Genomic DNA, 243,266 nt, shown 5'->3' with positions numbered 1-243,266 from the left:
AGACAATGGCAGAGATAACCCTGAGATAACAGGCTGCTAATGACACTTAGCAAATGGGGGAAGTGCCCACACGAGGGGGCTTGGTTGCCTATAGCAACCGGAGTGTCGTTTCGAAAGTGAAAGCTGAGCTCTGGTTGCTATGGCAGCGTGGCCCCTCTGAAATAGGAGGAGACCTCTGGCGGTGGTTGCTATGGCAGCGTGGCCCCTAGTGATTAGGAGGAGACCTTTGGCGCCATGTCTGTGGTTGCTATGGGCAGCGTGGCCCCTAGTGATTAGGAGGAGACCTCTGGCGCCATGTCTGTGGTTGCTATGGGCAGCGTGGCCCCTAGTGATTAGGAGGAGACCTCTGGCGCCATGTCTGTGGTTGCTATGGGCAGCGTGGCCCCTAGTGATTAGGAGGAGACCTCTGGCGCCATGTCTGTGGTTACTATAGGCAGCATGGCCCCTAGTGATTAGGAGGAGACCTCTGGCACCATGTCTGTGGTTGCTATGGGCATTGTGGCCCCTCTGAAATACCAGGAGACCTCTGGCGCCATGTCTGTGGTTGCTATGGGCAGCGTGGCCCCTAGTGATTAGGAGACCTCTGGCGTCATGTCTGTGGTTGCTATGGGCAGCGTGGCCCCTAGTGCTTAGGAGAAGACCTCTGGAGCCATGACTGGTTGCTATGGGCATCGTGGCCCCTCTGAAATACCAGGAGACCTCTGGCGCCATGTCTGTGGTTGCTATGGGCAGAGTGGCCCCTAGTGATTAGGAGGAGACCTCTGGCGCCATGTCTGTGGTTGCTATGGGCAGCGTGGCCCCTAGTGATTAGGAGGAGACCTCTGGCGCCATGTCTGTGGTTATATGGGCAGTGTGGCCCCTAGTGATTAGGAGGAGACCTCTGGCGCCATGTCTGTGGTTGCTATGGGCAGCGTGGCCCCTAGTGATTAGGAGGAGACCTCTGGTGCCATGTCTGTGGTTGCTATGGGCAGCGTGGCCCCTAGTGATTAGGAGGAGACCTCTGGCGCCATGTCTGTGGTTACTATGGGCAGCATGGCCCCTAGTGATTAGGAGGAGACCTCTGGCGCCATGTCTGTGGTTGCTATGGGCAGCGTGGCCCCTAGTGATTAGGAGGAGACCTCTGGCGCCATGTCTGTGGTTGCTATGGGCAGCGTGGCCCCTAGTGATTAGGAGGAGACCTCTGGCGCCATGTCTGTGGTTACTATAGGCAGCATGGCCCCTAGTGATTAGGAGGAGACCTCTGGCACCATGTCTGTGGTTGCTATGGGCATTGTGGCCCCTCTGAAATACCAGGAGACCTCTGGCGCCATGTCTGTGGTTGCTATGGGCAGCGTGGCCCCTAGTGATTAGGAGACCTCTGGCGTCATGTCTGTGGTTGCTATGGGCAGCGTGGCCCCTAGTGCTTAGGAGAAGACCTCTGGAGCCATGACTGGTTGCTATGGGCATCGTGGCCCCTCTGAAATACCAGGAGACCTCTGGCGCCATGTCTGTGGTTGCTATGGGCAGAGTGGCCCCTAGTGATTAGGAGGAGACCTCTGGCGCCATGTCTGTGGTTGCTATGGGCAGCGTGGCCCCTAGTGATTAGGAGGAGACCTCTGGCGCCATGTCTGTGGTTATATGGGCAGCGTGGCCCCTAGTGATTAGGAGGAGACCTCTGGCGCCATGTCTGTGGTTGCTATGGGCAGCGTGGCCGCTAGTGATTAGGAGGAGACCTCTGGTGCCATGTCTGTGGTTGCTATGGGCAGCGTGGCCCCTAGTGATTAGGAGGAGACCTCTGGCGCCATGTCTGTGGTTACTATGGGCAGCATGGCCCCTAGTGATTAGGAGGAGACCTCTGGCGCCATGTCTGTGGTTGCTATGGGCATTGTGGCCCCTCTGAAATACCAGGAGACCTCTGGCGCCATGTCTGTGGTTGCTATGGGCAGCGTGGCCCCTAGTGATTAGGAGACCTCTGGCGCCATGTCTGTGGTTGCTATGGGCAGCGTGGCCCCTAGTGATTAGGAGAAGACCTCTGGAGCCATGTCCGTGGTTGCTATGGGAAGTGTGGCCCCTAGTGATTAGGAGGAGACCTCTGGCGCCATGTCTGTGGTTGCTATGGGCAGCGTGGCCCCTAGTGATTAGTAGGAGACCTCTGGAGCCATGACTGTGGTTGCTATGGGCAGCGTGGCCCCTAGTGATTAGGAGGAGACCTCTGGAGCCATGTCCGTGGTTGCTATGGGAAGCGTGGCCCCTAGGGATTAGGAGGAGACCTCTAGCGCCATGTCCGTGGTTGCTATAGGCAGCGTGGCCCCTAGTGATTAGGAGGAGACCTCTGGCGCCATGGCCGTGGTTGCTATGGGCAGCGTGGCCCCTAGTGATTAGGAGGAGACCTCTGGCGCCATGGCCGTGGTTGCTATGGGCAGCGTGGCCCCTAGTGATTAGGAGGAGACCTCTGGCGCCATGTCTGTGGTTGCTATGGGCAGCGTGGCCCCTAGTGATTAGGAGGAGACCTCTGGCGCCATGTCTGTGGTTGCTATGGGCAGCGTGGCCCCTAGTGATTAAGAGGAGACCTCTGATGCCATGTCTGTGGTTTGTATGGGCAGCGTGGCCCCTAGTGATTAGGAGGAGACCTCTGGCGCCATGTCTGTGGTTGCTATGGGCAGCGTGGCCCCTAGTGATTAGGAGACCTCTGGCGCCATGTCTGTGGTTGCTATGGGCAGCGTGGCCCCTAGTGATTAGGAGAAGACCTCTGGAGCCATGTCCGTGGTTGCTATGGGAAGTGTGGCCCCTAGTGATTAGGAGGAGACCTCTGGCGCCATGTCTGTGGTTGCTATGGGCAGCGTGGCCCCTAGTGATTAGTAGGAGACCTCTGGAGCCATGACTGTGGTTGCTATGGGCAGCGTGGCCCCTAGTGATTAGGAGGAGACCTCTGGAGCCATGTCCGTGGTTGCTATGGGAAGCGTGGCCCCTAGGGATTAGGAGGAGACCTCTAGCGCCATGTCCGTGGTTGCTATAGGCAGCGTGGCCCCTAGTGATTAGGAGGAGACCTCTGGCGCCATGGCCGTGGTTGCTATGGGCAGCGTGGCCCCTAGTGATTAGGAGGAGACCTCTGGCGCCATGGCCGTGGTTGCTATGGGCAGCGTGGCCCCTAGTGATTAGGAGGAGACCTCTGGCGCCATGTCTGTGGTTGCTATGGGCAGCGTGGCCCCTAGTGATTAGGAGGAGACCTCTGGCGCCATGTCTGTGGTTGCTATGGGCAGCGTGGCCCCTAGTGATTAAGAGGAGACCTCTGATGCCATGTCTGTGGTTTGTATGGGCAGCGTGGCCCCTAGTGATTAGGAGGAGACCTCTGGCGCCATGTCTGTGGTTGCTATGGGCAGCGTGGCCCCTAGTGATTAGGAGGAGACCTCTGGCGCCATGTCCGTGGTTGCTATGGGCAGCGTGGCCCCTAGTGATTAGGAGGAGACCTCTGGTGCCATGTCTGTGGTTGCTATGGGCAGCGTGGCCCCTAGTGATTAGGAGGAGACCTCTGGCGCCATGTCCGTGGTTGCTATGGGCAGCGTGGCCCCTAGTGATTAGGAGGAGACCTCTGGTGCCATGTCTGTGGTTGCTATGGGCAGCGTGGCCCCTAGTGATTAGGAGGAGACCTCTGGTGCCATGTCTGTGGTTGCTATGGGCAGCGTGGCCCCTAGTGATTAGGAGGAGACCTCTGGTGCCATGTCTGTGGTTGCTATGGGCAGCGTGGCCCCTAGTGATTAGGAGGAGACCTCTGGTGCCATGTCTGTGGTTGCTATGGGCAGCGTGGCCCCTAGTGATTAAGAGGAGACCTCTGATGCCATGTCTGTGGTTTGTATGGGCAGCGTGGCCCCTAGTGATTAGGAGGAGACCTCTGGCGCCATGTCTGTGGTTGCTATGGGCAGCGTGGCCCCTAGTGATTAGGAGGAGACCTCTGGCGCCATGTCCGTGGTTGCTATGGGCAGCGTGGCCCCTAGTGATTAGGAGGAGACCTCTGGTGCCATGTCTGTGGTTGCTATGGGCAGCGTGGCCCCTAGTGATTAGGAGGAGACCTCTGGCGCCATGTCCGTGGTTGCTATGGGCAGCGTGGCCCCTAGTGATTAGGAGGAGACCTCTGGTGCCATGTCTGTGGTTGCTATGGGCAGCGTGGCCCCTAGTGATTAGGAGGAGACCTCTGGTGCCATGTCTGTGGTTGCTATGGGCAGCGTGGCCCCTAGTGATTAGGAGGAGACCTCTGGTGCCATGTCTGTGGTTGCTATGGGCTGCGTGGCCCCTAGTGATTAGGAGGAGACCTCTGGTGCCATGTCTGTGGTTGCTATGGGCAGCGTGGCCCCTAGTGATTAAGAGGAGACCTCTGATGCCATGTCTGTGGTTTGTATGGGCAGCGTGGCCCCTAGTGATTAGGAGGAGACCTCTGGCGCCATGTCTGTGGTTGCTATGGGCAGCGTGGCCCCTAGTGATTAGGAGGAGACCTCTGGCGCCATGTCCGTGGTTGCTATGGGCAGCGTGGCCCCTAGTGATTAGGAGGAGACCTCTGGTGCCATGTCTGTGGTTGCTATGGGCAGCGTGGCCCCTAGTGATTAGGAGGAGACCTCTGGCGCCATGTCCGTGGTTGCTATGGGCAGCGTGGCCCCTAGTGATTAGGAGGAGACCTCTGGTGCCATGTCTGTGGTTGCTATGGGCAGCGTGGCCCCTAGTGATTAGGAGACCTCTGGTGCCATGTCTGTGGTTGCTATGGGCAGCGTGGCCCCTAGTGATTAGGAGGAGACCTCTGGTGCCATGTCTGTGGTTGCTATGGGCAGCGTGGCCCCTAGTGATTAGGAGGAGACCTCTGGTGCCATGTCCGTGGTTGCTATGGGCAGCGTGGTTGGGCAATTCTGGAGCATCTAGTCTTTATGACTCCTTTATTATTCCTACTAGAAGTTATAAAATACTATCAGTCTGCAATAAAGGTCCCGGGTGTTACCAGTTGGGGGGTTGTCCCTGCACAGTCTGACACAAGCAGCACTGATTGGATAGTGTCAGACTGTGCAGGGACACACACCCCCTAACTGGTAACACCCAGCTGGATCTTTAGACTGCTGGCAATTCATTCCTAACTTCTAGTAGGAATATCAGAGGAATGGCACAACATAGAGTGATAAGACCAGATGCTGAAGAAGTGTAATTACATGGGGGGTGTAAGTCGTTACTGAAACAGACACAGCAGGAGAGGCGACGGGTCCTCTTTAAGGCTGCATTCACGTGATCCGCAAAATACAGATGTGGTCCATGTGCATCCCGCACTTTTCGAGGGGCCCCATTGTAAAATTGGCTGTGGACAAGACTAGGACATGCTCTATAACTTGGACGGATGCGGACATTACACGGAGGATGCGGCGTGCTGTCCATACTTTTTGCAGTCCCATAGAAATGAATCGGTCAGCGTGCGATCCGCAAAAAAGGCAGATTGAAAATACGGTTATGTGAAACAATTTTTCCATTCACCGTTACCCCCCCCTGGGAGGAACTTAAAAGGCTTTTCCCGAACCAGCATATTGATGACTTTATCTGTAGGATAGATCAAGATCCTCATTATCAGATCAGTCAAGGCTCAGCAACCCCATCGATCAGTGTAGTGGCCGTTCTTGGTACTGCAGTCGATCCTGCTATTCAAATGAATGGACTGAACTGTAATCCCACCGCTCTGCCAATGGATGAGAATGGCACAAGTTTCTGCTAAATTCAGTGAGTAGTGCAAGCCACAAAGCATCTGGACCCAGACACCATATGGCAGCACATTTCTTATTGTGTACCTGCCCTAACCAGGATAGGATACACAGTCCGTCTTATCTTCTTATATAAAAAGCTCTCACTAAAATATTCTACTTGTCGTGAACCAAGAACAGCTTCTGCTCGGAGAAAATGTCCCGGTCACGCCATCTGCTCCTTTCACCAACAGAGAACTGGATCGCCTCCAGATAAAACACATTGAGGTCTGTGTGTTGCACGGATGACACAAACCGGACCCAGACTGTCTGCTAACAAAAAGAGCGCAAAAAATGCCAGTGCCGGGTGGGCGAAATCAGCTGCTCTGCGAAGACGATGGGTTCTAAACGCGAGTAGAACCCTTACACTGCAAATACTGGTTCTGCTGGACCCATTGGGTTGCCATTACACATGGTTCAGGGTTAGATAGTTAGACTTATAGGTCATCAATATGTGATGGGTGGGGGTCCGACTCTTTGCGTTCCGCCGATATGCTGTTTTATGAGACCACGCCGCAGCTTCTTCATAGTATACCAAGCACAGCGCCATAGATTATATAGTGGCTGTGTTTGGTATTGCAGCTCAGGGCCATTCACTTGAATGGGACTGAGCTACAGAAAGGCTACGTGACATCACAAGCCGAGGAAGAGGCAGAAACGCTTGCCAGAAGTTGGACCCCAACCTTTCAGATATTAATGAGCCTTGTGATGGCTAACCTCCGGCACGCCAGCTGTGGTAAAACTACGACTCCTAAGATGTACGCTTGCTTGGCTGTTCTCAGAACTCCATAGCATGCTGGGAGTCGTAGTTTCACCACAGCTGGAGTGCCGGAGGTTAGCCATCACGGACCTAGCCTGAGGATAGGTCATCAAGATTTAAAGGGGTTGACTCCAGAATATGACTATTAATGGCCACAGGATAGGACATCAATATCTGATCAGTGGGAGAGTCTGACAACCTGCATTCAGGGTAGTCCAGCTGGGTGTTACCAAGTAGGGGGCGTCCCTGCACAGTCTAGCACTGATTGGATAATGTCAGACTGGTAACACCCATCTGGACCTTCATTGCAAACTGCTATGAGTTTATAACTTGTAGCAGGAATAATAAAGGAATGGCAGAGCATTGAGCCATAAGAATAGATGCTCCGGAATTGTTATTACATGCGGGATGTAAGTAGTTACTAAACAGAGCTGTCAGGAGAGGGGAGAGGTCCTTTCTTTAAAGTACTGTCCTCTGTGAGGACTTTATTGGAGGGAGTTAGCAGGACACGCTGCCAGACACACAGCACTGAACCTTCAAGAAGATATACAAGTAGGCTAAGCAGAAGATCTTGGTAGGAGATAGGTAGCGGTGGATCTAAGGCAAGGATTTTACAGGTCGGGGCAGGCAGAGGAAACAGGCTGGGTTGGTAACAAGCAAGGAATAAAGTAAAGTAGTTCAGGAATAACACCGGAGGGTGATAAAACCTATTGTTCAGGCAACAGATTTGCTCAGGGAATTTATAGGGAAAGGCAATGTGAACTGTTGATAAGTGCATCTAAATAGTCACCAGGACAGTCTGTAGACTTCAGTATCAGATTAGAGGGGTCGGACAGCGTGCACCCCCACCCATCAGCTCTATCAGGCCCTGCTGTGTAATTTCTGGTGCACCGTCCTGCAGCTCACGTCCCATTCCTGTGAATAGGAGCTGACCTGCAGTATCCCGGCACTGCCTCTACACAGTGAATGGAACCTTGTGCTTCTGGCTCCGTCCACTGTGTAGGATCCCCACTGGTCTGATATCGATAACCTATCCTGAGGATAGGCCATCAATATCTAAGTACCAGAAAACTCCTTTAACCCTTTCAGCCCTGGAGGTGTTTTTTTTTTTTTGTTTGTTTTTGCGTTTTCATTTTTAAACTCCGGCACCATAACTTTTTAATTTTTTCCGTTCACGTAGCCATATGAGGGATTGTTTTTTGCAGGGCAAGTTACAGTTTCTAATTTCACCATTTAATATTGCATTGCGTTCCCTATATGGTAAAACTGACCTGTTGCTTTCATTCTCCAGGTCAGTATGATTACGGTGACACCACACATGTATAGTTTTTCTTGTGATTTAATAGTGAAAAAATAATAACTTTGCAAAAAGTTTTTTTTCTTTTTGTCTCTATAATCTGAACCCTATAACTTTTTTGTAGTTATATTTACGGAGCTGTGTGAGGGCTCGCTTTTTGCGGGGTGATCTGTACTTTTCATGGATGTGTATGACTCTTTTTATAAAAAAAAAATTGTGGGACGTGAAGTGACTACAAAGCAGCGAACCGGCCATTTTGACATTTTTTTTCCCGTTTCGCCATATAGGATAAATATTTTTGTATTTTAATAGTACGGTTTCGCACATGGCAATGCCCATTATGTGTATTTTTTTTAAAATTGTTTATGTATATTTATTTTCATTTTGCGGAAGGGGGGGGTGATATTTTTCTAAATATTTATTTTATTTCTTTTTTACAATTTTTTTTTTATAGTCCCCATAAGAAACTATAACAAGCAATCATCAGATTACTTCTCTCATAAACTCCAATGCATTGGAGTGTATGATAAATGCACTGTATTCCTATAGAGCCCTGCCACAGCCAGGGCCTCCATAGGAACTAATGTGCGACAGCCTCTTGTCACTCAGGAGGACAGAGGCTGCCGCACACTGCATCCAGCTTCCCTGATCCTCGTCGGGTGGAGCTGGAGAACACCCAGAAGCACGCACTTCCAGGTTTTTGCTATTCCAAATGCTGTGGTCACTTTTGACCACAGCATCTGATGGGTTAAAAGTCCGTGATCGGCATTACCGCTGATCATAGACATTCGGCCTGGATGTCTGCTGAGTAAAGTGCAAGCGGGCGTCCCATCAGTCCTATAGTACTGCTTACCATTCTCTGGGCATGCCAAGTACAGCCTTTGGCTATCTCCATCAGTCCTATAGACAGGAGTCCAGCATGTGCACCACCGCTCCATTCATTCTATGGGTATGCTAAGTACAGCCTTTGGCTATCTCCATCAGTCCTATAGACAGGAGTCCAGCATGTGCACCACCACTCCATTCATTCTATGGGTATGCCGAGTATAGCCTTTGGCTATCTCCATCAGTCCTATAGACAGGAGTCCAGCATCTGCACCACCGCTCCATTCATTCTATGGGTATGCTAAGTACAGCCTTTGGCGATCTCCATCAGTCCTATAGACAGGAGTGCAGCATGTGCACCACCGCTCCATTCATTCTATGGGTATGCTAAGTACAGCCTTTGGCTATCTCCATCAGTCCTATAGACAGGAGTGCAGCATGTGCACCACCGCTCCATTCATTCTATGGGTATGCAGTGTATAGCCTTTGGCTACCTCCATCAGTCTTATAGACAGGAGTGCAGCATGTGCACCACCGCTCCATTCATTCTATGGGTATGCAGTGTATAGCCTTTGGCTACCTCCATCAGTCTTATAGACAGGAGTGCAGCATGTGCACCACCGCTCCATTCATTCTATGGGTATGCAGCGTATAGCCTTTGGCTATCTCCATCAGTCCTATAGACAGGAGTCCAGCATGTGCACCACCGCTCCATTCATTCTATGGGTATGCTAAGTACAGCCTTTGGCTATCTCCATCAGTCCTATAGACAGGAGTGCAGCATGTGCACCACCGCTCCATTCATTCTATGGGTATGCTAAGTACAGCCTTTGGCTATCTCCATCAGTCCTATAGACAGGAGTGCAGCATGTGCACCACCGCTCCATTCATTCTATGGGTATGCTAAGTACAGCCTTTGGCTATCTCCATCAGTCCTATAGACAGGAGTGCAGCATGTGCACCACCGCTCCATTCATTCTATGGGTATGCAGTGTATAGCCTTTGGCTACCTCCATCAGTCTTATAGACAGGAGTGCAGCATGTGCACCACCGCTCCATTCATTCTATGGGTATGCAGTGTATAGCCTTTGGCTATCTCCATCAGTCCTATAGACAGGAGTGCAGCATCTGCACCACCGCTCCATTCATTCTATGGGTATGCAGCGTATAGCCTTTAGCTATCTCCATCAGTCCTATAGACAGGAGTCCAGCATGTGCACCACCGCTCCATTCATTCTATGGGTATGCAGCGTATAGCCTTTAGCTATCTCCATCAGTCCTATAGACAGTCCAGCATGTGCACCACCCTTTCATTCACACAGGGTACTTTGGGACCCCCGTTCTTTTGATCAGTGGTGTTCATACATTTATACATAGCTGATAAATGAAACTTGTCAGGGAAAGAAGGGTCAGGCATGTTGGATTTCAACATGCCCAGTCCTTTCCTTTTCAAACGAGACATGCATGGGTCATGGGTGTCTTGCAGCATCTTATTCCCCTACATGCATGCTTGACCGAGCCAATAGTAGTAGCTGTAGGCCACCTCAAGCGTCATTGATACGGACCAACTATAGAGAAGGTTTTCAAGAATGAAGGTCCTACATTCTAGCCAAGAAAAACCTAAACAACCCCTTTAAGGACGAGCTAACATAGTGAAATGTGTTATCACATGTCCTCTACGTACAACTAGATTGCAAATTAGAACATTTCTGGTCCACAAATCATTTGTTGCAGTCGTTTTATGGAAGCGGCCAGGAAAACATTGCAAAGCTTTGCAGCAAAGGCAGAGAATGATTTTTCTTAGAAGCAATTATACTAAATAAGGGAAACTGCCAGCGGCTCCGACTCCATCAGAATAAGAACAATTTATTTTTAGTTTACTCCTCAACCACGTCGTTTCTGGTGACAGTAGGATGACAACATCCAAGCCTGCAGAGAAATACTGCGCGATCTACTCTACTACTATAACTTCACTCATGGAGAAGGAACTGAGGAATAATGAAGAGGAGCGGGGAGCCCCCTTTGGTTCACCCAGTACACCCTTCCGTCTCTGTCTGGTTTGCAGGTAGAAGAGTGGGGTTAATTGGATTCCACTTCCAGAGGGGACCTCATGGTGGACGCATCACTTTTTCCTAAAATAAGACTTGTACAGGGCGTTCCCTGTTGGAGTTTTCAGATCGATTACATGCTTGGCTGATACGTGAATGCAAGTTGACGGGATGATGGTGGGAAGAGATTTTTTTTTTGGCCAAATGATCATTTCGTCAACAGCTACTTCATTCGTATGGTATTAAAAAATGTACAGTGGTCCCTCAAGTTACAATATTAATTGGTTCCAGGATGACCATTGTATGTTGAAACCACTAAGTAATCGGTTCCAAAGCCCTAAAATGTCATCCAAGATAAGAGAGAAAATGAAGATTTATGAAAAATAAGCAGATAACTAAGGCTACTTTCAGCCTGGAGACGTGACCCCCATCCCCCTAGGTGGAACATTCAACAGGTACGTAAGTGGATCTAACCTCACTGAACAGCCCAGAACATCCCGTACTACAGAAGCCACCAAACCCCAAAAGGGCACCACTAGGGGACACATCCAGAATATATGATAGATTGACGCACCGCCAGCAAACATTGGGGATATTCCCATTTAACCACTTCCCGCAACTGTAACGCCGAAAGGCGTCATTGCGGCGGCTCCCCCAGGCTACGCTAACGCCAATAGGCGTCATCTCGCGTGAGCCGAGATTTCCTGTGAACGCGCGCACACAGGCGCGCGCGCTCACAGGAACGGAAGGTAAGAGAGTTGATCTCCAGCCTGCCAGCGGCGATCGTTCGCTGGCAGGCTGGAGATGTGTTTTTTTTAACCCCTAACAGGTATATTAGACGCTGTTTTGATAACAGCGTCTAATATACCTGCTACCTGCTCCTCTGGTGGTCCCCTTTGTTTGGATCGACCACCAGAGGACACAGGTAGCTCAGTAAAGTAGCACCAAGCACCACTACACTACACTACATCCCCCCCCCGTCACTTATTAACCCCTTATTAGCCCCTGATCACCCCATATAGACTCCATGATCACCCCCCTGTCATTGATCACCCCCCTGTCATTGATCACCCCCCTGTAAAGCTCCATTCAGACGTCCGCATGATTTTTACGGATCCACTGATAGATGGATCGGATCCGCAAAACGCATCCGGACGTCTGAATGAAGCCTTACAGGGGCATGATCAATGACTGTGGTGATCACCCCATATAGACTCCCTGATCACCCCCCTGTCATTGATTACACCCCTGTCATTGATCACCCCCCTGTAAAGCTCCATTCAGATGTCCGCATGATTTTTACGGATGCACTGATAGATGGATCGGATCCGCAAAACGCATCCGGACGTCTGAATGAAGCCTTACAGGGGCGTGATCAATGACTGTGGTTATCACCCCATATAGACTCCCTGATCACCCCCCTGTCATTGATTACACCCCTGTCATTGATTACCCCCCTGTAAAGCTCCATTCAGACGTCCGCATGATTTTTACGGATCCACTGATAGATGGATCGGATCCGCAAAACGCATCCGGACGTCTGAATGAAGCCTTACAGGGGCATGATCAATGACTGTGGTGATCACCCCATATAGACTCCCTGATCACCCCCCTGTCATTGATTACCCCAATGTAAAGCTCCATTCAGATGTCCGCATGATTTTTACGGATGCACTGATAGATGGATCGGATCCGCAAAACGCATACGGACGTCTGAATGAAGCCTTACACGGGCGTGATCAATGACTGTGGTTATCACCCCATATAGACTCCCTGATCACCCCCCTGTCATTGATCACCCCCCCCTGTCATTGATCACCCCTCTGTAAGGCTCCAGACATTTTTTTGGCCCAAGTTAGCGGAATTATTATTATTTTTTTCTTACAAAGTCTCATATTCCACTAACTTGTGTCAAAAAATAAAATCTCACATGAACTCACCATACCCCTCACGGAAACCAAATGCGTAAAATTTTTTAGACATTTATATTCCAGACTTCTTCTCACGCTTTAGGGCCCCTAGAATGCCAGGGCAGTATAAATACCCCACATGTGACCCCATTTCGGAAAGAAGACACCCCAAGGTATTCCGTGAGGGGCATATTGAGTCCATGAAAGATTGAAATTTTTGTCCCAAGTTAGCGGAACGGGAGACTTTGTGAGAAAAAAAAATTAAAAATATCAATTTCCGCTAACTTGTGCCAAAAAAAAAAAATTTCTATGAACTCGCCATGCCCCTCATTGAATACCTTGGGGTGTCTTCTTTCCAAAATGGGGTCACATGTGGGGTATTTATACTGCCCTGGCATTCTAGGGGCCCCAAAGCGTGAGAAGAAGTCTGGTATCCAAATGTCTAAAAATGCCCTCCTAAAAGGAATTTGGGCACCTTTGCGCATCTAGGCTGCAATAAAGTGTCACACATCTGGTATCGCCGTACTCAGGAGAAGTTGGGGAATGTGTTTTGGGGTGTCATTTTACATATACCCATGCTGGGTGAGAGAAATATCTTGGTCAAATGCCAACTTTGTATAAAAAAATGGTAAAAGTTGTCTTTTGCCAAGATATTTCTCTCACCCAGCAAGGGTATATGTAAAATGACACCCCAAAACACATTCCCCAACTTCTCCTGAATACGGCGATACCACATGTGTGACACTTTTTTGCAGCCTAGGTGGGCAAAGGGGCCCATATTCCAAAGAGCACCTTTAGGATTTCACAGGTCATTTACCTACTTACCACACATTAGGGCCCCTGGAAAATGCCAGGGCAGTATAACTACCCCACAAGTGACCCCATTTTGGAAAGAAGACACCCCAAGGTATTCCGTGAGGGGCATGGCAAGTTCCTAGAATTTTTTATTTTTTGTCACAAGTTAGTGGAAAATGCTGATTTTTTTTTTTTTTTTTTTTTTCATACAAAGTCTCATTTTCCACTAACTTGTGACAAAAAATAAAAAATTCTAGGAACTTGCCATGCCCCTCACGGAATACCTTGGGGTCTCTTCTTTCCAAAATGGGGTCACTTGTGGGGTAGTTATACTGCCCTGGCATTCTAGGGGCCCGAATGTGTGGTAAGGAGTTTGAAATCAAATTCTGTAAAAAATGACCTGTGAAATCCGAAAGGTGCTCTTTGGAATATGGGCCCCTTTGCCCACCTAGGCTGCAAAAAAGTGTCACACATCTGGTATTGCCGTACTCAGGAGAAGGTGGGGAATGTGTTTTGGGGTGTCATTTTACATATACCCATGCTGGGTGAGAGAAATATCTTGGCAAAAGACAACTTTTCCCATTTTTTTATACAAAGTTGGCATTTGACCAAGATATTTATCTCACCCAGCATGGGTATATGTAAAATGACACCCCAAAACACATTCCTCAACTTCTCCTGAGTACGTAGATACCAGATGTGTGACACTTTTTTGCAGCCTAGGTGGGCAAAGGGGCCCACATTCCAAAAGCACCTTTCGGATTTCACTGGTCATTTTTTACAGAATTTGATTTCAAACTCCTTACCACACATTTGGGCCCCTAGAATGCCAGGGCAGTATAACTACCCCACAAGTGACCCCATTTTGGAAAGAAGAGACCCCAAGGTATTTCGTGATGGGCATAGTGAGTTCATAGAAGTTTTTATTTTTTGTCACAAGTTAGTGGAATATGAGACTTTGTAGGAAAAAAAATAAAATAAAAAAAAATCATCATTTTCCGCTAACTTGTGACAAAAAATAAAAAGTTCTATGAACTCACTATGCCCATCAGCGAATACCTTAGGGTGTGTACTTTCCGAAATGGGGTCATTTGTGGGGTGTTTGTACTGTCTGGGCATTGTAGAACCTCAGGAAACATGACAGGTGCTCAGAAAGTCAGAGCTGCTTCAAAAAGCGGAAATTCACATTTTTGTACCATAGTTTGTAAACGCTATAACTTTTACCCAAACCATTTTTTTTTTACCCAAACATTTTTTTTTTATCAAAGACATGTAGAACTATAAATTTAGAGCAAAATTTCTATATGGATCTCGTTTTTTTTGCAAAATTTTACAACTGAAAGTGAAAAATGTCATTTTTTTGCAAAAAAATCGTTAAATTTCGATTAATAACAAAAAAAGTAAAAATGTCAGCAGCAATGAAATACCACCAAATGAAAGCTCTATTAGTGAGAAGAAAAGGAGGTAAAATTCATTTGGGTGGTAAGTTGCATGACCGAGCAATAAACGGTGAAAGTAGTGTAGTGCCGATTTGTAAAAAAGGGCCTGGTCTTTAGGGGGGTATAAACCTGTGGTCCTTAAGTGGTTAAAGCATGTAGTACTTCTGGGGTATGGTACCAGTTCATCAACAATTTTAGTTGAGTTTCTTTATAACTTATGCAGGATGAACTAGTGAAAGACCTTGACCATACTACATTCCAAAGATCTAGCGGGATTTCTCTACCTAACCACTTCTCCCATTTCGTCATGTATAGATGCTCTCCTCTTATTAGATAAGTCTGAGAGGTAAGCAAGTCGTATATATCGGAAATGAGACCTCTAAAACGACGGACCCCGGATACAAATTCTCTCAAATGGGGTGAGGGTGGGGTATTGATCCAGAGATGGTGGACGAGCAGCAATATTGGGCTATTTGTTGGTAGTGATATGTAGAGGAAGAGGGTAAATCATATTTACTTTGCAATCCTGTAAAGGACAAGAGACGGACTGTTAGAGGGTTGCGTAGGTCATGGACCCGAAAAAGTCCTCTCTTAATCCAGGGGCCAGCCATGTTTGATTCACTACTATTTCCTAAATGTGGAGTAAATAAAAACGGTGTAAGAGAGGAATGCAAGGTGGAGAGGCCAAATTTCATCTTGCAAGTTAGCCATAGGCTTCTAGTGAATGTCATAGGGCCTAGTAGGTTTTGAGGTGCGATGTCGGCTGGGCGACCCCAAATCATAGCACCCATATGAAATGAGGCTAACCAGAGCCTCTCTATCTCTGTCCATTTATTAGAGGAGTGTAATGTGGTCCAAGAAGCTAAGTGTCTAAGATGCGTGGCATAATAATAAAGGGCTATGTCCGGCAGCGAAAGGCCTCCTTGAGTTTTCTTAGAGGTCAGAACCGACTTAGCGATACAGTGTCGTTTATTGTTCCATACAAACGTAAGAAAGGCAGATTGAATTTGGCGCAAAGTCCCCGCCGGCACTCTGACTGGGAGCGTCTCAAATAAGTATAGCAGTTTAGGCAAGACCGACATCTTGACCGCTGCTATACGACCCAGTAAGGATATACGTAGGGGGTCTCCACTAATTGATAAGTGTAATATTAGCTAAGGCTACTTTCACACTAGCGTTCGGAGCGGATCCGTCTGATGTTTCATCAGATGGATCCGCTCCGATAATGCAGACGTTTGCATCCGTTCAGAACGGATCCGTCTGCATTATAACTTAGAAAATTTTCTAAGTCAGAAAGTAGCCTGAGCGGATCCGTTCAGACTTTACATTGAAAGTCAATGGGGAACGGATCCGCTTGAAGATTGAGCCATATAGTGTCATCTTCAAGCGGATCCGTCCCCATTGACTTCCATTATAAGTCTGGACGGATCCGCACGGCCAGGCGGACACCCGAACGCTGCAAGCAGCGTTCAGGTGTCCGCTCACTGAGCGGAGCGGAGGCTGAGCGCTGGCAGGCGGATGCATTCTCAATGGATCCGCCTCCACTGAGAATGCATTAGGGCCGGACGGCTGCGTTCGGGGCCGCTCGTGAGCCCCTTCAAACGGAGCTCACGAGCGGACACCCGAACGCTCGTGTGAAAGTAGCCTAATACCGTGAGGAAATTTGCATCCGTATAAAGCAGGATAGGTAGGGGTGATATGAACCCCTAAGTATTTTATAGAGCGGTTCTGCCAGGAGTAGTTAAAATAGTGTTGTAGGGCCTTAAGTGTTTGCGGGGGAATATTTAAAGGTAATGCTTCAGTTTTTGTGTTGTTTATTTAATAACCCGAAAGCCTACTGTAGTCAGACTCAGCAATAGTGGCGTGTACATTAGGGAGCGAGACGATTGGATTCATTTACGCAAATAGAGATATGGTAAAGGATCAGTCCTTTATTTGAATGCTTTTGATGTCTGGGCTTGTCCGGATCTGAGAGGCCGAGGGTTTAATACTCAGTACATATAGAAGAGGGGATAGGGGACAGCCCTGTCGGGTGCCATTTTTAATAGGGAATACAGAGGAGCATGCTTGGGGGAAATTTATACGTGCTGTAGGAGTCGAATAAAGACCTCTAAGTGCCTGTAGGAATGGGCCCGCAAACCCAAATCTATGCAGAGCATGAAACATAAAAGGCCAGCTAAGACGGTCGAAGGCTTTTTCTGCGTCTAGGCCGAGAAGTAAAGCTTCAGTCGACTCCTTATTGACTGCATCAACCAGGTCCACCACTCTTCTTGTGTTATCCCCCGCCTGACGGAACCGGACAAACCCCACCTGGTCCTTATGGATCAACTGGGAAAGCAAGCAGCTAAATCAATTCGCCAGCAGTTTAGTAAAGATCTTAACTAATCGGACGATAACTAGCACATTCTGAAGGATCCTTTCCTGGTTTAGGTATAACTGTTATAGAAGATTGAAGCATGGGCTGCGGTATTGGTTCTCCTGCCAGGAAGGAGTTAAATAGAAGGGCCATATGCGGAAGCAATATCTCGGCATATGTTTTATAGTAGTGATATGTGAGACCATCAGGTCCCGGCGTTTTATTTCCTGGCAAATCTTGCACTACCTCCCCTAGTTCCTCCAGTGTAATCTGCTGATTTAGGTGTGTTAAAGCCTCTTGAGAAAGAGTGGGCAGGATACAATCAGACAAGTATTTGTCTAATACCTGGGATCTGGTCTAAGGATTTGTAGGAAGCCCTGAAGCGAGGGAGTACAGGGAAGTATAATATGATTGGAAAATGTCAGCAATCTTCTCTGGGTCAAAATATTGAGTGCCCGACGAATCTTTTATAACCTGGGGAGTTGTTGTAGCTTTGCGGTCCCGCAACTGTTTTGCCAATAGTGTATGGGGTTTATTACCAAATTCGCAAAAACGCTGCCTAGAGTATCTCAGGAGCTTCTTTGTTTTGAGTGTGATGTTTGTTAGATGGTTTCTAAGGTCTAGTATCCTCCTTAGTAGGTGCTTTGATGGTCTGGTGGCCAGGTCTTGTTCTGCCTGGTGTAACTCTGCCAGGCATTTTCTGTAGTGGCTATCCCTGTCTTTTTAAAGGGAACCTGTCACCGGGATTTTGTGTATAGTGCTGAGGACATGGGTTGCTAGATGGCCGCTAGCACATCTGCAATACCCAGTCCCCATAGCTCTGTGTGCTTTTATTGTGTAAAAAAAAACTATTTGATACATATGCAAATTAACCTGAGATGAGTCCTGTCCCTGACTCATCTCACATACAGGACTCATCTCACGTACAGGACACATCTCAGGTTAATTTGCATATGTATCAAATTGGGGTTTTTACACAATAAAAGAACACAGAGCTATGGGGACTGGATATTGCGGATGTGCTAGCGGCCATCTAACAACCCATGCCCTCAGCTCTATACCCAAAATCCCGGTGACAGGTTCCCTTTAAATCTTAGAAGCTGTTGAGATGCAACATCCCCGAAAGACTGCCTTATGGGCCTCCCATAATGTCCCAAGTGAGGATACCGATGATTCATTAGTCTGGAAGTAATTGATTAAGTGAGTTCTCAGTTCCTCCCTTGAAGCTACATTGGACAAAAGGGTTTCATTTAAACACCAGTGGGTGCATTTCGGGGGTGAAGCCTCACAATTCAGATCTACAGTTAGAGGGACGTGATCTGACCAAGTGATAGGGCCTAGTGTCGCTGAAGATAGCGCTCGAAGAACAGTATATTGGGCGATCAAGAGTAGTGTTAAAAGGTTGGTGTAGTATTGCATCAACATCTTCACTTTCTTGGGATTCAGGGACCCCTCTCACTCTTATATTATGGCGTCTGCCTCTGTTGTTCAAGTCCTCGACATGTCTTTGTAGATCACGTAAAAGAAGGGACTGCGTGGTAGTGCGTTCTTGGATATAGCGCACCACTGATCTAGCTGCATTGTGGTCTTCTTCCAGCTGGTTGAGGTGAGAGCCTATATTCTGGACGTCTTTTCGGATAATCGCTACCTCGGCTTTAAGTGTTTCTTTAACTTCTGATAGTAGGGCTTAAAGTCCTGTTTCATTGGAAGCTGTTGTATGTGGGACCACCAATTAGGTGGGGGCGACCCAGGGGGGGTCTGGGACTGCAGAACTTGAGGATGAGGACGACCGGTGTCTTGAAGGAGACTGAGACCGCAGGATCAGCGCAACATCTGGACAATCTGCTGGTTGGAGCATGGACATCTCCTCAGGTGCATGTTCTGTGGTTCTCTTAGGCTTGAAGGCTCTCTGTGGTAGTGGAGCCGGGGCCTGTCGGGATATCTCGGAGTCATAAATGATATGGGGGGAGGGGGGGGCTGACACAGGTGACACCGTCTGAAAGGGCATGGGAACATGTTCATTATTAGTGCTTTGTGGTGTGTCTGGCGCAGGAGGTGTTAATGAAACCACCAGTGGCAGTGGTTATGCAGCTTCTGGCTGGGTGAGCACATGGGGGTTTAGGAGCTGGCTTTGGAGAGTTCTCCCAGCGGGGGGTGAAGGAGACTAAGACGCTGCTTTGCGGGGCCTATGCTCATCTCCTACCATCTTGTTGCCTCACCTCCATGCTTGGTAAGATGACTTCCTCCATAGAAGGGGACCCAAGCTGGCGTAGAATGCACGCTCCGCTAAGTGCGGGGAGCGACATGGGTAAAGGGAGGGACATCGGCTGGGAGGCGAATGTTGTCCCGCTCCTGAGCTGTGTGGTGTGGTAGGAGGGCGCCATCTTGGGATCCAGTTCGTCCCTTTCCCTGCGCAAGAACGCATCCATACTAAGAGACACTGGGGATTCCAGGGGGTCCATGCTGTTCTTGGACGGCTTCCCTATCTTCTTCTTCCCCATGCTTGTGAGGGGGATGCTGATTTGGAGCTTGTCGGCCACGGAGCTCAGTATTCAGGCGTCCTTTCCCATTGGCTTCCGGCCACGCCCTCCCTTAACATATCTTTAACATTGCCAAGACGGATCAGTCATTAACTCCATTGAAAGCCAATGGGGGATGGATCCGTTTTCTATTGTGGCAGAGAAAACTGATCCGTCCCCAGTGACTTGCATTGAGGGTCATGCCGGATCCGTCTTCCTCCGCATCCCATGACGGAAATCACGACCACCACTGATGGATTGCAGGGTGGTAATAACCATGGAAACGAACAGTGTATAATGTAATGGAAAAATGAATCCAACCAGCAAAGGAAGCAATATGGATAATAACAATACATTAGTAAGTGCCTTGTATTAACTTCTTCTACATAATAAACACCACTTGCTGAAGTGAGACGACCCCTGTACGCATCAACTGCCCCCTTAGTCAGCCACCAGCTGAAGATGGAAAAGATCACCAGAAGATTAAAAGGGTAGGCAGGCGCGATGCAGTGATTATGTCTGCTGCGCTTAGGCTACTTTCACACTTGCGTTTTTGCTGGATCCGGCAGGGTTCATCAAAAACGCTTCCATTACTGATAATACAACCATCTGCATCCGTGCATCTGGATCTGAACCGATCCAGTTGTATTATCTTTAACATGGCCAAGACGGATCCGTCATGAACTACATTGAAAGTCAATGGGGGACGGATCCGTTTTCTATTGTGTCAGACAGTGTCTAAGTTAAACAGATCTCTCCCTGTTGACTTGCATTGTGGGTCATGACTGATCCGTCTTGCTCCGCATCCCATGACAGAAAGAAAAACACAGCATGCTGCGGTTTGCTCTCCGGTATGGGAACGCAACCAAACGGAATGCATTTTGGAGCGTTCTGTTCAGTTACGTTTTGTCCCCATTGACAATGAAAGGGGGCAAAACTGAAGCGTTTTTTTTTACGGTATTGAGACCCTATGACCGATCTCAATACCGGAAAATAGAAACTCTAACGTGTGAAAGTAGCCTTAGCCACAGACGACCCATTCATCATGGAAAAATGGGGTAGGTGAGTATTCAATTTGGAGGCATCACTCTGTGAGGCATCACTATGTGTGTGTGGGGTGACATCATTCTGTGAGGGTGGGCACTTACAGGGGCGTCACACTGTGTGCAGGCCACTTGACGGGACATCACATCTTGGTAGGGGTACTAAAGGGGCATCATACTGTGTCAGGGGCACTAAAGGGGTATCATTAATCTGGCTGGTACACTGGTACCATTAGACTGTCTCAGACTGCGATACTGTATTGATGTCCTGGGTTTAGAAGATACGCCACCTCCTTTGTCCAGCTCCATCAGTCTAAACATGACCATGGCGTTTGCAGATTGAATACCGTCATGATGATATTTGACGATTAGATTTATTTGCAGTCAGTTCTTCAAGACTCCAGTCTCCATGTATAAAAATTTGATTTTGGAGTCATATTTTGTGTTAAAAAGGCTGTTTGCCAAGCTCCATGACTTGTTTCTTTTTTTTCTTGCCTTGATAATTCTTTCTTGTTGAGAGTTATTTTCAAAGATCATATTTTTCAGCTAAGATTTCTTAATGCTGCTATTATATTAGTCCTCATGACACAGTATGCAGCTGTTCTGCTGGTCTACAAGAAGTGTTCTGTGCCCATTGTACGCAAATTAGCTCCCTTTCCAAAAAAAGAAAAGAAAGCTGTGCCTCCGGTGCCACCAGTTGGAAGGCAGTTATCCTATAAATCAATGTTCAACCTTTTAAGAAGGCCTCGAGACATAACTTACTGATATTGCTTCTGCTTGTGGAGAGTACCTTGTAGGCATAAGGCGTCTTGTAGGCCATACAGTGCTTCTTTGGCAAACCACTCATACACATTAGAGTGTCAACCGAACCCGCCGCTCTCGGTGGGTTTGGCCAACAGAACAAATTTGTATGGGGACCTTTAGTTATGTCTCTAGGTCTGTTTCCAAGATCAAACTTTGATACCATAGCTCATTTCTAACTGATGGCCCTAAATGCAAAAGGTTTGTTTTCTTTTTTTGGAAAGTGAGCTAATTAGCATGCCTTTTTTCCCAGAGGATCATTCTATGGCTTATATGCAGAACCCCAGACCTGGGGGTATCTGCAATGATTTATATGTATTGTATTATGCATTGTTATGTTATGTATTTTATGTTTTAGCAGTAAGTAGCAGCCAGGAGAGGTATGGATGGCATTGGTTGGCGGGAACAGAGCTAACCACCCTGTTACTTGCCTCTTGGAAGGAGTGGGCTGGTCCTGCTTCCTGCCAAGAGGGGGAGTTGCTGTGTAGATACTGTCAGGAGAGGAAGCACACTCCAGAGCTCCTGCTCCTGGGAACAATATTTGATTCTCCAGAGAGACCAACACCTTTAGCTTTAAGAAAACACTTGAGAGACAAGACAGCAGAGTGATGAGCAAAACTTTATGTTACAGACACTACTGTAAGGTGAGGGACTACAGCTCAGACACCCATCTCCCAAACCACCACTAGGCCAGATAAAGTTCGAGCCTGAACCTTACAGTGGACATATATTCCCACAAGTTCCCATCTGCAGTCATCCAACCTTCCTCTATACCTTCTCAACTGCTCCCAGAAACGGCACTTTGACTTTTCTGCTACGGGATCTACCACCAGTTATTTTTTTGTATTAAGTAAAAAGAGACAGTTATACATTTACTCCGGGCCTCATTCTTCAAACTACATCTCCACTACACCGATCTCCAGGAAGCAACGGCCTTAGGAAGACACATCTCATCAGGGTCATGACCACTCCCATCATCTGCACCAGCTTCTCAGGGGTCCGCTGCAGCTACAGGGTCAGACTGGCCACCAAAATACCAGAGTAACCTCCGGCGGGCCCAGGCTCTGATACCATGAAGAGCCCTAAAAATCCAGCTACCTTTGGAGCCAATTATTTGCTACTAGGGTCTATTTCTTTAATTCAAAATCTATTAAACTTTATTAATGTTATAGGGGCTCAGACTTGAGAATAAATTCATCTGCTGGGCCCCAGGAACCCCAGTACAATACTGGGCCTATAACACTCATTATGCCTACTAGCATTCGCCACAAAGGCAAATAGTACTTCCAGATCCCCATTGTACTGTAGACTTATCTTATGTATAACCCTCAATAAGCACATTATATGTCTGCCCAATGCTACCGACCCCCCCATCCTCCATACACATGAATACTCCATTTGGACCTTCCATTTGAAGTCTTGGTAGATTTAATGGAAAGAAAAGTGCCCTATTCTTCCTGGCAGATTGACAACCACAATAAAATATCCATCGGCCACCAATGGTATCTGTCATAATACTGATAGGGAAGAGCGTTGTAGCTTCTTGCCATTGTGAACATAGCCTTAAAATGAGCAAAGACCAAGAAGGAGATGCCTATTTCCACCAAGGAACCCTGCAAGGAAGAATGGGCTTGGTTGCATCTTGTAGGCCACAGCTATTAAAACCATGGGGCAGAAGCTGGAACAGGGCTGAAAACATTAATATGGTTGTTATGGGTGGTAGTGGTAAGTAGTAACACCAAACCCTTAACCACAAGGAATGTCAGAAACAAGTCCAAGAGCATGGGAGGTCGACGAGGTGAAAAGAAGCCAAGTCAGAGAACATGATGACAACCCAACAAGACTTGTTCATGGTGAGTCCCTTGTGCCACCAGTGGATTGGTTCAGGCTAGACTATGATGTGAGGTCTAAGGAAGCTCTGAGTTTGACTCCTACTTCAGAAATGCCAGAGGACTAACTAGAGACGCAAGTCAATGGAGATAGCCATGACTGGAGCTAGAGGGCGAATGGATCAAAGCATCAAGGAAGAGGACGAGCTGAATGGAGATTAGGAATAGAAAGGAGCAGACAGGATACACCAGTAAGGCTAAACATGTGCTAAACATCCTGCTTTCAGGAAATCCTGAGGCAAGTGACACTGGCACCATGAAATGGCTAATGCTCACTGTAGGCAGAAGAGCTGACACTCTGATTTACACCCATTAACTGGAGCATGTGAACTGTGACAGATCTCCCCTCCTTTTGATACTGTAATCTAAATAAAATTGAGTATATTAAAATATATTGCTTTAGTTACCTCGTACTGATCCCAAATCACATCCTAACAGCTTACAAGTTAAAGGGGTTCTCCGAGCCGTCTTGAAAAGTTTTCTGGATGCTGACCTATTGAGAGAAGATAGTCTGCTCTGTACATACCCTATGTTGTGCTGTTGATGCCTCTGTCTCCGCTCAGATTGGCTGCGGGCTCTTCCACTCAGATCCCAACTGGATGTCTTTTCCGAGTCTTCCTGTTCTGCCGCCTATACTGTATATGTAGCTGAACAGAAAGACTTAGGATCACATCCGGACCTGAGTGGAAGAGCATGCAGCCAACAGTAGTGCAACAGAGAGGTAAGTACTGAGCAGAATATCTTCCCTCCACAGGTCAGCACCCAGCACGATTTTCAAAATAGCATGGAGAACCCCTTTAAATGGGTTGTTTACCATTGGGACCTTATTTGCAGACCCCGCAGCATGGCCGGACACGTGGTGGGAATCATATGTACCTGCGTCTCCCCACGTTAAAATCTGGATTGACGCACATGGCCGATGCAACGAACGACTGGTGCAGCGGTGACGTGTCACGTGACCCAGGGACCGTCACCTGACACATGCAGCCAGTGACCCACGTCAAACCGGATGTTGTTACAGGGAAACCCAGGAGCTGCAATGGATTCGGGGGAGTGAAGGAACCCACCATCAGGGATCAGCTGAGTATGATTCCTACCGTGAGTCCGGCCACGCTGGGAAAGCTACAGAAAAGGTCCCCGGGGGTGAACAACCCCTTTAAGGCCCTTTTACATGAGCTATAGATTAGGGCAATTATAGGTAAAGAGTGTTTGTAGGAATCACTGCGATCACAATAATTGCCTGGGGTAAAAGTGTCACTGATCATCTGACAAACAGGAAAACACTTTACATAAAATCATCATTTGTCGGCAGCAGATCGTGCTGTGTACACAGGGATGTGCTGCTGGCAAACTGTGAATCTGTATGGGGACAAACAATCGCAGTAGAGATCATTCATCCCCATACAGAGGGGATCATTGCTGCATGTAAATCATGCCATTAAAGGCCATTATCAGAAACATTCGGTTCACTCATGATAATTGTCCTTGCATCAGCCTGAGTCAAATGGCTTTTACCGTCAGATGACAGTCCCAAAATGCCAGTCACCGGAGATAAGAGATTTACAGGCATTGAGTCAGCAAGGAATGCCTGGAGATTTCAGCTCTGAAGCATTGTTGACATTGCTAGGAGCAGTGATGGCTAACCTCCGGCACGCCAGCTGTGGTGACACTACGACTCCCAGCATGCTCCATTCATTTCTATGGAGTTCTGAGAACAGCCAAGCAAGTGTACATCTTGCGAGTTGTAGTTTTGTCACAGCTGGAGTGCCGGAGGTTAGCCATCACAGGGCTAGAGTCATCAGATCAGTGTATAGCAAGTAAAGCAGGGGTTGCTGTTTGGGGAGTACCAGGGCCTGTTCCCTGGGTGCCAGGGCAGTAAACTGAACTTTTGCCCCAGGTGAAGGAAAAAGGGCTACAGTACTGGCTATGTATTTAGGTTAGGGCTCTTTCACACTTGCGTTCTTGTCTTCCGGCATAGAGTTCCGTCGTCGGGGCTCTATGCCGGAAGAATCCTGATCAGTTTTATCCTAATGCATTCTGAATGGAGAGAAATCCGTTCAGGATGCATCAGGATGTCTTTAGTTCCGGAACGGAACGTTTTTTGGCCGGAGAAAATACTGCAGCATGCTGCGCTTTTTGCTCCGGTCAAAAATCCTGAACACTTGCCGCAAGGCCGGATCCGGAATTAATGCCCATTGAAAGGCATTGATCCAGATCCGGCCTTAAGCTAAACGTCGTTTCGGCGCATTGCCGGATCCGACGTTTAGCTTTTTCAGAGTGGTTGCCATGGCTGCCGGGACGCTAAAGACCTGGGAGCCATGTTAAAGTGTAGTGGGGAGCAGTATACTTACCGTCCGTGCGGCTCCCCGGGCGCTCCAGAGTGACGTCAGGGCGCCCCACGCGCATGGATGACGTGTCGCATGGATCACGTCATCCATGCGCATGGGGCGCTCTGACGTCATTCTGGAGCGCCCCGGGAGCCGCACGGACTGTAAGTATACCGCTCCCCACTACTACTATGGCAGCCAGGACTTTAATAGCGTCCTGGCTGCCATAGTAACACTGAACGCATTTTGAAGACGGATCCGTCTTCAAATGCTTTCAGTTCACTTGCGTTTTTCCGGATCCGGCGTGTAATTCCGGCAAATGGAGTACACGCCGGATCCGGACAACGCAAGTGTGAAAGAGGCCTTAGTCACTGGTATATGGGGAGCTCCTGACTGTCCTCAACAGGTGATGTCATTGTCACGGACGTTCCCACCACAGGTGGCAGGAGATCTGTGAGACTGGCAACACGTGCTTTGATCTGACATCTTTTCCGTTTGGATCAAATGACGTCTGTGTTGTTTCTGGTGCTTGCCGCACCTTCTTTCCCCAGGTGTGGCTATTAGGGTCATTTAACCTTCTCTATTTATAGTTGCTTCTCCCACAATGCTGTGCGGTTTATAGCTTCTGTTTGGACCTTTGGATAGACTGTGGTTGGATTGCTCCTTTGAAGTTAAGTCTTTCCTTTCCTTTTTGTGTTTTGTTTGGGTTCTGTGTGTTGCATTTCCCTATTGTTTGTATTAGGCCTGAAGGAGACTCCTGTTCGTCCTTCCTTTTGGAGGAACGGGTAGTCTCGTCCCTGCCATTAGTACCAGGGTCCTATAGGGCTTGATAGGACTCTAGGTTTTCCTGCGTATGATCTCACCTACCTTTGGCGTTTGTTCATACTGGTAGTCAGTCAGGATCTTGGTTAGGGTTTTACTAGGAGGTGTCCGTTTTCCTTCCCTAGTTCCCAGGCCTGATTCCCTGTTTCCCCTTCCCTTCTATGCTCAGTGTGGTGTTTCCCTCCCACACCGAAGCGTGAAGGATCGGGCGCTTTAAATTCCAATGCTTGATCCTTTTGCTTTCCAGGTAGATAAGCGGCCGCCCAAAATAGCTGATTGGTGGGGGCACCAGGCGTCGCCTTCCCCCACCGATCTGATATTGATGACCTATTCTGAGGATAGGTCATCAATATCAAGAGACTGGAAAATCCCTTTAAGTCATCCATATACTGTATATGAGATAACCATTGGCCAAACACTCACTTGGTTGTCAGTTATCATTTCGATCCACCATATACATACGTGCTCGGCTTGGCGAGTTAGGAGTTGGAGAGGGGAGAAAGCTGCTGCCAGACACCTTTGGCAGGTAACTTATCTCCTGCAAACAAAAGGATCAGGCATGTTGAAATCCAGCGTTCCTTTCTCTCCTCCAATATATCTGCCCTTGGAGGAAACCCCTATACACATTAGATGGTCGTCTGATATATGTGCACTGTGGCCAGCTGACACTTGTCAAATGCCCTTATGGTGAAAGAAGTCTATGAAAACCAGCCACAGCACTGAAGGTGAGATCTTAAAGACCATGCAGGTGACCCCATAGACCAGGGATCGTCAATCTCCGCCACTCCAGTTGTTCTGAAATTACAACTCCCAGAATCCTCCTTTCACTTCTAGGGGAGTTACAAGACCATCCAAGTATGTGTCCATGCTGTGAGTTGTAGTTTCACAGCAGCTGGAGTGCCAAAGGTTGCTGATCTCTTCTATAGACTGCTGTGGGTCCATAAAACTCTTCTGCTCATGGAATCTTCTCATGCTTGCAGAGAAACGCGGGGCCTCATGAAAGCACCATATGGCGGCCCGTGCAGAGCCTATGGGTCCATATGCTGCTATGCAGGGTCTGTATAGCAGCATATACAGGCAGGGGTGCACCACCAATGAGATTGCCTCAGGCAGCACCAGGTAGGGGCAAGAGGGGGGCAGCGGAAGGGCCATGGGCAATGAGTGCTTTCATTGTGGCAAAGGGGTTAGGTTAGGAAATTGGCAATGGGGGGGGGGCTCCATTTCAGTTTTCACCTCAGGCAGCAGAAAGGCTAGGTGCACCCCTGTATACAGGGTCTGTGCACACAACTTTCCTGTGTGCACGAGGCCTTACAATGCAAGCAGCCCACATCAAGATCTCATTCCCACGCTGTGAAGGTCCCTAGTCCTCTCTCTGCCTGCACCCTGACATGATTTATGAAACTAAAGGCAAGTGGAGCGGTTCCAGCTATGTAAGACTGCGATCTTTATCAGCACCCTCCAATTTTCCTCCGTAGGGAGGGCAGCAGTCATGTCACTTCTGTTTCAACATGTTGGTTGGGCAGATTATACAAAACATGATCTCATGTAATAAAAAGTTATGACTTCTCACTTGCATGTGGACGGGGCTTGTTGCACTCTCAATGCTTTTCCCTTATAGACCTTGCACACACATCCACATGTTGATGAATTGTGACATTTTATCATTGCCTTAAAGGGGTCATACGAGTTTAACGTAAGACTGAGCTGTCCTACCAGATGTTTTAATATCCAGTTTTGGTTTTAAAGGGGTGGTTTGAGATTTTAATACTTAGAACCTATCCTCAAGACCGGTCATCAGTATCTGATCGGCGAGGGTCTGACTCCTTGCACCGGGAGCGGATTGGCCATAGACCCTACAGGGAAGTTTCTGGCTGGGCCGATGCCCAGGGGCCCGCTCCAGCCCTCTTGATGGACGCAGGCCATGTACATAATGATCTGATGCTCAACAGCCACAGGCACCCTCCTGAACTCAACTGTATTACCATCTTCATGACGGTGATACAGTTGAATAATGTGGTTGGGGCTATTCTATGCTGCACTACAGTATTGCAGGACCACCTACTTCTGTTGTCCCTGCCTACTTGTTTTGTCCCGTCTTTTGTCAATTTGGACCCACCTACAAAATGGGGCTACTTTTAGTTTTTTTTCCAGGGCCACTTTAAGTTCCCAATCTGCCCCTGCCTTGCACCCTTGCAAATCAGCAGTGACAGTGACGTCACATACAGGGACGCATCTCTAATTAGGCAAAGTGAGGCGGTGGCCTCAGACAGTGCTTTGCTAGGACAGCATGGGGGCGGCAATTTAGCCTCCAGCCCTGCAGACATCTGTGTCTTTGGGGATTATTGTACATCTCGGTTTTACTGCAGTATTTGCTGCAATTTGCACCAAAACCTGCAATGTACAATGACCCCTAGGCATGGGTGTACATACCAGAGTATGAAGGACCTTTGAAATATAGTAATGGTAGGCTGAAGGACCTTTGATGATGCCATATGATCGCAAGTCCTTTAGCATCCTTTTCTGCTCTGTTTACCTGCTTGCCGCAAGAACTGCGGACCCCCAGCCGATCTGAGGATAGGTCATCAATAGTAATAAGCGGACAACCCCTTTAAAGGCATTGTGCAGACCATACATATGGATGAACTTTTCTCAGGATAGGTCATCAATATCTGTTTGGCTGTTTGATAAGGAGGCAGCGCTCCATCTTCACTACATCACCCATCGTCTATTTGCAGTGGCAGCACAGTGTGATTACAAGTACTTGCTGCATTCAAGTGACCAGCAGTATAATGAACAGGAAGCAGCACTCACATGGAGCGCCGCCTGCTCATCAAACAGCTGATTGGTGGGTTTTCTGGGTGCTGGGTGGGGTCCTGCCAGGGATGTACCTAGCCTTTCTGCTGCCTGAGGCGAAAACTGAAAAGGCGCCCTCCCCCCAATGCCAATTTCTTAACCTAACCCTTTTGCCACAATAAAAGCGCTCATTGCCCATGGCCCTTCCGCTGCCCTCCTCTTGCCCCTACCTGGTGCTGCCTCACCTGGCCTGATTGGTGGTGCACCCCAGGGTCCTTCACACATTTTCAATATTGTAACGGCAGAGATTAAAAAAAGGCGATAGATTAAAACACAAATTATATCAGAAAGCTGGCAGAGTTTCCATTATGCAATGATACGGTAAGCGGGTAATAAGGTTTCAGGTATGTGCTGCTCCTGCAGAGGATTACAGGAATACCTGGCCGGCATGTCTGTCACCAGCGCGGCACTGATACCGGGAAGGGAGGAAGACCATTCTGTATTACAAACAGTATGAATCAGCCTTCCACCACAGTCCTCCCATGTAGATGAACCAGCCACATGGATATTAGCGGGACTGACTACATAACATGTAATATATGTGTATATATAGAGAGGTTCCTGTTATGTAGGGTGCAAAATAAAGGGCCTGTAATGTAATGAGTCATGCTGGATGAATGCAGGGTATTTCCATCTGTCATAAGGTAATTGACTTGTCAGGTGAAAAAGTAGATAGATAGATAGATAGATAGATAGGTGATCGATATGAGATAGGAGATAGATAGATAGATAGATATGAGATAGATAGATAGATAGATAGATAGATAGATAGATAGATAGATAGATAGGAGATAGATAGATAGATAGTAGGTAGATAGATAGATAAATAGATAGATAGATAATAGATAGATAGATAGATAGATAGTAGGTAGATGGATAGATATGAGATGATAGATAGATAGATAGATATGAGATGATAGATAGATAGGTGATCGATATGAGATAGGTGATTGATTGATTGATAGATATGAGATAGATAATGAGATAGATAGATAGATGGATGGATAGATAATAGATAGATATGAGATAGGTGATTGATTGATTGATTGATAGATATGAGATAGATAGATAGATAGATAGATAGATAATAGATAGATAATGAGATAGATAGATAGATGGATAGATAATAGATAGATAGATAGATAGATATGAGATAGATAGATAGATAATAGATAGATAATGAGATAGATAGATAGATAGATGGATAGATAATAGATAGATCGATATGAGATAGGTGATACATAGATAGATACGGAGTACTGCACTCCGCTATCAGTTTCAGTTTGTAAACATCACAATAAATTTGAAGCAACTGGAACATTGGGGTCATTTATCAAACTGGTGTAAAGTAGAACTGGCTTAGTTCCCCATAGCAACCAATCACATTCTACCTTTAATTTTCCAAAGGAGCACTGAAAAATGAAAGGTGGAATCTGATTGGTTGCTATGGGCAACTAAGCCAGTTCTACTTTACACCAGTTTGATAAATCTCCCCCAATGTTCCCTGCAGGACATTGCAGACATATTTTATGGGTTGCTGTGTTTTCTCCTTTAATAGCACAGGCAGGACACATTTCTATGAGTTGGAATTGATTGCATACATGTAATGGTAACCCATCATCCTCCATATCATTAACAGTTATGTTGTGTGTTTTATGTAGGCACAGCGGCCTCCTTTGAGTCCTATGTTTTGTAAACCTGTAGTCTCAGACCCCCCACCCCCGAGTATGAGTCCCAAGTGCCATATTTGCATGCTATCTAAGAGGCTGCCTAGGAAATACTCAGAGGGAGTATTAATGCAGATTCCTCAGAGACTCATGACAAACAGAAATTCTGCTTAACTCTTCAGCGAATGCGGCTATCCTGCTTGGTTTGCTGAGAAAAATCTTCCAGTAAAACACAAAGTATTTACATGGATTTTGGTGCTTTTGTCACATTGGTTCATCTAGAGCAGGCATCCTCAACCTGCGGCCCTCCAGCTGTTGTAAAACTACAACTCCCACAATGCCCTGCTGTAGGCTGATAGCTGTAGGCTGTTCGGGTATGCTGGGAGTTGTAGTTTTGCAACAGCTGGAGGGCCGCAGTTTGAGGATGCCTGATCTAGAGCCTTAAAGGGGGTTTGCCAGTTTGCATCAACATCCTTTAAAGTAATCATATACGAAGGTCGCTGTAATTTTTTCATGTATTTTTTTTCCCTTTATTGCTCCTGTCTTCTGTTCTGGCCCGTGGTCACATGACCATGTCCATGCAGCTCTATCTTATTTCCTGTGATGTCATATCCATGGGCAGGGGGAGTGTCTATGTAACTGGGTGGGAGGAGCTATAAACTAGCTGTACGTTTGTTAGGGATAGCGCTGAAGCTGTGGTAGAGGAAGAAGTGCATTATGTGTTTGGTTGGATAATTTATAATAGGGGTGTTTTGGGCGGCTGCCCGGAGCTGCTTCACTATCCATGGGCAAATATCTGGGAAGGTAGGGTATGAGAGCCCATGGCTTCCATCCCCATCGTTCAATCTCATAGGCCACAGACCCCTAGGCCTGTAGAGCAGCGCAGACCGTCACGATGTGATGTCATCTCACCCTCCTGCGCCGGGTCTTGGGCAACGTGATGATGTGATCACGACCACTCGCGCCGGGATCAGGCCAAAAAAGGCTTGTTGGCTGCATCACAGACACCGAAAGAGAGGTATTTTTATTTTTTTTAAATGTTGTCACTAGTACTGCGGGAACAAGAATGTGCATACTGGGGCAATAAGACTTATTAGGGGCCCCACCAGGGCAATAAGAATTTTTAGGGGCACTACTGGGACAATAAGAGTTACTACTAGGGGCACTACCGGGGCAATAAGAATTACTAGGGGCACTTCCGGGGCAATAAGAATTACTAGGGGCATTACAGGGGGAATAAGAATTACTGAGGGCACTACTTGGGCAATAAAACACTAGGTGCATACTGGGGCAATAAGGATTACTGGGTGCACTATGCAGACATTAATACTACTGGGTGTACTCTGGGAGAGAATTATTACTATTGGGGGTACTCACCATTACTATGGGGGGGGACTATCTTTACGGCAGTATAATTTCTGTAGTATAGTATTTAAAGAGGACCTTTCACTTGTAAAAACAATGTGAACTAAGTATACAGACATGTAGAGCGGCGCCCGGGGATCTCACTGCACTTACTATTACCCCTGGGCGCCGCTCCGTTCTCCCGTTATGCCCTCCGGTACCTTTGCTCTGTAAGTTATAGTAGGCGGTGTCTGCCCTTGTCCTGTGGGCGTCTCCTACTCCTAGGCTGTAGCGCTGGCCAATCGCAGTGCAGAGCTCACAGCCTGGGAGAAAAAAACCTCCCAGGCTGTGAGCTGTGCGCTGCGATTGGCCAGCGCTGCAGCCTAGGAGAAGGAGACGCCCACAGGACAAGGGCAGACACCGCCTACTATAACTTATGGAGCAAAGGTACCGGAGCCTATAACGGGAGAACGGAGCGGCGCCCGGGGATAATAGTAAGTGCAGTGAGATCCCCGGGCGCCGCTCTACATGGCAGCATACTTAGTTCACATAGTTTTTACAAGTGAAAGGTCCTCTTTAAGGGGATTGGGAAGTGCAGCAGGATAACAATTTTGGGGTACCAGAAGGGGAAGGATGATAGAAAAGTTAGGAACCAAAGATGTCTGTGTGTTAAACTCTGCAGAGAGGAGATAAGGCTGAAAGAAGTGATCATGGCGGTCTGGTCCGAATGAAAAACATGAGGAAAGTGAACATCTACATCAGAGGAGGCGTCACTGGATGTAAGAGGTATGTAGTGCTGTATTTTCCTGAATGTATGATAGCGCTGTATGTCATGTCCATGCAAATATGCCTTTAGCACTGGGGCTTAGGAGGAGGGGTATATTGTGCATTATACATTTTTTTTACTGGTGAGGCCCAAGCTTGAGAAACAGCCCAGGACCTTTGGGCCGCTTAATCCACCCCTGGATGCAGCAACAGGAAGTGCTACATAAAGGATGGAAACCACACTACATTAACATATATGTTAAAAACCATAGTAATCCCAAAACACCCCTTTAATGGGTCTTTTGCACTCGCAGCTTTTAGGTTATGTCAATCAGGTTGGGGTTTAAGAACATCTATATGAACTACTTGGATCATCCTCCAGATTCCTGCTTGTCCACTATGTTGCTTGCCACATATCAGTGAGGCGAAAGTGTACATGTGGATGGTACTTACCACACAGATAATTGTCGCATATTGCAGGGTTGGAATGTGTTCATTTGTTAGATCTGCCCTTAACGGAAACCTGTCAGAACATTTATGATGCCCTCTCCAAAAGGCAGCATGCACTAGTGCTCTTTGCAGTGGCCCCCCCCCCCCCTTCCCTGTCTAATCGCCACTAATTGACCGCTTTCTCCCTATGGAGAGTAATAGGGAGAAAGATGTCAATTGGTGACGGGATGGCAGGGGAAATATGCTGGACCCTAGTTTTACATAAATTTAGTTTTGCTGAGAATGGAGACCCAGGCGTCCCTTATTCTCATTATTTGTGAGAATAGCTCTGTTCCGTCACCGATGGAAAAAACCTGAGTGCTGCTGGGACAAGGTGTTGGAAATTTAAAGTGTAATGGTCATGTTTTCATAAAAAAATCAGTTTCAGTATATGTTACTGCTGCTGCAGCATTATGCATAGAACAATCTTTCGTTTCGTCACATAACACTGTTTTCCTTGAGCCTTTCTCTTAGCTATGGCTGTTTCAACCTCTACAATATGAGGACCTTCTCAAGATGGCTCCTCTGCCAGTTCTCTGAGGCCAAAACTGCCTTCCCTCACTTCACAGACACACTTGAAGTAGCCAGCAGCTCCCTGCCAGCCAATCAGATCGGATTATTGAGAGACACGCCTCCTCACTCTGAAGCCTAATGCAGCAATACCCCTCTGTCTTCTGTTTATACTAAAGGGAAGACAGACAAGCCATAGCAACGGTCTTTTAAGGGACTTGTGGAAAGGGACAGTGGACATTAATGAAAGCTGTTGTTATAAGGTAATTACATAAATTTTAACAATCAGTGACAGACTAACTCAGATTAGCAATCTTTGGGGGTAAAAATTTCACCCAGTTAAAAAAAAAATTTTTTGGGTGGCACATAGGGAAAAGCAGAATGGTATATGGCACATTTAGAGTCTGGGATTTGTGGTACTTGTTTTCTAGGTATTCGGAAGACCGCACACTAGTAGGGTTACACCCAGACCAACACTTCCATGAAGCAATGTAGCAACAGCAAGCACATAGTAAGACGCCTTTCTGTAGCACGCTGGCATTGCTCTGTGCATGTTCCTCCCCATGCTGGAAAAGCTACCAGGATGCCCTATATAGGGTAGGTTTGCCATGTGCCAAATGATTGACACAACACTCCTGATTGGCGTTCCAAACTTTTTTTTTTTACAATTTTGGACCTTTTAAAACATTGATTTGTACAGAATAGGGAACAATAGCTGAACAGTGAATAATGACTTCCTGACAAGTAGTGAAACTGTCAATGTTCCTATAATTAGTAGTTTTTTACTTAGTATAGTAGTGACATCATTCACAGCCTCACACACAAGACTGTTTCCTGCCTTCTACAAAGTCCTCATGTTGGACGAAACAATGTACAAGGCTACTGCCTTGGAAGACAGCCGTACCCATACACATTAGATGAACATCTGCCAAACTCGTCAATATTGGTGTAACCCACCAAATAACTACAACTATAGTGCCCACATAAATATAGTGCCCAAATAACTACAACTATAGTGCCCACATAAATATAGTGCCCAAATAACTACAACTATAGTGCCCGCATAATTATAGTGCCCAAATAACGATTGTGCCCAAATAAATATAACTATAGTGCCCCCATAACTATAGTGCCCAAATAGCAGACATATTTTATATGTATTTTTTATGCAGTAGCTTCCATTATGGCGCTATCCATTAAATGGTGCAGTTCACATTTGGTCAGTGTGGTGAAACTAGCAGAATTCTTGCCCATTTTGGCATCCGAGACTTACTCATTCCAATGAATGGGTCTGGGAAAAATGAATGCACCTAGAAATTCGGATACGCCCATATCTTGTGAACAGAAATTGGAATGGCCGTCTAAATCTGGCTCAATACTGTCTACCTGTCAGTGCTGAACATTGCCGAACACTCAGGTCCCAGTTTTCCATCCAGGCATCCAAACTGAAATTCCTCTTAGTGCATGGCATGGTTGGTCTTGGGTAGATCGATCAATATCCCAGATTTTCACACCAGAACTTAGTAAAATCTTCAGCACTATGACTACATCATGCTATGCCTTAAGAAAAAGTGCCAGCTTTCAGATGTTACTGGATTGTAGATAGTGCAGTCAGGTCTCGATTCTATAGGGTTAAAAGTGAAAAAAAAAAATACAATAAATTCTGCTCTGATTGCCGCCACCACTAACATCCTGCATGTGCTGCTACCGACCGCAGCACTGTGAGCTACAGGATAGCCATGAAAGGAAGAGCCTGTCTAGTTATTGTGGTTTCCACTTTACACCATTACTATCGTAATAAATCTATAAAATAAGCAAAACAGGAGACCATTTGCTGCCATCACAATGTAAAAAAAAAAAACTTCAGACCTAAAATGCCCAAAATAAAGAAGAAAAATGGCAAAAAAATACAAATGAAAACATGTATCAGGATGTGTCACTGAGGTTTCCCAATTGCATGAGTCACAGATGCTTTCTTCATATTTACACCGTTGCTATGAGGAACTATACATCATTTTGTGGCATGCGTACATGCATCCTATTATTTTGCAATGCTTTTCATTTTATATGGATGATTAATGTTTCTTAGAATACTTTTAGGGAACCCAATTTCATAGCATTATGATCCATGTGGCATTGTTTTGTGCTTCCATGTATCCCCATATTATGTAGGTACTCTCCCCTAGAAGCAATGCACCTGATGGAATGGCATGTGTTAGATTACAGAGGGTGCAGTATAGTGCAGGGATGGCCAACCTGAGGCCCTCCAGCTGTTGTAAAACTACAATTCCCACCATGCCCTGCTGTAGGCTAATAGCTGTAGGTAGCCTGGGCATGCTGGGAGTTGTAGTTTTGCAACAGCTGGAGAGCCTCAGGTTGGCCATCCCTGGTATAGTGGGTGATGTAATATGCCCATGTGCAATGAAAACCAAGGCATTTGTACAAGTACTGAGCAACTTTTCTTCAATTGGATCAAAAAGTTGCATGTCCTTAATCACGATGCATTATATGATTCAAGGCAAGCAAGCAACCTGCACATGGAATCGGATAGCCAAACAGATACAAAGTATAATGTATTCTGACACTCCACTGCCTGTCCCAACCTGGGCCAATTTGCTGTCCTGACCTTGACCTTGGACCTGTTTCTCGGCTTTGCACATGCTCTGTCTTCCCTGACCTCGGCCTGTTACTGACTATGAGAAGCCAAAAACACGGGGACTAGTCCAAGAGGTAGCGACCTGGTTCGTTCTCTGCAGTAAAGACCAGATCCCTGTATAGGAGTTAAAGGTGAAAACCCAGGGAGCGGCCATGATAACACCCATAGGTTTAACCCAAAGTCAAATCCGTTGCTTGGGGAAGTTGTTGCACAACCACTATCCATAACAAAGCCATAGCACCTCATACAGAGATAGACACTGAGATCCCAAACAACATGCCATTCACATGCACCATAAACAGCCCAGCCATATGTCCCCAACATTCAATAAGCCAGCAGCTTACAAGGCACCTGAATGCAGACATTGGGACATGCAGCAAACTTAGCAGGACAGTGACTGTAATCTGAGACTGTTGGGAGGTCTGGTTATGGAATATATATACATATATATATACATATATACATATATATATATACATATACATATACTGATGTTAGTGAATGAGAAGTTAATTGGAAACACATTCAATCTCACACAGACTACTTTCTGCTCAGTTATTTCCAGTCAACCCTACTGTATTGCAGCAGATATTCCTACAATAGGTGAAGCAGACAGACCAACACACCACTGATAAGAAAATGTCTGACAACTTCAAGGGTGTAACCGTGGAGCAGTCCCAAAGTCGACAACTATGAGATAATCATGTAATTTTTTGTACAGGGGTGGGGGTGCGGGGTATGGCAGGGCATGTGCAAAGAGTCCTGTTTGCCAGATGTGGTGCCAACCAGCTACTTTTCTATGGCCAGGGTCTTTAGATACACGACAAAGGAAGAGAAATCAATATTTGCCCTGGGTGAAGGATAGCCTAGCTATGACTCTACTACAAGCTGTATATTAACTAGATCCTTGATATACTTTTAACCAGGGGTGTACATAGAAAAGAGCTTGTTTAAAAAAAAGGCACAGTAAACAAGGCTGGCAGGATCAGAAGAATCCAGGAATATACGGACTGACAAACAGATATAGCACACCTTAGCAGGAACTAGCAAACTGGTGAACCTATTGCTCAGGCAGAGAATGAAACAAATAGCACTGCACTGCATATATATACACCAGAAGCTGATTAGCACATTAAAAGAAGCTGCACACAGAACCAAAGAAGGGGTTAACCTTTTCAATACTGTACAGGCAGGGAGTTCTATAAAATATCAAAAGGAGCTTTACCTATGTGATCCCCTGCCGTTCGAGTGACACTGCTCTTGTCTCCCCCCCCCCCCACCCCCTACAGTGCTTCATGTATGACATCACCGACTACCCCACATGATTACTGTAGCCAATCACTGGCCTCAGAAGGGTAGCTGGGTACAATATTTAATACTGATGACCTATCCTCAGGATAGGTCATCAGTATCTGATCTGTAGGGGTCCGAGACCCGGCACCCTGCCGATTAGCTGTTTGAAGTGGCCATGGCACTCACCTCCTCCTAGGCCAGTGACATCATGCTCATTGGTCACGTAGCCTAGGCTCGGCTCAGTCCCATTCAAGTAAATACCAAGCACAGCCACTGTACAATGGACAACTGCGAGGAGGCTGCAGCACTTACTAGAGCCCAGCAGCCTTTTTAAACAGCTGATTGGTGGGGGTGCCAGGTGTCGGACTCCCAACGATTACATACTGATGACATCCTGAGGATAGGTCATCAGTATTAAACACTTGGAAATTATTTATGATGGGAATGGATACAGAGGACTGGATGTATTTATATATATATATATATATATATAGATATATAGATATACAGTGCTGCCCATAATTATTCATACCCCTGGGAAATTTTGACTTAAAGTTACTTTTATTCAACCAGCAAGTAATTTTTTGACGGGAAATGACATAGGTGTCTCCCAAAAGATAATAAGAGGCATTATTGTGGGGGAAAAAAACATTTCTCAGCTTTTATTTACATTTGAGCAAAAAGTGTCCAGTCCAAAATTATTCATACCCTTCTTAATAATCAATAGAAAAGCCTTTATTGGCTATTACAGCGATTAAACGCTTCTTATAATTGCAGACCAGCTCCTTGCAGGTCTCCACAGGTATTTTTGCCCATTCATCTTTAGCAATGAGCTCCAAATCTTTCAGGTTGGAGGGTCTTCTTGCCATCACCCTGATCTTTAGCTCCCTCCACAGATTCTCAATTGGATTCAAGTCTGGACTCTGGCTGGGCCACTCCAAAACGTTAATGTTGTTGTCCGCTAACCATTTCTTCACCACTTTTGCTGTGTGTTTTGGGTCATTGTCATGCTGAAATGTCCACTGGTGCCCAAGGCCAAGTTTCTCTGCAGACTGCCTGATGTTGTCGTTGAGAATCTTCATGTATTGCTCTTTTTTTTCATGGTGCCGTTTACTGTGATTAGGTTCCCCGGTCCATTGGCTGAAAAACACCCCCAAAGCATTAGGTTCCCATCACCATGTTTGACAGTGGGGATGGTGTTCTTTGGGTTGAAGGCTTCTCCTTTTTTACGCCAAATGTGAAACATCATTGTGACCAAACAATTAAAAAAAAAATTCATCTGACCATAACACAGAAGACCAGAAGTCTTCTTCTTTGTCCAGAGGAGCTTTTGCAAAGGCCAAGCGAGCTTTTGTGTGCCTTATCTGGAGAAGTGGAACCCAGCAGTGTGCAGTGCGCAGTGTCCGTTGGATTGTCTGCCTTGAGACATTGCCACCAGCAGAGCCCAGATTCACCAGGATGGCCTTGGTGGTGATCCTTGGATTCTTTTTCACCTCTCTAACTATCCTCCTGGCCAGCACAGGTGTCACTTTTGGCTTCCGACCACGTCCTCTGAGATTTTCCACAGTGCGGAACATCTTGTATTTTTTGCTCAAATGTAAATAAAAGCTGAGAAATGTTTTTTTTCCCCACAATAATGCCTCTTGTACATCGTCTTATTATCTTTTGGGAGACACCTATGTCATTTCCCGTCAAAAAATTACTTGCTGGTTGAATAAAAGTAACTTAAAGTCAAAATTTGCCAGGGGTATGAATAATTATGGGCAGCACTGTATATAATCGCAGTGCTCAGCTCATAGCCTGAGAGGTTTTTTTTCTCTCAGGCTATGAGCTGAGCGCTGCGATTGGCCAGCACTCCAGCCTGGGAGAAGGAGATGCCGGCAGGCTCCTCCCAGTTGATACAAAAATCAGAAAAAACCGGAGCCTATACCGGGAGAACGGAGCGGCGCCCAGGGATAATAGTAAGTGCAGGGAGATCCCTGGGCGCCGCTCTACATGTCTGTATGCTTAGTTTAGATTTTTTATTGTAATGAAAGGTCCTCTTTAAGTTCTCCTGCAAAATGTCTTGATAAACTTGGGAATTCATTTTTCCTTCGATGATAGCAATCCGTCCAGGCCTGACTCGGCAAAGCAGCCCCAAACCATGATGCCCCCACCACCATACTTCACAGTTGGGATGAGGTTTTGATGTTGGTGTGCTGTGCCTCTTTTTCTCCACACATAGTGTTGTGTGTTTCTTCCAAACAACTCAACTTACCTGTCCACAGAATATTTTGCCAGTACTGCTGTGGAACATCCAGGTGCTCTTGTGCAAACTGTAAACGTGCAGCAATGTTTTTTTTTGGTCAGCAGTGGCTTCCTCTGTGGTATCCTCCCATGAAATCCATTCTTGTTTAGTATTTTACGTATCGTAGATTCGCTAACAGGGATGTTAGCATATGCCCGAGACTTTTGTAAGTCTTTAGCTGACACTCTAGGATTCTTCTTCACCTCATTGAGCAGTCTGCGCTGTGCTCTTGCAGTCATCTTTACAGGACGGACACTCCTAGGGAGAGTAGCAGTAGTGCTGAACTTTCTCCATTTATAGACACTTTGTCTTACCGTGGACTGATGAACAGCAAGGGTTTTGGAGATACTTTTATAACCCTTTCCAGCTTTATGCAAGTCAACAATTCTTAATCGTAGGTCTTCTGAGAGCTCTTTCGTGCGAGGCATCATTCACATCAGGCAATGCTTCTTGTGAAAAGCAAACCCAGAACTGGTGTGTGTTTTTTATAAGGCAGGGCAGCTGTAACCAACACTTCCAATCTCATCTCATTGATTGGACTCCAGTTGGCTGACACCTCACTCCAATTAGCTCTTGGCGATGTCATTAGTCTAGGGGTTCACATACTTTTTCCACCTGCACTGTGAATGTTTACATGGTGTGTTCAATAAAAACATGGTAACATTTAATTCTTTGTGTGTTATTAGTTTAAGCAGACTGTGATTGTCTATTGTTGTGACTTAGATGAAGATCAGATCACATTTTATGTGTAAATTACCACAAATGATGTAATCCAGGAGTATCAGAGTTGTGTGTCCAGCCCAGTACTACTCTTCCCACTGTCCTCTCTATGACCCATCAGGGTTGTTTCAACCTTACACTCCTGTTCCTCTCTGCATATTTATACCTGTAGGATCCTGCCAAGCCCTAAATTATTCTAATTGTCAGGATTCTGACATTGATCGAAAGCAACGCCCATACTGAGTCTTGTCTTTTAATCCGGATCTGACCCTTTGATGAAAGGTCGTATAGATTTTCATGCCAGTGTGGGTCACGGAGTGTGAATACATTGTCCTGCTGCTTCCTTCTAGAATGTTTCATGATATTACAGCTATTTACAATGTAACCAGTCAATTTTATTTGTATCTACTGTTAAATAAGAAAAAGAACATTTCCTAACACTTGCTTGGTGGTTCTCAGAACTTAGAAATGAATGGAGCATGCTGGGAGTTGTAGTTTTACCACATCTGGAGTGCCAGAGGTTAGCCATCACTGCAAAATATAGCCTTATGAAGAACCTTAAGGAAACCTGTCTCGTTTAACATGGTGTCTAGTCTACAGCCAGTGTAACGCCAGTGGTCTGTGTCCACCAACGTCTCTTTTTGTGGCAGTAGAGTGCTCACCTTTACTGCTGTATTGCAGTCTGTATCCTTCTAGGCTGCCCCTGCCTCCTTTCACCTGCCTATAGGATGCCGCTGCCGACATACCCTTTAAAGGGCCAGTACGTCAATGGGCTACTCCGTACTCAGTCTATAACTATAAGTGTGTCCTATGGGAAGGTCCGTGAGAAATAAGGTTCCTAGCTGTCTAGTTCCTTGCGAGGAGATTCCACTACTGTGTGTTCTCACGTCACATGCCCTTACCTCTGCCTGTTTACTTTATAGATCCTGTGTCACCTGTCCTGACCTCTGCCTGTTTACCGTATAGATTCTGTGCTGCCTGTCCTGACCTCTACCTATGTACCATATAGATCCTGTACCACGTGTTCTGACCTCTGCCTGTACACTGTATAGATACTGTGCCACCTGCCCTGACCTCTGCCTGTATACTGTATACATCCTGTGCCACCTGCCCTGACCTCTGCCTGTATACTGTATACATCCTGTGCCACCTGCCCTGACCTCTTCCTGTATACTGTATACATCCTGTGCCACCTGTCCTGACCTCTGCCTGTATAGGGTATAGATCCTGTGCCACCTGTCATGATCTTTGCCTGTGCACCATGTAGATCCTGTGTTGCCTGTCCTGACCTCTGCCTGTGCACCATGTAGATCCTGTGTTGCCTGTCCTGACCTCTGCCTGTGCACCATGTAGATCCTGTGTTGCCTGTCCTGACCTCTGCCTGTGCACCATATAGATCCTGTGTTGCTTGTCCTGATCTCTGCCTGTGTACCATATACATCCAGTGCCACCTGCCCTGACCTCTGCCTGTATCAGTGGCGTATCCAAGCTATGGCAGCCATGGCTAGTGCCATAGGCGCCAAGCGGGGGGGGGGCGACCAGGGCCGATCCTACACGGGGTGCAGTGGGTGCCCGGGCCCCGCACCCCAGCGCTGCGGCCCTGGTGACAAGTGGGGGCGGCCGCGGCCGGCGGCAGGGCAGAGCAGGAGATGAGCGCCTCCATTGCGGAAGCGCTCATCTCCATAGTCATCTGTATTGCCGTCCTCAGGACGGCAATACAGATGCCTGTCTGTGCTGCGGCAGAGGAGGGAGAGGTGTGTCCCCTCCTGTTCCTCTGATAGGCTGCCGGCTTAGTGCTGGCAGCCTATCAGAGGCCGGTGATGGCGCGATGACGTCATCGCGTCGTCGCCTGAGCCGTATAGCGAGGGACACACAGACGGAAGAGGTGGCCTGCATCGCATCGCATTGCTGGAGGTAAGTATAAGTGTATTATTTTTTTTTATTTTTTTATATAGGTACAATACTGGGCTGGCACATGATAAGGGGGGCTACTGGGCTGGCACATAAGGGGGGCTACTGGGCTGGCACATAAGGGGGGACTACTGGGCTGGGCTGGCACATGATAAGGGGGGCTACTGGGCTGGCACATGATAAGGGGGGACTACTGGGCTGGCACATGATAAGGGGGGCTACTGGGCTGGCACATGATAAGGGGGGACTACTGGGCTGGCACATGATAAGGGGGGACTACTGGGCTGGCACATGATAAGGGGGGCTACTGGCACATGATATGGGGGGCTACTGGCACATGATATGGGGGGCTACTGGCACATGATATGGGGGGCTACTGGCACATGATAAGGGGGCTACTGGCACATGATAAGGGGGGCTACTGGGCTGGCACATGATAAGGGGGGACTACTGGGCTGGCACATGATAAGGGGGGACTACTGGGCTGGCACATGATAAGGGGGGCTACTGGCACATGATATGGGGGGCTACTGGCACATGATATGGGGGGCTACTGGCACATGATAAGGGGGGCTACTGGGCTGGCACATGATAAGGGGGGACTACTGGGCTGGCACATGATAAGGGGGGACTACTGGGCTGGCACATGATAAGGGGGGCTACTGGCACATGATATGGGGGGCTACTGGCACATGATATGGGGGGCTACTGGCACATGATAAGGGGGCTACTGGCACATGATAAGGGGGGCTACTGGGCTGGCACATAAGGGGGGACTACTGGGCTGGCACATGATAAGGGGGGACTACTGGGCTGGCACATGATAAGGGGGGCTACTGGCACATGATATGGGGGGCTACTGGCACATGATATGGGGGGCTACTGGCACATGATAAGGGGGGCTACTGGGCTGGCACATGATAAGGGGGGACTACTGGGCTGGCACATGATAAGGGGGGACTACTGGGCTGGCACATGATAAGGGGGGCTACTGGCACATGATATGGGGGGCTACTGGCACATGATATGGGGGGCTACTGGCACATGATAAGGGGGCTACTGGCACATGATAAGGGGGGCTACTGGGCTGGCACATGATAAGGGGGGACTACTGGGCTGGCACATGATAAGGGGGGACTACTGGGCTGGCACATGATAAGGGGGGCTACTGGCACATGATATGGGGGGCTACTGGCACATGATATGGGGGGCTACTGGCACATGATAAGGGGGGCTACTGGGCTGGCACATGATAAGGGGGGACTACTGGGCTGGCACATGATAAGGGGGGACTACTGGGCTGGCACATGATAAGGGGGGCTACTGGCACATGATATGGGGGGGCTCTGGCTACTGACATGATATGGGGGGGCTCTGGCTACTGGCACATGATGGTGGGGGGGCTCTTATTACTGGCACATGATTGGGGGCATCTATGGGGGCACATCTTACTGCAGATTATTGGGGGGCACTATAGGGGCATCTACTGAGGCTAAAAAAGAAGATATTTTATATGGGGGCTCTGTATAGGGGCATTTTATACTGGGACACATTATGGTGGGTACTATGGGGAAGGGGGGGGCACTATGGGGGTCATCTACGGGGGCACTGAGAAGGGGTATTTTATATTGGCACATTATGGGAACATTAGCTCAACTGGGGGCATTACAAATGTTTTGCATATTATAAGGAGAATTATTACTACTGGGGGGGCATTATGGTGGGCTTTATTACTCCCCCATGGTATGACCCCCTAGTAGCAGCACCACCCTCTCCCTGCTCTGCTATCCCTCTGCCCTTTCTCCAAATCCTTATTATGAAATCTTTCTCATTAGGTTAAAACACAACATCAGCTCCACCGAGCCCCCGGCCATAGTGTTGAAGTGGCGTCCGAGATCCCCAAGGGCCAAGTCAAGTAACTGTAAGTTTTTATGGGGGTTCTACAAAAGAGCTATCGTGTTTTTTTTTTTGTTAAGGTTATCTGAAAGATGGATTTAAAATATTTTGACAGGGGCGCAGTTTCAGTGCTTGCCATAGGCGCCATTTTCACTAGATACGCCTCTGGCCTGTATACTGTATACATCCTGTGCCACCTGTCCTGACCTCTGCCTGTATAGGGTATAGATCCTGTGCCACCTGTCATGATCTTTGCCTGTGCACCATGTAGATCCTGTGTTGCCTGTCCTGACCTCTGCCTGTGCACCATATAGATCCTGTGTTGCCTGTCCTGACCTCTGCCTGTGCACCATATAGATCCAGTGCCACCTGTTCTGACCTCTGCCTGTGTACCATATAGATTCTGTGCCACCTGTCCTGACCTATTGCCTGTTTTACCATATTGCATGAACTCTGCGCATCCTGAGTTTGACTTGCCCTCTGACCACCTCACAGCCTGTCCCCCTGGTGCCACACACGGGCCTCTGTTTGACCCGTGGGTTGGCAGTCACTGAACGGAGACAACTCCTAAAGATAGCAGATAGAACATGCCTCTCCGAAATCTCTTTTGGGCCCCCCAAGTGCAGTGAGGGGGGACATCTGCCCAGGATTTGTAGGTGCGGCAGGCTCTGCTTATCAGTAAAACAACTAAAAATGTCCAGCACTGACATTTTTCATTGTTTTCCTGGAATATACTACGGACTGGACCGGGTCCTTGCACGAGAGGTAATATGGGGAGTGCTGGCTTACCTTTTTGACCTTCACGGTCTGCTTATCAGTGTATGAAGGGAGGATTGGTCAGCTAAAAATCCTTATCCCAGCCACTCACTCATTGCTTGCTGATAGTACGGATGCCAGATAACAAGAGCCTTGACCCAAAAGTGGACAAAGCCTTACATCGTATGTTATCATACCAGTGAGGACAGACTAAATGTGTCCATAGTAGACTGGACTGATATCTCTAAGGGCAGCCGTACACATTCAATAGCTGCAAGCCGAATGATCGTTTAGCCGACAGCTATCTCTTCCCGCTTCCCTCTGGCTCCCCCATATTCTTACATGTTCGGCTCGGCCGATCATTGATGTGTATTCTCTGGTGGCGGCTTACCTCCCGGGAGAACCAAAGGATTAGGTGAAAATATTCATATTGCCCGATTCTTCTCTTCCCCAACATCTGTCATGGGAGAGTGGGGAGCTCCCCATTAGACTGTTGTCCGAACCAGCCATTTTTGGCAGGTTCGGCTGACCATACACTAATGTGTATGGGGGCCTTAAGGTAGAAGTAGTGACTCTTGGTATTGAAGCACACGCTACATGCTTTTAGTAAAAGACAGGAAAGCACTTAGATAGCAGGCCCTAAATCTTCACAATTTGGCTTTGTAAGGGATCTCCTTCTTTCAGGGGGTCACAATCACATATATCTTCACGGACACCAGGATTAAAGTCCAAATGATGGTTTATTTTCACCAGCCCAAACAAACAATGCAAAATAAACACCTGCCTCTAGGCACTTGCTAATACAAACATCATATCCCTGACTCACCTGAAGAACACAGTTTAGGGTCAGGGTCTCAGGCTCCAAGCCATTAGTTAGTTCGCTCATCAACCAACAGTCCACACCGGGAAGAGATCAGGCTTCACATAGACTCGTGGCCCCTCAGTCCTCCTGGCTGAGTCCACTCGGATCCTCTGCAGGTCTCTGTTCCAAATCACTCTCTCCCCCAGACTGACATACGGAGAGGTGCTGTATGCCAGCCTGATTACAGCAGGCCTTACCTGCGATCACCTCAGGTAGAAGGGAATATCCATCCTGGAAGGGTGTGGATTGGCAGATCCCACTTCCAGTCCTATCTGCCAATCCAACTAAAATCTCCAGCCCAGAATTAATAAACAAAACTGTCTCAGCAAACTATGCTTTGCTGAGACGACTGCCGTTCTCTGGATTTTAGCTGTCTCACCCAGCTAAGGTACCTGAGTGGGACAAATATGCCTTCCAGCACTGTTCCCATTACCACAGCTTTCACAATTTTCCTGACCTTGCAAAGCTCATCTGATTATGTTGGAATCCTTGAGATACTCCTGGTGGTAGCTCTCACCAGAACTGACATCTGAGGAGCGCTTTTAGGTTCCCATCCATTGGAAATACATACACTGTGATCTCTCTCCATGAAAACCAGCACTAGAACAGTGCTAAACCCCATCATTGTTAGCAGATGTTTACATGCGACTAAAATGTCGGACCCTCACCAATCTGATTTGATGACCTATTCTGAGGATAGGTCACCAATACTGAACTCCCAGAAAACCCCTTTAAAAATGTCCCAAAGCTGGACAACCACAATATCAGTAAAAAAATGACAAGGGTCCAAGATGGCAACAAGATCCTCTGGCATTCTAGTAATCTGACTGTGCAGTAACTGGGGGATTCAGGGATTCTCCAGGGGTTCCCTCAGAATAGGTAATCAGTAAGACTGGCAGGGGTCCAACTCCCGGAACCCCTCCAATCAGCTGTATGATGAGGCCACAGTGCTCTGTGAGTGCATAGACCTCGTCCTAGGCCATGTCACGTCACGTTCATCGATCACATGGCCTAGGCCTGTGATGGCTAACCTCCTGCACTCCAGCTGTGGTAAAACTAAAACTCCCAAAATGCACACTTGCTTGGCTGTTCTCAGAAGGCCACAGAATCGAGTGGAGCATGTTGGGAGTTGTAGTTTCACCACAGCTGGAGTGCTGGAGGTTAGCCATCACTGGCCTAGGCGCAGTTCAGCCCTATTCAAGTTAATGGGGCTGAGCCGCGATACCAAGCACAGCCGATATACATTGTATGGCGCTGTGTGTTTAGAAAGTTGTGAGGAGGCCATGTTGCTCACAAGAGCACTGTGGCCTCTTCAAACAGCTTATCGGTGGGAAGCCGGGAGTCGGACCCCTGAGGATAGGTAATCAATATGTAAATCTCAGAGAACCCCTTTAAGGAATTAAATTGTACTGTATGCAATGCTTGTATTCTAAAGGCTGAATACGGGGATTTGAGGGTTAAGGCCCTGGCCTCTTAGAGATAGTTGTTGGGTGTGGGCTGGCCCCACCGTTGGGGGGCTAGGAGTTGTAGCTAATGTGAAGTGTGCAGTCACTATACAATGTTTCAGCAGCTAAAGTAACAAGCTGGTGCCTGTGAGAAGCTGCCAAAAGGAACACACCGATTCTGTAAGCTACACCAGACACATAGAAGCCGAAATCCAGTGCCATTTTCTGAGAGAAGGAAGCAGTGGACCTTACAGAAGGTTGAGGGCCATTACAAACGGACAGTGCATAGACAGAACATCAGTGCAAGGTAATGCATGTATTGAGGCTGTGGAGAAGCTTCAGGCACCCTACTTTATTTCTGAAACAGACTAGCCATCTGTTAAAGCCTACACCCCACAGGGGGTCATTGTAGTGCCATACTGGAAGTAATAATTTATTGGGAGAGAGACTTTGCATCCTTGTTTAGACGATTTGGGAAGTTTGGATTAATTGGAACAAGACTCAGAGAGGCATTTACAGTACGGCCTAGACCCCCCACCCCCTTCCCTTACACAGCCTTTGGAAAACGGTGCATGTAATCTGGAGAGACTGAACTTACTCTGCAAGTGCCTGTATCTATCATCTGCCGAAATTGCTTTAGTAAAGCAGAGAGGACTTGTTACCCCCAAATTTGGCCTCATCATTGCCTTGCATTTCCACTCTGCACTGTCGCACAAACACTCCTCCCCAGTACTCCCAGTCCCTTCCCTGCCTTGTGCACCAAAACCCAACACCAAGACCACCCCACTTTCCTCCAGGTAGGTGACTCCAATCCTGGGTGTGCCCTGAGGTGAAAAAAGGGTACGCCCGTCCCATCTCTCCATGGCTCAGGGAGCACCAGAGTGAGGACTGCTACCAAGACTACTCCTACTCCTACTCTCGCTTCCACCACCATTCCTGTCCTCTCCCTCCACCTGCCACTGTATGCTTGATATGAAGGTGGGCACCCTGGGGAGCCACATAGGTTCACTTCAGCACAAGACGGTTTTCTATTCTGCAGAAAATGAGCTGAAATGTGGTATTTCTCTGCCCATCGCTGTGTTTTCTTTCTGATTTTCAGGGCACGTGGGCTAAGCTCAGGAAGCACTTGTCTTAGACATAGATCTGATTATTTTTTTTTCTTGCAAAGCAGCTTAATGGACTAAATATAGTGCAGCCTGGCAACCATGGCGTCAGGCCAAGTACTTGGGCGTGTGAGTGACTTACGCGAACAAAAGATGATTCCTGCTGCCCTCTGGTGTCAAAAAGTAGTACTGCATGACTACCATTTAGTACAAGGTGCTCTTACATCTTAGACCAGCTATTGCCAAACTTACTATTGGCAGGGGAACGCCTGACAAAATATTTTTACTGCTAGGAACCCCTAATTCCATTCCCGCCTCAATGAAGCTCGGTGTAGGGATGGATAAAGCTTTCTATGAGTCATGTATAGAGCTAGAATTTGGCTCAGGTATGTTTACTGCTCTACAAAGTTCCTTGAGAAACTGAAATCAGTTTGCCTTCCCCATTGTAAAAGTGACAGGTCTTGCCTGTTCAGAGTGCAAGGATCCCTAGCAGGGGCGTACACGTCCCTCAAAGGTCCCTATAGTATAGTATGGGCCCTCCTGTCCCATCCAGCTTCCTATACGCATGCGACAATTACTCCCAGGCAATGCAAAGTGCAATTCCCCTGATTTCTGAAGAATTTACTTATTTTACTACAAGGAACAAATTTGAATTAAAAATAAATAAATAAAAATTGTGATAAAAAAGTCTCTCTCCACCTGAACCACTTTATCTGACGTCTATTTCACAAAAAGTGGAACACGTGCTTCATAAATATGGCGCTCGTTTTGACCACAATATTTCTAACCAGACAATAGGCATAATACTTTGATAAATCTCCTGCTTCCCTTCTATTACAAAGCTGTCTGCCTGCTGCCACCACTAGGGGGAGCTCAGTGCATAGGAATTTATATAGTTACTATGCATTGGAAACTGAAATAATCTCTTTGCACTGAGCTCCCCCTAGTGGTGGCTGCTTGAAAATGCAGTGCTTTTACATTGATAAATCTGCTTCTGTTCTATTTCAAAGCTATTTACCTGCTCCGACCACTAGGGGGAGCTCAGTGCATAGGAATTTATATAGTTACTATTCACTGGAAACTGAAATAATCTCTTTGCACTGAGCTCCCCCTAGTGGTGGCTGCTTGAAAATGCAGTGCTTTTACATTGATAAATCTGCTTCTCTTCTAGTTCAAAGCTATTTGCCTGCTGCCACCACTAGGGGGAGCTCAGTGCATAGGAATTTATATAGTTACTATTCACTGGAAACTGAAATAATCTCTTTGCCCCTAGTGGCAGCCGCATGAAATGCAGTGCTTTTACAATGTGAAGTTAAAGAAGGAGTTCAGCGCAGGCCTTTCTCCCCTGCGCCCCATTGCAGTTGCGTGGTCTGCCTCTATTAGAGATACGCCACTGATCCCTAGGGTTCCTGGGAATCTCTGGTTGAGAAGCATTGCCTTTGATAGCTGTCGGCCAAAACCTATTTCTCTTGACCCCCAAGCAAGAGCGAGTGTTCATGTGTTCTCAGTGAGGAGAGTGAAATGAGCCCCATGAGAACACAGGATCAGGCATGTTGAAGTCTGTTACTCCCAATCCGTCTTTATTTAAATACCGTATGTCCTTCAGAGAAGAGACAGGGCACATTACATGGTCAGCGTGTCCTGCAGAAATCGTCAGGTTTCCCTCATGTTCTTCTCATCTGTACAGCCTAATAATAATGTGGAGATCTGGTGTAACTCACAAAAGGTGATGACTATTATGAGTTTTGGGGACATAACATTTTGTAGTAAGAGTTGTGTATGGCCTAAAAGGGTTGTCCGAGATCTGAATAAAGTTAGGCATGGCATGAAGTAAGAATATAAGAAAAAAACACCTGCTCAGTTTTTTAGAAAAGAAAGCACAAGGACGCCATTTGCCAGGAGACGGACCCTGAGACAGCACCGCCCCCACTCCCACCTCTGACGCATCGACTTCAACAATAAAAGGCTGGGAGACATCAGGTTGGATTAGTACAGGTGCCGAGGTAAACCTCTCTTTTAGAGAGGAAAAAGCAACTTTAGCGGCGTCAGACCATTTAGAAAAATCAGTCCCCTTCCTAGTCATGTCAGTAAGGGGTTTTACAATAAGTGAATAATTTTTAATGAATTTCCTATAGAAATTTGCGAAGCCCAAGAACCGTTGTAGTGCTTTGAGGTTCTCAGGAAGATCCCAATCTAAAATTGCCTGGACCTTCCTAGGATCCATACGGAAACCTGAAGTAGATAAAAAATAACCTAGGAATTGTATCTCCTGAACGGCGAAGACACATTTTTCAATTTTAGCATATAATTCATTCGTCCGTAGGACCTGCAGTACTTGTCTGACATGCACCTCATGTGTTCTCAGATCAGACGAATAAATTAAGATATCATCTAGGTATATTACCACAAACCTGCCGATTAGATGACTAAAAATGTCATTAACAAAATGTTGAAAGACGGCAGGCGCATTGGTCAGACCGAAAGGCATAACTAGATTTTCATAATGCCCCTCAGGGGTGTTAAAAGCTGTCTTCCACTCACCCCCCTCCTTAATACGAATCAGATTGTAGGCCCCCCTAAGATCAAGTTTGGAGAACCACCTAGCACCCGCAATCTGATTAAACAGGTCAGAAATGAGAGGAAGAGGGTATGGGTCTCGGATGGTTATCCGATTTAATTCGCGAAAATCTAAGCAAGGACGCAGGCCCCCATCTTTCTTTTTAACGAAGAAAAACCCTGCAGCCACGGGTGAAGAAGAGGGTCTGATGTGTCCCTTAGCCAAGCTCTCGGAGATATAATCTTTCATGGCTTGTCTCTCTGGACCCGAAAGATTATATAACCTGCTCTTGGGTAATTTTGCACCGGGAATCAGGTTAACCGGGCAATCATAAGGACGATGAGGTGGTAATTTCTGACAACCCTTTTCAGAAAAAACGTCCTCAGTCCGAAACAAATGTGGGTAGGGTAGTTATGGAGGCGACTAAGCAATTGCTATTTAAGCAATTTTCTCTGCACTGCTCACTCCACTCCAATATCTCCCTGGCCTGCCAATCCACCACTGGATTGTGCGCTACCAACCAGGGAAGACCCAGCACTACCGGAGTGGGAAGCCCCTCCAGAACATAACCTGAAAGCATCTCGTTATGGTGGTCCCCTATCCGAAGGTGTAAATTAGGAACAATGTGGGTGAGGTTTCTCTGAGACAGAGGAGCAGAATCAATAGCGAATATGGGAATAGGTCTCTGTAGCGTACAGAGAGACAAACCCATAGTGCGGGCAAAATGGGCATCAATCAAATTTACCCCTGCTCCACTGTCTAGAAAGAAAGAAATAGTCTCCGTCTTAACACCAAAAACAATAACCGCTGGCAACACAAATTGCGATGTACGTATGGAGGAAACGTATACCCCCCGGCTGACATCCTCCGCACAGCCTGGGGTTAGTAGTTTTCCGACGGTCTTTTGTTTCTGAGGAAAGAAGGACAGACATTAATGAAATGACCCCTCTCCCCACAAAAAAAACAAACCCCACGCCTACGGCGAGCCTCAGGAGGACGGACCTGACGAGTAGTTCCTCCTAGCTGCATAGGCTCGTCTAAGTCCGTACAGACTAACTGCTGCTTGGGAGGGGTTACCAATGGCTCCGGTTTTTTTCAACCTGTCCCTAAGGCGTCTCACTATACGGATAGAAAGGGACATAACCGCATCAAGGGAAAAGGGGGTCTCATATAATGCAAGCGCATCCTTAACCCTTTCGGATAACCCAGAGCAGAACTGACTCCTGAGAGCCGGGTCGTTCCATTGGGTATTCGTAGCCCTCCTACGGAATTCAGAGCAATACTCCTCTACCGGCCGCTCTCCTTGTAAGAGTCTCCGTAATCTTGATTCAGCCAGTGCGACTCGGTCAGGCTCGTCATATATGAGACCCAAGGCCCCGAAAAACTCATCCACTGACCGAAGAGCCTGGGAATCAGTAGGTAAAGAGAACGCCCAGGACTGCGGGTCCCCCTGCAGCAGGGAAATAACAACCCCCACCCGCTGATCTTCATTACCAGAGGAGTAAGGGCGCAGTTTAAAATATAACTTACAGGCCTCACGGAATGTCAAAAACTTGTCCCTTCCCCCAGAAAATCTGTCAGGGAGAGGGACCTTGGGTTCCGCAACAACCTGGTTACCAGTAGCAACCGCTGGGCTTGCAGTCTGTTGCAATCGCTGCTGTTGCTGGAGGACCGACGCCTTCAATCCTGCCACCTCCAAAGACAGGCCATGAAACTGTTTGGTCAGAGCAGCAATTTGATCCATACTGGATTCTAAGTAGGTAAAAAATATATATTATTTTTTTACCTACACAAAATATGGGCCAGAGATAATGTAATGACCGACGTCACGCACAGGGAGGAAAACAGGGAAAGCCCTGCCCAAGGGAGAGGGTAAGGTGGTGACCCCTAACTCACCTTGCAGCTGGCACCTGACTGCCCTGACGTCCCTTGACGGGTTCCTCACCCGTGCGGCGATCACGTGCCTAAACCTTGGCTTTCCCTAATATGAGCCCTAGATAGTGAACAGGCCGGTGGGATCGCTAGTCCGCACCACTGTCACTAAGAGGGAAACACCAGGGAGAGGACAGACAATACAGACAAACACATACACCCAGGTGGGCGACCACAATAGACCACAAAGGTCCAACAGGGATCCGGAGGGTAGCGTTCTGGACCAACTACCAGAGAACGCAGCAACACAGCTCCAGAGGGTCAGAATAGATGTCCAGGCAGGAAGCTCTATATCTGGCAACCAGAGAAGTGTGAGAGAGGAATATAAGGAGGTTTGGGAGTGCTGGACAAGGAACAGCTGAGGAGAAGGAGCTACGGATCCCTGAGTGAGCCAAAAGGGTTTGCAAAGCAAAACCAGAAAGCTACCATAAGGAAACAGCCCTATCTTAAATAGAGCGCGCAGCCAACCGCTGCGACTTCCTGACCCCGGGTATAACGGAGTCAGGCGTGGTTCTCGATACCCTCGTGACAGTATTCTGACAGATGGCCTTTCTGTCCTTAATTACGGCGAGCAGCCCGTAGCTTCGAAACTTTCTACCTAATGCAAAGGTGACTAAAACCTGATAAACGGCAGTTATCTTCCTTTGCCAATAGTCTATAGTTCAGTAAACCAGCAATCCAGTAATTCCTATTCAGAATGGCCCCAGGTTAATTTATTTATTAATGATATTGAGGACAGGATTAATAGCACCATATCTATTTTTGCAGATAACACTGAGCTGTGTAGTACTGTACAGTCTATGGAAGATGTCCATATACTACAAGCTGACTTGGACACTGAGTGATTGGGCATCAACTTGGCAAAAGAGGTTCAATGTGGACAAATGTAAAGTTCTGCATCTTGGTAGTAATAATCTCCGTGCTTCGTATGTCGTAGGGGATGTAGCACTGGGAGAGTCACTTATACAGAAGGATCTGGGTGTCCTTGTAGATGGTAGATTACAGCATACAATGTCCATCAGCTGCTTCTAAGGCCACCAGGATATTGTCCTGCATTAAACGAGGCATGGACTCGCGGGGCAGGGATGTACTATTACCACTTTACAAAGCGTTGGTGCGGCCTCATCTGGAATACGCAGTTCAGTTCTGGGCACCAGTCCATAGAAAGGACGCTCTGCAGCTGGAAAAAGTACAGAGGAGAGCGACTAAACTGATAAGGGGCATGGAGGGTCTTAGTTATGAAGAAAGATTGAAAGATTGAATATATTTAGTCTTGAGAAGAGACGTCTAAGGGGGGGATATGATTAACCTGTACAAATATATTAATGGGCCATACAAAAAATACGGTGAAAAACTGTTCCATGTAAAATGTCCTCAAAATGCAAGAGGGCACTGCCTCCGATTGGAGAGGAAAAAGTTCAGTCTCCAGAAGCGTCAAAGCTTCTTTACTGTAAGAACTGTGAAGCTGTGGAATAGACTTCCTCAGGACGTGGTCACCGCAGGAACAGTGGACAGTTTCAAAAAGGGTTTAGACGAATTCTTAAAAGTAAAAAAAATTAATGCTTATGAAAACGTGTAGAAATCTGAGTCTCTCTTCCTTCTGGGATTCACATCCCCACCTATCGCTTGGTTGAACTTGATGGACGTATGTCTTTTTTCAACCATATTAACTATGTAACTATGTAACCCAAGGGCGATCTCCCTCACGGAAGGCAAACTCTCTGCTTTATTATTTTAAAAGGTTGCGGTCCTCAAAGTAATAATCCACTTTATACCCCGGAAGGGTAATCTACAGTGTAGGATCAGATAGTCCTAATCTTGGAATCAAAGGTTGAGGTAAATTGGTTCTCCAGGCTCGGCCCGGGATAACAGAGACAAGCCTGTCTTCCTCTCCTTCCTCCTAAGGCTCCATTCACACGTCCGCCATTGTGGTCTGCATCCGTTTCGCAATTGTGCGGACCTATTCATTGTATATGGGGACGGAATGGATGCGGACAGCATACAGTGTGCTGTCTGCATTCGCATTTCCGGAGTGCACCGCCGATCTGCGGCTCCGAAAAAAATAGAACTTGTCCGCAATTGCGGATAAGAATAGGCTTTTCTATGGGGGTGCCGGCCGGGTGTATTGCGGATACGCAATGCACTACGGGCGTGTGAATTGACCCTAACTCCCAACTCCTAATCTCCCTCTTACGTCCTGTGGCTGCACTATATAAATGGTGGAAATATGTAATGCATGTTACCAGCCTGTATTATGGATTCAGCAGCATAGACAAAGGAATAGTGCAAAATTACATCATACTATACATAACAATTTGGAGTGGACCATACACACATATGTGGGACACTACACTAAGGTGGCATAACTACTGTGTGGAGGCACTAAGAGCATACCTACTGTGTGGGGGCACTAAGCGGAACAACTACTGGGTGGGGGCATTAAGGGGGATTCACTACTGTGCGGGGGCATTAGGTAGATCTAGAGCTGTGGCTTGGTGGAATAAAAAATGTACTGTGGCACATACGCTGCTGCTGTTGTCCCTCCTTGGGCTTTTCAGAAGTCAGCAGGTACGGCCTCAGCAGTGACAGGCAACCAGTTGAGTATTTTCTTTTTTTCTCACACCATGCCCGGAGATCCCCTCTTTTTTTTTTTTTTTTTCCAAGTCTTGGGCAACCCCTTTACCTATAAACACTTCTGCATTTCTGTTCACTTGTCACTGGAGGAAGTGAAATACAGAACCAAGTGTATCTGGTTCCCAAAGGGACCGGGTGAAAGGCTAAAGAAAAAGAAACTGTTTTGGATAAAAACTTAAAAATTCTAATTTTTCCCAAGGCCCAGGGCATATTTTCAGTTTTTGTCCAGAGTTTGAATTTAAAGGGACACTGACAGGCCAAATCAGCATATATAGTTAGATATATCACATTACAGGTCTTATACAGTCTTTTAAAAGCATATAAGTATCCCCCCTGTCCACCTTATAAAGAGCGAAATATAAAGTTTTATAACCTGCTTGTCCGGTCAGCAATCTGCCCAAGGGGCGGCGTTTCATGTGAAAATGCGCCCAGCCAGCCTTCCGAACTGCCGTTCTGAAGCCCCGCCCAGCTCATCAATATTCACTTCGCTGGGCGGCGGCTAGAACTCTCCCCAGTCCCGATCCTGCGCATGGGCAATTCAATCCTCCGGGCATCGTTCATGCCCAATCTTGTGCGCCTGCGCCCCGCCGTGGTTAGATCGCGCCTGCGTACACACACCAGCCTGCGTCTTCGAGGCAGCTGCAGCCTCAGCCATGCACTGTTCAGAGCAGCGCTTCAGAGCGCTGCTCACTCACATCGTCAAAGGGGTTAATTATAGACAATTGAATTGCCCATGCGCAGGATCGGGACTGGGGAGAGTTGTAGCCCCGCCCAGCGAAGTGAATAATGATGAGCTGGGCGGGGCTTCAGAACGGCAGTTGGGAAGGCTGGCTGGGCGCATTTTCACATGAAACGCCGCCCCTTGGGCAGATTGGTGACCGGACAAGCAGGTTATAAAACTTTATATTTCGCTCTTTATAAGGTGGACAGGGGGGATACTTATATGCTTTTAAAAGACTGTATAAGACCTGCAATGTCATATATCTAACTATATATGCTGATTTGGCCTGTCAGTGTCCCTTTAAGGGTATATCCACACGAGACATAAATTGCTGCGGAAAAGTCTGCGACAAACTCCATGAGTAACGTGGATTTTTTTTGTGGCTTTTTCTGCAGATTTGCCATTGATTTCACCCCATGCGATGCAAATGGTGACATCCATGGTGGAAAAATGTAGCATAAACTGACATGGGTGTAAAACAAAACATAATAGAATTATAAAACAACCTCAGTGCACTCCAATCGATCGTGCCGAGGTATAGCGTCACACTCCCAAAACAATCAACAATTACTTTGTGGACAGGGTATCCTAATAATCTAAAATGTAACTTTTACTAGATATGCCATAAAACAATGATTCCATAAAATTGACCATAACACCAAAAACAGTGAGCAAATCAAAAAAGACTGAATCAATATCAACGCACCCTACTATTGTCTCGTCGTAACATGAGATCCAATCTTACCGTCTAGGGCAGGTCACAATATTAGTAAGATACAGTCTTACCGCCTCCAGACGTGTAGATTGCAGATCAGGTGTGTGATAAAAGAGTAAAAATGTCCTTAAAATGCAGTGGCCAAGGATATTGAAGACAGGTGCTCTGGTTGTGAATGTAAAGAGCAGCTATACAATAGTGACCCTAGTTATTATTCCCTCACAGGTGGTTAAGAGGAGGGGACTAATACATTGGCTGCCTAACAGACACAGAGCACCCGCCCCGATAGGGGCAACCCCATACGGAACCTGTCCCTAGTTAGGGGCCTATTCCCTATGCTTGCCCTCACTATATCCCTACATGCCACGTTTCAGCCTTGCTACGGGACTCATCAGGGGAAGTTCGATATTAGAGTATCACATCTACTCCCATACAGTAGAGGTGATACTCTAATATCGAACTTCACTAAATATATTCCACTGATGAGTCCCGTAGCAAGGACGAAACGTGGCAGCATTTTTTTGCGGATTGCACACATATCCACAGCTGGGAGTGGAAATAGTTCTGCAAGACCATGATCAGAATCCACAGGGCAATTTATGGCAGCCTGTAAGCAGGACTGGTGCAAGGATTTTTGCCACCCTAGGCAAAAGTTAATTTTGCCGCCCCTTTGACTCTGCCTATTGACCACGCCCCTTTTTTGTCGCCCACCTATTTATACAGACTGTACCCTTCATTGTGGTAAGGCCACATTTTCTCCCTCCAGCTACATACTATGTCATCCAGAGATCCCCACAAGTTTCATCCACAGATCCCCCATAAATGTCATCCACAGATCCCCCATAAGTGTCATCCACAGATCCCCACAAGTGTCATCCACAGATCCCCACAAGTGTCATCCACAGATCCCCACAAGTGTCATCCACAGATCCCCCATAAGTGTCATCCACAGATCCCCCATAAGTGTCATCCACAGATCCCCACAAGTGTCATCCACAGATCCCCACAAGTGTCATCCACAGATCCCCACAAGTGTCATCCTCAGATCCCCACAAGTGTCATCCACAGATCCCCACAAGTGTCATCCACAGATCCCCCATAAATGTCATCCACAGATCCCCACAAGTGTCATCCTCAGATCCCCACAAGTGTCATCCACAGATCCCCACAAGTGTCATCCACAGATCCCCCATAAATGTCATCCACAGATCCCCCATAAATGTCATCCACAGATCCCCTCCCTGCCCAGTGCTACCTCCTAGCTAATTTATTCACTTCACTTGCCTCTGTATAATCTCGCACAGGCGCACTGGCAGAGGCATCGTCGAACGAGGTGCGCTGGAAGACGGCGCATGCGCACTTCGCTCGACGGTGCCTCTGCCAGTCCGCTTGTGAGAGATTACACAGAGGTAAATTAAGTGAATAAATTAGCTAGGAGGCGGCGCTGCGGGCCGGCGCCTCCAGCAAGAGTGCGCTCTACGCGGTGGCCTACCTTGCTTATGGGTGGCGTCGGCCCTGCCTGTAAGCTGCCTTCGGCACATGGGCTGTTGTAAGGATGTGGGGCAAGAAACCTTAAATGTATTACTCTGCAATATCTCACTTTGGTCAGTAGATGGCAGCAAAGTATAAACGTCTATATGAGCTGTCTATGAGAGATAAGTAAATACCTTTTTTGTTTGCAAGGTTGGTAATTAGCTAATTTAATGCTGTTTGTGTACCCCTACAAGCATTACAGCAGGCTGGATATGCAGGTTTGACACAGCACTTAGCAATTGACTTATTGCATCACACTCTCCCTGCAAGGGGAGGAGGGGCCGAGAGGAGCAGGAAGTGAACAGACGGAGGTTGTGCTTGGTGCTCCTGGAGACCAGAAGAGATCTTCTCTGCAGATTCTGGAAGGGAATGGGACAGCTCACGGTGGAGAATGGCGACAGCACGAAGGGGAGGTTTGCAGCGGCGACCCCAGTAGTGTCGTTTCTGTAGGATCCAGTTCTGGAGTGGACCAGGAAATAAGATAAAGCACCAAGAACCTGCTCAAGGAACTATAAGTGCGGCTGTGCCGCGTCACATTGCACCACACTGGTAAAGTGGCATTTGGACATACAATAACGCTCCAAATACAGTTTCATTGCGGTGTACGGGCTGTAAGCTAATCCAAAGCCCCAAGGGACAGACATCATTTCCCTGTGGATTACAAATAGGGAAGTCTGATTTAAAGAGACAGACATTTACCTGTGGATTACAAATAGTATTTCGCAATACTTAGGGTGCACCCCAACGAGGGACTCTTCCAGGAACACACAAGTGCAGCCAGGCTGCTTAATGGACTTTGGGGAAAACATCACATTTACTGGTTTATTGTTAGACAGTGTTACATTTACTGTTGGTTTATTTTCTGTGTACCAATCTGTTCTATATATTCTCAGCTTCTTGTTCACTATATTGTATACAATGGTGAAGTAGGGAACCGTCTGCTCCACCCGTCCCCAATCTGTGCTCTTCCCTGAAGGGGATGGTGCAGCGAGCCGGACCGCAGGGGAAACACGTGAGGCTCACGGTGGGCCGATGGGGATAGTAGTTCATGTACTCACTGTTACCGGAGCCTCCCTGGGCCTGCAGTGCAGTGGATGGGAAGACAGCACTAAATCCTCCGGGGCACTCTCTATTGCAGGGAACACCAGCCAGGTGGAAGTTGAGGTGCCCTTGATGGTGTAGGTGTTTAAGGTGCTTTGGTGGCTGGGCCCCTATGTTCGTGACGCCAGCACCGTAAGGTGCAAATGTTGAGTGTAGTAGTAGTAATGAAGAGTCAGTCAAACATTTACTTGAATAAATAGTCTCAAGGCAGATGTTACAGTCCATCAATAAAGTGCATTCATATGGCATAAGTGATGACTCAGAAATAAGTTCAATTGTATTCCACTTATCAGGTTTAGGTAATTGTCAGTTGAGGAGTTCTCTTTAAGGTTGACACTTTACAGGCAAGACTTCTGTAATTATTCTAAGTCCAAACTATAGCACTCTGGTACTAAACATGCTGTTTTCTACTTATCTTGAGCTATCCAACAAGGGCGTTCTCCCTCGTGGCAGGCATCAGTCTTCTGCTACATTATTTGCCGGATGCTCTCCTAAAAAGGTTTAGGTTTTCCACTATATCCCGGAAGGCTTGTGTAGTGTAAAGGACTTATGCTGATGAGGTACATACGCTAGATTCAGCTGTAACCCTCACTAGGCTTACTTCATATTTTGACATAGACTCACTGTCTGGTGCTTGGTTGCTGTGGTTGTCTTCTCCAGGCTTGATCAGGGCCCAGAGGAAAGGAAAACAGCTACATGTTGATTTAGGCCTGTTTCTCTCCTCCAAGAACTTACTTTCCTCCTCTCACTCTGACTCTAACATAACATTCTGCTCTCTCAGCTAAACACACAACAGCTATATATATTATGTGGCGCCAGCGCCACCTAGGGGCGAATGGTTGAAGTGACAATGCCAGACTGATAATGTGAAATACCATACATTAGATAAATACATAAATATGCTGATGTTTAAAGTGTCCCTTTCACACAAATGTGGGACTCTGCATACCCCACTGCTAAAAGATAAGTCATCCTCGACGTTTGCAGTGACTGAAGCTGTGGATCTCTAACGCCGTCTCCTGAAATACACAAAATACACTCCATACACAAATATACATATGTTCATTGCAATGTACTATCATAACACTTCGATAACCTCCTGTAATAAAGGGTTATGCACAACAATACAGAATAGGCAATTTATCACATATATATACATCACTTTTTTTTTTCTTAGTGCATAAGGACAAAGGGGCGTTGTAATCTTCAGTGCTTGACGGGGATAAAATGGGCGGTGATCTCACATTTGGGACAATGTAGTCCATGACATAGTCTTGAGACAAAGTCCATCCCTGATTTGGGGTATAAATAATTAGTAATCCAAAGGGTTAATTAAAGTGCAAAGTTTTTTTTAAGGCACAGAAAAATGTGTTTCTGGGTACAGTTCCTTGAACGGGGAAGATGTGCGCCATTCATCGGGGGAACAGGGCTAACAAGTATTCATTTTTATTTTGTTAAACTATAGGGGCAGTGCTATTTTGGCACTAAGGGGGCATTCTACTGTGTGGGGGCACTAAGAGGGAATTACTACTGTGTGGAGGCACTAAGAGGGCATAACTACTGTGTGGGGGCACTATGGTGCATTCTACTGTGTGGCGGCACTATGGTGCATTCTACTGTGTGCGAGCACTGAGAGGGCATAACTACTGTATGGAGGCACTAATGGGGCATTCTACTGTGGCACTAAGGGTATTATAACTACTGTGTGGGGGCACTATGGTGCATTCTACTGTGTGGAGGCACTAAGAGGGCATAACTACTGTGTGGGGGCACTATGGTGCATTCTACTGTGTGGCGGCACTATGGTGCATTCTACTGTGTGCGAGCACTGAGAGGGCATAACTACTGTATGGAGGCACTAATGGGGCATTCTACTGTGTGGGGGCACTAAGAGGGCATAACTACTGTGTGGAGGCACTAATGGGGCATTCTACTGTGTGGAGGCACTAAGAGGGCATAACTACTGTGTGGAGGCACTAAGAGGGCATAACTACTGTGTGGAGGCACTATGGTGCATTCTACTGTGTGGAGGCACTATGGGTATTATAACTACTGTGTGGGGGCACTAATAGGGCCAGGTGCAGACTGAGAACTTAAAGTAATACAAAAAGTGGCCCCGTTTTGTAGTTGGGTCCAAATTGATGGAAGGCAGGGCCAGTAATACCATATTGTGGCACATTATAGCACCCCAACAGAGCCAAATACCACAGTGCATCACAAAATATATCCCCAAAAACTTCCACTGGCCGGCCATGAGGAGGGACCAGGTGGCCCTGTTGGCATTGGCCCACCGGGAAATTTTCCTGTAAGGTCTATGGCCGATCCGCCCCTGAATGTGGCATTCTACTATGTGGGGGCATTAAGGAAGCATAACTACTGTGTGGGGGCAATAAAGGGGGGGGGGGGCACTCATGCAATTTCTGTACTGGGCCCACCAATGTAAAAACATCCCTGGATATAGCGGATGAATACGAGTATCTGAACTCTGCTGCTCTGTAAAGGAGGGCTGTGCTGCCCTCTGCTGGCAGCATATGGAAATTCTAGTAATGTCTCGGAGGTGACTAATTCTACAATACTTTCTCTGGCTATGATGGGAAACCTGGACTGTTCTGATAAACCAAGTGGCTAGGAGACTGCAGGACCAGTATATATCTTAGGCCTCATGCACACGACCGTTGTGTGCATCCGCGGCCGTTGTTCCGTTTTCCGTTTTTTTTCGCGGACCCATTGACTTTCAATGGGTCCGTGGAAAAATCGGAAAATGCACCGTTTGGCTTCCGCGTCCGTGATCCGTTTTTCCAGTCCGTGAAAAAAATATGACCTGTCCAATTTTTTTCACGGACAACGGTTCACGGACCCATTCAAGTCAATAGGTCCGTGAAAAATCACGGATGCACACAAGATAGTCATCCGCGTCCGTGATCCGTGTCCGTGATCCGTGTCCGTTTTTCCTATCATTTTCAATGCAAACTTGACTTAGTTTTTTTTTTCACTTTTCATGTCCGTGGATCCTCCAAAAATCAAGGAAGACCCACGGATGAAAAAACGGACACAGATCACAGAACAACGGAAACCGTTTTTGCGGACCGTAAAAAAAAACGGTCGTGTGCATGAGGCCTTAATCTAATCCAAATCCTTTCTTCCCTGGTGACAGGTTCCCTTTAAAGGGGCTTGTCTGGACCATACGTGATCAGCTAGTTGGTGGGGAAACCTGTCTCACATGGTTGTCCAAACCAAATAACCCCTTTAACACTCACCTATCCGCAGGGGTCATAATTGCCCGATCGCTCAAAATCATCGCATCGGCGCTCGTTACGGGCAATTTATCTGCCAGTGTAAAGGGACCCTAACTGAATATTCACACGACCGTATATTTTGTACACATCCAATCCGCATCTTTTTGTGGGTTGGATGCAGACCCATGCAAAAAATGAGGACAGCACACCGTTTGCTGTCCGCATCCGTATGTCCGTTCCGTAGCTCAGCAAAAAAGATAGAACATGTCCTATTATTGTCTGTTTTGCGGACAAGAATAGGCATTGTTACAATGGATCTAAAAAAAAAAAATGGACACGTCACATGGACGTCACCCGTATTTTCTGCGGACCGCAAAATACATATGGTCATATACCGTACAGACAGAATGTATTTTGCTGTCTGCAAAATGCGGATCCTAAAAAAAAAAAGATATCATCCATGTGACGTCCATGTTGCATACGTTTTTTTTTTTTTAATGCGTACCTATTGTAACAATGCCTGTCCTTGTCCGAAAAACGGACAAGAGTAGGACATGTTCTATCTTTTTCTGCGGGACTACGGTACAGACGGTGCGCCGTCCACATCTTTTGCGACCTTACTGAAATTACTGGGTCCGCATCCAATCCGTAAAAGATGCTGATCAGGTGTGGACCAGAAATTAGGTTGCGTTATTGGGGCCTCCGTGTGACATCCGTAATTCACGGACGTTGCTCAGCTGAAAATTAATTTCAAGGGCATTTTCTATCTACCATGAAATACGGACGCACCACGGATGCTATCCGTGCTGTGTCCGTGATTTTCATGGACCCATAGACTTCAATGGGCGTGCTTGGACCTCATCACGGACCAAAGTAGTGCATGTCTCTGATTTTTATTTTTTTTACTGCTCCACGTTCAGTGAAAAAATACTGGTGTGAACAGGCACATTTAAATCAATGGGTACGCGTGCTGTCCGTGGAAAATGTGGAAAACACGTACGTGAAAAACAGAAATGTGGATGAGGCCTAATGGTTCAGCTCTAAAAACAGAACAGATTTTTCCCTTATGTCCGTGTAGTCTGCTGGTTTTGGCTCTCAATAACTGATGGAAATCACTGACCAAACACTGACATGTGAATAAGGCCTCATGCACAGTCATTAGCTGAAGCATTGCATGTGACCATGTCCATGAAAGAGAAAGCGGAGGCAGCACAGAGGACCAGAGCGTCATGGAGCAGGTAAGTATGAATCTTCAGGGGGCAGGCTGCGGGCACTTGCTAAAAAAGAATTATTACTGTAAAAAATCCCTTTAAGGGCTCATGCACATGAACGTATTTTCTTTCTGTGTCCGTTCCGTTTTTTTTGTGGACTTTATGCGGAACCATTCACTTCAGTGGGTCCGCAAAAAAAACGGAAGGTACTCCGTGTGCATTCCGTTTCCATATGTCCGTATTTCCGTTCAGCAAAATAATAGACGCATTACAGACAAGGATAGAACTGTTCCATTAGGGGCCAGCTGTTCCCTTCCGCAAAATACGGAATGCACACGGACGTCATGCGTATTTTTTGCGGATCCGTTTTTAGCGGACCGCAAAATACATACGGTCGTGTGCACGAGGCCTAAGGCAGTGGTTTTAGTGTCGGGGATGCTAGGTGTACATACACATACACTGCGTGCAGAATTATTAGGCAAATGAGTATTTTGACCACATCATCCTCTTTATGCATGTTGTCTTACTCCAAGCTGTATAGGCTCGAAAGCCTACTACCAATTAAGCATATTAGGTGATGTGCATCTCTGTAATGAGAAGGGGTGTGGTCTAATGACATCAACACCCTATATCAGGTGTGCATAATTATTAGGCAACTTCCTTTCCTTTGGCAAAATGGGTCAAAAGAAGGACTTGACAGGCTCAGAAAAGTCAAAAATAGTGAGATATCTTGCAGAGGGATGCAGCACTCTTAAAATTGCAAAGCTTCTGAAGCGTGATCATCGAACAATCAAGCGTTTCATTCAAAATAGTCAACAGGGTCGCAAGAAGCGTGTGGAAAAACCAAGGCGCAAAATAACTGCCCATGAACTGAGAAAAGTCAAGCGTGCAGCTGCCAAGATGCTACTTGCCACCAGTTTGGCCATATTTCAGAGCTGCAACATCACTGGAGTGCCCAAAAGCACAAGGTGTGCAATACTCAGAGACATGGCCAAGGTAAGAAAGGCTGAAAGACGACCACCACTGAACAAGACACACAAGCTGAAACGTCAAGACTGGGCCAAGAAATATCTCAAGACTGATTTTTCTAAGGTTTTATGGACTGATGAAATGAGAGTGAGTCTTGATGGGCCAGATGGATGGGCCCGTGGCTGGATTGGTAAAGGGCAGAGAGCTCCAGTCCGACTCAGACGCCAGCAAGGTGGAGGTGGAGTACTGGTTTGGGCTGGTATCATCAAAGATGAGCTTGTGGGGCCTTTTCGGGTTGAGGATGGAGTCAAGCTCAACTCCCAGTCCTACTGCCAGTTTCTGGAAGACACCTTCTTCAAGCAGTGGTACAGGAAGAAGTCTGCATCCTTCAAGAAAAACATGATTTTCATGCAGGACAATGCTCCATCACACGCGTCCAAGTACTCCACAGCGTGGCTGGCAAGAAAGGGTATAAAAGAAGAAAATCTAATGACATGGCCTCCTTGTTCACCTGATCTGAACCCCATTGAGAACCTGTGAGATTTACAAGGAGGGAAAACAGTACACCTCTCTGAACAGTGTCTGGGAGGCTGTGGTTGCTGCTGCACGCAATGTTGATGGTGAACAGATCAAAACACTGACAGAATCCATGGATGGCAGGCTTTTGAGTGTCCTTGCAAAGAAAGGTGGCTATATTGGTCACTGATTTGTTTTTGTTTTGTTTTTGAATGTCAGAAATGTATATTTGTGAATGTTGAGATGTTATATTGGTTTCACTGGTAAAAATAAATAATTGAAATGGGTATATATTTGTTTTTTGTTAAGTTGCCTAATAATTATGCACAGTAATAGTCACCTGCACACACAGATATCCCCCTAAAAGAGCTAAAACTAAAAACAAACTAAAAACTACTTCCAAAAATATTCAGCTTTGATATTAATGAGTTTTTTGGGTTCATTGAGAACATGGTTGTTGTTCAATAATAAAATTAATCCTCAAAAATACAACTTGCCTAATAATTCTGCACTCCCTGTATTGTCCATCTAATATTTTTTTGTAATGTGAAGTGACTTTTGTCCAAATTATGACAATAACAAGTACTCCAATATTAAAATGAAATGATCCGTACATGGTACCAAAAACAATCCACGATTTCCCCAACATCATAGATAAAGCCCCACAGGCACTTCAAAGACTTCATATGGGGGTTTAGATATCACCAACAGATAAGGGTCCTTTCAGATGGGCAGATTATGAGCACTGATCGACAATATATCATATCCTTGTTACTCCCTCCCATGGACCTAGCTGAAGAAGGTGATCTCACCAGCTTCCCTCACCCATCACACATTTAATTATTACTCCTATAAGGGTTCTCTAAAAAACACCCAAAAATTTGTAGCCACAGTTACAGGTTATCTGGAGTTCCCTATGGCTTGAACCAGTGTGTGTGTGTGTAACGAACAGTAGGTGTGGCTCTTGTGCCCCTTAACCAGTTTGACTTTGGGCTAAACCTAAGGAAGTTGTCCTGGTGGTTCCCTAGCATTTACCCTTTAACCCCTGTACAGGGATCTGGACTTCGCTGCAGGGAAACAACAAGGCCTCTACCTCCTGGCATAGTCCTGGCGTAGTTAACCGCTCACCCATCAGGGTCAGAGACACTGGTGCGAAGCACCAAGGGATCAGGCAAAAGGCATAGTCTGAACACAGTCCAAGGTTAGGGCAGGCTGAGTATGTGCATATTCCAGATAGCAATTCCAATGTGTACATGAGTATGTAGTACAAGTATCAGTTCCAAAGTCGGGGCAGGCGGAGAAGAGCAGAATCGGTAAACAGGTAAGGTACGGTACATAGGTAGTCAGACAAGAGATAACACTCAGGGAGACCTGATCAGAACCTTAGTCAGTAGCTGGACAAGGACCAAGAGGAAAGGATTAACTCTGAAAGGAAGTTCATTAAGCACTAGTCCCAATACACACAGGCTGAGAGGAGCAATGCCTGCATCTGCCTTGGACAGCGGCAGGCACGGAGCACCGGTGTAACAGCGTTCACAATATACTCCACTTCTTCCATGTGGCAAGATCGCTTGAAGATCCTTCTACCTACACCAAGTACAAGGTTTGTATTCTGACACAATGCACATGACAGAATTTGTACAAACAATGGAAGATAGTAAACTCACTATAATCATTCCCTAGTGACACCAGTGAGGAAGATGCAATGGATATGCCTTTAGGTAATTTTATTGAACGTACGTTGAGAAGTGATGATAGAGGTCGAAGGGATATCCTCTCTCCAGCTATGTCCTGCATGTCTGACAAACAGGAAAGGACTGTAGGACATAGGATATAAGCTCACAGAGGAGAAGAAGATACAGGATAAACGGCATGGAAATTACAGCATAGATAACTTCATAAAACCAAATATAACAATGGCCACTAGATGACAGCAAATCACACTATCAAGTATAGTGGTTGACAAATAGAATGCACTTAATATGAATTCTAAATTAGAAACTCTTAGCTGGGGCAGCACAGTGTGACTACACCAAACTACAACATTTTTCTCCCAACCTCAGAGCTTCAAAGTTGTGTCCTCCTCCCATCTACATAGATGGTTCTCATCTGTCTTGGTTAGATGATGGATGAAAAACTCCAGAAGACCCATGTTATGGATGGTATGCCCCAATTTTGGTGAAGAATGTCGGAAATGCTGATGTCTCTAGGGTTGTGGTCATCAGCAAACCTCAGGTGGCTTATACAGATGGCAAAAAGTGATTCCCAGATACTGGAAAAGGCCATCACTCCCCACACTAGGAGAATGGTTTCTACAAGTTTTCTTGCTTTGGAAGGTCAAGCCTTTGTTGGGTTTACCAACATCTGGGGGGATTCATTTTGTTCCAATTCTACTGGATCCATGATCTCTAGGTGCCCCTTCCTGTCACCTCACGCTTATGATAGCACCAGATGGTCCTTGTCCTAGTTGACCACAACCTCCATGTTTTGCGAACCTTTTGTTCTCCACATTTGTCTGTCATACGGCAAAAAAAGCTACGACACCAGCAAACTGCAGTCTAATGGAGCCGAGCGGAGTCAAACGGAAAGTTTCTTTATATAGTCCGTAATATCAGCGGAGGAGCAGTAGTCACAGTCCACTAGTGGCGTTCTCCATGTAATCCACCAATATCCAGCTACCATAACACTGCGATCTCCTCCGAGGGGCCGTTCTGTCAAATAAGTGGACAGTATACATGGGATGCAATAGAACATAAAAAAAATAGACCATTGACAGAAAAATCTGAAGTAGACCAGGGATAGACTCCGATTGGTGGTCTTCTGGAGCTGTTTTTAGTTTTTTTTGCAATGTGTGATAGTATAAATGTTATACTGTCTCTCTATCATCTATAATCTATCTCATATCTATCTATTATATATCTCCTATCTATCTATCTATCTATTATATATCTCCTATCTATCTATCTATTATATATCTCCTATCTATCTATCTATTATATATCTATCTTCTATCTTTCTATCTGTCTATTATCTATTTATCCGATCAATGTCTCTATCATAAATAGATTGTCCATTAATTCTATTGAAATATTATTTTTCCATTAAACATCTATATATTATTAGTTGTCTATCCATTATAAATCTATATTTTATTATTTATTGAATTATCTATCTATCTAATATTTATCTGTCTGTATGTCTATATCTAGATAGATATATAATCGATAGGCATAGATAAAAAAAATGGATACATAAATAATAGAGAGATAGATATAAATGATAGATACAGACAGATAGGACTGGAGATGACTTGGTGCTGTGCCTCCGCTGGTGCTGATGGTACCGGGGGCACAGGAGGGGCAGGCCGTGTCCTCCCGGTATTGGTCCAGCTGCCGCCCCCTCCCTCTGCTGCAGCCCCCCCTCCTCGGTCAGCTGACAGCCCCCTCCTCCTCATCCTCCTCCTCCTCCGTCTCTCCAGCTCTCTCCACCCTCTCCCCTGCAGTCGGATCTCTCTCTTGGATCGGATCTCTCTCTTGGACCGGCTCAGGATGGCACCCAGCGGACTCAAGGCGGTGGTGGGAGAAAGTAAGGCGAGGGTGGGCCCGGGGCGGGAGGGGGGCAGGTGCGGGGGATGGAGGGCTAGATGTGCGGGGCGACCCCTCCCTGTGTCCTGCGGCTCTGCCTCCTGCAGCAGCAGCCTCCCGTCTCCCCATCATCCGCTCCCAGCACAGGCTGCACTGGTCCCAGCATCCCTGCAGCATCATCATCCCCCAGAATCCCCTCCATCCTGCTGTCCGCCATGCCAGGATCTTCCCTAGTAATAGCATAGAATCAGACTACAACCACCATCATCCTCAGTCATCCGACCTGACCACCCCTATCAATGGCCATATATCTCCTCACTCCCATTATCCCTCTTCACACATCAGCAGTGCCCCCCCCCACCCTAAATCCCCAGGGGGTCCTCATGTCACCATTATAGAGGGCTGTCACCAGAGCTAGCACTGCACAGGAGCTTCATCTGTCACCTACCTACCTACCTACCTCATCTCCTACCTACCTACCTCATCTCCTACCTATCTCATCTCCCTCTTCTATCTATCTATCTATTATCTATCTGTATCCATCTACATTAGGTCCCCATAACCATATTACAAGTGTGACCGTAGAAAAGCGCCCGCCATAGACCAAAGGCTTTTATACAGGTCACCGACTTGATGACTTTAAGGGGTAGGTTATGTCTTATAATACATGGTAGCTGCTGCAGTACATCTTTTTTTTTCTGGAGGAAGATGAACCCTGTGCCCAGAGCTCTTCTGCAGCACCGGCCGGTATTATGAGGTTCTGCAGCAGCTGAAACTATTATAAGGCCTCGTGCACACGACCGTGTCCGTATTTCAAAATGACTTATTTTGTCCTCAGTACGGAGCAGAATAGGACATGTTCTATAATCTGTGGTACCGAAATACAGATGACATCCGCGTGCTGTCCGTTTTTTTGGGGGGTGGGTTTTTTGTGAACTCATAGAAATGAATGGGGCTGCGTGTAATCTGCAAAATGGCGGATTGGACAAGGATTCAAAATAGGGTCGTTTGCATTAAGCCTGTTTGTAATACACAGTGGGAGGAGGGGTCGTTTTGTACAAATGTCTCTTCAAATTCTTGTAAAATAAAAAATTGATATAGATATACAGTATATAAATATTATAATACATGTTGGCTGCTGCAGAACCTCTTTTTCTTAAGAGGAAAGTGGAGCTTCATTTCGGTTGCTGTGGTCTTTTGGCTTTACAAGGCTCTTCTGCAGCAGCTGCTACCTGTATTATGAGGTTCTGCAGCAGCTGAGGTGTGTATTATGAAGTTCTGCAGCAGCTGAGGTGTGTATTATGAGGTTCTGCAGCAGCTGAGGTGTGTATTAGGAGGTTCTGCAGCAGCTGAGGTGTGTATTATGAGGTTCTGCAGCATCTGAGGTGAGTATTCTGAGGTTCTGCAGCAGCTGAGGTGAGTATTCTGAGGTTCTGCAGCAGTGGTGGCCTGTATTATGAGGTTCTGCAGCAGCTGCTGCCTGTATTATGTGGTTCTGCAGCAGCTGCTGCCTGTATTATGTGGTTCTGCAGCAGTTACGGCCTGTATTCTGAGGTTCTGCAGCAGTGGTGGCCTGTATTATGAGGTTCTGCAGCAGCTGCTGCCTGTATTATGTGGTTCTGCAGCAGTTACGGCCTGTATTATGTGGTTCTGCAGCAGTTACGGCAGTGGAGACTGCTGGGCCCTGTATATGGCTGCACACACTGGTCATATATAAAGGCTCCTGCTCTACACAAGCCGCATGTCCCGAGGGGGATAACAGATGTTCTGCCTGTCCATAATTTATGACCTGGAAAGCCTCCTGTGCAGTGTGACGCTATATACCTGGCTCTTCATGTCAGGATTGTGTCACCATTCGCCCCGCAGGCACCGCTGGTCACTGGCGATCATGGCGTCAGTGTCTCAAGACAATCATTGGGCCGTGAGAGGGTGACTGACTTCAAGGGATTGTCCAGTTTCAGTAAACGAAGCTTATTTATTATTGTGCCATGAATCTTTCTAATATAATTGGTGACAGTGTCGAGATCACTGCTTGCTGTCATTGAGAAAAGCTTAAAGGGTTTAAAAAACAAACAGACAAGAAATACTCACCTCCCCCATCCCCACCTCCAAACAAACAGGCTGAGGCGGGTCACTGCTGTGGCCAGTGATCGGCTGAACGGTTATTTCCGGTGTTTCCATAGGCAGCCGGGACCCGATAAGCGCCGAAACGGCAGTGGTAGGGGATCGGTGACTACTGCATATTTTATTCATTTTTAACCATGCCCCTTTTCTAACAATTTTTTAGATTTTCCAGAATAGATGTGAAATTTTTCTGAAAGAGGAATATATTTTTTGAGGCTTGAAGGTTTGTCCTCTTTTAATAAAAGTGGCTTAAAAAAAAAAGAAAAGAAAACATACATCACCGATTTCTCCCTATTTCGATGCCTTTTTGGTCCCCGTTGGTCTTATGGTCCTTAGGGATTGGTGAGGCGAGTGTCTTTTCTTTAGTTTTTTTTTAATGTTTAATAAATAAATAAAATCAATCAATAAATAAAATAAATAAACAAATAGAAAATAAATAAACAAATTACGAACAGACAACCCCTTTAAAAAAAAAAATCCCTAAGAAAAAAAGCAGGTTTGCGAAAGGTTCCTTGAGGCTAGTCATGTGATTTATCTTGACCAATAAAAAAAAAACAGACGAAAATCTCCCTTATGGCACCGACTATAATTATTAATCCTATGACTTGCCGTCAAGGTGGAGTTCTGACCTCTGGGACTTCCGCAATGTTAGATTATTTTTATTTTTTTGGAAGAGCGTCACTGCGGACCAAACACAGCGCGGCAAATATCCCTTAAAGGGGTTTTCCGAGTGTTTTATACTGATAATTAGAGATGAGCGAATCGACTTCGGATGAAACATCCGAAGTCGATTCGCATAAAACTTTGTTCTAATACTGTATTGGCTCCGATGAGCAGAAGTTATTGCTTCGCGAAGTCTCACGAGACTTCACGCAATAACTTCATAAATTAATTTGTACTGTAAAAAAGTGGTACCTTGGAACCGAACCCCAGTTCGGTAAATGGTTTTTTGCAGTACTTCGCGAAGCAATAACTTCGGCTCATCGGAGCCAATACAGCTCCTGCTCCGTACAGTATTAGAACGAAGTTTTATGTGAGGAAGTCGATTCGCTCATCCCTACTGATACTCTATCCTAGTGATGATGATCTAGAAAAGGGAGGCCAACATTCTGGACCCTGCCAATTAGCTGTTTGAGGAGGCCCCTGGCATGCCTCTTTGAAGCTTTTCCTAGGCCAGTGATGTCACATTCATCGGTCACATGGCCTAGGTGCAGCTTAGTGCTATTCAGGTGAGCTGCAATACCAAGCACTACCACTATCCAGTGGATGGCGCTGTGTTTGGTAAGCCGTAAATAGGCCGCAGGGCTTACCGGAGCACCACGACCTCTTCAAACAGCTGATTAACCGGGCGGGTGTCGTACCCTCACCGATCACATACTGATGACCTATCCCGACGCTCGGAAAACCCGTTTAACTGAGGTCTGTTAAGTTGAAGTGATGAATATACTAATATATAGAGAGCGAGGGTCAGATTTTGATGATATGTGCGTAGATCATGATAATGGTCAGGCCTTCCGCTGCTCTGTACCCCAATAATCAGCTGTAATCTGTGGAGGGGCCCAGCAGCAAGTGCTCAGTTCCCCTACAGCACCACCGCAGGAGAGAAGAGGCATTACACGATTGCCATTGGAAAGTATGGATGTTTCAGGTCATCCAGAGCAAGAGACACTCTTTCGTGCTGTTCTCTGCTCTGAGTAATACAGAAAGATCCTTACCCCCTCTATTAATTCAGAACTTATAAATGAGGTCCTTCAAATGAAGAACCACTTTAAGTTGTTAATGGATAGTCATATGTATCGTTGATGCTTTCATGACGGACTGACCAACATATTTTCAGTCTGCTATAACATAAGGGGGAACCCAGCAGCAAACGTTCCGTTTCCTTACAGAAATGAAAACATCAAAAGCAACTGGTTATCTATATCATGCATACATGTACAGAGTCCTCCAGAATAAGTGTTGCCCATTATAGCTCATGGTTCTCCAACCTGCGCATCTCCAGTTGTTGCAAAACTACAACTCCCATCATGCCCTGACAGCTATGCCCTGTGCTCCCCCATTTTAATGGAGCGGCGGTCTTGCATACCTGATGCCACTTCATTCAGTTCCATGAAGATGCCGGGGAGCACGGGCCTCTGTTCTCAAAATCAGCGGGGCCCAAGCGGTCAGACCCCTGGCGATCAGGCACAGGATAGGGGATAAGGTGTCTTAATGGGACATACCCTTTAAGACAAAATCATTTAAAAAGCCTGTATACAAAAAAAATGCTATCATTTTTGCTGTAGTTTTCTTCGTAGGCCCTGTTCAGAACAACCTAGTGAAGTGATATACACAGTGTGTACAGCGGGAAAAGCTCCCTGTATACACGCTATAAGCTTATAGGGCACCTTTGTCCTGATGGGGGAAAAATAGTGTCCTTTTGGCCTCCATTGGGCTAGTATATGTCAGTATACTACAAAAATAGTATAAAATACCATAATAGGCTATTCTTTTCTATAGATACACAGTAAAATAACCAAAATTGATTTACCTTATATTTTTATTTCCTGTAGTCCGCAGGCAGCACAGTCACGAAAGCTGTGCTGCCGTAGCACCTCCAGGAAAACAAAAATGTATTTACCTGAAAGTTTCATTTTTTACAGTCTTTCGACAGCACAGAAAGGTGTGCTGCCATAGGATGTCCAGGAAAACTAAAATTTAGTTACCTGAAATTTTAATTTTTTACAGTTCTTAGACAGCACAGTCATGAAAGCTGTGCCCCTGTAGGACATTCAGGAAAATGAAAATGTATTTACCTGAAATTTTCATTTTTGGTAGCCCTTAGACAGCACAGTCACGAAAGGTGTGCTGCGGTAGGATGTCCAGGATAACAAAAACCTATTTACCTGAACTTTTCATTTTCTGTAGTCCTTAGACAGCACAGTCACGAAAGCTGTGCGTCCTTAGGACGTCCAGGAAAACAAACATTTTTTTATCAGAAATTTTCATAATCCTGTAGTCCGTAGGCAGCACAAAGTCACGAAAGCTGTGCCTCCGTAGGACGTCCAGGAAAATGAAAATGTATTTACCTGAAATTTTCATTTCCTGTAGTCCGCAGGCAGCACAACTTTCGTGATTGTTCTGCTGTAGGATGTCCACAAAATACAGTATATATAGTATACAGTAAAAAATGTATACTGTGTTTTTTTTTTAAGTGGTGCCACAGGATCTGAGATAAATGTATAATCACTGGGGATGGGGGGGAATCCTACCTCTGGGACTCCCACTGAGAATGGGGATCCCCAGAGTCCCATGTGTAAATGGAGCGGTAGGGCTTCTCCATTCACTTCTATAGGACTGCAGATTACATCGCTTGTCTATCTCCAGTAGTCCTATAGAAGTGAATGGAGCGGTGGTCGCACACTTCATTCACAGAGGGGTCCCCCTTTCTATGATCGGTCGGGGTCCCGGCCGTCATCCATTTAGCACCTATCCTGTAGATTGTGTTTTGTGCGTCAACCCCCTTTAAGGCTCCTCAGTAAGTGGAGAAGAGAAGAGAAATATGACGGCAGCCGGAATGTGACGCACACGTGTGAAATTCCTGTATACTGAGGCTGATGGTGGTGAAGGCCTCTGGCGCAGTGCATGCATCTATCCACCATTTAATACATGCATGCAAGGGCTCTATTAGACCTGGTTCACATTTGAAGTCAATTTTTGACACCGATTCTGCATCAAAAATTCGGTAAATATGGTAAATGCAATTTGTTGATGGCTTTTGTCTGTGGAGTTGTACGTGCTTCTCTGCAGACAGGCGGTGGGGATGGAACAGCTGTGTCCGAGCCTTCTCTCCACCACACAATCATATTACCCTCCATCAACCCCATTAATGCCGGATTGTAAGCGGTTAATCGGCTTGTGCTCAGAGGACACAGCAATTAATCACTTGTATCAGGCCTCTTCCTCCCTCTGCATTCATGGCCTCTGCAGATAAGGCAGGGCGATGACAGCTCTTTTTTAAAGGGCCCGGGTCCTAGGTCTATGTTCTGATCTGTATATATTGTAACCTGAGCAGTGTGCAGCTGCGAAACACACAGGTGTCCATCTCTGTGCACCCTGCTCAGATCAGACGAAATGCAGAGGTGTTTTGTCTCTGCGTATTTGAAGCGGCTTACTAAGAAAAACGTATAATCCTTAATGCAGACAGATCCCTTAAAGGGGTTGTCCCGTCTCAGACATTGATGGCCTATCACTAAGATGCCATCAATGTCAGATACGAGCGGGTCTCACCTCTGGGACCTGCTGCTAAGCCCAGAACGGGCCCCCCAAACTGAAGAAGAGCGCACTGTGTAAGCGCGTTTTTTGCTATAATATCGGAGCACTGGCTTGGCTTTTTCCAGCAGTCCCATAGCGGTGAATGGAGAGATGGCCTTGCATGCGCGGTGCGCTCTCTATTCGCTGCTATGGCACTTCCGAAAATAGCCATTAGCTATTTTTGCAACTCTCATAGCAGCGAATTGAGAGCGCGTCTCGCATGCGCCGTGTGCTCGCCTTCATTTCTGGGTCCCTATTCTGAAGATAGAAGCAGGTCCCAGAGATGGAACCTGCGCTTATCTGCCATCAATGTCTGAGATGAGACAACCCCTTGAAAGGGCATCTGTCAGCAGTTTTGTACCTATGACACTGGCTGACCTGTTACATGTGCACTTGGCAGCTGAAGACATCTGTGTTGGTCCCATGTCCATATGTGCCCGCATTGCTGAGAAAAATGATGTTTTAATATATGCAAATGAGCCTCTAGGAGCAACAGGGGCGTTACCATTACACCTAGAGGCTCAGCTCTCTCTGCAATTATGTTTTCGCCTGTATACCGGAAAGCTACACCCTAAACGTGTACACGGGGTTACAGGAGCCCGACAGAGGCCACTGTATACCCTCCATTGGAACAGATTTTTACGTATACATTAGCAGTCACAGAGGGGCTATCCTCCTTTAAGATATCCATTTGTCTTACATGTCTTATAGAGAAAGCAAGTTTAGAAAAGCTCGTTGGTTGCACAGGGATAATGTACACAGTGATGTCACAGTACAGGATAATAAACACAGTGATGTCACAGTACAGGCATAATAAACACAGTGATGTCACAGTACAGAGATAATAAACACAGTGATGTCACAGTGCAGGGATAATAAACACAGTGATGTCACAGTACAGGGATAATAAACACAGTGATGTCACAGTACAGGGATAATACACACAGTGATGTCACAGTACAGGCATAATAAACACAGTGATGTCACAGTACAGGGATAATAAACACAGTGATGTCACAGTACAGGGATAATACACACAGTGATGTCACAGTACAGGCATAATAAACACAGTGATGTCACAGTACAGAGATAATAAACACAGTGATGTCACAGTACAGGGATAATACACACAGTGATGTCACAGTACAGGGATAATAAACACAGTGATGTCACAGTACAGGGATAATAAACACAGTGATGTCACAGTACAGGGATAATAAACACAGTGATGTCACAGTACAGGGATAATACACACAGTGATGTCACAGTACAGAGATAATAAACACAGTGATGTCACAGGACAGGGATAATACACACAGTGATGTCACAGTACAGGGATAATGTACACAGTGATGTCACAGTACAGGATAATAAACACAGTGATGTCACAGTACAGAGATAATAAACACAGTGATGTCACAGTACAGGGATAATACACACAGTGATGTCACAGTACAGGGATAATACACACAGTGATGTCACAGTACAGAGATAATAAACACAGTGATGTCACAGGACAGAGATAATAAACACAGTGATGTCACAGTACAGGGATAATACACACAGTGATGTCACAGTACAGAGATAATAAACACAGTGATGTCACAGTACAGAGATAATAAACACAGTGATGTCACAGTACAGAGATAATATACACGGTGATGTCACAGCACAGGGATAATAAACACAGTGATATCACAGTACAGGGATAATAAACAGTGATGTCACAGTACAGAGATAATAGTACAGAGATAACACAGGGATAATGATGTCACAGTACAGAGATAATAAACACAGTGATGTCACAGTACAGAGATAATAAACACAGTGATGTCACAGTACAGAGATAATACACACGGTGATGTCACAGTACAGGGATAATAAACACAGTGATATCACAGTACAGGGATAATAAACAGTGATGTCACAGTGCAGGGATAATAAACACAGTGATGTCACAGTACAGGGATAATAAACACAGTGATATCACAGTACAGGGATAATAAACACAGTGATATCACAGTACAGGGATAATAAACAGTGATGTCACAGTGCAGGGATAATAAACACAGTGATGTCACAGTGCAGGGATAATAAACACAGTGATGTCACAGGACAGAGATAATAAACACAGTGATGTCACAGTACAGGGATAATAAACACAGTGATATCACAGTACAGGGATAATAAACACAGTGATGTCACAGTACAGGGATAATACACACAGTGATGTCACAGTACAGGGATAATAAACAGTGATGTCACAGTACAGGATAATAAACACAGTGATGTCACAGTGCAGGGATAATAAACACAGTGATGTCACAGGACAGAGATAATAAACACAGTGATGTCACAGTACAGGGATAATACACACAGTGATGTCACAGTACAGGGATAATACACACAGTGATGTCACAGTACAGAGATAATAAACACAGTGATGTCACAGGACAGAGATAATAAACACAGTGATGTCACAGTACAGGGATAATACACACAGTGATGTCACAGTACAGAGATAATAAACACAGTGATGTCACAGTACAGAGATAATAAACACAGTGATGTCACAGTACAGAGATAATACACACGGTGATGTCACAGCACAAGGATAATAAACACAGTGATGTCACAGTACATGTATAATAAACGCAGTGATGTCACAGTACAGGGATAATAAACACAGTGATGTCACAGGACAGAGATAATAAACACAGTGATGTCACAGTACGGGGATAATAAACGCAGTGATGTCACAGTACATGGATAATAAACGCAGGGATGTCACAGTACAGGGATAATACACATAGTGATGTCACACTAAGGGGATAATAAACACAGTGATGTCACAGTACAGGGATAATACACATAGTGATGTCACAGTACAGGGATAATACACACAGTGATGTCACAGGACAGAGATAATAAACACAGTGATGTCACAGTACAGGGATAATAAACACAGTGATGTCACAGTACAGGGATAATACACACAGTGATGTCACAGTACAGGGATAATAAACAGTGATGTCACAGTACAGGGATAATAAACACAGTGATGTCACCGTACAGGGATAATAAACACAGTGATGTCACAGTACAGAGATAATAAACACAGTGATGTCACAGTACAGGGATAATAAACACAGTGATGTCACAGTACAGAGATAATAAACACAGTGATGTCACAGTACAGGGATAATACACACGGTGATGTCACAGTACAGGGATAATAAACACAGTGATGTCACAGTACATGTATAATAAACGCAGTGATGTCACAGTACAGGGATAATAAACACAGTGATGTCACAGTACAGGGATAATAAACACAGTGATGTCACAGTACAGAGATAATAAACACAGTGATGTCACAGTGCAGGGATAATACACACAGTGATGTCACAGTACAGGGATAATAAACACAGTGATGTCACAGTACAGAGATAATAAACACAGTGATGTCACAGTACAGGGATAATAAACACAGTGATGTCACAGTACGGGGATAATAAACACAGTGATGTCACAGTAAGGGGATAATAAACACAGTGATGTCACAGTACAGAGATAATAAACACAGTGATGTCACAGTACAGGGATAATAAACACAGTGATGTCACAGTACGGGGATAATAAACATAGTGATGTCACAGTACGGGGATAATACACACGGTGATGTCACAGTACAGGGATAATAAACACAGTGATGTCACAGTGCAGGGATAATAAACACAGTGATGTCACAGTATAAAGATAATAAACACAGTGATGTCACAGTACAGGGATAATAAACACAGTGATGTCACAGTACAGGATAATAAACACAGTGATGTCACAGTACAGGGATAATAAACACAGTGATATCACAGTACAGGGATAATAAACACAGTGATGTCACAGTACAGGGATAATACACACAGTGATGTCACAGTACAGGGATAATAAACAGTGATGTCACAGTACAGGATAATAAACACAGTGATGTCACAGTGCAGGGATAATAAACACAGTGATGTCACAGGACAGAGATAATAAACACAGTGATGTCACAGTATAAAGATAATAAACACAGTGATGTCACAGTACAGGGATAATAAACACAGTGATGTCACAGTACAGGATAATAAACACAGTGATGTCACAGTGCAGGGATAATAAACACAGTGATGTCACAGTGCAGGGATAATAAACACAGTGATGTCACAGTATAAAGATAATAAACACAGTGATGTCACAGTACAGGGATAATAAACACAGTGATGTCACAGTACAGGATAATAAACACAGTGATGTCACAGTACAGGGATAATAAACACAGTGATGTCACAGTACAGGGATAATACACACAGTGATGTCACAGTACAGGGATAATAAACAGTGATGTCACAGTACAGGATAATAAACACAGTGATGTCACAGTGCAGGGATAATAAACACAGTGATGTCACAGGACAGAGATAATAAACACAGTGATGTCACAGTACAGGGATAATACACACAGTGATGTCACAGTACAGAGATAATAAACACAGTGATGTCACAGGACTGAGATAATAAACACAGTGATGTCACAGTACAGGGATAATACACACAGTGATGTCACAGTACAGAGATAATAAACACAGTGATGTCACAGTACAGAGATAATAAACACAGTGATGTCACAGTACAGAGATAATACACACGGTGATGTCACAGCACAAGGATAATAAACACAGTGATGTCACAGTACATGTATAATAAACGCAGTGATGTCACAGTACAGGGATAATAAACACAGTGATGTCACAGTACAGGGATAATATACACAGTGATGTCACAGTACGGGGATAATAAACGCAGTGATGTCACAGTACATGGATAATAAACACAGTGATGTCACAGGACAGAGATAATAAACACAGTGATGTCACAGTACGGGGATAATAAACGCAGTGATGTCACAGTACATGGATAATAAACGCAGGGATGTCACAGTACAGGGATAATACACATAGTGATGTCACACTAAGGGGATAATAAACACAGTGATGTCACAGTACATGGATAATAAACGCAGGGATGTCACAGTACAGGGATAATACACATAGTGATGTCACACTAAGGGGATAATAAACACAGTGATGTCACAGTACAGGGATAATACACATAGTGATGTCACAGTACAGGGATAATACACACAGTGATGTCACAGGACAGAGATAATAAACACAGTGATGTCACAGTACAGGGATAATAAACACAGTGATGTCACAGTACAGGGATAATACACACAGTGATGTCACAGTACAGGGATATTAAACAGTGATGTCACAGTACAGGGATAATAAACACAGTGATGTCACCGTACAGGGATAATAAACACAGTGATGTCACAGTACAGAGATAATAAACACAGTGATGTCACAGTACAGAGATAATACACACGGTGATGTCACAGTACAGGGATAATAAACACAGTGATGTCACAGTACATGTATAATAAACGCAGTGATGTCACAGTACAGGGATAATAAACACAGTGATGTCACAGTACAGGGATAATAAACACAGTGATGTCACAGTACAGAGATAATAAACACAGTGATGTCACAGTGCAGGGATAATACACACAGTGATGTCACAGTACAGAGATAATAAACACAGTGATGTCACAGTACAGGGATAATAAACACAGTGATGTCACAGTACGGGGATAATAAACACAGTGATGTCACAGTACGGGGATAATAAACACAGTGATGTCACAGTACAGAGATAATAAACACAGTGATGTCACAGTACAGGGATAATAAACACAGTGATGTCACAGTACGGGGATAATAAACATAGTGATGTCACAGTACAGGGATAATAAACACAGTGATGTCACAGTACAGGGATAATAAACACAGTGATGTCACAGTACAGGATAATAAACACAGTGATGTCACAGTACATGGATAATAAACACAGTGATGTCACAGTACAGGATAATAAACACAGTGATGTCACAGTACAGGGATAATAAACACAGTGATGTCACAGTGCAGGATAATAAACACAGTGATGTCACAGTACATGGATAATAAACACAGTGATGTCACAGTACAGAGATAATAAACACAGAGATGTCACAGTACAGGGATAATAAACACAGAGATGTCACAGTACAGGATAATAAACACAGTGATGTCACAGTACAGGATAATAAACACAGTGATGTCACAGTACAGAGATAATAAACACAGTGATGTCACAGTACAGGATAATAAACACAGTGATGTCACAGTACAGGATAATAAACACAGTGATGTCACAGTACAGAGATAATAAACACAGTGATGTCACAGTACATGGATAATAAACACAGTGATGTCACAGTACAGAGATAATAAACACAGTGATGTCACAGTACAGGATAATAAACACAGTGATGTCACAGTACAGAGATAATAAACAGTGATGTCATAGTACAGGGATAATAAACACAGAGATGTCACAGTACAGGATAATAAACACAGTGATGTCACAGTACAGGATAATAAACACAGTGATGTCACAGTACAGAGATAATAAACACAGTGATGTCACAGTACATGGATAATAAACACAGTGATGTCACAGTACAGAGATAATAAACACAGTGATGTCACAGTACAGGATAATAAACACAGTGATGTCACAGTACAGAGATAATAAACAGTGATGTCATAGTACAGAGATAATAAACACAGTGATGTCACAGTGCAGGGATAATAAACACAGTGATGTCACAGTACAGGGATAATAAACACAATGATGTCACAGTACAGTGATGTAATAACGGTACAGGGATACAGCAGTGTCGATACAGTGCAGGAGTTAAATGGGTTATCAGAGATAATCATAAATATTGGACAAGCCCTGCAATAGCGTAAAATAAAAAAAAATCATCCTATACTACCCCTATTCTCCAGTGCTGGTCCTCCTGGAGCTGCTTGTTTATGGTGTTTACGGCCGAGGACAGTGATGGGTTGCAGTGGTCATGTGCCATACACAATCACATCCTTCCTGCAGGTGACGTGATGGTATATGAGTTGGGTACCCTGAAAAACATACTGGGTCATATAGCAGTGGATGGTGGTAAAAATGGCTTTGGCTATGGAAATTATATATTAAAATAGACTGGTTTTGTGCCGATAACTAGATTTGCCCACCCCCGCTGAGCTGGATAATGACGGGCACTCCACTTGATTGGGCAGAATTAAGTTCAGATTAACTGCTAAAACAATTAACGTGGGTTTATCATGGTAATTTAATTGTGGCAAAGTGTCCGCTCTTGGCAATGGGTGAAATTCACAGCAAACCTGCATCATCATTCCCATGTAAGACATGCAGATTTTGTGGCAGATGAACACTTTTTGGGAAAAGGTCCAAATTTCAGACTTTATGCTTGATCGGAATGTGCAGTATCTTTTTAATATGTAGGTGGAGTTGCTCCTTAATATCCCGGTGACATACCCAGCTGCACTGTAAATTGTAGAGTAGAGACATTTACTGTCATTTCTCGCTGGTGTGGGAGTCGGGATGAGAAAGAATGAGGTCGCACATTAGCATATCTGTAGCGCACGCGCAGAATACCAGAGCAAAGTGCCAGGAATGTGACATTCCCCATACTTGTAGGATGGCGACGCTGAGGATGGGACAATCCTGAGAAATGTGGGGTGCGGGTATTTACATGGGATCATCCTGGGACATGAAGGGTGCAGGTAATTACTTGGGACAATCCTGAGAAATGTGGGGTGCGGGTATTTACATGGGATCATCCTGGGACATGTGGGGTGCAGGTAATTATTTGGGACAATCCTGAGAAATGTGGGGTGCGGGTATTTACATGGGATCATCCTGGGACATGAAGGGTGCAGGTAATTACTTGGGACAATCCTGAGAAATGTGGGGTGCGGGTATTTACATGGGATCATCCTGGGACATGTGGGGTGCAGGTAATTACATGGGATCATCCTGAGAAATGTGGGGTGCAGGTATTTACATGGGATCATCCTGGGACATGTGGGGTGCAGGTAATTATTTGGGACAATCCTGAGAAATGTGGGGTGCGGGTATTTACATAGGATCATCCTGGGACATGTGGGGTGCAGGTAATGACTTGGGACAATCCTGAGAAATGTGGGGTGCGGGTATTTACATGGGATCATCCTGGGACATGTGGGGTGCAGGTAATTACTTGGGACAATCCTGAGAAATGTGGGGTGCAGGTATTTACATTGGACCATCCTGGGAATTGTGGGGTGCAGGTATTTACATGGAACCATCATGGGAAATGTTGGATGTGGGAAGGGGCTTAGATAAAGGCTCATGGGCCCTTGTGCAAGAGTCCAGCTTGGGCCCCCTCTCCCCATCACTCAGCGCTTGTGCACCTAGCTTTTCTGCTGCCCAAGGCAAATATTGAAATGCCCCCCCCCCGCCCTTCCCTCCAGTCCTACTGTTAAAGGGGTTGTCCTCTTTTTACTACTGATGGCCTATCCTCAGGACAGGTCATCAATATCAGAACAGCTGAGGTCCTCCGACACCCCCGACGATCAGCTATTTGAAGAGAGGGCAGCGCTCATATGAGAGCTGCTTTCTCTGCTCTGTTCACCTGCTCGCCGTAGCATTTGCAGTGATGAGCAGGTAAACAGAGCAGAGAAGGCAGCGCTCATAAAAAAAAAAAAAGCGGACAACCCCTTAAAGACATACTTGGAAAACATTACATACAGCGCTACAGAACATACAGGGTAATACAGCGCCACATATGTACCTCTTACATCCAGTGACTTTCTCTTTCCTCTTCTTCTCCTGTCAGACCAGACCGCCATGGTGACTTCTTTCAGCCGCGGCTCGTCTCTCCAGAGTTTAACAGACATCTTACTTTTCTACTTTTCCATCATCCTCGTCACCTTCTCAACACCCCATCCTGTCGCCCCCAATACTGTGCCCACTGTGCTCCCCAATACTTTCCTGCAGAAAGTCCCCCTAAAAATACTGGTACCACACAGATAGTGCACCCCTTTATATTGTGCGCTAGTACAAAAAAATCCCTCCTTCCTTTCAGATCATAACCCCATATAAAACCCTAAATGAGATCCCCCCATCTCAAACCAAACCCACTTTAGACCTCTATGTCGGACCCCATATAAGACCCCAGTTTTAGACCTCAGATCAGACCCCCATTAGACCTCCATGTAAGACTCCCTCCCCAATATCAGACCGCAGATAAGACCCCCATTAGACCTCAAGACCCCCATATCAGACCTCTAGACCCCCATATCAGACCTCTAGACCCCATATCAGACCTCCAGACCCCCATATCAGACCTTTAGACCCCCATTAGACCTCCAGACACCATCTAGACCGCCAGACACCCATATCTGACCCCCATTATACCTCCAGACCCCCATATCTGACCCCCATTAGACCTCCAGACCCTCAATCAGACCCCCATTAGACCTCTAGACCCCCAATCAGACCCCCATTAGACCTCCAGACCCCCAATCAGACCCCATTAGACCTCTAGACCACCAATCAGACCCCCAGTCAGACCTCTCCAGACCCCCAGTCAGACCTCTCCAGACCCCCCAGTCAGACCTCTCCAGACCCCCCCATTAGACCACTTCAGACCCCCAGTCAGACCTTCTCTCCCCTCCTCCTGTAGACATTATTGAAGCACTCGCTAGTATTTCCTTTATAAGATGCACTGCATCTTATAAAGGGAAAAGTACAGTACCACTGGCAACCGCTGCTACCCCTATAGTTACACCAGTGGGTGCGAGTATTTACATGGGATCATCCTGAGAAATGTGCGGTGCAGGTATTTACATGGGATCATCCTGGGACATGTGGGGTGCAGGTATTTACATGGGATCATCCTGAGAAATGTGCGGTGCAGGTATTTACATGGGATCATTCGGGGACATGTGGGGTTCAGGTATTTACATGGGATCATCCTGGGACATGTTGAGTGCAGGTAATTACATGGGACCATCCTGGGGAATGTGGGGTTCAGGTATTTACATGGGATCATCCTGGGACATGTTGAGTGCAGGTAATTACATGGGACCATCCTGGGGAATGTGGGGTTCAGGTATTTACATGGGATCATCCTGGGACATGTTGAGTGCAGGTAATTACATGGGATCATCCTGAGACATGTGGGGTGCATATATTTACATGGGATCATCCTGGGACGTGGGGTGCAGGTAATTACTTGGAACAATCCTGAGAAATGTGGGGTGCGGGTATTTACATGGGATCATCCTGGGACATGTGGGGTGCAGGTAATTACATGGGATCATCCTGAGACATGTGGGGTGCAGGTATTTACATGGGATCATCCTGGGACATGTGGGGTGCAGGTATTTACATGGGATCATCCTGGGACATGTGGGGTGCAGGTATTTACATGGGATCATCCTGGGACATGTGGGGTGCAGGTATTTACATGGGATCATCCTGGGACATGTGGGGTGCAGGTATTTACATGGGATCATCCTGGGACATGTGGGGTGCAGGTATTTACATGGGACCATCCTGGGAAATGTGGGGTGCAGGTAATTACATGGGACCATCCTGAGAAATGTGGGGTGCAGGTAATTACATGGGATCATCCTGAGACATGTGGGGTGCAGGTATTTACATGGGATCATCATAGGAAATGTGGGGTGCAGGTAATTACATGGGACCATCCTGGGGAATGTGGGGTTCAGGTATTTACATGGGATCATCCTGGGACATGTTGAGTTCAGGTAATTACATGGGATCATCCTGAGACATGTGGGGTGCAGGTATTTACATGGGATCATCCTGGGACATGTGGGGTGCAGGTAATTACTTGGAACAATCCTGAGAAATGTGGGGTGCGGGTATTTACATGGGATCATCCTGGGACATGTGGGGTGCAGGTAATTACATGGGATCATCCTGAGACATGTGGGGTGCAGGTATTTACATGGGATCATCCTGGGACATGTGGGGTGCAGGTATTTACATGGGATCATCCTGGGACATGTGGGGTGCAGGTATTTACATGGGATCATCCTGGGACATGTGGGGTGCAGGTATTTACATGGGATCATCCTGGGACATGTGGGGTGCAGGTATTTACATGGGATCATCCTGGGACATGTGGGGTGCAGGTAATTACATGGGATCATCCTGGGACATGTGGGGTGCAGGTAATTACATGGGACCATCCTGGCAAATGTGGGGTGCAAGTAATTACATGGGACCATCCTGAGAAATGTGGGGTGCAGGTAATTACATGGGATCATCCTGAGACATGTAGGGTGCAGGTATTTACATAGGATCATCCTGGGACATGTGGGGTGCAGGTATTTATATGGGATCATCCTGGGACATGTGGGGTGCAGGTAATTACATGGGATCATCCTGGGACATGTGGGGTGCTGGAATCATACAATACATAAACATTCCGGGCAAAACTGATACATTGTTATGCCTAGTGCTGCTCTTAAGGGGACGGAGCATGAGACATGAATTCTCTTATATGGTCTTTTACCCCTTTGTCATGCACCTTCCACTGTTGTATCAGTTTTACATGGAGTGTCTCTTTACTGTACCCCACCCAGTCGCCCCCCCCCCCCCCCCCCCCATTCCTCACAAGCCGGCCGGCAAGTGTTCTTTTAGCCTCCGTCTGGGGTTGCTGTTTTTTGGTCGGGGTTTTATATATAGGGGAGTTTTATGCTAATGCATTTATAGAGTCTACATAAACTTCAGTGGGATCTGTCTACATGTGTATGCGGTGAGCTCCCCCTTGTGGTGGCATACAGTCAGGATGTTTAATTTTATGGAGGTGTGAAGGAAAGCATGAGATTTGAAGCAACGTGGCACAAATTTTTTTTTACTTCCTCACTCGATAAAGATAGCTAGTAGCTTGCCCAGCCCCCGGAGTCCTATGCCCTCATTCTCTATGGCCTGCACTTTCCTGCCAAGCCTCTTCTGTCTGCCCGTAGGGCACACACATATGCTAATCTTCCCAGGCCTATGGCTGGCCACCTCTGGGAGCTTGAGCAGTAGGTGTGTCCTAGCGTGCTAGACCCCCACAAAGGTGCCTGTATGCCAACCTGTGGGTCAGCCACACCAGGACTGCACCAGGAGGTAGTGGCAGTGGCGTACATAGAGAAGTAAGGTTCCCATAGCAAGGATCAAACCAGGCCCCCCACACAGGACAGAAGGGTTTCCGCCTAAACCCCTTTCAGTGACCCTTGGGCCATTTTTCCACTGCTTCATTTGCTAAAAGTAGTTTCTTTAGAGGGTGGAGTCCTGACCAAGTTTTCACCTCCAGTAAAGGAGGAGATGATCCCAACTGGGCCCCATAGCAGTCGCATTGTCTGCCGCTATGGTAGTTACGCCCCTGGGTAGTGGCCTTTGGGGCTTACTTGCAGTCGAAATCTCTGTATGGGGGTTAAAGGGTGAATACCTTGGGACGGCCAGGATGACACCCTTAGGTTTAGCCCAAAATCAAACTGGGTGCTTGACACAGCAGTTCCACACCCACTGATCGTTACATATCCCCTATCCTGTGGATAGGTGATAAGTTCAAATGGCTGGAATAGCCCTTTCAAAAGGGTCAGTCCATTGTCCCTGTTAAAGGGATTGTCCATGATTACAAAAAGATGGTGGCTTTCTTCCAGAAACAGCACTACGGCTATCCGTGGGTGACTGATCATAGTGAATGGGCCGCGCACAACCTGTGTTTTTGTGAGAAAGGAATGGCGGCATGTAGACTGACCCATCTGGTGGTTATAACATCATAAATATAGCATTCAGTAATATATATAAGATACGCATTTCAGGTGCTGCTGTTTTGAGAGATATGACCAGAAATGTCCATTTTTCTTGCAGAGATCATGCACGATGTGATCCGGAAGGTTAAGAAGAAAGGAGAATGGAAGGTACGGAGCTGTGTGTGTCTTTAACACTACTATGGGGGGTCATTCACTACAGAGCATTGGACCGTTATAGCTTCACCTGCTCACAATCCTCGTTTTTACTGGCCTGCCATGAAACTTCCCAAGAAAAGAAGAGCGGTGTATGAACATTTCCAGAAAATTGCACCTACCCTAGAGGTTTAGTTGGGCTGTAGGTATCTTTCTGTTAGGCCTCATGCACACGGCCGTTCCATGCATTGGGGATTTTTGCGGTTCCCAATGCACGGGCAACATCTGTGCGGCCGCCGCGACAGATCCAGATCCATGATCCGTCTGGAGGCACGGAGAGGAACCCCACGGAAGCACTCCGTGGGGTTCCGTGCCTCCGTCCTGCACCGCACTTTTGGATTGCGGACAGATTCAAGTGAAGGGGAACCGCATCCGTGATGCGATGAGGACACGGCCGGTGCCATATTGCGGACCCGCTGTTTGCGGACCACGGCCATGTGCAGGAGGCCTTACTAGAAATCTGACCAGTAGGAGAAATCTCCGAGCAGTGCCAAGGGGGATTGATTGTTGTACGGAGCCTTTTTATTCCGGAAATCATTAAGACTAGGGCTACACGGCGACATGCATCGCACGACAAAAAGAGTACGACTAACTTTCGACGCACCATTGTCGCGCTGAATTTTTTGTGGTGATGGTCAACGGTGTCGCACTGTGACATGCAACTTGCTGCGTTGCGACAGTCACACAAAAATCCAACTTGGATGGATTTTTTGTGACTGTCGTGGCGCAGTCGCAGCGTGACACCATTGACTATCATTGTAAAAATTGTCGCGCGACTTTTGTGCGACAACTTTCGCCATGTAGCAGGGCTGCCAACCAGAATTTTTCTTTTTTTCTGGACAACTTATCCCAAAATCACGGACAGCCAACATTTTTTACGGACATAATAAATGATAAAGATTGTGATACATGTCTATAGCTCAATATACTGATAAGGCCTCATGCACACGGCCGTTGTTTGGGTCCGCATCCGAGCCACCGTTTTGGCGGCTCGGATGCGGACCTATTCACTTCAATGGGGCCGCAGAAGATGCGGACAGCACTCCGTGTGCTGTCCGCATCCGTTGCTCCGTTCCGCGGCCCTGCAAAAAATATATAACATGTCCTATTCTTGTCCGCAAAACGGACAAGAATAGGCAGTTATATCAATGGCTGCCCGTTCCGTTCCGCAAATTGCGGAAGGCACACGGGCGGCTTCCGTTTTTTGCGGATCTGCGGTTTGCGGACCGCAAAAAACGGCACGGTCATGTGCACGTAGCCTAACAAGTACCTAACAAGCCTAACATGTAGCCTAATCAAGTACCACCAGCCTCAAAAAAATCACAGACGCATCTATTTTCTTTCACGGACACAGGAAAAAAGTGGTCTATTTTTACGGACTGCCCAGAAATTTCTGGATGGTTGGCAACCCTTCCGTGTAGCCCTAGCCCAGGCATGCTCAACCGGTGGCCCTCCAGCTGTTGCAAAACTACAACTCCCAGCATGCCCGAGCAGCCTAGAGCTATCAGCCTACAGCAGGGCATGGTGGGAGTTGTTGTTTTACAACAGCTGGGGGGCCGCAGGTTGAGCATGCCTGCCCTAGCCTAATGGTTTAAAAAGACTAGAGCGCCCTCTCTAGGACATGTGTGTGCACCAACGTGGCATACAGAATGGATGAACTCAGAAACCGATGATTGTTTCCTCATTTTAGCAGGAAACAAGAACTCGTTGTCGCTAATCCTCCGTTATTCCTGCGTGTTACTCCTGTAATTTCGCCCCCCCCCCCCCTGTTTCTGCAGGTGCTGGTGGTGGATCAGCTCAGTACTCGCATGTTGTCTTCCTGCTGCAAGATGACTGACATCATGACTGAAGGAATTACAAGTAAGCAGTGACGTCGGAAGATTGTACCGTACCTTGACAGGGACTTCAGGGGAAGCTGTCACCTCTGCTGTGCTGGCCTCACTGATTTCAGGGGGCGTCACTTCTGGCCCGGCATTCTGTCCCCCTACCCTGGGGGAGATGAGTACGATGAGACTCGCCGTCACCTTTTTCGGATGATGACTGGTAGGTCTCTTGTTATGCATCAGGTGGCAGGGGAGGGCAAGGTGGCCTTATCGCACCCATCTCAGCGCTGGTGCAGGACTGAATGCCAGTCCAGATGGGGCATCTGAGGGCAGCATTTTAGAGGTGACAGGTTCCCTTTAAAGGGGGGGGGGTCCCAGAAATAACATTTATCACCTGTTCACTGGATGTGTCTGATCTCTGGGGTTCCCCACCCATCGACCACGAGAATAGGTGTCCTATTCCACCAGTGGTCGAGCATGCACGCTGCCGCTCCATTCAGTGTCTCAGGCCTGATGAAGGTAACGATTTTTGTGACTGGTGGTGATCTGTCACGGATGGTGTTGCAGAAAAGTTATAAATAAACATCTGACTGACTTGATCCCAAACTAAGGAACATATGGGTGAGCCCTATAAAACCACTAGAGCTCTCCCTGACTGCTATGCCCATGCAAAGATCTTTATGGTAGATAATTGCATGCCCTCGTACTTAGACTGTGTGACACCTGAAAACCCTATAATAGTGAGGGGACACGACCACCGGCTCCCTGCACTTAATACGGACGGAGTCAGGGTCACCTAGAATCAAGCCAGAACGGAAACACAAATAAAGGAAAAGACTTATCTGAGGAACCAGCAGTTGCAGCATCTAGCAGTGAACACAATCCAGGAAGAAGTATAAACCGCAAAGTTTATGGGAGGGAATATAAAGGGAGGCAATCAGTGTAAATAGATGACAGCTGGGAGAAGGAAAAGAGATGACAAAGTGAAACCAAAACAAAGAACATCATACAGGAGGTAGAGAAGAACGTCTGCCAGAGCTTCTCAGAGAGCTGGCGGTGACATGATCCCAGTGATCACTTCTCACCTTAAAGGGGTACTCCAGTTACATTAACTATTAGATCGATCGGGGTCCCCACTGATCACAAGAACAGGGGCCCCTTACCCCATGGAGACCCCCAAAATAAATGGCGCGGACAGTCTGGAGATAGCTGAGTACAGTGCTTATCTCCAGAACGCCCAAAGAAATCAATGGAGCAGCCACATGCATGTCCGACCAGCCACTCCGTTCATTTCGGGGGGCTCCACCTATTCTCATTATTGATGGACTCCCGCTAATCTAATAGTTATCCCCTATCCTGTTGATTTGCGCTCATTATGGACACTAATGGTCCTTTTACGCGGCTGATAGAATGGGTAATGATTGGGAATAAGGTACATTCTTTCCTGATCATTGGCCATTCATTAGCCACATTCACATGCAGCAATGATCTCTGCTGACTGGGGATGAATGATCGTTATTACGATTGTTCGTTCCCATATAGTTTCACCGTTTGTCGGCTGCATGTGCTCTGTGCCACCAAAAAAACAACGACTTTTGATGCGATCACCTGACAAAGGATCATTTGTTGGGTGCTCGACGGTGCAATTACACAGACCAGCTGTCGGGTATTAGTGTTTATTCCCATAGTCTCGACCTTTAAGGGACACGCCCCCTGTTCTGCCTTCTCTACTGTGTACGGGGTCATCTTTACAGGCTCCAAAACCATTAGCAATTATTTTTTTCTAATTTTAATTATTTATGTCTCAGTTGTTGAAGACATTAACAAGCGGAGGGAGCCACTTCCAAGCCTGGAGGCCGTGTACCTGATCACTCCGTCTGAAAAGGTAGTATTGACACCGTACATAATAACACCACTAAAGCGTTATATCGGATGGACGTGACTTCGCCTCTTTGCTCAAAATGTATGAGGAAGAAGAGTAAAATTCATGGGGCTGTGCTCAAGGGCAATGGAAATGAGGACTTCCAATGTTACCTTTATGGGTATAGAGGGCGTGAGAATGACCGCCATATGTATGCTGATTGGGAGCACTATTCTACATTTCTATGGCAAGACAGATCTTGGGGGACACACCCACAGCGTTGAGTAGTGATAGTCATATCCTGTCCATAAAATAAACCTCATGGTCTCCAAGATCAGACTGGATATCGGACTTTTGTACAATTCCCATCGCTTAGCCATGACTGTGAATGATGGAGGTGCCTGGTATTAAAAGGGTTATTCCATGGATAATGTAAAAAATTCAAATCAGACATCATATAGTACATGGCAATCTCTTTCTAACATACTTAGAGCCAGCCCGGTACCTCACATGGATCCAGAGATCTCCCCATACATTGCTCCAGTTGCTCTGCTAGATTTATATCAAGCTGGCAGTTCAGAGGGCGTGCCCTTTATGCTGCTGTTCAGAGGGCGTGTCCTTTATGCTGCTGTTCAGAGGGCGTGTCCTTTATGCTGCAGTTCAGAGGGCGTGTCCTTTATGCTGCAGTTCAGAGGGCGTGCCCTTTATGCTGCAGTTCAGAGGGCGTGTCCTTTAAGCTGCAGCTGTCAGCTAAGGGGGCAATCGAACGATGCAGCTGAGAATTTGTATCCACCCTAAGTGAGATGGAAAGAGAAATAAGGAAAAGAACAAACAGCAAATTTGCACTGTTTTATTGAATAGCTCAGTGGCTATGGTAAGTTTTTAATTACACGCAATTACAAAAGTATTCACATCCAGGTGCTGGTTTGAAAACCGCTGAATATTGTTCGTGGGACAACCCCTTTAACCCCTGAGACTTCTTTTAAGGACTGACCACACAGATACCCCCCAGAGGTCAAAACAGTGCTCGAGCATGTAGTCATCCGATCGCTGCTTCCGATAACCGCTATGTTGCCGTAGTCGCTCCGTTTCATTGTATTGGTCCTAAACGTGGTCTTGTTTTCACATCTGCTCTCAGATTAACCCTTTCCTCTTATCCCGACTCCTCACTAACTTTCACTTCATATCTTTACAGTTTAAAGGGACGCTAATCCCTGCGGAGCTGATGACTGTAGTGTTCTTCATAAAAGGGCATCTGTCAGCAGTTTTGTACCTATGAAACTGGCTGACCTGTTACATGTGCACTTGGCAGCTGAAGGCATCTGTGTTGGTCCCATGTTCATATATGCCTGCATTGCTGAGAAAAATGATGTTTTATTATATGCAAATGAGCCTCTAGGAGCAACGGGGGCGTTACCATTACACCTAGAGGCTCTGCTCTCTCTGCAACTGCTGCGCCCTCTCCACTCTAATTGCCAGGGCCAGGCAGTGATTACATTTTCACTACCTGGCCCAGTCAAACTGCAGAGGGGGCGGCAGTTGCAGAGATAGCAGAGCCTCTAGGTGTAAGGGGAACGCCCCCATTGCTCCTAGAGGCTCATTTGCATATAATAAAACACAATTTTTCTCAGCAGTGCGGGCACATATGAACATGGGACCAACACGGATGCCTTCAGCTGCCAAGTGCACATGTAACAGGTCAGCTAGTGTCATGGGTACAAAACTGCTGACTGGTCTTCCCCATGACCACCACTTTATCTCACATATCGCCAGTTCTGAGAACCACAAGAAAGTTGTTGCTTTACTTCCTGTCTCAGAAATTAAAGAGAGAAGTGCTCAGTATCTCCCCCTACAACCCCATAATCTTAGCTCCTTAGACGTATCCTTTCCTTACATCCCCGGAGAAGTCCGGAGACTATCAGAAGTACTCAGTATCTCCCCCTACAACCCCAGAATCTTAGCTCCTTAGATGTATCCTTTCCTTACATCCCGGAGCAGTCTGGAGACTATCAGAAGTGCTCAGTATCTCCCCCTACAACACCAGAATCTTAGCTCCTTAGACGTATCCTTTCCTTACACCCCGGAGCAGTCCGGAGACTATCAGAAGTGCTCAGTATCTCCACCTACAACCCCAGAATCTTAGCTCCTTAGACGTATCCTTTCCTTACACCCCGGAGCAGTCCGGAGACTATCAGAAATGCTCAGTATCTCCACCTACAACCCCAGAATCTTAGCTCCTTAGACGTATCCTTTCCTTACACCCCGGAGCAGTCCGGAGACTATCAGAAGTGCTCAGTATCTCCCCCTACAACACCAGAATCTTAGCTCCTTAGACGTATCCTTTCCTTACACCTCGGAGAAGTCTGGAGACTATCAGAAGTGCTCAGTATCTCCACCTACAACCCCAGAATCTTAGCTCCTTAGACGTATCCTTTCCTTACACCCCGGAGCAGTCCGGAGACTATCAGAAGTGCTCAGTATCTCCACCTACAACCCCAGAATCTTAGCTCCTTAGACGTATCCTTTCCTTACATCCCCGGAGCAGTCCGGATACTATCAGAAGTGCTCAGTATCTCCCCCTACAACCCCAGAATCTTAGCTCCTTAGACGTATCCTTTCCTTACACCCCGGAGCAGTCCGGAGACTATCAGAAGTGCTCAGTATCTCCACCTACAACCCCAGAATCTTAGCTCCTTAGACGTACCCTTTCCTTATACCCCGGTGCAGTCCGGATACTATCAGAAGTGCTCAGTATCTCCCCCTACAACCCCAGAATCTTAGCTCCTTAGACGTATCCTTTCCTTACACCCCGGAGAAGTCTGGAGACTATCAGAAGTGCTCAGTATCTCCCCCTACAACCCCAGAATCTTAGCTCCTTAGACGTATCCTTTCCTTACACCCCGGAGCAGTCCGGAGACTATCAGAAGTGCTCAGTATCTCCCCCTACAACCCCAGAATCTTAGCTCCTTAGACATATCCTTTCCTTACATCCCCGGAGCAGTCCGGAGACTATCAGAAGTGCTCAGTATCTCCCCCTACAACCCCAGAATCTTAGCTCCTTAGACGTATCCTTTCCTTACACCCCGGAGCAGTCCGGATACTATCAGAAGTGCTCAGTATCTCCCCCCACAACCCCAGAATCTTAGCTCCTTAGACGTATCCTTTCCTTACACCCCGGATCAGTCCGTAGACTATCAGAAGTGCTCAGTATCTCCCCCTACAACACCAGAATCTTAGCTCCTTAGACGTATCCTTTCCTTACACCCCGGAGCAGTCCGGAGACTATCAGAAGTGCTCAGTATCTCCACCTACAACCCCAGAATCTTAGCTCCTTAGATGTATCCTTTCCTTACACCCCCGGAGAAGTCCGGAGACTATCAGAAGTGCTCAGTATCTCCCCCTACAACACCAGAATCTTAGCTCCTTAGACATATCCTTTCCTTACATCCCCGGAGCAGTCCGGAGACTATCAGAAGTGCTCAGTATCTCCCCCTACAACCCCAGAATCTTAGCTCCTTAGACGTATCCTTTCCTTACATCCCCGGAGCAGTCCGGAGACTATCAGAAGTGCTCAGTATCTCCCCCTACAACCCCAGAATCTTAGCTCCTTAGACGTATCCTTTCCTTACATCCCCGGAGCAGTCCGGAGACTATCAGAAGTGCTCAGTATCTCCCCCTACAACCCCATAATCTTAGCTCCTTAGACGTATCCTTTCCTTACACCCCGGAGCAGTCCGGAGACTATCAGAAGTGCTCAGTATCTCCCCCTACAACCCCAGAATCTTAGCTCCTTAGACGTATCCTTTCCTTACACCCTGGAGAAGTCCGGATACTATCAGAAGTGCTCAGTATCTCCCCCTACAACCCCAGAATCTTAGCTCCTTAGACGTATCCTTTCCTTACATCCCGGAGCAGTCCGGAGACTATCAGAAGTGCTCAGTATCTCCCCCTACAACCCCAGAATCTTAGCTCCTTAGACGTATCCTTTCCTTACACCCCGGAGCAGTCCGGAGACTATCAGAAGTGCTCAGTATCTCCCCCTACAACCCCAGAATCTTAGCTCCTTAGACGTATCCTTTCCTTACACCCCGGAGCAGTCCGGAGACTATCAGAAGTGCTCAGTATCTCCCCCTACAACCCCAGAATCTTAGCTCCTTAGACGTATCCTTTCCTTACACCCCGGAGCAGTCCGGAGACTATCAGAAGTGCTCAGTATCTCCCCCTACAACCCCAGAATCTTAGCTCCTTAGACGTATCCTTTCCTTACATCCCGGAGCAGTCCGGAGACTATCAGAAGTGCTCAGTATCTCCCCCTACAACCCCAGAATCTTAGCTCCTTAGACGTATCCTTTCCTTACACCCTGGAGAAGTCCGGATACTATCAGAAGTGCTCAGTATCTCCCCCTACAACCCCAGAATCTTAGCTCCTTAGACGTATCCTTTCCTTACACCCCGGAGCAGTCCGGAGACTATCAGAAGTGCTCAGTATCTCCCCCTACAACCCCAGAATCTTAGCTCCTTAGACGTATCCTTTCCTTACACCCCCTGTCTCTTTCTTACGCTGCTTCATTCTCTTGCAGTCTGTCCATTCTCTCATCAATGACTTCAAAGATCCTCCTTCGGCTAAGTACAGAGCCGCACACGTCTTCTTTACTGACTGTAAGTGCACCACTAACACGGACCTCCTTCCGGTCCCCTTCCGTGTACTGTGTCTTCGTCCGCACTCTCTTCACCTCTCCCGCAGTTGACTTTTGGGTATCGTTTTCTCTCTCCGCAGCTTGTCCCGACAGTCTGTTTAATGAGTTGGTGAAATCACGAGCATCCAAAGTTATCAAGACTTTAACTGAGATAAACATTGCTTTTCTTCCATACGAGTCTCAGGTGAGTACCATGCATGTCGTGCATCTTTCTTGAACTCGCTTGTCACGGTCATGGGAGGGGGGATCCATTTTGCTTACTCTTCTAGTTCTAGTGTATGTGAAACCATGTTTGGGAAATGTGGCCTGCCTCTGGCTGCTGGGCGGAAGCTTGCTGCAGCAGAAATCTTCCCCGCAGCGCTGTCTGCAGTCAAGACCTGAAAAGTTGGTTACTGCACCATAAGCTAGGACCCTCACTTAGTTGGGCTGCGCCCAAAGACATAAAGAATGTGTTGCAATTTCTATTTTTTTTTAAACATTTTTTTCTGGTTTTACCCCATATTAGTGTTTCTTTTAAGGAATCTTTCGTCTTGTCTATTTTAGGTTTTCTCCTTGGATTACCCCGATTCCTTCCACAGTTTTTACAGCCCCCATAAGGCTCAGATGAAGAATCCCATCCTGGAACGCCTCGCAGAGCAGCTTGCCACCTTGTGCGCCACTTTGAAAGAGTATCCAGCTGTGCGCTACCGTGGGTGAGTGTGTGCTTCATAAAGCCATGAGCAATGCATTCCCTGATAACAGCTGGGAGGTCGCAGTGCAGAATCTAGAGGTTTAAGGGCTCATGCACCCGACCGTATTTTCTTTCTGTTCCGTTTTTTTCTGGTCCACATCAATGGGTTTGCAAAAAAAAAAAACGGAAATGACTCCGTATGCATTCCATTTCCATATGTCTGCATGTCCGTTTCGCAAAAAAATAGAACATGTCCTATTCTTGTCCGTTTTGCGGACAAGGACAGGCATTGTTACACTGGATTAGCAAAAAACGGATGCAATATGGATGTCACATGGATCCGTGTTTTTTGCGGAGTGCAAAATACATACGGTCGTGTGCATGAGCCCTAAGTCACCAATACAATGTTGAAAAAGTTACATTGAATTGTAACTGTATCTCGGCTATTAGGCTACATTCAAACGATTTTTTTTTACGGATTGGATGAGGACCCATTCGTTTCAATGGGTCCGCAAAAAATGCGGACAGCACACCGTGTGTTGTCCGCATCCGTATGTCCGTTCTGTAGCCCCGCAAAAAATATAGAGCATGTCCTATTCTTGTCCGTTTTGCGGACAAGGATAGGTATTGTTACAATGGAACCGCAACAAAAACGCATGTAATACGCATGCCAAAAGAACGTCATTCGTATTTTTTTGCGGATCAGTGTTTTGCGGACCGCAAAACACATACGGTAGTGTGAATGTAGCCTTACTCTTAGGCCTCTATCACACGGGCGTTGCGGGAAAATGTGCGGGTGCATTACGGGAACACCCGCGATTTTTCCGCGCGAGTGCAAAACATTGTAATGCGTTTTGCACTCGTGTGAGAAAAATGGCACATTTTTGGTACCCAAACACGAACTTCTTCACAGAAGTTCGGGCTTGGGATCGGTGTTCTGAAGATTGTATTATTTCCCCTTATAACATGGTTATAAGGGAAAATAATAGCATTCTGAATACAGAATGCATAGTAAACTAGCGCTGGAGGGGTTAAAAATAAATAAATAAATAATTTAACTCACCTTAGTCCACTTGATCGCGATGCCGGCATCTCCTTCTGTCTCCTTTGTTGAACAGGACCTGTGGTGAGCGTCCATTACAGGTCAAGGACCTGTGGTGACGTCACTCCGGTCATCACATGATCCATCACCATGGTAAAAGATCATGTGATGGATCATGTGATGACCGGAGTGACGTCACCACAGGTCCTTGACCTGTAAAGAATGCTCACCACAGGTCCTGTTCAACAAAGGAGACAGAAGGAGATGCCGGGCTACGCAATCAAGTGGACTAAGGTGAGTTAAATATTTTTTTTTAACCCCTCCAGCGCTGTTTTACTATGCATTCTGTATTCAGAATGCTATTATTTTCCCTTATAACCATGTTATAAGGGAAAATAATAAAGATCGGTTCTCCATCCCGATCGTCTCCTAGCAACCGTGCGTGAAAATCGCACCGCATCCGCACTTGCTTGCGGATGCTTGCGATTTTCACGCAACCCCATTCACTTCTATGGGGCCTGCGTTGCGTGAAAAACTAGGCCCCATATAGAATATAGAGCATGCTGCGATTCATGCAAGTGATGCGTGAAAATCACCGCTCATGTGAACAGCCCCATAGAAATGAATGGGTCGGGATTCAGTGCGGGTGCAATGCGTTCAACTCACGCATAGCATCCGCGCGGAATACTCGCTCGTGTGAAAGGGGCCTTAGTATTTCGCTTGTTAGAGCAGCAGTTTGTGCTCCAGAGCTGTTCTTCCTGTAGTAATTGTTAGTCAGCCATTCTGGATCTTTTCGTTAAACACTTAGGCCTCTTTCACACGGGCGTTGCAGGAAAATGTACGGGTGCATTGCGGGAACACGCGCGATTTTTCCGCGCGAGTGCAAAACATTGTAATGCGTGAAAATCACCGCTCATGTGAACAGCCCCATAGAAATGAATGGGTCGGGATTCAGTGCGGGTGCAATGTGTTCAACTCACGCATCGCATCCGCGCGGAATACTCGCCCGTGTGAAAGGGGCCTTAGGGTGCAGCCACACATAATAAATCCGGTACAGATTTTCTGCAGCGGACCTGGCAAAATCTGGAATGGGCCTTGCAAAGGTTGAAATTTGTAGGTAAAACCTGCAGTATAAACTGACATCCTGCGGCTTGAAACCCCACAGTGCAGGCGAAGTCACTGTGCAGGTCTTCTCGGCAGCAGTAGTTTCTGGTACTGTAGACACGGCAGATTTCCTGCATGTAACTCCACTGCCGAGAATCTGCAGCATTTACGCCACATGTGGCCATACCCTTAAAGGGGTTGCGTCACGTCAGCAAGTGGCATTTATCATGTAGGGAAAGCGAATACAAGGCACTTACTAATGTATTGTGATTGTCCCTATTGCCTCCTTTGCTGGCTGGATTCATTTTTCCATCAGATCATACACTGTTCGTTTCCATGGTTACGACCACCCTGCCATCCATCAGTGGTGGTCGTGCTTGGAACACTATTGGAAAAAGTGCCGGCCTCTCTGGTGGCCTGGACTGTGGGAGCGCACATAGGCTGGTGCTTTTTCCTAATCACGGCCACCATTGATGGATTGCAGGGTGGTCGTAACTATGGAAACGAGAAGTGTATAAAGTAATAAAAAAATGAATCCAGCCAGCAAAGGAGGCAATATGGATAATCACAATACATTAGTAAGTGCCTTGTATTAACTTTCTCTACCTGATAATATTTGCTGAAGTGACACAATCCCTTTAAAGAGGGACATTTGGGTTCACACCCCCACATCCTACCGCAATGCTTGTTTCCCCCCCACCCGCTCTTACCTTCTAGATGGGCAGGAGGATCTTCTCTCTGGCCGGGTTTCCCCTCTGTTTGCTAACACTGCAGTGCTGGTGGGGAGGGGGTTGCCTTGTTTTTAACCCTTTCAGGACTGGGCCATTTTTTCGTTTATCTGTTTTTGTTTTTCAACAAATAATTTTAATATTTTTAAAAACTTAAATTAAAGGGATTGTCTTCCGTTTTTTTTTTGTTTTTCACTCTCTCCCTCCCTGGAGCCTTAACTTTTTTACTTTCCTATTCACGTAGCCGTATGAGGGGTTGTTTTTTGTGGGACAGGTTGTACTTTCTAATGGCACCATTAAATATTGCATACAGTGTAGCGGGAAGCTGGAAAAAAAATCCAAATGGGGTGGAAATGAAAAGCAAAATTGCAGTTCCGCCACAGCTTTATGGTTTTTTGTATTTACGACGTTCTCTATGTGGTAAAACTGACCTTACGATTACAACAATACCACATAGGTATGTTTTTTCTTGTTTTTTTTATGCTTAAAAAAAAACTTAATACTTTCGAAAAAAATGGATTTTTTTAATATATCGCTTTAGGGATGAGCGAACTTGTGTTTTCAAGTTCGGCGTACAAGGTTCAGGTTCATTTAAGGTCTCTTTCACACGGGCGTCGCGTGTGAGGGCCGGATAGGATGCGGGTGCATCGCGGGAAAATGCACGATTTTTCCGCACGAGTGCAAAACGTTTTAATGCGTTTTGCACGCACGTGAGAAAAATCGCCATGTTTGCTACCCAGACCCGAACCCGGACTTTTTCACAGAAGTTCAGGGATCGGTGTTCTGTCGATTTTATTATTTTCCCTTATAACATGGATATAAGGGAAAATACCGTAATAGCATTCTTAATACAGAATGCTTAGTACAATGTCCATTGAGGGGTTAAAAATAATAAACAAATTTAACTCACCCCATCCACTTGGTCGCGTAGCGGATCTCCTCTTCTTTCTTCAGGACCTGGGTAAAGGAACTTTGATCACGTCACTGCGCTCATCACATTGTCCATCACATGGTCCACCGTGGTGATGGACCATGTGATGAGCGCAGTGACGTCATTAAAGGTCCTTTACCCAGGTCCTGAAGAAAGAAGAGGAGATCCGCTACGCGACCAAGTGGATGGGGTGAGTTAAATTTGTTTATTATTTTTAACCCCTCAACTGACATTTTACTATGCATTCTGCATTAAGAATGCTATTATTTCCCCTTATAACCATGTTATAAGGGAAAATAATAAAGATCGGGTCCCCATCCCGGTCGTCTCCTAGCAACCATGTGTGAAAATCGCATCGCATCCGCACTTGCTTGCGATTTTCACGCAGCCCCATTCACTTCTATTAGGCCTGCGTTGAGTGAAAAACGCACAATATAGAGCATGCTGCGATTTTCACGCAACGCACAAGTGATGCGTGAAAATCACCGCTCATGTGCACAGCCCCATAGAAATGAATGGGTCCGGATTCCGTGCGGGTGCAATGCGTTCACCTCCCGCATTGCACCCGCGCGGAAAACTCGCCCGTGTGAAAGAGGCCTAAGAATTCCGTTATAGTTTCCGCTACCACGAACCATAACTTGTGGTCCGTGGTAGCGGGATCCATAACGGAATTCTTAGATAACCCAAACTTTGTACGCCGAACTTGAAAAAACAAGTTCGCCCAATACTAATCTCCATATATTGACCCCCATAACTTTTTTTATATTTACGTCTACGTTGCTGTGTGAGGGCTCATTTTTTGCAGGGCGATCTTTAGTTTTGTATTCACTAAGTAGTATTGTAGGAGATAGGCGACCAACAGGAAAATAACGTTTAACTATTAGAGTGCTGTCCCTAAATTATAACTGTTATTCAGATAGCTAAAAAATCTGGGTATTTTCAACTTAATGTGTAGATAAAAACATAAACCGTCCTCGGTAGCGTAGTCACTAGATGTGAGTATATTGTCAACCACTCAGACCAAAGCCTAGGGCTGTGTATATACAAAGGGGGCAGATAGGTAGCTGGAGGTCAGGGGGGTGGACATGTAGCAGTAAGCGCTCCCCCACCTATATCCCCCCAACATACAAGTCACCCAGATGCAATGTATCTATATTGATCTGCTGCCCTTTGTCTACAGACTAATACAGTTGGCTACAGATAGGTGTCACCTCTCTCATTAAGGCTTTCCCCGATCTCTTCAGGGTGGGCAACCTTGCTCGACGCGTTTCTTTGGCTGCTGTTAGTTGTGCAACCAAATCATCAGGAGCGATTTAGAAGCTGATCAACACACAGACAAACAAAGAGTGCTGCACGTCTAGTACATGGCGTGCAGACACGCAGCCTGCGGCACTGGGGCGGCTGTAGCGCGGCCGCCCAGTGCTGCTTCTTAAGAAGAAAAAGCCACGCCCCCTAGGCCGGCATTAGCAGCGCGGGAGCCAATGGATCAGGGGCACTGCCATGCCGGCACGTCCCTGCCCCGCCTATCAGCATCGCTGGAGGAGGCATAGGCGGTAAGTAGGAGTGAATCTCAGGCGGAACCATTGATTCCAAGACATACCATCGCCCACTAGAGACACAGGATGGGCACCCAGCCGGGCGACAATCAATCAGGAGTAAAATTATAATGGTACACTTGCACAGGCATCCAATAAATATATCGCTAATTCCTCAGTGTGTTCCATGTTGTCCCAGAAGGTACATACAGACAAAATACCCACACACCGATGTGGCGAAGATGAAACGGATGCCCGAAGGGGGCCTATAAATGTCACTAACTGTGACATAAATTGACAGACCCATTGTAAATACGGGCAGCAGCAGTTATCAGAGCTGACGTGACCTCAGGGAGGCCACAGATACACTCAGGTCAGAGCGATAGATACTGGGACCATGATGTCACCGCATGGGGATAGCAGGAATGGTAAACCAAGGATGTCCATGCATAGAGCACTCTCCAGGCTACTAGGAGGTATGGCCCACGATTCATATCACTGAATGAAACTAGTATATGAAATAAATGCATTTAGTCCACGGGGCTTGACGGTCTGTAGGGTGAAAGTCCACTGAGCCTCTTTACGGAGGAGGAGATTGTCCACATCGCCCCCTGGCGCAGATGTTCTGATGAGCTCAATTCCCCGGAATCTGATACAGTCGATCTCATCAGGGTGATGTGTCAAAACATGTTCGGCAATTGGTGGATCGGCTTCATTGGAAATATCCCGCAGGTGTTCACAGATACGGCGTCTGAACCCGCGTTTTGTTTTGCCCACATACTGCAGATTACATACGCATGTTGCCAGGTATACCACTCCAACCGGTCTACAATTAATGAAGGACCGGATCACATATCTCCTTTTCATAGTCGCGCTTACCACTATCTTCCCCTTCTTTATGACTCTACAGGCCACACATCCACTGCACTTAAAGTGCCCGGTAGTCTGGTATCCAGTGCCGGAGTGGAAAAAGCACTGTGTACTAATGTGTCCCTAAGATTACCGCCTAGAAATAGAGGTAGAGGATGTGGTTGGCGACCAAATAGAAATCGAGGCAGAGGTAGAACTGACAGGGGTGACAAAGGTGTTTTTTTAGGAATGGGCACAGAATATCCTCTTGAGAAGCAGGAAAAATCAATAGCTCCATTGAGGCACACCGAGGAGTTACGAATAATCAATCTATCCAATCGGGGTCTGACAGCGACTGAGATGGAGCTTTTACGTAAGAGGCTGTCCTTTGTTCCAGAGTGTAAATATAACCCATTCAACTGGGTGAAGGACATCAACCTCTTCATCAGAAAACTGAAATGGAGGAAATTCTTCCTCACTCATGATCGCGATCAATGCCGGAGATTGGGCATAGATGAGGAAGAATTGGTTGATGTGCCCCTTCTAGCAGATTTGTGGGAGGAAGGGCGAAGGCCGATAGGTACTGGTCCTGTCACCCACCTGAAACCACTCTCGAGGAAGAATCCACCTGTCAGCGAATACTCTCCCCTGGATGCTTTCCTTATGACTGTAACAGACACTACATGCCCAGGCCCCTCATCGCTTTTCATATGAAACCCATCCCCTTTCACCCCTCTGGCCCGCCCTAGGTTCTTCAGAAATCCAGCTCCAGCGCCGTTCATAGGATTCACAGCGCCTGCGCACAAGGCCGGCTAGATGTACGGGCCGGAACATGTGCATTAAACGCTCTTGTGCCTGTGCCCATAATAGGGAATGAAGTGCGCAGGCGCGGCAAATCTTATGAACGGCGCTGGCGCTGGATTTCTGAAGAACCTAGGGCGGGCCAGGGGGGTTAAAGGGGATGGGTTTCATATGAAAAGAGACGAGGGGCCTGGGCACCGGCCGCTTGAACACCGCCCCTGGGCACCTTCAGAACCTAATTTACATATTGAATAAAAGTGTTTTTTAGCGAAAATAAGCGACGGACAGCTAAACGGTAAGTAGCATTCCAATATGGGGACTATAATGCAGATCATGGGGTTAGTGTTCTATAATGGTCATTTTAGCTGAAAGACTCCCTTAGTGTCTGGGGTCGGAACCCTCACGGAAAAGATCAGCAATTACGTTGATGCGATCCTACGCCCTTTCGTGTTGAGTTTACTTTCGTACGTAAGGGACTCGATGGATGGGCTCAGACGTCTCAATGACGTGGTATGTGATAGTGGCACACTCCTTGCCAGCCTAGATGTGGAAGCCCTCTACAGCTCCATCCCACACGAAAGAGGATGTGAGGCTGTGAGGGTATTTCTGGCACATCTGAGATCACACAATGAGTTTGTCATCAAGTTGCTGACCTTTATCCTGAAGAACAGCATATTCCTGTTTGATAGGCAGGTCTTCCACCAGCTCGGGGGAGTTGCGGTGGGCAGTCCCTGTGCCCCGACATTCGCAAACCTCTACCTAGGCTGGTGGGAGAGAGAGGTTGTCTTTGGAGAGACCATGAGTCGATGGACCTGGCTGAGGTTCATCGACGACGTGTTTATATTGTGGGATAATACTACCTCTGCCTTTAAGGATTTTGTATCCGCCCTTAACCAGAACGATCTAGGCCTGTACTTTACCAGTGAGATCCATGACACCAAGCGGACATTCCTTGACCTCTCCATTAAGATTGGCCCGGACAGGACAATCACAACCAATATGTACAGAAAACCAAGGCCACCAACACACTACTGAAATGGGAGAGTAGTCATCCACTCCCATTGAAGCGTAGTATCCCTAAAGGACAATATCTGCGGGCGAGGTGGAATTGTTCAGAATGGGCCGATTTTAAGATTGCTGCAAATGGCTTGAGGACCAGATTTAGTCGGAGGGGCTATCCAGCAGAACCACTCAGAAAGACATATCACCATGCGGCCGCATGTAGTCTTTTACATCCGAAAGCTACCGTTGCTGATGATTCCAAAGCAAGAATCATTGGCACTTTTGATGTAGCGCATAGGGAGATACGGAAGGTCCTAAAAGGCAGCTGGGGCCTCCTGCAGTCGGACCCGGTAGTGGGACACCTAGTGGGAGATTATCCACTCATCACATTCCGTAGAGGCGGTAATCTTAGGGACACATTAGTACACAGTGCTTTTTCCACTCCGGCACTGGATACCTGGTTACCTAACAGACCACCGGGCACTTTAATGTGTGGCCTGTAGAGTCATAAAGAAGGGGAAGATAGTGGTAAGCGCTACTACGAAAAGGAGATATGTGATCCGGTCCTCCATTAATTGTAGACCGGTTGGAGTGGTATACGTGGCAACATGCGTATGTAATCTGCAGTATGTGGGCAAAACAAAACGTGAGTTCAGACGCCGTATCGGTGAATACCTGCGGGATATTTCCAATGAGGCCGATACCCCAACTGCCGAACATGTTTTGACACATTAGCGATATATTTATTGGATGCCTGTGCAAGTGTACCATTATAATTTTACTCCTGATTGATTGTCGCCCGGCTGGGTGCCCATCCTGTGTCTCTAGTGGGCGATGGTATGTCTTGGAATCAATGGTACCGCCTGAGATTCACTCCTACTTACCTCCTATGCCTCCTCCAGCGATGCTGATAGGCGGGGCAGGGACGTGACGGCATGGCAGTGCCCCTGATCCATTGGCTCCCGCGCTGCTAATGCCGGCCTAGGGGGCGTGGCTTTTTCTTTTTTAGAAGCCGCGCTACAGCCGCCCCAGTGCCGCAGGCTGCGTGTCTGCACGCCATGTACTAGACGTGCAGCACTCTTTGTTTGTCTGTGTGTTGATCAGCTTCTAAATCGCTCCTGATGATTCGGTTGCACAACTAACAGCAGCCAAAGAAACGCGTCGAGCAAGGTTGCCCACCCTGAAGAGATCGGGGAAAGCCTTAATGAGAGAGACGACACCTATCTGTAGCCAACTGTATTAGTCTGTAGACAAAGGGCAGCAGATCAATATAGATACATTGTATCTGGGTGACTTGTATGTTGGGGGGATATAGGTGGGGGAGCGCTTACTGCTACATGTCCACCCCCCTGACCTCCAGCTACCTATCTGCCCCCTTTGTATATACACAGCCCTAGGCTTTGGTCTGAGTGGTTGACAATATACTCACATCTAGTGACTACGCTACCGAGGACGGTTTATGTTTTTATCTACACATTAAGTTGAAAATACCCAGATTTTTTTAGCTATCTGAATAACAGTTATATTTTAGCGACAACGATCTTTAGTTTTCAATAACACTTTAATTTTGGAGTGTGTACGGCTTTTTGGTCACTTTCTTTTAAAAAATTTTTGGGGAGGAAAAGCAACAAAAAATTGTGAATTGGCCATTTCAATTTTTTTTTTCCATTACGGCGTTCACTGTTCTACATTTTTATTTGAATTGTTCCGGCATTTTGGGACGCGGCGATGCCTATGATGTTATATTATTTTATGGTTTATTTATTTTTATTATGGGGAAAAGGGGGATATTTTTTTTAATGTTATTTTACCTTTTTTCCACCTATATTTAAAGGGGTTGTCTCATCTGAGACAATGGGGGAGTATCGCTAGAAATGAATGGAGGGCGGCTGCGCATGCGCAGTGCACCCTCCACCACTTTTAGGGCTCTGTTTAGGAGATAGGTGCGGGTCTCAGCGGTGGGACCCGCACCTTTCGGACAATGGGAGCATATCCTTGTGCTATGCCTCCATTGTCTCAGATGAGTCCCCTTAGGGGACTTGAACATGCGATGTTACCTCCAGGTCTATAAGTGTCTTAGTTACCTTGTGTCTTTCTCCGCAGAGATTACAAGGATAACGCAATGCTTGCACAGTTGATCCAAGATAAGCTCGATGCATACAAAGCTGATGATCCAACTATGGGGGAGGTGAGGCCCGAACTAAAGAATATTTATTGGAAAGACAGGTTTTGCATAAGAATTGTGTGATTTGTGTTAAAGATCTTTATGTCTTTGTAGCCCTGTGCACATTTCATCTACCAGTCATATGTTGGGTTCCATGCAAGGTCATTAAAGGGTTATCTTCTACCGACTATCGGCTAAAACCTTTGAAATTGCCTTCTGGGTGCAGTGTTTAAGGCGCCTTTAGAATAAGACAAAGCTATTCAAACCATATTATTGGCGATTAGAGATTAAAAGGGTTTTTCTAGGACTGAACAATCGATGACCTATCTTTAGGATAGGTCATCAATACCAGATTAGCAGGGGTCTGACTTCCTGCACCCAGCATTCAAGTGAATGGGTGCAGCCACAACCGCTACACAGTGAAGGTCCGGTGCCAGAACTACTGCAAAACAGCTGATCCGTGGGGGTGTCGGGAATAGGCCCCCACCAATCAGAAGAATAGGTCATCAAATGTTAAATCCCAGAGTACCCTTTTAAAATGGTATTCCAGTTATGGCATATTGGTGGGATAGGTGGGGTTCCATCTCAATTGGGAGATTTGGATAATTCCCATAGACTTCAATGGAAAGAGCTGCGTACATGCCCAGTCACCTCTCTCCTCCTATACGTGGCTGCCATCTGTGGCTGTCTAACTGGGGTCAGGGAACACAACAGGTAGCGGCCCCAGAGGTACCTGCCCCAGGACCCCCATAAGAGTGCCTGCCTCTGGACCCCCATAAGAGTGCCTGCCTCTGGACCCCCATAAGAGTGCCTGCCTCTGGACCCCCATAAGAGTGCCTGCCTCTGGACCCCCATAAGAGTGCCTGCCACAGGACCCCCATAAGAGTGCCTGCCTCTGGACCCCCATAAGAGTGCCTGCCTCTGGACCCCCATAAGAGTGCCTGCCTCTGGACCCCCATAAGAGTGCCTGCCACAGGACCCCCATAAGAGTGCCTGCCACAGGACCCCCATAAGAGTGCCTGCCACAGGACCCCCATAAGAGTGCCTGCCACAGGACCCCCATAAGAGTGCCTGCCTCTGGACCCCCATAAGAGTGCCTGCCACAGGACCCCCATAAGAGTGCCTGCCACAGGACCCCCATAAGAGTGCCTGCCACAGGACCCCCATAAGAGTGCCTGCCACAGGACCCCCATAAGAGTGCCTGCCACAGGACCCGCATAAGAGTGCCTGCCACAGGAACCCCATAAGAGTGCCTGCCACAGGACCACTAAGTTCCAGTGCTTGCTACAGTACCCACAGTGACTGCCATAGCACCCCAAAATACAGTGCCAGCCACAAGACCCCGTAAGAGTGCCTGCCACAGGGCCCCCAAATCCAATTCCTGACACAGAACCCCCATAATATTGTTTATGACAGGACCCCCAAATACAATACCCGCCACAGGGCCCCCAAACACAATGTCTGCCACAGGACCCTAAAGCTTCATTCACATGTCAGTGTTTTGGTCAGTGATTTTGACATAAGGTAGAAGGGGAAGATCTGCACCTGTTCTGTGTTTAGAGCTGCACCTGGTTTTGGCTCAAAATCACTGATGCAAAATCACTGAACGAACACTGACGTGTGAATGCGACATTAGTCACAGTATCTGCCATAGCCCCCCGGGCATAAATAACCTTCACTTTACTCTTGTCCTGTGGGTGAGCAGGAGGAGCGGTCACTAGCAGTGTCTGCCTCTGTGTGGGAGTGATGCTGCCACCTGCTGGTTGTACTTGTATATGTCTAGTACACTGTATAATGGACACCTCTGTGTGGGGGTGATGCTGCCACCTGCTGGTTGTACTTGTTATATGCCTAGTACACTGTATAACTGGCACAGTGTGATCACTCCTGAGGGTCCTCCCAGCACTAGGACTTCGCTGGATGCTGGAGGGGGTGCTGAAGACTACCTGCCAATAGATGAGGGAAATCCAAGTGCTAATCGGTTGTGTAGAGAGTCCCTGGGTCCTATTGCCCTGTTACAGCTCCCCCAAGTGGCAGGGCATATGCATATACTGTATGTGAATTATATGTGTATGTATATTACTAACCCCTCAGAAAATCACCACAGCAGTATGTACTGAAGCAGTTGCCCATAGCAACCAGTCATTCTCAGTAGGGCCTCTCAAAAATGGCAGCCGTTGCTATGGGCAACTGCATGTAAAGTTTTAATATTGTGTGATTTTTGTATGTGCAGGGCCCGGACAAAGCTCGCTCACAGCTCATCATCCTGGATCGGGGGTTTGATCCAGCCTCTCCAGTCTTGCACGAGTTAACATTCCAGGCCATGAGCTACGACCTTCTTCCAGTGGAGAATGATGTCTACAAGTAAGGCAGAACACCATGTCGCCTCTTATACGTAACTTATATTTACAAAACAGTCAGTATATGCAGGGATTCAGGGGTGGATTTGTCATTTTTGGGGCCCTAAGCAAAGTTATATCTGGGGGCCCCTTTCGCACTGCTAAGCCCCACCTTGTTGCACCACTAGCTCTGCCACCTACCGCACTGTAGTGCAGCCTGGGCACTATGCTACAGCTCTACGGCTGGGAAGGGCCCTCCTGGACCCCTGTGCAGCTGGACAGGCTGCACAGGCGGTATGTCCACCTCCTTCGTGCTCTCTTTCAGCCAGCCACTTGTGGCCAGCAGGGGGCCACATGCATTTGCTTGGTTGACGCAGTGGTGAAGTCCGCCATTGCAGGGGCAATTTTTTTATGATTGCATTTTACTCATTTTGGGCTAAAAATCATTTTTTCCATTGGTCTTTATTAAAAATATTGATCCGTTCTGTCACAAAGGGTTAACTGTTTGTCTAGCTGTGTGACTAGTATTTTGAATTTCACTTTGTGCCTAAACCTTATCTCTAAATTACTAAGAGGTCATAAACACTTTTTTAAGCCACATTCTTATCAGTAAGATAAGAACTGAGCTATACTGAGTGTTTAGGGAGGTCAGAGAACAGAGATAAGGAGCCCTCAGCTGAGCTGCCTGACGAAACAGAGTGAAAATTCAGAGCCTGCTACTAGAGAAACTCAAGTCTGTACAGAGAAAGGGGCTCAACATTTTTAATAAAGACCAATTGAAAAAATGATTTTTAGCTCAAAATGAGTACAGTGCAATAATAAAGGTGTGACATAGCCTTTAAATGGAAATATTATCTACAGACATGGCAGTGGCTGTCCTGTATGTTGTCTTATGGCTGGTACTCTTCTCAGGTATGAGACCAGTGGTATAGGAGAGCAGCGTGTCAAGGAGGTCCTCTTAGATGAAGACGACGAACTCTGGGTCACCTTGCGTCACAAGCACATTGCCGAAGTTTCCCAGTAAGTAGTTCCAGTCCCTTTTCCAGCAAAAGCGTAAAGATTAACCAGATGTGAGCTGATGAGATATTTCTCCTTACCGCTATTTAGAGAAGTGACACGCTCCCTAAAGGATTTCTCATCCAGCAAGAGGATGAACACAGGCGACAAGGTAAGTGAGCCATCACTACTGTGCATGGTGGGATAACGGTGTGCCTAATAATGGATGTCATTCTGTTTTCCCAGGCCACCATGAGGGATCTTTCCCAAATGCTGAAGAAGATGCCTCAGTATCAGAAGGAGCTGAGCAAGGTGAGCGTTAAAGGGGTTGTGCCATCTGGGACATTGATGGCATTGATCGCTAGGCTATGCCATGAATGGTAGATAGGTGCGGGTCTCACCACTGGGACCCACTCTTATTTCCAAAATGGGCCACCAAAAGTGAGGGAGAGCACACTGCGCATGCGTAGCTTGCTGTCCATTCACTGCTATGGAACTTCCATTTCGGAGAACAAGCACGTTGCCACCTCTTCCTTCACCACTATGGGTCTGCCAGAAATAGCCGAACCAGCGCTTGGCTAACTTTGGATCGGTGAGCGGAGGGTGTCTGTGCATGCGCATCCTCTAGCTACACTTTGGAGGCCCCATTCCAGAGATAGGTGCTGGTCCCCTTTAAAAGCAGCAAATCACCATACGTATATGTGTTAGATTCCTATGCGGTCGCATCACTAGCCGAACCCATTCATTTCATAGCCACCCATACCAGGTTAGTTTACACACCCATCTCCAATATATGCAGTGTAAAACTCTACTTGTGAAACCTATAGATGTTTCCATCACAGATTCCGCATGGCGAATCCCCTGTTGGTAAATTTTTCAGAGCCGAAGTCCCGGCCCCAGGAAAACCTACGTGTTGAACACAGTGCAAAAATACTTGTGATAAAATATTGTTTCACGGGGCCTTGAAAAAGTTGCTAAAAAGAGGTCATGCTCCGTTTTTACACCAAAAAAAAAAAGTTCGTTTATTACTCTGCCCATTATAACGCTGATTATATACCAGTTGGTGTTCCCTAGTTAATCCATTGATATCTCTGCAGTACTCTACTCACCTGCACCTCGCCGAGGACTGCATGAAGCACTACCAGGGGACCGTGGATAAACTTTGCCGCGTGGAACAGGTGAAGAATACAAATGTCTTGTCTTGTGCACGCTGTCAGCCATTACTATATGCAGGTATAATATGTACGGGTTCAAGTGTGGTCAGCTGCACATTCATCATGTGTGTCATTCCCCAGGACCTTGCCATGGGCACTGATGCAGAAGGGGAGAAGATTAAGGATCCCATGAGGGCCATAGTCCCTATACTCTTGGACGGCAATGTCAGTACATATGATAAGATCCGCATCATTCTTCTGTATATCTTCCTGAAGAATGGTAAGTGGGAGCTCTTAAAGGGGTTATCCCATGACTAATGTAAAAAATGAAAATCAGACATCATCTAGTACATGACAATCTCTAACAAAGCTAGAACCAGCCCTGTACCTCACATGGGTCCAGAGATCTCCCCAGTCATTGCTCTGCTAGATTTATATCAAGGGGCGTGTCTTTTCTGCTGCAGCTCAGGGGGCGTGTCCATGCTCTGCCTATCACAGCTCAGGAGGCGTGTCCATGCTCTGCCTATCACAGCTCAGGAGGCAGCTGAAGGATGAAACTGAGCACGTGCGGCCATCTCAGTGAGCCGGACAAATAAATAAGAAAAACAAACAAACAGCAGGTGGCGCTGTACAGATACATTTTATTGAATAGCTCAGTGGCTATGCAACATTTTTAATTACAAGCAATTATTAAAGTATTCAGATCCAGGTGCTGATTTGAAAACTGTAGAATATTTTTCGTGGGACAACCCCTGTACCTCAATGTAGGTTCTATGCACACGACCGTATTTTGGTTCCACATTCAATCATTTCAATGGAGCCGCAAAAAATGCGGACAGTACACCGCGTGCTGTCCGCATCCATATGTCCGCGTCGTTGTCCGGCAAAAAAGATAGATGTTCTATTCTTGTCCGTTTTGCAGAGACAAGCATAGGACATTTCTGCTAAAAGGGAAAATGAAAACGGCGGCATGCACGCGTCCGGGATTCGTGTTTCGCACAAAACACATACGGTCGTGTGCAGGTGGCCTTAGCATCGATAAGCTGTCTCTCCTGACTCCTTCATACACATTATTTTGGCCGATCATGCATGTGTCCTAAATGGGGAGGGGTTATAAATCCTCTGCCAGATCTGTATCACCAAGAACATAAGGATCGGTCATGTTGATATCCGGCTGCCCGATCCTTATCTTACCCAACATCTGCTGTCAGGAGGCCCCGGCTGGTTTGGCCACCATTTATTTAAGGTCTATGGCTAGCTTTCTGATATGAGACCTATGATAAATTCGAAATGAATGATGACTACTATTTTTTTAGGGATCACTGAGGAGAACCTGAACAAGCTGATCCAGCATGCACAGATCCCACCAGAAGATAGCGAGATCATTACCAACATGGGGCATTTGGGCGTGCCCATCATCACTGACGTATGTATAGTTCTGAGCTGAAATAACTAGGAGGGTTCATAGGACAGACATCCACTGCCACTAACGTCATGTAAGGACTAGCAGGTCCTGACTCTACACAAAATGGTTAAAGGGGTTGTCCAAGACTAGAGAAACATGGCTGCTTTCCATGGAAGTGAATGGAGCTGAGTTGCAGTGCCGCACACATCCTGGGGACAGGGGTGGTGATGTTTCTGGAAGAAAGCAGCCATGTTTTTCTCATCCTGGACAATCCCTTTGATGTTATAACAGTGACTCCAATAGATTGGTTCTATCGGTTGTGCAGTAGGGGAAGAATCGGGAATGGGGGAGATTTAGTGGAGATGGAAATTTTTGATCAGTGGGGGATCAACCCCCACCGATTCTGAGAATTAAAGGGGTTGTGCTGAATATTAAAGTTGCCCCCTATTGATAGGATAGGGGATTACTAACTGATTGCTGTGTTTCCAACCACCGAGACCCCCATCGATTCCAAGAATGGGGTCCTATGTGCCCATCCTGATGGAGCTGCAGGCTAAGCATGCCTCAGCCACTCTAGTCATTTCCTATGTCAGGATGGGGACATGTACCCCAGTTCTTGCCATTGGTAGGGGTCCCAGCATTAGGAGTCCCAGCAATCAGTTAGTTATCCCCCTGGCCTGTCGATAGGGGATAACTTTAATACTTGGCACAACCCCTTTAAAAGGCTGCAGTTGGACGCTGCAGCTGCACTGCAATTCTCTGCAAAGCTGGGTGGCCGGTGCAGGGCAAGGTACAGAGAAGGTGATGGAGCGCTATACCAGCGCTGGGCCCCATCGTTTTTATGAATGTAGGAGTCCCACAAGTTGGACTTCCCCAATCATAAAGCGATGCCACGTCTTTGTTGATAGGCCATCACTTTATTCTACCCCTTTAAGAGATCTTGCTGAACCACACCTTGGCAAATGCTAACATATTCAATCTTCAGTCCACACTGCGTCGCAGGAGCAAGCCGGACCGCAAGGAGAGGATTAGTGAACAGACCTATCAGCTGTCTCGATGGACACCAGTTGTCAAAGATATCATGGAGGTAAGTGGACAGACTCGGAAAGGACAACTTCTCCACTATTCACATGGGGACCTTGAGCATCCCGGTTAGCTGATGGGAAGACACTCACTGTCCATGAAGGAATTCGATTCTGAAAATAAGTATAAATATAAAGCTTTGATCAGCTGAGGATCAGATATGATATAGTTGGAAACCACTTAAAGGGGTTGTTGCAAGATTTAAACATATCTTCAGGGTAGGGGATATGTTTTTGATCGGTGGGGATCTGACTGATGGGCTCCCCCCCCACCAATCACATGAACTGTTGTCCTGTGTCCCCCTTTATGCATGGAGCGTTGGTCGAGCATGCACACTGGGATTGCTGGAATTGTGCTTGGTTTACTTTACCAGTACTATAGAGATCAATAGAGCGGTATGCTCAACTGCAGCTCCATTTATTGGATGGGGAACCCCTGTTCATGTGATCAATGGGGGGGGGGGGTACCAGAGGTCAGACTCCCACTGATCAGACATCTATCCCCTGTCTAGCGTATAGAGAGTAAGTTTAATTCTTAGCACAACCCGGTGGTACTCCGCATCTTCAAACGTCTAGACCATCCATTTAGAACTCCTAGAAAACCCCCTTTAATGGGATTAGCTCATCTCAAACTCCAATATGGCAAGAGGTGATGCCTTGCTTGTGACTGCCATCTATGAGTAAGAGTGGAGTGCTTGTAAGTAGAAGGGCTCACATTCCGGCAAATCGGGCCCAATTATATATAGTTGGTAAACAATACCATTTGTCCCCTGCGGTGGCAGCTTCCACCGGCAATCTGCTGCTATTGCTGGCGGTGCCTGAACTCTGCCTCGCCGCGATCATCTGATCGCTTGTGACTACCATCTATGAGCCAGAGCAGATTGCTGGTAACTACAAGGGCTCAGATTCTGGTAAATTTGGCCCAATTATGTATAGTTGGCAAATAATACCATGTTTTCTCTGCGGCGGCCGTTTCCACTGGCATTTAGCTTATATCACTGGTGGTGCCTGAACTCTGCCTTGCCGCGATCATCTGATCAATCGAAAAAGAGACGAGGCAACTAAATGAGATGTTCTTTCATTTTTTTTAAATCCTTAATTGATTTTAATCTAGTTTGCCTTTTTCTTACATTGACCCTCGTATCTCCACAAAACCCCATTAATCTAGGACACCATTGATGACAAGCTGGACACGAAACATTACCCATACATCTCCACACGCTCCTCTGCCTCTTTCAGTACAACGGCTGTAAGGTAGGTTCAAATCTTCCTATGATAAAAAAAAAGAAAGAAAATGTATTTACCAGAAATTATAATTTTCTGTAGTCCACAGGCAGCACAGTCACGAAAGCTGTGCTGCCATTAGACATCCAGGAAAACCCTGATACCAAAAATGAATGTCATTATAAAAAGATAGATAGCAGCCATCTAGAGGAAGGGTATCAATGTATTACTACTGTTTCTCTGCAGTGCCCGCTATGGACACTGGCATAAGAACAAGGCTCCAGGGGAGTACCGAGCTGGCCCTCGTCTGATCATCTTCATCTTGGGAGGAGTGGCTCTCAGTGAAATGCGCTGTGCATACGAGGTATCACAGGCCAGCGGCAAATGGGAAGTTCTCATAGGTGAGTGGCGGTCATATGTATTCTCTCTGTATACCGGGCTGTTTAAAGGGATCATGAAATTAAATCTGAATAAAATTCCCTTAATCGTGTGTATGTTACTAAGTATGTTTGCCTATTACAATATACCTGGCGGTTTCCACAAAGTAAGTATACGTGTGCGTTATTCTGCTTGTGTGTCTGCTATGTTTTATGTGTCTCTGTTCTGTGTATGCTTTATAGTGTATGTATGTTATATGTATGAACATCTGTATAGCTTCACTGCACCTACAACATAGTAAAAAAACTGTTCAGCTCTATATCTTACCAACAATAATGTGGGAGGAAACGCACAAATAGCACAACCACCCACTGATAGAAGAGCTGGGCGTCCTGTGCCCTAGACCCATAGCAAGTGGCTGATATTGTCAGTTTTACATGGTGTCAAGACCTGTATGTGGGCACGGGGTTGGCAATGACATATTTGCACGCTCCAACAGGCTCCAACTTTATTTTCTTCTTAAAACACTTCAAAATATCACTAGTCACTTTGATCAGTTCCTCAGAAAACAAAAGAAATACACAAACAAAATACCAGCCCGTCCAGGCACTGACTAGACGCAGTGGTTTCCTCACCTGTATCCTAAATAACATAGTAGATCAACAACTTGTGGCTTCCAGGCTCTGACACCGAACGGGGCTCTCAAGCAGTAATGAGGCCAGCAGCTACCCCTGGATTACCTTGGGTTAGATGAAAGTGGTTTACTGGAGTAGGGAGGGAATGGCAATTCCTACTACTAACCTATCTGCCATTCCATAAAAGATCCAGCCCATTTTGAAAAAAAGCCTCAGCAAACTACACTTTGCTAAAACAACCCTGATATCCTGGATTCTTTTACCTCACCAATCTGAGCATTCTGAGTGAGATATAAACCCCCTCCAGTACTTTAGCAGCCACAGTGTTACAATGGATAACCCGAGTGCACCAGAGAGAGAGGTGAGAGGCTGGGAGATAACCCACCGTAGCAGCGTATCCTCTTCAAACGGGTGTTGGACCCCCACTGATCTGATATTGATGACCCATCCTGAGGATAAACCGTCTCCCGTCCATGCACACAGATGTGTCGGAAATGCTTGTGTACCCATAGCTGTAAAGAGTGAATGAATATGTATGCTGGGTTGTATGTCTGTCCGTGTGTGCACCATACTGGCTCCGTCTGCCTCTGTGTCGGTCTCTTCCTTACTGAAGTCTGTCTGTTCGCTATAGTTCTTGTTTAGCTGTCTCCTTCGCTGTCTCCTTCGAGGTGAGAAAACGGCAGCAGTAGCGCCATAAAGTCCAGTTATGATAAGATGCCTACTAAAGCATAGGCTGTATGGCCGAATGTAGGCTTCCACTGCCCATGGGGTTAACCCCTTATTGCATCTTTTAGATACAGTAGGTCTGTTTAGAGGGCACACTGTAATCTGATACGGTGGATCTCAGGGGGTGGAGCATGACACAAGGAATCTTTAAACCCTTATGCCCCGCCCCCTCCAGCTCGCCACTATCTGCTTCTTCCTAGTGTATGTATGCTGTATATGCACATGCTATGTATGCACACATCTTCAATCACTATAGCGCGGTTTTCTCACCTCTAGAAGTGTATGTCTGAAGTCTCTTATATGACCTTTGTCTGTTCTATGTTTTGTGAAGAGTTTTTTCTTTCGCTGTCCTTTGTTCGCTTCTGTCTTTTTACCCCTCTACCATGTAACCCACTAACCATCTTTCACCCTCTAGCTGTACTTTAAATATTTTTACTTTGACCATATAGATTTTTTTTTTCTTCTGCTTTTGCCATATTATTCTTTCTACGCACTCCATCTCTTGCTTCACCTCTTTTCTATTAGAACCTTAGTGCCTTAATCTCACTTGCATCATTTCTCGCTCGTTCTACATGCACCCTTGAGTTAAAGGCTATGGACACCATTTTTTTATGATGGTAAAAATCAGTCTGATTCCACATTATTCCTCCTGAGTTCTGTCAGCTGACGGCTCATGTGTAGCCTTATCTTTGATCTCCTGACCTCAAAAACACGCATTTAGGCGATATTCTTATCAGCTTGATAGGAGTTTAGCTATAATGTGTGTTTATGAGGTCAGGAAATTAGAGATAAGGCTTCACATGAGCGGTCAGACAGACTGATTTTAACCCCATGTATCACAAAAACTGCCGAAAACTTTTAGCCCAAAATGAATAAAATGCAATCATAAAAAATTGCCCTGAAAAGTGTCCATAGCCTTTAGGGTCCTTTCACACGTCCGTAGTGTATTGCGGATCCGCAATACACCCGGCCGGCACCCCCATAGAAATGCCTATTATTGTCCGCAATAGCTGACAAGAATAGGATATGTTTTATTTTTTTCCGGAGCCGCGGACTGGAAGATCGGTGTCGCGCTCCGGAAATGCGGATGTGGACAGCCACACTGTGTGCTCAATGAAGAAGAAACCGCCACTGAGAATGAATGGGTCCGCACCCGTTCCGCACAATTGTGGAACGGATGCGGACCACAATTGCTTACATGTGAATGGAGCCTTAAGCTGGCTATACCCTTTAGATAGCTAGTTCGCCCATTTGGTGGACAGTCTCCCCGAGCAGATATGGGGGGAATATTTAGAGATTGTCATACACATTAAGGCTACATGCACACAAGCGTTATTTGGGTCCGCGTCCAAGCCACATTTTTTGTGGCTCGGATGCAGACCCATTCACCTCAATGGGGCCGCAAAAGATGTGGACAGCACTCTGTGTACTGTCCCCATCCGTTGCTCCTTTCCGTGGCCCTACAAAAAAATAGAACCTGTCCTATTCTTGTCCGTTTTGCGGTCAAGAATAGGCATTTCTATAATGGGCCGCCCGTTCCGTTCCGCACACGGACGGCATCCGTGTTTTGTGGATCCGCAATTTGTGGACTGCAAAACACGGCACGGTCATGTGCATGTAGCCTTTTAGACTGTCTTCCAGTCCCGCCGAAATCAACAGGTATAGCAGATATCATACTGATGTGTATGGCCTGCTTAAAGCCTCATTCACATGTCAGTGTTTGGCTATTGATTTCCATCATTGATTGTGAGCCACAACCAGGATTGAAGCCTAAACAGACATAAGGTATGAGGCTACATGCACACGACTGTGCCGTGTTTTGGAGTCCGCAAATTGTGAATCCGTAAAACATGGATGCCGACGGTGTGCATTCCGCAATTTGCAGAATGGGCGGCCCATTATAGAAATGCCTATTCTCGTCCGCAAAATGTTCAAAAGTTAAAAAAAAATTTTTGCGGGGCCATGGAACAGAGGTATGGATGCGGACAGCACACAGAGTGCTGTCCGCATCTTTTGCGGCCCCATTGGCGTGAATGGGTCCGCATCCGAAATGCAAAAAAACGCAGCTCGGATGCGGAATCAAACAACGGTCGTGTGCAAGTAGCCTAAGGGGAAGGTCTGAACCTGTTCTGTGTTTAGAGGTGCGACTGGTTTGGGTTCAAGATCCCTGGTGGAAATCACTGACCGAACACTGACGTTGTGAAGAAGGCAATCAAGGGGTTGCTTTTATTATGGGATGGCCTAGCCCCACTAGCTAACTGGCGGGGACTGACACTCTGCACCCCCACTAATCAACTGGTCCGTTGTAGGTCAATTGCAGGAAGTCAGCGCTGGATCTACACAGCCCAGTCAACTGTGGAGGAAGCTCATTACTACAGCGCATCATTCATTGATGTCCAGCGGGAGCAGTGTTGCACAAGCTATGTAGATCCGGCGCTGACTTCAAGCAACAATGCTACTTGCAAACAGCTGTTCGGTGGGGTGTCAGATCCAATCAGCTAGTGAGGTCTGAGAATAGGCCATCGCTTAGTAAAATCTGGACAACCCCCCAACCATTTCATGCTCCGATGCTGTTCCTTGCCCTGCGCTGAATTGCGCAGGGCAAGGGCTTCTTCAGCAGATCTGGAGACATACTGGGTCTCTGCTAGGCAGAGGCTTCCTCCCAGCAGTGTTTTCGTTGACGTCACTGGCAATAATGGGCGGGATTCAGAGCTGCCTTAGCCTGTCAAAAGTCCGCCCATTAGTGCCAGTGACGTCACCGGGAACACACTGCTAGGCAGAAGCCTCTGCCTAGCAGTGTAAATTTGTAAATGCTCCGATGCTAATCTCAGAGGGGCTGCCTGGGTGAAGAGAGCTGAACCCGGACAACCCCCTTAAGTCCCCATAGTTTTATCAGTCTTTTTTGTGCTGCTGTCCTGTCTTTGTTCTTTATTTCTTCTCACACCACTTTTGGAGGCACTGTACAGAAAATAGTAGGAAAATGCTAAAACAGCAATTACATGACATAATGGATTAGACAGTGTACACGTGGATGAGACAGTCTAAAGACGCACCAGATTTATCAGAGTTATTCAGGCTGGATGATAAATGTGGTGCATTGGTCGTTTTTACTGCCTATTGGTAGGCTTAATTTGCGTCAACATTTTGGCACCGTTTTGGCTCCCGTTGGAGCATCTTAAGCCATGCCTCGTTCCTGGTAAGCCACGCCCCCTTGGCGGTCAAGGCTACGGTATCTAGAACACTAAATCTAGTATAATAAAAGTAGTGCAAAGCATGTATTCCAGATTTTTGCACACACTAAACCAGAATTCTGGATTAGTTAGGTCCAATCCACACAGGTGGAATTTAGAGACAAAGTGGCACCAAAAAGGTGATGAATCTGCCTCCCATTTTTTTTTCAGTTGGAGGCCAAACTGCGCTTCATACAGCCATGGTTTAGCCCCAACAGCACCAATATCTCCCCTAAAAACTTTGCTTTTGACACTAGTAAAAGTTTTCGAAAAATAAAGCAGATTAGCTGTTGATTGCGGTTTATAACAGTCTGTACTCTGCAAATTAATCCCAGAATCTAGACTGTCTTCAGACAGTCCATAGATTTTGCAAGGAAACTACAGCAATATCAAATTCCCCATAGCTAGCCTGCCATTTTAATTATGTTTTTATAACTTATTTATCATTATTTAATAGATTATTATATGAATTTAAATTTTTAGTGTTTTATTCTATTATTTAAGAGATTGCTTTTTTTTTTTATGCAAGTCTCTAGACTTTTATGTAAAGTACCTCCAAAGGTAGAAAGCCACTTAAAGGTGCAACATTTATACTACCTTTTTTCATTTTTTGCTTTTACATGACTTCCTCTTGGTTGTCTTCTGTCCTTGTCCTGACCTCATGTTCAGCATTCGTTGTCCTTCGTTCTGCTAGATTCTGCCTTACGTCTTTCATTTATTTTCTTCTGGCTTTTCCTCCACGTTCATTCTCCTTCATAATGTGTTATTTCTTCAACAGACCCCTCTCTCCTTCCCCCTTCCCCTGCTCCTCCCTATCCGTGTTAGGCCTTTGTCAGCCCCCCTCTCTTCTCTCACAGGTTCCACTCACATATTAACACCCATCAAATTTCTTCAAGACCTCAGACACCCAGACTTCCGAGACAGCAGTCGGGTGTCATTCGAGGACCCGGCTCCCATCATGGAGTGAGGTCTAACGAGCTGGGACAAAAAGTAAAGAGAGACTTTAATACCCCCAAACACTCCCCACCCTTCGTGGATTTCTCTGCCCCACTCACCCTCAGCTCGGACATCACCAGTTAATTTCACTTGTTTGTTACAAAAAGAAAATGCTTGCTGGTTTTTAATTTCTGTTGGAAATGTCATTATAAGTAAGAGTTGAAAATGTGTCCTTCCGCCTTTCGCTGATCATGACTCCTCATGATTGATCGGTGCCTCCATCTTTTCATCGAGCTTGCATCATGGTCTTATAATGCTTGCCCCTACTCTGCTTTCAGGTTACTGTTCCTCTATGGCTTCTGTTGTTCCCCTCATCATCTTACGATCTTTCCATTTCCATACAAAAGTACATTCTTCACTATTGATGACTGTCCTTCATCCTTCCATATTTATCAGGAGAACAAGGATCCCATGACCCTCCAGTCAATGACCACCTTCACCCTTAAAGTCAGTTTAGAGGTGGCTCTATCTATTGGTCTTTAGGAGCTCCAGAAGGAACCCAACGCTACTACAGATGTGTCCTTCCTTACCTTTCCTCTTCACATATTCCAAGATGAGTGGTGCAAGATGACCCGCTTTAAAAAAATAGTTTTTGAAATGCTCACAACTCCCGAAAGTTTTTCTTCAGAGCTGGTCAACTGGCTCCACTCATCTCTGGATATCTTGTGTCAAGAGGAAAGGTAAGTAAGGACTCATCTGTATGTCTGTGATGTTTAAAAACTATTGGTTTCCAACTGATGGACATTTGGTCTATTGGTTGAAACAGATCATTATACCAATGATGTCGTCACCGTTGATGACCTAAAAAACTTTCTAAAATTATATCCATTAGTCAATGGTAGCACCACATACTTTATAAAAAGTACTTTCAAGAGTTCACTGGGAGTATCTGGACTGTCTGAGTGTCCTGGTCAATCTGGGAGGTATTCCCATCTGGATATTCATGTCATATCCTACCTCTGGTACCTACTCCTATCTCAAGATTGGGATCACATCTAGCGCCATTGTGAATGGACATGAGGTTACACATGTGTAAATCTCTTCTGTGGGACTTCTGAAAAAGCCATGGATGGCCTCCTCTCCTTTCAAGATAGGACCCATTCTTGAGATAGGAACGGACCATGGATCTCTTCATTCACTTCTTTGACTTTCTGAAAAAAGCCATGGATGGCCTCCTCTCCTTTCAAGATAGGACCCATTCTTGAGATAGGACCGTTTCTATCTCAAGAACAGGTCCTATATAGAAAGGAGAGGAGGATAATCATAGTTATTTTCAGAAGTCCCAAAGGTTCCACCTCTGGAACCCAATCCTATCGGACTGTTCTTGTGGATGTGCTATGGATTTATAGGTGGGACAATGCAGGCGCAGAATGTTTGCCCTTACAGCGCAATCCATTTTAGTCTCGGTACGCTCACTTCCGGGTCATCAGGAACTTATCAGGCACAAATCAGAATTGATTATTCTGCCCACACAAGGGGAGACCATCTGCGTTGATCTTCGACGCAAGCACCAGATTTCATTCATATCAATTTACCTGGGGAGGGCATAGCGAAGATTGACCAGATGGTCTTTATACGCCCATGGGACACTTGAAGCTTCTTTGCATATGACTCTTTACACGTCATCTTTAAAAAGATCCTTCCAGGTCACAAACCGGTGGTGAGAATGGTTTATGGAGGTAAATCGTGAAGACTTTCAGCTTTCCTGTCAGGAGATTCAGCTGATTTTGCATATGCTGCTCCATAGGCAGAACACAGGCTGCTAGAAATGGCAGCCTGTATAGTGCTGACGGTGAAGGAATTTTACTGCACTACTACACTAGAATAACTGGAGTCTGAGTATAGGCGATCACTGTATGGTCAATCACGGTCTGACCCCTTAGACCTCCACCGATCAGTAGAACCAGCGATCGCTGGAGGTCTTGGACCATCCCGAGCAAGGAGCATTCATTCAAATGGCCTAAAATGATTTGCTAGGTGTCCCTATTTTCAGCATTAGGACACTCACAGAGGTCACCTTCATCCCTAAATCCATTCCTTCTTCTCCATCATCCATGTGTCATCCTTTCCATTGGGACAAACATTTTCAAGCATTTTGCTCAGCCAGCAGTTCACTTGTCGCCCCCACGACACTCTTTGTAAGTTCAAACGCATAGTGGGGCGGATGCAGCTCCTCGGAAACATTGCCACTGGTTGCATGAAGTCATATTCCACCAATCAAGGAAAGGAACGCCCGCTCTTAACCTGCTATGGCCGAGAACGGGTTAATGTCGGAGATGTCCACAGGAGAACCAGGTCAACCCGTGCCTGTCGCCTTCCCAAATACGTGGCCAATAGGCCGGCACCAAATTTTTGCCAGGGCTCGTTGGGAGGTAGCGACATCTTTGATCTTTGGACAACCAGATGGTCCTCTCTTAGTAAATTAGGGGCGCGACTGCTGCCTGCACAACGTGCGGGTGATGGGCACATTTCTACTGGTCTCTGTGAACGTAAACCAGGCGATTGTCACCTTTTTTCATACAAAGTCTGTATCCTAATTGACTAATATTACAATCTGGATTCCCATTCCCAAAAAATATTCGTAACCATAGACCACGAGAGTGAGTCTTTCCCAGTTTTGCCCAATAGGTGCCAGCCTCCTGGGTTGAATTACCGGCGACATCTGCACCATTAACCCCTTCTCTCCATAGGGAGGTGGCAGGCGTCAAGTCACTTTTTTTTAAGTTACCGCTCGTTCACGGGATCTGTGCATGTCATAGATTCCATGTCAGCAAGCATTGACATTTTTTGGGGGGTTGGTTTGACACAAAATGTTTTTTTTTTACTTATGGGGGAGTTGGGAGGGATATCCAAAAAGGGACATTGCATGCTGGGAATGATGGGAAGGTTATCGATCGGGGATTATGTTCATGCTATTATGTGTTTGTATATGATGCCTATAGGGTCAGCCACACGTAGAAGATACAAAATGCCTTGTCCCAGTGATAGATATTGAAAATGTGAGAAAGGGGGCAAAGATTACGGTATAAAGGGTAGTCCGTTGCCAGCTGGTACGGCTAGCTGCTCCAGAATGAAGCGATACATTGCTTCATTCTGGAGCAAATCTACTTTAACTTCATATGCAAGTGAGCAGTGAAGTGCACCGAGGGCGGGCCAAAACCACTCTGTGCATGCGCACTCCTCTTGCTTCCTCTGTCAGCCCCCTCCCTCTCCTTGATTGATAGGACCTGCAGGAACCTGGTCGTGTCAAGTCAAGGAAGAAGTGGAGGGGCTGGCAGAGGAAGTAGGAGAAGCAAAGGTGCACATAGTGTCTCAGGACCCTCCTTCAGTGCACTTAACTGCTAATCTGCATATGGATTTCAAGTATTTTTTTCTCCAGGAAGCAATCATTACTAGGGATGAGCGACTTGACTTCGGATGAAACACCCGAAGTCGATTCGCCTAAAATTCGATTTGTTCTAATACTGTATAGAGTACTCTATGGAGCAGGAGCTCCGTACAGTATTACAATGTATTGGCGCCGATGAGCCGAAGTTATTGCGAGACTTCGCGTAATAACTTAATAAATTAATTAATTTCACCCGAAATCGATTTGCCTGTCCCTAATCATTACATTCAGCTGAGCTAGCCCGACAAGAAATTGTGCCTGGTCTAGCAGTGAACTTCTGGATGACAGCCTCCCTTTAAACGAGTCAATCAGCAATGTGGTTTCCAGCCATGTGGCCACAGTACAAGTTTGGAACACATCCCATGTAGGTATGTCTATACTGGTGAGAGAGATCCAATAATTTGCCGTGGTCACCTGTCCGGTTGCCATATTTCTTTAAAGACGAGCTTTCACCTCTCCTGATGTCAATTTTAGTAACTACTTGCATCTCTCATCTCCGTCATTATTCCTTCTAGAAGTTTTTAATGAATTACTAGCAGTTTCCAATGACGGTCCAGCTGGGTGTCCCTGCACACTCGCAGCACTGATTGGATAGTGTCAGATTGGGCAGGGACACACTCCCAAGTGGTAACACCCAGCTGGACCTTCCATTGCACACTACTAGTAATTCATTTCTAACTCGTGGAAGGAATAATAGAGGAATGGCACAACACAAGAGTCATAAGAATAGATGCTCCAGAATTCATATTACAAGGGGGGTGCAAGTAGTTACTAAGATAGACATGTCAGGAGAGGGGGGCAGTTGCTCTTTTTTAAGGGGTTTTCCGAGACTTAAATACGGATGACCTATCCTCTGGATAGGTCATCAGTATATGATCGGTGGAGGTCCGGCATCCTGGACCCCCGCCGATCAGCTTTTTAAGAAGGTATGCTCTCATCTTTCCCTAGGCCAAGTGACGTCACGTTCATCGGTCACATGGCCTAGGCACAGCTCAGCCCCATTGAAGTGAATGGAGCTGAGCTGCAATACCAATCACAGCCACTATACAATGTACAGCGCTGTGCTTGGTGAGCAGGGAGAAGACCGCGGTGCTCACCGGAGTGCCGATGCCTTCTCAAACAGCTGATCGGCGGGGGTCCCAGGTGTCGGACCACCACCAATCAGATACCGATGACCTATCTGGAGGACAGTTAATGCCCCCAGCCTGCAAATGGTTAAAAAAAACTATTGTATACTCGCCTTGCTGATTCCCATGCTGCACTCCTCTCAATGCTTTTATACACACCTCACCAATCCCCTGCTGCTGCCATTACGACGGTGCCCGGGTCTCCGCTCTGCTCCACTTCCCGCTCCTGTTCTCAACACAGTAGGAAATGACTACGAATCCTGCTCAGCCAATCACTGACTGAGGAGGGTCATCTCTGCAGCCAGTGATTGGCCGAGCCAGATTCCCATCCATTTCCTGAGTATCGAGAACAGGAGCAGGAAGTGGAGCAGAGCAGAGACCCGGGCAGTGGTGGGGGACCGGTGAGGTGTGTGTAAGAGTATTGAGTTGTTGTTTTTTTAACCATTTGCAGGCCATAGAACATATTTAATAATCGTAAGATGTGGCCCTAAGTGGGTCTGTTACCTAATATAGTAAAACGACGAGTAAACACTGGAACTGCAGGGATGACATCAAAAGTAAAAGCTGGGTGATGGGTCAGACAGTATAGTAATTTAGACTAAAATAACCTGGATTTGGCTGAATTTGCGCTGTGATACACACTCAACATCAGCCTGACTGGTTTGTAGTAAATTGGTGGGAAGTGCCTGGTAAAGGTCAATAGGTGGTCGCTCCATCTTAAAGGGCATCTATCAGCAGTTTTGTAGTTTTGAAACTGGCTGACCTGTTACATGTGCACTTGGCAGCTGGAGGCATCTGTGTTGGTCCCATGTTCATATGTGCCTGCATTGCTGAGAAATATGATGTTTTATTATATGCAAATGAGCCTCTATGAGCAACGGGGGCGTTGCCGTTACACTTAGAGACTCTTCTCTCTCTGCAACTGCTGCACCTTTTGCACTTTGATTGACAGGGCCAGGCGTCAGGATGTTTTCACTGCCTGGCCCTGTCAATTAAAGTGCAGAGGGCTCGGCAGTTGCATATAGTGCAGAACCAATAGCTATAACAGCAACGCCCCCGTTGCTCCTAGAGGCTCATTTGCATATATTAAAACACCATTTTTCTCAGCAATGCGGACACACATGAACATGGGACCATCACAGGTGCCTTCAGCTGCCAAGTGCACATGTAACAGGTCAGCCAGTTTCATAGGTACAAAACTGCTGACAGATGCCCTTTAGGTTGACACTTTAGGTTGACACCCCCACCAATCAGACCTTTATGTCCTGTATTGTGGATAGATTGATAAATGTCAATCTTGGTGCAACACCTTGAAGCGACCACCAATTAACAGCGCGGACATGTTTTATTTGTTTTAGGTTTTTTTAATAGTCCCAACTGGCGGTGACTACCAAACTACTACAAACTGAGTTCTTCCCAGCTAATATTCACAAAGCCTAATTGATGTTCCTAAAATACCTGGTTTTAAAGGGACACTAAACCTAGAAATGAATGGTGAAAGCATGACCACAGTGTTTGGGCTGAAGAGAGGCATGCCCACGGTGTTTGGGCTGAAGAGAGGCATGCCCACGGTGTTTGGGCTACAGAGAGGCATGCCCACAGCGTTTGTCCTTGTGCAGGATTTCTTCATGCCCTGGGAAGAAACAGGTCCAGTAGAAATCTTGCAGAGGGCACAGGCATTTATTCATGTCCTCCTGATCTCTTCAGGCTTAGAAGGTGGAGCTTGTCATCTCTGGTCCTCTACTGCCGTGGGGAAGGGCTGCTGCTGCAGCCAGTTGCCTTACAGTCGGAGATGGCAAAGGAGGTTCCTTGGATTGTTTCCATCAATTTTCTTTTGTATTTTCTACTTTTAGTGTTCTTTAATGGATCCAGAAGCAATTTTGAATGTCAATTTAACAAACTATCTGACTACAAGTTATACCAGGGCAGACACGGGATAGTCATTAGTTTGATTGGGGTAGGCAGTAGCAGGGTCAGTTAACCTTCAACGGAAAATAAAAAACCTAACTTGTTGTCGTCTGTGGTAGTGACCAGTCTTAGATTAGATAGTTCCTCTAGTACCCTGCCCAGTGTGTTGTGCCCTTCACCTCTCAGGTTGCATAGCGTAACATCAGAAGACCTCTCGCTTGCATGATACTTACTTGCATTTTCCTCTCTTTCTTCTCACTTTCTTCTGTTGCAGGCTCTACCCATGTCCTCACCCCTCAGAAACTCCTGGACGCTCTGAAGAGATTGAATAAGACAGATGATGAAATCAGCAGTTAGGTTTCCCCCTAAACTCCCCAAACTGTTATACCCCCCCATCTCTTCTTACTCGTTCCTGCCCATCCAAGCTGTTGAAGATCAATCTTCGGTCCTTTGCCCACCAGCAGAAAGAGAGTCTCTCCCCTTGCCCTACCCTACTTCCGAACCAATGCTAATTATTGGCCTTTCATCGAGGCTTCTTAACTTTAAGGCATGGATGTATTTTTGGCCATTTTGTACTCCTTCCCCCCCCCCTTGCATTGTGGAGATTGTATCTGTCTGTTCGTCCTGGAATTGTAATGACGCCAGTGAATTTCCGGATCTTGTATTTTGGATTATTGCCTACATCCCGGGTCAAGCACACCATATGTGTTCACGTTTCGCTTCCCGTGCACCGAGGTTTTTCTCACTTGCACCGTTGCGTTGCTTCTTCATAGGCAGCCACAATGGGAGCCATGTACTGCTTGTCTTTATGTCTTCTATGCAGTTTTTCCCACAACGCACCCGCCTTCCATATTCTGACTAGACAGGCAGTGGAGCATTGCAGAGCTTTCAAACCTGCACCAGCCCCCTCCCTTGTGATAAAACACAACCGGCAGAGGGGTGACCATCCGGTGATGTCGCGAATCTCCATCTCAGTCTAGATAATGCCGTGTCGGGCGCCCATCTGCTCTGTTACATTGCGTTTGTCCCAAGCAAAGCTTCCCGACCCCCGTCCCCTGTTCAGGAAATGCGTGTTTCTGTATTTGAGTGAGCTTGTCCTGCCCCACTACTTGGAAACGAATGCTTGCATCTTTATTGTGTGTAGCAACCTAAATGTCTAAGTTTGGTCCCGTCCTATCTATAATATATGAAGAGATATTTATGTTTCTAGATAGAAGGGGTGAGGCTAAGGCCCTGACTGCAACTTTAACTTATTATCGCTATTTTGCGTATATTTAATGTAAATAATATCCAGGGAGCCGTCTAAAATTGTTGTGTTGTGAAGGACAATGCAGTCTGTGATATCATAGCCGCACACTCCACGCTTCTTACACAGCAGCCCTATACGTTTTAGATGAAAGACTGACTGGTAAGAGAAGGCAGATAGACCTAGGACCGGACCCTCGGCCTCACTCCTCACCTTCCTGTAATATTTGTTCTGTGATACAGTTTGTCATTTTTGCCTGCAAATAATAAAGAGATTTTAAAAAGCATGACAAATAACGTTTCTTAAGTAAAATGATGAGGATATGGTGGATATATATATATATATATATATATATATATATATATATATATACTATATCTCCTTATGGAGAGCACATAATCGGCCCAAGGAGAAGTATAGGCCATACATGCTCCTCTGGAATTCTGGGAAGAAGGTATGTAACCGAGCTCTTGGCAAGCTCTGCCTCTGATCCTATAGGATGTAAGGCAGCTATCCTATATGTCAATGTTTGACCTTTTAAACAGGGCTTGAGACATGACTTGGATAATAACTAAGCCAGCATCTCATCTGCAGAAAGCTGTTTTGGGGTGATTGCCCCTTAACAGTGCAGAGCAGAGAGTACTGGCTTAATTGGGTGAGGGGCCTAGCTCAGGCGTCAGAGGATACTGTAGGGCATATTTATGCAGGGGCGCATCTAGCCTTTCTGCTGCCTGAGGCGAAAACTGAAATGAGACCCCCACCCCGCATGCCAAGTTCTCAACCTCACATTACATATAGTGCTACAAAACATACTGGTTAATATCGCGATACAGTGGAATATGCAGAGATGAATGCTTCCACAATGAAAGCACTCATTGCCTAAGGCCTTCCTGCTGCCTGAGGCAATCGCCTCACCTAGCCTCACTGGCGGTGCACCCCTGCATTTATGGCACCGGCCTCTTCATCACTTCGGCAGATCTTCCGCCAGTTCTAACTGTACAGGCGTAGAAAATGGTAAATGAGCGTGAGCGGGAAGAATCGCAAATTGCGGTTAGTTGTGCTGCAATCTGCATGAGAAATATGCCTAAAATAGGTGTCACGACTGTGACTGATCCAGACAGGTCTGGGAGGAGAAGGTCGTAGCGACTTGCTACTCGCGATAGCTTGTGAGTTTGCTCCGTGGTTCAGGGTATGTCATCTGGGTTTTGCCTTGTGAACCTTTTTGTCCTGACTGGGAGTTTGTAGGCATCCTCCTCAGGTGAGTCCTGTCTGCCACTCCCAGCTACTATATTAGTTTCACTTTCACTTGCAGTCATTGCCAGATATAGTCCTTACTTCCAGTGCTACTCTGACCTTGGAAGGTGATCGTTTGATGGTGTTGCTGTGGAGCTCTTGTCCGGCGTGGACTGTCGTGTTTTGGATCGCCTTCTCTGCTCGTGACTGGATAAGTCTATCTCTGCTGTTGTTTGTTTGTTGCTGTCTTCCCCTGTTGTTTTCCTAGACGTGAGTGATGGTGACTAGCGCTCCCATCGGCCTTTCCCCAGTCCAGTCTTGTTAGGGCGACTGAGGGTTTAGGCATCCTGCTCGCCGCACGGGTTCACACCCCGTCTAGGGTATCAGGGCAGACAGGTGCCAGCTTAGGGTTAGTCAGGGGTGGCCATTCTATTTCCCATCCGTAGATAAGGGTCCCCCTTCCCCTCCGTCTGGTGCGACACGACTGCTGCTGGGATAGCGGTCGTGACAATAGGCTATTTCAGCTTAATAAATGACCCCTATATCTCCTTATGGAGAGCACCTAATTGGCGTGAGGAAACGTATAGGCCATACATGCTCCTCTGGAATTCTGGATAAAAGGTATATAAATGAGTTCTTAGCAAGCTCTGCCTCTAATGCCACCAGATGTAAGGCAGCTATCCTATAAGTCAATGTTCAAGCTTTTAAACAGGGCTTGAGACATGACTTGGATAATAACTAAGCCAGCATCTCATCTGCAGACAGCTGTTTTGGGGTGATTGCCCCTTAATAGTGCAGAGCAGAGGGTACTGGCTTAACTGAGACACCTAGCTCAGGATTCGGAGGATACTATAGCTTCTTATGGAGAGCGAAAAAGAGACAGGAGGCAACGCCTCGTGTTTATTTCCGTTTGCCACAAGATCGCAGTAGATAATAAATTGCGCTTACCATATTATGTTGTGATGAGTCACAACACCTTTATTTTGCCTTGCTGGTATTTTCCCGTCCAGCTTGCTCTGCTGCCAAAGTCTTTGCCCTTACCGCTGCAGCGGTTTTCAGGAATGAGAAACAGTAGTAAAAAGGAAGAAACACAGGACCTTTTCACGGCGCTGATGCAGAAGACGTGGGACCAGAAGGGTATTGGTAAAACAGTAACAATTCTTTATTCCGGGTCTACGCGTTTCAGGGGCGAACAGCCCCCTTCATCAGGACAATAAAACATTTACAGTATGTATAGTGGTGTGTGTTTATTTATACTTTGTTTGGGCGCGCTATTCTCGGGCAGAGAGGGGAGAGGGGAGGATGTTTGTGGGCAGTGTTTTGCCCGAGAGACAGCGCTGCTACATCGTAGTGCGCGCAGGCTGTGGACGGAGTGCCGGCTGGATAATCACTTAAAGAGGTATTCCCATCTTAGACAATGGGGGAATATCTTTAGGATATGCCCCCATTGTCTGATAGGTGCAGGACCCACCGCTGGGACCCGCACCTATATCGAGAACGTAGCGGGGAGTGCTGTGACTGGAGGACCCCAGATTTCCTGGGGTCCGTCCACCACCAAGCGCTAATCCCTGCCTCTCCCATAGAAGTGAATGGGAGCATGCCGGGCATGCGCGGCCCATTCTCCCATTCATTTCTATGGGACAGACGGCAATAGCCTAGCCAGCGCTCGGCTATTTTTGGCGGCCCCATAGAAATGAATGGAGGGCGGCTGCGCATGCACAGTGTGCCCTCCTTCACTTTCGGGGTTCCGTTCTTGATATAGGTGCGGGTCCCAGCGGTGGGACACACACCTATAAGACAATGGGGGCATATCCTAGCGATATGCCCCCATTGTCTGAGATGAGAAAACCCCTTTAATGGATGGTAAATCAGAATGCTGGTGAGTAATGGTTTACCTGAATGTCAGCGCTCACTGTGTGGTTAAACGGAAGCGATTGGGGGTGAAACAACTGCCCTAAGGGCTCATGCACATGAACGTTTTTTGCATTCCGTATATGGACCGTATTTTGATTCCGTCTACGGAACCATTCATTTCAATGGGTCTGCAAAAGATGCAGACAGCACTCTGTCCGCATCCGTTGCTCCGTGACCCTGTCCCCGTTTTGCGGACAAGAATAGGCATCTCTATTATGGGCCTCCTGTTCCGTTCCGCAAATTGCGGAAGGCACACGAGCGGCATCCGTTTTTTGCGGATCCGCAATTTGCAGACCGCAAAAAACTTCACGGTCGTGTGAACAAGCCCTAAGGGTTAATAGTGTGGAGAGTTTGGCAGTAGGCGGGGTCAAGGTCCAGATGTGAGACGGAGCTTTGTCTGGGCTCTGAGTTCTTCTATGGACCATCGCTGCAGGTAGGATATCAGCTATGTGGTGGGAGTGAGTGAAGTATTACTAGTGTGTCAGCGCTCGGTGTGTAGCTGAGAGGAGCGATCACGGGCGGATGTTTTTCCCGAGTGTTTTATGTGGAGTTAGGCCTCATGCACACGACCGTTGTTGTGGTCCGCATCCGAGCCGCAGTTTTTGCGGCTCGGTTGCGGACTCATTCACTTCAATGAGGCAGCAAAAGATGCGGACAGCACTTGCTCCGTCCCGTGGCCCCGCAAAAAAAAATATAGCATGTCCTATTCTTGTCCGTTTTGCAGACAAGAATAGGCATTTCTACAATGGGCCGCCCGTTCCGTTCCGCAAATTGCGGAAGGCACACGGGCGGCTTCCGTTTTTTGCGGATCCGCGGTTTGCGGACCTCAAAAAACTGAGCGGTCTTGTGCATGAGGCCTTATATGGGGGATTTAGCCGCAGGCAAGATCAAGTTGACATTACTGCCGGAGCGATGTCAGGGCTCTACTTTTCTTCTATGCACGGATCTGTTGAAGGGACATGAAACCTTCTTGTAGCAGTGGCCATGAGGGTAACAGTTAGGGGGAGTCCATAGTGATTTAACTCTCCCTCTGTATACCTGTCAGGGCACAGAACCGTTTTTAGAAGGTGAGGACGCACAGGCTATGGATCACGGGTGATGATAGATAGTATGGTTGCTATTGGCAACTACAGAACCTTCTACTGATGCTAGGCAGGGTCGAAGGAGTGGCCCTACTTCTAGTACGTCTATGTGGGGGAGTATTTTCGGGTCTCTTCCATTCAAATGGGCTTATTTTCCATTGGTGTAAGTATGGAAAGGTTCCTTGGTGTGGTAAAATCATCTGTCTACTTTCTGTGTTAGTGCAATGATCAGGCGTATGGGGGTATGTGTCATATTTTTGCTACATAAGTGTATTCTCCTTATGTTAGATACCAGCATATGCTGAAATATTTAATAGTATTTTTTAGGGACCATTTTGGTTTTTCAGTTGTTCGGGAACATTGTTCGTTTTTATTATTTTTACCTATGTGCCTATTTTGGGCCGAAAAAAATTAGGCACATGTGCAATTGAAAAATTAAATAGAGAGTTTTTGTTTAACTTTATATCTATCGTATGTATATTAAGTATACACGTGCAACATTGCTGGTTGTGTCGCATGGCATTCAGTCTGTTTCTAATGGACCAATGGAATTTGGGACATCTCATACCGACATTTTTTGACTTAGTCTCTGCAGACATAAAAAAGATGACCTCTAAAGCAAAACCAACAATCCCTCACCAGAAAGGGAACCTAACTCATCAAGAAAAAACACCCTAAAAAGGCTCAGAAATAATAAAGACATAATAATACGCCCAGCAGACAAAGGAAGAGGGATAGTGATACAAAATATTGAGGACTATGAAAAAGAAGCCCTGAATATTCTTACCGATACAGCCTACTACCAAAAGGTCTCTGATAACCCGTTCCCAGATGTGAATAAAAGACTAACCAACCTCATAAAAGACGCACACGAAAAACAATACATAAAGAAAAAAGAAAAAAACTTTTTATTAGCTAGGTCTCCCTGCAATCCCTATTTTTACCACCTCTCAAAAATACATAAAACCATTGTGAATCCACCTGGGAGGCCCATTGTGTCAAACACTAAATCCGCAACAAGTAACCTATCACATTACTTAGACCTCTTTTTACAACCATATGTCCATAATCTACCAAGTTACCTCCATGATTTCAGTCAATTGATCCGTCAGCTTAACGATATCAGATGGAAAGAGACATATGCTCTTCTTACCATGGACGTAACAGCTCTATAATCCAACATACGACATGATCTAGGGATACAATGTGTAAAGACCACCCTAATAAACGACCCTACACTAAAACTAACACAAGTCCAATTTCTTTAGAAAGCTTACGGTTCATCTTGGAAAATAATTTTTTCATCTACAATAACACTATATACCACCAGTGTCGGGGGACCGCCATGGGTACGAAAGTAGCGCCGGCGTTTGCTAACCTATACATGGGGCAATTTGAAAGTACATACATCACTAATACACTCCCCCCCCCCCCCCCCAAAAAAAAACCACAGATCATCCACTATAGAAGGTATATTGACGAAATCTTTATTATCTGGGACGGGGACGAGAGGTCAGCACTTGATTTCTGCAGGGAACTAAACAATACAGATTGGGGAATCTCCCTTACTCCAAATTACAATAAAGCTAATATAGATTTTTTGGACATCTCAATTACCAGTAAGGACAATCTCCTCACAACAAAAACATATTTTAAACCGGTCGATACTAACAGTTACATACATTACACAAGTTTCCATCACAAAAAGTGGCTACAAAATATCCCTTACAGCCAATACAAACGAGTTAGACGAAACTGCACACACGATGAGCACTTCAGACAACAGGCAAAGATCATACAAAAAAGGTTCGTGGACAAGGGATATCCCAAAAAATGTATAAAAAAACGCGTATAAGAGGAGCACTTTGAACACACAAAAAAACTGTCTGGAGAGTGCAGAGAAGAAAAACACACCAACAGAAAGGCAGCTATACTTTATCACCCAATATAATACATCTAATAAAGCCAATACTGGCAAAACACTGGCACATTCTAAAACAACAAGAGAATGCCAAGAGTGTGCAAAGCAGTAATCAAAGCAAAAGGTGGCTACTTTGAAGAACCTAGAATATGACATATTTTCAGTTGTTTCACACTTGTTTGTTATGTATATAATTCCACATGTGTTAATTCATAGTTTTGATGCCTTCATAGTCATGAAAATAAAGAAAACTCTTTGAATGAGAAGGTGTGTCCAAACTTTTGGTCTGTACTGTATATATATATATATATATATATATATATATATATTTGTATGTGCATGCTTAATTGCACATGTGCCTAATTTTTTCACCCAAAAATAGGCACATAGGTAAAAATACTAAAAACAGACAATGTTCCAGAACAGCTGAAAAATCAAAATGGTCCTTAAAGAAATACTATAAAATACTATAAAATATTTCAGCATATGCTGGTATCTAACATAAGGAGAATACACTTATGTAGCAAAAATATGACACATACCCCCATACGCCTGATCATTGCACTAACACAGAAAGTAGACAGATGATTTTACCACACCATGGAACCTTTCCATACTTACACCAATGGAAAATAAGCCCATTTGAATGGAAGAGACCCGAAATTACTCCCCCACATAGACGTACTAGAAGTAGGGCCACTCCTTTGACCCTACCTAGCATCAGTAGAAGGTTCTGTAGTTGCCAATAGCAACCATACTATCTATCATCATCCGTGATCCGGTTCTGTGCCCTGACAGGTATACAGAGGGAGAGTTAAATCACTATGGACTCCCCCTAACTGTTACCCTCATGGCCACTGCTACAAGAAGGTTTCATGTCCCTTCAACAGATCCGTGCATAGAAGAAAAGTAGAGCCCTGACATCGCTCCGGCAGTAATGTCAACTTGATCCTGCCTGCGGCTAAATTCCCCATATAACTCCACATAAAATACTCGGGAAAAACATCCGCCCGTGATCGCTCCTCTCAGCTACACACCGAGCGCTGACACACTAGTAATACTTCACTCACTCCCACCACATACAGTAGCTGATATCCTACCTGCAGCGATGGTCCATAGAAGAACTCAGAGCCCAGACATAGCTCCGTCTGACATCTAGCATTTTGCACGCGCGTGAGAAAAATCGGCGTATTTGGTACCCAGACCCAAACTTCTGTGAAGTTCGGTGTTGTGTAGATTTTATTATTTTCCCTTATAACATGGTTATAAGGGAAAATAATAGCATTCTTAATACAGAATGCTTAGTAAAATTTTAACTCAACCCATCCACTTGATTGCGTAGCGGATCTCCTCTTCTTTCTACTTTCTTCAGGACCTGGCTAAAGGACCTTTGATGATGTCACTGCGCTCATCACATGGTCCATCACCATGGTGATGGACCATGTGATGAGCGCAGTGATATCACCACAGGTCCTTTTCTTCCAAAAAGAAAGAAGACATGCCAGGCTGAGCGTTCAAGTGGATTGAGGTGAGTTTATTCATTGTTTTTTTATTTTTTTAACCCCTCCGTCACTATTTTACTAAGCATTCTGTATTAAGAATGCTATTATTTTCCCTTATGACCATGTTATAAGGGAAAATGATAAAGATTGGGTCCCCATCCCGATCATCTTCTAGCAACCATGCGTGAAAATCGCACCGCATCCGCACTTGCTTACGATTTTTCACGCAGCCCCATTCACTTCTATGGGGCCTGTGTTGCGTGAAAAACGCACAATATAGAGCATGCTGCGATTTTTTCACACAACGCACCAGTGATGCGTGAAAATCACCGCTCATGAGCGCAGCCACATTGGAGTGAATGGGTCTGGATTCCGTGCGGGCGCAATGCGTTCACCTCACGCATTGCTCCCGCACGGAATTCTCGCCCGTGTGAAAGGGGCCTTAGTGTAATCGGGGCAGTTGTTTCACCGCCAATCGCTCCCGTTTAACCACACAGTGAGCGCTGACATTCAGGTAAACCATTACTCACTATCCAGCCGCCACTCCGCCCACTACAATGTAGCAGCGCTGTCTCTCGGGCAAAACACTGCCCACAAACATCCTCCCCCTCTCCCCTCTCCTCTCTGCCCGAGAATAGCACGCCCAAACAAAGTATAAATAAACACACACCACTATACACACTGTAAATGTTTTATTGTCCTGATGAAGGGGCTGTTCGACCCCTGAAACGCGTAGACCCGGAATAAAGAATTGTTACTGTTTTACCGATACCCTTCTGGTCTCACGTCTTCTGCATCAGCGCCGTGAAAAGGTCCTGTGTTTCTTCCTTTTTACTACTGTTTCTTATGGAGAGCGCCAGCCATCACTCATCCTTCTACAAGTTCACTGTTCACACAGCGCGATCTGCTGCCCACAAACAATGATTTAGGTGGCATGAACGATCATTGAACAAGCGTTTTGCTCATTCATCAGGTGATCTGCAGCACCTTTACACGGGCAGATCATCAGGAGAGAGCGTTCATAGGAACATTCATTCCCGATAATCCGGCGGACAATTGGGCAGTGTAAATGGGCCTTTACTGTAAAGAACCCTTTCCTGTATTAGTGGGGGGGGGGGGGGAAACACTTCTTCTCAACACACATCTGATTGTGAGGACCACCCCAAGAAATAATTGGGTTATTGTGTTATATTTGAGGCAACGCATAAAGAGATAACAGAACTAGGCCGGTGGTTGTTCTGGCCAAGGAGAGAGAAGCATGATGTGAATGGTGAAATAAGGCTGTAAAGTCTGCCCACAATATACAGGGAAATACTTGTTAGCCCTCACATATCTGACAACAGATAGATATTTAATTGCCCATGACAACTCATCACAGCAATATACAATATCGCAATATAACCTAGTGCAAATAAGGACACAATAATAATGAAATGTAAAAAATGGAACACTTTCACATTGTAGCGGTGTAACCACGTATAAAGCACACTCTATCCATGTCATATGGGGTATTTGGTGTAGTCATAAAAGCCCTTGTGATCTTCCAGTATATTAAGAATTTTGCGTATAGTATACTATAATAAGGGAAGGACAACTCTGTACCGACTGCTGGGTTCCCGATTGTGGGCGGGACTGCCGTGTGATTGACAGCTCTGCACATTCACTCACAGTTTTATGTCTGTGAAGGTGACGCCTTCCAGAGCGGCAGGAAATGAAGAGACCATTGGACTGAATACCAGGCACTGCTTCCTTCAGGGATGATCAGTCTTATAAATAAGGGCTCATGCACACGACTGTATGTATTTTGCGGTCCGCAAAAAAAAAACGGATCCGCAAAAAATATGGATGATATCCGTGTGCATTCCGTATTTTTTCAGAACGGAACAGCCGACCCCTAATAGAACAGTACTATCCTTGTCCATAATGCGGACAATAATAGGACATGTTCTATTTTTTGCAGAACGGACATACAGAAATGGAATGCACGTGGAGTAACTTCCTTTTTTTTTGCAAACCCATTGAAATGAATAGTTCCACATACGGTCCGCAAAAAAAAATACTTAAATTACACGGAAAGAAAATACGTTCGTGTGCATGAGCCCTTATGCTGTATAATAATAAGTTATGCAGTTTATTAAAAATATATTTTGTGTTTCACTTCCTTACCATTGTCAAGATCTCTGCTTGCTGCAAGTGAACAGAACAACTATTGTTTTTGTCCAAAGACTTAAAACCAGTATAGACTTAAAGGGGGCCTTCCAGGATCACTGTGATTTTTAACAAATGCATTCATGTACTTGCTTACCCCATTTACATCTTCTTATTTTTCAATTTGGGCTCTCCTGACCCGTTTTCACCATGTAAACCAATCCCTCTGGTTTGCTTGTAGCACTTCCTGTTTCTATGTCCAGCCATACCCATGATTCACCTCTTCTTCCTCCAGTACCGCCCCCTAACAACATCCAGCTGCTCTATAGCTCCTCCTACTCATCCAGTTACATAGACACTCCCCTGACATGGCCCCGCCCATGGATAGGACATCACAGGAAATAAGACAGAGCTGCATGGACATGGTCATGTGACCACAGCCCAGAATGGATGATAGGAGCAATAAAGGTAAAATAAATATATTACAAAATTACAGCGATCTTCATAAATGATTATTTTAAAGGATACTGATGCAAACCAGAAAACCCCTTTAATTTACTTCACCCTAAAGTATAAAGGCTCATTCACACGACCGCGCCGTGTTGTGCGGTCCGTCAATTGAGGATCCGGAAAACACGGATGCCGGCCGTGTGCGTTCGTCAATTTGCGGAACGGAACAGGTCGCCCATTATAGAAATGCCTATTCTTGTGCACAATTGCGGACAAGAATAGGACAAGCTCTTTCTTTTTTGCGGGGCCACGGAATGGAGCTATGGATGCGGATAGCACACGTGCTGTCCGCAACTTTTGCGGCCCCATTGAAATGAATGCGGACCCATTCATACAGTCATGTGAATGAGCCCTAAAGCTGACCATACACAAGAAACAGTCTAAACTGCTCTCTCCCTTTGGCTTTCTCATAAACAATTGGTATCTGACATTACAGGGGTTTTCCAGGGCTTACTGTAGATATTGATAGCCTACTCTCAGGAAAAGTGTTTACCAGCTGATTGGCAGGGGTTTGATACCTTGCACCCTGTCGATGACATAGCTCCATCCACTGGGTAGTGGACAGAACTCATCACTGCAGCGCTGCTTCCACTGACTTCAGCGGGAGCAGCACTTTAGTAACAAGCTCTATCCAGTACACAGAGGACGGAGCTGTGTAGTTCCGGCACCACAGCCAAACCGCTGATCGGTGAGGGTGCCAGGTGTCGGACCATGCTCAGCTACTGATGCCCCATCCTTATCCTATGCCATTACATAGAAAAAGCTGGACAACTCCTTCAAGCATATACCTCAGCCAGGAATCATACCTTGTAATAGACAGTGGGTGAGGAACAATTGTACCAACTAACCGGTTTGACTTTGGGCTAAACCCCAGGTTCTCACCCTTGAACCACTATACAGGGATCTGGACTTTGCTGCAAGAGAGCCACCAGGCCGCTGCGCCCCCTTGGTGTAGTTCGGAGCTGACCCACGGGGGTCAGGAATACCAGTGCAAAGTAGGGTTGTAGCAGGTATCGAATGATCGATACCCAATCGATGCTTTTGTACCGGTATCGATTCGATACTGGGATTTGACATTTACTGATACTAGATTGCGCTACTGCGCAGCCTACTATCAGAGGCCATGGCGCACGCTGCTCTCAGCGTGCGCCATGTTCTCCTCAGCAGCACAGGGGAGAGAGAGGGGCGGAGGAGGGGAGGGGCTGTGGCCACTGCACCACCAATGATGATAACTCGCCCATTAATACAAATATAGGTGGCGGGTGGCGGCGGCAGAATCACATAGCCGGCACCTGACCTCTATGACAGGGCGATGCGATCCGCGGCAGTTAACCCCTCAGGTGCAGCACCTGAGGGGTTAACTGCAGCGGATCGCAGCGCCCTGTCATAGAGGTTGTGCCGACTATGCGATTCTTCCGCCGGCACCTGCCTCCTGTATTTGTATTTAAATGTTACTTATCTTAATTGGTGGCTCAGTGCGTGCCCCCCCTTCCCCCAGTACTAAAAACATAGGTGGCGCAGTGCGCCCTCCCCCCCAAACCCCCCAGTATTATAATCATTAGTGGCAGTGGTCACAGGGTCCCCTTCCCTCCTCTTCATTCATTGGTGGCAGTGACAGCTTCTGATCGGAGCCCCAGCAGTGTAATCCTGGGGCTCCGATCGGTTACCATGGCAGCCAGGACGCTACTGAAGCTGTCCATGGTAACCTCCCTGCTGCTGTGTGTACTATGCACAGGGCAGCAGGGAGAGTGTGAAGTCCTATTCACCCTGATAGAGATCTATTAGGGTGAATAGGACAAGGGATGAAAAGATCCTAGATTCTAGCCCCTAAGGGGGCTAATAGCTATTAAATAAAAAGTGAAAAAAATAAAATAAAAAACACACACAAATCACCCGCTTTCCCAATTTTACATATAAAATATATAAACAATAAATAAATAAACATATTACATATGGCCATGCCCCAAAAAGTGCGAACTATTAAAATGTAAAAAAAATCTTCTATGCGGTGAACGCAGTAACAGATAAAATAAAAATAAAAACCGTGCGATTCGCCATTTTTTAGTCACCTTGTCTCGGACTGTTCGATTATGGGCCAGACGTTTCATAAAATGCGGAATGCACGCTGCTTTTTTCGTGTTTTATTTTTTCCACGTGGTATCGAATGGTATAGAGCATCACAATACTTTTTGATGGTATCGAAATCGAATCAAAATTTTGGTATCGCAACAACCCTAGTGCGAAGCAGGTGGAAACAGGCAATACGCATAGTTAGGAAACAGGCCGGGGTCAGGGCAGGCAGAGTTCATGTGTATTCGTAAAACAAGTCCAAGGTCAGTTCAGGCAGCTGAGGGTCAATACGATAAACAGGAAAAAGTCAGGGCAGGCAGCGGAGGTTCAGAGTGGGTAAACAGGCAGAGTTCAGTATACTGGCAGACAAACAGCACACCTTCACTAAGACTAGCAAGCTAGAACAGCTAAAGCTCAGGCTGCTCTTCCTTGAGAAAGGCATCTTAAGTACCCACAGGTGTCCAGCCATTGGCTGGCAGAGATTGGCGTAGATGTGTACTGGCCCTTTAAGACCATGGAAGTGCACACATCTACGGGAGACAAGAAGAGACTGTGCAGCCTGGGGAGGGACCTTACCCTGCTGTTGGAGGGTCATGCAGGGGGTAAGTGAGTGATGCAGCCCCTCTGCCCACCCCAGATAGTAGGACGGTGGCAGACATGGAGTGCCGCCATAACAAAGCTCACAGGCGATTGCCTACACTTACAGCAAATCCTTCTGTGTGAGACCGTAGTAGGTCTGTAAAGGTCTTCAGCCTCTAGATATAAACAAGCTATTCCAAATCAGTGAGAGCAAGCAGAGATTTTGAAAATGATGAGGAATTGCAAAAATAAAGTTTGTTCTAAGGTTATATTAAGTGATTAATTTTTTTTTTTTTTGAGTAGGTCATCCCTTTAGAAGATACATTTAGGAAAGCTGTGATGTTTATCCGAGGAACTAGGGATTAGAGCTCCATTACATAGGATATGACAACTGAGAAAGAGATTGTACTTTCTCAGAACCTCTTCCACCTGCACAGCGAATACACAGATCGCCCCAATGTCAATCATAATAGCACCCTAATAAATACCAGTTCCCAGGTACACAGTTCTGGAACCCATAAGGTCTAGTGAAGTCCTTGAGTGTTGAAGGTGACATTTACCAGCCTCCGAGTAGCCAAGCTAGATATAGTTCAAGAGAGGTTGCAATTCTTGTCTTTCTTCTTTGATTTTGGGGTAGGATTGGGAGGAGCAGGATGCCCTGGAGGCCTCATAAAAGTAGGCAAAGGAATGGGTTCTCCTAGAAAGTAGCCATCTACCTCATCATCAGAAGATGAAGAAGAGGTGGAAGAGAACGACGGATAGGTAAAACGCATGGGTTCCTTCAGTTCAGTGCTAAGAGGAATTTTAAAGGTGACCCGAGGGCCCGTTCGATTCTGATTCCTGAGGTCAGGCAGAGAGCGTCTTTGGGAACACTCCCGGGAGAATTCGCGTGGCGCTCCTCTCAGGCTGGAATGTATGGACCTTATTGGAGTCACATATGAGTTGCATTGCTGGGGTGTCCCACACTGATCTATCATAGACACAGCTCTTCTTGGTTCTCCTCCCATACGTCTTTCTTCAAAATGTTCTCCCTCTGGCTCTGTGTTGGTAGATGTTCCGATATCTCTTGTTTCCTTGCGTGGAGATACATCTGACTGAGCTGGGCTTATGGAGCGCTCGCTGCTTGTCCGTGGTAGACTGCATGCCCTGGAGCAATAAATTTGCCCATGGCGAGGTAGGAATGGCCTGCCCAGAAGAGACGACCCGCACCTTCCACAACAGAAGCAGCGTTCAGATGCATGCCAGTGCTGCCCACCATGTGATAGCTGTCCTTCATCTATACCTAGGAGCAAGGAGAACATTAGTCTGTGGGATTGGAGCTGCCCTTTTCCATCGGGTTGTTAAAAAATTACCCACAGTGGTACAAGCTTGTTCAACTTCAGGGAACTTTCTGACTACCCATGTCACCGGACCGGCAGAGGGAAGCATACTTGCCTGCTCCCCACTCCTGGGTTTCTGCTCCTTCAGTCTCTTGCCACCATTGCGCCCCAGTCTCTGCGTATCAACATCTGGTTTTATGGAGGTCAGGAGGGGACCGGAGAGAGGCAGCAGTGGCAGGAGTCTGAAGGAACCCGAACCCATTTGCTTCTCTCCACAGGTCCAGAGATGTAGGAGGGTCTGGCAGAGAGTCCCCCATAAGTGGACAACCCATTAACCACTTAGTAAACAGCCTGTTTTGGCAATTTTTTAAAAAAATATTTCATCGCTGCCTTCTAAGATCTATAACTTTTTTTTATTTTTTTGTCTATGTAGTAGTATGAGTGTTTGATTTTTGCAGGACAATTTGTAGTTTTTAATGGCATCATTTTGTGGTACACAATTATTATTAACTCTTTTTTTTGGGGGGGGGGGGGAATAAACAGCAATACTGCCACTGAATTTTTACGTTATAAATTTTGCAGCATTCATTTTTCTGCATAAATAACAGTGATACCAAATACATATAGTTTTTTTTACGGTTTACTATTTTTGTATAATAAAAACCCATGAAAAAAAAATAAGAAAATCTTCCTGTATCGCTGAATCCCTTAACATCTCTTATTTTTCATTCTACGGAGCTGTGTGAGGGCTAGATTTTTGCAGGACGGCTTGGTTTCATTTTGGGGTACATAATACTTATTGATCACTTTTTATTTTGTTTTTCAGTGGCGAATAAGCTAAAAACAGCAATTCTGGCATTGTTTTTTTACAACGTTCACCTTACAGGATAATTGGGTATTGGCAGTTGTGACAATACCAAATAGGTGGAGGGGATTTTATTTTACAATTTTTTTCTACTGAAAAGTTTTTTTTTATGGAAAAAGGTCATTTTTTTTATTTTATAAAACCTTTTAACCCCTTAAAGCAATAGCGACCATTAGAGCAGTGACCCCACTGTCATCTGGGTGCCGTATAAAGGAGGCAGCCTAGCCTAAGGACCCTCAGTGACCACCGTAAAAAGGCCTGGTCATCAATAAGAAAGTTCTAGAAAACCTCTTTCACGCAAGAAAAGATTATATATCATTGGATTATTAGATAGATTAGTCATGTGATGGCAGCCATGTTGCTTCTCACCTGGCTTATTAAAGGGGCTCTTCGCTTTGGACAACCCTTACTTGTTAATGGGGTCACTTGACAATAAGATCATCACAAAGTGTCCCCTGCTGGGACCTCCAGCGATCAGCTGTGTTAAAACCTTGCAATAAGTGTTCAGTTTGTCTGCAGCGCCACCGCAGGGGAAATGAAGCATTACACAGTATCCATTCACATCAATGGATTGTCCGTGTAATGCAGGACAGAACAGGTCCTCCAGAGCCAGAGACACTCTTTGTAACTGATCTAAACTCAAGGCCAAGAGATCGAGATATGAAAACAGGTTTCCGTTTTACTCAGAATTGAAGAACTCAACGTATCCTACCTATGATCTCCCCGCAGCTGTCACAGTACTGTGCGTAGAGTCTCTCGTAGCAGGGGGAACAATACGACCGCTTATCTTTCATTATATAGCGCTGACTTACAAGAGAACATTCACACTCAAAGCAGCAGAAGTGCCTGGTGTGCCAGTGGTGACCCTCGGCCTGTGTGCACTCCACCGAGAAGATGATCTGAAAGAGAAAATAAATCAAAAACAACCCAAAGAACAAAAAGTAAATCAATTTTATTAATTATTAATGGCGATTGTCGCTGGAGAGGAGGCTCACCTCATCACAGGCCAAGCATCGTGGTCGCTGAAGCTCAGCATGGTGCCGGCCACAGTAGACTTGTCCTCCATGGTAAAAGTATATGAGGTCGCAGAGAAGCTCTGAGCACTTGGTACAGGTGAAACACTGAGGATGCCAGCAAGAGCCAAGTCCTGCTCTGGAGGCAAATACCGCCATATCGCCCCCACTGATCTGTTGTCCACACTGCACAATGATAAGGAAGTATGAGTATTAACGTATATGAGTGTAGACATCTTACTAAGCAGAAGCTCCTGGGTTCTGATTCCCCACCATCCATAGTTGTGTCTTCCTTTATGGTTCCAGGTCTGACTTCTACCTATGCACCCCCTACTCTGGAAATCTGCCTCTCATTGATCGACGACTGGATGACAGAGCTCTCTTAAACTCAATGGTTCCAAAACAGAACTCCTTTTCCTCCATGCAAACCGAAACAAAAACCCTAGCACGACATGCACGTCACTCACCATCCTTGGACAAACCATCACTCTCAGCACCAAAGCCAAAAGTCTCGGAGTCACAAATAGGATCAGTAGTCAGCGGATCCCACCATCTCCTTCGCCTGCTGCGTAGACTCATCCCCTTCATCCCTGAAGGAGACGCAGCAGCAGTAGTTGGAACAACCATCAATTCCCGACTTGACTACGCAAACTCCCTCTATCTAGGACTTCCCAAATACCAAATTTCACGTTTACAAGTTGTCCAGAACACAGCCGCCAGACTGATAACTGGAAAAAAAAACTGGGAATCTATCACCCCGTCCCTGAGGACCCTCCATTGGCTACCCGTGAAGGATCGGATCACATTCAAGACCCTCTGCCTCACACACAAATGTACACAAGGGAAAGCACCCCAATACCTCTGTGACAAAATAAAGCACTACACCCCAGGTCGCCTCCTCTGGTCAGCTAACCAGAATCTCCTCCATATCCCCAAGACACGCTACAAATCAAAAGGCGAACGAAGGTTCGCAGTCCTAGGACCCCGGCTATGAAACACTCTACCCGTGGAGATCCGCTCAGAAGAAAACCATCTGGCCTTCAGGAAGACGCTCAAGACCCACCTCTTCTGAAGGCACAGGCGGTCAATGGCTGCAAAAAAGCGCCTTGAGGCTCAATTGTTGCGCTATACAAGTTATTCATTCATTCACTGTTACACACCTATGGGCGGACACACCCAGCCAAGAGCCACAGTATATGGGCCCCCTGCTCTCCAAAGAAGTCCTCATGTATTTTTTTTTTATCAACCCACCGGTAACTGTGAGCCATGAAAATTACTAGCTCAATCCAATGATGAAACCGCTATAGGGCTTGAGGTAAGAGGGGCTCCGGACAGAACTCATCCCGCTTCTCGACATAAATCCATGGCCTTTTCCTGGAGCTGCCACTAGGGGATGCTGATAGCAAAGAGATTTTTACAGCTGCTATTGAGTTCAACAATAACTGTATAAATTCCTATGTAGCGAGCTCCCCCTAGTGGTGGCTGCAAACAGTTTTATAATATAGATTTTATTTTTTTTATTAATGTATTTATGCCAGTCATCTGGTGGTTTGAAAATACACTGAGAATACATTGAGAAATATGGTGTTCAGAATGAGCGCCATATCCATGAAGAAAATGTTTCACTTTTTCTGATGTAAAAGTTGAGTAAAGTGACTGGAGAGGAAAATTCCTCCAGTAGTAAGTTTTGCTATAGGGCCCTATGATCTCTATGTACGCTCCAGTACTTTACAGGTTTCACATATGGTATGTCTGCCCTTGTACACACTCGCCATGCATAGCCAAGTTATATCTTCTCTTACCTTCTGGCAGACTGTACCACTCATTGTTCTGGAGACAGGACGTACAGACCCACGACCCAAATTCTCAAGTTTCCGTTTCTGGGCGAAGAGAATAAGCAACTCTTCTTCTTCCTCTCCCTGCAAAGAGCAGCAGTACCGGGCCTGGGACAGGTCCGGCTTACAACTAACAGCGGTACTGGGCCTAACATAGAACAAACAGCAGCACTGGGTCTGCCACAGAACCATGCAAACAGTAATACAAAGAGAAAGAAGAAAGGAGCCAAGTATAGAGAACTTGGTCAAGATTAGAGCTATAGTCTAAGGCGGGAGTAAGGAATCTCTATCATGGGCTAAAATGGGAAACACTGGGACTCATGGCAGATGATAACTAGCATGACTATAATTTATTTGGGCTTCTATAGAGTGTCCTGCTAATAGATCTAGCTAGCAAAGAACTAAAGTTAGTGACTTCATGCATTGTAGTATCAAATAAGCCTTCATGTGCAGAGCTCAAAGAAGGGAGGGAGAAGATAAGTCACGTTCTTCTTGCTACCTCTTGTGCTATGGCCAACTGCCTACATGTCCAACCACAACCAAGAAACAACCTGAACTACATTACAATTTGGAGAATTTTGTGTCAGTACACAAGGCCCACAAAAGATCCAAGTTAGGCATCAACCCCCAAAAAAGCACCTTCAGATCCACTTTACTGGGAGTTCTACACCTCTGAGAATCTCATGAGCATGGATGGCCAACATAATTTCAAGAGCATGGATGGACTACAAAAAGTCCAAGTTGGACATCAATCCCAAAAATCCCCTTCAAATACACTCTACTGGCATCTCTAAGCCTCTCAGAATTTTAAGAGCATAGATGGACTACAAAAGGTCTAAGTTGAATGTCAACACAAAAAGCCCCATTCAAATGAGCTTTACTTGTATATCTAGGCATCCCAGAATCTCAAGAGCATGGATGGTCAATGGAATCTCAAAAGAATGGATTGCCCACAGAAGGTCCAAGTTGGACATTAACCCCCAAAAGCCACTTCAGAAACACTCTACTGGCACCTGTAAGCCTCCCAGAATCGCAAAAACATGGATGGCCTACAAAAAGTCTAAATTGGATGTCAACCCAAAAAAGCACCTTCAGTTCCACTTTACAGGCATCTCTAGGCCTCACAGACTCTCAAAAGCATGTATGGCCAACAGAATCTCAAAATAATGGATGGTCCACAAAAGGTCCAAGTTGGACATCTAACCGAAAAAAACACCTTAGATTCACTTTGTTGGTATCTCTATGCTCCCAAAATTTCAGGAGCATGGATGACCACCCTGTCCCCCTCACTAAAATCTGCCACAACACTATAAATGTTGGTACCAAGATTCAAGAAACAAGCAAAAGATAAGATGAAAGCATAGCTCAACCCTCATCCATTGTCTTTACCTCACAGTCATGTGGGGGTAGTTGGCAGAGAAGTTGCCTCAGTCTGTATCTTTCTCCTTTACTCAGCACATACGGGACCTTGTCCTCGGGAAGACATCTGAAATATTGGTGCACCTGAGACAAAATTCCATAGCATTTCAATGACTGTCGTGACATATCTAACCACCCAATATCACTGTGAAGATAGGTGATACCATACCTGCTCAGGGTTTAGTCCAGGGGGTACCCATGCATATTTCTCGAAGGCAGAGTCAGAACTGCTTTCACCTGAAGATAAGCGCTGTGCCCCTACCATCTGGCACAGGGACCTCTCTAGATTCTGAGGAGACGTGGCGCTCCCATGATCTTCCCATGGGCAATGACAATGTTGGCAGATCTTTCTGGAATAAAAAAAAGTAATAGGAAAACGTTTGAAACCTAGGGCAAGATATGGAGGTCAACCTACAAAGACATTGGAGAAAACAGTATCCAACATATCCATGATATATCATTCAAGATCCATTCCTTTCCAACAAAAAGCGCTAGAAGTGATGAGTAAATGAAGGTGGGGGTTATTTTGGGTCGGTAACACGGAGGGTAGGGATGGGACCAATTTGCAGTGATGGTGATTCTGTTGATTGTATGGACTGGGTGTTGGGGTCCAGGCTGTGGTTCAGGCTTGCTGAAGACCAGGAGACAAGGGTAGGGTGGTCCATCTTTATTTTGGGTCCTTCCTCCACAGTGTATACCTCTGAATAACTCCCAAAGCTTTATGGATGCCCCTTCCCCTAAAGCAGCAGGTCTTTTTGCAAGTAATATGTGCCAGGAGGGCTGCCAAGCATAAAAAACTATTGTTATTGTAGGAAATGAAGTGAGGAGAAAAGGCTCATTCAAGAGTAAAAAATGATGCGCTTGTAAATCCATTTTATTAACCACTTGCAGGGACTTTTGGATTTACAGGCAATGTCATCTGGTGGCCCTTTCTACTATGCTAGGTCACAAGTCAATGAAGACCAAGTTATTTTAGGTACCCTGAGGAATGTGACATCAATAACACTGCAGGACGAGAGATTAGCCGGGCATTGTCACCACGGCTAGAAAAGAAGATGAGGAAGATGTCTCTTGGTATAGGAAAAAATCTATAAAATGTGGAGACTGAGTGTTAAAGGGCTTCTCTAGGATTTTCTTATGCATAGCCTATCCTCAGGAATGGTCATCAGTATGAGATTGGTAGGGTTCCGACTCCTGACACCCTCGCCAATCAGCTGTTTGAGGAGGCTATGGTGCTCCACCGGAACGCTGGTGAGCTCTGGAGTCTTCTCGCAGCTTACCAAGCACAGTTCCGTCCATTGTCTTGTTGGCCTTGGTGTTGCACCCCAGTCCCATTCACTTGAATGGAACTTAGCTGCTCCTAGGCCACGGGGTCTAAGAAGAGACTCGTGGAGCTCCTTGGTCTCTTAAAACAGCTGGTCAGTTGGTGTGCCGGAAGTTGGAATCTGCTGATCTGATATTGAGGACCTATCTTGAGGATAGGTTTTTGGTGGAGAATTACACAGAAGTCAGCTAGAAAATGGAAACATGGGACCACTGTTCTCGTGACCTCTTGGATTGGACAGGTTAGGCCATCAATCTCTGATCGGTGGTGGTCCGACGCCCGTTACTGTACACTGGACAAGCTGGTTAGAGCAGTAGCTCCCGTCCCCGGACACCTAGTATCCACAGTGTTAGTTTGTGTAGAACATCACTAAGGGCAATATAGTGATCCAAGTTATGGACAAATCCTGCCAAGGACGCTTTCCATAACTATCTGGTTGCCACGATCTGGAAAAGGTCCAGTGCGCCAAGGCTACTGATAAAAATCATTCACCCACAGCCCTAAAAGCTCACAAGCACAGGCAGGCGGCAGGTGTGATTAGATCATCCAAGCCCTGCCTGAGCCATCAATCAAGTAAAGAGTCATCGCCCCAACTGGGCAGAAAGTTCAGGGCTAGGGATCCGCACCAGTGCTGTGTCCTTACTGCTGCAGCTGGTGGCAGTTGAACGATGGAACAGAGCATATATGTCAACCTTAGTGAGCTACGCAGAGAATTTAGAAAAAGGGCAAACAGCAGGTGGCGCTATACAGATAGCATTCAGATCCAGGTGCTGGTTTGAAAAATGTAGAATATTTTTTGTGGGACAACCCCTTTAACGGACATACAGCAGATGATTACATTACTACTTACCTCCACCTGTGTGCGAGGAAACCAGGGCAGCGTTCTCTGCAGGAATGACATGGCTGACCCTGGCCGGTGACATTCAGCTCCACTCCCTAGTACAGAGATGAGCGAGAAAAATCACATCATCATTCATTACATGTGGAAATACACTGATTTACGTCAGGATGGATTCGCCGTTCGCATAGTGTTACGTGGAACAGGACTGAATAAACATCAAATTTAAACAGAATTGTGTATTTCAAGGTAAAAATTCTCATCCTATTTATCAGCACATAAGGACGGATTTAATAGCTTAGAAGACCTCCCACCTCTCCTGACATTCTAGTAGGAATAATAGAGGGATGGCACAACATAGAGTTATATGCAATGATGCGCCAGAATTGTTACTACATAACGGATGCAGGTAGCTACTTTCGCATCTGCGTTTTCCTTATCCGGCACTAAAAACAATGTAAGGCCCCTTTCACACGGGCGGGTTCGATGCGTGAGGTGAACGCATTGCACCCGCACTGAATCCGGACCCATTCATTTCTATGGGGCTGTGCACACGAGCGGTGATTTTCACGCATCACTTGTGCGTTGCATGAAAATCGCAGCATGCTCCTCTTTGTGCGTTTTCCACGCAACGCAGGCCCCATAGAAATGAATGGGGTTGCGTAAAAATCGCATAGCATCCGCAGGCAAGAGACCCGATCATTATCATTTTCCCTTATAACATGGTTATAAGGGAAAATAATAGCATTCTGAATACAGAATGCATAGTACAATAGGGCTGGAGGGGTTAAAAAATAAATAAATTTAACTCACCTAATCCACTTGATCGCGCAGCCGGCATCTCTTCTGTCTTCATCTATGCTGTGTACAGGAAAAGGACCTGTGGTGACGTCACTGCGGTCATCACATGATCCATCACCATGGTGATGGATCATTTGATGGACCATGTGATGAGCGCAGTGACGTCATCACAGGTCCTATTCCTCAAAGAAGAAGACAGAAGAGATGCCGGCTGCGCGAACAAGTGGATTAAGGTGAGTTGAATTATTTATTTATTTATTTATTTATTTATTTATATTTAACCCCTCCAGCCCTATTGTACTATGCATTCTGTATTCAGAATGCTATTATTTTCCATGTTATAAGGGAAAATAATACAATCTACATAACCTTGAACCCAAACCTGAACTTCTATGAAGAAGTTCGGGTCTGGATACTACATTCAGTTTTTTATCACACGCGTGCAAAACGCATTGCACCCGCGCGATAAAAACTGAACAACGGAACGCAATCGCAGCCAAAACTGACTGCAATTGGGTACCTACTCGCGCGGGTTTGCCGCAATGCACCCGGGACGCATCCTGAGCCAAAACGTGACGCCCGTGTGAACCCAGCCCAAGGCCTCTTTCACACGACCGTTTGGCTTTTTTAGTGTTTCGCAGTCCTTTTTTCACGGATCCATTGTTCAGTTTTTTGTTTCCCTTGTGTTTCCGTTTCTGTTCCGTTTTTCCGTTCCGTTTTCCTTATGGCATATACAGTATACAGTAATTACATAGAAAAAATTGGGCTGGGCATAAAATTTTCAATAGATGGTCCCGCAAAACGGAACGGATATGGAAGACGTACGGATGCATTTCCGTATGTGTTCAGTTTTTTTTCCCCAGACCCACTGACTTGAATGGAGCCACGGAACATGATTTGCGGGCAATAATAGGACATGTTCTATCTTTCAACGGAACGGAAAAACGGAAATACAAAAACGGAATGCATACGGAGTACATTCCGTTTTTTTTTGCGGAACCATTGAAATGAATAGTTCCGTATACGGAACGCAAAAAACGGCCCGTAAACGAAAAAAAAAGGTTGTGTGAAAGAGGCCTCGTTCACACGTCCTCAAATGGGTCCGCAATATCGGGAACGGGTGCGGACCCGTTCATTCTCAATGGGGCAGAAATGGATGCGGAGAGCACACTATGTGCTCTCCGCATCCGCATTTCCAGAGCGCAGCCCCGAACTCCCGGGCTTCGGCCCCGAACTTCTGGGCCGCGGCTCCGCAAAAAAATAGAACATGTCCTATTCTTGTCCCCAATTGCGGACAAGAATAGGCGGTTCTATGGGGGTGCCGACAGGGACGTGTGAATGGACCTTAATGCTGTAAAAGTGGCCGTCACATTCCATTAAAGGGTTTCTCTGGGACATACACTGTACATATTGATGGTCTATCCTCAGGATAGGTTATCAATATGAAACTGGTGGGGGTCCGACTCCTGCCACCCCCCACAGATCAGCTATTCGAGGAAGCCACGGCGATCACCGGTGTTCTGGTAAGCGCCACGGCCTCCTCACAGCTTGTAAGAAAGCACCTGAGAAGAAGGGCCCTTTCACATGGACAGTGTTCATGTAAAGGGGTTTGATGTAAAAAATTGGACATCATACAGTACATGACAATCTCTTTCTAGCAAAGCTAGAACCAGCCCTGGACCTCACATGGATCCAGAGATCTCCACATTATCTGCTACAACTGCTCTGCTAGATTATCTTCAGATGGGCAGCTCAGGGGCATGTCCTTTCTGCTGCAGCTCTCTCCCTGTAACTGCCACAGCTTCTAACAGAACATATGACTGTTGGGAGTGAAGATTTAAACTGAGCATGTGCGACCACCACAGTGAGACGGACAAGAAATAAGGAAAAGAACAAACAGCAGGTGGCGCTATACAGATACATTTTATAGAATAACTCAGTGGTTATACAATTTTTTTAATTACATGCAATTACAAAAGTGTTCAGATCCAGGTGCAGGTTTAAAAAATGTAGACTATGTTTTGTGGCACAACCCCTTTAAGGACCTTTTTACATGGGCATTCGACTGATCTCTGGGCGCCTTCACATGGGGCAATGATCAGGAAGTGGCATCACAATTGGGATCGTTTGCCCGATCATCTGTTTGCGTAAAAGGCAATCCTTTATCTCCTGCTTGAGCAGTTCCCTAATAGGCTCATTAAAGGTGATTAGAAGATGTTTGGACTTGAACGTTCACAAAGGAGCAGTGATGGGGCCCAATGTCTAAACTTGAAGCGCAGAGCGCCATACCTGAGGAGAGGGTAGCAAGAAATAGGCGTGGAGGCAAAACAACCCAAACCACAAGAATGACAGAATACATGAAAAACATTCTGCGCTCAGCACCGAGAGCACGAACAACAATAAAACTCATCCATAATTGAGGTGCCAGACAAGGCGTCCAGATGTCCCAAAATGATGGTTAAAAAAAAAATTAAAAAAAGAGTACTCGTGTGCCCCACGGGCAAAACATCTGCAATTGCTCCTAAACCATTTTCAAAGGCAAAAAAAAAAAAATAGTACCTAAGTATTAAATGAATAATCCCGCGCAACAGTGCCCAAATAATACTGCCACACAGTGCAACTCACATAACCATAACGCCTGATATACCAAACCCACATGCCCCAATTCAATGCACAAATAATAGCGCTTTACTAAACCTCAATAATACCACCATATAGAGCAACTTATATGAACATACCGCATGAATAATATTACTATATCAAACCTGCATTCCTTAATTAAATGCACAAATAATAGCGCATTACAAAACCTCCATAATACAACATATAGTGCAACTCTCATAACCATACCACCCAAATAATACTACTATACTAGACCTGCATGTCCCAATTCAATGCACATATAATAGCACTTTACAAAACCTCAATAATATCACCATATAGTGCAATTTATATGACCATACATCCTGAGTAGTACTAGTATACCAGACCCGCATGCCCCAATTCAATGCGCTTTAAAAACCTCAATAATACCGCCATATACTGTAAAATAACAGCGCATGCTGACACAAAAAAAAAAATTGTATTACAATGCCCAAGGGGTGCTGCCATGGAGATCTAAGATAATACTGCATAACAGTACCCAAATAATACTGCCATATAATGCAACTCACATGACCATACCATCCAAGTGATACTACTATACCAGACCTGCATGCCCCAATTCAATGCACAAATAATAGAGCTTTACAGAATCTCAATAATACCACCATATAGTGCATGAGAAGTACTACTATATACCAGACCTGCATGCCCCAATTCAATGCAGAAATAATAGTGCTTTAAAAAACCTCAATAATATCACCATATACTGCCAAATAACGGTGCCATGCTGACTCTAAAAAGTATTGCAGCACAATGTCCAAGTAGTGTGACTGTGGAGGTCTAATATAATACTGCACCTTAGTGCCCACAAAATACTGTCATATACACATGACCATACCGTCCAAGTGATACTACTATACCTGTCCTAATTCGATGCCCAAATAATAGCGTTTCACAAACCTCAATAATACCACCATATAGTGCAACTTATATGAATATACCGCAGGAGTCATACTACCTGCATGCCCCAATTCAATACAGATATATTGCTTTACAAAACAGTAACAACATATAGTGCAACGTATATAACCATACCGCCTGAGTAGTACTACTTTTATACCAGACCTGCATGCCCCAGTTCAATGCACAAATAATAGCGCAAAACCTTAATAACACCATAAACTGCCACATAACAAAAAGGATAGGTTTTATATAGCATAGTTTCAGTATATAGTGGAGTCTGTGCTCCCTGAATTAATTTGAGGCCAGTTGGCACAAGGAAAGGTGTCATATAACGTAGGTTCCCATCCAAAAGAGGTCACCTTGCCGTGGTGGGTGGGCCCAAATGCTATATATTATAGTATATATGGCTAAGTACGGTACCTCATATTCATTTTATACAGTGCATATAGCACTGGTTCATATGCTCTATGTTTGCAGAGTGCTGTTGCATTGTCCGGATATGCCATAAATGTCCAATAGGTGCAGATCCTACCTCTGGGACCAGCTCCTGAAAGTAGCTCTGAAAATAGCTGAGCACCTCCATGGCAATGATAAAAGTCTTTGGACAGACTCAGCTACGCAGGAAACGGCCTCGAAAAACTACGGAGTGTCCTAGACAAAACATCAATGACCTAAGTGGTACATTTCTAGATCTGCAGTAGGGCTTCCTACAGGGCATTCCTCATAAATTGCTCTTAAAACAGCTGCTTGGGTTCCTGGAATTGCGTAAAATTGTAGAAAACAATATATATTCCCTATATTAGTGTCATAATGAACTGCCTCTGCCCCAGGCACCTTCATCATGTGGACACAAGTCAAAATTCACCTTACCTACCCCAAACTAACACCACAGCAATAACCGTCTCTTCCCCAATAATCAGTCTCAATAACTATGCCCTAAAAACTTTAACTTCATCCTGATAAATCATATTGAGCAGATGAGACCTCAAAGGGCATCTGTCAGCAGTTTTGTACCTATGACACTGGTTGACCTGTTACATGTGCACTTGGCAGCTGAGGACATCTGTGTTGGTCCCATGTTCATATGTGCCTGCATTGCTGAGAAAAAGGATGTTTTAATATATGCAAATGAGCTTCTAGGAGCAACGGGGGCGGTATCGTTACACCTAGAGGTTCTGCTCTATCTGCAACTGCTGCGCCCTCTTCATTTTGATTGACAGGGCCAGGCAGTGAAAACATCATCACACCTGGTCAGTGGGGGTGTGGAGTGTCAGTCCTCAATGAATCTGATATTGATAACCTATCCTGAAGACAGGTCATCAAAACCGTGAAACCGGAATACCCCTTTAAAATCCCATACAATATCAAGGTACATCTGGTCGCTAGGGTAAAATACCGCAAAAATCATAATACAGGAAACATAAACCTATCCTGGACATACATATAAGATCGTAGACAAACCACTGCGAGAAACTTCTGGCAACGGGTTATCTCCCAGCAGTACAACTGAAACAGATGTGATGTTTCATGTAAAGTGCCTTGACCTTTTCCACATTTTTTCACATTACACCCACTAACAAATGTATTTTATTGGGATTCTATGTGATAGACCAATACAAGTCCATTTCGGTAGAATCCTATGTGATCTAAGTCCATTTCAGTAGAATTCTGCGTGATCTAAGTCCGTTTCAGTACAATTCTGTGTCATCTAAGTCTGTTTCAGTAGAATTATGTGTGATCTAAGTCCAATTCAGTGGAATCCTATGTAAACTAAGTCCTTTTCAGTAGAATCCTGTGTGATCCAAGTCCATTTCAGTAGAATCATATCTAAAGTTAATAGGGTCGTTTATGAAGACCAGCATTTTAGACGCCGATCTTAATAATCCTGCGCTGGCGCCTGATGCACCTAAATTATGTAGAGGCACCAGCCTGCAACATGGTTTAAACTACGGCAGCTCCCTTGCTGGCAGTTTAAGACCATTTTCCATGCCATAAACTGGGCCACTCCGCCCCATGCCACGCCCCCTTTTCCCGCCACCTCGGAAAAGTGGCGTTAGCTAGGTAAAAGTTGCAGATTCCACCACAAATCCCCTTTGCGACCGAATCTTCGACTAAAGTACGCCAAAAAGAGGCGTACTTGCCATCATAAAAGACCCCCTAAGTCCTTTTCAGTAGAATCTCGTGTGATCCAGTCTGCAGAAAAAGTACTTCAGATGTATATGCAAAAGAGCAGTTACGTGCACTGAGCCACTCTGTGCACCCTTCCTCTGCCAGCCCCGCCCTCTCTCCTTGATTGACGGGATCAGGTTCCTGCATGGTCACCTCACCTGGCCCTGTCAATCAAGAAGGAGAGGGAGGGGCTGGCAGAGGAAGCAGGAGAAGCAAAGGTGCACACAGTTGCTTGGACCCGCCCTCAGTGCACTTAACTGCTCATTTGAATGTGAATTTGAAGTCGTTTTTCTCCAGACTGAAGTGAATGCTATCATTACATTCAGCTGTGCTTCTAGCCCTGCAAGGCATTGTGCCCGCTTTACCTGGTGCCAGATTAGAGGTTCACTTACTTTTTCTATGGATGCGGCACAACTATTTGTGTGTTAGATCGTGCTGCTCTATAATTGTGACTTAAAACCTGTAGTAAATTCTTCACCATCTCCAGGCCTCCTGTACTGTCTGCCAGTAGTAGTAATAGTAGTAATAGTAGTAGTAATCATGTGCAGTAATTGCTCAGGACGCACCAGTCATTCCGGTCGTGTGAATTTCCTGAGGGCACATTCCCTGTTATCAGATCCTAGCAGAGATCAAAGCTACATTATGTGGACAAGTCACGGGAAGATTCTGCCCTACTGAATACTTAAGGGTGCATGGTGGGTGCTCATGGAGTGGGCCTGAACATGTTGGGAGTTGTTACTAAGAGGAAATGGAATTTTTCTAACTAATGATGTGAACCAATTAATGGTTAACTAGATCATTTACCAGTCACTCGATGCTAAATTTTCAACTTGAGAGCCATTTCTGCTTAAAGGGAAACTGTCAGCAGGATCGCCCCTATTAAACCAGACATGCTGATGGGTGGGGTTGATCCTGCCGATCAAAATGATATCTGTCTTGCGGAAATCGGTTGTGGCGTTCCTGAGAAAAAAAGACTTTTAGTCTTTATGCATATGAAGGCTTCAGTGTGCCATGGGGCGTGGCCCGACCTGTAGAGCTGAGGGACACAGAGGGGCTAGGTCACACCCCTTAGTAGACTGAAGCTTTCAACGGCATAAAGAATTCAAGTCTTTTTTTCTCAAGGACGCCACAACCTATTTTCACAAGGCGGGTATCATTTTAATCAGCAGGATCAGACCTACCGGGCGGTATGCCTGGTTTTATAGGGTTGACCCTGCTGAAAAGTGTTGTTTAAAGTGATCAAAACATGTAGGAGGCCATTACCGGAAGTGGAAGAGTTGTCAGTAGTTGTTATTGATGGGTGGCACATTTGTCTTAAAGGGGACTATAGCAAAACTGTGCTACCAGTGGCGTACTCTCCACGGAGGCAGACCACGCCACTGCCTTGGTTCCTGTGGTAAGAGGTGGCCGGCGTTGAACTCCTTCTCTTGCTTTCCCGACACAGATTCACAGCATTTTCCTGCAGCCACTAGGGGGAGCTCAGGAAGCAAAATAAATTTTACAGCTGCCATTTAGTTCAATGGTAACTGTATCAATTCCTAGGCACTGAGCTCCCCCTAGTGGTGACTGTGAGCAGACAGTTTTATAATATGCTGTACTATAAGAGGGGAAGCAAAGGATTTACAGCAATACGGGGGAAGATTGATCAATGTACCGATACCAGTTGTCTGGTATAACTACATGGGGAAATATGGTTCAGAACGAGCGCCATATTTATAAAGCATCTGTTCCTCTTAGAAGAAACAGTAGGTGAGGTGATTTTTTATTTATTTTTTCTTTCACAAAAACTTAAGCTCATTAAAAATCTCACTCAGGAGGGAGGGAGCCTTATTAAGTTTTGCTATGGGGCCCTATGATATCTGTGGTCTATAAGGGGTTCATTTATCGTACTGGCTTAGTTGCCCATAGCAACCAATCAGATTCCATCTTTCATTTTTCACAGCTCCTTTGGAAAATGAAAGGAGGAATCTGATTGGTTGCTATGGGCAACTAAACCAATTCTACTTTACACCAGTATGATAAATTACCCCCACAGATTATATCGTGCCAGCACTTACCCCCACTGGAAATTATGGTGCCCAGCTTCTTCCCCCCTTATTATTTGGTGGCTGTAGGTCTGGCAAAGCCTTTTGGAGGCTATAGGTCGGGGGTCACCAAGACCCAGCTGTTGCGAAACTACAACTCCCAGCATGCTCCATTCACATCTTACGGAGTCCTGAGAACCTCTGCTAGAAGTTGTTCCTTTAGTTGATCATTTACTTAGGGTGCATGAACCCAGCTAAGGGGCGATGATCCGTGACACCTCTGTAGGACTATTGAATAGGTTGTCAGCGGTAAGGAGACCATCAGCAATGTGTCCTCCCAGTGGGGCTCACTGGATGCGTCCTTCAGAAGACTACAGCTGCAGATAATTATCTGATGTGCGCCTACTGGTACCTGCATACCCTGCCGGGCAGATGCATGCAGGTATCCTGCCTCTGATCTATGAATACGTATCTGCCAGATATGTGACGGGTCCAGGCAGATCTTCTGAGATCTTCTCATATAGGAACACATGCCTACCTGACCGCCATATTACCATGCTGACAGCTCCGTATAGACCTATCACATGATGATCACCCTCAGATCAGATCACAACCTCTTTCCTACAAGGGGAAATCAACTTCATAGTGGGGGCATCCCCGTTCAGACCCTTCTCCTTGAGTGAGAGCAGAAAGCCACCCGCACATCCAGCCATTGAGTTGAATGGCTAGCATGCAATACTACATTTCCCCTCTAGTGGCCACTGTAGGAAGACTGTATAGCTGAAGACCGTGATCCCCGGCAATCACATATGATCACCAGGGGACGCACGGCACTCTGGGCCAAGTTCACGTTGCAGCTTTCAGGTTTGCAACTTTTTTATGCCAAAAAACATTCATAGAGAGATGATAAATCTCCCCCATGGCGCCAGCCACAGCCAACGGTGGAGCAACACCCTGCTGACAGCAGTACACAGTGGCCCTTATAAGCGTAAAGAAGACCTCTCACCTCTGCTGACATGTCTGTTTCAGTAACTACTTGCATTCCCCATGTATTAACAATACCAGAGGACTCTATGTTGTGCCGTTCCTTTATTATTCCTGCTAGAAGTTATGAAAGACTTGCTAGCAGTTTGCAATAAAGGTCCAGCTGGGTGTTACCAGTTGGAGGGGGTCCCTGCACAGTCAGACACTGGCAGCACTGAGTGGACTATGCAGGGACACACTCCCAACTGGTAACACCCAGCTGGACCTTCATTGCAAACTGCTAGCAAGTCATTTGTAACTTCTAGCAGGAATAATAAAGGAACGGCACATCGCAGAGTCATAAGAATAGATGCTGCAATATTGTTATTACATGAGGGATGCAAGTAGTTACTAAAAAAGATATCAGGAGAGGTGACAAGTCCCCTTTAAATGGCTTGTGTTCCCACTGGCACCAATATTTGTCAGGTAAAAGCCCATTGGATAAAGAATAAAGGGGTTGTCCCCCACTAGAAAATTATGGCTGCTTTCCTCCACAAATAGCACCACACCTGTCCACAGGTTGTGTGTGGTATTACAGCTCAGCCCCATTCACTTCAATAGAGATGAGCTACAATACAAGATACGACCCATGGACACAGGTTGGGGATGTTTTTGGAATAAAGCAGCCATTGTTTTCTAGTGGGGGACAACCCCTTTAAGAAATCCTGCCTGGGGCTAGCATTGAGTTGGACCCACACACTAGAGAACTGAAAACGCATCCAAGATGGCAGAGGGGGAGAAGCTGTGACTTGCACTGTATGATGGAAGATGTTTGGCAGGTTGGGGGCGTTCATTGTGTACTGTGGATTATTGAAAAAGGGCGTTATCATTGTGTGCGGTCTTATACATTCTTCACAACTCCATTCCCTACCGGAGCGACGCTAGGAAAAATCTGATGTCGACCTACTGCGTGTGTACAACCTAATGATATTGCACCTATGTCACATGTTCATTATAATGTGGCCATCAGAGAAGGTTTCAGTAGCATCCTGTGTGATCCAAGTCCATTTCAGTAGAATACTATGTCAACTAAGTCCATTTCAGTAGAATCCTCTGTGAACCAAGTCCATTTCAGTAGAATCCTGTGTGAACCAAGTCCGTTTTAGTAGAATCTTGTGATCTAAGTCCATTTCAGTAGAATCCTATGTGATCTAAATGCATTTCAGTAGAATCCTGTGTGATATAAGTCTGTTTCAGTAGGATCCTATGTGATCTAAGTTCATTTCAGTAGCATCCTGTGTGATCTAAGTCCATTTCAGTAGAATACTATGTCAACTAAGTAGAATCCTGTGTGATCCAAGTCCCTTTTAGTAGAATCTTGTGATCTAAGTGCATTTCAGTAGAATATTGTGTGATCTAAGTCCATTTCAGTAGAATCCTATGTGATCCAAGTCCATTTCAGTAGAATCCTGTGTGATCTAAGTCCATTTCAGTAGGATCCTGTGTGATCTAAGTTAATTTCAGTAGAATCCTTTGTAAACTAAGTTCTTTTCAGTAGAATCCTGTGTGATCTAAGTCCATTTCAGTAGAATCTTGTGTGATCTAAGTCCGTTTCATTAGAATCCTGTGTGATCCAAGTACATTTTAGTAGAATCCTGTGGTCTAAGTAGAATTGCAGCGTTTTGATGTCCGTCTGACGAAACGGAGCCAAACCGATCCATCCTGGCACACAATGTAAGTCAATGGGGACGGATCCGTTTTCACGGACACAATATGGCACAATAGAAAACGGATCCGTCCCCCATTGACTTTCAATGGTGTTCAAGACGGATCCGTTTTGGCTATGTTAAAGGTACTACAAACGGATCCGTTCTGAACCCGATGCATGCGGTTGTGTTATCTGAACGGATGCGCTTGTGCAGATCCATGACAGATCCGCACCAAGCGCGAGTGTGAAAGTAGCCTTAAGGATACAACCACATGCACCCAAAAATGCCTTCTTTTTTTTTCCGGTTCAAACACCAAATAAAGGAAAACGAAGCTGCCGATGATACCCTGATCGCTCGCTGTAGTCTTATCAGTCTTTTTGAGACCTCACAGCATTTCTAATATTATAAAAACTCCCTAAGAAATAAATCATATTTCCACCGGATCCAAGAAACGGCACAAAAAATTACAAAATAAAATAAAATTAAAAAAATCTGATGACGTTAGTTTTAGATGATGCGTCCCCCCCCATGAATGAAGCGCGGGCGAGACAGCGGCCCACACGTCAGCGCTTGCGAGAGTCAAAAAGAGACAGAAACTAGGAGGCACCAGACTGCACGCCGGCTTACCTGAGACCGCCGCCGCCTGGAACTGCGGAACATCCTGACCCTCCGGATGTCTGCCGAGGACTATCCCAGTAACTCTTTCCTGGTCTTCAGTTCCGTTCACCTGGAGCCAGTCCACACCCCAGCACATCACACAGGACCCTCCCCAGGGGACAAACCGCCCTACCTGTAAGAGGAGACGACACTCCTAGGCTGGAAAGTGACACCACCCCGGAAGCTGCATTCATACTGCAGCGCACGCTGCTCTCTTTAACCCCTTCGTGCCCAGGACAATAGAAATGAAGGCTTACGAGACATCCGGTTGGAAAAAGAGACCCATGACTTCTTCCATAGACGCCTACTAGTCGTATAACTTCAGGGCGGATTTTTTTTTTGCAGATTTGCCGCGGATTGCTTTGCAAATGGTGAAATCCGAGCAGCAAAAAGTTGACGTTTTGCGGATTTTAAACCCGTACCGTAGGTCAATCTATGCTCTGGATTTTTTTTTCTGCAGCCTGTGGATGAGATTTTTTAAAGGGGTTGTTCAGGGGTTTAACTTGATGACCTATCCTCAGGATAGGTCATCGATATCGACCCCCGGCACCCCCAGCTATCAGCTGTTTGAAGAGGGGCACCTGGATCTGAATACTTTTGTAATTGCATGTGATTAAAAATTTTGCATAGCCACTGAGTTATTCACTGAAATCTATCTGTATGGCGCCACCTGCTGTTTGCTCTTTTTCTAATTTCTCTGTCCTGCTGACTGAGATGCTCAGTTCCATCCTTCAACTGCCACGACACGCCCACTAAACGAAAGGACACGCCCACTAAACTGACAGCTTGAAATGAATCTAGCAGAGCAATCGGAGCAATGAATGGGGAGATCTCTGGATCCATGTGAGGTACAGGGCTGGTTCTATTGTCATGTACTGTATGATGTCTGATTTTCATTTTACATTAATTATGGGATAACCCATTTAAAGGGGTTTTTCCAGGAGTACAATATTGATGACTTATGCTCAGGATAGGTCATAAATATCTTATCGGTGGAGGTCCGACTCCTAGCACCTCACGACCATCAAAGGGTCGCATTATTTGCTCATCACAGCGCCATCCATTGTAGAGTGGCTGTGCTTGGTATTGCAGCTCAGCCCCATTCACTTGCGTCTAGGCCACGCGGCCGATGAACTAGCCTAGGAAGAGGCTGCAGAGCTTAACGGGGCACCACAGCCTCTTCAAACAGCTGATCGGCGTTGGGAGTCAGACCCCCACCAATCTGATATTGATGAGCCATCCTGAGGTTAGCTCTTTAAAAGGATGTGTCCTTGAAGACATGAGACACTTACAGTAAGGCTAGGTTCACATGAAGGACACCAACAGTGCTCGAAGGACCCCACTGAGCACAAATGGGTCCTTCTGCTTACCATCATGGTTTCCATCAAATTTTATCTTGCCGCATCTGTAGCATGCATTAAAGGGAATTTTTAAGGTAATGAAGGGAGGTCTACTGCCATCTTTTAGAGGCCACGTTCACAAGGCCACTGTTTGGTCAGTATTTTTCTTTACTATTTGTAAGCCAAAATCAGGAGTGGGACCCACAGAGTTTAACATGTGCCCGCTTTAATGGTGGAAATCAGGTGCCCACACAACCTTCAAAGTCTTGCCTGTGGTCAGTGCCAATTAGGAGATGTCTTCTGGCCGGATGCTCCTGCAGCCTGCCCGCAGCTTGGATTTTAGGTGGCAGAGGTCATGGCCCTCTCAAGCACCTGTAGAGAGAATAATACAGAGAGTTATACCCCATTCCCATACAGATCAGGTACCTGAAGGCTGCCAGAAGACATGCCCATGGTCAGTAGGGACCACGTAGGTAACACTTTGGCATCTTTAATGTATTTCAAGCTTTTGCCCTTAACTGAACTCCACCAACCAACCAGTGGCTTGGGAGCCACACAAAGCTTGCAACCCACTGCTGTGTGGTTCCCCATAACTATATGTACTGGAGACTGGTGGCAAAATATAGTTTTTGCAAATTCCCAATTTCTTCACATTTATTATGTCTCTCTTTCAATTTTTTGTCCCTATCATTCAAAGTTGAAATGGGTTTCCAGGGAATTCCTCTGGATAGGTCATCAATATAAGATCGATGGCGGTCCAACATGGGCACCAATGCCAATCAGTTGTTAGAAGAGTCAGTGGCGGTGATCGCTGCGACCTCCTCACAGTATACCCAGCACAGCGCCATCCATGGTATAGAGGCTGTGCATGGTACTGCAGCCCAGGCCCATTCACATGATGTTAGAAGGTGGCTGTGGATCCACTGATTTGACTTGGGGCTACTCATAGATACATGGTTAGAACGGTTGAAAAAAAAGTCCATCAAGTTCAACCAAGGGATGGGTGGGAATGTGAATTTTAGGGAAGGGGAGTGAGACTCAGATTTCTACACGTTTTCATAAGCATTAAGAATTCATCTAAGCCTTTTTTTTTAAAACCGTCCACTGTTCCTACCACGTCCGGAGATGACTATTCCACACATTTACGGTTCTCACAATGAAGAAGCCTTGACGCCTCTGGAGACTGAACTTTTTCTTCTCTATTCGGAGGCAGTGCCCCTTTGTCTTTTGAGGGGGTTTTACATAGCTTTTCAACATTATATTTGTATAGGTTTATCATGTCCCCCCATGATTTTTCGGCCGATATTCGCTAATGAGCGTTCGCATATCAGTTTAGTCGCTCTCCTCTGTACTTTTTCCAGCTGCAGAGCGTCCTTTCTATGGACTGGTGCCCAGAACTGGACTGCGTATTCCAGATGAGGCCGCACCAACGCTTTGTAAAGTGGTAATATCACATCCCTGCCCCGCGAGTCCATGCCTCGTTTAATGCAGGACAATATCCTGGTGGCCTTAGAAGCAGCTGATGGACATTGTATGCTGTAATCTACCATCTACAAGGACACCCAGATCCTTCTCTATAAGTGACTCTCCCAGTGCTACATCACCTAGGACATATGAAGCACGGAGATTATTACTACCAAGATGCAGAACTTTACATTTGTCCACATTGAACCTCATTTGCCAAGTTGATGCCCAATCACTCAGAGTGTCCAAGTCAGCTTGTAGTTTATGGACATCTTCCATAGACTGTACAGTACTACACAGCTCAGTGTCAACTGCAAAAATAGATATGGTGCTATTAATCCTGTCCTCAATATCATTAATAAATAAATTTAATAATAGAGGGTCCAGCACTGAACCCTGGGGTCACCACTTATAACCTGGGACCATTCTGAATAGGAATCATTGACCACAACTCTCTGGACACGGTCCTTCAGCCAGTTGTTAATCCAATTACAAACTATACTTTCTAAGCCTATAGACATTATTTTACCCATTGACAGTCAATGAGGGACAGGATCAAAAGCCTTTACAAAATCCAAGAACATTACATCCACAGCCGCCCCTCTGTCCAGGCTTCTACTTACCTCACTACATCCACAGCCGCCCCTCTGTCCAGGCTACTACTTACCTCACTACATCCACAGCCGCCCCTCTGTCCAGGCTTCTACTTACCTCACTACATCCACAGCCGCCCCTCTGTCCAGGCTTCTACTCACCTCACTACATCCACAGCCGCCCCTCTGTCCAGGCTACTACTTACCTCACTACATCCACAGCCGCCCCTCTGTCCAGGCTTCTACTTATCTCACTACATCCACAGCCGCCCCTCTGTCCAGGCTTCTACTCACCTCACTACATCCACAGCCGCCCCTCTGTCCAGGCTTCTACTTAACTCACTACATCCACAGCCGCCCCTCTGTCCAGGCTTCTACTTATCTCACTACATCCACAGCCTATAGACATTATTTTACCCATTGACAGTCAATGAGGGACAGGATCAAAAGCCTTTACAAAATCCAAGAACATTACATCCACAGCCGCCCCTCTGTCCAGGCTTCTACTTATCTCACTACATCCACAGCCGCCCCTCTGTCCAGGCTACTACTCACCTCACTACATCCACAGCCGCCCCTCTGTCCAGGCTTCTACTTACCTCACTACATCCACAGCCGCCCCTCTGTCCAGGCTTCTACTCACCTCACTACATCCACAGCCGCCCCTCTGTCCAGGCTTCTACTTACCTCACTATATCCACAGCCGCCCCTCTGTCCAGGCTACTACTCACCTCACTACATCCACAGCCGCCCCTCTGTCCAGGCTTCTACTTACCTCACTACATCCACAGCCGCCCCTCTGTCCAGGCTACTACTCACCTCACTACATCCACAGCCGCCCCTCTGTCCAGGCTTCTACTTACCTCACTACATCCACAGCCGCCCCTCTGTCCAGGCTTCTACTTACCTCACTACATCCACAGCCGCCCCTCTGTCCAGGCTTCTACTTACCTCACTACATCCACAGCCGCCCCTCTGTCCAGGCTTCTACTCACCTCACTACATCCACAGCCGCCCCTCTGTCCAGGCTTCTACTTACCTCACTACATCCACAGCCGCCCCTCTGTCCAGGCTTCTACTTACCTCACTACATCCACAGCCGCCCCTCTGTCCAGGCTTCTACTCACCTCACTACATCCACAGCCGCCCCTCTGTCCAGGCTTCTACTTACCTCACTACATCCACAGCAGCCCCTCTGTCCAGGCTTCTACTCAGCTCACTACATCCACAGCCGCCCCTCTGTCCAGGCTTCTACTTATCTCACTACATCCACAGCCGCCCCTCTGTCCAGGCTTCTACTTACCTCACTACATCCACAGCCGCCCCTCTGTCCAGGCTACTACTCACCTCACTATATTCACAGCCGCCCCTCTGTCCAGGCTTCTACTTACCTCACTACATCCACAGCCGCCCCTCTGTCCAGGCTTCTACTTACCTCACTACATCCACAGCCGCCCCTCAGTCCAGGCTTCTACTTACCTCACTATATCCACAGCTGCCCCTCTGTCCAGGCTTCTACTTATCTCACTACATCCACAGCCGCCCCTCTGTCCAGGCTTCTACTTACCTCACTACATCCACAGCCGCCCCTCTGTCCAGGCTTCTACTTACCTCACTACATCCACAGCCGCCCCTCTGTCCAGGCTTCTACTTACCTCACTACATCCACAGCCGCCCCTCTGTCCAGGCTTCTACTTAACTCACTACATCCACAGCTGCCCCTCTGTCCAGGCTACTATTCACCTCACTACATCCACAGCCGCCCCTCAGTCCAGGCTTCTACTTACCTCACTACATCCACAGCCGCCCCTCTGTACCAGGCTTCTACTTATCTCACTACATCCACAGCCGCCCCTCTGTCCAGGCTACTACTTACCTCACTACATCCACAGCCGCCCCTCTGTCCAGTCTTCTACTTATCTCACTACATCCACAGCCGCCCCTCTGTCCAGGCTACTACTTACCTCACTACATCCACAGCCGCCCCTCTGTCCAGGCTTCTACTTTTCTTACTACATCCACAGCCGCCCCTCTGTCCAGGCTACTACTTACCTCACTACATCCACAGCCGCCCCTCTGTCCAGGCTACTACTTACCTCACTACATCCACAGCCGCCCCTCTGTCCAGGCTACTACTTACCTCACTACATCCACAGCCGCCCCTCTGTCCAGGCTTCTACTTATCTCACTACATCCACAGCCGCCCCTCTGTCCAGGCTACTACTTACCTCACTACATCCACAGCCGCCCCTCTGTCCAGGCTTCTACTTACCTCACTACATCCACAGCCGCCCCTCTGTCCAGGCTTCTACTTACCTCACTACATCCACAGCCGCCCCTCTGTCCAGGCTACTACTCACCTCACTACATCCACAGCCGCCCCTCTGTCCAGGCTTCTACTTACCTCACTACATCCACAGCCGCCCCTCTGTCCAGGCTACTACTCACCTCACTACATCCACAGCCGCCCCTCTGTACCAGGCTTCTACTTATCTCACTACATCCACAGCCGCCCCTCTGTCCAGGCTACTACTTACCTCGCTACATCCACAGCCGCCCCTCTGTCCGGGCTTCTACTTACCTCACTACATCCACAGCCGCCCCTCTGTCCAGGCTACTACTCACCTCACTACATCCACAGCCGCCCCTCTGTACCAGGCTTCTACTCACCTCACTACATCCACAGCCGCCCCTCTGTACCAGGCTTCTACTTATCTCACTACATCCACAGCCGCCCCTCTGTCCAGGCTACTACTTACCTCACTACATCCACAGCCGCCCCTCTGTCCAGGCTTCTACTTATCTCACTACATCCACAGCCGCCCCTCTGTCCAGGCTACTACTTACCTCACTACATCCACAGCCGCCCCTCTGTCCAGGCTTCTACTTACCTCACTACATCCACAGCCGCCCCTCTGTCCAGGCTACTACTTACCTCACTACATCCACAGCCGCCCCTCTGTCCAGGCTACTACTTACCTCACTACATCCACAGCCGCCCCTCTGTCCAGCCTACTACTTACCTCACTACATCCACAGCTGCCCCTCTGTCCAGGCTTCTACTTATCTCACTACATCCACAGCCGCCCCTCTGTCCAGGCTACTACTTACCTCACTACATCCACAGCCGCCCCTCTGTCCAGGCTTCTACTTACCTCACTACATCCACAGCCGCCCCTCTGTCCAGGCTACTACTTACCTTACTACATCCACAGCCGCCCCTCTATCCAGGCTTCTACTTACCTCACTACATCCACAGCCGCCCCTCTGTCCAGGTTTCTACTTATCTCACTACATCCACAGCCGCCCCTCTGTCCAGGCTACTACTTACCTCACTACATCCACAGCCGCCCCTCTGTCCAGGCTTCTACTTACCTCACTACATCCACAGCCGCCCCTCTGTCCAGGCTACTACTTACCTCACTACATCCACAGCCGCCCCTCTGTCCAGGCTACTACTTACCTCACTACATCCACAGCCGCCCCTCTGTCCAGCCTACTACTTACCTCACTACATCCACAGCTGCCCCTCTGTCCAGGCTTCTACTTATCTCACTACATCCACAGCCGCCCCTCTGTCCAGGCTACTTCTTACCTCACTACATCCACAGCCGCCCCTCTGTCCAGGCTTCTACTTACCTCACTACATCCACAGCTGCCCCTCAGTCCAGGCTTCTACTTACCTCACTACATCCACAGCCGCCCCTCTGTCCAGGCTACTACTTACCTTACTACATCCACAGCCGCCCCTCTGTCCAGGCTTCTACTTACCTCACTACATCCACAGCCGCCCCTCTGTCCAGGTTTCTACTTATCTCACTACATCCACAGCCGCCCCTCTGTCCAGGCTACTACTTACCTCACTACATCCACAGCCGCCCCTCTGTCCAGGCTTCTACTTACCTCACTACATCCACAGCCGCCCCTCTGTCTAGGCTTCTACTTACCTCACTACATCCACAGCCGCCCCTCTGTCTAGGCTTCTACTTATCTCACTACATCCACAGCCGCCCCTCTGTCCAGGCTTCTACTTACCTCACTACATCCACAGCCGCCCCTCTGTCCAGGCTTCTACTTACCTCACTACATCCACAGCCACCCCTCTGTCCAGGCTTCTACTTACCTCACTACATCAGCAACCGCCCTTCTGTCCAGGCTTCTACTTACTTCACTACATCCACAGCTGCCCCTCTGTCCAGGCTTCTACATACCTCACTATATCCACAGCCGCCCCTCTGTCCAGGCTTCTACTTACCTCACTACATCCACAGCCGACCCTCTGTCCAGGCTTCTACTCACCTCACTACATCCACTGCTGCTTCCTGTCAGGCTTCTACTTACTTCACTACATCCACATCCATCCCTCTGTCCAGGCTTCTACTTAACTCACTATAACCACAGACGTCCCTCTTTCCAGGCGTCTACTTAACTCACTATAACCACAGCCGTCCCTCTTTCCAGGCGTCTACTCACCACACTACATCCACAGCCGCCCCTCTGTCCAGGCTTCTACTTACCTCACTACATCAGCAACCGCCCTTCTGTCCAGGCTTCTACTTACCTCACTACATCCACAGCCGCCCCTCTGTCCAGGCTTCTACTTACCTCACTACATCCACAGCCGCCCCTCTGTCCAGGCTTCTACTTACTTCACTACATCCACAGCCGCCCCTCTGTCCAGGCTACTACTCACCTCACTACATCCACAGCCACCCCTCTGTCTAGGCTTCTACTTACCTCACTACATCCACAGCCGCCCCTCTGTCCAGGCTTCTACTTACCTCACTTTATCCACAGCCACCCCTCTGTCCAGGCTTCTACTTACCTCACTACATCCACAGCTGCTCCTCTGTCCAGGCTTCTACTTACCTCACTACATCCACAGCCGCCCCTCTGTCCAGGCTTCTACTTACCTCACTACATCCACAGCCGCCCCTCTGTCCAGGCTTTTACTTACCTCACTACATCCACAGCCGCCCCTCTGTCCAGGCTTCTACTTACCTCACTACATCCACAGCCGCCCCTCTGTCCAGGTTTCTACTTATCTCACTACATTCACAGCCGCCCCTCTGTCCAGGCTACTACTTACCTCACTACATCCACAGCCGCCCCTCTGTCCAGGCTACTACTTACCTCACTACATCCACAGCCGCCCCTCTGTCCAGGCTTCTACTTACCTCACTACATCCACAGCCGCCCCTCTGTCCAGGCTACTACTTACCTCACTACATCCACAGCCGCCCCTCTGTCCAGGCTACTACTTACCTCACTACATCCACAGCCGCCCCTCTGTCCAGCCTACTACTTACCTCACTACATCCACAGCTGCCCCTCTGTCCAGGCTTCTACTTATCTCACTACATCCACAGCCGCCCCTCTGTCCAGGCTAATTCTTACCTCACTACATCCACAGCCGCCCCTCTGTCCAGGCTTCTACTTACCTCACTACATCCACAGCCGCCCCTCTGTCCAGGCTTCTACTTACCTCACTACATCCACAGCCGCCCCTCTGTCCAGGCTACTACTTACCTTACTACATCCACAGCCGCCCCTCTGTCCAGGCTTCTACTTACCTCACTACATCCACAGCCGCCCCTCTGTCCAGGTTTCTACTTATCTCACTACATCCACAGCCGCCCCTCTGTCCAGGCTACTACTTACCTCACTACATCCACAGCCGCCCCTCTGTCCAGGCTTCTACTTACCTCACTACATCCACAGCCGCCCCTCTGTCTAGGCTTCTACTTACCTCACTACATCAGCAACCGCCCTTCTGTCCAGGCTTCTACTTACCTCACTACATCCACAGCCGCCCCTCTGTCCAGGCTTCTACTTACCTCACTACATCCACAGCCGCCCCTCTGTCCAGGCTTCTACTTACCTCACTACATCCACAGCCGCCCCTCTGTCCAGGCTACTACTTACCTTACTACATCCACAGCCGCCCCTCTGTCCAGGCTTCTACTTACCTCACTACATCCACAGCCGCCCCTCTGTCCAGGTTTCTACTTATCTCACTACATCCACAGCCGCCCCTCTGTCCAGGCTACTACTTACCTCACTACATCCACAGCCGCCCCTCTGTCTAGGCTTCTACTTACCTCACTACATCAGCAACCGCCCTTCTGTCCAGGCTTCTACTTACCTCACTACATCCACAGCCGCCCCTCTGTCCAGGCTTCTACTTACCTCACTACATCCACAGCCGCCCCTCTGTCCAGGCTTCTACTTACTTCACTACATCCACAGTCGCCCCTCTGTCCAGGCTACTACTCACCTCACTACATCCACAGCCACCCCTCTGTCTAGGCTTCTACTTACCTCACTACATCCACAGCCGCCCCTCTGTCCAGGCTTATACTTACCTCACTTTATCCACAGCCACCCCTCTGTCCAGGCTTCTACTTACCTCACTACATCCACAGCTGCTCCTCTGTCCAGGCTTCTACTTACCTCACTACATCCACAGCCGCCCCTCTGTCCAGGCTTCTACTTACCTCACTACATCCACAGCCGCCCCTCTGTCCAGGCTTTTACTTACCTCACTACATCCACAGCCGCCCCTCTGTCCAGGCTTCTACTTACCTCACTACATCCACAGCCGCCCCTCTGTCCAGGTTTCTACTTATCTCACTACATCCACAGCCGCCCCTCTGTCCAGGCTACTACTTACCTCACTACATCCACAGCCGCCCCTCTGTCCAGGCTTCTACTTACCTCACTACATCCACAGCCGCCCCTCTGTCTAGGCTTCTACTTACCTCACTACATCCACAGCCGCCCCTCTGTCTAGGCTTCTACTTATCTCACTACATCCACAGCCGCCCCTCTGTCCAGGCTTCTACTTACCACACTACATCCACAGCCGCCCCTCTGTCCAGGCTTCTACTTACCTCACTACATCCACAGCCACCCCTCTGTCCAGGCTTCTACTTACCTCACTACATCAGCAACCGCCCTTCTGTCCAGGCTTCTACTTACTTCACTACATCCACAGCTGCCCCTCTGTCCAGGCTTCTACTTACCTCACTATATCCACAGCCGCCCCTCTGTCCAGGCTTCTACTTACCTCACTACATCCACAGCCGACCCTCTGTCCAGGCTTCTACTCACCTCACTACATCCACTGCTGCTTCCTGTCAGGCTTCTACTTACTTCACTACATCCACATCCATCCCTCTGTCCAGGCTTCTACTTAACTCACTATAACCACAGACGTCCCTCTTTCCAGGCGTCTACTTAACTCACTATAACCACAGCCGTCCCTCTTTCCAGGCGTCTACTCACCACACTACATCCACAGCCGCCCCTCTGTCCAGGCTTCTACTTACCTCACTACATCAGCAACCGCCCTTCTGTCCAGGCTTCTACTTACCTCACTACATCCACAGCCACCCCTCTGTCCAGGCTTCTACTTACCTCACTACATCCACAGCCGACCCTCTGTCCAGGCTTCTACTCACCTCACTACATCCACTGCTGCTTCCTGTCAGGCTTCTACTTACTTCACTACATCCACATCCATCCCTCTGTCCAGGCTTCTACTTAACTCACTATAACCACAGACGTCCCTCTTTCCAGGCGTCTACTTAACTCACTATAACCACAGCCGTCCCTCTTTCCAGGCGTCTACTCACCACACTACATCCACAGCCGCCTCTCTGTCCAGGCTTCTACTTACCTCACTACATCAGCAACCGCCCTTCTGTCCAGGCTTCTACTTACCTCACTACATCCACAGCCGCCCCTCTGTCCAGGCTTCTACTTACCTCACTACATCCACAGCCGCCCCTCTGTCCAGGCTTCTACTTACTTCACTACATCCACAGTCGCCCCTCTGTCCAGGCTACTACTCACCTCACTACATCCACAGCCACCCCTCTGTCTAGGCTTCTACTTACCTCACTACATCCACAGCCGCCCCTCTGTCCAGGCTTCTACTTACCTCACTTTATCCACAGCCACCCCTCTGTCCAGGCTTCTACTTACCTCACTACATCCACAGCTGCTCCTCTGTCCAGGCTTCTACTTACCTCACTACATCCACAGCCGCCCCTCTGTCCAGGCTTCTACTTACCTCACTACATCCACAGCCGCCCCTCTGTCCAGGCTTTTACTTACCTCACTACATCCACAGCCGCCCCTCTGTCCAGGCTTCTACTTACCTCACTACATCCACAGCCGCCCCTCTATCCAGGTTTCTACTTATCTAACTACATCCACAGCCGCCCCTCTGTCCAGGCTACTACTTACCTCACTACATCCACAGCCGCCCCTCTGTCCAGGCTACTACTTACCTCACTACATCCACAGCCGCCCCTCTGTCCAGGCTTCTACTTACCTCACTACATCCACAGCCGCCCCTCTGTCCAGGCTACTACTTATCTCACTACATCCACAGCCGCCCCTCTGTCCAGGCTACTACTTACCTCACTACATCCACAGCCGCCCCTCTGTCCAGCCTACTACTTACCTCACTACATCCACAGCTGCCCCTCTGTCCAGGCTTCTACTTATCTCACTACATCCACAGCCGCCCCTCTGTCCATGCTACTTCTTACCTCACTACATCCACAGCCGCCCCTCTGTCCAGGCTTCTACTTACCTCACTACATCCACAGCCGCCCCTCTGTCCAGGCTTCTACTTACCTCACTACATCCACAGCCGCCCCTCTGTCCAGGCTACTACTTACCTCACTACATCCACAGCCGCCCCTCTGTCCAGGCTTCTACTTACCTCACTACATCCACAGCCGCCCCTCTGTCCAGGTTTCTACTTATCTCACTACATCCACAGCCGCCCCTCTGTCCAGGCTACTACTTACCTCACTACATCCACAGCCGCCCCTCTGTCCAGGCTTCTACTTACCTCACTACATCCACAGCCGCCCCTCTGTCTAGGCTTCTACTTACCTCACTACATCCACAGCCGCCCCTCTGTCTAGGCTTCTACTTATCTCACTACATCCACAGCCGCCCCTCTGTCCAGGCTTCTACTTACCACACTACATCCACAGCCGCCCCTCTGTCCAGGCTTCTACTTACCTCACTACATCCACAGCCGCCCCTCTGTCCAGGCTTCTACTTACCTCACTACATCAGCAACCGCCCTTCTGTCCAGGCTTCTACTTACTTCACTACATCCACAGCTGCCCCTCTGTCCAGGCTTCTACTTACCTCACTATATCCACAGCCGCCCCTCTGTCCAGGCTTCTACTTACCTCACTACATCCACAGCCGACCCTCTGTCCAGGCTTCTACTCACCTCACTACATCCACTGCTGCTTCCTGTCAGGCTTCTACTTACTTCACTACATCCACATCCATCCCTCTGTCCAGGCTTCTACTTAACTCACTATAACCACAGACGTCCCTCTTTCCAGGCGTCTACTTAACTCACTATAACCACAGCCGTCCCTCTTTCCAGGCGTCTACTCACCACACTACATCCACAGCCGCCCCTCTGTCCAGGCTTCTACTTACCTCACTACATCAGCAACCGCCCTTCTGTCCAGGCTTCTACTTACCTCACTACATCCACAGCCGCCCCTCTGTCCAGGCTTCTACTTACCTCACTACATCCACAGCCGACCCTCTGTCCAGGCTTCTACTCACCTCACTACATCCACTGCTGCTTCCTGTCAGGCTTCTACTTACTTCACTACATCCACATCCATCCCTCTGTCCAGGCTTCTACTTAACTCACTATAACCACAGACGTCCCTCTTTCCAGGCGTCTACTTAACTCACTATAACCACAGCCGTCCCTCTTTCCAGGCGTCTACTCACCACACTACATCCACAGCCGCCTCTCTGTCCAGGCTTCTACTTACCTCACTACATCAGCAACCGCCCTTCTGTCCAGGCTTCTACTTACCTCACTACATCCACAGCCGCCCCTCTGTCCAGGCTTCTACTTACCTCACTACATCCACAGCCGCCCCTCTGTCCAGGCTTCTACTTACTTCACTACATCCACAGTCGCCCCTCTGTCCAGGCTACTACTCACCTCACTACATCCACAGCCACCCCTCTGTCTAGGCTTCTACTTACCTCACTACATCCACAGCCGCCCCTCTGTCCAGGCTTCTACTTACCTCACTTTATCCACAGCCACCCCTCTGTCCAGGCTTCTACTTACCTCACTACATCCACAGCTGCTCCTCTGTCCAGGCTTCTACTTACCTCACTACATCCACAGCCGCCCCTCTGTCCAGGCTTCTACTTACCTCACTACATCCACAGCCGCCCCTCTGTCCAGGCTTTTACTTACCTCACTACATCCACAGCCGCCCCTCTGTCCAGGCTTCTACTTACCTCACTACATCCACAGCCGCCCCTCTGTCCAGGTTTCTACTTATCTAACTACATCCACAGCCGCCCCTCTGTCCAGGCTACTACTTACCTCACTACATCCACAGCCGCCCCTCTGTCCAGGCTACTACTTACCTCACTACATCCACAGCCGCCCCTCTGTCCAGGCTTCTACTTACCTCACTACATCCACAGCCGCCCCTCTGTCCAGGCTACTACTTACCTCACTACATCCACAGCCGCCCCTCTGTCTAGCCTACTACTTACCTCACTACATCCACAGCTGCCCCTCTGTCCAGGCTTCTACTTATCTCACTACATCCACAGCCGCCCCTCTGTCCATGCTACTTCTTACCTCACTACATCCACAGCCGCCCCTCTGTCCAGGCTTCTACTTACCTCACTACATCCACAGCCGCCCCTCTGTCCAGGCTTCTACTTACCTCACTACATCCACAGCCGCCCCTCTGTCCAGGCTACTACTTACCTTACTACATCCACAGCCGCCCCTCTGTCCAGGCTTCTACTTACCTCACTACATCCACAGCCGCCCCTCTGTCCAGGTTTCTACTTATCTCACTACATCCACAGCCGCCCCTCTGTCCAGGCTACTACTTACCTCACTACATCCACAGCCGCCCCTCTGTCCAGGCTTCTACTTACCTCACTACATCCACAGCCACCCCTCTGTCTAGGCTTCTACTTACCTCACTACATCCACAGCCGCCCCTCTGTCTAGGCTTCTACTTATCTCACTACATCCACAGCCGCCCCTCTGTCCAGGCTTCTACTTACCACACTACATCCACAGCCGCCCCTCTGTCCAGGCTTCTACTTACCTCACTACATCCACAGCCACCCCTCTGTCCAGGCTTCTACTTACCTCACTACATCAGCAACCGCCCTTCTGTCCAGGCTTCTACTTACTTCACTACATCCACAGCTGCCCCTCTGTCCAGGCTTCTACTTACCTCACTATATCCACAGCCGCCCCTCTGTCCAGGCTTCTACTTACCTCACTACATCCACAGCCGCCCCTCTGTCCAGGCTTCTACTCACCTCACTACATCCACTGCTGCTTCCTGTCAGGCTTCTACTTACTTCACTACATCCACATCCATCCCTCTGTCCAGGCTTCTACTTAACTCACTATAACCACAGACGTCCCTCTTTCCAGGCGTCTACTTAACTCACTATAACCACAGCCGTCCCTCTTTCCAGGCGTCTACTCACCACACTACATCCACAGCCGCCCCTCTGTCCAGGCTTCTACTTACCTCACTACATCAGCAACCGCCCTTCTGTCCAGGCTTCTACTTACCTCACTACATCCACAGCCGCCCCTCTGTCCAGGCTTCTACTTACCTCACTACATCCACAGCCGCCCCTCTGTCCAGGCTTCTACTTACTTCACTACATCCACAGTCGCCCCTCTGTCCAGGCTACTACTCACCTCACTACATCCACAGCCACCCCTCTGTCTAGGCTTCTACTTACCTCACTACATCCACAGCCGCCCCTCTGTCCAGGCTTCTACTTACCTCACTTTATCCACAGCCACCCCTCTGTCCAGGCTTCTACTTACCTCACTACATCCACAGCTGCTCCTCTGTCCAGGCTTCTACTTACCTCACTACATCCACAGCCGCCCCTCTGTCCAGGCTTCTACTTACCTCACTACATCCACAGCCGCCCCTCTGTCCAGGCTTTTACTTACCTCACTACATCCACAGCCGCCCCTCTGTCCAGGCTTCTACTTACCTCACTACATCCACAGCCGCCCCTCTGTCCAGGTTTCTACTTATCTCACTACATCCACAGCCGCCCCTCTGTCCAGGCTACTACTTACCTCACTACATCCACAGCCGCCCCTCTGTCCAGGCTTCTACTTACCTCACTACATCCACAGCCGCCCCTCTGTCCAGGTTTCTACTTATCTCACTACATCCACAGCCGCCCCTCTGTCCAGGCTACTACTTACCTCACTACATCCACAGCCGCCCCTCTGTCCAGGCTACTACTTACCTCACTACATCCACAGCCGCCCCTCTGTCCAGGCTACTACTTACCTCACTACATCCACAGCCGCCCCTCTGTCCAGGCTTCTACTTACCTCACTACATCCACAGCCGCCCCTCTGTCCAGGCTACTACTTACCTTACTACATCCACAGCCGCCCCTCTGTCCAGGCTTCTACTTACCTCACTACATCCACAGCCGCCCCTCTGTCCAGGTTTCTACTTATCTCACTACATCCACAGCCGCCCCTCTGTCCAGGCTACTACTTACCTCACTACATCCACAGCCGCCCCTCTGTCCAGGCTTCTACTTACCTCACTACATCCACAGCCGCCCCTCTGTCTAGGCTTCTACTTATCTCACTACATCCACAGCCGCCCCTCTGTCCAGGCTTCTACTTACCACACTACATCCACAGCCGCCCCTCTGTCCAGGCTTCTACTTACCTCACTACATCCACAGCCACCCCTCTGTCCAGGCTTCTACTTACCTCACTACATCAGCAACCGCCCTTCTGTCCAGGCTTCTACTTACTTCACTACATCCACAGCTGCCCCTCTGTCCAGGCTTCTACTTACCTCACTATATCCACAGCCGCCCCTCTGTCCAGGCTTCTACTTAACTCACTATAACCACAGACGTCCCTCTTTCCAGGCGTCTACTTAACTCACTATAACCACAGCCGTCCCTCTTTCCAGGCGTCTACTCACCACACTACATCCACAGCCGCCCCTCTGTCCAGGCTTCTACTTACCTCACTACATCAGCAACCGCCCTTCTGTCCAGGCTTCTACTTACCTCACTACATCCACAGCCGCCCCTCTGTCCAGGCTTCTACTTACCTCACTACATCCACAGCCGCCCCTCTGTCCAGGCTTCTACTTACTTCACTACATCCACAGTCGCCCCTCTGTCCAGGCTACTACTCACCTCACTACATCCACAGCCACCCCTCTGTCTAGGCTTCTACTTACCTCACTACATCCACAGCCGCCCCTCTGTCCAGGCTTCTACTTACCTCACTTTATCCACAGCCACCCCTCTGTCCAGGCTTCTACTTACCTCACTACATCCACAGCTGCTCCTCTGTCCAGGCTTCTACTTACCTCACTACATCCACAGCCGCCCCTCTGTCCAGGCTTCTACTTACCTCACTACATCCACAGCCGCCCCTCTGTCCAGGCTTTTACTTACCTCACTACATCCACAGCCGCCCCTCTGTCCAGGATTCTACTTACCTCCCTACATCCACAGCCTCCCTCTGTCCAGGCTACTACTCACCTCACTACATCCACAGCCACCCCTCTGTCTAGGCTTCTACTTACCTCACTACATCCACAGCCGCCCCTCTGTCCAGGCTTCTACTTACCTCACTTTATCCACAGCCACCCCTCTGTCCAGGCTTCTACTTACCTCACTACATCCACAGCTGCTCCTCTGTCCAGGCTTCTACTTACCTCACTACATCCACAGCCGCCCCTCTGTCCAGGCTTCTACTTACCTCACTACATCCACAGCCGCCCCTCTGTCCAGGCTTTTACTTACCTCACTACATCCACAGCCGCCCCTCTGTCCAGGATTCTACTTACCTCCCTACATCCACAGCCTCCCTCTGTCCAGGTTACTACTTACCTCACTACATCCACAGCCGCCCCTCTGTCCAGGCTTCTACTTACCACACTACATCCACAGCCGCCCCTCTGTCCAGGCTTCTACTTACCTCCCTACATCCACAGCCGCCCCTCTGTCCAGGTTACTACTCACCTCCTTATAAAAACAAACCAGGTTAGTCTGACAACTTCTATCCTTGGTGAACCCAAGCTTGCTATCACTTATGATATTATTTAGGGCCGCATACTTCTAAAGGTATTATCTAAGTGGCCCCTCTGGTCTTCACCATTTAACCCCTATACAGCGATCTGGACTTGGCTGTAGGGGAATCACTAAGCTGCTACCTCTTATAGTCAGTAGACTGGTTACCCATGGAAAACCCTGAAACCCAGCAAAAACCAAAGTCAGTGACAGGCTGAGGTCAGGGCAGGCAGCTTAGGGTCAGTACGGAAATTAGGCAGAAGTTGAAGGAGCAGAGGAATGCCCACGAGCACAGGCCACTGGTGAGCACTCCAACAGTCGTGCCCAAGAAGGCGATGGCGACGGCCACAGACCGCCAGTGCAACACTTGAATGGGACTTTGCTGTGCCTAGGCCATGTGACCAAACAGCTAATTGGCAGGGGTGTCCCAGGAGTCACCGATCAGATACTGATGACCTATCCTAAGGATAGTCCTTGAAGAGGTAGATCGGCACTGCTCCCACTGATTTAGGAGTACAAAGCACTGTACATGCGGGAACAGCCACAAAAAGGAACGACGTTGGTCCTGAGGATAGGCCATCAATATTGAAATCCCAGAAAACCCCTTTAAGTGCAAGGGACAAAAGCTTGTGGACCAGTGACGTAGAGGCTGGCTTTCCTACAGGAGATTACTGTACAGGATGATACCAGGGCAAGCTCTACACAGACATTGAGCCAACAAGGAATGCTGGGAGATTTCCGTTCTGAAGCCTGCAGAATTGTGAATGCAGCTCTGGATTATAATACAAATGTGAGACAAACTGCGATGTGACTGCAGGATGTGAATACAGCCCGAGGAGGTCTGTCGCTGGGATGGATCCTCTGTAAAGCAGACATTTTAGGGGGATGTAACTTCAGAGAAAGCTAAGATGCTAAAACACAATGCCCTTTTTCTACACAATGAAGCAACAATTCAGGTAACACACCCACCGTCATGTAGCCTACAAGAAAAAACCTATTCCCCCATGTCTTCTCATGAATGCCTGCTTTTGTTCGAGGTTTACAATACACCTGGCAGCCGAATGCTTACTAGAAAGTGCACGGATCTTAAAGGGAAATGCAACCTCTGTATATGCAGGGCCCCAGCTTGAAGCTCTTGGGTCCTTCTACAGCAGCTTTACCTGAGCAACAGCTTCCTAAAAATGATCTACATCCACAGGTGATTATATCATGCTATAGATCAGGGATGCCCAACCTGTGGCCCTCCAGCTGCTTCAAAACTACAACTCCCAGCATGCCCAGACATCCTCCAGCCTACAGCAGGGCATGGTGGGAGTTGCAGTTTTACAACATCTGGAGGGACGCAGGTCGAGCATCACTGCTATAGATGATATAGGGGATTTATCAAAACTGGTGGAATCTGATTGGTTGCTAGGGGCAACTAAGCCAGTTTTTGATAAATCTCCTCCCAAGTTCTTATGGGTATAGCATAGTCTCATCACTGCGTCTTGTATGCAGAGAGGCGACGATCCATCGCTTTCATAGTGGTTGGTTATAGATGCATTTTGCTCTAGGGAGCGCAGCTCTGGAGCACAAACTGCTGCCCTAAAGGAAATACTGTGCAAAAAAAGAAGCATTTTAAATCTAGGAAAATTCCTTCAAGTGCCATAATATTAAAGGGGGAACCCCGTTTCTTATGTGCAGACAGGGTTAAAAAAAAAAAATAAGACTGCCACTGGTGCTCCGATTCCAGCCCTGAGCTCCTTTCTCCGCTCATCTGGAAGTGTGACGTGCCGTCTATAGGCTAGTCCATGGCCTCCGCGGTGACGTGTGCAGGCACGTGACCGCCGCCACTGCTGAGGCCACTGATAGTCCAGCAGTGGCGGTACATCACACTTTCAGTCCAGAACACAGGGGACTCGGCTCTGGAAACTAAATGGCAGTGACAGATGAGTCATTTATTGAACCCCTTGCCTGGCCATATGCAAAAGGTTTCCAGTGTCGGAGAACCCCAATAGGGAACGGATGCTCAACCTGCGGCCCTCCAGCTGTTGCAAGACTGCAACTCCCAGCATGCTCTGATAGCTGTAGGCTGTCCAGGCATGCTGGGAGTTGTAATTTTGCAACAGCTGGAGGGCCGCAGGTTGGGCATCCCTGCCCCGGATAAGCATCGGGTGCAATGAGCCTGTATACATGGAGCGACAAGTCCATCAGGCGTTGCGGCTCCAGCATTCTCTATGGGACTAGATAGCTTAGCGCTCCTTAGGCCATGCTGCTTTTCAGGCGAGCCATGCCACGCCCTCGTGGTGAACTAGGCGCAGTGGATTTTTCTAAAACTAGATGCGCCAAATTGTGACACAATTTAAGACGAGGCCTAGGTGCCCTCAGTAAATATGGGTCAGTATTTATTTGCAATACAATAAAGCTTTACAGGGGCACTGTTTGGCTTTATACAGTTAAAGTACACCACTCGTGCATTTTTTGGCACAATTTGGGATATACATAATGAAAACTATACAAAGACAATGAAAATAAGTAAAACAAAAAGATTATTTCAGTATTTTTAGATCACCTACACCAGGTGATATTATGCCACCTAGTGGCCGTCAGTGATATAGCAGTGAAGTTTGCTCTTTCAAATTAAGTTTTTGGTTTGTTTTTGTTTTTTTTGTTAAAAACACACGACCAAGACAGGAAAACCACAGCACGGTACAGTACGGGCACTGCTGCAGCGTCCTCCAACTAACCAACCAACCAACAAAATGGCGGAAATTCCAACTGCAGCGCGACGTCTTAGGTCTGTAGTGTTTATGTGGCGGAGCTCCGCCCCTTCGAGCAGCAGCTTGCTGACGTCACTGCTAGGCGCGCTTCCATCGACGAGCAGAGAATTGGCGGCCTGTGGGCCCGGATCTTCGTTAGTACCGGAGGGGGCCGTAGTCACCGGGAAGACGTAGGCCGCCGCCATGGGCTTCTTGAAGTTAATTGAGATTGAAAATTTTAAGTCCTACAAGGGTCGGCAGATCATAGGGCCCTTCCGCAGGTTCACCGCCATCATCGGCCCCAATGGATCCGGTAAGTGCAGGACGTGGGCTGACAGCAGGTGATGGAGGGAGGGAGGGCCTGTGCTGTGGGTGACAGGGTCTGTGCACAAGCTACTGTTTGGCATACAGCTGAGGTGGCTGAATCCAGATGGGGTGTCCATGCAGGGCCCTTATGTGTTGTGGGTCAGGGGCGCTGCCGCCTCGGGAGGGGGGCGTCCGAGCCGGGCTGCCGCCCCGGGAGGGGGGCGTCCGAGCCGGGCTGCCGCCCCGGGAGGGGGGCGTCCGAGCCGGGCTGCCGCCCAGGGAGGGGGGCGTCCGAGCCGGGCTGCCGCCCCGGGAGGGGGGCGCCCGAGCCGGGCTGCCGCCCCGGGAGAGGGGCGCCCGTGTCGGGCTGCCGCCCCGGGAGGGGGGCGCCCGAGCCGGGCTGCCGCCCCGGGAGGGGGGCGCCCGAGCCGGGCTGCCGCCCCGGGAGGGGGGCGCCCGAGCCGGGCTGCCGCCCCGGGAGGGGGGCGCCCGAGCCGGGGTCTGGTGTATCTCTGGTGGTCATGCCTTCAGTTTCTTCACTTTGCATTTCTGTCTACAGGGAAATCCAATCTTATGGACGCCATCAGCTTTGTACTGGGGGAGAAGACGAGTAATCTGAGAGTGAAGACTCTTCGTGACCTCATCCATGGCGCTCCTGTGGGGAAGCCTGCCGCCAACCGAGCGTTTGTGAGCATGGTGTACGAGGAGGACAGTGGCAGCGAGAAGGTCTTCGCCAGGCACATCATTGGTAATGCAAGGAAACCTTCAGGACTGTGTAGTGTGAGAGGCTTCATCTTACATGCAATTCCTGATGAATGATATGATTTGCGCATATGTTGGGGGCCGCCCCTGTACCCACATCCCAAGGAGGAGGCATCTTTATTGCTGATGTCAATAAGTGGGTGGCTGCACATTTCAGGTCATTCTCCATTGGAAACAGAAGCCGCTCACTCCCCAGTCTTAGTGGTGCCCTCTCTAAAGGATATCTCCATCTTCGATCACCTCTTTATGCTGTGTGCTCAGTTGAGTCAAATAGTTTGTAATGAGTTTAGTTACGTCTGTTATGTAATCCAGAGCTTCATTCACAATTCTGCTTGTTGTCTTTGGAATCAGTTGACCAGCTGGTCACCGGGCACAGCAGTTGGGTTTTATGGGAGTTCAATGTTGAAGGCCTATCCTAAGGATAGATTAGTAGGGGTCTGTCTCCCAGCACCCCCGCCGGTCATCTGTGCAAAGAGGTCGCAGGGCTCCAGCCTCCTCTCAGCATACCAAGCACAGCGCCATACAGTGCTTTCGTGGCTCTGCTTGGTATTGCACTTGAATAGGACTGAGCTAAGCCTTGTCTGTGTCACCAATCAAGTGACGTCACTGGCTTAGGAAAAGCACTATGGCCTCTTTAAACAGCTGATTGTCAGACCCCACCGATCAGATATGAATCGCCTATCCTGAGGATAAGCCATCAGTATTGTACTCCCGGGAAACCCCTTTAAGCTGGAGCAGGACAGTTAGGTGTCATACATAACTGGGCTGTGGAAGGATTATACTCCCTAACCATCGCTGTGCAGAAATTCTCATCACAGACAATGGGGGCATATCGCCAGAGACCCCGCACCTATATCAAGAACGGAGCTCTGAATGTGGTGGAGGGCGCACTGCGCATGTGCAACCGCTCTCCATTCATTTTCTATGGGGCTGTCGAAAATAGCTGGCTTGGCTATTTCCATCAGGCCCATAGAAGTGAATGGGAGCGGTGGCCGGTCGAGCGTGGTGCGCTCCCATTCACTTCTATGGGGAGAGCGCTTGGTGGCGGCCGGACCAGAGTCTTCCAGCCACCACTTTGCGGGGCTCAATTCCCGATTAAAGGTGTGGGACCCGCAACTATAAGACATTGTCTGAGATGAGACAGCCCCTTTAATAGAAGAAATGCTGGAAGATTTCAGCTCTAGAGTCTGTAGAAATTGTGAATGCAGCTCTTGTCCCTGGCATCATAATTAGAAGCGGGTACTAATCCTTACTGTCACTGCTAGGTTTTTGATGGCAATTCCCACCTGTAAATTTAATTTTAATTGGTATAATTTATCCATTTTTATCTTGGTATTGTTTTTTGTTTATTTTTTTATAAAAAAATAAAAAATGTACAATGAAGGGGGGAAAAGTCTGTTTTTCACATTTATTTATTTATTTTAATAGCACAACGTGCAACTGAAATATTAAATTTTTTCTGCTTTTTGTAATGAACATTTTGATATAGGGGATGTATGGATTGTGGGGGCAGGGCTAGAAGCTGTGGTTCAGCGTGTGGTGAAATATATTGATTGTTATTACTATTTATTTAATTTTTTTTACACTGTGCACCCCCATAAGGTTTATAAAAGACTCTTGGGGGGACATAGTAGCCCCATTTACATGGGAAATGGAATCCCCCAGAAAGATTTTCATGTCTCTGTACAACCCCACTGCAGAGCCGATCTGGGTCTGCTAAGACCCAGCAGCTTTACCTGTCGCCAATTGCATGAGCACTGGGACCAGGACCTGATCTCTATTCACAGCATTGTGTATAGAGTGGTGGGGGAGGGCAGGGAGGTGAAAAAAACCGCCCCTGCCTTCCCTATTGTGGAGCCCTTCTGTCACTGACGGCAGGCGTCCCGATCCGGCAGCCGCACTTTTAGCGTGCAGCTACGATCTCTGCTTGTGCAGACTTGTATGCTGACCGCCAAGGCGTATATATAGTCGGCAAAGGGGTCAAGGTGCAACGCTGCTCCTGGAGACGTAACAGGTGTCTGCATTTGTTTTCTTGCATTTCTTAGGTGGCTCCTCTGAATATAGGATCAACAGCAAAGTAGTTCAGCTGGCGGAGTACAGCGATGAACTGGAGAAGCTCGGGATCCTCATTAAAGCCAGGAACTTCTTAGTGTTTCAGGTAAGGTGACCCTTGAGTTTACACATCTTCTGAAGCGTTACGTATGGCCTTGTGCACACAAGCGTGTTTTTCTGTGTTATCCGAATTTTTTGCACACTTACCCCTTCATTTCTATGAAGCCATGCACGCAGATTATAGAACGTGTCCTTATCCGGGTTTGCTTGTGAGTGATTAAGAGCCCCATCTCTAGGGCGGCAGCGTTACGGAGCTTCTAGTCGCACGTTTAACTTTTTCTGTGGATAAGTCTACGGGAAAACATCTGCAAAAAAATGCCACAAGCAGAGAAGGGACTAAAAAAATACGCCTGGAAAACTGTCCTTGAAATGGCACTATAAAAAAAAAAAACACATCGGGGGTCATTTATTCGTTGGTAGTGTTGAGCGAACTTCTGTTTTAAGTTCGGCGTCCGGTTAGCGGAGAATCCCGATATGGATTCCGAATTCCGTTGTGGTCCGTGGTAGCGGAATCAATAATGGCCGATTATTGATTCCGCTACCACGGACCACAATGGAATTCGGAATCCATATCGGGATTCTCCACTAACCGGAAGCCGAACTTTAGACGCCGAACTTAAAACAGAAGTTCGCTCAACACTATTCGTTGGCCTCTACATAACTTTGACGGATCCACCGCCGTTTTTAGCTAGCTAGCGTCCTTGCTGTCTTACATTTAGACTATTTTCTACGCCTAAACCAGGCATAGAAAATAGTAAATGAGACTGGCCCGTCTGTCTGCCCACTTTTTTAAACCTGGGCTGAGCGGGGAAAAGTCTCTGACTATTAGGCGTATTTCTGGCGCAGATTGCGGCGCAAAGTTCTGCTGCACTGAAATAAACAGTCCGGACTGCGGAGTCCTCTCCATTGTGATGGCAGAGCCGTCCAGACTGTGTATTTCAGCGCAGCCTTGACAGTGGGGGCATGGGGGACAGTAGGAAAATAAAAATTGGCAATCTGGACTCCTTATCTGCAGTACTATTGTATTACTGCAGGTAATAGTCGAAGATCATGCTGACAGATTCCCTTTATAGGGGTGAGCCCATCTCGCACATTGATGGAGAGGTGGGACCTATCTCTAGAACGGGGCTCTCAATGTGTATAGAGATCAAGTCCTGGTCCCAGTGCTTATGTGATTGGCGACAGGTAAGCTGCTGGGTCTTAGCAGACCCAGATCGGCTCTGCAGCCACCCTCCATTCACTACTATGGGAGTGCCAAAAATAGCCGAGCATCGGCTTGACTTATTTCCAGAACTCCCATAGAGCTGAATGGAGAAGAGGCCACACTTGCGCAGTGCGCTCTCCTTTGACTTCTATGGACGTTCCGGAAATAGCTGAGTGCGCACGGTGTGCTCTCCTTCACCTTGGGGCCTTGATCTAGACATAAGTGCGGGTCCTACTATCTGACATGGGTGGCATACCCTAGCCATATGGCACCAATGTGTGAGATGGGCCAACCCCTTTAAATAACTCTCTTCCACATGGTGTGTGAGAAATGTATGTGGAAATTGACCTGCAGTGGGGATTTTAAATTCTGTCACCGATTTCACTATTTGCGATGTTCAAGGTGAAATCCACATTGTACGTCAAAATCCACATGTAACTCTGGATCTGCTGCAAAATCCACGGCAGATTTTCTCTAGCAAAGTGTGTCCACGTGGATGTATGTCTTAGAGCAGTGGTTACAAACCTTCGGAAGTACAACTCCCAGCAGCTCTCAGGACATGCCAGGAGTTGTAGTTTGGTAACCCCCGCCAAGCCTCAGGTTGGAAGCCGCTGTAGTTAAAATGGCTTAGGCTTAGGTTTTGTTGAGAGATCCTGGTTCGATTCTTTGTTCCTCTGCCATTTTCCGCACTCTCTCTTATTCAGGGGGCAGTAGAGTCCATCGCCATGAAGAATCCCAAGGAACGTACCGCTTTATTCGAGGAGATCAGCAGGTCAGGCGAGCTGGCGCAGGAGTACGACAAGCGCAAGAAGGAAATGGTGAAAGCAGAGGAAGACACCCAGTTCAACTATCACCGCAAGAAGAACATTGCCGCTGAGAGAAAGGAAGCCAAACAAGAGAAGGAGGAGGTTAGACATTTCTGCTTGGTCTTGGCCAACGATAAAATGGAGCACTTTACATCCTATATCAACCTTGCCCCCCTCCGCTGATACAGTCCTCGGTCACATAGCACAACATTGATATGTGACTGACGGCTGCCTTTCCCTCTGTCCGTGTCGGTTCGTCACTAATCATGGGAACACAAGGGGCTTGAATGGAGTAAGATTGACAGCCTCTTTGGTCACACGATTGCTTATGTCCCGACAGAACGGGCGTCCAAAGGACTGGCTTAGTTTTATGCCTCATTCACACAGTCAGTGATTGTGAGCCAAACCACGAGTGGAGGCTACACAGACATGAGGTATAAGGGGAAGATCTGCACCTGCTTTTGGCTCCAAATCACTGACCGAACACTGAGGCGAGTAAGGCATTAGAACGAAGTACAAGCCCCCCACATGGCCCCCTGAAGTGTCTGATATAACTTTTTTCCTCCTATAGATCTAGAGCAGAGTTGCACAACCTTTTCTGATCCGAGGGCCACATTGCCATATTGAACCAGCCTCAGGCGCCGCAGTAGATCTTAAAGGGACATCAGTCACCTGAGACATTTATGGCATATAACATTTTTGCCATGAATGTCCGTTGGGTGCAGGTTCCACTTCAATATTCCCACAGTTAGGCTAATTCTCTTCTTCTATAGTCAGAGGAGGAGACCATGCATGCATGTGGTTCTCTGCATTATAGATTATGGCTGTTGTGGTCACAGCTTAGCATTTTACAACTCCCATAAACTTCACTGGAGAGACCCAAATCCATAGACGACCGCCTCTTATTCATATTCTCCTTTTGCGCAAGGGGCCCCCATTCTCCTGACGTATGGTGGACCATAAGTGATTGCACATCCCTGCTCCTGGACACGTGCCACTCCGTGTCTCTCTGACATGGACATGTTGGCTGCCAGACCCCGGAAATCATTGCCATGTCCAGATGGTTGGGGGCCGCAAAGAAGGGCACTGCAGGTCACATGTGGCCCCCGGGCTGCAAGTTGTGAACCCCTGATCTATAGGAATGTAAAACAAGACATTCTGATTGGCTGTAAAGCTTAACTACTTTGCCTTTTCCTGTATAAGGCAACGGTGTAATGATGTGCCTCTGTACACAGGCGGAACGATATCAACGGCTAAAGGATGAGGTGGCACGAGCCCAGATCCAAATGCAACTCTTCAAGCTTTACCACAACGAGTCTGAGATCGAAAAACTGAACAAGGAGCTGTCCACTAAAAACAAGGACATTGACAAGGATAAGAAACACATGGACAAAGTTGAAGAAGAGCTAAAGGAAAAGAAAAAGGAGCTGGGCAAGATGATGCGGGAACAGCAAGCCATAGAGAAGGAGATCAAGTAAGTCCATTTCGAGTTAGTTCCCAGGAATACATCTCACTTTCTACTTTTGAGACGTTTCAAAAAAACCTTTAAGCCTTTCTTTCAGTGCATGTTGCTCTTCCTTCCAACAACAGGGAGAAGGATGCCGAATTGAATCAGAAGCGTCCACAGTATATCAAAGCCAAGGAGAACACGTCTCACAAGATCAAGAAGTTGGAAGCCGCCAAGAAATCCCTCCAAAATGCCCAGAAACAATATAAGAAGCGCAAGGGAGATATGGATGAGCTGGAGAAGGAGATGCTGTCGGTGGAGAAGGCCAGGCAGGAGTTTGAAGAAAGGATGGAGGAGGAAAGCCAGAGCCAAGGTCGGGATCTTACTTTAGAAGAGAACCAGGTAATGGCCCACCTACTTACTACTAGCTCATTCTTTCTTATGGATGTTGGAAGTCTCCTCCTGACTTACTCCATTTGTGACCTGTTTGTCTTCTAGGTGAAAAAATATCACCGTCTAAAAGAAGAAGCCAGCAAAAGGGCAGCAACACTTGCGCAGGAGCTGGAGAAATTCAACAGAGACCAGAAAGCTGATCAGGATCGCCTCGATTTGGAGGAAAGGAAAAAAGTGGAGACTGAAGTATGAAGACTTTTCGCTTCTTTGCATCTTCAACCTGATGTGTGCCACAATAGGGAGCCGCTATCTTTGTCACTTGTATCCTAAACCTATTGTTATTCCTATTGTTAGGCGAAAATCAAGCAGAAGCTGCGTGAAATAGAAGAAAACCAGAAGAGAATAGAAAAGCTGGAGGAATATATCGCAACCAGCAAGTGGGTAGCTCTATGGGGGTCATTTATTAAACACCTAAATTAGGCATATTTCTGGCGCAGATTGCGGTGCAAAGGTCCTTCTCACTCTCACGCCAGGTCTAAAAAAAAAAAAAGTAGCCGGGGAAGGGGACGGGCCCGTCTCATTTACCATTTTTCTATGCCTGTAGAAAATGGTCTAAGTGTAAGACAGCAAGGAAGCTGGCTTACATTTAGAAGTGGCGGAGGATCCGTCAAAGTTATGAAGAGGCCTGCTCCAGCAGATCCACCGGCAGGTATGAGGCTGATTAAGACCAGCGTCTAAAAGCTGACCAGCCTGTTTTTTTTTTCCTTTTTTTTTCTTCGTCGATGCGTTCCAAGAGCTATAACTTTTTTAAATGTTTCTGTCTATATAGCTTTATGAGGGCTTGCAGAGGAGTTGTAGTTTTTAAAGGCGCCATTTTGGGGTACACATAACTTTCTAATTTTAACTTTTTATTAATTTTTTCTGGGAGGGAGATGGGAAAAACAGCAATATTGCCACTTCGTTTTTTACGTTACAAATTTTAGGGCATTCATTTTTCGGTATAAATAACAATATCTTTATTCTCTGGGTCAGTACGATTACAGTGAGGAAGAAAAACTTTTTTTGCATTTCCGCTTCCCAAGACCCATAACTTTCTTTTGTTTTTTGACTTGCATTTTTCATTGGTATAATTTTTGGAGTAAATAGTGCTTTTTGCTCTCAAGTTTTTTTCGGTGCCAACTAAGAATAAATTGGTAATTGTCTTTTTTCTTTAATTTTTTTTTTACAGCATTCACTGTAGGGGGATCATTTACATGATATTTATGTAGTCTGGGTCATTACGGACACGGCAATACCAAACATGGGGAAGTTTTGGGTTTTTTTGCAATTCTTTTTATTGAAAAGCGTATTTCCAATGGAAAAAAAAAGCATATTTTTTTTTATTGAATAAACGATGCTTTTAAAAAAAAAAAATTTAGACCACTTAATAGTCCCACCAGGGGGCTATAACAGAAAGCTTTTTGATTGCTTTTAAAATGCAATGCACTATCCCTATAGTGCATTGCATTTTAATGGCAATGCTGTTCTAACATTGGCCAGCAGGCTGCACTAGAGAGGCGCAGCCTGCTGGAAATTACTGAAGGCTGGTCTGGGACCTTCATCAGACCCCAAGCAGTCTTCACACACATCGGCACCCCACGATCGCATTTGCAGGGTGCCGATATGAGACAGAGGGAGTCTGCTCCCTCTGTCAGCACTTAACATGCGGCGGGCGCCATTGCCCGCAGCATGTAAAGTGTTAAACAGCCTGGATCAGCACTCCTGCCGGTCCGGGCTGTTAGAGCAGGGCCACGGCTCTCATAGTGACTGCTGTAAAAACATGTATGGGTGGTCACTAAGGGGTTAATAAATGTGCCCCTATGCGTTTCTTGTATTTTCACTTTAATCTGGCATCCTGTTGTAAGTGTGGCTGTGACTAATAGAGTTGATCCCATGTTCATATGTGCCCACATTGCTGAGAATAATGAAGTTTTAATATATGCAAATGAGTCTCTAGGAGCAACGGAGGCATCGCCATTACACCGAGAAGCTCTGCTCTCTTTGATTGACAGGTCCAGGCAGTGTAAACATGATCTCGCCTGCCTGGCTCTGTCAATCAAAGTGGAGGAGGCGTGGAAGTTGCAGAGAGAGCAGAGCCTCTGGGTGTAACGGCAACGCCCCTGTTGCTCCTAGAGGCTCATTTGCATATATTAAAACTTCATTTTTCTCAGCAATGCGGACACATATGAAGATGGGACCAACACAGATGTCTTCAGCTGTCAAGTGCACATGGAACAGGTCAGCCAGTGTCATAGGTACAAAACTGCTGACAGATGCCCTTCTGTGGGGGAGGGGGGGTGGTGTCAGCTTTTTATAAGTTCTTAAATCTCCCCCCTCCCTGCTGGTCTTGTGGCGTCAGGCATACTTATTTGCTCCCTGACGCTTCAGTCCAACTTTACATAGAGCGTAACGAAGGAGCCGGAACCTAGTGTCAGGGTGCAGGTAAGTATGCCTGACTCCACAGGTCCGGCCGTAAGGGGGAGAATTAAAAAAATAAATAAAAGCTCGACAGTCCCTCTAATAGGGAATAGATAAACCGTGAGACCATCCCTTTTAGTCATGGATTGGAGTTTCACTTACCCGATGTTTTTGTGCTTTTTTATTTAGGCAGTCTTTAGAAGAACAGAAGAATCTTGAAGAGACTTTAACTGAAGAAGTGGAATCGGCTAAGAGAAGGATTGATGAAATCAATAAGGAGTTAAACCAAGTCATGGAGCAGCTGGGTGATGCCAGGATTGATCGTCAAGAAAGCAGCAGACAGCAGCGCAAAGCAGAGATCATGGAGAGCATCAAGAGGCTATATCCTGGGTCTGTGGTAAGTCCGATAGACCAAAAGCTTCACTTCATATGTGATGGGACCTACCGTCGGGTATAAAGGCCTAAGTTAAGCTGTATCTAAGGAGGATCAGCCAGGCAGTAATGTTAAATCTATTTTGCCTTATCTCCTCAGTATGGCCGCCTGATTGACCTTTGCCAGCCAACCCAGAAGAAGTACCAGATTGCAGTAACAAAGGTGCTGGGAAAGAACATGGATGCCATTATTGTCGACTCTGAAAAGACAGGAAGAGACTGTATCCAGTATATCAAAGAGCAACGCGGGGAGCCTGAAACATTCCTTCCTCTTGATTATCTTGAGGTATGGGTTTGGTTTCCGTTATTCTAAGCATCGGTGACCTTACTTTCTCCATTATTCATAATGTTCAGTCTCGCTACTGCTGGTCACGTATTGTATCACTTCTTCTTCATTTTAGGTAAAACCCACCGACGAGAAGCTGCGTGAGCTTAAAGGGGCCAAACTGGTTATCGATGTAATCCGGTATGAGCCGCCCCATATAAAGAAGGCCCTCCAGTATGCTTGCGGTAATGCGTTGGTTTGCGATAATGTGGAGGATGCTCGTAGGATAGCCTTTGGAGGACATCAGAGACACAAAGTGAGTATTTTGCCCTTTTAGGTTTGTGCTTAACTGAGATTTGTCATCAGAAAATGAAATCATGTTTTATGTTAAAGGATAACTGTCATATTTTCATCAAAAAAATCTATTTTAGCACATGTTACTGCTGCAGCAGCATTATGCATAAAGCAATCTTTAGTTTCTTCACTTACCACTGTTTTCCTTGAGTTTTCCCCTTAGTTACGGCTGTTTTGAATCCTACACTATGAGGATCTTCTCAAGATGGCTCCTCTGCCAGTTCTCTGAGGCCAAAACTGCTTTCCCTCAGGTCACATACAAACTTGCTGTAGCCAGCAGCTTCCTGCCAGCCAATCAGATTGGATTACTGAGAGACACGCCTCCTCACTCTGAAGCCTAATGCAGGCATGCAGTGTGAAGGACCGCCCCTCTGTCTTCCTAGCCGGAGACAGACAAGTCCTAGCAACAGTCTTTTAAGGGACAGTGGACATTAATGAAAGCTGTTATTATAAGGTAATTACAGATCTTTTGGCAATCATTGACAGACTAACTCAGGTTTACATGCCTAGCTCTAATAAACTAGCAAATAAAATAAAAATGACAGTTATCCTTTAAACATATTTTTAAAGTATATATTTTTAGTGGTTATTTTAAATTTTCCTTGTCAATATCTATATTAAAAAAAAAAAAAAAAACACACCATACAATCCTGCAATTTTTGCACTACGCCTAATAGAAGACACCACTTATTGGTCTATACAGCAGTCATCTCATTATTACCTCAAGCAGGATTAGAATGTTAGATATCACCTATTACGTAGTTAAAGGGCTTCTGTCACCCCACTAAACTTTTTTTTTTTTTGGGTTAGTTTTAATCCCTATACTGCGATTTTTGCATACATACTGTAATTAATCATTTCGGTTCAGCAGATTATGTTAAAAACGTACTTTTAAAATATGCAAATTACCTTGCTACCAGCAAGTAGGGCGGCTACTTGCTGGTAGCAGCCGCATCCTCCTATCATAATGACGCCCACTCCGCATGTTGATTGACAGGGCCAGCGGATCGTCCTCTGGCTGGTCCTGTCTGCTATCAAGATCTCGCGCCTGCGCCGTAACGGTATTCAGTCGGCGCAGGCGCACTGAGAGGCGGACGCTCGCTTGGCACTCCATCCTCAATGCGCCTGCGTTGTACACCCGGAGTACACCCGGAAGAGAAGACGCCGGCATCGCTGGAAGGAGGCGGAGAGTCTGGTGACGTCGCTGGATGCTCGAATCAGGTAAGTATGTACATAATAAGCATGCTGCCACAAAAACCACCAACGAAATGGGAATAAATAATTTTATAAAAATGACAGTTATTAACACTATACCACCAACTATTATTAATAATAAATCTCTTCCGGGTGTACTTGATGACGTCATCGACGCAGGCGCATTGAGGATGGAGCGGCCGAGCGAGCTTCCTCCTCTCAGTGCGCCTGCGCCGACTGAATACTGTTACGGCGCAGGCGCGAGATCTTGATAGCAGACAGGACCAGCCAGAGGACGATCCCGTCCGTTGGCCCTGTCAATCAACATGCGGAGGGGGCGTTTTTAGGATAGGAGGATGCAGCTGCTACCAGCAAGTAGCCGCCCTACTTGCTGGTAGCAAGGTAATTTGCATATTTTAAAAGTACTTTTTTAACATAATCTGCTGAACCGAAATGATTAATTACAGTATGTATGCAAAAATCGCAGTATAGGGATTAAAACTAACCAAAAAAAAAAAAAAATGTTTAGTGGGGTGACAGAAGCCCTTTAACGCAGGATCCTACATTCACAGTAGGTGCCATCACAGCTTATGTGCTCCCTCCTGACCTCTGCACAGGTCACAGAGCATGCCCAGTAAACTGCTGTTAACAACTTAGGCAAGATGGCCGCCCCCGTAATCACGTTCAGGAAATAGAATTAAGAAAATCTGCCATCAGAAAATAAAAACAGATTAGGGAAAAAAAGGATGTGTCGCTATAGGGTTCTAACTTGCAGAAAATTTTTGGTGACACATTCCCTTTAGGGCTTATGCACACGGCCATTGCCCGGCTGTACCCGAATTGCGGCCTGCAAATAGCCTTGAATCGGTCAACAATCCGGAAGGAGCGGTCTGGAGCATGTTCTATTTTTTTTGCCGTGCGAACAGATCACAGACCCATTCAAGTTGAATGGGTCTAGATCCGTCTGCGGCAGCTGGACGAATGGTGCCTGTGCATTGGGGACCACAAATTGCGGTCCCCAATGCACGGAACGGCTGGCACAACTGTTTGAGAAGGCATCAGCACTCCTGTAAGCACGGCAGTCTTCTCCCTGCTCACCAAGCACAGCGCTGGACATTGTATAGTGGCTGTGATTGGTATTGCAGCTCAGCCCCATTCACTTGATTGGGACTGAGCTGCTTCTAGGCCACGTGATCTACAGTCAGGTCCTTACATATTGGGACATCGACACAATTCTAACATTTTTGGCTCTATACACCACCACAACGGATTTGAAATGAAACGAACAAGATGTGCTTTACCTGCAGACTGTCAGCTTTAATTTGAGGGGATTTACATCCAAATCAGGTGAACGGTGCAGGAATTACAACAGTTTGCATATGTGCCTCCCACTTGTTAAGGGACCAAAAGTAATGGGACAGAATAATCATCATAAATCAAACTTTCACTTTTTAATACTTGGTTGCAAATCCTTTGCAGTCAATTACAGCCTGACGTCTGGAACGCATAGACATCACCAGACGCTGGGTCTCATCCCTGGTGATGCTCTGCCAGGCCTCTACTGCAACTGTCTTCAGTTCCTGCTTGTTCTTGGGCATTTTCCCTTCAGTTTTGTCTTCAGCAAGTGAAATGCTCAATCGGATTCAGGTCCGGTGATTGACTCGGCCATTGCATAACATTCCACTTCTTTCCCTTAAAAAACTCTTTGGTTGCTTTTGCAGTATGCTTTGGGTCATTGTCCATCTGCACTGTGAGGCGCCGTCCAATGAGTTCTGAAGCATTTGGCTGAATATGAGCCGATAACATTGCCCCAAAACACTTCAGAATTCATCCTGCGGCTTTTGTCAGCAGTCACATCATCAATAAATACAAGAGAAGCAGTTCTATTGGCAGCCATACATGCCCACGCCATGACACTACCACCACCATGCTTCACTGATGAGGTGGTAAGCTTAGGATCATGAGCAGTTCCTTTTCTTCTCCATACTCTTCTCTTCCCATCACTCTGGTACAAGTTGATCTTGGTCTCATCTGTCCATAGGATGTTGTTCCAGAACTGTGAAGGCTTTTTTAGATGTCGTTTGGCAAACTCTAATCCGGCCTTCCTGTTTCTGAGGCTCACCAATGGTTTACATCTTGTGGTGAACCCTCTGTATTCACTCTGGTGAAGTCTTCTCCTGATTGTTGACTTTGACACACATACACCTACCTCCTGGAGAGTGTTCTTGATCTGGCCAACTGTTGTGAAGGGTGTTTTCTTCACCAGGGAAAGAATTCTTCGGTCATCCACCACAGTTGTTTTCCGTGGTCTCCCGGGTCTTTTGGTGTTGCTGTGGGTTTGTTGTGTTTTTTTTCAGCCTAATGATGGCTTGCTTCACTGATAGTGACAGCTCTTTGGATCTCATCTTGAGAGTTGACAGATACAGATTCCAAATGCAAATAGCAGACTGGAAATGAACTCTGGACCTTTTATCTGCTCATTGTAATTGGGATAATGAGGGAATAACACACACCTGGCCATGGAACAGCTGAGAAGCCAATTGTCCCATTACTTTTGGTTCCTTAACAAGTGGGAGGCACATATGCAAACTGTTGTAATTCCTGCACCGTTCACCTGATTTGGATGTAAATCCCCTCAAATTAAAGCTGACAGTCTGCAGGTAAAGCACATCTTGTTCGTTTCATTTCAAATCCATTGTGGTGGTGTATAGAGCCAAAAATGTTAGAATTGTGTCGATGTCCCAATATTTATGGACCTGACTGTATGAACGTGAAGTCACTTGACTAGGCGAAGCTGCGAGAAGGCCACGGCGCTCACAGGAGATTGTCTGGCGTCCCGGGTGTCGGAGATCAAACGGATATTTATTCCATGCAGATGTGTTGCAGAATCCTGCATATAGTCCACGGCACTTGCACCCTGCAGATATATCAAATCATTTGTACGTATTTTTATGTGGTTTAGGTACCTGCATAGAAATGATTCTAGAGGTGAGTTGTGAGTGAAGGCTCCCATCCTTTTCTAAATAAAGATTCCTCAAGGGCCCGGCGGCAGGATCGTTTCCTATTTGACCTGCGGGCTACAATCCATGATTTGGTTTTAGCTTACAAGCAGGGTGTGATAGTTTAGTGTCATTGCTTTCTGATACAGTAGAGCAGACGCTAATTTTCCAGTTATTTCTCGCAGACCGTCGCTCTCGATGGAACCTTATTCCAGAAATCTGGTGTCATCTCCGGAGGAGCCAGCGACTTGAAAGCCAAGGCAAGAAGATGGGATGAAAAGGCAGTGGATAAACTCAAGGAAAAGAAGGAACGATTAACAGAGGAGCTGAAGGTGAGTTGCGTGAACTTTGTCGTTGGAGATGGTTCTTCAGCCATTGATGATGATGATAGAGGAGCGGATCCATTGTAGTATTCTAGATCTGGCACAAACTCTCCTTGTCTTTTACAGGAGCAAATGAAAGCCAAACGTAAGGAAGCTGAACTGAGGCAGGTCCAGTCCCAGGCGCATGGTCTGCAGATGAGGCTCAAATATTCCCAGAGCGACCTCGAGCAGACCAAAACTCGTCACTTGGCAATGAATATGCAGGTACCAGTCCGACGTGTCTTTATTAAATGAATTCTTACATATAGACATGTTCGTAATGAGATGTTGTTCAACTGTTTTACCCGCCCAGGAAAAATCCAAGCTGGAGAGCGAGCTGGCCAATTTCAATCCACGAATCAATGACATAAAGCGGATCATTCAAAGCCGTGATCGGGAGATGAAGGATCTGAAGGAGAAGATGAATTTGGTGAGCCGTGGAGCTAGGCTAGCAGAGCAGAGTGGAGTTTACCTGCCTTAGGCTACTTCCACACTAGCGTTATTCTTTTCCGGCACTGAGTTCCGTCCTAGGGGCTCTATACCGGAAAAGGAACTGATCAGTTTTATCCCCATGCATTCTGAATGGAGAGCAATCCGTTCAGGATGTCTTCAGTTCATTCTTTTTGACTTTTCAGGGCGGAGAGAAGACCGCAGCATGCTGCGGTTTTATCTCCGTCCCAAAAAAACGGAACACAGGCATTTTTTTCCCATTGAAATGCTTTTAATGCTGGATCCGGCCCAAGTGTTCCGGCAAAACGGATCCGGCATTGCGGTCTGCGCATGCTCAGACCGCAAAAAATTTGAAAATTAATAAATGCCCCGGATCCATTTTTCCGGATGACACCGGAGAGACGGATCCGGTATTTCAATGCATTTGTCATGCAGATCAGGATCCTGATCCGTCTGACAAACGCCATCATTTTGCATGCGTTTTGACGGATCCGGCCTCTGCCGCAAGTGTGAAAGTACCCTTACACGGCCTGTACTAATAATCGTAATGTACACTTGTGCTTACCAGGTGGAAGACGAGGTGTTTGAAGAGTTCTGTCAGGAGATCGGAGTGCGCAACATCCGAGAGTTCGAAGAGGAGAAGGTCAAGAGACAGAATGAGATTGCCAAGAAGAGGTATTCACTTTCTCTGGATGATATAGTCCATTGAGCTGCTGCAAGTAACTACAGTGGGTCTTTCTATAAAATACACTACCTGTTATGTAACTTGAAGTATTGTTTTTTTCTCAAGCTTTTAGCTCATGGGTGGCCAACCTGTAGTTTTGCAACAGCAATATATCTACAACAGTCTTCATGGTGGGAGTAGTAGTTGCGCAGTGGCCTAATAGCCTCAGGTTGAAGCCTACAGATTAAGGGCTTATGCACCTGATCGTATTCTTCTTCATTGTGGTGTTCTTATTTTTTGTGGAACCAATCATTCCAACTGTGCCATGCACACATACGTATTTTTTCGGATCCGTGTGGCCATTCCACAAATGATAGAACGTGACCTGTTCTGGTCCATTTTGCAGACGAGAATAGGCATTTCTATGGATGGGAATGAGGAAAATGTGTAAATACGGACACGGTCGTGTGCATAAGGGCTTAGCTGGACAGCGATGACTCTGTGGCTTTTGTGTTTTTTGTTTTGTAGATTAGAGTTTGAGAACCAGAAGACCCGTCTGGGTATTCAACTGGACTACGAAAAGAATCAACTGAAGGAGGACCAAGGGAAGGTGCAAACTTGGGAGCAGTCTGTGAAGAAAGATGAAAATGAAATCGAGAAGATGAAAAAGGTAAGTGCAATGCTGTTGTTGTTAAAGCAACCACAACACAACTTTTTGCTACATATGACTTTGGCTGGCGCTCTGGAAATCAGTGTGATTGTCGCCAGGACTTAGTCATGTACTTGTACTTGTTTTCTAACATAGTAAATTCTTGCCAAAGTTTTAACTTCTTTGCCAGTCTTGTGCAGATGCGTTTGTCAGCAGTTTTTCCTTCCCCTCCTGGTTAGGCTTCATGCATGACCATAGCTGTTTCGGTCCACATAATCCGGATCCCAGCCATGTGCATGCCGCCATTTGTTTCTCTTTTTTTTTTTAAATCCCAAGTACAAATGTCCTACTCTTGTCCACAAAATGGCCAAGAATAGGGCATGTTCTAACGGTCTTTGCGGGACTGCGGAATGGACATACAGATGTGGACCACACACTGTGTTCTGTCAGCATCTTTTGTTGCCCCATGGAAATAAATGGGTCCACATCCAATCCGCAAAAAATAGAGATCGGAAGTGGACCGAAAATAGTCGTTAGCATGAGGCCTTAGGCCTCATGCACACGGCCGTGTTCCGCGGCCGAGAGCGGTCCGTGGTAACCCGGCCGGGATTCCTTCTGACAGCAGGAGCGCACGGCGTCATTGGTTGCTATGACTCCATGCGCTTCATGCCGCCGCTGCTGTACCGTGATACACTGGTATGATCTATACCAGTGTATCACTATACAGCAGCGGCGGCATGAAGCGCACGGCGTCATAGCAACCAATGACGCCGTGCGCTCCTGCTGTCAGAAGGAATCCCGGCCGGGTTACCACGGACCGCTCTCGGCAGTGGAACACGGCCGTGTGCATGAGGCCTTAGTCTGTTCTTTAGTAGAGAATAGACCGCCGACCACTTCTTGTTTCATTGCGTAGCAAGACCTAAAGCCCCGTGTGTACGTTAGTGCATGGTGAGCTCCCAGAGAGAAGTATCTGAGCAACTTGAATGTTTTCGCTCAATTCTTTTATTCCCCCACGAGGTAAGCTGCCTCCAGAGGTGTCTGGCAGTTGCTTTCTCTTCCCATTGAAAAACATACACGTTCAGCTTAACCAAGAGTATGAATAGAGGAGCTGGGAGAGATGGCGTCCAACCCAACACGGATTTGGCAGACAGCAGTGGAAGATGTATGGGCACCTTTTATAAGGGTTATCCAAGAATTCATATTGATGGCCTATCCGCAGAATAGGTCATCAATATTAGATTGGCGGCACCCTCGCCGGTAAGCTGTTAAAGGAGGCCGCCACGCCGTGATGTCACCGTACATCAGTCACGTGGCCTAGTTGCAGCTCAGCCCAAGTCAATGGAACTGAGCTGTAATACCAGGCACAGCTATTCAGTGTACGGCGCTGAGCTTGGAAAGCTGTCGGGAGACGGATGCGCTATCCAGAGTTCCGGTGAGCGCGGTGGCGGCTCCTTGAAACAGCTGATTGGCAGTTGTGCCAGGACTCCGACCCCGGTCAATGGGATAATGATGACCTATCTTGAGGAGAGGTCGTCATTATCAATTCCTGGATAACTTTTTGAAAGTTGTATGAGAGTCTGGAGCACTATTTCAGTGTAGTGTGTAGAATCCCTTTAACGCTACAAGTAGTCTGCGCTTGCAGAGCTTCCATTAAAGTGAAAAGTCTTTGTGGTCCGGGTCTGAATAGATAGACCTTGTGTTGAATGAATCTATTATGTTATCTAGGAGGAGCAAAGACACATGAAGATCATCGATGAGACGATGGCTCAGTTACAGGACCTCAAAAACCAACATTTGGCTAAAAAGTCTGAAGTGAATGACAAGAATCATCAAATGGAAGAGATCCGCAAGAAGCTAGGGGGCGCCAACAAGTCAGTATATGCCTCTCCACCCGTTTCTTATTGATCTAAATATCTTTAAAGGAGGTCTTTTTTTTTTTTTTTAGAAAATCCCAAAGTCTTCTTACTCCTTTCCTCAGGATTTACCCGTCTGTCGCAGATGCTGCTGCTGTCTCTGCTACACTCAGACTGGGTGCAAGCTCTTCCTCTCCGATCCCAATTGGATGTGTTCCCAAGTCTTCCAGATCAGTATCTGCAGCTGAACTGGAAGACTCGGGAACACATCTGGTCGGGGCCTGAGCAGAAAAGCCCACGAAAGTTCTGCGGAGACGGTGTCATTGGCAACACGATGGACAGGTGAGCACCGAGGAAATGTTCTTTCGTCCACAGGTGAGAAGACTCTGGGATTCTCTTCCGGCGAACCCCTTTAATCTATTTAGGGTGTTTCTGCTTCTTGGACAGAACTGATTTCTCAGTTTGAATGTACAGACTTCCTGTGAAGAAGGGCTTTTGGGTACTCCCATGGCCACATTTCTTGCCCTTATTATCTGGTGGAAAGTATGTTATGATACAGACACAGCCCCCCCCCCCCCCCCCCCCAATAGCAATCCGAACTTTTTTCGTTGTCTTTCTCATTTGCTCATTCACTCAGTTGCTCTTGTTTCACTGATCTGCCTGGACCAGAAGTGTCATCATTGGGGCATAAAGTTCTTATCACTTGTACCTTCATGTTCTAGTGGCTAGACACAGGAATAAAGAAAATTTACTTACCAAAATTTTTATTTCCTGTAGTCCGTAGGCAGCACAGCTTTCCATATGTTCTGAGCTTCCATAGGACGTCCAGGAAGAAAAAAATTTACTTACCAAAATCTCTCGCTCGTATCATTGGGGGGGCACAGGACCGTGGGTATAGCTGCTTGCTGCCACTAGGAGGCGACACTAGGCTAGAAAGTGATAGCTCCTCCCCTGCCTGCTATACCCCCTCCAGCCTGGAGACAGCATATCAGTTTTTAGCTTAGTGTCGTAGGAGGCAGACCTCCCTGCTTAGCAGGGTGGCTCTTTTGATTTTCTTCATTGTGTTATTTTTACAGATTTCCTGGATGGGGCACAGGAACGCTTGCGTCCCTGGGAGGCTGGCCGGTATTGCTTGTTCCACCGCCCTGCCTCCCCCAAGAAGACAAAGCGGACCAGGGCAGCCTCGCTCCCCTGCTTCCCGCCAGCAAGAAGGCCACCTCCTCTCCAGCTCTTCTCTGCCCGGATGCCTGATGCCAGCGCTCGTGGGGTGGCCCTGCTGGTACAAGACTAAGGGTGAAGACCACAGATGAAGACAGGTGAGTATTACTGTCCCTCTCTGTCCCCCTCACACCATGGCCCTTTCTTAAGGAGGTTGCAAGTCCTCCACCAGTCGCCCATCTCACCTCACCTCACAAATCAGGCAATGAAGGGGTTAATCCCAAACCCGGTGGCGGCATTTTAGGTTCTTTCTCCCCACCCCCCTCCGATCTATACTTGACTCATATCGGGCAGGGGACATTCAGAAACTGGTGCCTTCTGCGCTCCATTCCGTGTCCCACTTTCTCCGACCGGGCGGGCTCCCCGGTCGGCCAAGCGCCGCACCTCTTAGGCCGGTATACATCTTGGGCGCCGGCTAGTGCCGTTCTGGGTACCTCCGTTCCCGGCAGCGGAGATCCCAGTCGGCCAGGCTCCACAAAATCTAGGCCCCGGCTTCATTCGGGCCTACCGATTTCTTCTCCGGCCGTGCTGTTTTTCTCCCGGCCCACGGGGCGAGCTTCCGCGGCCAGTGGGCACAGGCGGCCTCATTCATTGCACCGATCCAGGTACCGCTGTGTTCCGGCTGGCGGTGAGTCCCGGTCGGCCTGCGTAAAAACTTTAGTTTCCGGCTTTGCGGCCTTCTAGGCCGCAACTTCCACCCTCAGGTCCTGCCCTTCTCAGCCCACATCACCGCAGGATCTTCCTGGCTGTGTGTACCAACTGGGCCTGTGCCCGAGGATTTCTCACAGTTCCCAATCGCCCTCCGGGGCTGTTTGGTTGATAATGCTCCACCTGCGCAAATCCAGTGGAGTACATCAGAAGGATTCCCAATCCGCCCTCTGAGGCCGTTTGGTTGATAATGCTCCAACTGCGCAAATCCAGTGGAGGACAACTGAAATTTCCAAGACCTCTGGAAGTTCCCAATCCACCCTCCTGGGTCGTTTGGTTGATAAATCACCGCCTGCGCAATCCAGTAAGTGGACCTTTAGGAGTTCCATTCCACCCCCGGGGTAGTTTGGTTGTTATAGCCACACCAGCGCGGCCTGCAACAGCCATAGGCTAGAGGCTGAGAGGTGGAACTGCGCACGAGCGGGCCAGAGCAGGTCATAATTCCTCCTGGCTCACCTTCGCACTCCCACCCTTCCTCCCTAGGATCACGCTAAAAAGCCCCTCTGGGGGGGTTAGTCCCGGGGGGGAGGTGGGGGGGAATCAGTTATTTGGACTCTGACATGAATCCGGTTCAAGATTACGTCCATGCTAGCCAGCGGTACTGGTGTATGCATTACCCTCTTCCTTAGGCGGTATTTGCACTTCTACTGGATACAGTACTTACCTTATGTATTACCTCCTTCCTTATGTGGACTGACCGCACTAGCACTGGTCTCAATGCCAGCCATGGGCGTCCCCAGTTCCGTAGGTGGCGGAATTGCAGTTCCACTGGGCACATTACTGTCAGTATGTATTAGCCTCTTGTATAGGTGGCATTATGGCATTCTCACTGCCGTTGCAGTGTTTACGTATGCATTGCTCCCTTACTTGGGTGAAGTAATGGCACTTCCCGCCGGGTACAGAACTCGTCGCATGCAGGTTCCTGCTGTGTGCGTTACCCCCTTCGGTAGGTGAGCTACTTGCACTACCTCGTGTTACAGTACTCGCTGAATATGTTACTCCCTGTCATAGGTGGAGTGAGTGCTCTGCCACTGAGTGCAGTGCTTACCGTAGGCATTCCCCCCTCCATAGGTGGGGTAATTATACTTCTGTGGATTGCGTTTCTGACTATCGCGCTACCCCCTTCCTTAACCAGAGGATTGCATTACAACTGGATGCTATTCCATCTGTCATTTGCCATCACATGCTTCCTGTGGCATTACCCTCTACAAATGTTCCATTACGGGGGAATCACTAGCATTTTTTGCATGCTATAATATTATCTACGCCATGACACTAGATGCCTGGCTTCCTTCAAAGTGGCCCGTGACAACAGTCGGTATCGCTGGTACCTGGTACTCTCCATCTAGTGGCATATGGATACGGCCACGGGATTCTATGGCTACTTCCATATTGTTACCTTCTGTTCTTCCGGCACTGGTTGGGGGCACGAAAATGTCGACCTTTGTGGTCTCAGGTGGGTCACGCAGCAACACTTTTGTCCTAGAGACCCCCCCCATCCCCATGGGCATCCACCGTTCAGGTCAGTCACATTACCCAGAATACTGTGATTACGATCCAGCAAGCAGAGTATTCCACTGACTCTGGATTCTTTGTCCACCACTCTTCCTTACCTAGGTGAGGGTGTTATGCTGGCACTCTGCAGTGACCACTACAAGGGTTTTTTCCTTTTGCATGGGTAGTCTTCACGCTAGAGCTAGATGATCATAATCGCTGTAGTGGGGCAGCTCCCCTCAGGTAGGGGTTCTACCCTACCACTGCTTCGGCGGTTGCTCCTGTTCAGCGCCCTTTTCAGGCGGAGGGTTTAAGGTTAGCTCTACTAACTGGGACAGCATGGTACCATGACTTCTACTGGATGTCCTCAGGCCTCCCCCTCAGTTTTACGCTGAGGGAGCATGCGGTAGCTCCTACTGCACAAGGGGTGTTTGCGTCACCATTACATGCTAGGGTTCCTGCTGCACAGCTTTTTGGTCAGGTGACTGATTCTTCTAACACAAGAATCGGGGACCTCTACGGTGTGGCGTCCTCCTCAGCTGGAGTATGGCGTTAGCATTACTCTTGTGGCTTCCCTTGTATCGCCTCTTCAGGCGGAGTATTGCATTACCTATAGATTCTGTAGAGCGTCAGTCTCAGAGGCAATGGGCTTTCGCTCTGGCCTCTTTCTGGTTTACACCACCTATGAGTGCCTGTTGCTCTGTCAACTGTTGTCCTTCTGTCGTCAACTCAGGCGTGGCGATGGCGTAATTACCATTGCTGATCAGCACCTACCTTCGGGTGCGTTCTACTGGGTAGCTTAGTCCCTGCGGCACTCGTCAACCACTAGGTTGCCGTTATAAGCGGGACTTGGGTTTTTAATAGTTGATGCCGTGACGCCATCGGTGCTACCTCTCTTCAGATAGGAGTAATATCTACGACACCTCAAGCCAACGGGGGTCATTCTTTCACTGCTCATTCCAGTGGTGGACTGAGAGTCTCCCACGACGGGTAGAGCGTGTGTCTGTCACGCCTTGTCACCGCTGGTAAGGGTTTCTCGCTAGAAATCTCACCACAAGCCTCTATATTGGGTTACCAATATTACGCTTCCTAGGGAGCGTTCTCTTGGCCAGAGGAGGATCCGGCGGACCTGGATTTTTAGTTCTACTCCCACAGTTGCGGCCAGGAGCCAGGTGTTTTGGTGGCATTTTTCGGAGTTAATATGCCTTCTTGTTCGTTTACCAATTTTTTCCTGGAGGTCCTTGTCAAAGCTGACGGCCTCCAAGGGCTGTTTTTCCAGGTATATCCGTTTAACAGTTGCTCGGGCATTCCGCTCCCGGGGTAAGGCACCACCCGCTGAGCCTTGGCCCACCCGACCAGCGGCCGGCGCTTCTCGGGTTCATCTCCGTCATGCAGCAGCTTTCCAGTTGTAGAAGGCAGTGTCTTGGTCTTCCGGACACACGTTCACCAAGTTTTACCGGGTGTCTTCCTACGGGCGGATGCTGCTCCAGGCAGCAAGGTCTTGCAGGCGGCAGTGGGTTACGCATCCTCGAGGGCGTTTTTTCTCCATGGGCGTGTGATTTGTTTCCCTCCCCTTCGACTGCTCTAGGACATCCCACGGTCCTGTGTTCCCCAATGATACGAGCGAGAAAACGAAATTTTTGTGAAACTCACCTGTAAAATCTCTTTCTCGCTTAGTTCATTGGGGGGGACACAGCTCCCACCCAGTAATTTCTGTTTTCCGTAAATGCTGGCGGTTGAGGAGCCGGTATGGCCCTCAGTTCTGGTTCGATCCGACTGGCATTGGTCAGTTTTTGGTTGTTTATCGTATGTTTGTTTTTTTTTTTTTTTTCTCCTACTCCTATTGCTTGGGCACAAACTGACGTGCTCTCTCCAGGCTGGAGGGGGTATAGCCGGCAGGGAAGGAGTTATCACTTTTCAGCCTAGTGTCGCCTCCTAGTGGCAGCAAGCAGCTATACCCACGGTCCTGTGTCCCCCAATGAACTAAGCGAGAAAGAGATTTTACAGGTGAGTTTCACAAAAATCTCATTTTTCATTTCCTGTAGGCAGCACAGCTTCCCATATGTTCTGTGCTTCCATAGGACGTCCAGTAAGAAGAAAATGTACTTGCCAAAATTTTCAATTCCTGTAGTCCGTAGGCAGCACAGAACCTATGGGAAGCTTTGATGCCGTAAGACATCCAGGACTTGAATATAGATTTTCTGCTAGTTGTCGTATAGACAGCATGGTGTCAGTAAGTTAGATAAGCAGATGGGCGAGGTGAAAACTTGACTACACTTCTCCGTATATTTACTGACACCAGGTGAGACACTTTGCTTAGCCCCTTGTGTTGAAAGATTTGAGGCCATTTACAAAGACAGATGTTTCTGCTGGAGGAAGATCCAACCAATTTATTTTAAGAGGTGCACGACCCAGGAGCTGGAATAGGTTTATGGTGTAATGTTCGCCAGTTTTCTGGCACACATGTTGTTAAAGGGAACCTGTCATCACTGAGGACATCATGCAATAGTGACAGAAATGCTGATTTCAGCTGTGAGTAAGTGGTTGCCGAGAATCAGCATCATAATCATTACAGCCCGGGCCTTGAAAAGAGTCAAATCTACCTGAGAAGAGTCCTGGTTATACATAATCTCCTGCTCTCTCCCCGTCCATCTGCTGATGATTGGCAGTTCTCTCCTAGAGAGAAAGGGAGAAAACTAGGTAGAAGCCGGTCAGTCATCAGCAGGAGAGCAGGAATATATGAATAACCAGGACTCTTCTCAGGTGTCCGGGACTCTTTTCCAGGCCCAGTCTGCAATGATTGTGATGTTGGTTCTCGGCAACCACTTAAAGGACAGAACCGCTGAAATCAACTCACCGGTCTCTACTTTATACTGCCGTTAGTATGGGCAGCCTATAACTGTATTGCATTTGCACTTTTTCAGGGAGATGACACATCTACAAAAAGAAGTCACTGCCATTGAGACCAAGCTGGAGCAGAAACGCAGCGATCGGCACAACTTGCTGCAGGCCTGCAAGATGCAGGATATTAAACTACCCCTGTCTAAGGGCACAATGGAAGACATCAGCCAGGAAGAGGTGAGAACCGAAAAGAATTGTATAAAAGCAATGACTGAAAGATGGAAACAAAGAGAAACCATATACCGAGCTATATATTCAGTAGTGGTGAAGAGCTCGAAGCGTATATTTAAATATATTTAATCACATGAAATGCTAAACATACGGGGGGAACAATATAGTAAATAGACGTAATACTAATAAAATCCATATGACACAATAAAATTCATAAAAATGCAGTGCATCAAGAATTAATCTCAGTCCACAGACACGCTGCGGGCCCAGCAGCTAAAATAATATGGATCCACCATTATTGTATGCACAAGGGGCAGGAATATTAACCCTTAGGATACCGTAAGTTAGTTTTTTTGCGCTTTTATTTTTTTTCCCCCATCTTCCTTGAGCCATAACTTTTTTTTTTTTTTTTTTTCGTTCACACATCCATGAGGGGAAAGTTCTACTTTCAAATTACTTCATTTAATATGGCAGCGGTGAAAAAAAATTCCAAATGGGATGGAATTGGAATAAAAAAAACACTTTGTGTGTTGTCCCTAAGGCATTCCCTTTGTCATAGGGACATTCTTCATTCTCTGGGTCAGTACGATTACAACAGTACCACATATGTATAGTTTGTTTTTTAATGTCTAAATAGTGTAAAAATAAATGTAAACTTTGGAGAAAAAAAAAAATATATATATATATATATATATATATATATATTTTATTTTTTTTACATCGCCATATTCTGACCCCCATAACTTTTTTATAGTTATCTGCTGAGCTGTCATTTTTTGCGGGACGATAAGAATTGCAGCTCCAATACCCTGGGTCTCTTCAGAGAGACCCAGCGTATTGAATTCAATTACCAGCATCCTCATTGGCCGCAGAGGATGCCGGTAAGAAGCCTGGAAACGTGTGCTTCCAGGTTTTACACCCTTTAGATGCTTTTGATCACGGCATCTGAAATGACCGTGATCGGCATTCTTGCCGGTCGCGATCAGTAGCCATGGGTCTCTGCTGTTTGAAACAGCGGAGACCCGTCGGCCATGGCATATCCATATATAGCGGCCGCCAGATTTTTCAAAGTAGTGAATGAATAGAAACAGCCGTGACAGGTGCTTGAGTGGCTCTGTCCCTGCCGTTTACCACTCCACAGAAGCATATATAGTGTGGCGCACAAACAAGTGAGCGGCTTGGCAGCTTCTTACCACTCCAGACACACTGTGTAGTGCTTCGTCTGTAGGGCGCTGTACACTTGCGCTCTGCGAGGAGCAGATCTGCTGCATCTTGAGGTTCCACCACTTCCGTGATGTAGTTGGTGGATTGGTTTGTTGTGTCGATGGTTTGTTGGAACGAAGTGGATGAATAGATGCCTCTTGCTGCTGCCAATCAAACAATTCTCAAGCTGATGGAAGTGCTGAGAACAGAAAAGAACATTCTTAAAGGGGATGTCTAATGTATTGTGATTGTCCACATTGCCTCCTTTGCTGGCTCGATTCATTTCGCCATCGCATTGATATCCAGGGGTGATGACCACGCTGCAATTCAGCACCAGTGGTCGTGCTTGCACACTACAGGAAAAAGTGCCAGCCTAGGCCTTGGGTGCGAGTATAGATACGCATGGACAGCAGCTCCTGTCCCAGATACATTGTACGCATCCGTGCAGTTTTGAGGGTGTTTGTGTTCTCCCACTGGGGTGAGCAGTGTCTTATATAAGACTGAAAGTGACTTCAATATTTGTTTTTGAGCGCGGCTCCCAGGGAGAAGAATCTGGCAGCGGCTCCCAGAGGACCTCTACTGTGTACGCTCGGGAAGCCTTAATCGAGATAGACTACAGTGAACTTTCTGAAGACCTCAAGGTAAACTGATGATGTTTTTACCACTTTTTCCATTGTTCCTGAATTCTATTCCCGGCAGATTAACTTTTTTTTTTTTCTTTTTTTTTCTTATAGGATGCTGTGGCAGATGATGACATTAAGCAAGAAATGAGTGCTCTACAGCAGAAGCTGAATGAGCAGCAGAGTATTTTGCAGCGTATCTCTGCCCCCAACATGAAGGCAATGGAGAAACTGGAGAGCGTCAGGGACAAGTTCCAGGAGACGTCTGATGGTAAGATGCTCGGAAAACTGTTATGTTGAGTTTTAAGTGCATCCCCTGCTCTGCCTGCTGCCATCCCTTCCACCACAACTTTTACCTGGCATCTGTGAGTAGATTTGTACCTGGCTGACCTGTTACATGTGCACTTGGCAGCTGGAGGCATCTGTCTTGGTCCCATGTTCATATGTGCCCGCATTGCTGAGAAAAATGGAGCAACAGGGGCGTTGCTGTTACACCTAGAGGCTCAGCTCCGTATGCAACTTCCACGTCCTCTGCAGAACCAGGCGGTTTCAATGCCTGGCCCTGTCAAAGTGGAGAGGATGCAGCAGTTGCAGAGAGAGCAGAGCCTCTATGAGTAATGGCAATGCCCCCGTTGCTCCTAGAGGCTCATTTACATATATTAAAACTTCATTTTTCTCCGCAATGCGGGCACATATGGACATGGGACCAACACAGATGCCTTCAGCTGCCAAGCGCACATGTAACAGGTCAGCCAGTGTCATAGGTACAAAACTGCTGACAGATGCCCTTTAAGTGACAGCAGGGATGGCGCTGGTTCTCCCAGCTGCAACTACCGCTGTCACTTTAAACTTTTGTCGGGAGATGTAATGACCTCCAAAATTGGTTGTACTCTTGTAAGAGGTTTTGCCTTTTGTGGAATGGGTGCACAACCATTCATTTTAATGTGGCTCCGCAAAAAATATAGAGCCTGTTTTACTCTTGTCCGCAAGAATAGGCGTTTTCTATATAGCGCCCTCCCTGCGCGTTCTGTAAAATGCGGAAAGCACGCGGCCAGTATCCGTGTTTTGTGGATCCGCAATTTGCCGACCGCAAACCCACAGCGCGGTCATGTGAATGCACCCTAATCCCCATGCTGTATGGAGCATCCCAAACCATTTCTTCAAATCTTTTCTTTTGCAGAGTTTGAAGCCGCTCGTAAGCGAGCTAAGAAGGCCAAGCAGGCATTTGAGCAGACAAAGAAAGAACGATTTGACCGGTTCAATGGTTGCTTCGAGTCCATAGCAACCAATATCGATGAAATCTACAAAGCCCTCTCCAGGAACAGTAGTGCCCAGGTATTGGCATCCACAGTGACGCCAAATGTAACGTTCATCCATCCCTTATCCGACTGCTAATGATTAACCTAATGCACAACAGGCTTTCTTGGGACCAGAAAACCCAGAGGAACCCTACCTGGATGGCATCAACTACAACTGTGTGGCCCCTGGGAAACGGTTCAGACCCATGGACAACTTGTCTGGAGGAGAGAAAACTGTAGCAGCACTTGCCTTGCTCTTTGCAATTCACAGGTAAAGGACTGTCCTCGCTCTTCTTAGTTATAAAATTCTGTAGGTTATTATCTCATAACTTGTGTCTTCACGTTTCATCCCCAGTTACAAACCATCCCCATTCTTTGTACTGGATGAAATAGACGCTGCCTTGGATAACACCAACATAGGCAAGGTAAGGCGATTCGCCATCGTATTAGGAGACCTTTTGTGTTTTTTTTTATTTTTATGATTTGACATCCGTGTGGTCCCATGACCACATCCTCTGTTGGCTCTGGGACGACTATATATATCTTGTCTTTGCTTTAGGTGGCCAACTACATTAAGGAGCAATCAATGACCAACTTCCAGGCAATTGTCATCTCCCTTAAGGAGGAATTCTACACCAAGGCCGAGAGCTTGGTTGGGGTATATCCAGAGGTAAGTAATGGATCTGAGGCAAAGGTTTTGTTGGTGGTACAACCAGATATTAGTTTCAGAGGGGATTACTTTTCTTCATGGGTTTGAGATAGCTTTAGGCTACTTTCACACTGGCGTTTTGGTTTCCGTTTGTGAGATCCGTTCAGGGCGTTTTGCCCTTAATGCATTCTTAATGGATAAGGATCCACTCAAAATGCATCAGTTTGCCTCCGTTTCGTCTCCATTCCGCTCTGGAGGCGGACACCAAAACGCTGCTCCTTCTGACGAAACTGAGCCAAACGGATCCGTCCTGGCACACAATGTAAGTCAATGGGGACGGATCCGTTTTCACTGACACAATAGAAAACTGATCCGTTCTCCATTGACTTTTAATGGTCAAGACGGATCCGTCTTGGCTATGTTAAAGATAATACAAACGGATCCGTTCTGAACGGATGCAGACGGTTGTATTATCTGAACGGATCCGTCTGTGCAGATCCGCACCAAACGCGAGCGTGAAAGTAGCCTTGCATGGATACAGAATTTCTGTCTGCATTCTTTTGTCTTCATTTTGACTAATATTACAAAATTCTAGAAACCGTTCTTTGGGATGAAAATGCAATTAAAGGGGGTCAACAGAAGCCACAATGTTAATGAGAACAGAGCCTTCGCTTTTGGCATGGTTAGACTGATCTGGCTGCTAACTCTACTTGAAGAGATCCAGTGAATCGGCTGGGAACGTTTAAGCGTCACTCCGCACAACTCTTGATATATCAAAAGTTGTGATCGGTGGGGGTGTGAGTACTGAGACCCTCGCCATTCTCTAGAGCAGGCATCCTCAAACTGCGGCCCTCCAGCTGTTGTAAAACTACAACTCCCACAATGCCCTGCTGTAGGCTGATACCTGTAGGCTGTTCGGGCATGCTGGGAGTTGTAGTTTTGCAACAGCTGGAGGGCCGCAGTTTGAGGATGCCTGCTCTAGAGTGAGGGGAGAGAAGCACTCGTATATCACGCTCTCTGAGAAGTCGTGAGCAGAGAGCGTGATATGGGCGTGCTTCTCTCACCTCATTCTTGAGAACGATGGTGGTCTCAACACTCAGACCCCCCCCCCCCCACTGATCACAACTTTTGATGTCTGACATATTTCAAAAGTTGGTGACCCTTTAAGGCTAATTTCACACACGCCTGTTCACTCCTCTAACCCAGACTCACAGCATCGTATTGACTTATGTTGTGAGTTCCTGCCTGACTGCGGGTCTTCTGTATCGTGCACACAGCGTTATGTGAGGACGGTTAAGAAAGGCCCATGGTCAGGCAGGAACTCGCTGCATCATGAGCCATTATGATGCTGTGAGTTCGGGTTAGGCTACTTTCACACTAGCGTTTTTGCTGGATCCGGCAGGTTCAGCAAAAACGCTTCCGTTACTGATAATACAACCGTCTGCATCCGTTATGAACGGATCTGGTTGTATTATCTTTAACATGCCCAAGATGGATCCGTCATGAACTCCATTGAAAGTCAATGGGGGACGGGTCCGCTTTTTTTTTATTGTCGGAGAAAACGGATCCGTCCCCGTTGACTGGGTCATGACTGATCCATCTTGCTCCGCATCCCATGAAGGAAAGAAAACCACAGCATGCTGCGGTTTGCTCTCCGGTATGGGAACGGAATGCATTTTGGAGCATTTGGTTCTGTTCAGTCACGTTTTGTCCCCATTGACAATAAATGGGGAGAAAACGGAAGCGTTTTTTTTTCCGGTATTGAGACCCTATGACGGATCTTAATACCGGAAAATATTAACGCTAGTGTGAAAGTAGTCTTAGAGGAGCAGTGTTCAGTTCTGGAAAGGCAGACATCATGTGGAGTGTTTTTCCCAGACTGAACGCACTCATGTGAAATTAGTCAACAGGTAAGACACTTGGCATATATGCTGCACAAATCCGCACCCAGGTGAAATTTTCCATGCACACGATGGTGCAGTTTTTATTTGACATGCTGCAATTTTCCACCTCGGATATGACACCTTTTTAAAAGGGATTAAATCTGCTGTAAAATTTGACAAATTTTTTTTTTCACATTTTTCCACGGAACCCTGGCAGATTTTCCATGTGCCCCGTACCTTTACTCAAAATTGAACATGTCATATATGCAAATTCTTTTTTCTAGTGCCACCTATTGGCAGTCTATGTCCAGAACTATTCCTCTGCCCTTTTTGAGGTCGCCTACTGACCTGCAGGTACCGACCCAATTGGGGACATTAGGGAGAATTTTTTGCCCTATAAGACGCACCTAGGTTTTAGAAGAAGACAATAAGCAAAAAAAAAAATTTCATTAGGCCTTAGATCAGACCCCCAATGTTAAACAGACCTCAGCTCACAGTCCTAATCAGACCTCAGCTCACAGTCCTAATCAGACCTCAGCTTAGACCCCAATGTGAATGACCCTCAATCAGACCTCAGGTAAGACCCCCAATAAGCCCTCAGATCGGACCCACAATTGGACCTCCGCTCAGACCCCAATGTGAATGACCTCCAATCAGACCTCAGATGAGACCCCCGTGGCCCAGTGCAAATAAAAAATAAAAATAAAAAAATCAACTTGCCTCTCCTGCTCCGGACGCTGCAGGCTCCCAGGATCCAGCGCTCTCTCTTCTTCCTACCGTCGGCTGTGCCGTGACCAGATGCGCACAGATTGAGGTCACAGAGCGTCCACACGCTGTGCGCAGTCACAGCACAGCCGAGAACCAGGAAGCGCTGCATTCACCGCTCCCGGGTCCTTTTATAATGGAAGCGTTCATTAGTATTCGCTCCATAAGATGCAGTGACACCCCTTCCCCCCCCCCCCCCCAAAAAAAAAGTGCATCTTATGGGGTGAATAATCCGGTAGCTTCTTTAACCCTTTCATGTTGGTCAGCTTTTCTAAATAGCTGACAAAGAAAAATTAAAGGCAACCAGTCTGGTTGCAACTTTTTATTTCCTGTATTACTTTGGAAAATGAGAGTTGTATTCTGATTGCAATAGGTAGCACTGCTGGCGTAGCGGTCTATATAACCTGTATATAGTGTTGCTTGTCTTATATAATGTTGATGACCTATGTTTTTATATGTATCATTGCAGCAAGGGGATTGTGTGATCAGCAAGGTCCTGACTTTCGACCTCACCAAGTACCTAGATGCCAACCCAAATCCAAACGAGCAGTAGAGCACGTCCATGGTCTGGATGTTTGGTTTTATACTTCTTAAGCCGTCTTATTTGGGATGCAATGTTTTAACTTATGATGACTTTACTTGGTATTCTGTATATGGACTTGTGCGCGCCCTCCGCAAAGTTGCCCGACCTTTTGTATTTCAAGTTTTACTTACATCATGGTGTAATTATCAAAATCTTCTTAAACTTTTTTTTTTTTCCCCTCTCAGAATTGTGATATTGCGTTTAGCGCTGAACCTTCCAAGTTTTTAGATTATTGCCTTTTACAGCTTTTAATATAATGTCTCGGATGCCTTTTTATTATTTTAGTGTCTTACATGTTTTTGTGTCTGCAATTATGTCACATTGTTTTGCAATAAAGAAATTATGACTTTTCAGTGTCCTAGTTTTTATGGTGTTATCTATTTATTTTATGCACTTCTATAGCGCTACTATATTCCGCAGCGCTTTACAGACATTAGCATCCAACTGTCCCCAATGGGGCTCACAATCTAAGGGCCCTATCAGGATGTCTTTGGAGTGTGGGAGGAAACCCATACAAACTCCATGCAGATGTTGTCCTTGGTCACATTCAAACCCAGGACCCCAGCGCTGCCAGGCACCAGTGCTACCCGCTGAGCCACCATGCTGCCCATATGGTGAAAAAGTTATCAAAAATATCTGCAATACATTAGAGAAAAGGAATATGAACTGGAGTAACGTGTGAGACATCTGTCCTTTCTTGGAGCAATATTCTGCTCCCTCCATTTATGGAATATATGTGGTACCTGGATTTTCTATTGGCACCTGCTGATCTGAATTGTAGCATGAACCCATTTGAAGCCAAGTTTTACTAGTTTTTTTTTTTTTTCCCCGGCTTTTGAGGCTTCTATGTTTCACAGTACACAGCAAGCTGCAGAAGTCTCAATTTCCTCGCTCTCTAAATGATCTTCTAAGCTAAATTATAGTCAAAGTTCATCTTCGATGTGGTGATAAATTAGCTTAGGCTACTTTCACACTGGCGTTTTTGGTTTTCGTTTGCGAGATCCGTTTCAGGGCTCTCAGAAGCGGTCCAAAACGGATCAGTTTTGCCCTAATGCATTCTAAATGGAAAAGGATCCGCTCAGAATGCATCACTTTGCCTCTGTTCCGCTCTGGAGGCGAATTTTGGTGTCCGTCTGACGAAACTGAGCCAAACGGATCCTTCCTGACACACAATGTAAGTCAATGGGGACGGATCAGTTTTCACCGCCACAATATGGCACAATAGAAAACGGATCCATCCTCCATTGACTTTCAATGGTGTTCAAGACTCATCCGTTTTGGCTATGTTAAAGATAATACAAACGGACCCGTTCTGAACGGATGCATGCGGTTGTATTATCTGAACGCATGCGTCTGTGCAGATCCATGACGCATCTGCACCAAACGCGAGTGTGAAAGTAGCCTTAGATGATTGTTCACAAGAGGGGACAGAACAAGCCATCCGACAGGAAGTCTGAGGCCGATTAGGACCGTATTCAGTCTGTGAAACACTCTGTGTGACAGCAGCATTTCCCAGACTGAACACTGCTCCTGTGACTTGAACTCATGGCATTATAAGGCCTCATGCACGCGGCCGTTCCGTGCATTTGCACGGGCAACATACGTGCAGCGGGCCGGACCCATTCAACTTGAACATAACGTCATATTTATTTGCGGAGCGGAACAACGGAAAGAAACACCACGGAAGAACTCTAGTGCTTCCGGTGTTCGTTCCGTGACTCCGTTCCGCATCTCCGGAAATTGCGGACCCATTCAAGTGCACAAGGCCAGCGGCCGTGGATTGCCAACCTGCCGTTTGCGGGCCGCAATACGGCCACGGCCGTGTGCATGGGGCCTAATGAAAAGGAAAGCTCTTTTGGCAGACCTGCCTCCTACAGACACTAAGCTAAAACTGATTAGCTGAGTGTCTGCAGGAGGGGTATAGCTGGTGGGAGGAGTTAACTTTTCTGCTTTGTGTCGCCTTGTAATGGCAGCAGCTATACCGATGGTCTTCTGTGTCTCCCAATGATACGAGCGAGACTGTAATGATTTGTACTCGCATAATGCCGTCAGTACAATTCAGAACAGCTGAAGTGGGGCAGAAAAACACAGCATTATAAATCATTATAATGCCGTGAGTTCGTGTCGCAGGAGCCGCATTCAGTCCGGGAAGTACTGATGTCACACAGAGGGTTTCTCATGGACTGAATAGGCGTGCATGAAACTGTCCTAATGGATTTCACAGTGAACAACTTTCTGCAGCTTGGTTGGTACTGTGAAACATAGAAGCTGCAGAATCCAAAGGAAGCAAAATTTTTAATAAACACCTATTGCAAAAAAGTTGATTTACAAAAGATGACTAAGGGCTCTTTCACACTTGCGTTCTTGTCTTCCGGCATAGAGTTCCGTCGTCGGGGCTCTATGCCGGAAGAATCCTGATCAGGATTATCCTAATGCATTCTGAATGGAGAGTAATCCGTTCAGGATGCATCAGGATGTCTTCAGTTCCGGTACGGAACGTTTGTTGGCCGGAGAAAATACCGCAGCATGCTGCGCTTTTTGCTCCGGCCAAAAATCCGGAACACTTGCCGCAAGGCCGGATCCGGAATTAATGCCCATTGGAAGGCATTGATCCGGATCCGGCCTTAAGCTAAACGTCGTTTCGGCGCATTGCCGGAGCCGACATTTAGCTTTTTCAGAGTGGTTACCATGGCTGCCGGGACGCTAAAGTCCTGACAGCCATGGTAAGTGTAGTGGGGAGCGGGGGAGCAGTGTACTTACCGTCCGTGCGGCTCCCCGGGCGCTCCAGAGTGACGTCAGGGCGCCCCAAGCGCATGGATCACGTGATCCATGTAATCACGTCATCCATGCGCATGGGGCGCTCTGACGTCATTCTGGAGCGCCCCGGGAGCCGCACGGACTGTAAGTATACCGCTCCCCGATCCCCGCTCCTACTATGGCAACCAGGACTTTAATAGCGTCCTGGGTGCCATAGTAACACTGAAAGCATTTGGAAGACGGTTCCGTCTTCAAATGCTTTCAGTACACTTGCGTTTTTCCGGATCCGGCAGGCACTTCCGTTGCCGGAGGTGCCTGCCGGATCCCAACAACGCAAGTGTGAAAGAGGCCTAAGATGTCAATAACCTTTAAAGGGAATAGCTCACGTGCAGTTTCTTAAAGAGGATGTCTCACTTCAGTAAGTGGCATTCATTATGTAGAAGAAGTTAATACAAAGGGCACTTACTAATGTATTGTGATTGTCCATATTGCCTCCTTTGCTGGCTGGGGATATCATTTTTCCATCACATTATACACTGCTCGTTTCCATGGTTACAGACCACCCTGCAATCCAGCAGTGGTGGTCGTGCTTGCACAATATAAGGAAAAAGCACCAGCCGATGTGCGCTCCCCATGGTTCCGCCACCAGAGAGGCTGATGCTTTTTTCCTAATAGTGTGCAACCTCGACCACCACTGCTGGATTCCAGGGTGGTCGTAACGATGGAGATCGAGCAGTGGTATGATTCTGATGGAAAAATGAATCCAGCCAGCAAAGGAAGCAATATGGACAATCGCAATACATTAGTAAGTGCCTTGTATTAACTATCTCTACATGATAAATGCCACTTGCTGAAGAGAGACAACCCCTTTAACATACAAGCTATAAGGTGTGTTACAGCTTCTGCATAATGTGATGAAAAATTCACACAATTTTCGGATATATTTCAGGGGCATACTTTTTAAGATCTCTGTTTGCTGTCATTAAATTGGAAGCATTAAGGCCTCTTTCACACGGGCGTTGCGGGAAAAAGTGCGGGGTGCGTTGCGGAAACATGCGCGATTTTTTTCGCGCGAGTGCAAAACATTGTAATGCGTTTTGCACGCGCGTGAGAAAAATCGTCATGTTTGGTACCCAAACCCGAACTTCTTCACAGAAGTTCGGGCTTGGGATCGGTGTTCTGATTGTATTATTTTCCCTTATAACATGGTTATATGGGAAAATAATAGCATTCTGAATACAGAATGCATAGTACAATAGCGCTGGAGGGGTTAAAATAAAAAATAATTTAACTCACCTTAATCCACTTGATCGCGCAGCCGGCATCTCTTCTGTCTTCTTCTTTGCTGTGTGCAGGAAAAGGACCTGTGGTGACGTCACTCCAGTCATCACATGGTCCGTCACATGATCTTTTACCATGGTGATGGATCATGTGATGACCGGAGTGACGTCACCACAGGTCCTTTTCCTGCACACAGCAAAGAAGAAGACAGAAGAGATGTCGGCTGCGCGAGCAAGGATTAAGGTGAGTTAAATTTAAAAAAAAAAAAAAATTTTAACCCCTCCAGCCCTATTGTACTATGCATTCTGTATTCAGAATGCTATTATTTTCCCTTATAACCATGTTATAAGGGAAAATAATAATGATCGGGTCCCCATCCCGATCGTCTCCTAGCAACCGTGCGTGAAAATCGCACCGCATCCGCACTTGCTTGCGAATGCTTGCGATTTTCACGCAACCCCATTCATTTCTATGGGCCTGCGTTACGTGAAAAACACACAAAGAGGAGCATGCTGCGATTTTCACGCAACGCACAAGTGATGCGTGAAAAATCATCGCTCGTGTGCACAGCCCCATAGAAATGAATGGGTCGGTATTCAGTGCGGGTGCAATGCGTTCAACTCGCGCATCGCATCCGCGCGGAATACTCGCCCGCGTGAAAGGGGCCTAAGTGTTTAGTTTCACAGGATAAAAAAATGGCTCTCTCCCAGCCTATTGCCAGGGGAGGGTTTGGCCTCCCAGACATCAGAAGTTATTATTTGGCCAATCTGATGAGACTCCATTCAGAAATTCTCAACCCTCATTCTCCTAAACTAGGCTGCCAGATAGCTAATATTTCGTGGGAGCCTGGGGAACTGATTAAACTCTGGGAGTCCTCGCCCTCTATGGTAGGGGGTGACAACCTAGCTAGCCCCTCATTTGTTGGGATCTGTAGGGAATGGAAGAAATTTGCGTCTCTACTGTCGCTTCCAAGGGGACTTACCCCTTTCACACCAATCCGCCTAATTCCATATCATCTGAACCCAGGTTATGTAGATGTTCTTAACATGGTCTGGCCTTGGTAACGTTGCTGTAGGTGATGTGTTGAAGGGCGATAAGGTCCCTGACTTAGAGTCCTTGAAAAAGTCCTTCGGGGCGTGCAATTGGTCTCACCTACATTACTTACATTTCAGGAAAATTTGCGTAGCCTACTTGAACACCGCCCCTAAGGAGGAGTACATTCCATCTTGGTATGATGTCGTTCTCCAGTCCCCTAGCCCTAGAAGTAAATTACTTTCAAACATATATAACAAGACTCTGGACCTGGGGGATTCGGGTAGACCTCATTACATTACCCAGTGGGAATCTGAACTTAATATGCAATTCTCAGATGGTGATGTGAAAAGGATCTTGAGCCACTCTCATGGTTTCTCCCGCTGCATATCCATACAAGAGAACGCGTTCAAGATAGTTACAAGGTGGTACCGCACACCGGATGTATTAAGCAGAATGTTCCCTGGGGCATCTGAGAACTGTTGGAGGTGTTTGATGGGAAAAGGTACAGCTTTGCATGTTTGGTGGTCTTGCCCGGATATCCGCCCTTTTTGGGATGATGTGGCTAGCCAAATAAGGAAAATATGTCCGGCCAGTACAGCCCTAACACCCACAGCTGTTCTTCTAAATTTTTCTGATCTCAATTGCCCCCTTAGCAAACACTCCCTATTATCACACCTTATCTCAGCTGCGAAACTTTTAATCCCATTAAAGTGGCTCTCGGTTCAGCCTCCTACGGTGCAGATGTGGAGGGAGAAGGTGCACGAGATCTGTAGATTTGAGGAGCTGACTAGTTGGGAGACATTGTCACACGATAAGTATCTGACAATCTGGGCTAAGTGGTTGGGTAAATCCTAGGAGTACTTGTTTTAAAATCTCTATTCCTCTTAGATTAACATGGTCACCCTTGTTTCCTTCTAAGTGCATACATCATTTGTCGTGGTTTTCACATGAGGTATTGTATGTATGTGTACTTCATATGCGCGCCATTGTCGAGTTTTTCTATGTAAATGCTCTGCTTTATGATCCTTGGACATGTTGTCCTTTATGTTTATAAGTGTATATTTCGATTTATTATGCTTAATAAAAAGAAATTTGAAAAAAAATAAAATAAAAATGGCTCTGAATACACAGGTTCACGGCTTAGGGACAGTTCACATCACTGTTACTTTTCTGTTCTGATCTGTGAGAAGAACAGGAAAAAAAAAAAGGATCCTGTGCATCAGTTATTTACATTTTGCATCTGTCTGAATGGTGGATTCTGTCTTATCTGTCATTCTAATCCTGCCTGTAATGATATCACCTCTGTGTATAGATAAGCAGGTAACTACAGTAAAGTGATCTGTACAGACCAAGAAGTGGCGCCAATTATTGGGCTTAGTGGCCAGTGCAAAAATGGCAGGATTTTATGGTTTTTGTTTAAATATAGATAGACATGAGAAATTAAAAATACCATCATCAAAAATTAAACCTTAAAACGTGATTTAAACAATAGGTTATTTTCTGAGGACACATTTCCTTTAAAGGGATCCCAACCTTTTTTTTAAGTGATGGCCTATATTCAGGATAGGCCATCACTGTTCTGTGTAGCTCAGTCGGTGGCGGAGCTACAGATCACCATCCACATTGTAGTTGATGGTGTTCAGCGATGCTCCCATTGACTCCTCTGAATGGCAGGGTGTCAGACCCCCGACAATCAACTAGTAATGGCCTATCCTGAGGGTAGGTCATCACTTAAAAAAGGCTGGACAATCCCTTGAAATCCAGTGCGGACAATTATAGGACATGTTTTATTTTTTTCCCGATTCATGAAACGGACATCCGGATGCAGACAGCACACGGGTATGCTGTCCGCATGTTTTGTGGCCCCATTGAAGTGAATGGGTCAACATCCAACCCACAAAAAATGCGTTTGTGTGCATGACCCCTGACAGGGTCAGGCGTAATGATATTTTCACTGCCTTCTCCTGTCAATCAAGGTGCAGAGAGAGCAGAGCCTCTAAGTGTAACGGCAACGCCCCCGTTGCTCCTAGAGGCTCATTTGCATATATAAATTTTTCTCAGCATTGTGAGCACATATGGACATGGGACCAACACAGATGTCTTCAGCTGCCAAGCGCACATGTAACAGGTCAGCCAGTTTCGCAGGTACAAAACTGCTGACAGATGCCCTTTAAAGGATTCATCCAAGAAATGATAATGATGACCTATTCTAAGTATAGGTCATCATTATGACATGGGCGGGGCTCCGAATCCCAATCAGATGTTTCAGGGCGCTGCCGCGCTCACTGGACATCTTACCAATCACAGCGCTGTACATTGTATAGAAATCGTCTTTGGTATTACAGCTCAGCCCCATTGACTTGAATGCGACCGAGCTGCAACTAGGCCACGTGATGTACGGGGATGTCACGTGGCCTAGGAAGAGGTCCCGCTGGAGCACCTGGCCTCTTCTAACAGCTGATTGGCGGAGCAGAGACTTTAATATTTCCATGTTCTGCCTGTAGATGGTGCTGCAAGCTCTGCTATAACCAGGGATGAGCGAATTACATCTTTTCAAGTTCGTGTTGTGGTATTTACTGAATTGCGTTATGGATTCCGTTACCACGGACCGTAACGCAATTCCATGACGGAATGCATAACGGAAACTGGACGGATCCGTTATGCAGGTCATAGACCTCTACTATGACGGAATTCCTCTAAAGGCATTCCGTTATGCATTCCGTCATGGAATTGCGTTAGGGTCCGTGGTAACGGAATCCATAACGTAATTCAGTAAATACCACAGCACTAACCCGCACACGAACTTCAAAGTATGAAATTCGCTCATCCCTAGCTATAACCTGGCTCAGGGGTAGCATGAATGTTCATGAAAAGCGAATTAAATAATGTTAGGGCTCATGCACATGACCGTTGGATGTTTTGCGGTCCGCAAAACACGGATACCGGCCAAGTGCATTCTGCATTTTGCGGAATGGAACAGCTGGCCCCCTAATAGAACAGTCCTATCCTTGTCCGTAATGTGGACAATAATAGGACATGTTCTTTTTTTTGCAGAACGGACATGCGGACACAAAATGCACACAGAGTCATTTCCGTTTTTTTGGGTTTTTTTCCTGGCTCCATTGAAGTAAATGGTTCCGCATACAGGCCACACACAGAAAAAAATGCGTTTGTGTGCATGAGTGCTTAGTGTGAATGGTTTCCTGTGCCTCAGTAATGTTAGAGCTGCGCCGTATAATTGAGCTGTGACAAGAGAATTGCTGGGACCAATGTATTAATGACCTATCCATATCAGTTCGGTGGGGGTCAGCTGGAAGTAAGGCCGGGTTCACATCACCGTTTATTTTTCCGTTCTTCTGATCCCTCAGTAAAACAGTAAAATAAAGAAAAAAACGGATCCTGTATTTTAAGAATCCATTATGCACAACTGAGCATAACGGATGCTTAAAATACAGGATCCGTTTTTTTTTATTCTTTATTTTCCTGTTCTTAGCGGCGTACAGAGCAGAAACACCACATCGCCGTACGCTGTAGTGGCCATTTTCCAGTACTGCAGCTTAGTGCCCATTGACTTGAATAGGAGCGCCAACTGCAGTACGTGGCATGTTGTGTTGCTCCAGCTCCGCACACAGCTGATTGATTGGAATGTTGGGTGTCGGACCCCCAATAATATCATATTGATGACCTATCCTATGGGCAGGTCACCAATATTTTAGTCCTGAAAAACCCTTTAAGAGGGGCTGTAAATCTGCGTGTGGCCTTACCCTAAATGTGCTTTTTATTACACTACATGCACACGAACGTTGTTTCGTTCCGCATCCGAGCCGTATTTTTTGCGGCTCGGATGCGGACCCATTCACTTCAATGGGGTCGCAAAAGATGCGGGCAGCACTCTGTGTGCTGTCTGCATCCGTTACTTGGTTCTGTGGCCCCGGGAAAAAAAAAATAGAACATGTCCTATTGTTGTCTGTTTTGCGGACAAGAATAGTCATTTCTATTATGGGCGGCCCGTTCCGTTACGGAAATTGAGGAATGCGCACGGGTGGCATCTGTGTTTTGCAGATCCACAATTTGCAGACCGCAAAACACGGCACAGTCGTGTGCATGATCCCTAACACTTATCGGCGAGAGCTCTGTGTGATCTTGTGTGTATATCTGTACTATAGAAGCCCCGGCGGTATAGGGCGTGCCGTATTTATTTATATGCACTGCAGTAGCGGCTGACCCCATTTATGTCACCATAAACCCAATTACCACATTCCGTGGCCCCGCAAAAAAAAAAATAGAACATGTCCTATTCTTGTCCGTTTTGCAAACAGGGATAGGAAAATTCTACAGAAGTAAAAAAATAAATGGTGGCATGTACTCGTCAGGGATCCGCAAACTTACGGACCGCAAAACATGGCAATGTGCATGAGCCCTTAGAGGGATTGTAGAGGAGAGAGAGGGTCAATCTGACAGATTTATTACATAACAGCATTCTGCAGCTGCTATATACTGTGAAACAAAGAAGCTGCAGAAGCCAAATGCTACCAAATTTTTTATAAAAGCCAAATACAAAAACTTTTTATTTTTAGCTCAAAAATATATCTAAATCAATAATAACAAAATGGATCTAAAGGTGTCCCTAGACTTTTAAGTACAGATTAATCTACAGTATTCTGTCCCATTACCGCTGATGTATCCCTGTATATAGAATGGGGCTAGTCCCCTTTAACATTCTGCAGTAAAGAAGAAATTAATCATAAAGCCATGACAAAATAATTTGCAGATCCTAAAGTATATTTTCGAGATTGCTTAATGATACATTTTCAAAGCACTTCCTTTTCAAGCCCCTACAGGCCTGACATTACACCACTACTATTTATATCAAATTCCATATCTGTAACTGTAACACCCCAGAGTGGTGTCACCACTTCTTCACCCTGCTACTGTCTTTACTGGTCTAACCTCATGTCATCTTACGCATTTATTCCAGGTCCTTTACACTGTGCATTTCTAATGTTATGTAACTGTTCATGTAAGATGCCTGGTTCACCAGCAGGTGGCAGCAAACATGAGAGGAGGAGAGGTGGGCGAATCCTACTTCCTGCAGGAAGCGTGGGGCAGAAGTTCTAGTCAGTCTAGTTTACCCCCGGCTAGGGGAAGGGTGTGCAGGGGCATGTTTTTCCTGGACGTGCCCACGCCAGCCAGAGCACCCTAAGCTCTGCTGGCCAATTAAAGCCTCAGGAGCCAGGAGGAAAGTTTCCTGGCATAACCTAGAGTCAGACTACAAAGTGAAGTGCAGCATACAGAAGAAGCTGAGTTATACAGCCAGCCTGTCAGTACAGCAGAGTCAGAGAGAAACAGATATATAACAGAGTGGAGTTTGCTGCCAGTTTCATGCTAAAGCCTGCTGTAACCAAGACAAAGACTGAAAACTGTTTGGAGAAACGTTTATTCAAGTAAGGCCTCATGCACACGGCCGTGCCATTTTTTGCGGTACGCAAACTGCGGATCTGCAAAAAACGGAAGCCGCCCGTGTTGCCTTCCGCAATTTGCGGAACGGAACGGGCGCCGGCAATGTAAATGCCTATTCTTGTCCGCAAAGCGCGGACAAGAATAGGAAATGTTATATTTTTTTAGCGGATGCGGACAGCACACGGAGTGCTGTCCGCATCTTTTGCGGCCCCATTGAAGTGAATGGGTCCGCATCCGAGCCGCAAAATGGCGGCTCGGATGCGGACCCAAACAACGGCCATGTGCATGAGGCCTAAAGCTGCCATTGAACTTCATCTCAAGGTCTGGACTCAAGTTATTCTTTCAAATCCATCAATTATTCCCCCTATTTATTGCTTCGGAGCCAAAGCCTGGGGTCCAGCTGTATCCAGGTAGGAGCACCGTGACACATAAAGAGACATTTAGGCCGCATCACACCACTCGGCGTTCCTAATAAACCTGGGACGCGATATAGAGGGCCCTGGGCAGTGGCGGACCATTGCATAACCGCAAATAGATACGGCATATGATATGAAAAATTGTCCGAAATCCAAGCAATCCGACCTAAACATCTTACAACCATCATTATCATTCCTGGCAAAAGTGTGCTGGCAGTATAATAAAAGTGAGCCAGATTACAAGGAATATATTAACACATGATCAGCTTTAAATGCCGCTGATCACTCAGTCTCAGTCCACTGAGAAAATCCATACACAGGAGGCAGAGAGGAGACAGATTTTTAGACTCACTGAGAGATCAGGTTACCGCTGCCACCCAAAGAAGTCTATGGAGAGGTGAAGGGGGGGGGGAGTAGGGAGCAGCTCCAGATATAAATAAACAGAAACAGCTGATTCTATCAAGTGTTCTGCTATCTCCTCTCAGTGTTAATATAACTATAATGCATGGTAGATTTGTTTCAATGTCCCCTTGCATTGTAGATGCTTTCTTGTACAGTGAACGTTGAGGCAGAGCTTGTTTCAGGCGTAGAAAAAGGTCTAAATCAGGGGTGCACAACCTTTTCTGGTTGGGGGCCACATTGTCAGCCTAAACAAATTCCAAGGGCCGAAAATAAAACTTAAAGAGGTACTACCAACTGAAATACTATATTTTTTGCATATTGAACATACAGTAGATATCATAAATGTCTAGTTACACTTCTAATACTCCCAACTAATGGGAGAATACATGAAAAATACATGTGAGCAGCCACAAGATATAGAAATACATATCTGTTACCAAATGGTTGGGGCCGCACAGAATGGTATTGAGGGCCACATGTGGCCCCTGGGACGCAGGTTGTGCACCCTTGGTCTAAATGTAGCTGTCTTACATTTAGAACTGGCGGAGGTTCCGCTGAAGTTATGAAGAGGCCTGTGCCAGAAAATGTGCCCTATAGTATCCTCCGACTCCTGAGCTAGGCTTCTCGCCCAATTAAGCCAGTACTCTCTGCTCTGCACTGATAAGGGGCAATCACCCCAAAACAGCTTTCTGCAGATGAGATGCTGGCTTAGTTATTATCCAAGTCATGTCTTAAGCCCTGTTTAAAAGGTCAAACATTGACATATAGGATAGATGCTTTACATCCTATAGCATCAGAGGCAGAGCTTGTTAAGAGCTCATTTACATCCCTTTCTTCCCAGAATTCCAGAGGAGCGTGTATGGCCTATAAGTTTCCTCACGCTAACTAAGGCGGTTTCTCCCCAAGGAGAGATAGTACCCCCAAAACTCAAAGCTATGATCAAACACATAGTACATTCTAGCACTGGAGTAAACTCTTTATTTCAAATCCAAAAGAGATGCTTACACGTTTCAGACAGAATATATTGTCCATATACCAACCCTCTTTTTGGCTTATGTTGTATGTCTGGTGGTTTATGGACATGTCAGAGGTATACATAGGGAAATAATCCTGATATATAACTCCGACATTGATAAATACAAGATGTAGATGTAACACAGCTTATTACTTTTGTATCATGTAATCCATACTGCAGGATAGAGGAGCAGGATCTTCTCAGTGTGCAGTGCAATGGGAGACATTATAGCAGCTGATCTCTTGCCGCGATCCAATCACAGCCAAGGAGAAAACATGAAAGGTTCTCTTTAAGGAGTATCCGTCATGCCCTCCAACAGCCACAGCCGCCTTTACTCGGCTGTTGGAACTATTGAATAAAGCAAAGGACAGCCGCGTGTGTAGGACCGGGGTGTCAGGAAAGGGAAAGCACAACAACCTCACTCACATGTAGTTGAATGTATACTTGCTGCTGCACGCCCTCTCGCCAGTACCGGAGGTGATCATGCTGAGAGATAAAGAAGAGGAAAATGGAGATGCTGGCGGCGCTGCACGAAGGATCTTTATCTTGAAAGAAACTTGACTTTATTGATGAGAATCCAAGATAAGGATCCTTCGTCTTCCTCCTTGCAGCGTCGCCAGCATCTGTCCTTTTCCTTTTCTTTAGCTGACTGTAGCTGAAGTTTTTTTCTCTCTCCCAGTCCCGGGTTCCCGAGCAATCGGTGATGCAGGATTTGGCTCCTAATAGGCTAATGTAGCCATGCACTGTCAAGCTGGCGTGATTTCCAATGGGGGGTGAACCAGAGCAGTGCTGATCCGACATTTTCAGAGCACTCCGGTGCACTCACCTCCACGGCCGTAGTAACATATTGAGAGCCGAAACGAATAGCGCCGATTGCTCACCTGTGGAGCAGCGAATATGGCAAGGTAAAGAAAGCTGCCATTGTTAGAGGGCGTGACAGGTACTGTTTAAAGGGGTTCTCCGGGCTACAGATATTGATAACCTAACCTCAGGATCGGCCATTTTTAGTTTCAGACACCAATCAGCTGTTTCTATAAGCCAGAATGCCCGAAACGACACTATGTACGAAGCTGAGGTAGACCGCTCCATACGCTGTGTAGTGGCCGTGCTGGGGTACTGCAGCTCCCAATTAAGTGAATGGTAGCTGAGCTGCAGTTTGCCGCCTCTGGAAACAACACAGTATATACAGATCCTTCTGCTTCAGCTATGGACCCTGTATAGTATCATAGGTCCTATCTCTGGGACCTGTTGTCCCATCTAGTGAGGTGGCGCCGGTGACTTCATTCACTTCAATGTCTCACCAGCCAGGCATGGTTGCTCAGCTGACAGATGTGCATGGAGAAAGCCTTGCCCATCTCCATTCATATTCCACCGGGATGCGGTGGGCAGTGGCTGCTTAAAGGGGTATTCCAGTTATATAAAGTTATCCCCTATCCTACCACTGGGACCCCCCGGATCCCAAGAACAGTGACCCCATACCCCGTGGAGCCCCCGGAAATGGACGGAGTGGCTGGTCGGAAAAGCGCACCACCGCTCTATCCATTTCTATGAGAGTGCCGGAGATAGCCAAGTACAGCGCTCGACTATCTACGGCGTCCCACAGAAATGATTAGAGTGGCGGCACACTTTTTCGATTAGCCACTCCTGCCATTTCATGGGGTCTGCAGGGTGTACGGGGACTCCTCGCGATCTGTGGGGACCCCAGCCATTCTCTATAACTGGAAAACCCATTTAACAAGGCAGGACGACCCATATCCTATCCTGTGGATGTGCCATAAATGTCTAAACCCCCTTGTGATGGAGGCCATTTAGAGGGTGTAAAATGGTGTCTGTAGCCCTATTGTCAGAGGGCATCTGCAGCAGAATAGAAAATGATCAATATATGGACGTTTAAGGCTTTGGATGAAGTTTTTGGACCATTGTCTGCCCGAAACAGCTGAATGATGGGGGTGCAGTTGTCGGACTCCCACTGATCTGATAGTAATGGCCTCTCCTGAGGATAGATCATCGATATCTGTAGCCCGGACAAGCCCTTTAAGTTCCCTATAAAAACAATATGCAGAATGCTCCTGAGCTCCCCCTAGTGGTTGCTGCAGCCAGACAGAATTTTATCATGAGACTTTATATGTGTAGAGGGGATTTGAAGCTCTGTATCGGAAAAACAAAGCTCGGACCCCTATAGGGAGCTAATAATCAAAGGGCTTGTTCCTGCGTCCTACCAGCAGCAGAATATTCATGTTTTATGTAACTCTAGGGGTTACTTTTTTTTTTTGTGAGACTCTCTCGTAAACGGTGTCTGTTATGACAGCTCATCCCCATTCGAATAAATGGGGCTATTTTGTAATCTCAGACAAACCCTTTAATCCCTGTCTTAAATATCCATAATCTTTCACATGGATACTTGGTTTCAGGAGCGCAGAGCCAAAGATGGGTGCAATTGAATAATGTGTTTTCCAGACTAAGTTATGTAGTTATCAAAGGCTCCTGAAACCCAAAACCGCAGCCCCTCATCACTGCTGAGCACTCCAGGGGAGGCAGATAAGGAGGGCCCGCGGCCAGCTCACTGGGTTCTCTCACTCACCTCATTTTCTCCTTAGAGAGTCTCTTTGTTTCACCTCTTTTCTCAGATATTTCGGAGAGAGAGATAACCTTTGTTCTGATCTCCTCTTTATGCCAGAACTAACTTCAACAGATTGAGAAAAGCCAACATACCACAGTATGCGTCTGCTCGGGGAAAGCTAAAGGGGATGTCCAGGATTTTACTATTTGATGGTCCAACCTCCAGATAGGGTCTGACACCCCGCTCCCTCGCCAATTAACTGTTAGCTCTGGTGTCGGAACAACACAGCTCCATCCATTGAGTAGTGGACAGAGCTGGTAACTGCATGCTCTGCTCCTATTCACTTCATCTAGTCAAAAACATCTGATTGGTGGGGTGTCGGACCGCCAATCAGATACTGATGCCCTATACTGAGGAAGCACCATCAATAGTAAAATCCTGGAATACCTCTTTAATGGACATGTGTCTTTTTCCATCTAAAGTGGGATTTTATCAAGACCCCTGCGCCATAAATGTGTTGTCCAGAAGTTGAAAATGGTTTGCACTTTTTGCCCATTTACGCCACGCTCAGCACCTCTTTATAAATTTAGCAGACTAGAGGAAGACTGGTGTATGAAACACCAGTCTTGATACATTCCCCAGTGAGCTTCTATCAAATCCAGTAGAGGTGGCAATGGCCTGTGGGAAATCTCCAGTGCCCAATGTAGTGTCTATGATGTACAGTAAATTGTCAATTTTGCTAAATACTTTCGACCAATAGATCTTTATGGAAAGCTGTCTTTCTATTAGAATTTTTGGGTACATGGACTCAGTCCTGCCCCCCAAATGAGAAATCACAGGTGGAGTTTTCTGTAGGTAAGCTATCTGCCTTTAGATAGTAGGTTGTGTTCCCCCTGCAAAGGCAGGATCAAGTCCCCATTGCCCCTTGACAGCGAGGACAGTCCTAAAAAATTAAAGGGGCCCTCTACTTTTGAAATTTTGTTGTGCATGGATCAGGGCAGAAGGAGGCGTGGTTCTGCTATAAATCCTGGCAATCTTCCTCACTAATGGTTCTCTTGTATGGACCAGACCAATAAGCCCTTTCTCATCCATGAAGTCCGGAGGAGAATGGCGTGTTGTCACTGTTAACTCAAGAATCGGTCCTATATTGGATAAGTCTATGCTGAAGCACTTGGTGGCCAAAAATGGTAGTTGAAGTTATTATTTTCTCCCCTATTGTGTAGTTTCAACTTTGGATAATGCATTTTTGTTGGAAGGGTCCTCTGATCATTTGCTGGTCAAAGGGTGTTCAGTTACCCTACAGCTCCACCGCAGGAGAAGTGAAGTATTACTTCTACAGAGGACGTTGGGTCCTCCAGAGCGAGAGTTGTTCTTTGTAGCAATGCCTTTGTGTTGCCCTTTTAATACTGTAACTTTCTTTAAAATGTCCCAGGAAAAATTATTAATTATGAAAGCGTAATACAACATGAAGGAATTTATATCACTATTTTAGCCCTCAAGCCATGAGGGTGTAACCTACCTTATATTGCCATGTCTAAGATGGGAAAATGCTGTGTATCGTTAAGATCTGAAGCTACAAGTCATGACAAGTAGATGACCAAAGTCAGAAATTAAAATTGAGCAACTGATATAAAATTCTGACGATACAATATGAGGTAAAATATTAATATTCAGTATGTTAACCAGTGTTCCTCAACCACCTTGCACCCATGCCCTCTTCATATGACATCTACAGATTCTACGCTTCCCGCACGTAGAGAAATGAAAGTTTGACCCTGGTAAATTTTAGGGGTTCTTCTCACAGTTTGATTGTCCTCAACAGCTATACAAAGATAAGACATTGCCCGTTCTGGCGGTAGGGTGGCTCAAGGTCACCAGGGTTAGAAGAGAACATTTAGCACCAGTGGCCCATGGCATCACACGTTATCACACCATAATATTATTGGGGCAAGGGTATCATAGTGTCACTGATACCTGGCACAAGGTCACTCATAGGCGGTTCTGATCTTCTTATAGTCAACCATAATACTGTTGTTATACTCAGCAGTATTCAGGGTGATGATGATGAATGGTTTTTGAAGTCTACCTGTCTTCTGAGATGACTTTTCATAACAGGCTGTGTGTAGATGAAGGATAACACTATATCTGGCTATTATATGACTCGCAGCCTGCATTTTTCATCAGTTTTCACTTCTGCAGACTCACAATTGTCATTTTTCCCCGAGCTTGGCTCCCAGAGTGGGCACTGAGCAGAGACTAGCAGCTATGATGTCTCCCATACAGTGCACAAACACACACAATAGGAGTTCCTGCTCCCTGTCTGTCTGTAGCACCCCCACAGAAGCAGCATACAGAACGTTATATAGCAGTACTGAGCAGCGTAGATGTAAATCTAGCACTGTAGCAAGACAAACAAAAGCTTACTAGAAGCTAAAGCAGCATTTCTGTGTCTGTGCTTTTGTTTCTGTCCAACGGCTCACCCTTCCTCCTCCTCCTCTCCATCGACTTTTATGGGTAGCCTGTAACCTGGTTCCTCAATGAACTCATAATTAGTGCTGAGCGGCATAGGAAATATTCGTTTTCGCGATATTTCACAAATTTTTCGCATAATATTCGCAATAAATTCACGAATTCTAGATCTCGTCATTATTTTGGCGATTGCGCAAATCGCTACTAATGATGCGCATATTTTTTGCGCAATACATGCAACTTCACATTTTATCAGATCTGAGTAGATATTACTGATTGGCGCACTAAGTATTGTTGTGACATCACAGCTCTATGTCTGTAGCATGTATGTATGTACAGCAGAGAAACAGTAATTCCTATCACACTACCTAACACCCTGCACTGGAACCTATCAGCTACACTATATCAACGGTCCTCAACTGCCCTGCCGCGGCCCAGGACCGGGCCCTGGAATATTGTTTGCCGGGCCGCGGCAATACAGAGGAGTGGAGAGGCCAGGTGCATGCGCGCCTGGCGCGCACATCACACACAGCAGGCGGCCGTACAGCGGGAAGGAAGGAGAAGGACTGTGGCCACTGTGCCACCAATGATAATTAACCAGAGGACCTTTCATGGGTCCAGACTTTATTAACTAAGTAGCAGGACATGTAGAGCGGATCTCCCTGCACTTACTATTATTCCTGGGCGCCGCTCCGTTCGCCCGCTGTGGCCCCTGTTACCTTCTGTGGCCCCTGTTACCGCGCTGTATGCTAATTACTACTATCGGAAGTCCAGGGGTGAGACATCTGCTTCTCTCCCTGGGCGTTCCTTCTCCCTGGCTGTAGCGCTCTCCAATCAGAGCGTCACAGCCAGGGAGAAAAAAAAACCTCACCTTCTCCCTGGCTGTGACGCTCTGCGCTGCGATTGGACAGCGCTACAGCCAGGGAGAAGGAACGCCCATGGAGAGAAGCTGATGTCTCCTCCCTGGTGTTCCGATGCTGTTACTTAGCATACAGCGCGGGAGACGGTAATGGAGTCCACAGTGGAGTGGTGCCCAGATATAATAGTAAGTGCAGGGAGATCCCTGGGAGCCGCTCTACATGTCCTGCTACTTAGTTAATAAAGTATGGACTCATGAAAGGTCCTCTTACAGATATAGGAGGCGGGTGCAGCACCTGAGGGGTTAACTGCCGCTGATCGCAGCTCCCTGTCAGAGGTCGGGTGCCGGCTATGTGATTCTCCTGTATCTGTATTAAAGGTTAATTATCATTGGTGGCGCAGTGCACCCCCCAGTATTAAAACCATTGGTGGCAGTGGCCACAGGGTCCCCTCTCCCCTCCTCCTCATTGGTGGCAGTGACAGCTTCTGATCGGAGCCCCAGCAGTGTAATCCTGGGGCTCCGATCGGTTACCATGGCAGCCAGGACGCTACTGAACCTCCCTGCTGCTGTGTGTAGTATGCACAGGGCAGTAGGGAGAGTGTGAGGTCCTATTCACTCTGATAGAGCTTTATTTGGGTGAATAGGACAAGGGATGAAATCCCAGGTTCTAGCCCCCTAAGGGGGGAAATAGTTATTAAATAAAAAGTAAAAAGAAAAAGTAAAAAAAAACACCAAAATATTAAGTATAAATCACCCCCATTCCCAATTTTACATATAATATACAGTGGGGGAAATAATTATTTCACCCCTCACTGATTTTGTAAGTTTGTCCAATGACAAAGAAATGAAAAGTCTCAGAACAGTATCATTTCAATGGTAGGTTTATTGTAACAGTGGCAGATAGCACATCAAAAGGAAAATCGAAAAAATAACTTTAAATAAAAGATAGCAACTGATTTGCATTTCATTGAGTGAAATAAGTATTTGAACCCTCTAACAAAAAAAGACTTAATACTTGGTGGAAAAACCCTTGTTTGCAAGCACAGAGGTCAAACGTTTCTTGTAATTGATGACCAAGTTTGCGCACATTTTAGGAGGAATGTTGGTCCACTCCTCTTTGCAGATCATCTCTAAATCCCTAAGGTTTCGAGGCTGTCTCTGTGCAACTCTGAGCTTGAGCTCCCTCCATAGGTTTTCGATTGGATTAAGGTCCGGAGACTGACTAGGCCACTCCATGACCTTAATGTGCTTCTTCTTGAGCCACTCCTTTGTTGCCTTTGCTGTATGTTTTGGGTCATTGTCGTGCTGGAACACCCATCCACGACCCATTTTCAGTTTCCTGGCAGAGGGAAGGAGGTTGTCGCTCAGGATTTCACGATACATGGCTCCGTCCATTTTCCCGTTTATGCGAATAAGTTGTCCTGTGCCCTTAGCAGAAAAACACCCCCAAAGCAAAATGTTTCCACCCCCATGCTTGACGGTGGGGACGGTGTTTTGGGGGTCATAGGCAGCATTTTTCTTCCTCCAAACACAGCGAGTTGAGTTAATGCCAAAGAGCTCTATTTTGGTCTCATCAGACCACAGCACCTTCTCCCAGTCACTCTCTGAATCATTCAGGTGTTCATTGGCAAACTTCAGACGGCCCTGCACATGTGCCTTCCTGAGCAGGGGGACCTTGCGAGCCCTGCAGGATTTTAATCCATTGCGGTGTAATGTGTTTCCAATGGTTTTCTTGGTGACTGTGGTCCCTGCTAATTTGAGGTCATTAACTAACTCCTCCCGTGTAGTTCTAGGATGCTTTTTCACCTTTCTCAGAACCATTGACACCCCACGAGGTGAGATCTTGCGTGGAGCCCCAGAGCGAGGTCGATTGATGGTCATTTTGTGCTCCTTCCATTTTCGAACAATCGCACCAACAGTTGTCACCTTCTCTCCCAGCTTCTTGCTAATGGTTTTGTAGCCCATTCCAGCCTTGTGCAGGTCTACAATTTTGTCTCTGACATCCTTGGACAGCTCTTTGGTCTTTCCCATGTTGGAGAGTTTGGAGTCTGCTTGATTGATTGATTCTGTGGACAGGTGTCTTTTATACAGGTGACTAGTTAAGACAGGTGTCCTTAATGAGGGTGACTAATTGAGTAGAAGTGTCTAACCACTCTGTGGGAGCCAGAACTCTTAATGGTTGGTAGGGGTTCAAATACTTATTTCACTCAATGAAATGCAAATCAGTTGCTATCTTTTATTTAAAGTTATTTTTTCGATTTTCCTTTTGATGTGCTATCTGCCACTGTTACAATAAACCTACCATTGAAATGATACTGTTCTGAGACTTTTCATTTCTTTGTCATTGGACAAACTTACAAAATCAGTGAGGGGTCAAATAATTATTTCCCCCACTGTATATAAACAATAAATAAATAAACATATTACATATCGCCACGTCTGAAAAGTCCAAACTATTAAAATATCAAAAACATTTCCTATGTGGTGAGCGCCGTAACAGAAAAAAACAAAAAAAAACATAAGCCCCGTCCACCCCCTAAGCCCAGCCCCAGGTATTCAAATTTTAAGCAATTATATTATAGGTTCTATCTCTAGTGAGGTGGCGTGGGTGACTTCATTCACGTCTATGTCACACCAGCTGAGTACGGTTGTGCAGCTGCAATGCCCATACGTGCGACTAGGGTCCTTTTAAAATGTGATAAATGTAATTTTTCATGACGCCAGTTGCATTTCAGCACCGAGGGACTAAGTCCCCTATGTAGAAGGTGATAGTGGAACCCAGGTGAATGAATGCCAGAGTGGTGCAAGGGTGCCCTATAATGTCCCTTTAGGTGTTGTGACTGTGCACTTGTCACAGTGCTCCTACCTGGATATCCGGGAACCTCAAGCGTCACTGGACGAAGCAGAGCAAATAGGATGAATAGCCCCTACTTGATATAACATTAAACAGTAACTTTACTTGAATAAACCTGCATTAGAAACAATCTTCAAGCTTTATCTTGGTCATCAGCAGGTTTTGGCATATGTTTGGCAGGCAAACACTCTCAGCTTTGCTATATCTGTACTCTTTGGCTCTGCTATGCTGAAAGGATTAAATAGAAACTTCTCCTTTCTGCTGAACTTTACTTTCTGTAGTCTGGTATGTATCTTTATCTTTATCTGTATTCCTATCTTTATCTGTATGCTTATCTTTATCCAGGGAACTACACTTTCTGGTTTCTCTTGAGACTCTTTTCTCTTGGTCCAGCAGAGCTACACAACCTACACAACCTACACAACCTCCCTTGGCAAGGGGGTAGGCCAGACTAACCTCTAACTAACTGTCAAGGTCTTACCTTGTCCTCATGGTGGCGCCATTTTAGATATGTGCAGACTGCCGTCTCTTATAACCTCTGAGTGCATTATCACTTGCCTGCTGCCTGGGCATCGCACAGTGATGATGTGGCAACACCTGACTATATCAGTCTGCTCAGGCTTCAGGTTCATTGCCCTTGCGTTTGTTCTCCAAGGTGCATCTCTGGTAGTCTGAGATCCTTGTGTGTTCCTGTGTATGATCCGGCCTGGCTGACGTTTCCTCTGGCTCTCGACCCCACATCGGCAGACGTACCCATTTGGATCTGACCCCAGCTTGGACGACTACCCGCTTTGGACCTGACCCCAACTTGGATGACTACCCGCTTTGGACCTGACCCCGGCTTGGATGACTACCCGCTTTGGACCTGACCCCGGCTTGGATGACTACCCGCTTTGGACCTGATTCCGGCTTGGACGACTACCTGCATTGGACTTGACCGGCTTCTTCCTAACCTCGCTGTCCCTGATAAATGTTTATTTATGTTCCTTTAAATAAACGACTTTATTTTACCTGCGTTTGCATGTGGTCTGGTTTCCTGGCTCCCATGACACTAACTAAACTCCTCCCTCTCTAGAGAGGGATGGAATGGACAAAAAGGTTCCGTTCCAGATAAACTAGCTCTGCCAATGTTGCCGCCATCTGCTGGTGAACCAGGCACGTTACATTTAATATAACAGTTTCATAGAAATACATACACATTTTTGCAGGATATAGGAATAAGTGCATAGGATGACATTGGGTCAACCATAAGCGATAGTGATTGGAGCCCCCTGAAATGGACGGAGTGGCTGGTTGGAAAAGGGCACCACCGATCTATTAATTTCTATAGTAGATAGACAACCACGTCGCTCCCATAGAAATGAATAAACTGGCGGCGCCCTTTTTTTCAACCAGCCATTTCAGGGGGTCTACAGGGAGGTACGGTGCCTCCTTATGATCTGTGGGGTTCCCAGCCGTTCTCTATAACTGGAATACCCCTTTAACAAGGCAGGACGACGATTGTCCCATATCCTATCCTGTGGATGAGCCATAAATGTCTAAGGCCTATTGCACACGAACACGTGTGCGCTCTGTGGCCGTATTGCGGACCGCATTTGCGGATCCGCAATACACGGGCACCGTTCCGTGCGCATTCCGCATCACGGATGCGGACCCATTCACTTCAATGGGTCCGCAAATCCGGAGATGCGGAATGGTGCGGAACGGAAGCACGTCCCGTACTTCCGTTCCGCAAAAAGATCGAACATGTCCTATCTTTTTGCGGAACGGGCGGATCGCGGACCCATTCAAGTGAATGGGTCCGCGATCTCCTGCGGCTGCCCCGCGGACGGTGTTGGTGCATTGCGGCCCGCAGCACGACCACGGGGCGCACACATTCGTGTGCAGGAGGCCTTAGATGGAAATTAAAAATAAATAAACTTGTGATGGATGGAGGCCATTTAGAGGGTGTAATAGGGTGGCTGCAGTTCTATTGTCAGAGGGCATCTGCAGCAGAATAGAAAATGATCAATAAATGGTAGTTTACAGCTTTGGATGAAGTTCCCCTCTAAATCCAGGGCCACCTAGCTGGGAATAGACCCCATTAATACATTCATGCTGTGCTCTTTCCATAGGGATTTGCTACTTGTGTAATATTTCACATGCCTCATCATTCACGGCGCCCTCCGGCAGCACGATAAATGCAGGCCTGCAGGTGTTTGGCGCTGTGATTGGTCGGACAGGACATATTTCCTTCCACTTCCAGCTATAGCTTCCACATAGGACATATGAAAGTGATACGTAGCAGGATGGATGTCAGCAAGATTTGTGATAACAGTATCTCCCCCCCCTCGCCCCCCCCCCCCCCCGGCTCCCTATCCGCTGACAATACCTTGCTGCATTCAGCTTTTTTTTTTACTTTTTTTTTTTTTTAAAGATTTTCTGCACCCAGGGGCTTGATGTGAAGACAACCTTGCTGCTAGCACCGTCACTGTAACCAGTATCATTTGCCGCTCCTTTGACGTCCCACCCAGCGAGCTATCACCCCCCCCCCCCCCCCTTTCCCAGTCCTCTAGCTCTTTCTAAAAGAGGGGGCAGGTGGTGGAGGAATGAATAGGAGAGAATATTTTTTGGCAGGAGTTATAGAATTGTTTAACCCACCTTCTCCTTCACCCCCCCCCCCCCCCCCCTCCTCCTCACCCTATAACCATTGCACGCCTCCAAACATTTAAGGTAAACTTAGCACGGGGCAGGCGCTAGTGCGAGGATCTGCTCATCTGCAAGGTATGGAGACGGCAGAAGCCACCTGTCCCCAGGTGACTTTGATGTCCATCTCCCACCCGTCCGTCAGTGAGGCTGAAGGACAGATGTTTGCCCAGGAGAAGGTACCAGCCTCTGTAGCGATGATGGATTATATATATATATTTTTTGCAATGGCAGGCGGCGGGCGGCTGTCATGATAATGAATTGCTGGAGGTGGGCATCAAGCTCCTTAGAGATTTCGAAAAGGCGTTCGAAGGAGGCATCAGGGGAGGGAAGCCTTGTCAGACACCAGTTGTATTGTGTGGGGCTTTGCCTCTGGAAGGAACAGCGACAGCTCTGTAGCCCGCGTGAAGCTCTTTCAGTCGGCTTTTCATCCAGAGCCTCCTTGTGCTCCTCCCTAACGCCTGCACTTTTGTCCTTTTTCGATTCCCGCAGGTAGAATGAGCTGGGCAATTGGCGAAGAAGGAAAAATCGAGAGGACGGCCTGAAAGCAGCATGAGACTGAAGCTGAGGGTGCTGGACCTGTGTCACGCTGTGCTCTGCATTGGCTTGATGCTCTGCGGAGAAGGGTAAGCGCATCTCATTTCCAACGCCGTTTGCTTGATAAGAGGAGGACGTAGACATTTCGACACAAAGTCCCCGACGGGTTGAAAAGATCTGCTCATGGTTTGATAGACTCGGGAGCGCCCCTTTAAATGTAACGCAGACCAACGCAGAGGTAGCACCTGAGCCCCCAGCAGATCGAGGCAGGGTGTGCCAGTGTCTGCACTTGCCCGCTATGGGCAGAGTCGCCACAAGTGATGTTTTTTCGTGACAGAATACCACCTGGCGCCTCCCCCAGAGCGGCCAAACAAACACACCTGTTTCTACAGCAACTTCCTTCCCTGCCAACGACCTGCGCTCTCCTATTTTTCATTCCTCCTTGTATGTGGATGTGCGGATGTGCAAGTCTAGAGATTGCTCACAAAGAATGCAGCAGTCCTGGCAGCTGTAGTCCTCTCCTCCTGGCACAACTGGTCCCCCCCACCCGCCCCCGTCCATCACTTCTCCCCCCCACTGCAGGTTCCTTAGTCCAATCTGGGGAAGCCCTCTTCTGGGTGCCCCAGTGTGATCTCTCCGCACCCTGGCTATACAGCTCTGCTATTCTGCCAGCTCCTTCTGAACCTATGCAGCCTTGGAGTAAGCAGAGCTGTTCGGCGCTGTCAAATAGGACGCAGGTAAATGTGTAATCCACAGCGACGGAAAGGTTAGGCTAGTGTAAATTCGTCTATACCAGGGATCGGCTCTCCAACTACAACTCCCAGCATGCATGCATTCCCTTCTGTGGGATTTCAGACAACAGTTGAGCAGCTGTGCATGCTGGAAGTTGTAGTTTTACAACAGCTGGTCTATGCCTATGTATAAGGAAATTGCATAACTATCAATTCCAGAATATAAATGTAGTATAGCTTTATATTCACGGAGATGACCTGCATAACCAAAAAAAGGGTCAAAAACGAACCCCCCCCCCCCCCCCCCCGCACTGTGTGGTCAGAAACCTCTGGCAGGTAAAGGGAGCTGTTGCTATTAATTTAGGGAATTATCATGCATGCGATTCTCTAATTACAGGCATCCTCAACCTGCGGCCCTTCAGCTGTTGCAAAACTACAACTCCCAGCATGCCCAAACAGCCTACAGCAGGGCATTGTGGGAGTTGTAGTCTTACAACAGCTGGAGGGCCGCAGGTTGAGCATGCCTGGTCTAATACATTGCAGCAAAGGCAATCGTGCATTGCATAGACCGACAGTGGAGAAGTCATTGAGGGAACAGTAAGGTAAAAGAAATACACAACGAAGGGTTAATCGTGAAAACCTTAAAGGGGCGTGAAAAGCCCCTATAATGGACTGGGTTTTTTTTTGCACGGGGGATCGTAGGGGGTCCTCTGCAGCTTTAAAACCCACAGCATAAACGGACATGCCGTGGGTTGAAAACCTGCAGCGCAAATCAGTTACGATTTCTGAAAATCTAATCCGCCTGTCTCATGCTGTGGATGCTGTGGATTTTCCACACGACTTTCGGCTTCAGAGAGCATTCACGCAACGTGTGTACCCACTCTTTAGGGTAAGGGCTCATCCACACGACCGTATGTATTTTGCGGTCCGGCAAAAAAAAACGGAACCGACACGTAAAGAAAATAAGTTTGTGTGCGTGAGCCCTAACTGCAAACGATGCGGATTTACGTGCGGTTTTTCCATGTGGATTTTCACGGCGACAGACCGCAAGGTAATACCGTGCCAGCAAAGTGTACGGGATTTGCCAAATTTCACGTACACATTGCGTATTTTGTACATGCGGAAATCCGCAGCATGTCAGTTGTTTTCGCACCTTAGGTGGAGTGGTTTTCTTCGTAGACTTCAATGGGGTTGTTGAACTAAACAGAAAATCTGCACCAAAATCGCATAAATCCTGTACAAAAAACTGCACCAAAACCGCAAAAAATAGTGCTGATTTATGTGCACTTTTTGCTGTTTTGATGTGGTTTTCATGCGTATTTTCTTCATACACACAAGCGCACCTTTACGCTAACTGCAGAAACTCCACACAAATTTCATTGCAAATTTCTGCGCGTTTCTGCACCAAATCCATGTATTGCTTGTGGTTTTTGGTGCGGATTTGATGCGGTTTTGCAGCAGATCTGACCCTTCCATTGAAACGGATGAAATCTGCACACAAAAAAAAACGTACAAACAATTGACATGCTGCGAATTGCAAAATCCACACCAGGTCAATTTTACTGGAGATTTGTCATTCTTTTTGCTGATCTGTATTACGCTTCCAAATGAGAATCCGTGTAGAAAATCCGCCGCGAGCAACATGTGCAGGAAGACTTAGGCCTCTTTCACACGAACGATACAGACTTGTGAACCGGATCTGTTCAGGAAAAACTGATGGTTTTGCACGCAAGATTGCGTTCAGTAGTTCATTATTTTTTTTCATGCGGATGCTATCCGTTTTGATGCGTTTTTCACACGCGTGAAAAAAAAACTGAAGAATAACAATCTACATCCTCGTAGCAACCATTAGTGAAAAGCGCATCGCATCCGGAGCAATATGTTTTTCACGGAAAGCTCCATTCACTTCTATGGGACCAGGGCTACGTGAAAAACACGTAATATAGAACCATGCTGTGATTTTCACCTAAGGCTACATGCAC

At 46.7% G+C, this 243,266-nt stretch overlaps 4 protein-coding genes across 11 annotated transcripts in view; 3 read left to right on the top strand and 1 right to left on the bottom strand.

The window, feature by feature from the left end:
- The first annotated feature begins 11,095 nt into the window (after positions 1–11,095).
- STXBP1 (syntaxin binding protein 1) lies at positions 11,096–130,565 on the top strand. Of its 3 annotated transcripts, XM_040405155.1 has the most exons (20): positions 69,728–69,839; positions 89,144–89,193; positions 91,017–91,098; positions 92,870–92,946; positions 97,503–97,581; positions 97,700–97,803; positions 98,163–98,311; positions 108,385–108,469; positions 110,679–110,809; positions 111,697–111,804; positions 111,892–111,952; positions 112,027–112,092; positions 112,878–112,958; positions 113,076–113,214; positions 114,251–114,360; positions 115,325–115,426; positions 116,590–116,675; positions 116,892–117,046; positions 122,472–122,604; positions 129,308–130,565. In XM_040405155.1, the coding sequence occupies exons 1-19, from the start codon at positions 69,803–69,805 to the stop codon at positions 122,579–122,581; spliced, it is 1,812 nt and encodes a 603-aa protein (XP_040261089.1). In that variant the 5' UTR covers positions 69,728–69,802; the 3' UTR covers positions 122,582–122,604; positions 129,308–130,565. The 3 variants fall into 3 exon arrangements, with proteins under 3 accessions (XP_040261091.1, XP_040261089.1, XP_040261090.1); XM_040405157.1 differs by lacking the exons at positions 69,728–69,839; positions 129,308–130,565 and adding an exon at positions 11,096–11,126 and having other exon boundaries at positions 122,472–122,581; XM_040405156.1 differs by lacking the exon at positions 122,472–122,604.
- Positions 130,566–142,711: 12,146 nt separating this feature from the next.
- Positions 142,712–163,897, bottom strand: LOC120977294 (prickle planar cell polarity protein 3-A-like). Of its 3 annotated transcripts, none has more exons than XM_040405153.1 (8): positions 163,712–163,897; positions 151,864–151,949; positions 149,859–150,039; positions 149,660–149,773; positions 148,238–148,354; positions 146,418–146,621; positions 146,135–146,321; positions 142,712–144,520 (listed from the first exon to the last, which is right to left on the bottom strand). In XM_040405153.1, the coding sequence occupies exons 1-8, from the start codon at positions 163,742–163,744 to the stop codon at positions 143,829–143,831; spliced, it is 1,614 nt and encodes a 537-aa protein (XP_040261087.1). In that variant the 5' UTR covers positions 163,745–163,897; the 3' UTR covers positions 142,712–143,828. The 3 variants fall into 3 exon arrangements, with proteins under 3 accessions (XP_040261087.1, XP_040261086.1, XP_040261088.1); XM_040405152.1 differs by having other exon boundaries at positions 148,238–148,378; positions 163,712–163,896; XM_040405154.1 differs by lacking the exons at positions 151,864–151,949; positions 163,712–163,897 and having other exon boundaries at positions 148,238–149,756; positions 149,859–149,983.
- A 20,204-nt stretch (positions 163,898–184,101) lies between these two features.
- Positions 184,102–216,581, top strand: SMC1A (structural maintenance of chromosomes 1A). 2 transcript variants are annotated; one of them, XM_040405151.1, is made up of 25 exons: positions 184,102–184,334; positions 184,887–185,075; positions 187,135–187,247; positions 189,110–189,313; positions 190,447–190,685; positions 190,802–191,060; positions 191,157–191,297; positions 191,406–191,488; positions 193,698–193,905; positions 194,041–194,226; positions 194,342–194,521; positions 198,938–199,084; positions 199,202–199,339; positions 199,428–199,544; positions 200,133–200,239; positions 200,757–200,898; positions 202,603–202,748; positions 209,075–209,228; positions 210,968–211,066; positions 211,160–211,316; positions 212,226–212,380; positions 212,463–212,614; positions 212,699–212,768; positions 212,903–213,013; positions 216,110–216,581. In XM_040405151.1, exons 1-25 carry the CDS (start codon positions 184,226–184,228, stop codon positions 216,191–216,193), a joined length of 3,690 nt encoding a protein of 1,229 aa, XP_040261085.1. In that variant the 5' UTR covers positions 184,102–184,225; the 3' UTR covers positions 216,194–216,581. The 2 variants fall into 2 exon arrangements, with proteins under 2 accessions (XP_040261085.1, XP_040261084.1); XM_040405150.1 differs by having other exon boundaries at positions 210,956–211,066.
- Positions 216,582–240,037: 23,456 nt separating this feature from the next.
- Positions 240,038–243,266, top strand: part of LOC120977292 (protein Wnt-7a-like) — a 22,982-nt gene continuing 19,753 nt past the window's right edge. For 2 of the 3 annotated variants that reach the window (XM_040405148.1, XM_040405149.1), the window contains exon 1: positions 241,158–241,290. In XM_040405148.1, the coding sequence (XP_040261082.1) occupies positions 241,240–241,290 (51 nt within the window). In that variant the 5' untranslated portion in view covers positions 241,158–241,239. Of the gene's footprint in view, positions 240,196–240,508; positions 240,643–241,157; positions 241,291–243,266 lie in introns of those variants that run through there. The other variant, XM_040405147.1, reaches the window with a different exon arrangement.

This window comes from Bufo bufo, chromosome 8, assembly GCF_905171765.1.
Source record: "Bufo bufo chromosome 8, aBufBuf1.1, whole genome shotgun sequence".
NCBI lineage: Eukaryota > Metazoa > Chordata > Amphibia > Anura > Bufonidae > Bufo > Bufo bufo.
This window is presented reverse-complemented; position numbering and strand designations above follow the sequence as displayed.

Excerpts from the sequence above, each read along its gene's own strand:
- SMC1A (XM_040405150.1), top strand. The coding sequence starts at position 184,226 with ATGGGCTTCTTGAAGTTAATTGAGATTGAAAATTTTAAGTCCTACAAG. Across the intron at positions 199,085-199,201 it reads GATTAACAGAGGAGCTGAAG|GAGCAAATGAAAGCCAAACG; the intron begins GTGAGTTGCGTG and ends TGTCTTTTACAG. Across the intron at positions 212,769-212,902 it reads ATAACACCAACATAGGCAAG|GTGGCCAACTACATTAAGGA; the intron begins GTAAGGCGATTC and ends TCTTTGCTTTAG.
- LOC120977294 (XM_040405152.1), bottom strand. The coding sequence starts at position 163,744 with ATGTTCCGCAGTTCCAGGCGGCGGCGGTCTCAG. Across the intron at positions 150,040-151,863 it reads TTCCTCGCACACAGGTGGAG|AAAGATCTGCCAACATTGTC; the intron begins GTAAGTAGTAAT and ends TTTTTATTCCAG. Across the intron at positions 149,774-149,858 it reads CTGGACTAAACCCTGAGCAG|GTGCACCAATATTTCAGATG; the intron begins GTATGGTATCAC and ends ATTTTGTCTCAG.
- STXBP1 (XM_040405155.1), top strand. The coding sequence starts at position 69,803 with ATGGCACCCAGCGGACTCAAGGCGGTGGTGGGAGAAA. Across the intron at positions 111,805-111,891 it reads CACATTGCCGAAGTTTCCCA|AGAAGTGACACGCTCCCTAA; the intron begins GTAAGTAGTTCC and ends ACCGCTATTTAG. Across the intron at positions 116,676-116,891 it reads TTCAGTACAACGGCTGTAAG|TGCCCGCTATGGACACTGGC; the intron begins GTAGGTTCAAAT and ends GTTTCTCTGCAG.